We start from the raw sequence: 288,358 nt of genomic DNA, 5'->3' as shown, positions 1-288,358 counted from the left end.
CTTGACAGTCGGCGTGAGGTTGTCCACCATCGGGGCGTCCTTCTCATGGGAGGTGCCTTTGCTACCGACAGTTTTCTCTTGCAGCGTGATGCCTCTGGTGTTCGCCCCATTTGCAGCATGCGTGCTTTCTGCAGTCTTTTTTCCTGCATATGAGTGTGAAGGTTGAAAGGACTGGAGCAAAGGTTTGTCCTGATCTCTCCAAGACAGAGACTCCTCTCTTGGCGGGGACTTGATGAGGCTCTTCACCGCAGCGAAAGGAGGCCGCTTGGCGACTCGCACTGGCCTCTCGGGTGCTGATTCTTTCGTGTCCCTATTCGCGCTGGCTTTAGCCCTTCTGCTTCCCAGGTGAGAATAAGATTTCTGAAAATTATAATTTATTTTATTGTGTAGCACGGGGCTGGGAAACTTCATGTTCCGAACCCTGGCATCTGCGTCTTCTAAAACGCGGAAAGTATCCCTTAGGTCTTTGGGGTTCTCGGGTGGGACTTTAGAAGTGGCAGCAGATGGCCTGCTCATGGAGAATTCTTCCAGGGGCATGGAGAACACCGCCTTGTGCTCCTGGATGGAGTTTGACTCCTCATTGAAGGAGTTTTCCACCAATTTCCTGGGCCTCCCCGTCAAGGGAAGCTCTTTTTTCTGGAGGCCCCCGGGGTCCTTGAGCACGCTGCTCATCTGCAGTGGTTTCCTCTCCCTCTCTGCCACCTTCCCTAAGTGTTTTCTCTTTGGCCAGACAGTTTTCAATTTCTTCGGAAAGATCTGACGGTTCAATTTGGGCCCGAAAAGTATGGAACGGACCAGCGTGGCAGTTTTCTCTCTCTTCCTAGCTTTGTGGACTTTTGCTTGAGTTGCTGCATTTATCAAGCTTTTCAGAAAATGGAGACTTTTCAACTTATTGTATGTTGAATTGTTGGATTCAAGCTGTAGAGACATCGGAATTGTGCTGTTCTTCAAATGAACCCCAGGATTTGCTTTGTCTTTTACATCTTTAAAAAGGAGCTTAAGGAAGGGTAACAAGGTTGATTCAACATCTTTTATGTTACCTTCCTGGAAAAAAGGCATTATGTAATTTAGCTTATTCATCATATCGTTATCATTGAAGTCCAGCTGCTCATTTATGAAAAAGGACATTCTGTCTCTCTCTGATGAGGCCTTGTCCGGTTCTATGGTCAGTTCGGTGCTAGTGTTCTTTTTTCGGGCCTGTAAAGTCTCCATGAACTCCCCTTCTATATTATTTATGGATTCCTCATCTGTCAAAAAGGAAGAGCTTGCTTTTGATCATGAAAGATAACTGGGGAATATTTTGGGAGCATCTACAGACATAAATTTCAGGCAAGTAAATGAGTAATCAGTAAACAAGTGCTGTATTGGTGGGGGGGAGGCACAGGGAAACCCTAAATTGATATCTATGATTGATAACAACAAAAGGAGAAACAAAGTGGTCATCGCTATTTATTCAGAATAAATAGGGCATGAAATCCAGTACATGTCTTTATTATTATTCCACTGGGGGACAGAGTGACAGAAGAGCAGATAAATATTTGTCTTGTATGCAGCCAACCTGGGTCTGATCCCCAGCACCCTATAGGGTCCCTCAAGCCTTACCAGGCCTGACCCCTGAACACAAAGTCAGGAGTAAACTTTGAGCACCTGAGTATGCCCCCAAACAAACAAACACAGAAACAATAATGATATGATTATTCTACTGGTCCCAAAGGATCAAGTGCCCAGAATTCAAGACAAATATTTGTTGCTCAGTTAGACTCTTTACAGATCAACTATGACTTCTGTTTTATTTTTTGGCCATTCCCAGCCATGCTTCGGGGTTGCTCCTGGTTCTGCTCTTAGAATTCTAGGAATTTAGAATTGAATTTTGAATTCAACATAATCTGTTTCCAACTGTATTCTGTGAATCTGAAGGTATTTCAGATCATTAAAAACTAACTAACCTTGGGTCTGTGATTCAGCCACAGCACACAGGATTGAAGCACAGATGACTTAAATAACATGCATCTTAGAGATAAGTGACCTTCCTCTATGATTAGGGTGGAGTGTTTTAGATAGATAAAATTGAAGATTAAAACTGCGCAAGTTCCAAATTCTGTTTTAAAATCTACATTTTTTGAGTAAAAAAATGCCTATTTTAATGTCTACCTGCTCTCAATGCTTATTGGTTTATATAGAGTTAAACATTGAACTACTTTAATAATTTATTCTTTATGCTGATAGTTTTACTCTTTTAATAACCCAATTTAATACTTAAATCCATGTTAGAGTTTATCTTATCACTGTTATGAGCTAATTGAAAAATAGTACCATCAATCACTATTAACATTTGAAAACTTTACATAATGTATCACAGGGAGAGCAACGGGATTAGTTCCTGGTATTTCAAACAAATCACATATATTTGGCTCTTCTTTAGGTTTATCAGAGAAACTATTTAATAAATTTTACAGATATAATAATGGAGTTATTAGATAATTCAACCCTGAGTTAGAGAAGCATAAGAATAAGCCCAAGAAATTTGAATAGTTTAATGGACTACAAAAATAATCATTTTTTAGTTAGTTATCTTATGGCTCACAATTATCATGTGTCTGACAAAAGTTTAATAAAACTAGCCTGATCTTGATCATAATATGTACTAATCAAATATGTAAAAAGATATATGATAAAGTTTATACTTGGTGCTCAGAATTCATCGAAAAGATAAACTACACTTGAAAAATAATTGAGGTTTTTTTGGGGGGGCTACCTAGCAATGCCTAGGGGTTACTTCTGGTTTTGCACTCAGAAATCACTCATGATAGTGTTTGGGGGGCCATTTGAGATGCTGGGGATTGAATCCGGGTTGGTTACATGCAAGGCAATCACCTTACCCGCTTTACTATCTCTAGCCCAAGAGAAAACATCTTTATAATGGTTAAATTTTTACTTTAATTAAATTTTACATGTGTCTATTACTTATACTTGTTTGCATAATTGTTGATAGCATACTTTTTAAGTAATCTAGAACCACCTTATGAAAGTAGATAAATGCCGGGCTAGAGAGAGAGTACAGAAGGTAAAGCATTCACTTTGCATGTGTCCAACCCAGATTTGATCCCTGGAATCCCACATGTTCCCTGAACACCAGCAGAAGTAATTCCTGAGTGCAGAGCCAGGAGTAATCTCTGAGCATTAATGCGTGTTGCTCCCAAAAGCAAATTAAAAATTAATCAACAAATCTTTTTTTGGTAATTATGGCCACCAGGCTGCAGCGATAAGAACAGCAGGTAGGGTGTTTGCCTTGCACCTGGCTGATTCCTCCATTCCTCTCGGAGAGCCTGACAAGCTACCAAAGTATCCCACCCACATGGCAGAGCCTGGCAAGCTCCCTGTGGCGTATTTGGTATGCCTAAAACAATAGCAACAAGTCTCACAATGGAGACATTACTGGTGCCCGCTCAAGTAAATCGATGAACAAAGGACGACAGTGCTACAGTGCTGCTCTCAGAAATTATTCTGGGTGGTGCCTGGGGGACCACATGGGAATCTGGGAAGGAAACTTGGGTTGACTGCATGAAAGATAAGCACCCTCGGTCTGGAGCAATAGCACAGCAGGTAGGTTGTTTGCCTTGCATGCAGCCAATCTGCGTTCGAATCCCAGTATTCTATATGGTTCCCTGAACACTGCCAGAGCCAGGAGTAAACCCTGTGCATTGCCAAGTGTGACTCAAAAAAGCGTAAAAAAAAAAGGCAAGCACCCTCTCCATTATACCATCTCTCTAGTCCCTCAACTATGATTTATTATACTCCCATACCTTTATCCTGTCCTGCCCATAAAAAGAGAGAGGACATTTCTCTCTACCTCTTTTGGGTGCTAATATTCTTATTACCATCATAGACGAAGAAGAAATTCCTCCAGAAATCAGGTCCTCATCTGAATGCACCCTTTCTCCCCCTACCCACTAAATCTTTTGCTGATTAGCCCTTAGCCTCATATTGTTGAATCTGGGCAGATGTCTAAGGATATGTTAATGGATTTGCCAGAGTATATGTCAATGTGCAATGTTGAGAAAATCTAGATGCTTGGGAAACTGTATAGGATGCCGGCAATGGAACCCAGGTCATCTGTGTGCAAGGCAAGTCCCCTACCCACTGTACTATCTCTCTGGCCCCGGAAATAATATTGGAGCTCCCAAAATTGGGGAAAACAACTCTTATTAGATGTGTATTTTGCCTTTACCTACTTCCTACTATTTTCAGCTCTACTTTAGGGAACCGTACAAAGTTTCTGACTGCTTGAAGATCAAGTATAACATTGTGCAGTTGGGTTTCTTTTGGGGGGAAGTGGGGCCAAACCCAGAAATGTTCAGGGGTTACTTCTGTCTCTGTGCTCAGGGATCACTCCTGGCAGTAATTGGGGACCATCTGGAATGCTAGGGATCCAACCGAGGTCTACTGTATGGAGGGCAAGTGCCCTAGCTGCTAGACTCTCTCCAACCAAACTTTAATGAAGAATTAAAAATGCTTTTGGTGGTGGTGAAGTTTAGAGGGGGAGTTAAAGGAAGTGAGGAAGAAGCATGGACTTGCAAAGAGTCCCAGACTGGGATCACACGATGTAGGCATTAGGCACATTTAACACTTTTAGTTTTGCTGTTCCTCACCTAAAAAAATAATATTAGTATTGTATTCTGAATTTTGATTGCTTGGTTTAGTTATTCTCTAAATAAAATCACTGCAATTGGGGTAACGTGGTTATAATAGTACCAATGCAATTGGTTTCCATGTACAAAGTGAACTTCCCTGGACCACCGCTGAAGTGCCGAGACACCATGGTCCGTACAGCACCTCCAGTCTGACTCTTCTTCCCGCCACCCCACTAGGTTTGATGTTCATCTTATGAAAAGTGTTTCCTAAATGATTCTTCTGCCCACCTCTGAAAAGGGAGTAATAGACTTTCTAAAAGTTGATTTTAAAAATAACACTAGCTTTGTGTAAGAAGCAAAGTGATTTGATGTGCCCAATTGCTGATAGCGAATCTGATTCATAATATCCCAGCGTGAAAACACTTTTGTGGGCGGGGTATGTGTATGTGTGTGTGTATGTGTGTGTGTGTGTGTGTGTGTGTGTGTGTGCGCGCGCGTGAGTGCGTGAGCACGTGTGAATGTGCCACACTCAGCGGTGCCCAAGGGATACTCCCAGCAGTGCTTGGGAGACTTTTGTGGGGGTTGAACCCACACCTCCCACATGAAAAGCATGTGGTGCAACCTATTGATCTATTTTCCTAAAAGCACATTTTGGAAGTTATGAAGCTAAGGTCAGTAAACTTACTGTGTGGAAAGATACTTAAGAGCACCTGAGTGCTTTGTAGATGGAAGGGTTAAAATTCAAAAAAGTCTCAGAGGTGGGGATGGTCTAAGAATCCCGGAGACCATACATCCTTAGAAGGACTGAGTGGCAACCTCTGCTTAGAAAACCAGAAATTCTCAGTCTCTAAGCAAAACTTTCATAAGACAGTATGACTTGTACTTGCCTATAAAATTACAAAAACACATGCAATAAAATACCTACACCTGTCCTGTGAAGAAAAGGGCTCTTGAGATCTGTTCTATATAAAATCTGCTTACAAACTGCATTCTGTGGCTGAGCTCTCATCTGGAGGACCAGTACCTTGCCCAGAGTCTGGCCCTCATTTGTGACCATTAGTGTTAGCTCCCGTCCCCACTTTCATCTCTTTTCTTCCATTCCTCTTGTCTTCAGGTCATGCATAGACTGTTAAGGTAACGATGTGACTGAGATGCAGACTTTTACCAAGGGAAATCGTTCTTAGAAATATAGGGAGTTGAACTCTGAATAAAAATAATGCAACTGCATAATCAGTTTAAAATGGACCATCAGTGATTAAAATTAAAATGAAATATAAATTAAAAAGCTATCAGCAGGCAATTCAGACTCACCACAGTGTGTGCTGCTGGTACATTCACAATGTAGTTTGACTACTTTGCAGACAGAGTCTATTTTATTCTTAAATTGGCAGAGGCAGCAGGTGAGATGCCTAGGTAAGATCCTATGAATGAAAACACAGAGAATTAAGTGCAGAGTAAAGGGGTTACTGTAATAGGTAGAAGAGGCAGCCAAAGCCACTGTGCAGCTATTCAAAATGTTCCTGAGAACCATGGATGAGGCGCTGCTCGAACTCGGTGGTGGTGGGAACCCAACTGGGAGGTGATGCATGCAAAGTGTGTACCTGAACTCCTCTACTATCACTTCAGCCCTCAGAAAATTGAGTTTTGTTTTTTAGTCATATCTGGTGGTGCTCAGGGGTTTCTCTGGCAGTCCGCTCAGGGATCATTCCTTGCAGGCAGAGAATGCATAGACAGTGCCAAAGACTGAACAAGGGTTATTCACATGCAAAGCAAATACCTAACTCACTATCTTATCTCTCCAGCTCCCAGATAACAATAACATAAAAATGCCAGTTATAACCTGGGGAAATCTGAAAGCACTTTTCCAGACTGTAAAAAAAAACAGGGACTAGAGTAATAGTATAGTGTAGCAGGTCTGGCATTTGCTTTGAGCACGGTCGACCTGGGTTTGATCCCCAGTATCCATGAGACACCAAAAGTGTCTCTTGAGTATCTGAATTTAAAAATATTTTTTAATGGGACGAAGAAATGAACAGAAACTTTTCCAAGGAAGAGATATGAATGACCAAAAGGCACATGAAACAATGCTCTGCATCACTAATCATCAGGGAGATGCAAATCAAAACAACCATGAGATACCACCTCACACCACAGAGAATGGCACACATCCAAAAGAACAAAAGCAACTGCTGTTGGAGAGGATGTGGGGAGAAGGGGACCCTTCTACACTGCTGGTGGGAATGCCGACTGGTTCAGCCCCTTTGGAAAACAATATGAACGCTTCTCAAAAAATTAGAAATTGAGCTTCCATTTAATCCAGTAATACCACTACTGGGAATATATTCTGGAGAAACAAAAAAGTATAGTCGAAATGACATCTGCACTTATATGTTCATCGCAGCACTGTTTACAATAGCCAGAATCTGGAAAAAACCCGAGTGCCTGAGAACAGATGACTGGTTAAAGAAACTTTGGTACATCTATACAATGGAATACTATGCAGCTGTTAGAAAGGATGAAGTAATGAACTTTGCATATAAGTGGATCAACATGGAAAGTATCATGCTAAGTGAAATGAGCCAGAAAGAGAGGGACAGACATAGAAAGATTCCACTCATCTGTGGAATATAGAACAACAGAGTAGGAGACTAATACCCAAGAATAGTAGTATATAATACCAGGAGGTTGGCTCCATAGCTTGGAATCTGGCCTCACATGCTGAGGGAAAGTCATCCCAGATAGACAGGGGAACACCAAGTAATATGTGATTGGAGATCCTGCTCGGAAGGGAGATGCGTGCTGAAAGCAGACTAGAGACTGAACAGGATGACCACTCAATACCCCTATTGCAAACCACAACACCCAAAAGGAAAGAGAGATATCAAATTGGAATGCCCCGCCACAGAGGTGGGGTGGGTGGGGGGGATGGGATTGGAGGTGGGGTGGGAGTGATACTGGGTTTATTGGTGGTGGAGAATGTGGAGAATGGACACTGGTGGAGGGATGGGCTCTTAAACATTGCATGAGGGAAAAACAAGTACGAAAATGTGTGAATCTGTAACTGTACCCTCACTGTGAATCACTAATTAAAAAAAAATTGAAAAAAAAAATCACACCTCAATTAAACATAGCTTAAGAAAAATAAACAAGCAGGGGTATGATGCCAGCAGCAGGTCAGTCTATACCTGCGGAGCGAGTGCATCAGCAGCCAGATGGACCCTTCTGGCTTCCTGATAACCCAAAATTGCTGATGTACCTGTGGCTGAACTCCAACAACTTAGGGCAAGTTTACCAAGAAACTAAGCAGCCAAAAGTTTGGTATGTGGGAGCCAACCCACAAACCACATCTGGCTCAGTTATACAAGTTAATTTACCGGCCATATTTCAGAGACCCATAAATCTCAAAAAGAGATCAAAAGCCGCACTTAGGGCTGGTCGTGAGGCGCCCTACGGCTAAGCCGGCATACCCTGCAGAGCATATGCCAATAGTTTATTTCTCTGGAAAAGATAGAAACAAGGGCCACGATCCAGAGACACACAAAAGGATCTTTGAACTGAGAAGCTCTCTGCGAGATGCCTCCGGACTTTAAGCCAGGCCAACTTCACTGGGGAGCCTCAGACAGAGGCAGGCATCATCCCTCCACCTGCCCCTTAAAAACCCCGACAGCCACCAACTTCCAGAACCCAATGAGAAGTGCAGGTACGAAGGTTCAGTGACAGCAAATTCCAGGCCTCAAGGGATAGGGGATGGGCCTGTCCCTCTCATGCCCCCGACTCCCCGTGGGAACCTGGAGGTCATGCCCACAAACTGCCTTCGGCTGCCACTTAAGCTCTTTAATGATCATGATCCAGAGATACACAATTTCTGAACTGAGCAGCTCTCTGCAGAGATTTCTCCACACCTAATTATTTAAACTTTTAGAATTCCAGGAGCACACAGCCCTCTTGTGGCCGTATGACATCTTATACTATTCATAACAAGCAATGCAAAAGAGCATGGGGGAGACTGTCAGCCAGAGGCAGGGGGAGGGGTGGGACTGGGAGGGATACTGGGGACATTGGTGGTGGAAGATGTGCACTGGTGGAGGGTTGGGTGTCTTATCACTGTATGACTGAAACTCAAAAAGGGAAGCTTTGTGACTGTATCTTACAGTGATTAAAAAAAATTAAAAAAGGTGTTAGGCTGGGAAACTCAGTCGGGCCCCCCAGGGCTTAAAGCGCGGCCCGGGAGAGCGGGCCCAGATGACCGGGTGGGCTCCGTGCGGTATCGGGGAGGCGGGCCCGTCACCTGGCCTCGGTGCCGCGTCCGGCCGGGGGCTTAGGGCACACGCCCCGGACCCCAGGGCTCCGCAGACGGGCCGGCGGCCCCTGCACCCCGGGGAGCTCCAGGCATCTGCTCTGGGCGCGCGGCTGCAGCGACACACTGGCACAAGGGGTGTGTGTGTTTCTGTGTGTGTGTACACAATGACACAATGGAAAGAGTTCAGGATTGTTGCGGGATGGGTGTGTGTGTGTGTGTGTATACGTATGCACAATGAAAACAGTTCAGGGTTGTTACAGGATGGCAATTTGCAGGGTTGCATGATGCAGCACCCCAGGGAGAGAGGGGTGTGTGTGTGTGTGTGTGTGTGTGTGTGTGTGTGTGTGTGTGTGTGTGTGTATACGTATGCACAATGAAAACAGTTCAGGGTTGTTACAGGATGGCAGTTTGCAGGGTTGCATGATGCAGCACCCCAGGGAAAAAAAAATTAAAAAAATTAAATTAACATTCTGAATAAAAAATAGTAATGTGGAGTTCATGCCAAATTGAATTAGCTTAATTAATGGCTGAATAAATAGTAGTACTCCTACATTAAAAAAAAAAGAGAAACAAAAATAAAAAGTCTTAAAAAACAAAGTGAAAATAAATGTCAGAAAAATCAACTTACAGTTTTTCCAATTCAAGAGTCATCATGAGGATGTTTTGGACTGGTCCAAGCGACACTTGTGTTGCTCCCATGTCTCTGAGGGACAAAGCACAAGCATGATGAGAATCCAAATACAGAAGCTCTAGAGTTAAATAGATGAGATTAAAGAGGCATAACTTTGATTCTGGCTTCGCTGTAAAGCCAGGTCAACTGCTTACTCTAGACCATAATTCCAGAGAGCTCTTACAGAAATAAGAGATTTCTCTATCATCAAATTAATGACAATTTGGTAGACTAAATAAATTTCCTTCCTTCTTTCCTCCCTCCCTTCTTCCTTCCTTCTTTCCTTCCTTCCTTCCTTCCTTCCTTCCTTCCTTCCTTCCTTCCTTCCTTCCTTCCTTCCTTCTTTCTTTCCTCCCTTCCTTCCTTCCTTCCTTCCTCCCTCCCTCCCTCCCTCCTTCCCTCCCTCCCTCCCTCCCTCCCTCCCTTCCTTCCTTCCTCTAAATAAATTTCCTTCCTTCCTTCCTTCCTTCCTTCCTTCCTTCCTTCCTTCCTCCCTCCCTCCCTCCCTCCCTCCCTCCCTCCCTCCCTCCCTTCCTTCCTTCCTTCCTTCCTTCCTTCCTTCCTTCCTTCCTTCCTTCCTTCCTTCCTTCCTCTAAATAAATTTCCTTCCTTCCTTCCTTCCTTCCTTCCTCTAAATAAATTTCCTTCCTTCCTTCCTTCCTTCCTTCCTTCCTTCCTTCCTTCCTTCCTTCCTTCCTTCCTTCCTCCCTTCCTTCCTTCCTCCCTCCCTCCCTCTCCTCCCTCCCTCCCTCCCTCCCTTCCTTGCTTCCTTTCCTTCCTTCCTTCCTTCCTTCCTTCCTTCCTTCCTTCCTTCCTTCCTTCCTTCCTTCCTTCCTTCCTTCCTTCCTTCCTTCCTTCCTTCCTTCCCTCCCTTCCTTCCTCCCTCCCTTCTCTTGTCTCTTCCTTCTCTTGTCAATTTAGACTTCTCTTTCTAAATTGCATCTACTTCGTTTAATGTTTCTTTTTCATGTGAGCTGGGGGTGGCCTTGGATTTTGGCCACATCTGGCAGTACTTGGGAGATATGTTGGGTGCTGTACTTGTGGGTTGCACTGAGTAGAACTCTGGGGAACACATAAGGTGCCAGAGATTGAATCCAGGCCTCCAGCACCCAGTGCACAGGCTCCAACCACTCACCTATCTGGTCCTCTTTTATTTACTTTCTTTTTTAAATAATGTTTACATTATTACTCGTTATTTTCTGGAATAAATAATACTTCTACACGCATCTGTATGTTTCTTATCTATATGTACTCAACATTGCTCTTTTCCTCTTTTGGCTGTTACCCATGTACATTATTTCTTAATGTTTTCCTTTGAAAATAAATCTCATTTCAACAATCCAGTGTTAAAATTAAAACTATAACTTTTAAATTCAATGCAAGACACATAATCTATGACAGAAATGGAGAAAAATAAAGACAGCAAATCATAGCAGAAATCATATGAACTACAAAGCTATTACAATACTTACAGATATTTTAATGCTGGTAATTGAAAAAGATATGAATCTTCAATAGTTGTTAGAGGATTATGACTGAGAATTCTAAAAAATACAATAAAATGAAAATTATCTGCATAATCAGTAACTAGGATTGAAGTTTTTATTTATTTTACTGGCATGGAACTTGAAGGTAAAAAACATTATTTTCTGTGATTATCTATAATCACACTTAGAATCCATAAGGCATTCCCCCTCCCTTTTGTAAATCTTTTTTGGTCACGCCAGTGATGCACATGGGTTACTTCTGGCTCATGCACTCAGGAATTACTCCTGGTGGTGCTTGTGGGACCATATGGGATACTGGGAATTGAATCCGGGTCACCTGTGTGCCAGGCAACCGCCCTACCTGCTGTGCTATTTCTCCAGCACTAAGCATTCTCCCTTTGGAAAACACTCAAGTCTCTAGATGATAAAGTAAAGGGGAAACGGGGGGTGGGGTGGGTGGAGAGGAGTGGGAAACAAAACAAATCTACCGAAAAAAAATATATATGCTAACAAATTTTCCCAAGTTGAAAACCCTAGGAATAGGGGCCAAATAGTACAGCAAGTAGGGCACTTGCCTTGCATGCAGCTGACTTGTACGTTTCATCCCTGGAATCTTATATAGGCCCCAGAACACACCGGAGTGATCCCTGAGCACAGAGTCAGGAGTAAGCCCTGGGAACCACTGGGTGTGTCTTCCCATCACCCCCAAAGAAGTAAGAAAACCCGAGGAGTGATGATGTCTGCAGGAAGTCCTTGCTCTGAAGCAAATATTATTTCTTTTTCTTTTTTTAAAAAAATTTATAATGTAGGAGTACTGCTAGTTATTCAGCCATTGATTAAGCTGATTAAATTGGGCATTAGCTCCACATTACTTTTTTAAAATTTTTTAATTCTATAAGTTAGTTCACAATGTTTGATTTCACTCAACATTCAAACACCAATGCCACCACCATTACACCTTCCCTCCACCAAATTTGGGATGTTTCCATCCCAAGCCCTGAACCCTGTCACAAAGCACAACCGAAGTAATATATTTTGTATTGTCTGTTATGAAGAACTGCTGAGCATTCTTACAAAAAAGTGTTCATATAGGAAACAGTGTGAACATTGTTCTATTTTGGCAGAAACCATTAAGACATTCTGGAGGATATCACTAGCATGTTGTTGAACTTTGGGTGGTGTGAACTTTGGTATACATATCTGAAAATATGTATATATGCATATATATATTTCCCCATATGACTTATTGCCTACTATCTGAACTCCATCAAATGTGGTGTTGTAATTATGGAGAATGGGTAGGAAGTGTTTTATGACGTGTTGTGCTGCCACTTTTGCCGCTGCACAATCCAGGAATAAGTTTGCTCATAGGTGAGGCACAGCCCAAGCGCATGGGGCATAAAAAGTGATAAACAGGAGAAGAGATGAACAGGAACTTCCTCAAAAAAGAATACAAATGGTCAGGGACCGAGAGATAGCATAGTGGGTAAGGTGCTTGCTTGGATGCAGCAAACCTGGGTTCAATCCCCAGCATCCCATATGGCCCCCGAAGCAACATCAAGAGTGATTACTAAGTGCAGAGTTGGGAGTAAGCCCTGAACATGGCCAACTATGGCCCAACTCCCAGCCCAAAAGAAATACAAATGACCAAAATGCATATGGAAAAAAAGGTTCTATATCACTAATTATCAGAGAAATGAAGATCAAAGCAACAGTGAGATATCATCTCATACCACAGAGACTGGTACTCATCAAAGAGAACAACAATAACTAGTATTGATCAGCATTTGGGGGAACAGGGCCCCTCATTCACTGCTGTGAGAATGCTAACTGATCCAGCATTTTTGGGAAGACAATATGGACATTCCTCAAAACACTAAGAATTAAACTTCCATATGACTGGCAGAGGAACCCAGGTGTGCGGGACCCGGGGCTTAGATCTCCAAGGCTGCTCGGATCGGGACTAGGCCTCTTGCACCCAGATTCTCCATTTTCCAGTAGCTAGACAGTCACACCCAGAAATCTCCCCCAACACACACACACACCATGTAATCCCTTCAATGCAAACATCCAGAGAATATAAAACCAAGCTTTCTGAAGCGTGCAGATGCAATCACACAACATCTGATAGCCTAGTTATCCCTCTTGGAAAACCTGGCAAATTACTGAGAGTTTACTGCCATTAAGGAAAGCCTGACAAGCTCCCTGTGGCGTATTCATATGCCAAATACAGTAACAATGATGGGTCTCATTCTCCTGACCCTGAATAGCCTCTAATGAGGCACCATTGGGAAGGACAAGTAAAGAGAGGCTGCTAAAATCTCAGGACTAGGATGAATGGAGACGTGACTGGGCCCACTCAAGCAAATCATTGATCAACGGGATGACAGTATATACATACCTCGCAGAAAGCCCGGCAAGCTACCGAGAGTATACTGCCCACTTGGGCAGAGCCTGGTAAGCTACCTGTGGCGTATTCGATATGCCAAAAACAGTAACGATAGGTTCCATTCTCCTGACCCTGAAAGAGCCTCCAATCATTGGGAAAGACAAGTAAGAAGAGACTGCTAAAATCTTAGGGTTGAGAGGAATAGAGACGTTACTGGTGCCCGCTCGAGTAAATCGACAAACAATGGGATGACAGTGATACAGTGATGACCCAGAAATTCCACTCTTGTGAATATATCCTAAGGGCCCAAAAGCACAATGCATAAAAGACGTCTGCACTCCTAGGTTCATTGCAGCACTATATACAACAGCCAAAATATGGCAACAGTCCAAATACCAACAAACAGATGACTGGATAAACTATGGTATAGATACACAATAGAATATTACCCAGCTATAAGAGGAGATAGAGTCATGCAATTTGCTGCAATGTGGATAGATCTGAAGAGTTTCATGCTGAGTGAAATCAGTCAGAGGGAGAGGAACGGACTCAGAACCATCTATCTCAAACTTTGTAGGGGAACCTCAAATGTCCAATGCCACGGAAACAAAGAGCTGAACTGATCTTCAGTAGGAAACTTGCCACTGGGGCAGAGGTGGGAGATAAGTTAGTGAGGGGAACAGTAGGACAATGAGATGGCTGGAGAAAGCGCCTGGTACAGGGGCAGAGGGGGCGTGGGGGAGGGAGTGGGGGAGATGGGTGTACAGTGAGTAGGGCACTTAAAATTCACAGCTCCCAAAGTGAATTTTAAAATGACTATAATAAGCATGAGAAGATAGTTAATGTCTTGCCATTAGCAGAACATAAATCCAAGCCACAATCAGATACTACTTCATACCCAGTAAGATGGCTAAAAGCAGACAAAAGTGCAACCAGGGTGATGGAGAAATTGAAATCCTTATGCACTGCTGGTGAAAATATAAAAAGAGGCACTGCAGAAAAGCTTGATGGTCCCTCAAAAAAGTTAGCCATAGTTACCAAAGACTCAGCAATGTAATACCTGGATATGTGTCCAAGAAAAATGGAAACGTGTAAATACTCAAAAATGAGTATTCATAGTCGAAAAATGGAAGGGGCACCTGAGCACATGCTTTGCATATCAGTACTTTCTCTGGCTGACTTCTTCTGCATTTTAAAATGTATGCGCACACCTAGCTCATTCATTGCCTCTTTTATATTCATGACCTTATCTTTATGCTTTATGGAGTAAACTGTGGCAAAAGGACTAAGAAGTATGACTTAGAGGTAAAACACTTGTCTTGCAGGAATAAAATCTGAGGTTCTATCCCCAGCCCGGCAAATAAAGGAGCAACAGTTTTTATCAATCTCAGAGGGCATGACTGAGTTGGGGAGTTCGCTCAAAGTGGCAGAGCAGATGCCTGGCATTTGCGAGGGGCTGAATTTGACTCCTGGTATAATCAGATCCGTGAGCACCACCATAATTGGTTCCTAGGTCCTTTGGACATTATTGGAGAATCCTATTTAAAAATCAACAAAAAGAGGGTTCAAACAAACAAACCAAAAAGGGCTGGTGTAAATGCCTTGCCCAAGGGGGTGGGGTGGGCAGGTTCATGGCACTACATGGCCCCCCTCAAGCACCCCCTCAAGGCCCAGCACCCCATGAGCACTGCAGGGTATAGTCCAAAAACAGTAAAAAAGACTGATCTCTTTCAGTGACCAAAAACCTTTCTTTGGGTTACTGGGCCACACCCAGCTGTGCTCAGGGCTGACTCCTGGCTGTGCACTAAGGGATCAGCCCCAGTGGTGTTCTGGGGAGCACATTCAGTGCTGGGGATTACATATGGGTCAGTGACGTGCAAGGCAAGTGCCCTCCCAACTGTACCATCTCTCTGGCCCCAGGCAGTATTACTTCAAATGCCCTTTTGAAATAGATCTTATCTGGGGACTCCGGCTTGACCCCCTCACTGCAAGCATTCAGCCTGGAATTCAATCCCCCGTGTCACCACATTGGCTGAGTGAGATTCCTGGCAGCTCTGGGGGGGTCTGAGTCTTGCAGCTCTGCCATTCCTTGTCCCTGGCAATTGTTTACCAGTTGCACTGCAGTCAGTCAGAAGCACCTTAACATCACAACAAAAGAGGCCCAATCCCTAGCAGGCAACACTACTAAAAGGTGTGGAAACACTGTTGAGTATGCTACCTCAGGATAGAAAAACATTCAAAAGGACACATGAACACACATTCATCGCAGCACTCAGTGCAATAGCTAAGATACGGAATCAGCGTAGGTGTCCAACGACAGGTTTGTGAAGATGTGGAATAGATATGCAGTGAAATACTATGCAGCTGCAAGAAACGATGAAATCGTGTAATTTGCTGCAACCTGCTAGGAACCAGAAGACATCATATTGAGTGAAGTCAGATGAGGATAGATAAAGGATGATCTCACTTCTCTGTGGTAGATAGAATAACTGGATGAGGGAATGCAATGCAGTAGAAGAGGATGGCTAGATCAGTCTTGACCCCAGAGTACAGGGAGGAGAATGAGAGCAAAGCAAAGAAATCAACAGGTGGTAGAAGATAAAGGGCGGAACAAGGGCCAGGGCTTTATTTTACCAATGATATGGGAAAGTGGTATAGCTCTCTACCCAAAGCACAGGCTCAACACTGAAAACATGAGCCTTAAAGAACCACCACTGGGTCAGAGCAACAGCCCAACAGGTAAGGCTCTTGCCTTGCACATGGCTGAACTGGCTTCAATCTCCAGCAACCTATATGGTCTCCTGAGCCTGTGAGGAGCAACCCCTAAGTACAGAGCCAGGAGTAATCCCTGAGCACCATTGGGTGTACTCCCCTGCCCCCCCCCAAATAAACTATAACCACTGAACCTTGAAATGTGCCTGTCAATGTGGCAGATTGGGTGTAGGAACACTGGTGAAGGGAAGTGTAGGAACACTGGTGGTGGGATTGGTGTCAAAATATTGTATGCCTAAAACCTAACAACCATGGTGGAAATGCCGACTGGTCCACTCTCTTTGGAAAACAATATGGGCATTCCTTAAAAAACTAGAAATTGAGCTTCCATACGAGCCCACAATACCACTTCTGGTAATATATTCCAAGGGTACATAAAAGCACAGTAGAAATGACATCTGCACCTGTGTGTTCATTGCAGCAGTGTTCACAATAGCCAAAATCTGGAAACAACCAAAGTGTCCGAGAACAGACAACTGGTTAAAGAAACTTTGGTACATCTACACAATGAATACTATGCAGCTGTTAGGAAAGATGAAGTCATAAAATTTGCTTATAAGTGGATGGTCATGGAGAGTATCATGCTAAGTGAAATGAGTCAGAAAGAGAGGGACAGACAAAGAATGGCTGCACCCATTTGTGGAATATAAAATAACATGAGACTGATAACCAAGGAGAGTAGAGAGAAGGGCCAGGAATATTGCTCTGGGTTGGAAGCCTGCCTCATGAGCTGGGAGAGAAGGCAGCTGGAATAGAGAAGGGATCACTAAGTCAATGATGGTTCGAGGGATCATTCGAGATGGGAGATGTGTACTGAAAGTAGATTAAAAAAATCAAATGCGACGATCTCTCATTATCTATACTGCAAATTATAATGCCCCAAAGTATAGAGAGAGTATGGGAAACATTGCCATAGAGGCGGGGAGGGGATTGGGATTGTGGAGAGGGAAGATACTGGGGACATTGATGGTGGAGAAAGTGCACTGGTGGAGGAATGGGTGTTCAATCATTGTATGACTGAAACTCAGATATGAAAGCTTTGTAACTGTAGCTCACAGTGATTCAATAAGAAACAAACAAAACCCCAACTCTCAATAACTTTGTAAATCGTGGTTCTTTAAATATATTTTAAAAAAAAGAGATGTGCACACAGTGGACTTCATGTCTGTCCCCCAATCCCCCAGGATACCTGAACGAACATGGATACTTAGTTGGGGACAGAGTCACACTGTCCTCTTGCTAGGGACCACAGACCCTGTAGTGGCTTCCATCCCAGGTCACTGTGGCTGAGCAGATGGCTCTCTGCCAGTGGGCACGGTGGAGTTCAGTCTCAGGAAAAGCAAGACCCCCAAGAGACACATGAATCCACTTTGAAATTCAGGCAACGAAGGTCTTTGCTGATCTTTGATATAAAAGAGAAATGGTGCACAAGAACCATGCCAAGAAGTGGCGCCCCTGACAAGCACAGGTGTGAACACTGCTCTTAGAATGTTCTTGTATAGAATAGAATAGAAGAGCGACCCCTGGTGGCCGTGTGTGTGAGCTCCCCGCCCCCAAAAGCACAGAGGCCTTTAGCAAACATCGTCCCAGGGGGCAAATGCCTGGCCCTGATGTAGGATTTCCGGTGAGCACCGCAACTGAATATGAGCATCACAGCCAGGGTGTATGACCCTCAGACATCTCGCAACAATAAAGATGAGGAGGAAAGGTAAAACCTGTTTGGGGCTGGGGGGGGGCAGCGGAAGACTAAAGGGAACAGCTGGACCACATCTGGGTGGTGCTCAGGTGTGACCCCTACAGTGCTCCAGCAGCAGTACTAAGTTGAAATAGAAGATATCTCCCTATAAGGATGGGAAGGAAAAGACACACTTGGTAGACAGTTCTTGCTGAATGTGACAAACTTAATTTTCTAACAATAACAAAGAAATCAGTCACCCCTAAACCATTCCAAGGTCCTGAGCAGTCTTCCTCTTTAAGGTAGAAGCTTTTGAACGGTGAGAAGCTGCTGCCAGGATTTCAGTACATACCCCAAAGTGATAACAATGCCTTAGAGTAAGCTCTCGTGTGGACACTCATCTAAAGACAGGCCATTATGCTATGTGGCTGGGAGAACGTGAGGGCCTCGCGGTGACCCCAGCTCCGTCTGCCTTCACAGTGCAGCTCCCCACCTCACTGACAATCTCCACAGTGGGGTCAAGCGGTCAGTAGGAACAAGGTTTGGGTTTCCTTTGTTCTCTCTTAGTACTTATGTCTTGGCAAAATACTGATGTTCCACAAACAAGCCAGAGTGTCCACTGCTCTGTCTGAGTAAGGCATCGCCTTTCTACTTTGTCAAGTCTGCAGTTGCTACAATCATGGAACTTGTACCGATGAAATGACAAAGAATTTTTTAAACAAGTCATCAGTCTAGACCTGTGTAGGTGAATGAAGAAACACTTGAAATTCAGAAGGGGGAAAAAAAAAAGATAGTTGGGGCTGGTGCAATCGTACAGCAGGTACAGCAGGTAGGGCGTTTGCCTTGCACACAGCTGACCTGGGTTTAATTCCTGGCATCACATATGGTTCCCCAGACACCGCCAGGAGTAATTCCTGAGAGGAGAGCCAGTAACAATCCCTGACCATGGAGGTATGGCCCCAAAACAAAAACAAAAGAAGAAAAGAGATACTGAACATTTAGGATTAGCAAACACTGTAGGATTTCCATAACATACTTCATTCCTGATTTCATCTGTAAGAGATATGATTATCACCCTTTCAAAAACAATGACATCTTATTAATATTTTGACAATTTATGGAAAATTTATTAATTTACAGTTACAAATTATTATGGCATATTGAAGGTGATCTGTTTTTCATTCAACTGATAATGTACTCACCACTCAATGTTTATTAATATAGATGTTTCATTCAAGAAACTCACTGAGTGATAATTACCCAGAACCCAGGAAGAATTAAGGTTTTTGTGGGCCCTGAATTTCATCTAGTTTATCAAAATTCTGTTTAACAAAATAAATAAAATGCAAAATTATGAGTATAAAAATTGTTGGGATCTTCCCTGAGATCTTGCAAGTAAGGTTTGGAGTTCAGCTTCCTTTAATTCCTTATCAATTCACCTCCGATGGGTCTTTTTGTTTTGTTTGTGCTTAGGTTTGGGTTACACCTGGCATGCCCTCAGCCCACTGAGCTCTATCTGGTTCTCACTTCAACCTTTCCCCAGATCTATTTAATGCAGGGAGTAAATTATGATCAACGCAGTTTCCAATCAACCCAGTCATTTGTCAGATAGGTAATAAAAAGACCTAACTGAAGGACCAGCATCCCTTGCCTTTGGAAAGAGATGTAACATTATTTCCTCTTGTTTTTCGGCCACACATAGCAGGGTGCTCAGGGCTTACTCCTGGCTGTGCTCAGGAAGAGCATGTGGGGTGCTGAGGCTGAACCCAGGTCAGCCATTTGCAAGGCAAGTCACACACCCACTGTACTTGTGCTCCAGACACAGAGTTTTGATCACGCAGGCAAATTGTATGTGAAAGGAATGAGCTTGGTCATTTAGAAAGATTGGGCCCCAAAGAAAGGAGTCCACCCCCCAACACATTCGGGCCCCAACACATTCGGTGCTGGGGTGGGTGGGTAGTGCCATACTTGGTGTTTGGGGCTTACTCGGTGCAGTGCTGGGGAACCATGTCGTGCAGGGGCTTGAACCTGGGACTCCAGCACCTAGAGTGTGCACCATCTCCCCAGACTCCATGACAATCTGCTGAGGTGACTGAATTAATCTTAAGAGTTAGTTCTATTTAAATCACATGACTGGGATGATCACTTCTTTCCAGATATCTATGATTCTTTTATTACCTTTTTCTCTCATTTGAGAGTAAAATTTCAATATATGCAATACAAGTAAATCATCACCTTCTCCATTATAAATTCGTTGGGTTTTCTTCTCATTGTTTGGGGACCACATTTGGAGGTGTGAATGGGAGTGACTGCTGGCAATGCAAAGCTCAGGCTCCAGCTCTCTGAGCTGTCTCCTCAACCTCATTCATGATGAGTCCTTCTCAGTACACCACCCACCATTATCTCCAGTGTCACCCCACTATCTTGTTACCCTGCTGTCTGCACTAGCAGTAGGGCTCTCGTGTTTTCCCACCAGCATCTGTCTTCTTTCTTCCAGTACTCAAGGTTCTTGGTGACAAACACCCTGCTCTATTCTTCCATATAGATAGGCCTGACACTCAGAAGAAATGGCACTCTGTGAATGTTCTTGAATGTCTTAATTTTTATGAACTAAGATGCCATTTTCCCCCTGCCCCCACTGTCTCCTACAAAACTATACCGAAACTGGGGTTCTTGTGATGCTTGTTATAATAAAATGCTTAGTAAAAATGTGGCATTAAAGGCACTGAGGTGACTATAATCTCAAAGCCTGCTCCTTACAAAACTGGTCTGGGCTGGAGTTAGCACAGTTAGTACTGGAGTTAGATAGCACAGCGGGCAGGGCGTTTGTTTGCCTTGCATGTGTCCGACCCGGGTTCAATTCCCAGCATTCCATATGGTCCCCTGAGCACCGCCAGGAGTAATTCCTGAGTGCATGAGTCAGGAGTGACCCCTGTGCATCGCCGGGTGTGACCCAAAAAGTAAAAAAAGACAACTGGTCTTCAGGGTTCTTTCCCACATTGTCAGTCAATTAAGGATTGGTGAAGGGGAGCTGCTACAGGTGGGCACGTGCAGGAACCATGATGCCGACCCAGACACATTCCAACCCCTCACCTGCCTCATCAAACCTGTCTGCCCGGGTATCAACTCAGGTTTATACCCATGCAGAATCACCGAGCTGCCTTCCTGCCCTTCCTTCATCTAATTTGCAGGAAGCTGTGTAAAACTGGATTTCTGAAACACAAGCAGGTGAAGACCCTTTTTCAAAGTCAAACTGAAAGGAGGATCTTCCGCTTGAGTACAGAATTCCCTTTAAGCCTCTGATCTGAATTTTGATCTGCTTGTGTTACATCAAATCAGAGAGAAATCAGAGGGACCTTTTCACCCAAAGGGTATAGAACCACACGCTTCTTACACACGAGTAATCAGAAAAGTAAGTATAATGAAATTAGACAATAGCAATGTTGGTTTTTGGTTTTTTTTTGTTTGTTTGTTTTGTTTTTTGCGTTTTGGGTCACACTTGGCGACGCACAGGGATTACTCCTGGCTCTGCACTCAGGAATTACTCCTGGCGGTGCTCAGGGGACCATATGGGATGCTGGGAATCGAACCCGGGTCGTCCGTGTGCAAGGCAAATGCCCTACCCGCTGTGCTATTGCTCCAGCCCCCAGCAATGTATGTTTGATGAATGCTTTTCACTCACTCTGATGTAACACAAACACTTTTGGGGTCACAGAGATAGTTTCAGAGATGGAGCACATGTCTGCCATGTATAAGCCCAGAGTTTGATCCCACCACACCACAGAACTCCAGGTGCCTCCCATGGCCGCCTTCTAGCTCAGCTGGCCAGTGTGATGCTAGTTTTGCCAGGAGTGATCCTGGATCCCTCCCCAGCACTGCCAGGTGCGAAGTCTATGGAGTGTTTTTACCATAGCTTTTTACCACCTTTTACCACAGCTCAAAGCTTTATAGTGACTGGGGCTGGAGCAATAGCACAGCGGGGTAGGGCGTTTGCCTTGCATGGGGCTGACCCAGGTTCAATTCCCAGCATCCCATATGGTCCCCGGAGCACCGCCAGGGGTGACTCCTGAGTGCAGAGCCAGGAGTAACCCCCGTGCATCGCCAGGTGTGACCCAAATACCAAAAAAAAAAAAGCTTTATAGTGACCACAGTGAATTCACTTTATGTATATATTTATATATTTTTTTTTCTTCAAAAGAATGTTCTAGAGTATTAGGGAGGGAACTATGCTAAGATAGATGTTCAGGAACCCTTTGGCTTCACCATGTAAAAGAAGCTACCAGCTAGGAATGAATCCATAACTCTCCTTCCCAGCCAACTCCCAGTAAAAACTGTTATACTTAGTTCTTCCCGGCTCTTTGTTGCATACATTTAAGTGGTTAGGAACTTTGCACATGAACAGGAACCAAAGTTGGAATTAAACTGGGAATTTAAAGCCTCATTCACAGTTCAGCGCCGTACCAGTGGGAATCACAAGACAATGCTAACGAATACGTTTCTGTTAGTGCTCGCTCCAATAATCATTAATAAAAAAAAGCAAAGCATGCCAGGTGTCATGCAAATCTCTTGGACTCTTTGTACCTTAGTTTCTTCATTTGAACAAAAAGAACTGGATCTCAAGACATACTTACTAGAGTTCACACTGGCCTTATACCAGTTAGGTAATAATGACTGCATGATGCTTTTATGCACAGTGTTATTATGTATACTTATCTGCTTTTTGACTTACATCTTATGTAAAAACTGCATTCCATGCCAGGCCTGAAACGTTCCAAAGCTCAGTTCGGTGATTAAATTGCAACTAAGATTCCTACCAAAGAAAACAAAGAAAAAAAAGATAAAAGCAGCAGCAGTTTTTAGAAGAAAGAAGAAAAAGGAAGGAGGAAAAGAAGAAAGAAGGGGTTGGAGCGATAGCACAGCAGATAGGGTGTTTGCCTTACATGCGGCTGACCCAGGTTCGATTCCCAGCATCCCATATGGTCCCCTGAGCACCACCAGGAGTAATTTCTCAGGGCAGAGCCAGGAGTGACTCCTGTGTGTCTCCAAGTGTAACCCAAAAAGTTAAAAAAAAAAGAAGGAAGAAGAAGGAACATGAAAGAAAGAAGACAGAAGAAGGAAGAAGAAAAAGGAGGAATAAGAGGAAGAAAGAAGAAGGAAGAAGGAGGAAGAAGAAAGCGAGGAGGAAGTAGAAGAGAAAGTGGAAGTGGAAGAAGAGAAAGAAGAGGAAGAGGAAGAAGGAAGAAGAAGAGCAAGAAGAAGGAAGGAAAAAGAAAGGAAGAAGGAAGAGGAGGATGAAGAAGAGGAGGAGGAGGAGGAAGAAGAGAAGAAATAATATTCTTTTTCTTTTTGGGTCACACCCAGTATTACTTTTAATTCATAGAACCACAACATTTTATGCGCTAAACATCACTGTGGAAGACATAAGCTTAAGGTTTATTCTTTGATGTTTATGATGCTGTGGGGGCATTAGACACAAAATAGCAAATGCTTAACAAATAATTAATTTCTCTATAACAGGGATTCATGACTTCAGCACTACTGCCACATGGGGGCTGGATAGTTATGGGGGGGCTGTCCAGTGCATTGTAGCTATTCAGCAGTGTATCTGGAGGCCTCTGCTCACTAGGTACCAACAGCATCATTATAGATCTGACAATTAAAACAATGAAAAAAAAACCCTCAAGGCACTATCAAGGATCATGTGGGTACAAAATCATCCTGGTTGAGGGCCACGGTTCTATTGTTCACATTGCTCTGACTAGTAATTCTCATAGTAATCCTTACTTACAGGCAAAATGGATTTGCTGTACAGTTTTCATAGCTATTTATAATGTTCTAATAATATTCAAATGAATAACAGAATCTGACATTTAAGTGTTCTAAAAATTCCAAAAATAATGAAGCATATTTTTAACTTACATATACTGCAGATATGGTAGTTCTTCAAATGTACGCCTTTCAATAAACTGTATTTTATTGCAGGATAAATCTCTAGGAAAAGGAAAAGGAAAATATTTCTTCAATTAACTACCAAATATCTAATTTTAGGAATAACCAGTAGAAGTCAAAATAATATTGAATGAGTAGATTTGAATGTTCCAGAACTCCTAACCTTGCTTTCAGTTCAACCACAAATCTTCATGAATAAAATGTGTGATTACTTGGTTCTAATATCGGACTTCAACTTTTCTCAGAGCAGAGAATTGATTCGGTGATTTTTATGTTCTCAATGACAGATGGAGTTCAATTTTTTATCTTCATGTAAAATTACTATATTTAATATAATTATTTCAAATATTCATATGAATAATCTCACGTTTATATGCATTCCTATTTAGCTGTTTTCTAGGCTAAAAAATGGCCCATTTTCATATAATATGAAATGAAGTTACTCCTTTCAGCCAGAACTTAATTTAGAATTAAACTTTTTTTTTTTTTTTTGCTTTTTTTGGGTCACATCCAGCTATGCTCAGGGGTTACTCCTGACGGTGCTCGGGGAACCGTATGGGATGCTGGGAATTGAACCCGGGTCAGCTGCATGCAAGGCAAACGCCCTACCTGCTGTGCTATTGCTCCAGCCCCTAGAATTAAACTTTTCTATCATAATAGAAATTGAATTTTTGGTTCTATATTTTCTGAATATTCCATGAATTTCACTGCTTTCATTGTACAGTGGTGGAACAAACAAAATCATCACAGTGCTGAATTTTTATTTGATTACAGTTGACTGTTTTATATCTATGAATTCTACTTAAGTTCTTTCACATATGACTAAGATGGGTATAACTATCTTCAAACTCATTCCTCTTCTTCCTCTTGCCTCCCTTCTTGCCTTTCTTCCCTTCCTTAGCAGTGCTGAGGGCTCACTCCTGACTGCACACACATCACTCTGGGGGGCTCAGGGGACCCTGCATGGTGCTGGGGATCAAACCTGGGTCACCCATGTGCAGAAGCAAGCCCCTTACCCCTGTCCTATCACTCCAGTCCCAGGCTTTCCTTTTCTGACCCACAATGCACACCGTCATGTATTAACTTTCCAAATAGTTCTCAAACACCAGTCTCACTTGGGAGCTGATTGAAGATGCCTGTTCTCCAATCAACCTACTCCAAATCAGCTGGAGCGGGAACTGTGGTGGGGGGTTAACAGGCCCTCCAAGTGATCTACTGCAGGCCTGAGTGACCCAGCGCAGGTGGGCACGAGGGAGCTCTGCATGCTAGCCCTGGCTTACAACTCCTGGGTCTAGGTGTCTACCCTCTTTTTTGGTATTCTGAGAGCATTGTGGTGTTTTTCCTGTGTTCTACCTTTCTCCTACTCTCTTTTTACAAGATTCTGTCAAGATGTCTGTGTGACAATAGCCCAACAATTCCTACAACAGAACTCTCCTCGTGATAATCTCCCATGTTCTTAATACTACTGCTATAGAATCACTGTTTTAGCCAAGTATTTCATATTTAAATGTTTGTTTAAGTTCTAGATAATTTGGAAATATGCTGACATAGGGTGTTAGAATGTTGCATTGCAAATCACAATGAGAAAACTAAAGTTTTTTTTTAAAAAATCTGGGCCAATGGCATTCAAGTTCTTTATTTTCTTGTTCAATAATTCAGGTTTATTTTCATTTTTTAAATAATTTTTTATTAAGCCAACTTTTAAAAGTTTTCTATAAAGGCTAGAAATTTAAAAATAATAATATTCTAGATTTTGCAGAGCATATTTTTATGATTTTTTTCATTTCCAGAAAAACACAAACATCAACTTTATAAACACAAGCATAGTTTGAGCTTGCTCTTCAAGCTGTGCTCTCCCGTGTGTCTCGCTTGCTAGGGTCTATGTTCCTTGGCTTATTCACTTGCACTCTGGAAAAGCCGGTGCTCTCTCTCCAACATCGCCCTCCTTTCTCTCCTCCCACATCTTCCTCAGCACGTTTCATTCAATAAAAACTAACCTGCTTCACTGTTGCACCTCTTTAAGTTCTTTCCTGCAAGGGACAGGCAGTGGACCCATGATGCCTGTGATGAGGTTGGGACTGCCTTCCCTTTCCTGCTGGTGCAGGCTGGCAGATGTACTTTGGGGGAATAATAATAGTAAAGAAGAAATTCCCTAGCCCCAAAATAACTCAAGGGCTTGATGGTCACATCATTTGAAATGCAAATCCTGAATTCTTGGAAGAGAAACTGAGGTACCACCAGGATGCAAAAATCCAAGGCCCCACCCAGAAAAGGCTGGTCCCCCCAGAAAAGAAGTTACACAAGAATCCATGAGATTATAAAGAGAACATCAACAGTGCAAGACATTCCTGTGACAACACCCAGCCTAAGTTTTAGTATGCAAAACTCCAGGAAAGAACAACCCTTTTGGAAGAATTGAATAAAAGCACCTCCTGAAAGTCCTCAGGGCTTGCTCTTCAAGCCCTGAATATCTCACCTGCTTCTTTCTCTGTTTCTTTGCTTGTTTATTTCCACTCTGGAGAGCCTGTGTTCTCTCTTGAACACATACTTCTTAATTTCTCTCCCTCACATCTTTCTAAATAAGTTTTAATAAAAGCTGTCTTGCTTCATACACAAAATTAAAAAAAAAAAAAAGAACATGGGGCTGGAGCGATAGTACAGTGGGTGGGGCGTTTGCCTTGCAGGCAGCTGACCTGGGTTTGATCCCGGGCATCTCATATGGTCCCCCCAGCACTGCCAGGAGTAATTTCTGAGTTTCCTGAGTGCAGAGCCAGGAGGAACCCCTGAGCATCGCTGAGTGTGATCCAAAAAACAATAAATAAATAAATAAATAAATAAATAAATAAGTAAAAATTAAAAAATAAAAACATGAACATATTTGCATAGATCTTTGTTTTTATTTAGTAGTGCTCAGGGGCTACTTCAGGGACATTACTGGGGGGTCAGGGAATGGGGAGCCCAGAACCTCGTTCTGCTGGGAAACCAACCTGGGCCTCCTGTTGCTAAGCATCACACTCAACATTTGTGCAATCTCCCCAGCTGACAAAAACAATTCTTAAGTTAATGGGCTATGTAAAACTGGACCATGCATTGGTTTTGATCCATGGGGACATAAAGGAACTCTATATGAACATAGAGGAGATGGTATACTAGCACTCTAAGTTAAGTTTACATGGGTGATGCAAATATAAGTACTTTTCATTTATTATTAAAGTTTAAAGACAAAAACAATTCTTTTTTTTTTTTTTTGTTTTTTTGGTTTTTGGGTCACACCCGGCGATGCACAGGGGTTACTCCTGGCTCTTCACTCAGGAATTACCCCTGGCGGTGCTCAGGGGACCATATGGGATGCTGGGATTAGAACCCGGGTCGGCCGTGTGCAAGGCAAATGCCCTACCCGCTGTGCTATCGCTCCAGCCCCCAAAAACAATTCTTAAGTTAATGGGCTATGTAAAACAGGACCATGTGTTGGATTGGATTCAGGGGACATAAAGGAACTCTACATGGACACAGAGGAGATGGTAAATTAGCACTTACTTTAGGTTTATATAGTAAAGTTTGAAAAAAAACTCTTGTGAAGCAAGATAGTTTATACTGAAAGAAACTTTCTTAGATGTGAGGGGTGGGAAAGAGAAAGAATGTGTTCACGAGATAACCTGGAATTCTCCAGAGAAGAAAAAGCAAAGAGTCATGGGGACAAGTAAGAAAAGTATATGATCCAGGGAGAACATGGGCTTGAAGAGTAAGCCTAAAGTTTTTTCTATATATGTACATATATGTATTTATATATATATGTACATGCAAATGTAATTTAGTGCCAGAAATGACATGAAAGGTTTTTAATGCTAGAATCATAAAACTATAGAATTGTATTGCTGGAAGAAATGATAAAGATTAACTTGCACACCCTTTGTTTTATAAACAACAGATCTAGAAACTCATAAATAAATGATTAACTTACAAGTACTTGAGGGATAGCAGGCCTTCAAATGAATCCTTATGTAATTCAGTCAAAGAATTGTCACTGAGGATTCTGAGAAATGGAAAAATTATTTCTGGACCAAAATGCAAAATAACTATGACTATTTACTACATAGGACTAATTCTTACACATAATAATGGTGCTTTCTAAAGATCCCAATTCTTATTTTACTTGGGGATAGTGATCTCTGTTTAGGCTCTTTGCTTTTTCCTCACTGATATCTATCCATCATGCACACGAACATAGCTATTGACTCTTCTCACCAAATAACCTCTACAAAGCATATTCTCTAGGTCACAAAATGTCAGATCTAAATTCTGGGTGACACCAGAACCACAGAATTGCCACTCCCTCCTCTCTTCCCAAACATTACTCTGGATACCCCATGAAGAATGAAATTAAGTCTGTAAAGAAAACCCTTTGAAACTTAACACCATTAATTTTTTTTGTTCTGGGAATTAAAATGAGCACAAAATGCACATGACAAACACTCAAGAACGATTGAGGCCAGAGCAATAGTACAGTGGGAGGGGTACTTGGCTTGCACATGGCTTACCTGGGTCAGACCGGGCAACCATATGATCCCCCAGGAGTAAACTTTGAGCCCAGAACCAGTGGCTGTGCACCCCCCAACACGAAAGAACAGTAAAGCAAAGGCCCCAAGACATATTCCTTACAAGAAACACAGCTTCATAGAGGACCCTAGTGTGGCCCTACCAATCACACCCTCCTCTGTCACACACCCCTGACTTTAATGAGCATTTGTTATTTTGGGGTTTATTTGGTGCTTTGTTTTGTTTTGGGGCCACATCCAGGAGTGCTCAGTGGTTAATCCTGGCTCTGCACTCAGGGATCATTTCTGGTGCTGCTCAAGGGACCGTATGGGGTGCTGGGGATCAAACTCTGATCAGCCGTCTGCAAAGCAAAGAAGCCTTTCCAGAGGCAGAGTTTGTCCTGGTCCATGGACTTGGGTTCTCTTGGACAGGCAGGACCAGAGGGCAGGAAAGCTAACCAAGATTTTCAAACAAAGACTTGAAATTCGGCTTCCCTTCCCATCAAGTGTCAAAGGGCGTCTCACCACACTGTCTGCCACCATCCCTGGCCCCAGAACTGGAAAGCTCTTACTGTCTGTTGGGGGATTCCCATGATGGAAACCTACAGTTCTTACCAATTGTGATTTGGATTCCCTGCTCCAATGTCCCCTTTTGTTTAGAAAATTCCACCTTTCAGAGCTAAGGGTAACCCCTGAGCACCACTGGTGTGGCCCTAAAGCAAAATTGAAAAAAAAAAAAAGAAAAAGAAAAAAATCCAGAATTTCCACTTTTTTAACACTTAGCAAAGTATGCAAGCGATTTCTATTTGTAGACTTTCTCTCTAGGTCTAAGGCTCATAGCCTGGATGAAAATAAACACACTGGAACAGTGTTTGTTTGGTTTTGGTTTTGATTTTGGCTCACACCTGGCTGTGCTCAAGGCTTATTCCTGGCTCTGTGCTCAGGGATCACTAACGGCAGGGCTGGAGGGCCCTATGTGGTGCTGGGGAGTGAACCCAGGTAGGCCATGTGCAAGGCAAACACCCTACCCGCAGTACTATCGCACTGGCCCTAAAATGGTCATTTCTCACATTATGAATGTCAACCGACAATGACAGATTAGCAATATCATTCATTTGGCCTCTAATAGAAACCATAGATACTTTTCACATTGCATTTACTATAGACATCTCAAACTTTTGTTTTTTTATCAAAAATTTGAAGTTAGTTGTTAGACATACAGGTGGTTATTAGATATACCAATATGTATTATTTAATATGAAGAATCACAAAATCCCGTTAATCATCGATTTCTCGGGCGGGCTCAGAAACATCTCATTTCGACCTTTCCCTGAGATCTTAGAAGTCCATCTTGACTTGGCCCTCCTAACAGTGTTGCACTGGGGGCTCTTCAGGGTCAGGGGAATGAGATCTAGCTTGTTACTGGATTTTGCATATGAATACACCATGGGAAGCTTGCAAGGCTGTCCCATGTGGGCAGGAAACTCTCAGAAGATTGCCAGTTTCTCCCAGAGGGAGAAGTAGGCTAAAGATATTGCATGCGATATTTAATATACTCAAAGAAAAAACCTTATAACTGCTATCATTTTTTGGTGGTCTGTTTTCTGATTCTTATATATGCATATGTATGTGTGTGCATAAAATTAACTCTACTTGTTATAGAATGGAAAACAAAAAGACATTTTAAATAGGATCTTGGTAAACTAAAATTTTTAAAAGAAAAAAACCATTATAACTAACAGAGGTTGTTTTGGGACATGAGAGGAGAATACCTTTTATCAGAGGTATTAATCTTAAATTGTATACTAAGGAGGATTTCTTTTTCTTTTTGGGTCACGCCTGGCGATGCATAGAGTTTAGTCCTGGCTCATGCACTCAGGAATTACTCCTGGCAGTGCTCGGGGCACCATATGGGATGCTGGGAATCGAACCCTGGTTGACCACATACGTGCAAGGCAAATGCCCTACCTGCTGTGCTATCGCTCCAGTCCCTCTAAGGAGGATTTATGGTGCAATTATTTTTTAATATTCATATTTGGAGAGAATATACTCACAGTTTCTCAACCCAAGGGTATGCCTTCCATGTATTTCCATCAATGGAAGAAATAGAGTTTCCTTGGAAATTCCTGTGAAGAAACACAGTTTACAGTCTTGAATAGGTAGGAAAAGAATGAACAGGCTAAGTAAAAGAATCATGGAAACACAGAAAACACCAGCTTCTTTCCACAGCTATCAGCTTCCCATTTTGCCCAACTAAAGACATGATGTGGGGCCACTGGTCAAACATTGAAATATCTCACAATCTGAACTTCCTAATTCCTGGAGTAGCTCAATAATGTCAGCTAGTTAGCATGTAAGTCATTTTTCCAAGCTCACACCTATTGTAACTCCTCCTGTAAATCAATAGAGAAAGTTTAATTTCATAATTATACAGAGAAATGAATAAAATTACCAGCAAATACATATTTAAAAATATTGCCAGAGACCACCAAAGATTTTGGTCAATGTTCTCTGTTGAAATTTCGAGATAGTAGAAATTTCTAGATAGAGACTAGGGAAATGAGAAAATGAGGGGGACTAGTGAGGAGAGATATATTCAACATACTTCACCAGGAAAAGAACAAATCACAAAGAATGACCTTCAGTGGGGGGAAAATGCACAGGAAAGAGAGTAGAAGAAAACCCAAGATGGTAACAGGAGTTACTGTGCGGTAGTCACACAGGTGGTAGAGTGGGAAAGTGGGATTTTCACACATTATCCTGTTAACTTTACTGACCTATTGTAACAAAGAGAATATGTTCATGAATTTACACATGTATAGCTGAATGCAGTTGGTGGGAGTGTGGGGTGGGGGTGGGGGAGGGGATGGTGCTCAGGATTTACCCCTGGCTCTGGACTCAGGGTCTATCATTTTTTTTCTGTGTCAATAATTTTTAATTAAACTCCTGGTGGTGATGGAGGGGGACCATATGGGGTGCCTGGGATGAACCTGGGTTGGCCACATGCAAGGCAAGAGCCCTTGGTATGACTGTGCTGTGACTCTGGCTCCCTGAGTTCAGTTTTAACCACTAACTCTGTGGATCACTTTGAATCTAGTTTTGTCAACTTCCCCCAGCAACATGTGTATATCAACTGCAAACATGTATATAATCCAAATATAAACCTAATAAGTTTATGCACACATTTTCAGGTGAAAATGTTGAAACAGAAACCTGTGCCATCAACCTAGTGGACATTTCCATCAAATCTTCTGGCTGCTTTATGATGCCTAGGCCACAAGTTGAGGGATCTGTTTAAGGCACAGATTAGTAACTGTTTCACAGGTATATTACTTATCTCCAAACACATAAGTCATACCTAACATGCACCGTTTTTCATAGGCCAAGCACATCAATCATTTTTTAACCTAAAAAAGATGCCTAGACGCGAAAGCGGCTGCGCGAGATCCTATAATATTCATTTTCAGCAATGGAATACAAACTATCAAATGGTTCCTTTTTTGCAGGTTTGATTGTTGGGGGAAAATTCCAAATAATAACAGTCAGTTCTCTGTTGAAATATTGAATGTATCCAAATTATAGAGAGAATAAAGTGAAGATCACTGGCCACTTTAGTGCGGGGCAGGAGCGAGGGGGGTAGATTGGGGTTCTTGGTGGGGGAACAGGTGCACTGGTGAAGGGATGGGGGTTTGGTCATTATATGACTGGGATTTAAACCTGAAAGCTTGGTAACTTTTGTCATGGTGATTCAATAAAATTAAATAAATATTAAAAAAAAAAGATGCCTGGAACTCAGTGTGTCTCATCAGACTGGCTGTCCCTCCTACCTACTATATTTCCACCTTAACACCATTATCATTCTCTCAATAAGAACACAAACTTCAATCATATTGGATTTTTCTCCTTCCTTCTCCCTCAACTTGGCAGTTACTAACTTTGATTGGTTCTTTCTTTGTAATGTCCTCAGGATTTTCTTTGTATTTTTTTGGGCTTTGGGGAGGCTCAGCCTCTGGTGCTCAGGGACCACCCTTGGCTCAGTGCTTTGGAGGGGTCACTCTGGTGGTGCTCAGAGAACCATGAGGTGCCAGGGATCAAACCCTGGGTTCCCACATGCACAGCCTGTGCTCAGCCTTTTGAGCTCTCTCCCCCATCCAGGATGTTTTTCTACTCTTGCTACAATCGCTTATTCAGCCCCTTCTCACTTTACTCCTAGAGTTTATTAAGAGCACATTTGGTCTTTTTTCAACCAACTTTCCTCTTAGATTTCTCTACATATAGAATCTAAAATGATTCTTATTTATCTCTCTTGCTTGAAAACTTTCAATAGCACTCTATACCTCACAATGCAAATTTCAAACCCCATACCTGATACTTCAGATTTTTCACAAGCATATTTTCATTACTTCCTAACTCAGTTCAATTTTTTTTGCAGGGCATGGCACATCCAGCAGTGGTCAGGAACCACAGTCTGATGATGATCAGGAGCCATACGTGGTGCTGGGATTCAAACCATGGTAGCTGCCATTGCCACATACAAGACAAATGCCTTAGCCTGTGTACCACCTCTCCAGCCTCTAACAGATATTTTTTAGTCTGCCTGTTTTTTAAATCCCAGAACTTTCTAGAGCTATGCTTTTTCTTAGACTTTACTCTCCCTTCCCCCACCCCCACACACTTGATTTAACAAATTACCATCAACCTCTAATTCCCAGCTAAAGTTGCTCCATGTCAGCTCTCTGCAGTTTTCCCCAACTGAGGAGACACTGTGCATTTTTGTGCCTCTGTTGGTGCTTAATGACATGCTGCCTTTCCTTTTGTGTGTATTCCCTTTCTCCCCAACAGCATCATGTTTAAGAGCTGATGACATATTCTTGTGGCTAGGTTGGGGGAAATGGATGCTTTCTATGAAAAGTCGATGTAAAAAATTTAACTCTGAAATGAGAGATTAAGTAACAATAACAGACAGCATTCATGTATATGCTAGTTCCCAATTTAAGTCTATAGTTTTGTGGGGAGCCACACCCGGCAATACTCAGGTGTTACTCCAGGCTCTGCACTCAGGAATCACCTCTGGTGGTGCTCAGGGGACCCTATGGGACGCTGGGGAATCAGATCAGTTGGAACAAGTGCAAGCAAATGCTCTACCTACTGTACAATCACTCTGGCCCAAAGTATTTACATAGATTTCTTAAGTATTACTTTGATTGCCATTGGAGCTGGCTAGATCTCACAATCAACCCTTCTCCACCACCTTGGCCTCATCTCCATAGGGATTAATGTGAAAGTTGTTTAAAGGTACTAATTTCATAAGTATCAAAATGAACAAGTATCAAAATACTAGGAGGTGAAAACTTACCATAATCTCCACGTAAAGAAAAAGGAACTGAGTCACAGAGCTAAATAAACAAAGCTAACAAATGAAAACTCGGGTAGTCTGGCACCAGAAATCATGTCCATAGCACACGTTGTGACACCAGCAATAAAAGATAAGGAGAACATACTATTGTTTAAAAAAAAAAGGCTGGAGTAAAGAGAAAACAAAGGTTAAGGAATTAAATGAACAGCTGATGGGATGAAGGATAGGTTGAGGGTGAGATAAAAATAGTGAAGGAAAGAGAGTATGGACAATTATAAGCAAAAGACTGGGGAAGAAGAAACAACAGATAAGAAGAATGAGGATATCTTTTGACTGACAAAAGATGAAAAAAGAGAGAGAATCATTTAACGTGGACATGGGGGATGAGGCAGATACAGGAAGACATTGAAGCAAAGGCTTGCTACGTCAATAGGCAGAATGCAGAGATGAGAGGAAAGGTGATTCTTACAGTATAGTGAAGGTCCTGTTGATGTTGGGCCCTGGCACAGGCACTCTACGGAGTCTCTTCTCTGGACTGAGACCGGTGCAGGAGAGGGTATCCTCTGTGCAGGTACAGAGCTCACATATGTTGAAGGTCATGTGTTCATTCTGTTGCAGTTGCTCAGGGAAATCTACATGTGCCTTTTCGGAAGTAGATCGTCCAGAAGATAGGGCTGAAGAGTGAGTCAGGGAAGCTGTCCTTGATGTTTCTGGTTGTGGCGTTTCGTCCAAAGTTACAGATGTCTGTTCACTCAGATCTGTGTGTTGATGCTGACCCTGTTCTGACAGCAATCCCTCTGTGGGGGTTGTCAGAGTGGTACTTGTTGAAACTGTTACCTCAGCTTTCTTTGGGGCCTTTGAAAACGGAACTCCAGTCTCTTGCATGGTTGGAGCTGTAACTGAACTGCCTTCAGTGACAGGAACGTCCTTGTTTATAGGTGGATACGTGACTTCACTCAGGTTTGAATGAGGACTCAGAGATGGTGTGATAGGTGTCACATCTGAGTGTTCTGTAGCACTGGTACTTGTCAGGGTTGTCGAGGGTTTAGTCTTCACAGTGCGTTCCGGAGTTACAGTTATATATTGGTGTGTAGAAGGTTGATTTTGATGAGAAGTCTGACCTGTGGTCTTTTGTGTGGTTGGAGAAGGTACTGTCTTCAAAACCCCCAGACTGGGTAGAGCTGAAATCTTAGTGGCGATTGAATGAGTCCGCACATTCCCTGTTGGTTTTGTCACAGTGTGCTCTGTGGGAGCGGTAGTCTTCTTCAGGGTCGTAGAAGCTTTGCTCTCCCTACTTGGTTCTGCCGTGAGAGTCGTGACCCGGACTGATGATGGATGCCGAGTTGATGCTGAAAGTGGTCCTTCCAAATGCTCTGAAGCCTGAGCCAAAACGATATCTGTTGGTAACTCTGAAAGCTGAGTGAGGGTCTCCTGCACAGGTGAAGAAATTTCCATTTTCTCAGCAGGTTCCTTGTCTGGCGAAAGCTGAGTTAGAGTCTGACCCAAATGTAGAGCTACCATCTCACTCTGGAACTTCTGTGTTTCAGAAATGGTTGATGATACAATCTGCCAGCCAGATAATTCCATGTTCTCAGAGAGGCCTGGAAATGAAGCCTGGACCTCTTGGGATGGAGGTTGAGCCTGGGCCTCCTGCTGAACTGAAGGTTTGACCTCATTTATGACCTCTGTAGTTTCAGAAATAGTCACACCCTTAGGATTAGAAGTGACACTGGGCAAGTTGATGTGTGGAGCTTTACTGTGACTTGGAGATGGAATATTTTCTTCAGAATGCGGGAAAGGGTGAGTGACGGATTCCTCAGATGGCTCAGGAGATTGAGCCTGCATCTCCTGCTGGACTGAAGGTTCATCCTCATTACTGATCTCTGTAGATATGGAAAATGTCACACCAATAGGTTTAGCACTGACATATGTCAAATTTAAGCTTGGGGATTCATTGTGACGTGGAGATGTAATAAACTCTTCGGGATGCAGAGGTGGATTAGTGACAGATTCCTCAGATGGCTCAGACGGTTGATCCAGGGCCTCCTGTGGCACTGGAGAAGATTCAACCTCATCACCAACCTCTGAAAAAATGGAAAATGTCACACTCAAATGCTGAGCAGTGACACGGGGCAAGTTTAAGTGTGAAGTTCCATTCTGATTTGGAGTTGGAAGATTTTCCGCAGGATGAAGAAATGGTTGACCTTCCAACTCCATAGAAGATTCAGGAGGCTGAGCTAGGGATTCCTGCTGGATTGAAGATTCAGTCACCTCAAGGATCTCTGGAGCTTGAGCCACTGCCTCCTGCTGTATGGCAGAGTCACCCTTAGGGCTCTCTAGAGGCTGAGACTGGGCCACCTCTTGAGCTAGAGAGTGTTCATTCTCTTCACGGGTCTCTCCTGTGTGACTTAGACTTAGGGTTTCTGGCTGGGTTGAAATTTCATCCTGCTTGTTGACTCTTGGAGTTTCGGTAATCTGCAGATAGGCAGGTTTGATGATGACAGTAGATATATTTGAAAGATGGGCTTCTTTCTGGACTGGAGACAGTTCATTTGGCTGATGATGCAGTAAAGACTGCGCTTTCAGACCTGACTCTGAAGACTGAGCTTCCATCTCCTGAGGTACTGAAGACCCCCTTTCCTCAGGACCCAATGTAGGCTGAACTAGGATTTCTGGCAGGACTGAAGCAGTATCACCCTCTTCAGGGGTACTGGACAGCAAATCTGAGTCTGGAACTAAAGGTTTCGATTCCTCGGGAAATCCTGGAAGTGCAGCTGGGGTCTGTTGTGTGCTTGCTGAAACTTCAGCTTCCAGGGCCTTAAAGGGAAGCTGTTCTAGCTCTTCAGAGGGTTCTGGATGCTGGGACTGGGGTGAAAAGGATTCAGTCTTGTGAGGGATCTGTGGATGTTGCTCTGAATCTCCCAGTACATCCAAGGGTTCATTCCCCTCGGGATAAAAGATATCCATACTGGAATCTAAGTCCTCATCCTGCATCTGTTGTGGTCGATGATGATGTTTCTTAGATTTTCTGGAAGTTCCAACTGTTAAGTTAAAAGAAATTATATTGTGTTAAAGCCCACTCTTGACCTTTGTAACCTCGCTTTGTTCTGCTTCTGTAACCATGCTTATGCCCCCCGAACTGTATATAACAATGCACTGTGCCTGAGTCCTGTCACATACATCCTGACATCTGCCTGTTGGTTTGGTTGGAATTCACGTACGTGCCTAAAAGATAGGGACCTGCTCACAGAAGGAGTTGCTGAGAACAAGGAGCCCAGATAGTGACTCCGGTCCCACGGCCCAGCAGATGGTGACTCCGGCCCAGTAGATAGTGACTCCGGTCCCACGGCCCAGCAGATAGTGACTCCAGCCCAGTAGATAGTGACTCCAGCCCCTGACACAGAGCCCAGATAGCGACTCCGGTCCCACGACTCTACAGAAAGTAACTCCTGACAAAGGGCAAGAAGAATGAAAGAATGTCTCCAGACACACGAATCCCAAGATAGTGGCTCCGGGCGAGGCTAAGTGACTAACATGACTGGCCTGGAGGACACAAGCCCTATAAAAAGGCTGCCCTAACTAGCACAAACCGCTGCATCTACTAGAAGTGCAGCCCCAGCATGTTGGTCTGAATAAACTTTTGTCTTGCAAGACTGGCCCGTCTCTGCTTCTTGCGGCTCCGGACCCAACATTAACTAGACCCTCCCTCCTGTTTGCAGGAGAAGTAATAAAGTTTAGTAGTTTTGGAACCTGTCCACCTAGTGGTGGAGCAGGCATTTCAGATGTCTGATCTTCAGGTTGATCTAGACCTGAAGTTGGACTTGTACTTGTCCCTCTAGGAGACAAAGCTAGAGGTGGACTCTGATCCTGAGTCCATCTTATCATTGGATCAACTGGGAGCCTCTGATGTGTTGTCGGCTGGTCATTCAATCCCTGGTGTGGAAGGGCAAATCGATGGGACGCAGAGGGCAACCCTTTACCTGAGTATTCATCCCGGATGGGAATGAAACCTTTAAACTTCTGCAGCGGGAACAACATCCGGCCAACACTCGAGATGAGCTGTTGATCAAAAAACCCGGACTTGGCCCGGGGTTGAAGGGCATGAGGGGATTCAAGTGCAGGAGCACGGGAAGGAGAAATCCAGGGCTTGGGGACGGATGGGTCGGGGATCAGCAGGACGGGGTGCAGAATCTGCGTTAGGATCGGAGCTCCCAGCAGCCACGCTGGTCGCCCTATTAACACAGATATTATATAAATTCGTTGCCAGGACAAGTCCAAGCGACTAGAGGGCAGGCATCCTACCCTGTGGCCAGCCATTGTGGCAGCCAGGATAGGCGGGCAAGCGCCCTTATGCACTGTGCAACCTTAGCAACGACACACCCTTAGCAACCCCGCGCCCCTCCCCCGCAGCCCCTTTATGCTGCCTTGATGCAGCCCTTATTGGGTAACCAGCAGGACCCAGGCTTTCCTTTCTCCCTGAAAGGTACCAAAGACGTCCAATCAGGTCCTCTTCCCACCTCCTCTGCCCAACTCCAGCCTCCCCTCCCCACCCCTGCCAGCCAAATAGGACTGGGACTGCCAACTACTCTGAGCCAAACCCTGTGGTGGGGGTGGGGAGGGGAAGGAACAGTGTGTCCCCCATTGGGAACACTGGCGAATTCAACAGTACTAGTCCAGTTGTGGTGGTCTTGGTGCGTCCTCCTCACTACTGAAATCCGAGACACATTCTTCCTCCCCTGGGCCATCCTGCTTCCAAGAAAGCTAGCTAACCTGGAAAAGGAGCACTAATTAGGATGGATGGGGGTTCCCAAATGTTCTCATTACCTTTAAACTCTCAGTATCTCTGATTATTTATCAGTCCCTGAGAGAGGGGATAGCATGGAATCACTGACCTAAAATTTTCTGAAGGAGGGCTCTGGGGCCATAGACAGTTTATTCTGGGAGACCGACCATAAACGAATGAACACTCATATACACTCCTTTACACCGGCCTGGGGCAAATCCCCCTTTCTTGCATGGAGCTCAACATTAATTCATAGAGAAAAAGTAGCAAGCCCCTTTCTAGAGGGCTGCCTGCCTTTCTAGCACTCCTGGAGAGACCACTGAAGACCTTAACGTCAGAATGTAACAAGGCTCTCTTGCAATACTGTGACTCGCACCCATTTAACTTTCTTCACAGTCCTTCTTCTCATGGATTTCAGTTCTCATTATCTCACACTTCTAGAATAAACATTCTATGAGAAGGGGCTACTTCCCAGGGTCTAGTTGAGTAGAGAGCTTTGAATGGAGTTGGTTCCAAGAGAGTCCTCATTTAGGAATGGGTGTTAGTTTTCTGAATTCTTTGGCATTAGAACTAAATGTCTTCTCATGTTTCATAGTAAGGTGGATGTTTTTTGTTTGTTTGGGGGCCACACCTGGAGGTGTTTGAGGTTTCTCCTGGCAGTGCTCTGGAGGCCATGCAGTGGCAGGTATCAAACCCAGGTCTCCCTCACACACAGTCCATGCTTCAGCCTGACGAACTGTGTCTCAGACTCCTAAGCTAATCTTCTTAAGACCCAATTTTGGGCGTTTGAGGTTTTCTTGATGGGTTTGATTTAAACTATTTTAAAAATTATTTTTCAAACCTAGGTCAATAGTTCAAAATATTGAGCACATGCTTTGCATGAGAAAGGTTTGAATTTGCTCCCTACCATCACCTGGTCCCTTGAGCAATACAACAAGTGATTATTACAAAGAGCCAGGCTGGGTAATTCCTGAGCACTGCCAAGTGTGAGCCACGCTACCTTCCCCCCACACACAAAAAATTATTTTACAAAGAAAAAAAAATTTCAACAAGAGGAACACAACCACCTTTTCTCTCCTTTCCTTTCCCTAACCTTGGAAACAAATTTTCTGACTATGAGCCAAGTTAATTACATTTATCCAACTCCAAATTTGTTACCAATGATATGAAACACATTTTGTTCCACCCCCTCCACACCCCCATCACTAGAACACACATTCAAATAGTGAATTCATGTGTTCTCCTGGAAATTAGTAAATTAATTCCTAATTTGCAACACAGTGCAATTGTTTAACAGAAAGGTTCTTTCGTAAAATATTTCATGTAAGATATGCATGAGATGCTGAGCTCTAAGTACTTGAAAAAAAAATGTAACTTTTCAAATGCTCTAACATAATCACATTTAAGGCCCCAAGTCACTAGGATTCTTTTTAAGGGGAGTTCAAAAAGTTATTTGTCTGACAGAACTCAGAGGGCACTCAGAACTCTCCAAATTTCAAATAAGGGTTTAGAACCAACGGTCAGGACTTCAGAAAAACTCCAGAAATTCCCTCAAATACAGTTTTAGAGTTTCATAGTTTCCTGCGGATGATAGAATTGACTACATATGCTAAAAACTTCCAAAATCTGCTCTTTATTCTGAATTACAGCCATCCAATGTATGTCATCCTTACATTTTTCTCTTCACATACTTTGAATTAAATCACGGAGTCCTTCAGTTCTGGCAACAGTGAGTTCCTCAAAGGCCTATATTCCACAGCTATTTTACCACTTTCTGAAATAAAGTTAACAAGGACCAATTCAAAATTATTGTCTAAAATGTTCTTTCTATGAAGGTAGAGCACAATGATACTGGGTGTGTACTTCCTTTATACATCCAATAATTTTATTTATTTATTTATTTATTTATTTATTTATTTATTTATTGCTTTTTCAGTTACCCTGTGATGCACAGGGGTTATCCTGTATCATGTACTCAGGAATTACTCCAGGCGGTGCTTGGGGGACCATAAGGGATGCTGGAAATCGAACCTGGGTGGCTGCGTGCAAGGCAAACACCCTACCCGCTGTGCTATCACTCCAGCCCCTCCAATAATTTTAGTTTTAAATCATAAAATAAGAACATTTTCCTTTTCAATGCAGACATTAAGTTTGGTTCTTTTTGTTTCTCTGTTTTGGGGTCAGACTCATGGTGTTCAAGAATTTTACCCAGTTTGGGTACTGGACCGATAGCATATCAGGTAGGGTGTTTGCCTTGCACGCAGCCAACCCGGGTTTGATTCCCAGCATCCCATATGGTCCCCTGAGCACTGTCAGGGGTAATTCCTGACTGCAGAGCCAGGAGTAACCCCTGTGCATTGCTGGGTGTGACCCCCCCCAAAAAACAGAATTTTACCCACTTAGTACTTGGGAGTCACTCCTGGCAACGCCGTGCTGAGCTGGAACTGAAACTATGCTTCCTTTATGCCAAGAATGTGCCCAGTCTGCTGAGCTATCTCTCCAACCCACTTCTTCTTTTATTTCTTTTATATTTTGGGTGTGGGGATCATATCCTCTGGTACTCAGGGGCTATTTCTGGCTCTGTGCTCCCTGGTGGTGCTAGAGGGGACCACATGCTGTGCCAGGGATATGCAAGGCAGGTTCCTTGGCTCCAGTACCATCTTCTTAAGCTCCCATTGTTTTTTTTTTCTTTTTGGGTCACACCAGCAATACACAGGTGTTACTCCTGGCTCTGTACTCAGGAATTACTCCTGGTAGTGCTCAGAGGACCATATGGGATGCTGGGAATCGAACCCGGGTTGGTTGCGTGCAAGGTAAATGCCCTACATTGTGCGATCGATCCCACCTGCTCCACCGCCCCCACTGGTTCTTAAAGATTCTTCTAGTTGATAGAAATTTTACTAGATGACCAAAGAAGTCACTTTTACTAGAAGACTTGCCCAGACTTCAAGGCTGAAGTCAACCCAAAGTCTACTCATGTAACTATATAAGGTCTCTGACAACTTAAAATTTCTGCCTCTAAGACTGCAGGGCTACATCTGGCAGCGCTCCTGGCTCTGCATTCAGGGATCACTACTGGCAGTGCTCAGGGTATCATTTAGGATGCCAGGAATCATACCCTGGTTGGCTGCGTGCAAGGCAAGAGCTACTACCTGATGTTCTAAAACTCCAGCCCCACGAAAATTCTTCCCTTAGATATTTGCAGAACTGTTAACATCTAGAATGCTGGAGGTTCAGGGGTTCCTGGAGAAGAAGGGAATTTCCTTTTCATTTATACAATGTACGTGGTCTCCTACCTCCAAACAACATATGATTGGGAGTACCAGAAGCACAGATGTCTCCCGTACCAAAGGAATCTCCAGTTGTATGGGAGACAGACAAGTAGAGCAGGGTGCTGGGGAGTCAGGGAAACCTCACCAAGCGCTGAGGCTTCAGTGCAGATATTAAAAGAAGTTGGGCTCAAAAGAGATCTCATTAGGCTGGGTACATGCTCTGCAGACTACAGGTTGCAGTTTGATCCCAGCACCAGATGGTTCCTGGAGCACAAAGCTAGGAGTAGCATAGCTACCACTGCCAGATATGATCCTAAAACCAAAACAAACTAAAACAGATGACCATAACCACACTTTTCTGAAAAGAGTATTCTTAAAGATATGTAAAATTATCTTTTTAATAGCCTAGTTCTCCCTCTCGGAGAACCTGGCAAGCTACCGAGAGTTTTCTGCTCGCATGGGAAAGCCTGGCAAGCTCCCTGTGGCGTATTAGATGCCAAAACCAGTAACAATGATGGGTCTCATTCCCCTGACCCTAAAAGAGCCTCCAATGCAGCACCATTGGAAAGGATGAGTAAAGAGAGGCTGATAGAATGTCAGGGCTAGGACGAATGGAGACGTTACTGAGATCGCTCGAGAAAATAGCCAATCAACGGGATGATGGTGATGATGATGAAGACCGCAGGGCTATAGAGCAAAGAGAGCAATTCTGTTTGTGGATTCACTACTGACTATTCAGTTTCCTTTGGGCATAGCCAGTAATATTCATCGCACTCTACAATTCTGTAAGAGGAGAAAATTCAAAAATCTTAAATAGTATGACCACTATTTTTGTTGTTGTTGTTGGGGGTCACACCCAGAAGTGTTTAGAGTCTTCTCCCGAGCTGTGTACTTGGGTTTGCTCCTGGACACTCATGTGTTGCCAGGAACCCAACCTTGGCCTTCTACATGCACAGCATGTGCACGAGGCCTCTCACCTGTCTTCCTGGCCCCAGCAGAATCACCGTGAAGGTTCACAATACATAGTTGGTGTTACACAGGATCACAGCCACTCAATATGTCAGTGCTGAAAACCAACCCTGAGCTGATTCCAGTTATGTTTTCTCTTCAGTAGGAAATAGTAGCAATAATTGGAATAGTTTGTCCACTGCTAAATTCTAGGTATGTTTTAAGTATTTGACTTTTATCATATTGCCCATAAGTTAAGCTAAATGACAAAGTCAAATTTTTCAGAAAATTACAGCTTAGAAATACCTTCACATATCTGAATAGAAGACCTTCAGTTGCCTTTAAAAAATTTGACAGAGGGGCCAGAGTGCTTTTACAGTGGGCAGGACATTTGCCCTGCATGCAGCCAACACAGGTTCAGTCCCTGGCACCCCATATGGTTCCCCGAGTCCTGCTAGCAGTGGTCCCTGACTGAGGAGCCAGGAGTAAACCCTAAACATTAGCAGGTGTGGCCCAAAAAACAAGAAAAGAAAAAATGAAAAAAGGGAACAGTTAGTACTTAAATAGAGGACTCTGAAGTTTATAACCACTATACTATTCTGCTTTATTGACAAGCAGTTGAGAAAGAAGAATTGGATCAAATACTCTCTACAATCTAAACTATTCTACGTTTATACATTGGGGGTAATTGCTGTAATTATTTTTCACAGATTCCACAAAGGACAAATTTGAGACTACTTCTGAAAAGCATCTAGTGACTAAAAGAATAGGAAATACTTATATTTCCATTATTTTCATTGTAATTGACTTCTCAAAATCAATTTATTTGCTCTTCAAAGAAGAAAATTCCAGTACTTCGAGGACAGACAAGAAAAGTCTTACCTAAAGCCACAATGAGCAGTTTTTGAAATGCATGGGACACAGTCTTTTAAATAGCAAACTTCTGAGTCATCTTACTTTTCATAAGGAATGATAATAGTTGTAAATCTGACCAAAACAAATAGATTTACCATGCCAATCTGTATAACTGATTTTTATGAAGTCTAAAAAGAGAACTGGGACTGGAGCGATAATACAGCAGGTAGGGCATTTGCCTTGTACGTGGCCAACCCGGGTTCGATCGTGGCATCCCATTTGGTCTGCCCAGTACCTCCAGGAGTAATTCTTGAGTTCAGAGTCAGGAGGAACCCCTGAACATTACTGGGTGTGACCCAAAAAAGAAAAAAATAAAAATAAATAAAACTAAAAAAAAAACAAACCAGAGAACTACATCATGATCTTAGTGATTAAGGCAGGCACCACACAAAGCTATGTCTCAAAGGCTCTGTGGTAGGTATATTCTTTTTTTTTTCTTTTTGGGTCATACCCGGCAATGCTCAGGGTTACTCCTGGCTTTGCACTCAGGAATCACTCATGGCAGTGCTTGGGGGACCATATGGGATGCTGGGAATCAAACCCAGGTCGGCCGCGTGCAAGGCAAACGCCCTATCTGCTGTGCTATCTCTCCAGCCACTGTGATAGGTATATTCTGTCAGGGCTATTATCATACATTTTTGCTGTCTGATCTATTCTGGACATTCCTGAATCGGTCAACTAGAAGGGAGAAATTAGTCAAGATCATGGCACAGAGCTCACACTGATGATATATTTCAAATGGGCAAATGGAAGCTAGACACCTATAGACTACTCTACTATAAACCAGGAACTTGACATACCTCACACCGCCAATATTTCAAGAGTAGCACTCCACATTTGATGGCGTTTAAAGTAGAAGGCAACCAATCTTAGAGGGAAACATACATAAAAGCACAGAAGGCTCAACCTTTAACAACATGTCAGTAAGCTTTATTGACAGGCTTAATAGTCCCTGGGGGAAATACAAAAATATTCACATACTTTCCTCCAAGGAAACTTTTTTGGAGTATTTTCAGCAGTTGATTCAGAACAAACAATACAAAACAAATTCTTTCAGTTCTGCTTTGGGGCAGGGGTTCGGGTTCGGGACGGAAACATCCAAAGTACGGTGGTAGGAAGGTGTAATGGTGGTGGGATTGGTGTTCGAATATTAAATGTAATCAAATATTGTGAATTACTCTATAAAATTAAATTAAAAGAAAAAACAGGAGCTTGAGAAAGGGTTGGTAGTGGCATAGATGAGCTGGTCTCTCCCTAAGATTCACCTACCAGAGGCTGTTCCAGTTCTTTCACTAACAGCCCTGCCTTTGACTGAATACCCTAAGCCTACGTGCCATAGATTCTGGGGGTAAAAACATTTATATTAGTTTATTTCATTATCTAGATGAACATTTTTCTGGGATAATGAAAGATTACACATGATTCATATTTGGAAGATTACTTTGGAACAAAGAAGATTCTTACCCCAAATAGGAGAAACATTGTTCCCATCTCCATACCCCTAAGCTTCTTGGTAGAAAGACAGCTCTAAAATTGTGAAGTTCAAGGTTCTGTCAGAGTGATAGCACAGCAGGTAGGATACTTGCCTTGCATGTAGCCAATCCAGGTTTGATCCCCAGTATCCCACAGAGTCCACTGAGCACTGCCAGGAGTGATTTCTGAGTACTGAGCCAGGAGCACCATTCAGGTGTCCCGAGCATACCCCCCAAACCCTCCAGAAATTCCAGTTCTGTTGGCTATTACCTAAGATTTAAACAAGTATTGCTAAAAAACATCTGCCCAAGGCTTTAGCAGTTTGGCAAGGAGAGGGCTATTTCTGATGTATCTGAAAATATGATAGAGAAAGAGAGAGAGGAGACAAAGAGAGAGAGAGGAGAGAGAGAGAAAGAGAGAGATAGAGAATGAGTTCTTACGCATACCCTTATTCCAGTCCCCACAGAGACCTTCCAGTTTATCCAAAGTTTCGGCTATGCCAACTCCAGGGCTCTTGCAATCAAAAGATGACAATACCACCTCTAAAGCACAGAACTTCACACTTTGCTTCTGAAGTGGTGCCACAATATCTTCGTTTTCCCTTTCTTCAAGGTCAGAAAGATCCTGAAGCTGTTAGGATTTTAGATTGAAGGTCCTTCTGAATATCTCAATGTAGATTTTCACTGTCACTGTCACTCCATTGATCATCGATTTGCCTGAGCGGGCCCAATAACGTCCATTCATCCTAGCCCTGAGATTTTTGCAGCCTCTCTTTACTCGTCCTTCCCAGTGGTGCCGCATTTGAGGTGAGGTCTTTAGGGTCAGGGGAATGAGACCCATCATTGTTACTGTATTTGGCATATGAATACACCACAGGGAACTTGACAAGGTCTCTCCCCCATGCAGGCAGTAAACTCTCATAGAATGCCAGGTTCTACAAGAGGGAGAACTAGCCTATCAGATGTCCCGTGGCCGCATCATGGCCGCATGCTTCTGGGAGCTTGGTTTTATAGTGTGGATGTTCGGGACTGGGCCTCTTCCACCCAAATTCTCCATTTTCCAGTCGCTAGGCAGTCATACCCAGAAACTGCCCCCAGCTGCCGTATAATCCCATCAATGTAGATTTTAAAATGTTTAATTAGAAGTAATAACTAAATTCCAGCAATCCTTGCCAATAGTTGAAGTAGCCTGTGACTTCAACAGTAAGCAAAACTTTCCATGAACTACACCAACCATGCACAAACAGAGCACACAAGTGTTGTAGAATATGGACAACACGTCAATTCACTGAGATCTTTACTGACTCTGGGGTGTGACCGATGCTCAGACACTTTCACTTAGACAACTCCCATCTGCCAGGTCTGTCGGTCCTCAGGGCCCGCTGGGGTCACACCTCACAGTGCTGTGGAGTCATGAAGTACTCAGGACAAAAGCCAGGGCCTTGAACACGGCGGGCACAGGCTTTGCACTTGAACTCTATCTCCACTTCCAAAGCTGACAATCCTTTCAGACCATCCATTGAAACCAAGATAGCATTTTGCCAGTTCCTGGCATTGGGAACATTTTAGGGCAAGTGTCCAATGCTGAAGTGGTTTATGTCTGCTGAGACGAACCTAAAGACATAAGAGACATACTCAAGGATAGGAATGACTTGCCACAGAGATCTAATTCAGCCGACCAAGACTTCTCAATACAAGTTTCATAAAGTGGCTGTGAAGAGCAAATCAAGCAAACTTTGGTGGTTGCTCTTGTTTCAGAGCCATATTCAGCAGTAATCAGTTACTCCTAGCTCTGTGCTCTGGGTATACTCCACATGTTGGTTGGGGGAATCTATGTGTTGCTGGGTATAGAACTGGGTTAGCAGCAAGCAAGGTCAGCACATTAACTCCTGACCTATTTCTTTGTTCCTTAAACAGTTTAGACATTATGTTCATACTAAAGACTAATACTCATTATTTTCAAGCCATGGTACTTTTCTGCATTATTTCCATAGTCTCTGATTAATCTGAACAGCTGAGTCTATGGTCACCACGGAGGGGTGCTCTCATGTCTGATGAAGGCGCAGGCATGGAGGAAAGGACGGGGAGTGAGAATGAGCTGTAAGACAAGGAGTGAGAAGCCAGTTCGGGGAGTCAATCAGAGAAGGTTTAGAATTATCAAGTGAAAGGTTTGAAAAAAAATTCTCATTCATATATTCAGAGGCATGGGAAGTGTGGGGGGTATATACGGGAAAACAGCGGATCGGCAGACCACTAGGTTCTTACCCCCATCCCCTCCACACCCAACCCTGCACCACCAAAACTGAAACGAACCACAGAAGAATGGAAATGGGCCAGACAAAAGAATGGGACTAAAATGAGGCCCAAGTGAGACGGAATTCTGGAGCTGGAGACCGCGGAGCTGGGGTGCACGCCAAGGGAAGGAAGTTTACAGTGGGAACTGGGAACTGGGGCTGGGCATCGGGAATGGTTGGCTTAAGACAGAGCGATGACTCTGGCCACGAGTTCCTCCAGCCAACAGGACTGCCAAGCGCACACGTGGACCCCATCAAAGCCCAGAGGAGGCTGGGAACTGGCTCTGACCCTGTCAGCGAGTCTCTTCCTGCAACCAGCCCTGGCCTTTCTGCAGCAGCAGCCCTGGGGGACAGGCTGCCTGCTACCCGGATTCTGGGGGACACTCTGCAAGGCAGCGGGAGGCTGGTGGGTGGGGGCGGCTAGCTGCCAGTGTAAGGTGCCCCCGCCCAGCACTGCTTCCCACGGGGCCCCTGCCAAGTGATGACCCACCTTCAGCGGAGAGAACTGGAAGAGCGGCTGCCGGCCGCAGGCCCCTTGGGCTGAGTGAGCAGCGCGCGCAGAATAAAATGACCGCTGCGTAAAAACCGGCGGGGCGGCCACAGCGTTGGGGAAGAAGCGCACAGCACACAGAAGGCGAATCAGGAGAAGGCTGCAGACAGAGAACGATGCGGGGCCGCCGCGGTCACCCACCGCACAGTCTGGCATGCGAGGCCACCCTCCCCGCACACGCCCCGGCCCCGCGCGGGGGGCCACATCCCCAGCACGCTGCACTCTGCAAGCCCCGGGTGCAGCAGAGTCGCACGGCCACGGGCCCGAGGTGCAGCAGCAGAAAGTGTCGCGGCGAGCTGACAGCCACGGTTCCCTTGGCACAGTGCAGGGCGCGGGGCCACGGCGGGAAGTCGGGCTCGCGGGTCGCCTTTCCCGGAACACCCCGTCCTGCCCTCCGGACCCGGCTCACATGCAAGGCTTTGACCGTGGGGTCAAGGCTCAGCTCCCACACCAACAGGGTTTTGTCACTCTTGCTGGGAACCGTGAAAGGTATCACCTCAGCCCTCCTCGGCTTCACTGTGCCTGAGTGACCAGGCTCATGGCGGCACTGCGCCTGCGCTTTTTCAAAGGGGGCGCGCCCGAGGGGTGGGGCGTGCTGGGGGCGGGGCTACTGTGGCCAGGCCCAGCCCACAGTGTGCAGGGCGAGGTGCTAAATCCCCACCTTAGAACTCCATGGAGTCCAATCAGCACAAGTCTTTCTTGAAGAGGCCAGATGGCTAATTTTCTTTCTTTTTTTGTTCTAAGAGTTGTTCGTAGTAATTGGTTACGTTCAATATTTCAACACCAGTTCCACCTCCGTTACACCTTTCCAACTACCTTTATTTTGAGTTTTCATACCACGACCCAATTCTGTCCAAAAAGATGTTAAAGAATTTGTTTTGTATTGCTTGTTATAAATAATTGACTAAACATGATGCAAAACGGTTTCCTTAGAGGAAAGTGTGTGAAAATTGTATGTCATCTTGTTACCATTGAGTCCCGGGATTAGAGACCAGAGAGCTAATTTAAGGACCTAGGGGCAAGGACCTCTAGGAAGCAGCTGGTTCTTGTTCATCCTGGACATTTGGGTAGCAGACAGAGAGCACCACCTAGTGAAACTGGAAAATGAGGAGCACTGACTTTGTGTGGAAAACTACCCTGGAAGAGGCAAGTCATAAAAATCTTTGTGATTGGTAGTCCCCCTGAATCCTTAAAAAACAATTTCTTTCCTCCTCACCCCATCCCGACCCCACATGATACTGGACCATTGTGAAGTTGTGTTTGTGGGGCTGGGATGATGTAGGAGCTGAGAGCAGGGCAGAAACTGGGGAATCGAGTTGATTCAAGTTGTGGGTCCCGTTTCTCATCAATTTTCGAGCAGGCACCAGTAACGTCTCTCATTGTGAGACTTATTTGTTGCTGCTTTTGGCATATCTAATATGCCATGGGTAGCTTGCCAGGCTCTGCCAGGTGGGAGCGATACTCTCGGTAGCTTGTGGCTTCTCCGAGAGGACAGAGGAATCAAACACCGGTCTGCCACGAGAAAGGCAAACGCCCTACCGCTGTGCTATCACTGCAGCCCACCCAAGAGACTACTCTTAGCTTTCTTGTTGCTATTTGGTGGAGCAAGGGCCTGAGAAGGCAAGCAGGTCTTACCCATCTGTAATTCAAAAATATTACTGTCAGGAGCTGGAGTGATAGCACAGCTGGTAAGGCATTTGCATTGCATGTGGCTGACCTGGCTTTGATTCCCAGCACCCCATATGGTCCCCCGAGCACCACCAGGAGCAATTCCTGAGAGCAGAGTCAGGAGTAACCCCTGTGACCGAAAAATGTCAAAAAAAAAATGTTAGTATCAGATGGAACTGTGTTCATTTGTTTTGGGACCACACTCAGTGATGCTCAAAGCTGACTTCTGGCTTTGTGCTCAGGCATAACTGAACCCCTGGCAGGGCTTGGGGGACCATTTATGGAGCTGGGAATTGAATCCTGGTCAGCAGAGTCAGGACAGCACCAAATTCCATCTGTGAAACTTTCCCTAGTCCTTGAAAAAAAGGATAATATAATCAGGGGTCAGAGCAATAGCAATAGTACAGCAGGGAGAGTATTTATTTGCCTTGCATGCAGCTGATCAGGTTCAATCCCTAACATCCCATATGGTCCCCTGAGGACCACCAGGAGTAATTCCTAAGTGCAGAGCTAGGAGAAACCCCTGAGCATTGCCAGGTTTGGCCCCTCCCAAAAAACATAAAGGATAATATAACCAATGTTCTTCTTTTCTAAGACAAAAACTGAGTCCATTAGTCAAGTGTGACCTCTTTACAATGCTAATAATTGTTTTATAGAGAAGAATTTAAAAAATATTTTAATTGATTCCCTTCAGTCTTAAAGTTGCTTTAAAAATGGAAAATCTTTGATCATGGTCTTAATTTTAATCTTGTTATTTCTGTTCTAGAAACTAGATGTCTAGAAACTACCACATCATCATTTCTCATTTTATGGCTGCTGTAGTTAAGACTCAGAAGTAGGAACATGAGTGATTCAAGGCACACCCCAGTTTTATCAAGACTGATAGCTGCTACATGTAGGACATGCCTCCATCTGATCCTTTTCTGAAAATTGCCCTGTTTTTATTCCATATTGGCACCTCCTAAGAAAATGAAAGAGACAGTGGTAGGGTGCTTGCCTTGCATGTGACTGACCTGCTTCATTCCCCGGCATCCCATATGGTCTCCTGAACACTGCCAAGAGTGATTCCTGAATGCACAGTCAAGAGTAATCCCTGAACATCACTGGGTGTGGTGCAAAAACAAAAAAGTTAGATCTTGGGTAAGATAGATAGGACAACTCTGATCCTTGGAATAGTATGTCAAATACAAAGGAACATGTTGGGAGCCCCCCACCCTCGTCTTTTTAGAAAGGATCACCTTAATCATTAATGTTCCTGTTTTTTGGCTGATGACTGGGAGTGTATCCCCAGCACTCCAAGGGGTCACTCCTGAGCAAGACATTCAGGAATAGCCCCAGACACTTGGGTGTGGTGCCAAATAGCCCTGCCCCAAACAAAACAGAGATATAGATTCCATCCAGCTCTTTTTAATATATTTTTTTGCTTTCTTGTGTCACACCTGGTGATGCACAGGGATTACTCCTGGCTCATGCACTCAGGAATTAGTCCTGGCAGCGCTCAGAGGACCATATGGGATGCTGGGAATCAAACCTGGATTGGCCGCGTGCAAGGCAAATATTTGCTGTGCTATTGCTCCAGCCCTATTCAGGACTTTGTAAAGATGATCTGAATTCTAGTTCATTCTTCCAGAGCAGGCTGAAATCTTTGGCATTCTGACACACTTCCTCCACCCACCACTATTTTCTATGCCTCAATCGATACCAGATCACTAAGCTGTACCCGAGCTTTCTCTCTCCATAAAAAACGATTGGCTTTGGATATGTTACCTGGAGTCTGATATTGTTTCAAACCAGTAATTGCAGAGTTCACTGCCTCTCCCAATACCCTGTGAAACTGTTCACACAGGTCTCTACTTCAAAATGAACATTCGCAGACAATAGTTTTATCTTTCTTTTAGTACCCTGAGTGATCCGATTGCCCTTGACACTCAAATTCAATCAGGAAAATGTGAACGCTTTCTTCGTACAAGGAATACTTTAATGAACCCCCAAATATAGACATTTCATTGGGGTCGCCTTGGTTTTACGAATGACAGTCAGGAGCTAGGGGCCCGGACTTGCATGGGAATGAGGAGGCAGCCCTTGGAAACCCTGTAGTCCTGGGGCTCTGGCTCCATTTGGCTTGTGAAGGGGAAGGGAAGAAAGTGACAGAGAATGAAAGCAAAGGACAGAAGAAATGGAGAATCCCCAAGTGAGGAGCGAGAATAGTTCTGGAAAACTCCACAGCAGGCCGGCTTCCCCCGCCTCATTCTAGGGGACACTCTGTCACCCAGGAAGAGAGTGGTCGGCCTTCACTGCGCAGCTTCCACATCAGCCTGTAGAGACAAAACACTGGTTCTGGCTTCATCCATCCTGACCCAGTGCTCTGTGAGGCCCCGTGCCCACTCCTTGGGTCTCCTTTGTGGATCTCTGCTCCGGCCTCCTGTGGCCCTTCTGATGCTTCCTGTCAATTGCCCTTGTCTGTGGCCTTTGCTCTACCCCCATTCGGGGGCTTCCACATTTTAAACAGTTTTCTCCCATGACAGGAATGGGCCCTGTTTGCTTGGGCTGAGAGTTACTAAAGAAAAATGTTGCCCCCACCCTTGCCCCACAGACTCTCTCTCTCTCTCCAAAGAGTCAGTCATAAGTACCCCTGAGGTACCTGAGTTTGCCCAACACCGCACAGTCACCCGGAGAGGACAGCGGTTCTACAATTAATTTATCTCTTCACCGTGAAGGGCAGTGAAGTTCAGTAACCATGGGAACACTCTCCATGGCTGAGCTGACTGTGTGAGGGTGTCTACCGCTCTGGGGAATGGGACATTTCTTTTTCCACTGAAAATGTTGCGTGGCTAGCTGTGAACAGACACGATTGTTTGGTGCAAATGCTCCCATGGCTCCAATTATGGAACCAAGAGCTGATCCAGCGGACTTTGCATCCCAGGTACTTAGGCTGGACCAAAGCCACCCTCATGGCTGCTTAAGACTTTAGTGGTGGAACTTGAGGGGACCATCAGGAGTGGAGAAAGCTGGAGTGCAGGGGGTGCTGTGGAGCCTGGTTCCCAGCGAAGAAGCAGCAGGCTGACTCAGGTTTTTGGTCCACCTGGCTGGCTCTGCACTCAGGAATTACTCCTGCCAGCCTCAGGGGACCTTAAAGGATGCTGGGGATCAAACCTGGGTCAGCTGCATGCCAAGGAAGCTCCTTACACACGGTGGCTCTGGCTCCTCCTGCAAACACTTTGCAGCTTTGCAGATTTATTTCCACTTGCTTCCCAAGGTTCCCCTGAGCCCCTTGGCTGGGCTCTGCAAGACTGCTCATTTTGGGGGTCAGAGAGATAGTACAATAGGTAGGGCATTTGCCTTGCATGTGGCCGACCCAAGTTTGATCCCGTGCATCCCATACAGTCCCCAGAGCACTGCCAAGAGTAATTCCTGAGTGCAGAGCCAGTAGTAACCTTTGAGCACTGCTTGGTGTGATGTAAAAAACAAAATAAATGAGTAAATTAAATACAATTTGTAAAAAAAGACTCCTCGTGCTCTCCCTCCTCTAGCTTAAGTGGGTCTCTTACTGCAACCAACCCAGGGTTGCTCCACACTGTTTCCAAGAAAGAACCAGAAAATCCCAGGCCCTATGAGTCGAAGCTCGCTAGGCACTGGCAGTTCCTGCCCACTGCTCCTTCCTCTGTCGCCACATCTTCAGTATGCTGCCCATCTCCCCGAGTCTTAGTTCATCTTCCCTCCTCACCACTTCCTCATCCCTTCTGTTCAGTCAGGCACTGGGGAGCCTCAGCACTAAGCCTTCTGGGCTTCCACCCTCAGACCCACAGGTGCTTCCTCGCTGGTGACGGGGACAGCATGTCAATCTGGGTGGCCACTGGGGTCCATTCACAGCACAGCCTTTGAAAAAACCTGCCAGAGTCACTGGCACAACTCCCCAAGGAAAACGAATGGGGGCAGGGAGGGAGTGGCTCTAAGAACTTTACCAACAGGGCCTGTGCTGGGCTTCCCCCATCCCAGTGCCTCCAGCTAGTTTCTGGACTGGCTACCGGCTGCACTCTCTCTCCAGCCACCATCTTCTTTTTGGTAAAGAAGCAAAAACCAGTGGCTCTCAGGTTTTAGACTTGGCCAGGGTAGGGCTCAGCAGTGGAGCATAGGGCTGGCATGTGCAAGGCGGGTGTTCCATGGCCAACTCGTGTGCTCTCCCATGCACAGTCAGGAGGAGTTCTCGCGGACTCAAACACCTCCAGGCCTGTCTCGTCAGGGTCAAGTACCACACCTCTTGGTGCCAGAGCATCAGGTCTGCAGAGTCAGGATGAGCAGCAATGCATGGGGACTTCAGGCACTATCAGCCCCAGCCCCACGTGGATGGCCACTATGACAAAACACAAAAGCTGGGCTGGGGAGAGAGTCGAAAGGGCTGGAGCGCATGCTTGGCATGTTGGATGTGGGGACCCAATCCTCAGTCCCAGACCACACACCTGGCTGTGTCAACAGAACAACAACCAATGTCCACCTCTGAAGCTTTCTTCATAATAACCTAACCCTGGAAATAATCCAACTGCCTGTTAAGGAAAGAATGGATAATACATTTGGCTAGAGTATTCCTAGGGGATAGATACTACTGCACAGAGGGAAAACTGACAAGCGCAGCCTCCTGCTGTATTTACAGGTGGATCCCGGTCATTTCACTCAGCCGAAGATGTCAGGCATAAACAGTAGACTCTGTGTGCTGCCATCTGGGGAAAAGGGATCAGTCAGAGTGTGTTTTCTGTGTGGGGGAGGGAACCTTCGAGAGCAGCGTTCTTCGACCTTGTCACATTGGTGGGCCGACAGCTGTCCTGCACATAGTCCAAAGCCCGGCAGTTACAACCAAGGCAGGGGGCCAGTGGTTTTCAACCCTTTTCTGTGGAACCAGCGAAAAGGGGCGTGATCTTTTGCAGACCAACAAGGCAGGAACAAAAGGCATTATTTATAATGTCACTTTGTGGATTCATTTTAAAGTCTAACATTACAAAGTGAAAATCGTGCCTCTAGTTTGCCACATGGAAAGTGGCCATCACTTGTCACAAAGTGGCAGAAACCTTCTGGCAGGACAGGTTGGCACCTACCCACAGACCCCGGGTTGGGAAACCACTGTTGTCGTGGGCTACAAATGTTCCAGAATTGGATACAGAAAGTAGCCACAGAGTATATGCCCTATGTAAATATTACTGAGGTGTACACAAAAATAAGGGAACTGTAAATACAGAGAAATCTTAAGGGGGCGAGGAAGAGGCAGGAAAAACAGACTTCAGTGACTGGGCAGGGGTAAGCGGACGCTGGGCCTTTTACAACAGACATAGAAGGGAGCTCAAGCGGCTCATGGATCTAAAAATAAGAGCTAACTCCGTAACTATGAAGCGGTGGGCCAGAGGGCTGCCCAGAAGACTGAATGCATGAGTTGTACAGGGGAGGCCCAATTTGATCCCCAGCATGGCAGGTTCCCCTCAGTATCGCCAGTGTGACCCCCAAATAGAGAGCCAAGAGTCGTCTCCCTATACAACTAGTCCAAAGCAAATAATCACGTTCCCAAGAAAAAGCACAGAAATAAATTTTCATGACCTTACACCTGGCAATTAGGATCTTAATTACAAACACCCAAACCCGAAGTGACAAAAGGAAATAGACGCTGGACTACATCAAAACTCAAAACTTTTCATGGAGCTCTGGGACAGGGGTAAGCCATTTGCCTTGCATATGAACAGCCTGGGTTCGATCCCCAGCACCATATATGGTCTCCGGTGTTCAGCCAGAAGTGACCCCTGAGCACAGAGCCAGGAGTAAGCCCTAAGTGCCACCGGGTATGGTCCCAAAACTGAAATAAACTGAAAACATTTATGTGGCAAATGATAAAGACCAAGTTTAGGGGCCGTGGTGCATGCCAGGCCTGGATTTGAAGCTGGGCACCATGTGACTCTAAGCATCACTAGGTATAGCTCTGGAGACCCTTAAGGATCACTGTCACACTGGTGGTCTCTGGCACAAAAGGACCTCATTCTTATGCCCGGGCACTGAATCGCATGCCTTGGCTAGATGAGCAGTTAAAAATTTCACTCCACCTCTATCACACCCTTGAAAACTTTGGACTTACTGGAATGCACAGGGGCATTGCAGCCACGTGACACCTCAAACTATAAAACACTGATTAGCCAGGAGTAGCACACCAGACTGGGTGGGATGTAAAGTAGAAGGCATCCAGTCTTGATTAGGAAAGTACCAACATAGAAAGCATACCCTATAACAACATCTTAGCAATGTCTTGTACAATTGCTTAATAGCTACAGGGTAAGGGGCTGGAATGATAGCACAGCAGGTAGGGAATTTTCTTTGTACGCGACCAACCCAGGTTCAAGTCCCAGCATCCCATATGGTCCCCTGAGCACCAACAGCAGAAATTCCTGAGTGTAGAGCCAGAAGTAACCCCTGTCCATCGCCAAGTGTGGCCCAAAAGGCAAAAACAAAAAACAAAAAAACACCCAAAACTAAAAATAACTAAAAAAAATAGCTCCAGGGTGAGATACACAATCTTCACTAATTTTCTTCTGAGGAAATATTTTTTTCAGTATTCTTTTAGCAAATTATAAGAAGCAATATAAAATAATTTACTGAGTACCTGCTTTGGGGATAGGCTGAAGGGATGATTGGAAAAACTGGAGATCATTTGTGGTGGGAAGGTGCAGTGATGGTGGAATTGAATGTCTGTAACAAATCATCATGAACAATTTTGTAAGCCACAGTGTCTATATAAGGTAAGGGAAAATAAAATAAAAAAAAAAGTTAAGTTAAAAACAAAAAGAAAAAACACACCAAACCAGGTCAAGCTGTCCCTTTTCACCAGGAGGCTGGCAGCAATGAAAGAGGCAGACAATCAAAATTGGTGGCGAAGAGGTGGAAAAACATACAGTACCTTTTAGTTTTTCAGAATGTGGTAGTACTCAAGAGACTAAACAGAGGGACCAGAGGGAGAGTTTAACAGTCTGGGGCACATGGTACATGCTTGGGAGATGAGATTTCATCTCTGGCAGCAGATGGTACCTCCGAGTCCTCAACTCCAAGCAGCTCCAGGAGCCACCCCTGAGCACTGAGCTGGGAGTAGGCCCTGAGCACCTCTGTGTGTGCCCCCTAACTAAAACAAACAAATGAAAAAGGTTAAACCTGGAATTAAACTGGATTCCCATTCTGTAGACTGTCTTTGTATTCTGGTCACGGTTTCTTTGAGGTACAGAAACTTAGTAGCTTAAGATAGTCCCATTTGTTCATCTCTGTTTCCATTTGTTTGGTCAATGGCATTTCGTTCTTGAACATACCTTTGGCTTCAATGTCGTAGAGGGTTTTGCCGACCTTTTCCTCAATGTACCTTATGGATTCGGGTCTGATGTTGAGCTCTTTAATCCACTTTGATGTGATTTTTGTGCATGGTGTTAAGTAGAGGTCTGAACCCATTGTTTGGCATGTGGTTGTCCAGTTTTGCCAGCATCATTTGTTAAGGAGACTTTCCTTTCTCTACTTCTCATTTCTTGCTGTTATCATAGATTATATGCTCATATATTTGAGGGTATGTGTAAGGATGTTCAATCCTATTCCACTGGTCTGCGGGTCTACTTTTGTCCCAATACCATGCTGTTTTAATTATTACTGCTTTGAAGTACAGTTTGAAGTTTGGGAAGGTGATGCCCTCTCCCATCTTCTTCTTCTGGAGAATTGCTTTAGCTATTTGTGGTGCTTGTTGTTCCATATGAATTTCAGGAGTGTTTGATTCATGTCTTTGAAGAATGACATGGGTACCTGTAAAAAAACTAAAGCTCGCCGAGGGGCGAGTGCACTCTTGGGACAGGTACCCATATAGGGATCGCACTGAATCTGTATAATACTTTGGGGAGCACTGCCATTTCGACATTGTTAATTCTCCGAATCCATGAACAGGAGATGTGTTTCCATTTACTTGTGTTCTCTTTTATTTTTGAAATAGTGTTTTGTAGTTTTCTTTGTACAGTTCCTTTACCTCCTTAGTTAAGCTGATTCCAAGGTATTTGATTTTCTGAGGCATGATTGTGAATGAGGTTGCCTTTTTCTTTTTCTTTTTTGCTTTTTTGGGTCACACCTGGCGATGCACAGGGGCTACTCCTGGCTTGCACTCAGAAATTACTCCTGGCGGGCTCAGGGGACCATATGGGATGCTGGGAATCAAACCCGGGTCGGCCACGTGCAAGGCAAATGCCCTACCCGCTGTGCTATCGCTCCAGCCCCGGGGTTGCCTTTTTCATATCACTTTTTTCTCCTCTCGTTATTTGTGTATAGGAATGCCATGAAATTCTAGCATTGTCTTTCTGGCAGGTTTGAGTCATGGGTGGGACTGGTGTCTAAATATCGGATGTAACCAAAGTAGAGAGAGAGTATGGGGGAAATTGTTTACCACCAGGCAGGGGAGGGGTTGGAATGGGGTTTGGGGGGAATACTGGGGATTTTGATGGTGGAAAATGTGCATTAGTGAACGGATGGGTGTTTGATGATTATATGACCGAAGGTCAAACATGAAAGCTTTGTAACTATCTCACGGTGAATCAATTAAAAGCAGGGAAGTAATAATAAAATAATATGGTAACCTAACATTCTGGGGCTGGAGTGATAGCACAGTGGTTGGGCTTTCGCTTTTCACGAGGCCAACCCGTGTTCGATTCCTCCGCCCCCTCCGAGAGCCCGGCAAGCTACTGAGAGTATGGAGCCAGCAGGGCAGAACCTGGCAAGCTACCCGTGCGTATTGGATATGCCAAAAACAGTAACAATAAGTCTCTCAATGAGAGACGTTACTGGTGCCCGCTCAAACAAATCGATGAGCAACGGGATGACAGTGAACTTTCTGAATTAAAAAAAAAGTTGTGTGGCCATGAAAAAAGAGAGCGAGCAAGAGAGGGAGAGTCAGGAAGGAGATTGTGGTCTTCCTGCTTGTGCTCTTTCATGGCATGGCCTGAGAGCCCGGAAACCCCTGAGCCAGGTCACTGTGAGATAGAGTTTCAAAGCTTTCCTGATTGTGAACCAATTTCAGCCGTACAATGCTAGAACACCCCTCCCTCCACCAGTGTCATCATGTTTCATCCTTTACCCACTTTCAGCACACATCTCCCATCCAGAGTGATCCCTTCCAACTATCATTGTTATCGTGATCCCTTCTCTATCCCAGCTGCCCTCTCTCCCAGCCCTTGAGGCAGGCTTCCAACCACGGACCATTCATCCTGGCCCTTGTTGCTAACTGTCCTTGGGTGTTAATCTCATACTATGTTTTTACTTTTTTTTACGTCCCATAAATGAGCCCAATCATTCTATGTCTGTCCTTCTGACTTATTTCACTCAGCATGAGCCTCTCCATGAAAGGAAGAAAGAGAGAAAGAAGAAAGAGAGAAAGGAAGAAAGAAAGGAAGGAAGAAAGGAAGAAAGAAAGAAGGGAAGAAAGAAAGAAGTAAAGAAAGAAAGAGAAAGAAAGAGAGAAAGGAAGAAAGAAAAAAGGAAAGAAAGAAAGAGAAAGAAAGAAAGGAATGAAAGAATAAAAGAAAGAAGAAAGAAAGAAAGAAAGAAAGAAAGAAGAAAGAAGAAGAAAGAAAGAAAGAAAGAAAGAAAGAAAGAAAGAAAGAAGAAGAAAGAAATCTGTTTTCACTTCATTTGCCTCTGGCTGTTCTATTCACTCAGCATAGGCCTCTTCATGAAAGAAAGAAAGAGAGAGAGAAAGAAAGAAGAAAGAAAGAAAGAAAGAAAGAAAGAAAGAAAGAAAGAAAGAAAGAAAGAAAGAAAGAAAGAAAGAAAAAGAGAGAAAGAGAGAAAGAAAGAAAGAAAAAGAGAGAAAGAGAGAAAGAAAGAAAGAAAGAAAGAAAGAAAGAAAGAAAGAAAGAAGAAGAAAGAAAGAAAGAAAGAAAGAAAAATGAAAAAAGAAAGGAAGAAAGAAAGAAAGAGAGAGAAAGAAAGAGAGAAAGAGAGATAGGAAGAAAGAAAGAAGGAAAGAAAGAAAGAGGAAGGAAGAAAGAAAGGAAGAAAGGAAGAAAGAAAGAGAGAGAAAGAGAGAAAGGAAGAAAGAAAGAAGAAAGAAGGGGGGAGGAAGAGGGGAAGAAGAAGAAAGAGAGAGAAAGAAGAGAGAAAGGAAGAAAGAAAGAAGGAAAGAAAGAAAGAGAAAGGAAGAAAGAAAGAGAGAGAAAGAAAGAGAGAAAGAGAGATAGGAAGAAAGAAAGAAGGAAAGAAAGAAAGAGGAAGGAAGAAAGAAAGGAAGAAAGGAAGAAAGAGAGAAAGAAAGAGAGAGAAAGAGAGAAAGGAAGAAAGAAAGAAGGAAAGAAAGAAAGAAAAGAGAGAGAAAGAAAGAGAGAAAGGAAGAAAGAAAGAAGGAAAGAAAGAAAGAGAAAGGAAGAAAGAAAGAGAGAGAAAGAAAGAGAGAAAGAGAGATAGGAAGAAAGAAAGAAGGAAAGAAAGAAAGAGGAAGGAAGAAAGAAAGGAAGAAAGGAAGAAAGAAAGAGAGAGAAAGAGAGAAAGGAAGAAAGAAAGAAGGAAAGAAAGAAAGAAAAGAGAGAGAAAGAAAGAGAGAAAGGAAGAAAGAAAGAAGGAAAGAAAGAAAGAGAAAGGAAGAAAGAAAGAGAGAGAAAGAAAGAGAGAAAGAGAGATAGGAAGAAAGAAAGAAGGAAAGAAAGAAAGGAAGGAAGAAAGAAAGGAAGAAAGGAAGAAAGAGAGAAAGTAAGAGAGAGAAAGAGAGAAAGGAAGAAAGAAAGAAGGAAAGAAAGAAAGAAAAGAGAGAGAAAGAAAGAGAGAAAGGAAGAAAGAAAGAAGGAAAGAAAGAAAGAAAGAGAAAGGAAGAAAGAAAGAGAGAGAAAGAAAGAGAGAAAGAGAGATAGGAAGAAAGAAAGAAGGAAAGAAAGAAAGAGGAAGGAAGAAAGAAAGGAAGAAAGGAAGAAAGAGAGAAAGAAAGAGAGAGAAAGAGATAAAGGAAGAAAGAAAGAAGGAAAGAAAGAAAGAAAAGAGAGAGAAAGAAAGACAGAAAGGAAGAAAGAAAGAATGAAAGAAAGAAATAGAAAGGAAGAAAGAAAGGAAGAAAGAAAGAAAGAGAGAGAAAGAAAGAGAGAAAGAGAGATAGGAAGAAAGAAAGGAAAGAAAGAGGAAGGAAGAAAGAAAGGAAGAAAGAAAGAAAGAGAGAGAGAAAGAAAGAGAGAGAAAGAGAGAAAGGAAGAAAGAAAGAAAGGAGAGAGAAAGAAAGAGAGAAAGGAGAAGAAAGGAAAGAAAGAAAGAGAAAGGAAGAAAGAAAGGAAGAAAGAAAGAAAGAGAAAGAAAGAAGGGAAGGAAGGAAGAAAGAAAGAAGGAAAGAACGAAAGAAGGAGAGAAAGGAAGAAAGAAAGAAGGAAGGTCAGCGCAAAGCCAGGAGTAAGCCCTGAGCATAGCTGGGTGGGACCCAAAGACCAAAACTGCAACAAAACACCAAAACCAATAAAAACATAAACATCTGACTTGGGGCACCTTTTAAATTTCTCCCTGAATTTATATATCCTGAATTTCAATCATTTTGTTTCAAACAAACAGGCCTTACCTTCTGGAGGGTTCAGAGGCTTCCCTGCAATGTTCAGAACCTAGGTGAACTCACAGGGATACTTAGTAAGCAGTATGGTTCTAACAATTTGGTGCCCACCTGGACAACTCAATGCTGCATGGCTGGGTGCTAAGAGCCATTGAGTCTTTCCCAATGATGCTCAACAAACCATGTGGTACCTGACTGTAACTAGGGACATTAAACATGACACCCAATCTCCTTGAGCTATCTCTGTAGCCCAGACCTTGGTTTTAAAATGTCCTTCTGACTTTCTGGTAACAATTTCAAGACTTTCCTCAAAAGAGAGCATTTAGTTTTACATATGAAATCTTCTGGTGATCCTGAGAATTCAACCTGTTTGTTCTGCAGTTTTCTCATGAGGAGTTATCTCAAAAAGAGAGGGAGCATGAAAATCACTTTAATTATTGAATGAAATATCATGGTTTCTTGATAAATATCAATTATCATTGTTTCAACTGAGATCATGGGAGTGGTAAGACATCAATCCCGATGTCATTTAAAGGCTACTCTCTGCTTTGCACTTGGACTCACTATAGGTACTGTTTTGGGTGGGGGGTCCTTGGGGCTGGAGATAGAACCTGGGCCTCCTACATACAAAGAATTCACTCTAGCTCGTTGAGCTATCTCTCTGGTTCAAAATAGCTTTAGAAGATTATTTGGTTAAAATTATAGTGCGTAGCAAAGTATATTTGCATAGATTGTTTATGACTTTAATTATACTGTTTTAGTCATCCATTACACCATTGTTAATACAGGTAGTTTTGTAATTCCATTCAAATTGCCTTGTATACTGATACATTTGTATTGTTTGTGTATTTGTCCTCTAGTAATTTTGATATCTAAAATCAAGCATAATAAAGTGGTTATTATTTTTTTAAAAAAAAAAGAAAGAAAGAAGGAAAGAAAGAGAAAGGAAGAAAGAAAAAAGGAAAGAAAGAAAGAGAAAGGAATGAAGAAAGAAAGAAAGAAAGAAAGAAAGAAAGAAAGAAAGAAAGAAAGAAAGAAAGAAAGAAAGAAAGAAAGAAAGAAAGAAAGAAAGAAAGAAAGAAAGAAAGAAAGAGTCTGCCGCCGCACGAGCTTGACCCCGGAGGCAACTGAACTACTTTGGACACAAGCAGCGCCCCCAAAATGCCTCCAAACTGTGTGATTGGAGCTACTGGCCCATGTGCCTCCAGCGGGGTACGGTCTTTTCTCTCTCAACTCTTTCTTATTGAACGCAGCGAGGCAACTGCCGGTTTTTAGAGTATGCAGGTACCCACGGGAAGCCCGGGAAAGCCGAGGGGGCAGGATTTCCAGATCCGCCCTGTGCCGATATTTAAGCACAGGGCCATGTAGGTACGTTCCTTTCTGCCACCGCAGGAGCTCGACCCCGGAGGCAACTGAACTACTTTGGACACGAGCAGCGCTCCCAAAATGCCTCCAAATTGTGTGATCGGAGCTACTGGCCCATGCGCCTCCAGCGGGGCATGGTTCTTCTCTCCAGCCTCCTCCATCATGTGAGCACCACAAAAGGGAAGTAAAAGATTGCAGTGATGCAATTACCAAAAGAATTTTCCCTGGACTTCATATAGAAATCCAAAACCTCGAGGCTGCTGTTGCAGCCACGTGACCTAATATCTCTTGATTGTCAGCAACGTGAAAAGGTTCCTTTTTAGCAGGTCTTACTGTAGGGGGAAACTCCAATCAATAGTACTGAGTTTGTTGTTGAAGTATTGAAGGTAATCAAAGTAGCAGCTATTTCTTTAGACTGTGAACTAAGCCAAAGCCCCATACCGGCCGAGGTGAGGAAATATCCTTCTTTCTCGATTCTTTTCCCTTTTCTGGGAGAAACGCGGTGTGGTGTCCACCATATTATGAAGTCTATTAAGCAGGCACAAACTTAGAGGCGCGGGAATGGGAGGGGGAAAAAAAAAACAACTATATACTTGGAACAGCGGGATGCTTGGGAAGTCTCAGGCCCATACCAGTGCATGCTCCGCCGAGACTCGACCCGGGTGGCCACACTTTTGTGTGGCTGCGATGCTGCTGATCAACCAGAATCCAGAGCCTAACTAGACTACTTCCGGTTCCAGAAACTTCTTGCAACCATGTCTCTAGACTAAACTAAGCCATAGCCCCACGCCGGCTGAGAACTGGAAATATCCTTTTTTCTCGTCGGGTGGCGTGGTGTCAGCCATAATATGAGGACTATTCATTAAGCAGGCACAAACTTGGTGGCGCAGGAAGGAGGGGGGAAAAATTCTATGTACTTGAAACAATGGGACTTCATATCTCTCTATAGGGAGCCATTTTACAAGCCCGGCTCTTATCCTCTAGTCAAGTGGAGGCTTACTTGGGATTCCTGTAACAAGGTCACCACTGCTGACCTTACCGATCTTATTAGTTCGCCATTCCTCTCTCACTAGCCAACGCCCATGCCTGATCTGCCCAACGCCCATGCCTGATCTGCATTTTACTATTGTTCCTATGGGGGTCCAAGCATGCATACCGCCCCCCCCCCCACCAAGAGGTATAAGTATTGTAACTGCTGTGAATACACTCTCTCTCTCTCTCCTCCTCCTCCTTCTGGCTCTGCGTCTGTTCATTCGGTTACGTCCCCTCCTTAGCCCCACGAAGGGTCCTCCCTGCGGGACAGGATGATGCCTGCAGGGGGGACCCCACATCTGTCCAGTCTCAGCAATGGAAAACTAATTATCAAATGCTGCATTGGCAGTAGGGCTGTCTTTCTTGGGTGAAAACTCCAACAATACTGAATGGTTGTGTTGAAATATGGAATGTAATCAAGGTAAAGTGAAAATGAAGTGAAATTTATCAACTAAGCAGGCAGAGATGGGGGCGGGGGGCGGGGGGGTGGGAGGTATACTGGGGTTTTTGGTGGTAGAATATGGGCACGGGTGAAGGGATGGGTGTTTGAGTATTGTATAACTGAGACATAAACCTGAGAACTTTGTAACTTTCCACATGGTGATTCAATAAAAAATTTAAGAAAGAAAGAAAGAAAGAAAGAAAGAAAGAAAGAAAGAAAGAAAGAAAGAAAGAAAGAAAGAAAGAAAGAAAGAAAGAAAGAAAGAAAGAAAGTGTTGGAATATTTTTCCTGAAAAGCTGCCTTCTGGAGATAATTTCAGAGGCAGTTTCCCTTTTTTCACAAGAAGCCTAGCTGGTCTTTGACATGCAGATCTTAGGTGCTAGCCAGGCCTGACTTGACATTGTAGATTCCAGGCTCTGGCCCAGCCTAGTCTTTGGGATGTAAATTTCAGGTGCTGTCCAGTTTGTAATTGACATGTAGATTTCCTGTGGCAGCCTAGCCCAGTCTTTGGGATGTCTTTGGGATGTAAATCGGAGTGCTTTCAGCCCAAGGAAGCCTTCCATTTTGGTTTTGTATCTTCTTTGGGGGGGGGGGGGCTAGATTAATGGCCTGCATTTACAAGAGAATAATGTTGCCTCAATGTTCTTCCTGTAAGATCTTTTGGTGCCTTTGGTGACTTCAATGTATTGCACCCTTTGGAAGTGCGGGGTTGAGTAAAAGGGGTTCCCAGAGAGGGACAAGGGAGGAGAGACTAGAGAAGGAGGTGGCGGTAGATCCAGAGAGAGGCCGGAGCTAGGAGTGCGGGAGATGGAAGATTAAAGATTGAATAAACGGTAACTAATCAGGAACCAGCATGGTCTTCGTTGTTCCTTCGCCTTTCCTTGACCACTGGCTGTCCCAATCCAGTCTACACACTGTGGTTCCAGGGCACCGAACGTGGGCAGTGAGACAGAGCCGCCCGGAGGGTGCAAGTGCACTCGCTCCACGACGAGCTTTAGTTTTACACAGAAAGAAAGAAAGAAAGAAAGAAAGAAAGAAAGAAAGAAAGAAAGAAAGAAAGAAAGAAAGAAAGAAAGAAAGAAAGAAAGAAAGAAAGAAAGAAAGAAAGAAAGAGAGAGAGAAAGAAAGAAAGAAAGAGAAAGAAAGAGAGAAAGAAAGAGAGAAAGAAAGAGAGAGAGAGAAAAAAGAGAGAAAGAGAGAAAGAAAGAAAGAAAGAAAGAAAGAAAGAAAGAAAGAAAGAAAGAAAGAAAGAGAGAGAGAGAAAGAAAGAAAGAGAGAGAAAGAAAGAGAGAAAGAAAGAAAGAAAGAGAGAGAGAAAAAGAGAGAAAGAGAGAAAGAAAGAAAGAAAGAAAGAAAGAAAGAAAGAAAGAAAGAAAGAAAGAAAGAAAGAAAGAAAGGAAGGAAGGAAGGAAGGAAGGAAGGAAGGAAGGAAGGAAGGAAGGAAGGAAGAAAGAAAGAAAGAAAGAAAGAAAGAAAGAAAGAAAGAAAGAAAGAAAGAAAGAAAGAAAGAAAGAAAGAAAGAAAGAAAGAAAGAAAGAAAGAAAGATCTATTCTCACTTCACTTGCCTCTGGCTGTTCTGCTCACCCTGGTCTTCCTTCTCTCACTGATGTAGTTCTCAGTCTTCCACTGGTCTGTATCCCATTCTGCCTCGGGAACCTTTACTTCCTGCTGCTCACTGAGACGCTTCATCAGGAGGCCGGTTCCGGAGAGGAGCTTGGCACACGCCAGCCTCACCTGGGGCTCAGAGCGGTCCATTTCAGAGTCCGGATCCCGTGAGCAATGAGCTTCCTCACGTCACTGTTGGGGATGAGGGACCACAGCTGCTGGATGAGTTGCATGTCCAGTTGGTCTCCGGGGTGTGGTTTCTGTGTGGCAGAGACGATGTCGGTGGCCACGTTGTGACATTCCCACTGCGTCTCGCTGGACTGCTTGACAGCCGGCACGAGGTTGCCGGGCATCCCGGCGTCCTTCTCATGGGCGGTGCCTTTGCTACCGACGGTTTTCTCTGGCAGCGCGATGCCTCTGGTGTTCGCCCCATTTGCAGCATGCGTGCTTTCTGCGGTCTTCTTTCCTGCAGGTGAGTGTGAAGGTTGAAAGGACTGGAGCCAAGGTTCGTCCTGATCTCTCCAAGACAGAGACTCCTCTCTTGGCGGGGACTTGATGAGGTTCTCACCGCAGCGAAAGGAGGCCGCTTGGCGACTCGCACCGGCCTCTCGGGTGCTGATTCCTTCGTCTCTGTACTCACTCTGGCTCTGGGCATTCTGGGCAAAGCCGAGAGTAAGATTTATGAAAACGGTAATTTTTTCCAGTGTGTGACACGGGGCTGGGAAACTTCATGTTCCGAACTCGAGCGTCTGCGTCTTCCAAACCGAGGAGCGTGTTTTTCGAGTCTTTGGGTTTGTTTTTCGCCTCGGCTGGGATTTTTGAAGTGGCAGCAGACGGGCTGGCTGCCCATGGAGAACTGCTCCAGGTGGTGGACACCACCGCCCCGTGCTCCTGGATGGAGGAGGACTCCTCTTTCAAGGAGTTTTCCACCCATTTCCTGGGTGTTCCGCCAAGGGAAGCTCTTTTGGTTCTCTTGGGGCCGCCTCCTGAGCCTTCTCTCTCAGGCAATGTTCCCTAAGTCTAGCTGCTCATTCATGAGAACGGACAGGCTGTTTCTCTATGCTGAGGCCTCCTCCGGTTCAATGGTCAGCTCGGTGCTGGTATTCTTCTTTCGAGTCTGTAAAACCTTCATGAACTCCCTTTTCGTGGTACTTATGGACTCTTCCTCCTCTATCAAAAAAAGAGCTTGCTTTTGATCAAGAAAGGTAACTGGGGATAATTTTGGGAGCACAGACATAAATTCCAGACAAGTAAATTAGTAATCAGGAAACAAGAGCGATATTGGGGGAGGGGGGCACAGGGAAGCCTTAAGTTTACACCTGTGATTGGCAAGAACAGAAGGAGAAACAAAGTGATCATCACTATTTATTCAGAATAAATAGGGCATGAAGTTTAGTGCATGTATTTAGGATTATCCCACTGGGGGGCAGAGTGACAGAAGAGCAGATAAAGTATTTATCTTGTACGCAGCCAACCTGAGTCTGTTCCCCAGCACCCATACTGTCCCTCTAGCCTTACCAGGACTGATTCCTGAACACAAAGTCAGAAGTAAACTTTGACTACCTCTGAGTATGCCCCCAAACAAGCAAACACTCAAACAATAATAATATGATTATTCCACTGGTCCCCAAGGACCAAGTACCCAGTATTCATGACAAATATTTGCTGTTCAGTTAGACTCTTTACAGATCAACTGACTTCTGTTTTATTTTTTGGCCATTCCCAGCCATGCTTAGGGGTTGTTCTTGGTTCTGCTCTCAGAATTCTTGAATTCAACATGATCTGTTTCCAACTGTATACTGTGAATCTGAAAGTATTTCAGATCATTAAAAACTAACTAACTTTGGGTCTGTGATTCAGCCACAGCACACAGAATTGAAGAACAGATGACTTAAATAACATGCATCTTAGAGATAAATGACCTTCCTTTATGATTAAGGAGGAGTTTTAGATAGATAAAATTGAAGATTAAAACTGAGCAAGTTCCAAATTCTGTTTTAAAGTCTACATTTTTTGTTAAGAAATACCTTTTTTAATGTCTACCTGCTCTCAATGCTTATTGGTTTATATAGAGTTAAACATTGAACTAATTTAATAATTTATTCTTTATGCTGACAGTTTTAACTCTTTTAGTAACACAATTTAACCCTAAAGTCCATGTTAGAATCTATCTTATAACTTATAAGCTAATTGAAGAAATATTAATACCATTAATCACTATTAACATTTGAAAACTTTATATAATGTGTCACAGGGAGAGCAATGAGATTAGTTCCTGGTATTTCAAACAAATCACACGTATTTGGATCTTCTTCAGGTTTATCAGAGAAACCATTTAATAAAGTTTACAGATATAATAATGGAGTTATTAGATAATTCAACACCGAGCTAGAGTAGCTAAGCTCAAGAACTTTGAATGGTTTAATGGACTACAAAAATAATCATTTTTTAGTTAGTTTTCTTATGGCTCACAATTATCACATGTCTAACAAAAGTTTAATAAAGCTATCCTGCTCTTGATCATAACAAGGTGTACTACTCAAATAGGTAAAAAGATACATGATAAAGTTTATACTTGGTGCTCAGAATTCATCCAAATATAAACTACACTTGAAAAATAATTGAGGTTTTTTTTTGGGGGGCTACCTAGCAATGCCTAGGGGTTACTTCTGGTTTTGCACTCTGAAATCACTCATGATAGTGTTTGGGGGGCCATTTGAGATGCTGGGGATTGAATCCGGGTTAGTTACATGCAAGGCAATCACCTTACCCGCTTTACTATCTCCAGCCCAAGAGAAAACATTTTTATAATGGCTAAATTTTTACTTTAATTAAATTTTACATGTGTCTATTACTTATACTTGTTTGCATAATTGTTGATAGCATACTTTTTAAGTAATCTAGAACCACCTTATGAAAGTAGATAAATGCCGGGCTAGAGAGAGAGTACAGAAGGTAGAGCATTCACCTTGCATGTGTCCAACCCAGATTTGATCCCTGGAATCCCACATGTTCCCTGAACACCAGCAGAAGTAATTCCTGAGTGCAGAGCCAGGAGTAATCTCTGAGCATTAATGCGTGTTTCTCCCAAAAGCAAATTAAAAACTAATCAACAAATCTTTTTTTGCTAATTATGGCCACCAGGCTGGAGCGATAAGAACAGCAGGTAGGGCATTTGTCTTCCACCTGGCTGACCCGGGTTCGATTCCTCCATTCCTCTCGGAGAGCCTGACAAGCTACCAAAGTATCCCACCCACATGGCAGAGCCTGGCAAGCTCCCCGTGGCTATTTGGTATGCCTAAAACAATAACAACAAGGCTCACAATGGAGACATTACTGGTGCCCGCTCGAGCAAATCGATGAACAACGGACAACAGTGCTACAGTGCTACAGTGCTGCTCTCAGAAATTATTCTGGGTGGTGCCTGGGGGACCACATGGGAATCTGGAATGAAACTCAGGTTGACTGCATGAAAGGAAGCACCCTGGGGCTGGAGCAATAGCACAGTAGATAGGTTGTTTGCCTTGCATGTAGCCAATCCGGGTTCGATTCCCAGCATCCCATATTGTTCCCTGAACACAGCCAGAGCCAGGAGTAACCCATGTGCATCGCCAAAGTGTGACCCAAAAAAGCATAAAAAGAAAAATGCAAGCACCTTCTCCATTATATCATCTCTCTAGACCCTCAACTATGACTTGTTATACTCCCATACCTTTATCCTGTCCTGCCCACATGAGGAGAGAGGGCTCTTTCTCTTTACCTCTTTCGTGTGCTAATATTCTTATTACCATCACAGCCAACAAAGAAATTCCTCCAGAAATCAGGTCCTTATCTGAATGCACCCTTCCTCCACTATCCACTAATTCCTTTGCTTACTAGCCCTTAGTCTCATATTGTTGAATCTGGGAAGATGTCTAAGGATATGTTAATGGATTTGCCAGAGTATATGTCAATGTGCAATGTTGAGAAAATCTAGAAAATGATTTGTTTTGTTTTGTTTGGGGGTGACACTTGGTAATGCTCAGGGGTTACTCCAGGTTCCGTGCTCAGGAAATCACTTCTGGTGGTGCTTGGGAAACTGTATAGGATGCCGGCAATGGAACCCAGGTCTTCTGTGTGCAAGGCAAGTCCCCTACCCACTGTACTATCTCTCTGGCTCCTGAAATAATATTTGAGCTCCCCAAATTGGGGGAAAACAACTCTTATTAGATGTGTATTTTAACTTCACCTACTTCCTACTATTTTCATCTCTACTTAGGGAACCATACAAAGTTTCTGACTGCGTCAAGGTCAAGTATAACATTGTGCAGTTGGGTTTCTCTTGGGGGGACAGTGGGGCCAAATCCAGAAATGTTCAGGGGTTACTTCTCTCTCTGTGCTAAGGGATCACTGCTGCTAGTAATTAGGATCGTCTGGAATGCTAGGGATCAAATCCAGGTCTGCTGTATGGAAGGCAAGTGTCATAGCTACTAGACTATCTCTCCAACCAGCCTTTACTGAAGAATTCAAAGTGCTTTTGGTGGAGTGAAGTTTAGAGGGGGAGTTAAGGGAAGTGAGGAAGAAGCATGGACTTGCAGAGAATCCAAGACTGTGATCACAAGACCTAGGCATTAGGCACATTTAACACTTTTAGTTTTGCTTTTCCTCACCTAAAAAAATGTTATTAGTATTTTATTCTGAATTTTTATTATTTGGTTTAGTTATTCTCTAAAACATTATTGCAGTTGGAGTAACATGGTTTTAATAGAATCAATGCTATTGGTTTCCACGTACAAAGTAAACTTCCCCTGGACCACCGCTGAAGTGCCGAGACACCATGGTCCTTACAGCACCTCCAGTCTGACTCTTCTCCCTCTTCTCCCTGCCACCCCCAACAAATCCCCAGGTTTGATGTTCATCTTATGAAAGGTGATTCGTAAATATTTCTTATGCCCACCTCTGAGAAGAGAGTGGTAGAGTTCAACTCCCTATATTTCTAAGAACTATTTCCCTTGGTAAAAGTCAGAATCTCAGTTACATCATTACCTTAGCAGTCTATGCATGACCTGAGACATCAGAGGAACAGAAGAAAAGGATGGAAGAAGGGAAGGGAGCTAACGATAATGGTCACAAATGAGGGCCACACTCTAGGCAAGGTGCTGGTCCTCCAGATGAGAGCTCAGCCACAGAATGCAGAAGAGAGTCTGAGAAGAGAGTGGTAGATTGCGAAAAGTTTATTTTGAAAATAACACTATCTTTGTGTAAGAAGCAAAGTGATTTGATGTGCCCAATTGCTGATAGCGAATCTGATTCATAATATTCCAGCGTGAAAACACTTTTATGGGTGGGGTGTGTGTGTATGTGTGTGTGTGCTCGCGTGAGTGCGTGGGCACTCGTGAATGTGCCACACTCAGCGGTGCCCAAGGGATACTCCCAGCAGTGCTTGGGAAACTGTTTTGTGGGGGGTTGAACCCCCACCTCCCACATGAAAAGCATGTGGTACAACCTATTGATCTACTTTCCTGGGCCCCTGAAAGCACATTTTGGAAGTTATCAAGCTAAGGTCAGTAAACTTACTATGTGGAAAGATACTGAAGAGCACCTGAGTGCTTTGTAGATGGAAGGGTTAAAATTCAAAGTAGGCCCAGAGGTGAGGATGGTCTAAGAATCCACGAGCCCATCCATCATTAGAAGGATTGAGTGGCAACCTCTGCTTAGAAAACCAGAAATTCTCAGGCTCTAAGCAAAACTTTCATAAGACAGTATGACTTGTACTTGCCTATAAAATTACAAAAACACATGCAATAAAATACCTACACCTGTCCTATGAAGAAAAGGGAACTTGAGATCTGCATTCTGTGGCTGAGCTCTCATCTGGAGGACCAGTACCTTGCCCAGAGTGTGGCCCTCATTTGTGACCATTATCGTTAGCTCCCTTCCCTTCTTCCATCCTTTTCTTCTGTTCCTCTGATGTCTCAGGTCATGCATAGACTGCTAAGGTAATGATGTAACTGAGATTCTGACTTTTACCAAGGGAAATAGTTCTTAAAAATATAGGGAGTTGAACTCTAATAAAAATAATGCAACTGCATAATCAGTTTAAAATGGACCATCAGTGATTAAAATTAAAATGAAACATAAATTAAAAAGCTATTAGCAGGCAATTCAGACTCACCGCAGTGTGTGCTGCTGGTACATTCACAATGTAGTTTGACTACTTTGCAGACAGAGTCTATTTTATTCTTAAATTGGCAGAGGCAGCAGGTGAGATGCCTAGGTAATATCCTAGGAATGGAAACACAGAGAATTAAGTGCAGAGTAAAGGGGTTACTTTAAATAGGTAGAAGAGGCAGCCAAAGCCATTGTGCAGCTATTCAAAATGTTCCTGAGAACCAGGAATGAGGTGCTGCTCGAACTCGGTGGTGGTGGGAACCCAACTGGGAGGTGGTACATGCAAAGCTTGTACCTGAACTCCTCTTCTATCACTTCAGCTCTCAGAAAATTGAGTTTTGTTCTTTAGTCATATCTGGTGGTGCTCAGGGGTTGCTCTCGGCTCTTGGCTCAAGAACGATTACGTATTAGCCACATGCAAGGCAAATACGTAATCACTATTCTATCTCTCCAGCTCCCACATAATGATAAAAATTCCAGTTATCACCTGGGGAAATCTGAAATCACTTTTCCAGACTTTGAAAAAACAGGGACTAGAGTAATATTATAGTATCGCAGGTCTGGCATTTGCTTTGAACACGGTCGACCTGGGTTTGATCGCAGCATCCATGAGACACCAAAAATGATTCTTGACTATCTCATTTTAAAAATATTTTTTAGTGCGCTGGTGAAGGGATGGGTGTTTGAGCATTGGATAACTGAGACTTATATCTGAAAGCTTTGTAACTTTCCACATGGTGATTCAATAAAAGAATTTTTTAAAAAATATATTTTTTAAAAATAAAATTACATCTCAATTAAACATAGCTTAAGAAAAATAAACAAGAAGGGGTATGGTGCCACCAGAATGTCAATCTATACCTGTGAGGCGAGTGCAGCAGCAGCCAGATGGAGCCTTCTGGCTTCCTGATAACCCGAAATTGCTGATGTACCTGTGGCTGAACTCCAACAACTTAGGGCAAGTTTACCAAGAAACTAAACAGCCAAAAATTTGGTATGTTGGAACCACACCCACAAAGCACGTCTTGCTCAGTTATACAAGCTCATTTACTGGCCATATTTCAGAGACCCATAAATCTCAAAAGAGATCAAAAGCTGCAATTAGGGCTGGTCGTGAGGCACCCTACGGCCAAGCGGGCATACTCTGCAGGGCATATGCCAATAGTTATTTCTCTGGAAAAGATGAAAACAAGGGCCACGATCCAGAGACACACAAAATAATCTCTTAACTGAGAAGTTCTCTGCAGAGGTTTCTCCACACCCTAATTGTCTAAACTTTTAGAATTCCAGGAGCACACAGCCGCTCTTGTGGCCGTATGACATCTTATACTATTTATAACAAGCATTACAAAAGAGAGTATGGGGAAGATTGTCTGGTGGGATGAGAAGGTGGATCCTGGGAACACTGGTGGTGGAAGATGTGCACTGGTGGAGGGTTGGGTATCCTATCATTGTATGACTGACACTCAACAAGGAAAGCTTTGTGACTGTATTTCACGGTGATTCAAAAAAATTAAAAAATAAATTAAATTAACATTCTGAATAAAAAATAGTAATGTGGAGTTCATGCCATGTTGTATTAGCTTAATGGCTGAATAAACAGCAGTACTCTTACATTAAAAATGAGAGAGAGAGAAACAAAAATAAAAAGCCTTAAAAAACGAAGTGAAAATAAATGTCAGAAAAATCAACTTACAGTTTTTCCAATTCAAGAGTCATCATGAGGATGTTTTGGACTGGTCCAAGTGACACTTGTGTTGCTCCCATGTCTCTGAGGGAGAAAGCACAAGCATGATGTGAATCCAAATACAGAAGCTCTAGAGTTACATAGATGAGATTAAAGAGGCATAACTTTGATTCTGGCCTTGCTGTAAAGTCAGGTCAATGGTTTACTCTAGACCATAATTCCAGAGAGCTCTTACTGATAAGAGATTTCTTTGTCACCAAATTAATTACAATTTGGTAGACTAAATAAATTTCTTTCCTTCCTTCCTTCCTTCCTTCCTTCCTTCCTTCCTTCCTTCCTTCCTTCCTTCCTTCCTTCCTTCCTTCCTTCCTTCCTTCCTTCCTTCCTTCCTTCCTTCCTTCCTTCCTTCCTTCCTTCCTTCCTTCCTTCCTTCCTTCCTTCCTTCCTTCCTTCCTTCCTTCCTTCCCTTGTTCCCTCCTTCCCTTGCTCCCTCCCTCCCTTCCTACCTCCCTTCTCTTGTCAATTTAGACTTCTCATTCTAAATTGCATCTACTTCTTTTAATGTTTCTTTTTCATGTGAGCTGGGGGTGGCCTTGGATTTTGGCCACATCTGGCAGTACTTGGGAGATATGTTGGGTGCTGTACTTGTGGGTTGCTCTGAGTAGGACTCCAGGGAACACATATGGTGCCAGAGATTGAATCCAGGCCTCTAGCACGCAGTGCATGGGTTCCAACCACTGACCTATCCGGTCCTCTTTTCTTTACTTTCTTTTTTAAAATAATGTTTACATTATTACTTGTTACTTTCTGGAATAAATAATACTTCTACATGCATCTGTATGTTCTTATCTATATGTACTCAACATTGCTCTTTTGCTCTGTTGGCTGTTACCCGTGTACATTCTTTTTTAATCTTTTCCTTTGACAAGAAATCTCATTTCAACAATCCAGTGTTAAAATTGAAATGATAACTTTTAAATTCAATGCAAGACACTTAATCTTTGACAAAAATGGAGAAAAATAAAGACCACAAGTTATACCAAAAATCATATGAGCTACAAACTATTACAATACTTACAGATATTTTAATGCTGGCAATTGAAAAAGATATGAATCTTCCATAGTTGTTCGAGGATTATGACTGAGAATTCTAAAAAAGTACAATAAAATGAAAATTATCTGCATAATCAGTAGCTAGCATTAAAGCTTATATTTATATTACTGGCATGGAACTTGAAGGTGAAAAACTTTATTTTCTGTGATTATCTATAATCACACTTAGAATCCATAAAGCATTCTCCCCCTTTTTTGTTGGTTTGTTTTTGGGTCACACCAGTGATCCACAGGGGGTTACTTCTGGCTCATACACTCAGGAATTACTCCTGGTGGTGCTTGGGGGACCATATGGGGTACTGGGAATTGAATCCGGGTCAGCTGTATGCCAGGCAACCACCCTACCTGCTATGCTATTTCTCCAGCACTAAGCATTCTCCCTTTGGGAAACAGCCACGTCTCAAGATGATAAAGTGAAGGGCAAACGGGGGTGGGGGTGGGGGTGGGCGGAAGGGGGGAAACAAAACAAATGTACAGCAAAAAAAATATGCTAACAAATTTTTCCATGTTGAAAACTCTGTGATAGGGGCCAAATAGTACAGCATAGTACAGCAAGTGGGGCACTTGCCTTTCATGCAGTTGACTTGTATGTTTCATTCCTGGAATCTTATATAGGCCCCAGAACATCCTAGGAGTGATCTCTGAGCACAGAGTCAGGAGCAAGCCCTGAGAACCACTGGTTGTGTCTTCCCATCACCCCATCACCAAATAAGAAAGAAAACCCGAGGAGTGATGATGTCTGCAGGAAGTCCTTGCTCTGCAGCAAATATTATTTCTTTTTCTTTTTAAAAAAGTTTTATAATGTAGAAGTGCCGGAGTCCAGCTCCGGCATGAAGACCACCGACTCAGAGATGAAGCATTGACCAGCAGCTATCGAGGCTGTAGGCAAGGTTTATTCTCAAGCAAGCAGTTTTTATATTCTTAACATACATTTGCCCAGGCACGTAGCCAAGTCAAAAGATGTTCTCATGAGTTATACACCAAACAGACATATTTTGTGTTTGTCTCAGGATACTCTCATTAAAAAATACCAAGTCAGATTATTCCCAAGGTTACTTAGAGCACGAGGAGTATGTACGTGCAGGATGTTTCCTGCTTATCTTGCTGGTAGATTTTACCTTCAAGGCCCCTCTTTCAAGAGGCCCTCTGCACAGGACTCTCCCAAGCCCCCAGTGCAGGTCATACAAAGTTCATTGTCCCACGCTGGTCTCTAGTCTCTAGTCTATGTGCTCTAAGCAATCCCACTACATAGGAGCACGGCTATTTATTCAGCCATTGGTTAAGCTGATTAAATTGGGCATAAACTCCACATTACGTTTAAAAAATTTTTAATTTTATAAGTTAGTTCACAATGTTTGATTACACTCAACATTCAAACACCAATCCCACCACCATTATACCTTCTGTCCACCAAATTTCGGATGTTTCCATCCCAAGCCCCAAGCCCTGTCACAAAACACAACCGAAGTAATATATTTTGTGTTGTTATGAAGAACTGCTGAACATGCTTACAAAAAAGTATTCATATAGGAAACAGCGTGAAGATTGTTCTATTTTGGCAGGAACCATTAAGGCATTCTGGAGGATATCACTAACATGTTGTTGAAGTTTGTGTGGCATGAACTTTGGTGTACATCTCTGAAAATATGTATATATGCATATATAAATATATACATTTCCCCCTATGATTTATTGCCTACTATCTGAACTCCATCAAATGTGGTGTGGTAATTATGGAGAATGGGTAGGAAGTGTTGTACGATGTGTTGCGAGGCCACTTTTGCCGCTGCACAATCCAGGAATATGTTTGCTCATAGGTGAGGCACAGCCTGAGTGCATGGGGCACGGCCTTGAGTATGGCGGCTGTTGGGTTGTGGAGGTTTTTGGCTGCCAGAGCTGGGTCCCTTGGGGTGGGAAGGGCTCTCACCCACACCCCTCTGGGGTGCACTATGTGAAACAGCCTGGTGCGGAGTCCATTGGCATGGTTATGGGGAACTCATGTTATGCTCCCTTTTGGGAGAAGCAGCCATGTCATCTGGACAGTGGCTGATGATGAGATTATCTGGCGCCAGCAGGAGGTGGCTTATGGCATGACCCCTGGGTCACCGGAGACTGGAGAAAGTGAGCAGAAGATCTCCTCTCCTGGTCCCATTGAATCTAGAGTCCAAGGTCACAAAGTTCTGCATTACCTAGGTCATATAGGACTTCACTCATGCGTGAACTCGGCCAGAGCGTGTGGGGAGCAGCCTTGAGTGTGGCATGGGTTCCTGCCTACCTCTGCACTATAGGCCCTTACTGTGTCTTTTGATCTCTTTTGAGATTTATGGGCATCTGAAATAAGGCCAATAAATGAGCTTATAAAGCTGAGCCGGATGTGGTCTGTGGGTGTGACTCCCACATACCTAACTTTTGGCCATTTAAGTTCTTGGTAAACTTTTTAGTTTAATGTAGTCCCATTTGTTGATCTCTGTTTTTACTAGGTTGCTTAGTTCCGTGTCACCTTTGAAGATACCTTTATCTTCAATATCGTGGAGGGTTTCGCCGACCTTGTCTTCAATGTACCTTATGGTTTCTGGTCTAATGTTGAGGTCTTTAATCCATTTTGATCTGACTTTTGTGCATGGTGTCAGGTCAAGGTCTAAACCCATTTTTTTGCATGTGGTTGTCCAGTTGTGCCAGCACCATTTGTTAAAGAGGCTTTCCTTGCTCCACTTCACATTTCTTGCTCCCTTATCAAAGATTAGATGATCATACATTTGGGGTTGCGTGTAAGGGTATTCCACCCTGTTCCATTGGTCTACGGCTCTGCCTTTGTTCCAGTACCATGCTGTTTTAATTGTTACTGCTTTGTAGTAAAGATTGAGGTTGGGGAGGGTGATACCTCCCATCGTCTTTTTCCCAAGAATTGTTTTAGCTATCCTTGGACGTCTGTTGTTCCATATGAATTTTAGGATTGCTTGATCCATTTCTTTGAAGAGTGTCATGGGTATATTTATAGGGATCGCATTGAATCTGTATAATGCTTTAGGGAGTATTGCCATTTTGACAACATTGATTCTCCCTATCCACGAGCAGGGTATATGTTTCCATTTCCTCATGTCCTCTTTGATTTCATGGAGTAGCGTTATGTAGTTTTCTTTGTAAAGGTCTTTTACTTCCTTGGTTAAGCTGATTCCGAGGTACTTGATTTTCTGGGGCACGATTGTGAATGGGATTGCTTTTTTCATGTCCCTTTCCTCTGCCTCATTGTTTGCATATATGAAGGCCATGGATTTTTGGGTATTGATTTTGTAGCCTGCAACTTTACTGTATAAGTCTATTGTTTCTAAGAGTTTCTTAGTAGAGGTTTTAGGCTTCTCTAGATATAGTATCATGTCGTCTGCAAATAGTGAGAGTTTGATTTCTTCCCTTCCTATCTGGATGCCCTTAATCTCTTTTTCTTGGCAGCATCAAGAGTGATAACTAAGTGCAGAGCTGGGAGTAAGCCCTGAATATCGCCAAATATGGCCCAACTCCCAGCCCAAAATAAATACAAATGACCAAAATGCATATGGAAAAAATGTTCTATATCACTAATCATCAGAGAAATGAAGATCAGAGCAACAGTTGGAGATCATCTCATGCCACAGAGACTGGTACTCATCAAAGAGAACAACAATAACTAGTGTTTACGAGGATTTGGGGGAACAGGGCTCCTCATTCACTGCTGTGAGAATGCTAACTGACCCAGCCTTTCTGGGAAGACAATATGGACATTCCTCAAAACACTAAGAATTAAACTTCCATATGACTGGCAAAGGAACCCAGGTGTGTGGGACCTGGGGCCTAGATCTCCAAGGCTGCTCAGATTGGGACTGGGCCTCTTCTACCCAGATTCTCCATTTTCCCATAGCTAGGCAGTCACACCCAGAAACCTCCCACCCCAGCTCCCACAGACACACACATACCATGTAATCCCTTCAACAGCCAACATCCAGAGAATATAAAACCAAGCTCCCAGAAGCGTGCGGATGCAATCACACAACATCTGATACCCTAGTTATCCCTCTTGGAAAACCTGGCAAGTTACCGAGAGTTTACTGCCCACACGGGAAAGCTTGGCAAGCTCCCCATGACGTATTCACATGCCAAATAGAATAAGAATGATGGGTCTCATTCTCCTGACCCTGACTAGCCTCTAATGAGGCACCGTTGGGAAGGACAAGTAAAGAGAGGCTGCTAAAATCTCAGGACTAGGATGAAGGAGCCATTACTGGGCCCGCTCAAGCAATCGTTGATCAACGGGATGACAGTAATACATACCTTGCAGAAAGCCCAGCAAGCTACTGAGAGTATCCCGCCCATTCGGGCAGAACCTCGTAAGCTACACGTGGCGTATTCAATATGCCCAAAACAGTAAAGCTAGGTCTCATTCCCCTGACCCTGAAAGAGCCTCCAATCATTGGGAAAGACGAGTAAGAAGAGACTGCTAAAATCTCAGGGCTGAGAGAAATAGAGACGTTACTGGTGCCCGCTCGACTAAATCGACGAACAACGGGATGACAGTGATACAGTGATGACCCAGAAATTCCACTCTTGTGAATATATCCTAAGGGCCCAAAAGCACAATGCATAAAAGACGTCTGCACTCCTAGGTTCATTGCAGCACTATATACAACCGCCAAAATATGACAACAGTCCAAATACCCACGAATAGATGACTGGATAAAGAAGCTATGGTATAGATTCACAATAGAATATTGCCCAGCCATATAGGAGATACAGTCATGCAATTTGCTGCAATGTGGATGGATCTGAAGAGCATCGTGTTGAGTGAAATCAGTCAGAGGGAGAGGAAAGGACTCAGAACCATCTATCTCAAACTTTGTAGGGGAACCTCAAATGTCCAATGGCAATGGAAACAATGAGCTGAACTGGTCTTCAGTAGGAACTTGCCACTGGGGCAGAGGTGGGAGAAAAGTTTGTGAGGGGAACAGTAGGACAATGAGATGGCTGGATAAAGTGCCTTCTACAGGGGCAGAGGGGGTAAGGGGGAGCAGGGGAGACGGGTGGAGAGTAGTGGACACTAGTGAAGAGATTGGTGTTAGAACAATGTATGCCTGCATCTCAATCATAAATATCTTTGTAACTTTGTAATTCACAGGGATTCAAAACAGAATTTTTTAAAGGATAAAGGGACTGGAGAGAGCATACATGGGTTAAGGTGCTTGTCTTGCATCCACTGACCCAGGGTTGAATCCCCCACACCCAGATGGTTCCCACCAATAGTCATTCCTGAGTACAGAGAGCCAGGAATGGCCCTGGGAGCTGCTGGCTGTGGTCCCCAAACGAACAAAACCCAAAAACCACCCGTAAATTTAAAAATACCTGGGAGACATTCATGATTACGATCATGATATCCCATTAATCACCGATTTCTCAAGCGGGCTCAGTAACATCTCATTTTGACCTTTCCCTGAGATCTTAGAAATCCATCTGGACTCGGCCCTCCTAATGTTGTTGCTCTGGGGGCTCTTCAGGGTCAGGGGAATGAGATCCAGCTTGTTACTGGATTTTGCATATGAATTGCATATGAATACACCATGGGAAGCTTGCAAGGCTGTCCCATGTGGGCAGGAAACTCTCAGAGCATTGCCAGTTTCTCCCAGAGGGAGAAGTAGGCCAAAGATATCCCGGGGCCTCAAAGCATGTTGCTGGGTGTGGTCCCCAAGTGAACAAAACCCAAAAACCAAACATAAATTTAAAAATACCTGGGAGAGGCGCCTTTCGCCCAGAGATGAACCAAGAGCCGCGGCACGAGAAGCAGAGCCTCCCGCCTACTGACTGTGATCCTGAGGTCTCCTTAGGGGAGAGACTCTCCAAACACTAATAGTGAGTTTTTGTTGAAATATTGTATGCAATCAAAGTGAAAATAAAGTGAAATTTATTAGTTACACAGGCGGGGGGGGGGCTTAGGGTGGGGGGGCTAGGGGCGTGGGGGGGTTTGGGGTGTGAGGGGGCGGGGTGGAGCTATACTGGGATTCTTGGTGGTGGAATATGAGCACTGGTGAAGGGATGGGTATTCGAGAATTGTATAACTGATATTTAAACCTGAAAACTTTGTAACTTTGTAACTTTCCACAATAAAAAATTAAAAAAAAAATACCTGGGAGACATTAAAGATGGAAATAAACAGAAAGCCGCGTCCTGGCCAGAACCCTATTGGTGATAGTATTCATCAAACTGAGCTATGCTTTTAGTATCATCTCTGTACAAATCCCAGCTTTATTTATTTATTTATTTATGGAGGTCAGGGATACATCTAGCAGGATTCCGGGCTTATTCCAGGCTCTGTGTTCAAGGGTCTCTTCTGGAGGTGCTAAAGGACCATCTGTGGTACCGGGGATAAAAACAGATTGTCCACAGCAAGGCCAGTGCCCTACCCGCTGTACTATCGCTCAGCTCCCAAAGTGGATTTTAAAATGATTATAATAAGCCTGAGAAGATAGTTAATGTCTTCCCATTAGCAGAACAGAAATCCAAGTCACATCAGATACTACTTCATACTCAGTAAGATGGCTAAAAGCAGACAAAAGTGCAACCAGGGTGATGGAGAAATTGAAATCCTTATGCACTGCTGGTGAAAATATAAAAAGAGGCACTGCAGAAAAGCTTGATGCTCCCTAAAAAAAGTTAGCCATAGTTACCAAAGACTCAGCAATGTAATACCTGGATATGTGCCCAAGAAAAATGGAAATGTGTCTATACAAAAATGAGTATTCATAGTCGAAAAATGGAAGGGGCACCTGAGCACATGCTTTGCATATCAGTACTTTCTCTGGCTGACTTCTGCATTTCAAAATGTATGCGCACGCCTAGCTCATTCATTGCCTCTTTTATATTCATGACCTTATCTTTATGCTTTATGGAGTAAACTGTGGCAAAAGGACTAAGAAGTATGGCTCAGAGGTAAAACACTTGTCTTGCAGGAATAAAATCTGAGGTTCTATCCCCAGCCCGGCAAATAAAGGAGCAACAGTTTTTATCAATCTCAGAGAGCATGACTGAGTTGGGGAGTTCACTCAAAGTGGCAGAGCAGATGCCTGGCATTTGCGAGGGGTTGAGTTTGACTCCTGGTATAATCAGATCCGTGAGCACCACCATAATTGGTTCCTAGGTCCTTTGGACATTATTGGAGAATCCTATTTAAAAATCAACAAAAAGAGGGTTCAAACAAACCAAAAAGGGCTGGGGTAAATGCCTTGCCCAAGGGGGTGGGGTGGGCAGGTTCATGGCACTACCTGGCCCCCTTCAAGCACCCCCTCAGGGACCAGCACCCCATGAGCACTGCAGGGTATAGTCCAAAAACAGTAAAAAAGACTGATCTCTTTCAGTAACCAAAAACCTTTCTTTTGGTTACTGGGCCACACCCAGCTGTGCTCAGGGCTGACTCCTGGCCGTGCACTAAAGGATCAACCCCGGTGGTGCTCTGGGGAGCACATTCAGTTTTGGGGATTACACATGGGTCAGTGACATGCAAGGCAAGTGCTCTCCCAACTGTACCATCTCTCCGACTCCAGCCAATATTACTTTAAATGACTTTTTAAAATAGATCTTATCTGGGGACACTGCCCTCTGTTGCTAGAAACCACAGACCCTGTCGTGGCTTCCTGCCTAGGTCACTGTGGCTGAGCAGATGGCTCTCTGCCAGTGGGCATGGGTGGAGTTCAGTCTCAGGAAAAACAAGACCCCAAGAAGCATATAAATCCACCTCAAAATTCAGGCAACAAAGGTCTTTGCTGATCTTTGATATAAAAGAGAAAGGGTGCGCAAGAACCATGCCGAGAAGTGGTGCCTCTGACAAGCACAGGTGTGAGCATGGCTCATAGAAGGTGCTCTAATACACGAGGATTAGAAGAGCGACACCTGTTGGTCGTGTGTGTGTGTGTGTGTGTGTGTGTGTGTGTGTGTGTGTGTGAGCCTCCCGCCCTCCCCCCCCACCCCAAAGCATGGAGGCCTTTAGCAAACATCAGCCCAGGGGGCAAGTGCCTGGCCCTGATGTAGGATTTCCAGTGAGCACCGCAACTGAATTTGAGCATCACAGCCAGGGGTGTGTATGACCCTCAGACATCTCTCAACAATAAAGATGAGGAGTGAAGGTAGAACCTGTTTGGGGGTGTGGGGGCAGCAGGGAGCCTAAAGGGAGCAGCTGGACCACATCTGGGTGGTGCTCAGATGTGACCCCTACAGTGCTCCAGCAGCACTGTAAGTTGAAACAGAAGATATCTCCTTATGAAGATGGGAAGGAAAAGACGCACTTGGGAGAACAGACGCTTTCAGTTGCTGAATGTGATCAACTCCTCAACTTTCCAACTATAACAAAGAATCCAGTCACCCCTAAACCATTCCAAGGTCCTGAGTGGTCTTCATCTTTAAGGTAGAAGCTTTTGAACGATGAGAAGCTGCTGCCAGGATTTCAGTACATACCCCAAAGTGATAACAATGCCTTAGAGTAAGCTCTCGTGTGGACACTCATCTAAAGACAGGCCATTATGCTATGTGGCTGGGAGAGCGTGAGGGCCTCGCGGTGACCCCAGCTCCGTCTGCCTTCACAGTGCAGCTCCCCACCTCACTGACAATCTCCACAGTGGGGTCAAGCGGTCAGTAGGAACAAGGTTTGGGTTTCCTTTGTTCCCTCTTAGTACTTATGTCTTGGCAAAATACTGATGTTCCACAAACAAGCCAGAGTGTCCACTGCTCTGTCTGAGTAAGGCATCGCCTTTCTACTTTGTCAAGTCTGCAGTTGCTACAATCATGGAACTTGTACCGATGAAATGACTAAAAGAATTTTTTAAACAAGTCATCACTCTAGACCTGTGTAGATGAAGAAACACTTGAAAGTCAGAAGGAAAAAAATAATTCTTGGGGCTGGAGCAATCGTACAGCAGGAACAGCAGGTAGGGCATTTGCCTTGCACACAGCTGACCTGGGTTTAATTCCTGGCATCACATATGGTTCCCCAGACACCGCCAGGAGTAATTCCTGAGAAGAGAGCCAGGAACAACCCCTGCCTGAGCATGGCGGTGTGGCCCCAAAACAAAAACAAAAGAAAAAAAAGAGATACTGAACATTTAGGATTAGCAAACACTGTTGGATTTCCATAACATACTTCATTCCTGATTTCATCTGTAAGAGATGTGATTATCACCCTTTCAAAAACAATGGCATCTTATTAATATTTTGACAATTTATGGAAAATTTATTAATTTACAGTTGCAAATTATTATGGCATATTGTAGGCGACCTGATTTTTATTTAACTGATATGTTCACCACTCAATGTCTATTAATATTATAGATGCTTCATTCAAGAAACTGAGAGATAATTACCCGGAACCCAGGAAGAATTAAGGTTTTGTGGGCCCTGAAATTCATCTAGTTTATTAAAATCCTGTTTAACAAATTAATGAAATGCAAAATTATGAATATAAAAATTGCTGGGATCTTCCCGAGATCTTGCAAGTAAGGTTTGGAGTTCAGCTTCCTTTAATTCCTTATCAATTCACCTCAGCTGGACCTTTTTGTTTTGTTTGTGCTTAGGTTTGGATTACACCTGGCATGCCTCAGCCCACTGAGCTCTCTGTCTGGCTCTCACCTTGACCTTTCCTCAGCTATATTTAATGCAGGGAGTAAATTATGATCAACCCAGCCTCTAATCAACCCAGTCATTTGTCAGATAGGTAATAAAATGACCTATCTTTGTTGCATACGTTTAAGTGGTTTGGAACTTTGCACATGAACAGGAACCAAAGTTGGGACTAAATTGGGAATTTAAAACCTCATTCACAATTCAGCGCATACCAGTGACAATGCTAACAGGTGTCTTTCTGTTAGTGCTCGCGCCAATAATCAATAATAGTGAAAGCAAAGCCTGCCACGCCCCATGCAGATCTCCTGGCCTCCTTAGTTTCCTCATTTGAAAAAAAGGGATTGGATCTCAGGACATACTTGTTAGAGTTCACACTGGCCTTATACCAGTGAGTTAATAATAACTGTGTGATGTTTTTATGCACAGTTTCAATATATATTTATCTGCTTTTTTCACTTTCATCTTTTGTAAAAAGTCATTCCATGCCAGGACTGAAACGTTCCAAAGCTCAGTTCGGTGATTAACTCGCAACCAAGATTCCTATCAAAGAAAAAAAGAAAAAAGAAAAGCAGCAGCAGTAGAAAAAAGAAGAAAGAAGAAAAAGGAAGGAGAAAAAGAAGAAAGAAGAAGAATGAAGAAGGAAGAAAGAAGACAGAAGAAGGAAGAAGAAAAAGGAGGAATAAGAAGAAGGAAGAGGAAGTAGGAAGAAGGAAAAAGGAAGAAGAAAGAGAGGAGGAGGGGGAGGAAGAAGATGAAGACAAAAACAAAAAAGAAGAGGAAGAAGGAAAAGGAAGAAGGAAGAGGAAGAAGGAAGAGGAAGAAGAGAGGAGGAGGAAGAAGAAGAAGAAGATAAAGAAGGAGGAGGAGGAGGAGTAAGGGAAAAAAGGAAGAGGAAGCAGGAAGAAGAGGAAGAGGAAGAGGAGGAAGAAGAGGAGGAAGAAGACGAAGAAGAGGAAGAAGAGGAAAAGGAGGAAGGAGACGAGGAAGAGTAAGGAGACGAGGAAGAGGAAGCGGATGGAGATGAGGAAGAGGAAGAGGCAGAGGAGGAAGAGGTAGAAGAGGAATAGGAAGAGGAGGAAGAAGAGGAAGAGGAAGAAGATGAAGAGGAGGAAGAGGAAGAGGAGGAAGAGGAGGAAGAGGAAGAGGAGGAAGAAGAGGAAGAGGAAGAAGAGGAAGAGGAAGAAGAAGAGGAAGAGGAGAAAGTGGAGAAAGAAGAGGAAAAGGAAGAGGAAAAGGAGGAAGAGGAGGAAGAGGAAGAGGAGAAGAAGAGGAAGAGGAGGAAGAGGAGAAAGAAGAGGAAAAGAAAGAGGAGGAAGAGGAAGAGGAGGAAGAGGAGGAAGAGGAAGAGGAGGAAGAAGCAGTTGAAGAGGAAGAAGAGAAAGAAGAAAAAGAAGAAATATTTTTTCTTTTGGGGTCACACCAGGCGTTACTTTCAATTCACATAAACACAGCATTTCATGCACTAAACATCACTGTGGAAGACCTAAGCTTAAGGTTTATTATTTGATGTTTATGATGCTGTGGGGGCATTAGACACAAAATAGCAAATGCTTAACATATACTTAATTTCTCTAAAACAGGGATTCATGACTTCAGCACTACTGCCACATGGGGGCTGGCTAGTTATGGGGGGGCTGTCCATTGCATTGTAGCTATTCAGCAGTGTATCTGGAGGCCTCTGCTCACTAGGTACCAACAGTATCATTATAGATCTGACCATTAAAACAATAAAAAAACCCTCAAGGCACTATCAAGGGTCATGTGGGTACAAAATCATCCTGGTTGAGGGCCACGGTTCTGTTGTTCACATTGCTCTGACTAGTAATTCTCATAGTAATCCTTACTTACAGGCAAAATGGATTTGCTGTACAGTTTTCGTAGCTATTTATAATGTTCTAATAATATTAAATAAATAACAGAAGCTGACATTTAAGTGTTCTAAAAATTCCAAAAATAATGAAGCATATTTTTAACTTACACATACTGCAGATATAGCAGTGCTTCAAATATATGCCTTTAATAAACTGTATTTTATTGCAGGATAAATCTCTAGAAAAAGGAAAAGGAAAATATTGCTCCAATTAACTACCAAATATCAAATTTTAGGAATAACCAGTAAAGCCAAAATAGTATTGAATGAGTAGATTTGAATGTTCCAGAACTCCTAACCTTGCTTTTATTTCTCTCAACCACAAATCTTCATGAATAAAGTATATGACTACTTGGTTCTAATATTGGACTTAAACTTTTCTCAGAGCAGAGAATTGATTCGGTGATTTTTATGTTCTCAATGATAGATGGAGTTCAATTTTTTTATCTTCATGTAAAATTACTAAATTTAATATAATTATTTCAAAAATTCATATAAACAATCTCATGTTTATATACCTTACTATTTAACTGTTTTCTAGGCTAAAAAGTTGACCCATTTTCAGATAATATGAGATGAAGTTACTCTTTCAGACAGAATTTTGAACTAATTTAGAAATAAACTTTTCTATCATAATAGAAATTCAAATTTTATTTTACTTTTTGAATTTTTAGTTTTGAATATTTTCTGAATATCTTGAATTAAATAAAATATATTAAAATTTATAATAAACAATAGATAAAAGGTAATAAATAAAATATATAAATAGATATATAATATATTAAAATTAAAATATAAAACAAAATCATATCATTTATATAAAATAAAAGAAAATTATTATTTTATTTTCTAAATTTTTATTTTCTGAATATTTCATGAATTTCACTGCTTTCTTTATACAGTGGTGGAACAAACAAAATCAGAGTGCTCAATTTTTATTTGATTACAGTTGACTGTTTTATATCTATGAATTCTACTTAAGTTCTTTCACATATGACTAAGATGGGTATAACTATCTTCAAACTCATTCCTCTTCTTCCTCTTGCCTCCCTTCTTGCCTTTCTTCCCTTCCTTAGCAGTGCTGAGGGCTCACTCCTGACTGCACACACATCACTCTGGGGGGCTCAGGGGACCCTGCATGGTGCTGGGGATCAAACCTGGGTCACCCATGTGCAGAAGCAAGCCCCTTACCCCTGTCCTATCACTCCAGTCCCAGGCTTTCCTTTTCTGACCCACAATGCACACCGTCATGTATTAACTTTCCAAATAGTTCTCAAACACCAGTCTCACTTGGGAGCTGATTGAAGATGCCTGTTCTCCAATCAACCTACTCCAAATCAGCTGGAGCGGGAACTGTGGTGGGGGGTTAACAGGCCCTCCAAGTGATCTACTGCAGGCCTGAGTGACCCAGCGCAGGTGGGCACGAGGGAGCTCTGCATGCTAGCCCTGGCTTACAACTCCTGGGTCTAGGTGTCTACCCTCTTTTTTGGTATTCTGAGAGCATTGTGGTGTTTTTCCTGTGTTCTACCTTTCTCCTACTCTCTTTTTACAAGATTCTGTCAAGATGTCTGTGTGACAATAGCCCAACAATTCCTACAACAGAACTCTCCTCGTGATAATCTCACATGTTCTTAATAGTACTGCTATAGAATCACTCTGTTTAACCCAAGTATTTCATATTTAAATTTTCATTTAAGTTATAGATAATTCAGAAATATGTTGACATAGGGTTTAAGAATGTATTGTAAATCACAATGATGAAACTACACATATGTTTTAAAATTCTGGGTTAATGGGATTCAAGTTAAGTTCTTTATTTTTTTTCTATAATTCAGGTTTATTTTCATTTTTAAAATAATTTTTTTATTAAACTGGCTTTAAAAAGTTTTCAATAAAGGCCAGAAATTTAAAAATAATAATATTCTAGGTTTTGCAGAGCATATTTTTATGATTTTTTTTCTTTTACAGAAAAACACAAACATCGACTTTATATACACAAACATAGTTTGAGCTTCCTCTTCAAGCTGTGCTCTCCCGTGTGTCTCGCTTGCTAGCAACTATGTTCCTTGGCTTATTCACTTGCACTCTGGAAACCCGGTGCTCTCTCTCCAACATCGCCCTCTTTTCTCTCCTCCCACATCTTCCAAGGCACGTTTTAGTCAATAAAAACTAACCTGCTTCACTGTTGCACCTCTTGAAATTCTTTCCTGCAAGGGACAGGTGGTGGACCCAGGATGCCTGTGATGAGGTTAGGACTGCTTTCCTGTTCCTGCTGGTGCAGGCTGGCAGATGTACTTTGTGGGAATAATAAAACTAAAGAAGAAATTCCCTAGCCACAAAGTAGCTCAAGGCTTGATGATCACATCATTTGAAATACAAATCCTGAGCTCTTGGAAGAGAAACTGAGGTACCACCAGGATGCAAAAATCCAAGGCCCCACCCAGAAAAGGCTGGTCCCCTCAGAAAAGGAGAAGTTACAAAAGAATCCATGAGATTATAAAGAGAACATCAACAGTGCAAGACATTCCTGTTCAACACCCAGACTAAGTTTTAGTATGCACAACTCCAGGAAAGAACAAGATGGCCACTCAATACCCCTATCGCAAACCACAACACCCAAAGGAGAGAGAACAACCTTTTGGAAGGATTGAATAAAAGCACCTCCTGAAAGTTCTCAGGGCTTGCTCTTCACGCCCTGAATATCTCACTTGCTTCTTTCTCTGTTTCTTTGCTGGCTTATTTGCACTCTGGAGAGCCTGTGTTCTCTCTTGAACACATACTTCTTAATTTCTCTCCCTCACATCTTTCTAAATAAGTTTTAATAAAATCTATCTTGCTTCAGAGACAAAATTAAAAAAAATAAATAATAACATGGGGCCGGAGGGATAGTACAGCGGGTGGGGCGTTTGCCTTGCACGCTGCTGACCCGGGTTTGATCCCGGGCATCTCATATGGTCCCCCCAGCACTGCCAGGAGTAATTACTGAGTTTCCTGAGTGCAGAGCCAGCAGGAACCCCTGAGCATCGCTGAGTGTGATCCAAAAAGCAATAAATAAATAAATAAGTAAAAATTAAAAATAAAAACATGAACATATTTGCATAGATCTTTGTTTTTATTTAGTAGTGCTCAGGGGCTACTTCAGGGACATTACTGGGGGGTCAGGGAATGGAGAGCCCAGAACCATGTCCTGCTGGGAGTCCATCCTGGGCCTCCTGTTGCTAAGCATCACACTCACCATTTGTGCAATCTCCCCAGCTGACAAAAACAATTCTTAACTTAATGGGCTATGTAAAACAGGACCATGTGTTGGATTGGATTCAGGATTAAAGGAACTCTACATGGACATAGAAGAGATGGTAAATTAGCACTTACTTTAGGTTTATATGGGAGTTACAGATATAAGTACTTTTCATCTATTAGTAAAGTTTGAAAAAAAACCTTTTGTGAAGCAAAATAGTTTATATTGAAAGAAACTTTCTTAGAAAGATGTGGAGGGTGGGAAAGAGAAAGAATGTGTTCACGAGATAACCCAGAATTCTCCAGAGCAGAAAAAGCAAACAAAGAGTCATGGGGACAAGTAAGAAAAGTACATGATCCAGGGAAAACATGGGCTTGAAGAGTAAGCCTAGAGGTTTTTTATATATGTACATGTATATATATATATATGTATATATATATATATATATATATATATATATACAGGCAAATGTAATTTAGTGCCAGAAATGACATGAGAGGTTGTTAATGCTATAATCACAAAACTATGGAATAGTATTGCTGGAAGAAATGATAAAGATTAACTTGTACACCCTTTGTTTTATAAGCAACAGATCTAGAAACTCATAAATAAATGATTAACTTACAAGTACTTGAGGGATAGCAGACCTTCAAATGAATCCTTATGTAATTCAGTCAAAGAATTGTCACTGAGAAGTCTGCGAAATGGAAAAATTATTTCTGGACCAAAATGCAAAATAACTATGACTACTTACTACATAAGACTAATTCTTACACATAATAATGGTGCTTTCTAAAGACCCCAATTCTTATTTAACTTAGGGATAGTGATCTCTATTTATACTCTTTGTTTTGTCCACACTTATATCCATCATGCACACAACACAGCTATTGACTCTTCTCACCAAGTAACCTATATAAAGCATATTATCTAGGTCACAAAATCTGTCAGATCCAAATTCTGAGTGACACCAGGACCACAGGATTGCCACTCCCTCCTCTCTTCCCAAACATTACTCTGGATACCTCATAAAGAATAAAATTAAGCCTGTAAAGGAAACCCTTCGAAACTGAACACCATTAAATTTTTGTTGTTGTTCTGGGAAGTAAAATGAGCACAAAATGCACATGACAAATACTCAAGAACGATTGAGGCCAGAGCAATAGTACAGAGGGGAGGGCGTTTGCCTTGCACATGGCTTACTGGGTCAGACCCGGCACCCCATATGATCCCCCAGGAGTAAACCTTGAGCCCAGAACCAGTGGCTGTGCACCCCCCAACATGAAAGAACAGTAAAGCAAAGGCCCCAAGACATATTCCTGACAAGAAGTACAGATTCACAGAGGCCCCAAATGTGCCCCTCCCAATCACACTTTCCTCTATCACACACCCCTGGCTTTAATGAACATTTCTTTATTATTTGGTGGGGTTCCTTTGGTGCTTTGTTTTGTTTGGGGGCCACACCCAGGTGTGATCCAAAAAAGCAAAACATAAAAAAACAAGAATTAAAATTAAAAAAATTAAAAAAGAACTAAATCATGATTTTAGTGACAAAGGGAAGGCACCATACAAGGCTATGTCTCAAAGGCTCTGTGGTAGGTATATTCTGTCAGTGCTATTACCATAGAGTTTTGACGTCTGATCTATTCTGGACATTCCTGAATAGGTCAATGGGAAGGGAGAAATTAGTCAAGATCATGGCACAGATCTCACACTGATGATATATTTCAAATGGGCAAATTGAAACTTGACACCTATAGACTACTCTACTAGAAAGCAGAAACTTGACATACCTCACAAGGCTAATATTCCAAGAGTAGCACTCCACATTTAATGGGGTTTAAAGTAAAAGGTAACCAATCTTAGGAGGAAATTTTTACCCTGGGGACTGCCCTTCCTTTCTCTGTCCATCAGATTTTCTTCCCTGGTTCTTGGAGGGTCAGATCGATCGATCAGGTATGTATGAATGCACATGCATATGATTTTGTTGCCTTTCTGTATGTCTGTCTGTGTTAAGTGTTTAAATATTGAAGTCAGATTGAAATCAGAATTAAAGGTAAGTAATAAGTACTCCAAAAAATTTTTTAAAGTTTGACTGTTTTTTGGAGCTTATGAAGACTTGTAAAATTAGAGCATGAAACCAAGGTAAAAATTGTTAAAGATTGGTGTAAAAGATTCATGATTTGAAATATCTAAAGTATAAGAACTATTAAAATTAATTAAAAAGATGTTTTCCTCATGCTTTGTAAAAATAATACAAGTTTTTATTAGTTAGTACATTTTTTCTCTAAATATGTACATTATAATTTTTGTTTGTATCTGCACTATATTGAGTTGTTAAAAAGAATTGAAATAATTGTACATAAAAATAGGTTCAAAAGATACTGGTTTAGTTCAAAACATAAGTTTTAAGAGAAAACAGGTTTATTATATAAGACTGGATGATATTCCATGCATATTTTATCCGGGCATCTGTGAAGTTTGAGAAAGAGGAAGTTTCTAATTTGGCTTATGGATGCTGGCGATTCATCTTTGTCTATGAAAGAAGAATCTGATACCGAGAGTGTTTCGGCAGTTACTGATTGTAGAAAAAGCTGGACTGTGAAGTTCGTCCAAAAAGGCATGAAAGTGTTGTTTTTGTTTAGAGACTAATCGGTCTTTTTTGACAAATGTCTCTGAACGAGGACTGGAACTGATATATTGCTTAATGTGTGTAAACTCTGTATTGTAAAATGAAAAACAATTTCTGTAGAATAAGTTTAGATTTTCTTAAGATTTTCTTGAGGTATTACTGGAAGGATTTGTGAAAATGTTTGTATTTTTTATTACTGATCATTTTAAACAAAAAAGGGGGAAATGTTGGTGTACACATCCCATAATCTCAGGCCTAGCTAGGCTTGGAAGTAAAGTAAAAAAAAAAAAATCGTTTTTCCTGTTGCTGTAACTTTAACGGACCATACTAACGGCTGTAACTGACTTTGATACTGTTTCCCTTGAGGAAGTTAATTTGCATATTCTGCCTATGTGGCTGAATATCATTGGTTAAAACATCAACCTAGTTAATAAAAGGGGACTGAACAAGCTGCTCTCCAGCAGGCCACAACACAAAAACGCTGGAGACAGTTATGTGATCCTCCCAGAAAATGTATATTTCTTTTGCATGCATATCTTAAATGCCTCAGACTGTCTGACCAAATCTTACAGCAACATTATTGCAACACATGGTGCCCAATGCAGCTGGAGTGATAGCACAGCGGGTAGGGCGTTTGCCTTGCACGAGGCCGATCCAGGTTCAATTCCGAGCATCCCATATGGTCCCCTGAGCACCGCCAGGGGTAATTCCTGAGTGCAGAGCCAGGAATAACCCTTGTGCATCGCTGGGTGTGACGAAAGAGAGAAAGAGAAAGAAAGAAAGAAAGAAAGAAAGAAAGAAAGAAAGAAAGAAAGGAAGGAAGGAAGGAAGGAAGGAAGGAAGGAAGGAAGGAAGGAAGGAAGGAAGGAAGGAAGGAAGGAAGGAAGGAAGAAATAGAGAAAAGAAAGAAAGAGAAAAGAAAGAGAGAAAAGAAAGAAAGAGTGAAGAAAGGAAGAAGAAAAGTAGAAAGGGAATAAAGAAATATAGATAGAGAAAAAAGAAAGGGAAGAAAAGGAAAGGGATTAAAGAAATATAGGTAGAAAAAAAGGCAGAAAAACAAAAAGAGAAAGAAAGGGAACAAAGAAAGATAAGCAGGACTTAAGAAAAAAAGGGAAAAGAAGAAAAGGAGAAAGAAAGAGAGAAAGAAATAAAGAATAAATAAAGGAAGAAAGGGAAAAAAGGGCAATGGGTAATTCTGTAACATCTCAGCAGGATGCCTATGTTGACACTTTGAACTCTCTAACAAAAGCAGCTGGTCTGCCTTTAAAGGAACAGATAATAAGATGCCTCCTTGAGAGAATACAAAAGTACTGTCATTGGTTTAAGCCAAAAAATATGGAAAATTTCAATTTAGATTTATGGATAAAAGTAGGGAGAGAATTGTGTTATGCACAGGAAAACGATATTTACATTCAAGCCTAGCTAGGCCAGAGATTCTGGGATGTTGTACACCAACAACCAGGAAAAACGGGCTAAGAAGACTGGGTCAATGGTTGAACTCAACCACAGATGTGTGTGGGGCAGAGGGTATGCAAGAAAGAGAAGACGCCAGTATGACAGTAATTGTTGGGAATGATCACATTGGACAAACATTGAGTGTTGAAGGTAGATAAGGGGATATTCTTGATAACCTTCAGTATCAATATTGCAAACACAATTCCCAAAAGCAGAGAGACAGAGATAGAGAGGCAGAGACAGAGAGAAGAAAAGTGCCTGCCTTAAGGCAGGCAGAGTGTGGGGGGTGGGGTGATGGGAGGGAACATGGGAACACTAATGCTGGGAAATGCACACTGGTGGAGGGATGGGTGTTGAAACAGTATACGACTGAAACCTACTCATGAGCAACTACCATGAAACACTACCATGGACAGTACTGTAAAACAGTAAACCATAATGGCTACATAAAAAGATATTTTAAGATATGAACTAACTAGTTATAGCCTTTTCCATTCTTGCCAATTGGCATCAAATTCCTATGATTACCATGCTTTCATTAGCTAAAACGTCATTTATTGCTTGTATTCAAGTTGTATTCAAGTTTAATGACATACAAAACTCAAGTCGGCTACTTTGGATGTCAATATTTTTCTATATATCACTTGTGTCTAAAGTGACTTATCAATAAAAAAGCAATAAACACAGTAAAATGGGCAAAGGACCACCAATTCAAAAAAGGTTCAGTGAACATGAAAAGTATTTAAATTCAAAAATAAACAGAAAAATTAAAATATGGACTGGATCCCTTTTGTACAGTCATCAGACCAGCCCCCAAATGAAGAATGTCCAGAGGTGGATGGCATGGAGAATCAATGCTTTCATAAACAGTTAAATTAGCACAAATATCTTTATGTCAACTAAATTTTCTTAACGACACATTCTTCAGCCCAGAAAATCCATTTCTAAATATCTATTAAACAGACCAATCTGCCCACATTCACAAGCCAGTGTGCTGTACTAATACATGTGACAAAAAGACAAAAAAACATATTTCTTACAGTATAGTGATTCGTACAGTATAGTGAAGGTGCTATTGATGTTGGGCCTTGGCACAAGCATCCTACGAGCCACTTCTCTGGACTGAGACCAGTACAGGAGAGGGTATTCTTTGTGCAGGTAAAGAGCTCACATATGTTGAAGGTCATGGGTACATTCTGTTCCAGTTGCTCAGGAAAATCTACATGTGCCTTTTCTGAAGAAGATCGTACACAGGGCAGGGCAGAAGAGTGAGACAGGGAAGAATGAGCTGTCCTTGATGTTTCTGGTTGTGGAGTTTCGTCCAAAGATACAGATGTGTGTTCACCCAGATCTGTGTGCTGCTGCTGATGCTGTTCTGATGGCAATCCCTGTGTGGGGATTGTCGAAGTGATACTTGTTGATATGCTACCTCAGCTTTCTTTGGGGCCTTTGTAGGCTGACCTGGAGTCTCTTGCACGATGGAGATATAACTGAACAGCCTTCAGTGACAGTAACATCCTTGTTTATAGGTGGATATGCAACTTTACTCAGGTTTGAATGAGGACTCAGAGACGGTGTGATAGGTGTCTCATTTGAGTGTTCTGTAGCACTGGTACTCGTCAGGGTTGCAAGGGTTTATTCTTCACTGTGCGTTCTGGAGTTACAGCCAAATATTGATTTGAACCCCCAGACTGGGTAGAGCTGAAACTTTAGTTGAGCCAGATTGAATGAGTCTGCACATGCCCTGATGGTTTTGTCACAGTGTGCTCTGTGGGAGTGGTAGTCTTCTTCAGGGTCGCAGAACCTTTGCTCTTCCTACTTGGTTCTGCCGTGATAGTCGTGACATGGGCTGATGATGGATGCTGAGTTGATGCTGAAACTGTTTGTTCCAAATGCTCTGGAGCCTGAGGCAAAAGGATATCAGTTGGTAGCTTTGAAAGCTGGGTGAGGGTCTCCTGCATAGGTGAAGAAATTTCCATTTCCTCAGCAGGTTCCTTGTCTGGTGAAAGCTGAGTTTGAGTCTGTCCTGAATGTAGAACTACCCTCTCACTCTGGAACATCTGTGTTTCTGAAGTGGTTGAAGATACAATCTGCCTGCCAGATAATTCCATGTTCTCAGAGAGGCCTGGAAATGAAGCCAGGACCTCCTGAGATGGAGATGATTCATCCTCCTGGGGAGATCCAGGAAACAGAGTTGGGTTCTCCTGGAAGCCTGGAGATTGCGCTTGGCTCTCTTGGGGAACAGACTGTGATGCTATCATCTCAGGGTGCTCTGTAGACTGAGCTGCGTTTTCTTTTTTTCTTTTTTTTTTTTTTTGCTTTTTGGGTCACACTCAGCAATTCTCAGGGGTTACTCCTGGCTTTGCACTCAGGAATTGCTCCTGGCAGTGCTTGGGGGACCGTATGGGATGCCAGGGATCGAACCCGGGTCGGCCGCGTGCAAGGCAAACGCCCTACCCGCTGTGCTATCACTCCGGCCCTAAGCTGCATTTTCTTGTTGGAATAAAAATATTTGAGAATCATTCGAAGGCTCATCTGTAGTCAAGTCCTCCTGAGAGACTGAATGTTGCGGTGGGGTCTCTTTCTGGGTTACAGATCTGGTTGTTGCAGTAGTCTGTAGAGGACGAGCTGAGACCGGATCCTGAGCAAATGGTTTAATCTCAGGGTGCTCTAGTGAGTTTTTTGGGATCTCCTGAGAGACTGCATAAGTGTTCACCTCAGGAAGATCTGGAGTCTGAGCAATGGCCTCTTGTTGACCTGGCGTAGCTTCAATCTTTTCAAGGCTGACTGCAGGGTGATCAGAGTCTTCCTCATGGACCCCGAACCTAGAGAAAGTGTCATTTTAGATAACACTGGTTGTGGTTGCTGAGCTTCACCGAGATCTAGAGGTGACGCTGTGACATTCTGATGTACAGATTTAGCTACAGGATCCATAGTTAACTCTGTAGACAGATCTACACTTTGTGCACCTTGGAGCCTCACTGTCAGCTTGGATTCTTAAGTGGGCCCTCCTGCTGAATTTGAGAAGACTGAAGTCCTTCAGACTGTGTCGGGACTTCCTGATTGACTGAAGAAAGTATGAAATGATTCCCTCCTCATTTCAGAGGGAGTTGAATACAGATCTGGGCCATCTTGTTGCAGTGCCAAAAGTCCCAGCTTTCCTGTGGAAACCAGAGAGTTGGCTGGGGTCTCTCACTGGGGTGGTGAAGTTGTGCTAACCCTCTGAGCCTCAGATTTAACTTTGGGCAATGTCAGAGGCAGAGGTTGATCCCGACTCACAACAGAATCTGTTGACACATCAGGTTCTGGAGGATAAGTTATTTCATTACAGAGCCCTAGATTTTGATTTGTGGTTCCCTTTTTGGGTAAGGGGGCGGGGCCTCATTCGGGGTTAAAGATTCCATATTATAAAGAGGGGCTGAGTGTGTTGTAGCCTGCTGCCCACGTGGAGAATGCCCTGCTACTGTACTGGGGTGCACTGTTACGGCAACAACCACGTTGGCAGGTTCACTCACGACACTGGGGATGTGTGAAGGTGAAGCGTGAGGGGGTCTTGGTGAAACTGTCATCTTCTGATTCTCCAGAGTCTGGCTTGGGAATGCTTCGTAAGTCTGAGCTGGAGAGTTTGGAGTTTTAGGAGAGGTGCCTGGCTGAGTCGAAGAAATGACTACCTCAAGATGTTCAGGAATCTTAAGCATGACGTCCTGCTGGGTTGCGGAAGATAAACCAGTTTTAGTGGTCTCAGACTTGTTACTTTCAGGTTTCTTACGATGAGCCTTATACCTCTTTGCAGTCTGAGGTAGCAACTGATAACTTTTGGAAATTTTAGGTGCTGATAAAGAAAACTTGGATGACAGGGAGCCAGTTCCAGATAGAGGGTGGAGCAGATCCCCTTGAGTGGTTATGAAGGTAATCATGAAGGTTCTCTACAGGCTGGGACGATTCTTGCTCCATAGTAGAAAAGCTTTTCTCTGGGTGCTCTGGTCCTTGAGTCTGCACTTCATGTAGGACAGAAGGTTCCCCGAGCACTGTGAGGTCGGTGCTTTCATATGATGAAAATGTAGTCTTTGTCCTGGCTCAAAACTTGGCTCAGAACCTGATGCCCATCAGGTACAGAACTCAGCTCCGCATATCCCATGTGTGGGATAGCTTCTTGTTCCCTGAAGGCTCACTTGTCGGTGAGCCTCTAGATGCTCCATGAGGAATGGAGTCAGGGATCAGAGACGCCTTTACCTGCACTGTCAGGGAATCCTCCAGATAACCGTGAAAACCTGATGTGCTGCTTCTAAGGTTCTCTTGAACAAGCTCCCTTTCTACCTCAGGGCTCAAATCTTGTCCCTGTACACCAGAATTTAATCTGTGGGGACTCTGGGTGGGAGAAATGGTAACTGTATCAGGGCAGGGAATATCCAAGGCAGTGCAGAATTGAAGGGAAGCTATACTAAGCTATAATAAGCTATACTAAGATTATTCAGGGTGCCTCAGAACCCTATGCAGACTTCACAGGGAGGTTGATGGAAGCCATAGAAAAGCAGGTGAAGGGTAAGGAAACTCAGGAGCTTCTGTCAAAAGAACTGGCCTTTGAAGATGCTAATGAGGATTGCCAGGCCGTGCTGTGCCCCATTAAGGAGGAGGAGGAGGACATTATGGGGTACTTTAAGGCATGTGGGAATGTTGGTTCTATCAAGCACCAGGCACCTATGAATGCTGTTGAGGCCTATGCCATACAGAGGACAGATCAGGGCAAATGTTTTAATTGTGGGAGATCAGGCCACTTCCATAAGGACTGCAGGGCACCTCCAAACAGTGCCACTGTGAGAACACCACCTGGACCTCGTCCATGATGTTGTAAGGGAAAACATCCATTGGGCCAGAGATTGTCCCTCCCATCTTGGCGTGGCTGGTGACCCCAATTCGGGAAACTTACAGTGGGGCCGGCCCCAGGCCCCACAAAATCAGGGGACATTCCCAGCTCTAGACATTCCCTTCTCTACAACGTGTAGCATCAAAGTTCCAGGAAGTAGATTCACTGCAGGGCCTCCTCTTAGCCTAGAGATTGTTTATTCTCTTCATGGCTCTCTGCAGTGTGAATTAGATTTAGGGTTTCTGGCTGGCTTGATGTTTCACCCTCATTGGTGACTCTTGGAGTTCTGGTAATCTGCAGATAGGCAGGTTTGATGGTGACAGAAGATATATTTGAAAGATGGGCTTCTTTCTGGATTGCAGACAGCTCATTCTTTGGATGCTGCAGTAAAGACTGCACTACCAGTTTCAGGCATGACTCTGAAGGCTGAGCTTCCACCTCCTGAGGCACTGGAGATCCCCCTTCCTCAGCAGCCAATGTAGGCTGAACTAAGGTTTTTGGCAGGACTGAAGCAGTATGACCCTCTTCAGGGGTACTGGACAGCAAATCTGAGTCCTGAACTAAAGAGGGTTTTGTTTCTAGGAGATACTGGAAGTGCAGCTGGGGTATGTTGTGTGCTTGCTGAAACTTCAGCTTCCAGGGCCTTAAAGGGAAGCTGTTCTATCTTTTCAGAGGGTTCTGGATGCTGGGACTGGGGTGAAAAGGATTCAATCTTGTGAGGGATCTGTGGATGTTGCTCTGAACCTCCCAGTACATCCAAAGTTTCACTCTACTCAGGATAAGATATCCATACCAGAATCTAAATAATCATTCTGCATTTGCTGTGGCAGACGATGGGGTCTCTTAGATTTTCTGGGAGTTCCAACAATTTTAGCGGCATGGTGACGGCCAACTAGACCCTCCCTCCTGTTTTCAGGAGAAATAATGAAGTTTAGTACTTTTGGAATCTGTGCACTAGAGGTGGAGCAGGCATTTCAAATGTCTGGTCTTCAGGTTGTTCTAGATCTACAGTTGGAATTGTGCTTGTCCCTCTAGGAGACAAATCTAGAGGTGGACTCTGATCCTGAGTCCATCTTATCATTGGATCAACTGGGAACCTCTGATGTGTTGCCAGCTTGTCATTCAAACCCTGGTGTGGAATGGCAAATCGATGGGATGTAGAGGGTAATTCTGGGTTTTTGTTTTTGTTGTTGTTTTGCTTTTTGGGTCATACCCAGCGATACACAGGGGTCACTCCTGGCTCTACACTCAGAAATCACCCCTGGCGGTGCTCAGGGGACCATATGGGATGCTGGGAATCGAACCTGGGTCGGTCGTGTGCAAGGCAAACGCCCTACCCGCTGTGCTATCGCTCCAGCCCCCTACAGAGGGTAATTCTTTACCTGAATCTTCATCCAGGGTGGGAATGAAACTCTTAAACTTCTGTGGCGGTAACAACATCCGGGGAACAGTTGAGGTGAAATGGTGATGAAAAAACCCGGACTTGGTCTGGAGTTGAAGGGCATGAGGCAATTCAGGTGCAAGAACATGGGAAGGTGAAATCCAGGGCTTGGAGGGCCCTGAGGGGTTGGGTATCAGCAGGACTGGGTGCAGGACCTGCTTCAGGATCAGAGGTCCCTGCATCAGCAACCACATTGGTCGCCACATGAGGAGACATGAGACATAGGACATATAGCTGTTGCCAATGATGTAGGCAGGTAGATAGGGAAAATCCCTGGGCAATGAAAATTTAGATTTAACAGTTAAGCTGACAGGGCTTAACTTTGCCCTGGGGACTGCTCCTTCCTTTCTCAGTATATCAGTTTTCTCCCTGCCATTTTTGAAGAGTTAGATCGATCAATCAACTACAGACGTGTGCACATGTAGTGGTGTTTTTTTAGTCAGTTCATTGTCTGTCTGTCTGTCTGTCTGTCTGTCTGTCTCTATGTTGTATACTCGAGTGTTGGAGCCAGAGTGAAAATCAGTAGTAAAAATTAGACCTGGGGAAGCAGGATCACCACAAGAGATCAAAGTGATATGCAGTCCAGCAATTTAAAGGGTCGAGGTGCTTTTTGGAACTTGTTAGACCAGGTTTAAACAAAGATTTCTTATGAGAATGTTGAGCCTACAGAGAAAGCAAAATTCTCAATCTAGATTTCTTATTGTAAGAAATGGCTATTAAAAGTTGTAATTCTTCTGAACTTCAGAATCTGTACTATCTAGGAAGAGCTGCGGAAGTAATACTAAAACTAAAGTGAAATAAAAGTTCAGAGGATGCAAGGCTTTATCTTACAAGCCTCAGCTAATCTTAATGAGGAATTTAGCTGTTTTACAAGTAACAGAGGTACAGAAGCTATCAAAATTAAGTTTTCTTATGTTTCCATAAACATTGACAGTCCAAGTGTTTTTTCTATGCTATATCAAAGTTTGGTTAAAAACAAAAAACAAAAAACAAAAAAACAAAGGGTTCTTTCTGTGTCTGAAAGCATGTTTGTATTGTGGAATTGTTAAAGTTAGAAAGTTCATGATTTGAAATAACTAAGGTACAAGAACTATTGAACTTAAGCCAAAGAAGGTATACTCATGTTTCATAAAAATTGATGGTTTTAAAAAAATCGATGGTCTTATGCTATTGTGTCAATGTACATATGCATCTGCATTGGATTATTAGAATGTGAGCTGAAATAATTGTGGAAAAACAGGTTCAAAGAGTAATGGTTTAGTTAAAATATGAGTTTCTAGAGGTATGAATTTGGTTGCAAAACTTATCCTACTGTATTTTATTTGATCTCTGAGACTTTTGGTAACTAAACTTTCTAGAGATACTTAGCAAAGAATTATAATAGATTAATCTCAGGTGTCAGTCTGATAGTCTGAAGCCATAGCATTGCGCCTAGGTTAAAGCTTGAGATAAGAATGGAGATTTTTGTGGAAAATGTGGGAACTTTTACTGACTATTGTTAATCAGACTGGCTGTTAATCAGTCTGTCCAGTACATAAAAATGCATGTTATTATTCTGATAACTTTATTCCATGCAAAGTTTTGTCACCAGGTATCAACTTGACCTTCAGAGACCTTCATACACAAGTGTGAAATCTTGTTCTAGTACCTTTTTGGTAGAATCTATGAAGACGATATTGGATGGATTATCTGGACTCCTATTACAGTGCTCTTAGGGAATAGAATTCTTCAAAAGTTGCAGGAAATCAAAGTTTTTTCAAATGTGATTAAATGGTTTAGACATGTTTTACTCTACACTGGACTTCTGGTACAGTGCTCTTATTAATGGGAAGTCAAGGTTTTCGACATGGGATTGAATGGGTTAAATATGATGTTAAATTGTATACTTTATCTCTACAGATTTTAGCTTCTTTGACTAGGACCCACAACAAATGGGTGTATTGCATCTCATTGTGAGTAAAGTGAAATGTTTGCTTTTCTCTTCTTTTGTACCTTCAGTATGTTTTTGATGCTTCATGGCACTATGTTGGTTTGCATAAATCCAAATAAAAGTCTTTCCTCTCTGTAATAGGGTCTACCCCTCTGCAGACAGGAAAATCAGTTATGGGACCCCAAAGCCCTCTTTCAGGGAAACAGTCAAGGGATTGGTCTAAATGACAGGAGCAGGTATTTAACAGGTACTGTTTCAAGGACTCTACAAACCTCAGGGAGACCCTAGAGGCCGGCTGGCTCAAAGAAAGAATGGAAATCACCACTGCTATGGAGAATGAGGAATCCGGAAATCTGTGTGACTGACACAGCCTGGGCCTACTCTTAGCATCAAGAAAAACCCTGGAGACCAGGATCTCTCCCAGCCCTGAAGAAGGAGGGGATGGACTCCTTTCTGCCAGGATGCCTCTATGGAAAATGAGGCCCAAGGCCACCTCCAGTTCAACCTGAAGACTTGAGGCCATCCAGTTCATCGTGGGACAGGTCAGGCCTGGGTAACTCTGACGTGACACATAAGATTAATGCCATTATTGGTGTTTCCTGTCTTTAGCCAACCCCCAGGACTTCTCAGTAAATAACTGGGGTACCCCAAATGGAGAGTTCTCCAATCTTGCTGTATTTATGCAAAGGAACAAGTCAGATTTGTTAAGCCATTAGGCAAATTTTAAAATGAGGGTGGAGAGAAAACCATGTTTCTGTAACTTGCTTTTTAAAGAATCAGATTCAAATTCTACAGAGTGATCTAGTAAATGTATTCTAATCTTGATCTAAAAGGTATCCCCTTTGGGTAATTCAGGTAAAATGTGTTTTACCAACTGTAAAGTAAGCAGCCTAGTCTTTGGGACTCAATGTTGAACAAGCTGTCACTAGTCTGACCAGGGTATTGGAAGCCAGAGCTTTAGTAGGGGGAACCTCAGCTCAAAGTGCAGAATTAATTGATTTCCCCCAACTTGTCAATTGGCTATAGTGCCAAGAGTGGACATCTAAACTGGTTCTAAGTATTCAATTTTAGTTCTATGAACACAGTCATTTGGAGAGAACTAGAATTTTTTTTAACAGCTCTTAATTCTCGTCCATCATGGGATTAATACCCCATCCAGAGAATACTCATATAAGATACTCTGCAAGAGAGGAACAATAGGCATTGGAACAAGGTTTTCAAAAGGAAATTGACAGATAAAGGGTTACACTAAGCTTCCAACATGGGAAGAGATTGCTTTAATAACACTGGTGAAAGCCTTCATTCATGGGGAGGAACTCAGAACTGTGCTTTCTGTGCCATTACTGAACCTAGTGGAAAACCTGGGCCTCCTTTCCTAACACTTGTTCAGCGTCAAGGAACTTACCAAGGAGAGGATTGGCAGCTTGACATGCAAATGATCAAACGCTCATATTCAAGGTATAAATATCTACTGATTCCAGTTGATAGCTTCAGTGTATGGGTAGCTTTTCAAATCTGAGAAGTAGCTTGGTGCTTCTATGCCACTAGAAAAATCTGGATATAAGCCATTTTCTATCAACCATGGGTGAAGCAGTTATTCCTTTCCATTGTTTTTATGACAGAAATAGGTATGGCATTATATTGCTTTGGTTTCTGTTGCTTTAACTCTTAATGTTTCCTAAGACAGCAAACTATTCTGTCCTTACTAGGTCAGAAAGGACCTTCCACATCTCCAGGGTCTAATCATTTCAAAGTGCCATCCCTCAGTCTAATTGATCTGATCTTGTCTTTCAGATAACTTCAGGAACCCAACCAGTTCATTGCCTGGGGCCCACTAAAACTAAGGTAGCATGAGGTTTCACCCCTTGTGCAGGCAGGGCCAGCGCCCCTTTGTCAGCATGAAGCAGCTCCAGAAGATGGACCTTCAGCCATTTTCCCTTAAAGATTTAAGGTGGTGAAATCTCTGAGGGGGGCGGGGGGATATGATATAGGCAGGTAGATAGGGAAAAGCCCTGGGCAATGAAAATTTAGATTTAACAGTCTCTGGGAAGGAGAATCTTAAGACTTGCAGATTCAAGAAAACAAAAGACCCAGAGGAAACCATCAGCAGACCCTGAGGATAATGGGCCCCTCCCCAGGAAGTTTCCCAAAGAAGGCTATCAGCACTCCCAACCTCCCTGGTAACCTTAGCAAGGAACTTTTACCTGGAAAGAAACCCCACGTGGGGGCAGGTTGAAGAAACCCTATAAGACACCTTGAACAAAGGAAGCTGCCTGAGCCCCTGTGCTGCTTGTGCCCACGTGGCCGAGCACATGTGTCGCCCAAGCACATGTGTTGCCCACATCTCCCCTCTTGAGATGTGTACTTTCATGCTTTCATACTTTTGTGTCTAAAGCTCGGTTATGTGTCGGGGCTTCCTCCACCCTTGGAGAAGACCCCGTTCTCTCTTGATCGCGTTACTCTTACCTGTCTCTCCCTTTCTTTTATCCCTTCCTCCTATCCTCAGAAATCTCTGAATAAAATCAATTTACTTCACTGCTTGTCTTCTCCTGAAATTCTTTACCGCAAGTGAGACAAGAACCAAGTAACCCTGGGTCCTGAGTGGTAGAGGCGGTTGGGGAGAAAGTGACCATCGAGTCACCTGTGGGGCCCACAGACATCACCAGGACATGACACGTGGATTAACTGGAGAGACATAGTCCAAGCGACTAGGGCGCTGGCGTCCTGACCTGAGGCCAGCCATTATGGCAGCCTGGAGATGCATGCGCGCACACTTAGGCACTGCTTGACCTTAGCAACTGCAAGCCCCTCCCCCGAGCACCTTTATGCCCCCCTTAAGCAGCCTTTATTGGGTCCAGGCAGAGCCTGGTCCCTGTAAACAGCAGGAGCCAGGATTTCCTTCCTCCCTGGCAGGCACAAAAGATGTTCAATCAGGTCCTCTTCCCACCCCCTCCGCCCACCCCCAGCTTCCCCTCCCCACCCCTGCCAGCCAAACAGGACTGGGACTGCCAACTACTCTGGGCCTAGCCCCATGGTGGAGGTGAGGAGGGGAAGGAACAGTGTGTCCCTGGGTGGGCACGCTGGCGAATTCAACAGTACTAGTCCACGTGTGGTGGTCTTGGTGCGTCCTCCTCACTACTGAAATCCGAGACACATTCTTCCTCCCCTTGGCCATCCTGCTTCCAAGAAAGCTAGCTGACCTGCAAAAGGAGCACTACTTAGGGTGGATGGGGATTCACAAATGTTCTCATTTCCTTTATGGTTTTTTTTTGTTTTTTTTTTTTTGCTTTTTGGGTCACACCCGGCGATGCACAGGGGTTACTCCTGGGTCATGCACTCAGGAATTACTCCTGGTGGTGCTCTGGGGACCATATGGGATGCTGGAAATCGAACCCGGGTTGGCCAGGTGCAAGGCAAATGCCCTACCCGCTGTGCTATTGCTCCAGCCCCTTCTCATTTCCTTTAAACTCTCAGTATCTCTGATTATTTATCAGTCTCCGAGAAGGGGATAGCATGGAATCAATGACCCAAAATTTTCTGAAGGAAAGATCTGGGGCCATAAACAGTTTATTCTGGGAGACCGACCTTAAACTGAATGAACACTCATATACACTCCTTTACACAGACCTGGGGAAAGTCCCCCTGTCTTGCATGGAGCTCAACATTAACCATAGAGAAAAAGTAGCAAGCCCTTTCTAGAGGGCTGCCTGCTTTCTAGCACTCCTAGAGAGACCACTGAAGACCCTAACATCAGAATGTAACAAGACTCTCTTGCCATACTGTGACTAGCACCCAATTTACTTTCTTCACAGTCCTTCTCATCATTTTCAGTTCTCATTATCTCACACTTCTAGAATATAAATTCAGTGAGAAGGGGCTTCCTCCCAGTGTCTAATTGAGTAGAGAGCTTTGAATGGAGTTGGTTCCAAGAGTGGCCTCATTTAGGGATGGATGTTAGTTTTCTGAAATCTTTGGCATTAGTACTAAATGTCTTCTCACGTTTCACAGTAAGGTGGACGTTTTTTGTTTGTTTGGGGGCCACACCTGGAGGTGTTTGAGGTTGCTCCTGGCAGTGCTCCGGAGGCCATGCAGTGGCAGGTATCAAACCCAGGTCTCCCTCACGCACAGTCCATGCTCTAGCCTGATGAACTGTGTCTCAGGCCCCTAAGCTAGTCTTGTTAAGACTCCATTGTAGGTGTTTGAATTTTCTTGATGAGTTTGATTTAACTATTTTAAAAATTATTGTTCAAAACTAGGTCAATAGTTCAAACAATTGAGCCCTTCAGTAAGCTCCTCAAAAGTCCTATCTTCCACAGCTATTTGACCACTTTCTGAAATAGAGTTAACAGAGATCAATTCAAAATAATTGTCTAAAATGACCTTTCTCTGAAGGTAGTACTCAACGATATTAGGTGTGTTCTTCCTTTATACATCAAATAATTTTATTTATTTTTTGCTTTTTCGGTCATGCCCAGCGATGCACAGGGGTTATCCAGTCTCATGAACTCAGGAATTACTCTTGATGGTGCTTGGAGGACCATACGGGATGCTGGAAATCTAACCTGGGTGGCCGAGTGCAAGGCAAACACCCTACCCGCTGTGCTATCGCTACAGCGACAACCCCCCCCCCCCAATAATTTTATTTTGAAAGCATAAAATAAGAGCATTTTCCTTTTCAATGCAGACATTAAGTTTGGTTCTTTTTGTTTCTCTGTTTTGGGCCAGACTCAATGGTGTTCAAGAATTTTACCCACTTAGAACTTGGGAGTCACTCCTGGCAATGCTGTGCTGAGCTGGAACTGAAACTATGCATCCTGCATGCCAAGAGTGTACTCAGTCTTCTGAGCTATCTCTCCCACCCACTGCTTCTTTTACTTCTTTTATATTTTGGGTGTAGGGATCATATCCTCTGGTACTCAGGGGCTATTTCTGGCTCTGTGCTCCCTGGTGGTGCTAGAGGGGACCACATGCTGTGCCAGGGATATGCAAGGCAGGTACCTTGGCTCCAGTACCATCTTCTTAAGCCCCGAATGGTTCTTAAAGGTTCTTATAGTTGATAGAAATTTTACTAGATGACCAACGAAGTCACTTTTACTAGAAGAACTGCCCAGACTACAAGGCTGAAGTCAACCCAGGGTCAACTCGTGTAACAATATAAGATCTCTGACAACTTAAAATTTCTAAGACTGCAGGTATATAGAGCAAGGAGAGCAATTCTGTTTGTGGATTCTCTACTGATTCTTCAGTTTCCTTCGAGGAAAAAATATATATAACATATATGTATATATATATATATGTATGCATGTATGTATGTATATATGTGTGTATATATATATATATATATATATATATATATATAAGCACAACAGGCTCAACTGTTAACAATATGTCAGTAAGCTCTTACTGAAGGGCTTAATGGTCCCTGGGGGAAATACAACAATCTTCACATACTTTCTCTAAGGAAACATTTTTGGAGCATTTTCAACAGTTGGAGCGATAGCACAGCGGTTGGGCGTTCACCTTTCACTCGGATGACCCGAGTTCGATTCCTCCGCCCCTCTCAGAGAGCCCAGCAAGCTACCAAGAGTATTGAGCCTGTGAGGCAGAGCCTGGCAAGCTACCCGTGCGTATTGGACATGCCAAAAACAGTAACAATAAGTCTCTCAATGAGAGACGTTACTGGTGCCCGCTCGAATAAATCGATGAGCAACGGGATTCAGAACAAACAATACAAAATAAATTCTTTTGTTCTGCTTTGGGGCTGGAGTTCGGGATCGGGATGGAAACATTCAAAATACCATGATAGGAAGGTGTAATGGTGGAGGTATTTAAATATTAAATGTAATAAAATATTGTGAATTACTCTATAAATTTAAAAAGAAAACAGGATCTTGAGAAAGGTTTGGTAGTGGCATAGATGAGCTGGTTTCTCCCTGAGATTCACTTACTAGAGTCTGTTCCAGTTCTTTTTCTAACAGCCCGGTTTTTTTGACTGTATACCCTAGGCCTAAGTGCCATAGATTCTGGGGGGAAAACATTTAATTAGTTTATTTCATTATCTAGATGAAGGTTTTGCTGGGATAACAGAAGATTACACATGATCTATACTTGAAAGATTACTTTGGAACAAAGAAGATTGTTGCCCCAAATAGGAGAAACACTGTTCCCATCCCCATGCCCCTAATCTTCGTGGTAGGAAGACAGCTCTCAAATTGTGAAGTTAAGGTTCTGTCAGAGTGATAGTATAGCAGGTAGAGCACTTGCCTTGCATGTAGCCAACCCAGGTTTGATCTCCAGCATCCCACAGAGTCCTCTGAGCACCGTCAGGAGTGATTTCTGAGTGCTGAGCCAGGAGCATCATTAGGTGTCCCCAGCACGTCCACTTCCCCCACCCCACCCCCCAAAATTCTGTTCGTTACTACCTAAGGTTTAAACAAGTATTGTTAAAAACATCTGCCTAAGGCTTTAGCAGTTTAGCAAGGAGAGGGCTGTTTCTGATGTATCTGAAAATATGATGAGGGAGGGGGAGAGAGAGAAAGAGAGAGAGAGAGGGGGGGGGAGAGAGAGAGAGAGAGAGAGAGAGAGAGAGAGAGAGAGAGAGAGAGAGAGAGAGAGAGAGAATTCTTACCCACACCCCCATTCCAGTCCCCACAGAGACCTCACAGTTTATCCAGTCTCCTCAGCTATGCCAACTCCAGGGCTCTTGCAATCAAAGGGTGACAATACCACCTCTAAGCACAGAAGATCTTTATGCTTTTCTTCTGAAATGGTGCCACAATATCTTCATTTTCCCTTTCTTCAAGGTCAGAAAGATCCTGAAGCTGGATTTTAGATTGAAGGTCCTTCTGAACATCTCAATGCAGATTTTAAACTGTTTAATTAAAAACAAAACCTCAATTCCAGCAATCCGTGCTAACAGTTGAAGTAACCTGTGACTTCAACATTAAGCCAAACTTTCCATGAACTACACCAGCCACGCACATACAGAGCACAAAAGTGCTATATGACACCACCATCAATTCACTGAGATCTTGATTGATTCTGGGGTGTGACCGGTGCTCAGAAACTTTCACTTTCAGCACAGGCTCTGCACTTGAACTTTCAGCACAGGCTCTGCACTTGAACTCTCTCTCCACTTCCACCTTGACAATCCTTTTATACCATCCATTGAAACCAAAATAGTAGTCTGCCAGTTCCTGGCACTGGGAGCTGTTTAGGGCAAGGGCACGATGTTAAACTGCTTTATGTCTGCTGAGACGAACCTAAAGACATAAGAGACATACTCGAGGATAGGAACGACTTGCCACAGAGATCTAATTCAGCCGACCCAAGACTTCTCAATACAACTTTCATAAAGTGGCTGTGAAGAGCAAATCAAACAAACTTTGGTGGTTGCTGTTGTTTTAGAGCCATACTCAGCAGTAATCAAATACTCCTAGCTCTGTGCTCCGGGATCACTCCAGGTGGTGGTTGGGGCAATCATATATGCTACTGGGTATAGAACTGAGCTGGCAGCAGCAAGGTCAGCACATTAACTCCTGGCCTATTTCTTTGGTCCTTAAACATTTTAGGCATTAAGTTCATAGTAAGGACTAATACTCATTATTATCAAGCCATGGTACTTTTCTGCATTATTTCCATAGTCTCCCATTAATTTGAGCGTTTGTTTCCCTGATTCTGCTGGTCAGTGAAAGTATAAGTCAGGAAGATCTTCAAGACTGTAGATAAGCAAAAGAAGTAAATTGCTTCAGTGATTCTATCTAGCAGCTCTTGTTTGAAACTATAAGCTGAAGGAGAGCTAAGACAGACATGCCCCCAAGGAAGGACATCCATGTGTAACACTCCCCTCTCCAAATTATTAGCCTTGCTAGAAGAGACTATGCAGCACTGTTGTAGCACTGTCATCCCCTTGCTCATCGATTTGCTCTAGTGTGCACCAGTAACGTCTCTATTGTGAGACTTCTTGTTACCTGTTTTGGCATATTGAATACACCATGGGTAGCTTTCCAGGCTCTGCCCTGTGGGCGGGATATTCTTGGTAGTTTGCTGGGCTCTCCGAGAGGGACAGAGGAATCGAACCCGGGTCAGCTGCGTGCAAAGTAAATGCCCTACCCTCTGGGCTATCGCTCCAGTCCAGAAGAGACCACAGTATAGTTATTTTTATAGCAATTTATGAGTAACTCTCATCTGCATAAGAGCTTCCTTATGAAATAAAAGCTATGTCTGTTATTAATTCTCTAGATACACATTATTGTGGACTTCTTACATCATTAGTTCTTAAATGTCAAATTCAACTTTCAGCCAGCATGTAGTATATGAACATATTATAAAAATTCAAATGCAAGGTTGGAGAGATAGTCCAATGGGTAAGGTCATTTTTGCCTTGCATATGGACAATCCGGGTTCAATCCCCAGCACCCCATATGGTGCTGCCAAGCCTGCCAGGAGTGATCCCTGAGTGCAGAGTCAGAAGAAAGCCCTGAGCACTGCCAAACAAAAAAGAAAAACAATTTAAATACAAATAAAAGCAAAGCAATATTAATTATTGATTTATGTGCCTATCACTATTACCAGTTTATAAGCACCTTGAGTGCTCAAAGGATCCATATTGTATCCTTTCTCATTCTTTGAAGCGAGAAAAGTTTGTTACCAAAAGTGTATCAATCGTTCGTTGGTTGAGAGAATAAATCAAGGAATGATAAAAGAGAACAGAATTTGACATATCTCATACTGCTAATATTCCAAGAGTAGCACTCCACATTGGATGGGGTTTAAAATAGAAGGCAACCAAACTTAGGGAATATATATTCCTCGAGAACATCATGCAACTACTGGAATGGGAAGGAATGGGAGTGAATATAGATGGTTGGCAACTATACCACCTCTGCTTCGCTACTGACATTGTTCTTATAACACCAAACATTAGCAAGCGGCACAAATGCTGGCCGACTTCAACTGCGAGTATGAAAGGTCGGAATGCAGTTGAATCTCAGCAAAACAGTATTCATGAAAAACGAACTAGTCCCTGACATTCCATTTGCTCTCAATGGAACATAGATCTCCGAATGCAGCAGTTATGTGTACCTGGGTCAAGAACTCAACATGAGAAACTACTTGGTGCCAGAATTGCCCAGGAGGAAGAGAGCAGTGTGGAACACTTTCAAGAGCATCGAGGAAGTGGTTAAGAGGACAAAGAACCTCCAGCTGGCCACCACTTTTCAACTCCATGGTTCTTCCTGCACTAACATAGGCCTCAGAGACCTGGGCCCTACAAAAACAGGATGAGAACGATATTCAGGTATCCCAAAGAGGAACTGAAAGAGCCATGCTTGGAGTATCATGTTTCACTCAAGGGAAAGAAGGAATCCGGAGTCCAGACATCCGTCAACGGTCAAGAATCAGGGACGATGTCTCGTTTGTCAAGGCGTCAAAAATCAGATGGGCCGGACGTGTAATGGGATTCAGAGACAACCACTGGACTAGAGCTGTTACTGACTGGATTCCATGGGACGTCAAAAGACCGCATGGCCACCCACCAATAAGATGGCCACACTTCTTTGTCAAAACCCTGAATGAACGGTTTGAGGCTCTTTGTGTTCCTGAAGTGAGCAGATATCATTGGGCTACACTAGCACGTGACAGAGACGAATGCAGACATTACTGGAGCCCGCTTGAGCAAACTGAAGATCAACAGGATGACAAGTGATACATGTGATATATACATATATATATATGTATATATAAAAGCATAGGAGGCACAGCCTTTAACAACATGTCAGTAAGCTCTTATTGAAAGGCTTAATGGTGCCTGGGGGAAATACAACAAACTTCACATACTTTCCTCTAAGGAAACTTTTGGAGCATTTTCAGCAGTTGATTCAGAACAAACAATACAAAATGAATTCTTTCATTTTGCTTTGGGCCTGGGGTTTGGGATTGGGATGAAAACATCCAAAATACAGTGGTAGGAAGGTGTAATGGTGGTGGAATTGGTGTTCAAATATTGAATATAGTAAAATATTGTGAATTACTCTATAAAATTAAATTAAAAATAAAAACAGAAGCTTGAGAAAGATTTGTTAGTAGCATAGATGAGCTTCTTTCTCCCTAAGATTCAACTACCAGAGTCTGTTCCAGTTCTTTCACTAACAGCCTGCCTTTGACTGAATATCCTAAGCCTAAGTGCCATAGATTCTGGGGGAAAAACATTTATATTAGTTTATTTCATTATCTAGATGAAGATTTTGCTGGGATAATGGAAGATTACACATGATCTATACTTGAAAGATTACTTTGGAACAAAGAAGATTGTTATCCCCAAATAGGAGAAACACTGTTCCCATCCCCATACCCCTGAGCTTCTTGGTAGGAAGACAGCTCTAAAATTGTGAAGTTCAAGGTTCTGTCAGGGTGATAGTACAGCAGGTAGGACACTTGCCTTGCATGTAACCAACCCAGAATTGACTATAGTGTCTCTATAAGGTAAGGGAAAATAAAATTTCAAAAACAAAGTTAAATTAAATTTAAAAAAAATACACCAAACCAGGACGAGCTGTCCCTTTCACCAGGAGGCTGGCAGCAATGAAGGAGAGAGACAATCAAAATTGGTGGTGAAGATGTGTAAAACGTACTGTAGCTTTTAGGTTTTTTTTCCTTTTTTGGGTGACACCCGGCGATGCACAGGGGTTACTCCTGGCTTTGCACTCATGAATTATTCCTGGTGGTGCTTAGGGAGCAATATGGGATGCTGGGAATAGAACCCGGGTTGGCTGTGTGCAAGGCAAATGCCCTACCTGCTGTGCTATTGCTCCAGCCCCTGTACCTTTTAGTTTTTAACAATGTGATAGTACTCAAGAGACTAACCAGAGGGACCAGAGGGAGAGTTTAATAGTCTGGGGCACACAGTCCATGTTTGGGAGATGCACATTCCATCCCTGGCAGCAGAGGGTCTCCCCCAGCCCCCAGTCAGCTCCAGGAGCCACCCCTGAGCACTGAGCTGGGTGTAGGCCCTGAGCACCTCTGTGTGTGCCCCCTAACTAAAACAAACAAATGAAAAAGGTTAAACCTGGAATTAAACTGGATTCCCATTCTGTAGATAGTCTTGGTATTCTGGTCACTATTTCTTTTGATGTACAGAAATTTCTTGAAGTAGCATTTTGTAGTTTTCTTTGTATAAGTCCTTTACCTCCTTCATTAAGCTGATTCCGAGGTACTTGATTTTCTGAGGCATGATTACAAATGGGATGACCTTTTTCATATCACTTTCTTCTCTCTCGTTATTTGTGTATAGGAAAGCCATGGACATATGGGTATTGATTTTATAGCCTGCGACTTTACATGTTTACTACTTCTAAGAATTTCTTGGTAGAGGCTTTAGGGTTCTCTAAATATAGTATCATGTCATCTGCAAATGATGAGAGTTTTTTTTCTTCCTTTCTTATTTGGATACCCTTAATGTTTTTTTTTCTTGACTAACTGCTATGGCAAGTACTTCCAGAACTATATTAAATAGTAGTGGTAAGAGTGGGCATTCTTGTCCTGTCCCTGATCTTACAGGGAAGGATCTTAGTTTTTCCCCATTGAGTATAAAGCTTGTCGTGGGTTTATGGTAGATGGCTTTGAGTATATTGAAAAAGTTTCTTCAATTTCCATTTTGCTGAGACAAAGACAGTCTACACAATGGGAAAGGTTATTCACACAATGCCCCTCTATAGAAGGGGTTCATATCAAGGATATAAAAGGCACTGGTTGAACTCCACAAGAAGAAAACATCCAACCCCATCAGAAAATGGGGCAATGAAATGAACAGAAGAAGAAATCCTTTTTCTTCTTCCTCAAAGAAGAAATCTGAATGGCCAAAAGACACATGAAAAAATGCTCTTTGTCACTAATCATCAGAGAGATGCAGATGCCTACTGGTTCAGCCTTTCAGGAAAACAATAAGGACACTTCTCAAAAACTAGAAATCAGTTCCCACTTGACACAGCAATAACATTTCTGGGAATATAGCCCAGAGATGCAAAAAGGTACAGTAGAAATGACATAGGCACTTGTATGTCTATTGCAGCACTATTTACAAGAGCTAGAATCTAGAAACAACCCTAGTGCCTGAGAACAGACCACTGCTTAAAGAAACCTTGGTATATCTACACAAAGGAATATTATGTAGCTGTAGAAAAAAAATGAAGTCATGAAATTTGCATAGAAGTAGATCAACATGGAGAGTATCATGCTAAGTGAAATGAGTCTGATAGAGAGGGACAGACATAAAAGGACTGCACTCCTTTGTGGGCTACAAAGTAACATAATAGGAGACTAACACCAAAGGATAGTTAAGTAAGGGTCAGGAGACTAACACTAAAGGATAGTAAAGGTCAGGAGCACTGCCCCAAGGCTTGATAGCCAATCTCATGCTCTAGGTGAAAAGGTAGCTGGGTTGGAGAGAGGAGCACTAAATAAATAATGGTTGGAGGGATCGCTGGGGATAGTAGATGCATGTTGAAAGTAGATTATGGACCAAACACGATGGCTGCTTGTTACATGTATTGCAAACCATAACAACACCCAAAAGGACAGAGAGAGTAAGAGGGATTGTGTCTGCCACAGAGGCAGGAGGTGGGAAGGGGTTGGGTTGGGGGTGGGGGGAGGGATACTGGGAACATTGGGGGTTGGGAATGGGCACCAGTGGAGGGATGGGTGCTTGAACACTGTTTGACTGAAATGCAATCATGAAAGTCTGTAAGTCTGTAAATGTACCTCACGATGATTCATTGGGATTGGGGAGGGTGGGAGGGACGCTGGGTTTACGGGTGGTGGAGAATGGGCACTGGTGAAGGGATGGGTTCCCGAACTTTGTATGAGGGAAGTATAAGCACAAAAGTGTATAAATCTGTAACTGTACCCTCACGGTGATTCTCTAATTAAAAATAAATAAATTAAAAAAAAAAAAAGATAACAGCTGCTCTCTGAGATACAGAAGTATAAACCTGTCTGAGGGCCAGGAGGATCACTCCACAGTTTGGAAGCCTGCCTCGTACTGGGGGAGAAGGCAGCTGGGAGAAAGAAGGGACCACTAAGTCAATGATGGTTGGAGGGATGGCTCTGGATGGGAGATGTGTGCTGAAAGTAGACTAAGGACCAAACACGATGACCTCTCAGTATCTGTATTGCAAACTATGATGCCTCAAAGTAGAGAGATAGTAAGAAGGAAGGTGCCTGCCACAGAGGCAGGGGATGGGATGGGGTGGGGATGGCAGGAGGGATACTGGGGACAGTGGTGATAGAAAATGCTCATTGGTGGAGGGATGGGTGTTTCATCATTGTATGACTGAAACTCAATTATGAAAACTTTGTAACTGTATCTCACAGTGATTCAATTAAAAAAACAATTATACCCCTGTCTTGTCTAGTATTTTTCAGTATTCCTTTTTTTTTACACATTGTATGTTTCATCCGATATTTCAAAAATTGCAATAAAACTTACCTGTGAAAAAAAAAATAAATAAATAAAATAAAAAAAATTAAAATAAATAAATAATTAATTAATTTTTTTTTTAAAAAGCAGATAAGAGAAGTTTAGAAGTGCATGTGTTTGCAAGGCCCAAAATGAATCTAAACAAGGGAATGAGCAGACTGTGACTAGAGGGGGATATTGGAGCAGATTATATAGGAGCTTGTTAAGGAGTTTGAACATTATATAGGTAGTGAGAAGTCATTTGAAAGTATTAAGTATAAAACAACCCACATTTTCTGTTTTAATATAAAAATGAAAATAGAAATAAAAACAAAATGTTAAGTAAATAAATAAGTACAAAAGAAGTAAACTGGATTCCCCCAATATTCCACTTTACATGCACTGAGGAGAAATAAAAACATACAGACACAAATATAATTGCAAAAGTGGCAGAGGAAAGTCCATCAGCCAGTGATAAATAAAATGTAACCTGGCCGTACAATGCCACCTACACAAGAATGTCAGTCGACAATAAAAGGGAATGATGCTGCTCCAAGGCTGAGCCTGTCATGGGGTGACAGTAGGGCAAGTTGTATGGTTCATGCCACTATAAGGGACCCTCCTGAACAGGCCTGACTACTAGCAAAGTGGCTGAGGGAAGGCCACAGGCCAAGGGCAGAGAGAGGACTGGAGAGAGACTGGTAATTGAAGGTGTTTCCTTCAGCAGGGGGATGACAAGGTTTTAAAGTGAAACTGTGGGGTTCAAGAGACAGCTCAGCAGGCTACAGAGCTGGCTTTTCACACAGGAGGCCCAGGCGGTATTCCTGGCAGCTCTGAGCCCCCAAGTGCTGCCAAATAACACATCCTGGAGCAGTCTGAGTGTTGGTGGGTGTGGCCACAGGACCAAAAGAAATTAAACTTTGGTAATGGCTACACAATCCTGTGAGTCTATTCAAAAATTAAATTTTACACTTTAATTGGTGAATTAGAGCCCAATAAAGCTATTCTTAAGATGAAGGGCATGTATGTATGTACATGAAAGTGCTAGCAGTGAGGGCCGGAGGGAAGGGATATGGCTCAGTGGCAGAGCACAGGCTTCTAAGTGTGAGGTCCTAGGTTCAACCCCTCGGATCACATATGCACACACACAAAATAAACATGTTAAAGAATTATAAATCTAAGAAGTAGAGTTGGAGTGATAGCACAGCGGTAGGACATTTGCCTTGTACCCTTCTGAGCACAGAGCTAGAGTAACCCCTGAGCATCATTGGGCAGCTGCCTTCCCTTTCCCTGGCCCAGCCATCTGGAGCTGACCTCACACTGTACCTTTTCCACCAATGCTCAAGTCAAATCAACAACCACGGAACATCTGTCCCTTTGACTAACACACTGCTACATTCTTCCTTGGGGGTTAGTGACCTGGGCACTTGTTCGTGCCCATTTTGAGAGTTGGCATTATTTCCCTTGAAATATAGAGGGGCCACATAATTTTCTTTCATATATTAAGCCTTGTACCCATTTTGGTTTCTGAGCACATGTGATACACAGTCTGAGGTAACACATTTACTGAGTCACAAAGTGTTCGCAGATTACACAAAGCTTTCAAAATTTGTGTTTTCTCACATCCTATAATTTCAAAGTTGCTAACCTGGTTATGTGGTGCTAATGAGAGGCTCTAATTGGAAGTTTCAGATTTCTTGATTTTACAAAAAAATAGTGGGGTGGGGTGGGCAGAGACAGTACAGTGGGTAGGGGGCTTGCCTTGCATGCGGCTGACCTCAGTTTGATCCCCAGCATCCCATATGGTCTCCTGAGCATCACCAGGAGTGATCCTTGAGTACAGAGTCAGGAGTAACTCCTGAGCACTGTTGGGTGTGGCCCGAAGAAAACAAATAATCAAATTAAAAACTTCAGTAAGGGCTGGAGAGATAGCTGAAAGACCTGTAGTATTTGCTTTGCTTGTAGCAGCTCCAGGTTTAGTCCCCGGCACCCCATGGTATCCAGAGCACCACACCAGGAGTAAAAACCGAGCACCAGAGGAATGTGCCAAAAAACACCCTAAGACAGTACACATTAATCTATTTGGTGTTAAGTAAAATCACAGAGTTTATTTTCTATGCATCCTTTACTGCTATCTGTCTAATAAAGTTTCAAGTTCTCTTTCAAACAGATGGGTCACTATAAAAGATCCATCATTCTCTCTAGGAATCTTTACCAGTTTCCTGAGAATGGGAAACGGCAAGGGTGTGGCCACCCAGCTGAACTACTGGGTCCTGGTCTAAGCTCACAAGGGCCCACGCAGGGTTCTCCCAGGAGCTGTCTAGGGCTGGTTCCCTTGGATGATCAACACACTGGACTACTGCAGCGATACTCGGCCAACTGGTCTGCACGGGCCAATGTTAGGGCTCATGCCATGTGGTGAATGAAGCATGAGGAACTAGGACTTATAAATGAGTCCCTGTGCATGCAAGGCCTGTAACCCATGACCACAGAGCTATCTCCCCAGCTCAGGACTAGCCGTCTTTCAAGTGTCTAACCACATTATTAGACAATGTGGTTCCTTTGTGTTTTGTACCCTACATGGCAATGCTCAGTGGTTACTTCGGACTCTGCACTCAGGAATCACTCCTGGTAGTGCTTGGGGACTATATGGGCTGTCGGGGATCAAACATGGGTTGGCCATGTCACAAGACAAGCTCCCTCCCCACTGTACTATGGCTCCAGTCCCTGAAGAGTGTGTGGTTCTAAACCTGATTCATGTCGCAGAATGAGATTTATATGAACTGTTAATTTAACATGGGCTAAGGGGAAAATAAAGGCTCAGTGAGCAAAGTGTCTTGCCTTAGGAAAGTGTCTTGGCACAGATGAGCCTCAGCACGAAGTCTGTGATCAGATGAGCATTAGCTTCCCCCAGGGCTGATATGTGTTGACAGGACACACCTACAGGAAGTGTCTAGCACTGTGTCTGCCTCATCTCCTCGACTCACACCCAGAAGCCCGGGCTCCATCATTGCCAGGCAATGAATCCCAGCACTGGGAGGGGACCCAGGGGTAATGGGGAAAAGGCAGGGACCACTCAGAGTCACTAGCTGAGACACTTCATGGGGCCCTTCAGCCCCGCCCAGAGCTTGCCCAACTCACTGGGCTTGCGGGTGAGGGAACCACGATGCTCAGTCCGGCTCCATCCTCCCGAGGTTCTGGCTGGCTGCTTCCCTGGCAGGCTGCGCTGGTCAGCTCGCCCACCAGACCCGAATGCTGCTGGCATGGAGTCTTCCCTGCAGAGACAACAGGGGGAGTTCCCAGTGGTGGCAAGTCCGGGAGCCATCGTCTAAGGATGCTCGGAATTATCAAATGCTTCCTTTTCAGCAGGTCCAACTTCAGGGGGCGGGGGGGACTCCAAAGAATAATAGTGAGTTTTTGTTCAAATATTGAATGTAATCAAAGTAAAGAGAAAGTAAAGTGAAATTTATCAGCTACACAGGCGGGGTGGGGGCTGAGGGGGGCGTGGAGGGGAAGGTTTACTGTGGTTCTTCGTGGTGGAATATGTGCACTGGTGAAGGGATGGGTGTTCGAGCATTGTTTAACTGAGATTTAAGCCTGAAAGCTTTGTAACTTTCCACATGGTGATTCAATAAACAAATAAATAAATAAATTTTTTAAAAAAGAAAAGGCTGGGTCAGGCAGGGCTGAACTGATGTAATGGGGTGTGGACGGGGCGGCACAGGGTTTGCTGCTTCCTGGGTTAGTTGGCAGGTTAGCACAGAGTCCTTCTGGGCTTTGCTGAATTCTGACAACACCTTTGGAAGTTTTAAACAAAAAAATACCCTGTATGACAAGTTTCCCACTAGGATGCCCACCACGGAAATCTAAGTAGGGAGATATGCTGCTTTGTGATCTGAGCACAGAGCAAACATCTCTCTGAGCCCTCCCCATGGGGACAGGCCTCCTCCCCCGCAGTCCCTCTGCTCCCCCAGCACAGAGGGCAGCAGGTATGAGAGCTGAGAACCTCGGGCAAAGGAAGCTGACAGAGCAGAGACAAAGGATGCGATGGGAAAGGGAAGTAAGTACCTTTGAACTCCTAAGCAGCCTAACTGTGGGCCTGCAGTTAGATCAGAAGCCCAGGCCCCAAGACTCCTTCCTGGGACTTGGAATTTGGTCACGTGGGGACCATTTTATTCTCAGAGCAGTGAGGTGCTGCTGGTTTACCTCTGTGCTGTGGGGACAGAGTGCATTTGTTTCCTGAAGTCTCTGCGCCCAGAGCTCAAGGCTTTTCATGTGGGCACAAGTACAGACATGGGGGAGGGCACCACTCAGTCCCCCCCAGGGGGTTTGAGCAAGGCCTTCTCTCCTCTCTGCATGCTTCTGGGGCCACAGGGAGCCAGTGTCCCTGTCTCTGTGGACACACACCCTTACACATTCAGGCACACGAGTCTCCTTCTCAGCCTTCTAGAATGGGCACTAGGCTAGTGTTTTCTCTTCCCTTGTGGAGGTTTCTCTTGTTGTAGGGCCAAGAGACAGTAGCCTAACGGTGGCCCACATCTGCCCCCGTGGCTGAGAGTGCAAACGCCCAAATGTGGGCTCATGGGAAAGAAGACTTTTATCTGATAGTCTCCTAGCTGAGCTTTACTCTGACCTACCTTCATGAATCAGATCTTTCAAAACATCCTAGTCAAGAAGAGGTGATTAGAGGCTGGAGCCATAGCACAGTGAGCAGGGCATCTGCCTTGCACACTGCTGACTTGGGTTCAATTCAATTCCCCCAGTTCAATTGGGGGCACCCTAAATACTCCCCCACCTGGAGTGATCCCTGAGCACAGAGTCAGGAGTAAACCCTGATCATTGCTGAGTGCAGCCAAACAAAACAAAACAAAGGTAATAGGGGATCACCTACACATTTATGGTCAGCTTTTTAATCAAGGGCACCAAAATATCTGGATGCCAATATTTTTGTTCTTGTTAAAAACATTTTGGTTTTGTGCTGCTGACGTTAAACCAACAGGAGGGTTTGGAGTGATAGTACAGTGGGGAGGGTGTTTGCCTTTAGTGTGGCCAACCTGGGTTTGATCCCTGGCATACCATATGGTCCTCTGAACACTGCCTGAGTGCAGAGTCAGAAATAACCCCTGAGCACCGCTAAGTCTACCCCACCTCCAAAATAAATAACTAAACAAATAAAAGCTCGAAGTTCTTTGCTGGCAGAAAGTTCTCAGAATTATGGAACATCAGCAAGGAGAGAAAGCAAGCTCAGCTTCTCCCAGGAAGACACCTCAGAATTTGGTTTCCAGACAATCCAAACATCGTTCTCACACTCTGCCTCTCCCAGGGAATGCAGGGCCCATGGAGAGGCCAGGAGAGCCCAGGCCCACAGCCACCAACAGGTCCCCTTGCAAGGGCCAGAAGGAGGTAGTCTTTCGACTACATGGAAAGGAATGGACATCATGTGAGAGGGGAGGCTGGGGGAGCACAAGGTGAGGAGCCTTAACATGTGCAGGACAACTCACACACCATTCTGCCACCACACAGTGGCATCTCCACTTCCCCAGGCCAGCAACGTGACTGGAAGGACTGGGTCCTGCAGCTGCAGTGGAGTGAGCGACTGAGGCACCAGCACTCACCTTCAGGGATTTGGCTGCTGCCTACCAGGTGGGTGGCCAGCACAGGGAGTCCAACACCAGTGCCAGACACACAAACCCCAGGACAGCCCAGGGAGACAGAAGGTGAGGAGAAACTCTGGCTACACAACAGGGGCGGGCCCCCATGCTAGCTGACCACTGGAGACCTTCAGGGGCCAGTCCAGCCAGCCCCCTTAACTGCCAGGTTGTGCGCAAGCGTCTGTATTTGGCTGCTGTGCGGCAGTGAGGGGGGTTAGCAGAGGGCTCTGAACTTTCTCAGACCGCATGGGGACTGGGCCAAGGGGCCATGGGTGCAAGCTGAGGCCGCGGGCAGAGGTGCAAGGACCTTGCTGGGTTTGTCATGAGACGGATGAGGAAGCGGAGACGGGGGCCAGGGAGGACCGGGAGGACACGGGAGTGAGGCGCTGAGCTCGGGCACATTTAAGGGCTGGTCCAGGTTGTCACCAAAGCGCTGGGCTCCACCGGCCACTCGCCTTGGCTGTGCTGGTGAACGTGTGGCCAGCGGAGGTGGAGGGGGGCTTGGAGGAGGGGCCCCTGGTTTTTGGCTTTTTTGGGGTAGACACCCGATAGTGCTCAGGGCTCAGTCCTGCGCTCCACACTCAGGAATCCCATACGCGATGCTGCGGGGGATCGAACCCGGGTCCCCGGGCGGGCCTCGGGGTGCACTGCAGGGAGCTGAGGGAAACTGGGCTAAGGGAGCCGAGCCCGCGAGGGGCAGAGCGGCGAGGGCGGCCCCCGGGGTCGCGGGGCGGCGGCGGGCCGGGGTCGGGCTCGCGGGCTCGCGGGCTCGGGTGGGGAAGGGGCTGGCAGACGCCGGGCTCGGGGCGGGCGCCCGGGGGGATCCGCGGGGGCTCCCCGCCGCCGCGACGCTTCCCCTCTGCTCGCCCCCTCAGCCGTCACTCACCACAGGGAGCCGGGAGGCGGTGACGGGCGCTCAGGGCCGGGGCAGCCCCTCAGCTTCGCTCCAGACGCGGTGGCCGCCTCGCAGCCTCAGACAACTGGAAGCAGCGCCCGCGGCGATGACGCAAGCACGTCGTCTGGACGTCGGGCCACGCCCCCACGCGACGGCCCAATCGCGGAGCCCCGAGGAGGTTGAGGGCGGGGCCAGTCATTAGGGGCTTCGCCCCAGATCCCGGAGGAGCCTGAAGACCTTCCCTCTAGTGGGGCTTGCCACTGTTGCAGGTGTCTTAGGCTCTAGATCCTACTGGCTACCTTCCCTTGCCGGCCACCTTCTGTGTAAGGATCGTCCGTCTGGGCTTCTGTGAGTGAAGCTTGCCCACTTGTGAAGCCGCCCGTCTTTGCTTTCCCAGGCCGTTGGCGCTGGGGACCAACAGAGCTCAAGCACCTTCCTGCCCAGGGGGCTCTCAGGAAAACGTGTTTTCCCTACTCCTTATAACAGGAGCGCGCCCTGAAAGCCCACCGCGATGTTTTATAGTCAACTGTTTGGCATCTGTCCCAAAAACCCAAGACATTTGCACCCTTCTGGTCTTTGCAGCACTATTCACAATGGCCAAAATCTAGAGCCGACCCAAATGTCCAAGAATAGAGGACTGGTTAAAGAACCTGTCTCTATCTTTAAAGGTACATCTAGAATGGAATACTACTCAGCTCTAAGAAAAGATGATAGCATGTAATCTGCTGCTTATGTGGATAGATCTGGAGATTATCAGGACAGATTAGTCAGGAGAAGAGACCCAGAATAACCTCCCTGACATATAAAAATACGAATCAGTACTTTGGCTCCTTCTTTTTCCGGGTGGGATGTGGAGATCACTCTCAGGTCTGTGGTTGGGAAATGGTCACTCCTGGCAGTGTTTCTGGGACCATGAAGTGTTGTGGATCGAACCCTGGCCTCCAGCATGCAAACTCTGTGCTCAGCCAGTGAAGGCAATCTCTGCAGCCTGTGTGACCTTTGATGGCAGCCCCAACTTATCCTTCCCTGCAGGGCGGGGTGAGAGTTGGGAGGCTTCAGAATTCAACCCCAGCTCATGGACTTGGATGTGTGAACTTGAGCACTGCCTGTCTAGAGAACAGCCATCCCTTGCTCCGCATCCACAAACTGAGAGCCCTGACAAGAAAGTGACGGGCAGTTCACTCAGCACACTGACCTGCAGAATGTGTGGCCCCAGGCTCCTTGCAACACACTCATTTCATATGTCCAGAGTGTCAGCATTGATGTGCTCCTTTAGGTAGGTGATCAAATCTGGCTCACTGCTCATTTTCCTCGCTCTTGTATTTAACTTTTCCTGGCTTACAAGTGCACGGGTGATATATCAAGATGATTACTTTTCTTTTTGGGTCACACCCGGTGATGCACAGGGGATACTTCTGGCTCGCACTCAGGAATTACTTCTGGCAGTGCTTGGGGGACCATATGGGATGTGGGAATCGAACCTGGGTCAGTTGTTTTCAAGGCAAATTCCCTACCCACTGTATTATTGTTTCAGACCCCAAAGATCATTATTTTGGAGTATCTAGAAGTTATGAGTATCTTTGTTGGAGAGGGAGATCTGTGCTTCTTCCACTGCTACTGGGGTTCTTGCTGCCACAGATCTATCTCAGGTGGGATGGAAGGTGGGGTGCATGAGACTGGGATAAGCCCACTGGACCCAGGAGAGCCTCGGGCAGTACCTGGCTGCACCAATTTTTGGTTTTGGGGCCACACCTGGAAATGCTCAGGGGGTTCTCCTGACTGCACTCAGGAGTCACACCTGACCGTGCTCGGGGACCATATGAGATGCCAGAGATTAAACCACGTCAGCAGCACGGAAGACAACCACCTTTCCTACTGTCTCTCTGACCCCTATTAATTTTTAAAAAAATATTTTGGGGCCATACCTATCCAGGTCTTACTCTTGGCTCTGTGCTCGTGGATCACTACTGGCAAGGTTCAGGGGATCATATTGTAGGGTCAGGGATCAAACTCATGTCACTTGGGTGCAAAACAAGTGCCCTACCCACTGGTCTATTACTCCCATCCCTCCACCAATGTTTTCTGAAATCGAGGTGGAGAAATATCATCTTAGTCAACTACTGCTCACACATTCATCTTTACTCTGTGCCTCTGGGCATCCTGCTCACTGCGGACTGAGGGGTTTGGTTTGTTTAGCTTTTAGAGAAGTGGGGCTTCGTCCCAACCTAGTGGTGGTCAGAGGATATTTAATGCTCTGTATTCAGGGGTGACTCCTAATTGGGCTTGGGGGACCAGAGGTGGTGCTGGGAGTGAATTACACATTGGTCAGTAACCTGTAAGGAAAGGGCTCTCTTTCCAGCCTGGAAAACTATGTTTTTCATTGTGTTTGTGTTTTAAAAGAATACCAAGCCCCCCCCCCCAAAAAAAAAGAAAATTTTCTGCAAGGTTTTAAGGGAGGAGAACCTTCAATACTAAGATAGGGCATGCACTTGTGAATAAGTCTGAGAGCTTGGGAAAACAGACAGGCCTTTAGCATCAACAGCAGTATAGACACAGCTGCAAAAGTTCTAACCATTTCAAGAGCCCGAGAGTGTGGAGAGCCACCATGGGACCATGCTTTGTAGCACTCTTTGTAATCAACACCTGTGTGCTTCGAAAACAACTCCTAATAAGGAAATAGGATGTCTTGCCACGCCCATAAGCTGTGACTAACCTATCAGATGCGGACACGTGGGCATAAGCAGGCAGCGAGAGGTATATAAGGGGGGAGGTCACCTAGCTCGGGGGTTCTCCCTCATGCGTCCCTTTTTCCGCCTTACTCCACGTCCCCTTTCCTGATTTCATCTCTAACGCATGAGAAAGTTCCTAAATAAATCGCAGCCAAAAGGATCTCCGAGTCGAGTGTTTCTTCGCTGGACGAAGCGGCGCGCGACACGAGAGTGTGACCATAAGTAGGGGTAGGAATTGAATCTGCTGTCATTAATTGCTTTGGCACTTGGGGAGCACTTGGACAGAACGACAGGACTGCTTGTGATTTGCTTTAATACTCATCCCTGCTGGAGGATGATGGCTTTAACAGCTTTTCAGGAACGATTATTCTGGGGCCACAGGAGAGGCTCCCATCCTCCCATTCTCCCACTCCTCGTGGACCTCATCCCCGCCTCGGGGAGGGATTCCAGCTCACGTCCAGCATTTCCTGCCAACAGCCTTTATTGGTTACATGAACGTTGACCTTTTTGGCTTTACTTCCCAAGCCCATCGCTGGACTTATTCATGTATGCATTTTAAAGTGAGAAAATAGGTATTTTACAGGAAATGCTGAGAGGCTCTTCAGAAAATAAAATTTCCAGGTGGTGTGTTGCAGGGAGCTGCCTGCTCATGCAGGGTCCTTATTTGGACATAGCCCTAGGAGCTGCCTCACACAGAGGGCCAAGAACACTTGGCGTAGCTCCCTGTACTGCCACCCCCAGTACGCAGAGAAGCTATTATATTGCCAACCCAAGCCTATAGAGATTAATACATTCCCACCCTTAGCCTGCTGAGAAGTTAACAGGATATAGATGTGTTAATAGATTAGTAATCCCATCAAGGGCCAAGATCCAGAGACAATATAAAACAAATCTCCCAGAAGCACGAGGCCACTTTGTGGCTGCACAACCACTTATAGTCTAGCCCACTGATGTGCCTAAAGCAACACCCATGTGTTAGGTTTTAACAAACTTGCTTGTATTCACTGATATACACTCTCCATTCCTCTCAGAGAGCCTGGCAAACACCGAGAGTATACCGCCCACATGGAAGAGCCTGGCAAGCTCCCCGTGGCATAATCGATATGCCAAATACAGTAATAGTTAAAGGTCTCATTCCCTTGACCCCGAAAAAGCCTCCAATCATTGGGAAAGACAAGCAAGGAGAGGCTACTAAAATCTCAGGGTTGGGATGAATGGAGACTTTACTGGTGCCCGCTCAAGCAAATCGATGAACAACGGGATGACAGTGATATAGTGACAGTGAATAGATTAGTAGGATACACACGTAGCTGTATGGTCTGCTAATCATTAAAAGGTTTAGGAATGATCAGGTTGTTCCCCATTGCATTTTGTTATGATCAAAGAAATGTATGATCTTAGGAATATGCTTTTTGCCATTACAATGGATGACAATGCTTGCCAAGTTCCTGACAGAGATGTAGAAAAGGCTGCCTGAAATAAAGATCGAGGCTGCTGGTCCACGAGCACTCAGACCTCTCAACCACTTATTTGTCTGTCTCTTTAAGATCCTCACCTTCCCTCTTAGCCCATTCCTTTGACAGCCCACATGCCCTCTAAGTGGTGCCAGAACTAAGGGCAAGAGGAACCGAGGTGTGTGGCCTGGAAAAGACAAGGCAGCTGCGGAATAGGTAAGGAAGTCTGGGGCGGGACAGTTATTGCTGAGTAAGGGGGGACAATGGAGCAACAATTAAGTAATCAAAAACTGTTTGCACAGATGCTTGCTTTTATGATTCAAAGTGGAGGTTTAAAGTAAAATAAAGTCAGATTGTAAAATTTTTGCAGCATGTACATTCTGTTTCTCCTTGGTTTCCTAGCCAAGGAATTCTAAATGAGCCAACTCGGAAACAAGAGCTTGGATCAAGATCTCCAGCAGCATTTTAATAATTGTGGTCCTGATAAAACTCCAGTAGATAATTTTGCTCTCTGGACATTTATTATGGAAGGGATCTGCTTCCAGGAAGAAAAATGTGTTCCAGAACAAAAAAGGGAGAAAATAGAAACTAAGGAGGAGCCAGAACAAGGGACAGTCCTTCGGGTCCTCCCACTTCCACAGCTCCTATAGTAGCTGTTTTAGAAGAAGAAAGTACTAACAATCTTATAGCAGATCCGTTACAAAAATTAACTGTTGTTCCTATTAAACAGGATGAGAATGCTATTCGGGTATCCCAAAGAGGAATCAAAAGAGCTATGCTAGGAGTATCACGTCTCACTCAAGTGAGAGAAGGAATCCTGAGTTCAGACCTCCGTCAACGGTCAAGAATCAGGGACGATGTCTCATTTGCCAAGGCATCAAAAATCAGATGGGCCGGACATGTAATGCGATTCAGAGACTGGTCTAGAATTGTTACCGACTGGATTCCACGGGACATCAGAAGACTCCATGGCCGCCCACCAATGAGATGTTCAGACTTCTTCATCAAAACCCTGAATGAACAGTTTGAGGCTCTTCCTGTTCCTGGAGCTAGCAGATATCATTGGGCTACACTAGAATGCGACAGGGACAAATGGAAATGTTACTGGTGCCCACTAGAGCAAATAGAAGGTCAATGGGATGACAAGTGATACAAAAGTGATATTCCTTGAAGATACTCAGCTTCTTCCTCCATATTCTGAGAGGCAATCTGTGTGGGAGGAAGTGATTGCAAAGGCTACAGCAGCAGGAGAGGATGTCAGGGAATTTACTCTATCTCCTGTCAGACTGAATGTGCAAGGAAACCGTGTGCATAATAGTCTTACCCTCAAGGAAATTAAATGGGTGTGGTTTGGGTCTCACCCTCCCTGGATTTTCCCCCACGGTCACTGTCGAGTGAGCAGACCCAGTAGTTTGGCTTTCTGATACACCTGTCTGAATTGAGCAGTGGCCACTTAATAAAGAAAATCTCGCTGCTGCAGAATAGTTCAAGGACAATTATATTTGGGACATATCGTGCCTTCTAATTCTCCCTGGAACTCACCAATTTTTGTAATAAAAAAGAAATCTGGTAAGTGGAGGAGGCGACGAGATCTTAGAGCAGCTGATGACATATGCAGACTATGGGAGCTCTGCAGCCGGCCTGCCAAGTCCTGTTGCTATTCCTGGTCTGTATTACAAAGTTGTTTTGGATTTAAAAGATTGCTTTTTTACTACACCTTTGCAAGAAAAATATTGTGGTTGCTTTGCCTTTCATGTTCCTAACATTAATTTACAAAACCTTATGAACATTATTATTGGGTTGTTTTACCCCAAGGAATAAAAACAGCCCCACTTTGTGTCAAAAGTTTGTAGCTAAAGCTATTCAGCCTATAAGAAAATTATATGAGCGTGTCATTATTTACATGATATGAATGATATATGTATAAATATATATATATATATATATATATATATATTTGCTTTTTGGGTCAAACCCGGCGATGCACAGGGGTTACTCCTGGCTCATGCACTCAGGAATTACTCCTGAGGGTGCTCGGGGGATCCTATGGGATGCTGGGAATCAAACCTGGGTTGGCTGCGTGCCAGGCAAACACCCTACCCGCTGTGCTGTCACTCCAGCTCCCTGAATGTTATTCTTATGGCTGCCAAAATTGAAGATTTAATAAAAGAAGCATATGTGGCATTACAAGATAATCTTAAGAAATGGGGACTTGTTATAGCACCAGATAAAATCCAATGGAAAGCCCCATATGAATATTTCAGCTATAGGTTATTACAAAACCGAATTGTGCCACAAAAAGTGCAAATTTGGAGAGATTGTTTGAAAACTTTAAATAATTATTAAAAATCACTTGGAGATATTAATTGGATTCTACCTGATTTAAAATTAACTACTGGGAAATTAAAACCTCTTTTTGATATGTTAAAAGGTGATGCTGATCCTTTATCCCCCAGGGAGTTAAATCCAGAAGCTTCCTTGGCATTAGAAGCAGTAGAAGAGTATCTTCAAGCGGCTCAGCAAAAATACTTGAATTATAATCATCATTATCCTGGTGATAGATTGTTACAACTTGCCTTAAAGACATCTTTTATCTTTCCCCATGTTGTTAAAGACTTCTATTGCAGGGGCCTTAACTGTATTTACTGAGGGCACCCTAAAGGATTTGCTAGTATAGTTGTGAAAGATACACTTCAGTTGTTTTCTATTTCTATTGCATCTGCACAGCAGTGAATTATATGCTATTTGGAAAACTTTGCAATTATGGAAAGACATTTTGAATATTTATATGGATAGCTACTATATAGCAAAAAATTTGCCAGCAGTAGAAACAGGCATTTTGTCTCAAATGAGTACCTCTCCCATTGTTAATTTGTTTATTAATAATCAGCAATGCTTGCAAGCCCGGACCTCTAGGGTGTATATAGGACATATCAGAGACGTGTGGTGTCTATATAGGACATATCAGAGCCCATTCAGAGTTACCAGGTCCTTTATCTGAAGGCAATGAGCAAGCAGACCTTGCTCTTAGATATCATACTATTCTTACACCTGAACTGTCACTGTCATCCTGTTGCTCATAGATTTGCTCGAGTGGGCACCAGTAACATCTCCATTGTGAGACTTGTTGTTACTGTTTTTGGCATATCAAATATGCCACGGGTAGCTTGCCAGGCTCTGCCATGCGGGCGAGATACACTTGGTAGCTTGCCAGGTTCTCCGAGAGGGGCAGAGAAATCGAACCCATGTCGGCCACATGCTAAGCAAACGCCCTAGCTGCTTGGCTATCGCTCCAGCCCAGGCTATCGCTACACCTGAACAGTCAAATAAATTACATCCTCAAAATGCAAAAGCCTTTCAATATCAATTTGGACTTACTAGAAAGGCAAAAATTGTTAAAAATTGCCCTGCCTGTGCACGTCATTTCAGAATAGTTTCTGATGGGGTTAATCCAAGAGGACTCCTTCCTAATGAATTATGGCAAATGGATGTTACTCATGATCCTTAATTTGCAAAATTGAAATTTATTCATGTTTCTGAGGACACGTTTTTAGGTCTGATCTTTGAAACTTGACAAACTGACGAGGCCTTTAATAATGTATCACGTCATTGTTTTAGTCCATTTTTTCAATTTGGTATTCCACAATCCTGTAAGACTGGTAATGGCCAGGATATACTGGTAACGCATTTTATACTGGTAGCACATTTTAAAACTTTTGCGTTCACTGTGGGGCCTCTAACACCATGTCCTCCGGTGATGGTTCCTATTGCTCCTCATCAATCTGAGTTGAGATCTCCAGTGATGACAGGATCTCCTGGGATCTGAAGGACTCTCGTGCATGGGGGACCTGTGGAGCCTTGATGGACTGTCGTGCTGAGAGGGGCTGTGAAGACCTGATGGACTGTCGTGACTGGGGGGGAGTCTGTGGTGTCAGGGTGTCATGTAGAGATTTGTTGGTCTGTCGTGCCAGGGGGACAAGTGGTGGTGGGGGGCGCTGAGGTGCCTGAGTCTTCCGTGCTCCCTGGGACTTCATGGCTGCTTTGGTCTCCTTGGCTGCTTTCTCCTCAGGAGTCAGTTCTGTTTTCACTACTCTGAGCTCCCTGGAACAAGAATACAGTCAGCTCTCGCAATGGACGTCCCCCCTCTGCACCTCTTCCTGACTTCAATTTGGTATTGGACCTGTCCCATCATTTACCCTTGGTTTCTGTTGAAAGTCTCGTCCTCGTCAGAGGAATCCTTGTCGTGTAGCTTCCGTGCCATGTTTTTCTGACGTATGGCATTGAGTGGCTGATACATGTCCCTCAACCACAGGGGCCGCCTTCGCCAGAAAAAGTCCTCCTGGAAAAGGCAAGGGGAGCTCATGATCCTGCACCCCGGCCCACTTCTGTCCTGCCTCAGTGCCCCTCCTTCCCCTTGCTTACCTGAGGCTCATGTTCCACTGAACTTCTCCTACGAAGCAATAATCCAAAGAAGATCCTTGGAGGAAAACACGGACACACATCATTCATCATTCACCCATTTCCCATGCTTCCTAGGATGGAGGTCTCTGGTCTTGTTAGGATAACTACATCGGTACCTAGGTCTGGAGCCATGATGAGTCAAACCACTATGACCTGACACCTTGACAAAGTTTCCATGCATACCTGTGGCAGTTTTTAGACATTTGTTGGGTCCTTCCAAAGGGACCACACAGTCTCTCAAGAGACCATTACATGTAGCCTGGCTAGAAAAACAGGAATGACATGTAGTTGTGCTCACCACCATGGCCCCAGCAAATGCCCTGTGCAATGAACAAACTGCCCACCACACTGAGAGAAAGCACTAGAGTCTGTCCAGAAGCCTTTCCACTGGTTGCCTCTGGATTTAGTCTCTCAGGCACCCTTTACCGGAAGTTTTGGTTGGGGGAGGTGATTCTATCGTCCCAGCTGCTTTATCCCAGATGCTGAACTAGAGTAAATGCCTGTGTGCAGTTAGCCAAGTTCTTTAGCACACTAGCTTTCATCCTGCAGACAATCGCCAGTGAGCAAAGAAGCCACAGGTATCAGCATCAAAGGCAGGAACCACACTGAGGCACGGCGATGGGTTTTGAGTGTGAACAGAGGAGACTGTGTGAACAGTCTCGAGCTTTACAGGCAGTGCGTGTGTACAGAGCAAGTGGGCGCTGAGTGGAGATAAGAAACGCAGCTCCCAGTTCAAGGACTCTGGTCATCAATGGAGAGGTCCCAAGGGACAGGGACCATGCTCTTTCCCACTCACCAGCAGTGCACCCCCAAGGGCAAGGTAGTTTCCATTTTCCCTCGGTTCCTTCTTATAAGAGTTAGAGACAGAGGTTGGGGGATGTGCCTCAATGGTAAAGTACTTGGCTTGCATGTGTGAGGCCCTGGGTTCAATTCCTGGCACCACACTGAGCGCTGAGGCTAGAGTAGCCTCAAGCTACTGGAAAGAGAGTTAAAAGGGCCTTTTGGGCGTGAGCCTCCAACTTTGGTCTCTGGCACCATATGGCCTCCCTGAGCACAGGTGGGCTGTGATCCCTGAGAGCAGAGCCACCCCACATGGGGGACTGAGCAGCCTGGCCTTACGGGGCCCTAAGACACTAATGCTGAACTCAGGCCAGGTCATAGGGCCAAGTAGCACACGGAAGGGCTCCAGAGTCCCTAAGCACGGCGGGGAAGGACACTCCAAGGTAAATGAAAGATTGACAGACTAATATTTACCTGGATCTTCCATCTTTACACTCCTCTGGTCTATGAGAATAAATCTGTTTAAAAAAAAATATGATCATGATTATCGCGGTGACCAATCTCTATACAACCTTATTAAATCCATTGATTTTGCTGTACCTACTCACTGATGTCACTTTTTGAGAACAGGAATTCTCTTCTGATTAATAGTCCCTGGACTCTCCTACAGCACATGACTTAAGGGGCACAGTTAGGAATACAGCTTAGTGACTGTTTTAGAGAAATTCAGGACATTAATCCAGATTTAAAATTTTAAAAGAATGAGGTAGGAAACAAAGTATCTGCCAATACCCAAACACAGAAACATTCTTTTTAACAATGTTTTCTAAACAATGTCAAGAACCAGTCTGATGCCTTTCCCATCGCCACTATTCATCCCCAGTGAGGAGTCCACCTCAATGCAACGAGCAGAGTCGAGTCTTACAGGAGACAAAACTTGGTTGCAATTGCAATGTTTCCTCCCCAAACAAACCAAATCCAATAAAGCTTCTATGAGATATGTCGATTCCTGGAGCTATAAATATACAGTGGATGGGGCACTTCCCTTGAACGTGGTTGACCCAGATTCGATCCCAGGACCCCAGATAGTTCCCTGAACCCTATTGGGAGTGATCCCTGAGAGCAGAGCCAGGAATAAGCCCTGAGCACAGATAGCCCCCAATAAATAAATAAGTAAATCAATATGTCAACTGTTAGACCGACTTCTACTGAAATTTCAATACTTTAAACATTTCCGTGTTTTTGTCCTTAAGGAGATAAAATGGAACAGTGGAATAAGGAGCACGGGCTGCTTTGCATGTGACCCTCATGTTTGAAAGTGGGATGATGGGGCTGGGGAGGTAGCTCAGTGGGAGAATGCCTGCCTTGCATGCAGGAGACGGGGGTTTGGTACCCAGCATGACAAGAACAGCAAGAATGGAGGGATGCTAATGCTGCCCTTAGAGGACTGCGAGGATTAAACCAGACAACATATAGGAAACGCCTTGTACTGTGGTTGGCATAAATCAGTGCTGTGTTTGCTGGTGATGTCACAAATGAGCAGCTTACACATATCAAAGGCTCAGAGAGCTCTTCCTCAGCACCGTCACTTCTAATTTATTCTAATTCTTTGTTGGTTGTTGTGGTGGTGCCAGGGATCGAACCCAGGGCCTCACACACGCAAGACAAGTGCAACACCACTAACCTAGATCCCGAACCCCTTCAATCACATTTTGCTGTTGGTTTTTTTTTAAGGCTCTACCTGGCAGTTGGTACTTGTGGGGGCTACTTCTGGAGTGGTACTCAGGGACCAGGTAGCACTATGGCTAGCACCTGGGGTTCCCATGTGCAAAGTGAGTTGAAGTTTTAGTCTTTTGAGTTATCTCCCTGGCCCTTAAATCACTTATTTAATGTGCCTGCTGGGAAAAGTCAGTGGTGTGTAATTGAACAGTAGACAGATGTAGCTGAGCTCCTTGGAGTAACTACTGCACGCCTGCCATGATCAGAGTAGCCCAATGAGGGCTCAGGCTGCAGTATGCGTATGTTTGGTTTGGGAGCCACCCAGCATATGCAGGAACAACTTGATTTGCTCTTTGGGAGGAGCTCCTGATGGCCCTGGTGGGTCTGCGGGACCATGTAGTGCTGAGGATAGAATCCAGGTCTCCGTCATGCAAAGTATGGAAACTAGCCCTCGGAGCTATCACCCCTGTCTTAGCTGCAGTTTTAACTTCATCTACCAGGACAGACCTTAAACCTAAAGAGGGCTACTGCACTGATCAGCAGGACAACAACACCTTTATCTTTCAGTCCCAGGAGGGTGGAGATTCTCCATTTTGATCCTTCCAGTCAACAAGGAAAGTAATCAGTAGAAGAATGTCAGTGAGTGGTGAGTACATCAAACCACTGACATTCTTTTGAATTTAAAAGAGGAAAAAAATTTATATTGGGACCAGAGAGAGAGTGAGAGAGCTGAATGGTCCGAGTGCATGCTTTGCATGCAGAAGGTCCAGGCTGGATCCATAGCTCTGCAAGGTGCCCTGAGCACCACCAGAAGTGACACTCCCCCCCCGCCCCGCCCCCCGCAATGAGCTGGGGGGCAGGACCTGAACATTGCAGGGTGTAGTCCCCAAACAGCACACAGGGGGTTCATTTTTGTTTCATCTCTATCCTTCTTATCTTCAAAGTTATCTAAGAGCTTGTTATTTTGGTTTCACTTCCACAGTGACCTCCCAGGAGTCAGGTTTCTTCACAAGCCCTGGGATCATCTTTGCAATATGAGAAGCAAGCACACCTCATTACTCAAGACTGAAGAGGAAAATCAAGTGTCATAGGAGGAAAAGGGGCTTCTATTTTCCATTTGTAGCCCCTGAATCTATTATAAGACAGATTAAATCCTGGAAGTCTGAATGAACTGTTCTTACCTCAATGAGACAGAAAATTATAATCAATATCATCACGAGTACAGTCACAGATATTGCCAAGAATAATTTGTTATTATAGCCATATCCTGGAACTTCTTTTGTGAGCTGAAAGAAAAAGAACAGTTATTTTTATGCATTATTTTTGGGGGGCCACACCCAGTGATGATCAGGGGTTACTCCTGGCTCTGCAATTCGAAATCACTCCTGGAGGACCAAAAGGGATTTTGGGGATAGAATTTGGGGTGTTGGCATGCAAGGCAAGTGCCTAACCCACTGTACTATCGCCCCAGCACCCAAGAACAATTAGACAAAAAAATGGGAAGGATTCTTAAGCACATTAGAAAGAATGGCTAACTATTCTTATACAGTCTAAAATCCCATTCTCTCAAATGAGTGGACTATAGGCTTTTGTTTGATATGTTTTGGGGTTGTTTTGTTTTTGTTTTCAGCCCATACCCAGGGTCCTCAGAGCTACTGCTGGCTCAGTGCTCAGGGGCACTCGTGTTGAACTTTCTCCTTGGCCCCAATATGTTCTTACAGAGCACACCAGATATGTTACACCATCTTGTCTGTAGCCTTTCCTTCTACAATTTATTTATCTGGTGTGTTAGGTCCTCTCACACCTCTCCTAGGAACAGTGCTACCTTTCTATAAATGAGCACAGGGACCATCATTATTGTAGTCAAAATTGTGTGGCCACAAAAAAGAGAGCGAGCAAGTAAAAGAGGGAGAGCCAAGAGACCCTGGTCTTCCTGCTCGTGTTCTTTCATGGCATGGCCTGAGAGCCCCAGAAGCCCCTGAGCCTGGTCACTGTGAGATACAGTTACAGAGCTTTCCTGATTGTTATCCAGTGTCAGCCATTCAGTGCTCCAACACCTGTCCCTCCACCAGTGTACATTACCCCCCATCAACATCCCTGTATCCCTCCTGCCACCTCCCCCCACCCTCAACCCACCTCTCTCTCTCTCTCTCTCTCTCTCTCTCTCTCCTCTCTGTCCCTCTCTTTCACCTTTTCTTTCCGCCTCTCTCTTTTCCCATTTCTTCCCTCTCCCTTCTCTCTTGCTGTCTCCTCTCTCCTCTCACTCTACACCCCCCTGTTGGACATTATAGTTTGCAATGCAGATACTGAGAGGTCATCATGTTTGATCCTTTACTCACTTTCAGCACACGTCTCCCATCCAGAGGGATCCCTTCCAACTATCATTGTTATCGTGATCCCTTCTCTATCCCAGCTGCCCTCTCTCCCAGCCCTTGAGGCAGGCTTTCAACTGTGGACCATTCATCCTGGTCGTTGTTTCTAAATGTCCTTGGGTGTTAATCTCATACTAAGATTTAATTTATTTTTTAACATCCCAAAAATGAGTGCAATCATTCTGTTTGTCCTTCTTCTGACTTATTTCACTTATGAGACTCTATGAAAAAAAATCTGTCCTCACCTCACTTTCCTCTGGCTGTTTCTGTTCATCCTGGCCTTCGGTATTGTCATTGATGAAGTTCTCAGTCTTCCACTGGTCCGTATCCCATTCTGGCTTGGGAACCTTTCCTTCCTCCTGCTCACTGAGACGCTTCATCAGGAGGCCGGTTTCAGAGAGGAGCGTGGCACATGCCAGCTTCAACTGAGGCTCAGAGCAGTCCGTTTTTAGAGTCCGCATCATGTGAGCAATGAGCTTCCTCACGTTATTGTTGGGGATAAGGGACCGCAGCTGCTGGATGTATTCCATCTCCAGTTGTTCTCTTGGGTCTGGTCTTTGTGTGGCAGAGACGATGTCTGTGGCCACGTTGTGATATTCCCACTGCATCTCGCTGGACTGCTTGACAGTCGGAATGAGGTTGTCCACCATCGGGGCGTCCTTCTCATGGGAGGTGCCTTTGCTACCGACAGTTTTCTCTGGCACCGTGATGCCTCTGGTGTTTGTCCCATTAGCAGCATGCGTGCTTTCTGCAGTCCTTTTTCCTGCAGATGAGTGTGAAGGTTGAAAGGACTGGAGCAAAGGTTTGTCCTGATCTCTCCAAGACAGAGACTCCTCTCTTGGTGGGGACTTGATGAGGCTCTTCACCGCAGCGAAAGGAGGCCGCTTGGCGTCTCGCACCGGCCTCTCCGGTGCTGATTCCTTCGTCTCTGTATTCGATCTGGCTTTGGCCCTTCTGCGTCCCAGGTGAGAGTAAGATTTCTGAAAATTATAATTTGTTCCATTGTGTGGGATGGGCCTGGGAAACTTCATGTTCCGAACCCTGGCATCTGCGTCTTCTAAAACGCGGAGAATGTCCCTTAGGTCTTTGGGGTTCTCGGATGGGACTTTAGGAGTGGCGGCAGATGGGCTGCCCATGGAGAACTCTTTCAGGGGCATGGAGAACACCGCCTTGTGCTCCTGGATGGAGGAGGCCTCTTCATTGAAGGAGTTTTCCACCCATTTCGTGGGCCTCCCTGCCAAGGGAAGCTCTTTCGGTTCTCTTGGGGCCGGCTGCCTGAGCCTTCTTTTTTGGGCAATGTTCCCTGTCGTGGGCAGAGCCTCCCCTTTCCTTAGGCTGTGCTGATTGCCCCCTTCTTTGAAGCGCCTCTTCTGGAGGCCCCCGGGGTTCTTGAACGTGCTGCTCATCTGCAGTGCTTGCCTCTCCCCCTCCTCCACCTTTCCTAAGTGCTTTCTCTTTGGCCAGACAGTTTTCAATTTCTTCGGAAAGATGTGATGTTTCAGTTTGGGCCCAAAAAGTATGGAACTGACCAGCGTGGCAGTTTTCTCTCTCTTTCTAGCTTTGTGAACTTTTGCTTGAGTTCCTGCATTTATCAAGCTTTCCAGAAAATGGAGACTTTTCGACTTATTGTATGTTGTATTGTTGGATTCGAGCTGTAGAGACATCGGAATTGTGCTATTCTTCAAATGTTCCAGAGGATTTGCTCCATCTTGCATATCTGAAAAAAGGAGCTTAACGAAGGATAACAATGTTGATTCAAAATCTCCTATGTTCCCATCCAGGAGAAAAGGCACTATGTAATTTAGCCCAGTACTGATATCACTCTCATCATTCACGTCTAGCTGCTCGTTCACTAAAAGGGACATGCTGTTCCTCTCTGGCGAGGTGTTCTCCGATTCAATGGTTAGCTCGGTGCTGGTTGTCCTCTTTCGGGCCTGTAAAACCTTCATGAAGTCCCCTTTGGTGTTGCTTATGGACTCTTCCTCATCTGTCAAAAAGAAAGAGCTTGCTTGTCATCATGAAAGATGACTGGGGAGAATTTTGGGAGCATCGACAGACAGAAATCCCAGGCAAGCAAATAAGTAATCAGTAAATGAATGCCGTATGGTGGGACGGGGAACAGGGAAACCCTAAATTTACACCTATGATTGACAAAAGGCTGGCTGGAGCGATAGCACTGCAGTTGGGCATTCGCCTTTCACGCGGATGACCCGAGTTCGATTCCTTCGCCTCTCTCAGAGAGCCCAGCAAGCTACTGAGAGTATGGAGCCCTCGCGGCAGAGCCTGGCAAGCTACCCGTGCGTATTGGATATGCCAAAAACAGTAACAATAAGTCTCTCAATGAGAGACGTTACTGGTGCCCGCTCGAACAAATCGATGAGCAATGGGATGACAGTGACAGTGATTGACAAAAGGAGTAATGAAGTGGTCATCGCTATTTATTCAGAATAAATAAGGCATGAAGCTCAGTACATGTCACTATCACTGTCATCCCATTGTTCATCTATTTACTCGAACAGGCACCAATAAGGTCTCCATTCCTCGAAGCCCAGAGATTTTGCAGCCTCTCCTTACTCATCTTTCCCAATGACTAGAGACTCTTTCAGGTTCAGGAGAATGAAACCTATCATTACTGCTTTTGGCATATTGAATACACCACAGGTAGCTTGCCAGGCTCTGCCCATGTGAGTGGGATTGTCTCAGTAGTTTGCCGGGCTCTCAGAGAGGTATATGTATATGTGTGTGTGTGTATATATATATATACATATATACATATATGTATATATATTACTCTATATGTCACTGTCACTGTCATCCCATTGCTCATCGATTTGCTCAAGCGGGCACCAGTAACGTCTCTCATTGAGAGACTTATTGTTACTGTTTTTGGCATATCCAATACGCATGGGTAGCTTGCCAGGCTCTCTGAGAGGGGCGGAGGAATCGAATTTAGGTCAGGTGCGTGAAAGGTGAATGACCAACCACTGTGCTATCGCTCCGACTGCTCTACATGTATGTTATGTGCATATATATATATATATATATATATATATACTAATTTAATAGATATAGATAAATTCACTCAGTACATGTATTTAGGATTATTCCACTGGAGGGCAGAGTGACAGTAGAGTAGATAAAGTACTTGTCTTCTACGCAGCCAACCTGGATCTGATCCCCAGCACCCCATAGGGTCCCTCAAGCCTTACCAGGCCTGACCCCTGAACACAAAGTCAGGAGTAAACTTTGAGCACCTCTGAGTATGCCCCCAAACAAGCAAACACACAAACAATAATAATATGATTATTCCACTGGTCCCCAAGGACCAAGTGCCTAGTATTCAAGAGAAATATTTGCTGCCCAGTTAGACTCTTTACAGATCAACAATGACTTCTGTTTTATTTTTTGGCCATTCCCAGCCATGCTCAGGGGTTACTCCTGGTTCTGCTTCAGAATTCTAGCAATTCTGATTTCTAGGAATTCAGAATTGAAGTCTGTTGAGTTATGAATTCAACATAATCTGGTTCCAACTGTATTCTGTGAATCTGAAAGTATTTCAGATCATTAAAAACTAACTAACCTTGGGTCTGTGATTCAGCCACAGGACAGGATTGATGCACAGCTGACTTAAATAACATGCATCTTAGAGATAAGTGACCTTCCTCTATGATTAAGGAGGAGTGTTTTAGATAGAGAAAAATTAAGATTAAAATTGAGCAAGTTCCAAATTCTGATTTAAAGTCTACACTTTTTGAGTAAAATATACCTTTCTTAATGTCTACCTGCTCTTCATGCTTATTGGTTTATATAAACACTGAACTAATTTAATAATTTATTCTTTGTGCTGATAGTTTTACTCTTTTAATAACACAATTTAACACTAAGGTCCATGTTAGAATCTATCTTATAACTGTTATAAGCTAATTGAAAAATATTAATGCCATCAATCACTATTAACATTTGAAAACTTTTCATAATGTATCATTGGGATGGCTATGAGATTAGTTCCTGGTATGTCAAACAAATCACATGTATTTGGATCTTCTTTAGGTTTATCAGAGAAACTATTTAATAAAGTTTGCAGACATAATAATGCAGCTATTAGATAATTCAACCCTGAGTTAGAGGAGCATAAGAATAAGCCCAAGAACAACCTCAAATATATGATCATCTAATCTTTGATAAGGGAGCAAGAAATGTGAAGTGGAACAAGGAAAGCCTCTTTAACAAATGGTGCTGGCATACCTGGGCAACCACATGCAAAAAAATGGGCTTAGACCTCGACCTGACACCAGGCACAAAAATCAGATCAAAATGGATTAAAGATCTCAACATCAGAGCACAGTCCATAAGGTACATCGAAGACAAGGTCGGAAAAACCCTCCACGATATTGAAGCTAAAGGTATCTTCAAAGATGACATGCAACTAACCAACCAAGTGGAAACAGAGATAAACAAATGGGACTATATTAAACTAAGAAGCTTCTGCACCGCAAAAGATACCATGACCAAAATACAAAGGCAATCTACAGAATGGGAAAGGATATTCACCCAATACCCATCCGATAAGGGGTTGATATCAAGGGTATATAAAGCACTGGTTGAACTCTACAAGAAGAAAACATCCAACCCCATCAGAAAATGGGACGAAGAAATAAACAGAAACTTTCCCAAGGAAGAGATACGAATGGCCAAAAGGCACATGAAAAAGTGCTCTACATCACTAATCATCACGGAGATGCAGATCAAAACAACCATGAGATACCACCTCACACCATAGAGAATGGCACACATCCAAAAGAACAAAAGCAACCACTGCTGGAGAGGATTGGGGAGAAAGGGACCCTTCTACACTTCTAGTGGGAATGCCGACTGGTTCAGCCCCTTTGGAAAACAAAATGGACGCTTCTCAAACAACTAGAAATTGAGCTTCCATTTAATCCAGCAATACCACTTCTGGGAATATATCCTGGACAAACAAAAAAAATATAGTCGAAATGACATCTGCACTTATATGTTCATCGCAGCACTGCTTACAATAGCAAGAATCTGGAAAAAACCTGAGTGCCCTAGAACAGATGACTGGTTAAAGAAACTTTGGTACATCTATACAATGAAATATTATGCAGCTGTTAGAAAAGGTGAAGTCATGAACTTTGCATATAAGTGGATCAACATGGAAAGTATCATGCTAAGTGAAATGAGTCAGAAAGAGAGGGACAGACATAGTAAGACTGCACTCATCTGTGGAATATAAAATAACAGAGTAGGAGACTAACACCCAAGAATAGTAGTATATAATACCAAGGTTGGCTCCATGGCTTGGAAGCTGGCCTCACATGCTGGGGGAAAGGCAGCCCGGATAGAGAAGGGAACACCAAGTAAACTGTGGTTGGACATCCTGCGCGGGAAGGGAGATGCGTGCAGAAAGTAGACTAGAGACTGATGGCCACTCAATACCCCTATCACAAACCACAACACCCAAAAGGAGAGAGAGGACAAAATGGAATACCCTGCCTCAGAGGCGGGATGGGGTGGGGAGGACGGGATTGGAGAGTGGGAGGGATACTGGGTTCATTGGTGGTGGAGAATGGACACTGGTGAAGGGATGGGTTCTCAAACATTGTATGAGGGAAACACAAGCACGAAAATGGGTAAATTTGTAACTATACCCTCACAGTGACTCACAAATTAAAAAAATAAACATATTAAAAAAAGAAGAAGTTTAGAAGGAAGCCTCCAATTCAACCCGTGGTTCTCCAGTAGATGGAGGACAATTTAATTAGTGGAAATCTAGTTCAGTTTGGCGATATCCAAGAAGACACAAGTTGCCCTGTTTGCTAATAGAACAGCTTATCTCTTCCAGGGTGGTTGAGAGAATGATATCAGATAGATCAGGTGAAAAAATGCGTCATTGCAGCAATTGATACAGATATAATATAAAATTTTCTCCGTAATTTCTAAGCCTTTTTGTTCAGGATAAAGAGACTTTCACAGAATCCTCATTGAAAGTATGAGTTAAGTTAGTGAGGCATTAACATGCAAGGTATGAATGTGTTCAAAACTGGGGGCATGTAAAGCTAACCTAAGAGAAGGTACTGAAAAGATTGTTTAACAAGAAAGGCAGGTGCATGCCGGAGGCAAGGATATTATTTGATAAGCAGGGATGACCCAGAAATGCTCAAAATCTATAATCCTAGATAAGAAAGGTGGCTGTGCAATCAGGACCAAGAGGTTACGGATGGCTCTGGGAAACCACGATTCCTAAGAGAAATCCAAAAATGTGGAAAAATATGGCCTTTTTAGTCGAATTCTGATGGGTATTCTTAAATGTGTCTTGAAGAATCTTTAAGGAAGAATAAACGAGGATACATATTAAAAAAAAGAATAAGCCCAAGAAATTTGAATGGTTTAATGTACTACAAAAATAATATTTTTTAATTTTTTAGTTAGTTATTTTTATGGCTCACAATTATCACGTTTGACAAAAGTTTAACAAAACAAGCCTGCTGTTGATCATAATAAGGTGTACTAAGCAAATATGTAAAATGATATATGATAAAGTTTAGACTTGGTGCTCTGAATGCATCAAAAAGATAAACTACATTTGAAAAATAGTTGGATTTTTTTGGGGGGAGGGGACTACATGGCAATGCTTAGGGGGTACTTCTGGTTCTGCACTCAGAAATCACTCATGATAGCGTTTGGGGGACCATATGAGATGCCAGGGATTGAATCCGGGTTGGTTACACGCAAGGCAATCACTTTACCTGCTTTACTATCTCCAGCCAAAAAAAAATCTTTATCATGGCTAAATATTTACTTTAATTAAATTTTACATGTGCCTATTACTTATACTTGTTTGCATAATTGTTGATAGTATACTTTTAAAATAATATAGAACCGCCTTATAAAAGTAGATAAATGCAGGGCTAGAGAGAGAGTACAGAAGGTAGAGCATTCACCTTGCATGTGTCCAACCCAGATTTGATCCCTGGAATCTCACGTGTTCCCTGAACACTAGCAGAAGTAATTCCTGAGTGCAGAGCCAGGAGTAAGCCCTGAGCATTAATGGGTGTGGCCCCCAAAAGCAAATTAAAAATTAATTTAAAAATCTTTTTTTAAGGTAATTATGTCCAGCAGGCTGGAGTTATCGATAGAACAGTGGGTAGGGCATTTGCCTTGAATGCAGCCAACCCGGGTTCAATTCCTCCGTCCCTCAGGAGAGCCTGGCAAGCTACTGAGAGTATCCCACCTGCACGGCAGAGCCTGGTAAGCTCCCGTGGCTTATTCGATATGCCAAAAACAGTAACAACAAGTCTCACAATGGAGACGTTAGTGATGCCCTCTCAGCAACTCAATGAACAACGAGACAACAGTGCTACAGTGCTACAGTGCTGCTCTCAGAAACTATTCTGGGTGGTGCCTGGGGGACCACATGGGATGCTGGGAATCGAACCCAGGTTGACTGCATGAAAGGGAAGCACCCAGGGACTGGAGCGATAGCACAGCAGGTAGGTCATTTGCTTTGCATGTGGTCAGTCCGGATTCGAATCCCAGCATCCCATATGGTCCCCTGAGCACTGCCAGAGCCAGGAGTAACCCTTGTGTATCACCGGTTGTGACCCAATAAAGAAAAAAAAAAGGCAAGCACTCTTTCCATTAGATCATCTCTCCAGTCCCTCAACTATGACTTGTTATACTCCCATACCTTTATCCTGTCCTGCCCATATAGAGAGGACTTTTCTCTCTACCTCTTTTGGGTGATAATATTCTTATTACCATCATAGACGAAGAAGAAATTCTTCCAGAAATCAGATCCTCATCTGAATGCACCCTTCCTCCACCTACCCACTAATTCTTTCGCTTATTAGCCTTTAGTGTGATGTTGTTGAATCTGGGCAGATGTCTAAGGATAGGTTAATGGATTTGCCAGAGTATATGTCAATGTGCAATGTTGATAAAATCTAGAAAATAATCTTTTTTGTTTTGTTTGTGGGCCACAATTGGTGATGCTCAGGGGTTACTCCTGATTCCGTGCTCAGGAAATCACTGCTGGTGGTGCTTGGGAAACTATATAGGATGCCAGCAATGGAACCCAGGTCATCTGTGTGGAAGGCAAGTCCCCTACTCACTGTACTATCTCTCTGGCTCCTGAAATAATATCAGAGCTACCAAAATTGGGGAATACAGCTCTTATAAGATGTGTATTTTGTCTTCACTTACTTCCTACTATTTCCAGCTCTAGTTAGGGAACCATACAAAATTTCTGACTGCTAGAAGGTCAAGTATAACATTGTGTAGTTGGGTTTCTTTTGGGGGGAGGTGGGGCCAAACCCAGCAATGTTCAGGGGTTACTTCTCTCTCTGTGCTCAGGGATCACTGCAGCTAGTAATTGGGACCATCTGGGATGCTAGGTATCCAACTCAAGTCTGCCATATGGAAGGCAAGTGTTGTAGCTGCTAGATGATCTCTCCGACCAAACTCTACTGAAGAATTCAAAGTGCTTTTGGTGATGGTGAAGTTTAGAGAGGGAGTTAAGGGAAGTGAGGAAGAAGCATGGACTTGCAAAGAGTCCCAGAATGGGAACACGCGATCTAGGCATTAGACACATTTAACACTTTTAGTTTTGCTTCTCCTCACCTAAAATAAAAAATGTTATTAGTATCTTATTCTGATTTCGATTATTTGGTTTAGTTATTCTCTAACATTATTGCAGTTGGAGTAACATGTTTACAATAGTACCAACACTATTGGTTTCCATGTACAAAGTGAACCTCACCTGGACCACCACCAAAGTGTCGAGACACCACAGTTTGTACATCCCTTTTAGTCTGATCTTCTCCCCGCCACACCCCCCAAATTCCCCAGGATTGATGTTCATCTTATGAAAGGTGATTTGAAAATGATTGTTATGCCCACCTTTGTGAAGGGAGTGATAGACTTGCTAAAAGTTGATTTTAACAATAACACTATCTTTGTGTAAGAAGCAAAGTGATGGATGTGCCCAATTACTGTTAGCAAATCAGAGTCATACTATCCCGGCATGAAAACACTTTTTTGGGTGTTTCATGTGTGTGTGTGTGTGTGTGTGTGTGTGTGTGTGCGCGCGCGCGCGCGCGCGCGCGTGCGCGCATGCATGCATGCCCCATATTCAGTAATACCCAAGGAATACTCCCAGCAGTGCTTCAGAAACTGTTTTGTGGGGGGTGCACTCACACCTCCCACATGAAAACTATGTGTTTTAACCTATTGTTCTATTTTCCTGGGCCCTTAAAAACACATTTTGGAAGTTATCAAGCTAAGGTCAGTAAACTTACTATGTGGAAAAATACTTAAGGGCGCCTGAGTGCTTTGTAGATGGAAGGGTTAAAGTTCTAAATAGGCTCAGAGGTGGGGATGGTCTAAGAATCCACAAGGCCATCCATCCTTAGAAGGATTGAATGGCAACCTCTGCTTAGAAAACCAGAAATTCTCAGGCTCTAAGCAAAATTTTCATAAGACAGTATGACTTGTACTTGCCTACTGAATTACAAAAACACATGCAATAAAGTAGCGACACCTGTCCTATGAAGAAAAGGGCGCTTGAGATCTGCTGTATATAAAATCTGTTTACAAACTGCATTCTGTGGCTGAGCTCTCATCTGGAGGACCAGTACCTTGCCCACAGTGTGGCCCTCATTTGTGACCATTAGTGTTAGCTCCCTTCCCCACTTCCATCCCTTTCTTCCATTCCTCTGATGTCTCAGGTCATGCATAGACTGCTAAGGTAAAGACGTAACTGAGATTCTGACTTTTACCACGGGAAATAGTTCTTAGAAATATAGGGAGTTGAACTCTTAATAGAAATAATGCAACTACACAATCAGTTTAAAATGGGCCATCAGTGATTAAAATTAAAATAAAACATAAATTAAAAATCTATTAGCAGGCAATTCAGACTCACCACAGTGTGTGGTACTGGTAGAACATTGAGTGGTACAATGTAGTTTGACTGTCTTGCACATGATTTCAATAATAACTTTAAATTGACAGAGGCAGCAGGTGAGATGCCTAGGTAATATCCTATGAATGGAAACACAGAGAATTAAGTGCAGAGTAAAGGGGTTACTTTAAGTAGGTAGAAGAGGCAGCCAAAGCCACTGTGCAGCTATTCAAAATGTTCCTGAGAACCATGGATGAGGCGCTGCTCGAACTCAGTGGTGGTGGGAACCCAACTGGGAGGTGATGCGTGCAAAGCGTGTACCTTAACCCCTCTAACTATCACTTCAGCCCTCAGAAAATTGAGTTTTGTTTTTGAGTCATATCTGGTGGTGCTCAGGGATTACTCTGGGCTCTCGACTCAGGAATCATTCCTTGCAGGCCTTGGGGAACCATAGACAGTGCCAGACTGAACAAGAGTTAACCACATGCAAGGCAAATATCTAACTCACTATCCTATCTCTCCAGCTCCCAGAGAATGATAAAAATACCAGTTATAACCTGGGGAAATCTGAAAGCACTTTTTCAGACTATGAGAAAATAGGGACTAGAGTAATATTATAGTATAGCAGCTCTGGCATTTGCTTTGAACACAGTTGACCTGGGTTTGATCCCCAGTGTCCATGAGACACCAAAAGGGATTCTTGAGTATCTCAACTTAAAAAAAAATATATATATATATATATATATAAATTTAAACTCAATTAAACATAGCTTAAGAAAAATAAACAAGCTGGGGTATGGTGCCACCAGCAGGTCAACCTGTACCTGCGGGGCAAGAGCATCAGCAGCCAGATGGAGCCTTCTGGCTTCCTGATAACCCAAAATTGCTGATGTACCTGTGACTGAACCCCAACAACTTAGGGCAAGTTTACCAAGAAACTAAACAGCCAAAAGTTTGGTATGTGGGAGCCAACCCACAAACTACGTCTGGCTCAGTTATACAAGCTCAGTTACCAACCATATTTCAGAGCCCCATAAATCTCGAAAGAGATAAAAGCCACAGTTAGGGCTGGTGGTGAGGTGCCCTACGGCCAAGCGGGCATATCCTGCAGGGCATATGCCAATAGTTTATTTCTCTGAGAAGATGGAAACAAGGGCCACCATCCAGAGACACACAAAAGAATCTCTGAACCGAGCAGCTCTCTGCGAGATGCCTCCGGACTTTAAGCCAGGCCAACTTCACTGGGGAGCCTCAGACAGGGGCAGGCATCATCCCTCCACCTGCCCCTTAAAAACCCCGACAGGCACCAACTTCCAGAACACAATGAAAAGTGCAGGCACACAGGTTCAGTGACAGCAAACTCCAGGCCTCAAGGGATAGGGGATGGGCCGGTCCCTCTCATTGGCCTCCCTCTCCCCGAGGGAAGCTGGAGGTCATGCCCACAAACTGCCCTCGGCTGCCACTTAAGCTCCTTAATGGTCAAAATCCAGATACACAAAGAAACTCTGAACTGAGCAGCTCTCTGCAGAGATTTCTCCACACCTTAATTATCTAAACTTTTAAAATTTGAGGAGCACACAGCCACTCCTCTGGTCTCATGACATCTTATACTATTCATAACAAGCAACACAAGAGAGAGTAGCACTGTAGCACTGTCATCATGTTGCTCATCGATTTGCTCAAGCGGGTACCAGTAATGTCTGCATGGTGAGACTAGTTACTGTTTTTGGCATATCGAATATGCCACGGGTAGCTTGCCAGACTGCTGTGCGGGCGGGATACTCTCAGTAGCTTGCCAGGCTCTCTGAGAGGGACGGAGGAATAGAACCCCAGTTGGCTGTGTGCAAGGCAAATGCCCTACCCGCTGTGCTAGCACTCCAGTCCAACAAAAGACAGTATGGGGGAGATTGTCTGCCATAGAGGCAGGGGTAGGGGTGGGACGAGGGGGTGGATCCTGGGGACATTGGTAGTGGATGGTGGGCACTGGTGGAGGGTTGGGTGTCCTATAATTGTATGACTGAAACTCAAACATGAAAGCTTTGTAACTGTATCTCACAATGATTCAATTTAAAATTTTTTAATTAAATTAAATTAACATTCTGAATAAAAAAATGTATTGTGGAGTGCATGTCAAATTCAATTAGCCTAATCAATGGATGAATAAGTAGCAGTACTCCAACATTTAAAGAAATCTGTGGCACTGTAGCACTGTCATCCCGCTGTTCATTGATTTGCTCGAGCGGGAACTAGTTACGTGTCCATTGTGAGACATGTTACTGTTTTTGGCATATCGAATACGCCAGGCTCTGCCTTGTGGGCAGGATACACTCAGTTGCTTGCCAGGCTCTCCAAGATTGAGAAACAAAAATAAAAAGCCTTAAAAACCTAAGTGAAAATAAATGTCAGAAAAATCAACTTACAGTTTTTCTAATTCAAGAGTCATCATGAGGATGTTTTGGACTGGTCCAAGCAACACTGATGTTGCTCCCATGTCTCTGAGGGAGAAAACACAAGCATGATGTGAATCCAAATGCAGAAGCTTTAGAGTTAAGTAGATGAGATTAATGAAGCATATATTTGATTCTGGCTTCGCTGTAAAGCCAGGTCAACTGTTTACTCTAGACCATAATTCCAGAGAGCTCTTACAGAAATAAGAGATTTCTCTATCATCAAATTAATGACAATTTGGTAGACTAAATAAATTTCCTTCCTTCCTTCCTTCCTTCCTTCCTTCCTTCCTTCCTTCCTTCCTTCCTTCCTTCCTTCCTTCCTTCCTTCCTTCCTTCCTTCCTTCCTTCCTTCCTTCCTTCCTTCCTTCCTTCCTTCCTTCCTTCCTTCCTTCCCTCCCTCCCTCCCTCCCTCTTGTCTGACTTATCATTCTAAATTTCATCTACTTCTTTTAATTTTTTTTTCATGTGATCTGGGAGTGGCCTTGGATTTTGCCCACATCTGGCAGTACTTGGGAGATATGCTAGGTGCTGTACTTGTGGGTTACTCAGAATTGAGCTCTGAGAAACACGTATGGCGCCAGAGGTCGAATCCAGGCCTCTGGCATGCAGTGCATGGGCTCCAACCACTCACCTATCTGGTCCTCTTTACTTTCTTTTTTTAAGTAATGTTTACATTATTACTCATTACTTTCTGGAATAGATAATACTTCTACATGTATATTTCTTATCCATATGTACTCAACATTGCTCTTTTCCTCTGTTGGCTGTTACCCATGTACATTCTTTCTTAATCTTTTCCTTTGACAATGAATCTCAATTCAACAATCCAGTGTTAAAATTCAAATTATAACTTTTAAATTCAATGCAAAACACAATCTTTGGCAAAAATGGAGAAAAATAAAGACCGCAAATTATAGCAGAAACCATATGAGCTACAAAACTATTATAATACTTACAGATATTTTAATGCTGGCAATTTAAAAAGATATGAATCTTCAATAGTTGTTAGAGGATTATGACTGAGAATTCTAAAAAATATACAATAAAATTAAAATTATAGACATAATCAGCAACTAGCATTAAAGTTTATATTTATTTTATTAGCATGGAACTAGAAGGTGAAAAAACATTATTTTCTGTCATTATCTATAATCATGCTTAGAATCCATAAACCATTTTTTTTTTGCTTTTTGGGTCACACCCGGCAATGCATGGGGTTATCCCTGGCTCATGCACTCAGGAATTACTCCTGGTGGTGCTTGGGGACCATATGGGATACTGGGAATTGAATCCAGGTTGGCCGCGTGCAAGGCAAATGCCCTACCTGCTGTGCTATTGCTCCAGCCCCAAACATTCTCCCTTTGGGGAACACTCAAGTCTCTAGATGATAAAGTGAAGGGGGAAGAGGGTGGGAGGGTGGAGAGAAACACAAATGTAGAACAAATTAAAAATATGCTAACAAATTTTTCCAAGTTGAAAACCCTAGGAAGAGAGGCCAAATAATACAGCATGTGGGGTACTTGCCTTGCATGCAGCCCACTTGTGTTCCATTCCTGGCACCTTATATAGGCCCCACAATAAACCAGGAGTGATCCCTGAGCACAGAGTCAGGAGTAAGCCCTGGACACCACTGGGTGTGTCTCCCTACCACCCCCAAAGATGAAAGAAAACCCAGAGAGTGATGATGTCTGCAGGAAGTCCTTGCTCTGCAGCAAATATTATTTTTCTTCTTTTTTTAAATTTTATATAGGGCATAAACTCCATATTACTTTTTCAAATTTTTTTTAACTTTACAAGTTAGTCCACAATGTTTGATTACACTCAATATTCAAACACCAATCCCACCACCATTACACCTTCCCTCCACCAAATTCGGGATGTTTCCATCCCAACCCCAATCCCTGTCACAAAACACAAATGAAGTAATATATTTCATATTGTCTGTTATGAAGAACTGCTGAACAGGCTTACAAAAAAAGTGTTCACATAAGAAAGACTGTGAAGATTGTTCTATTTTGGCAGGAACCATTAAGACATTCTATATTGAAAGTAAAGTGAAATTTATTAGTTACACAGGCTGGGGGGGGGCTTAGGGTGGGGAGGCTAGGGGCGTGGGGGAGTTTGGGGTGTAAGGGGGCGGGGTGGAGGTATACTGGGATTCTTGGTGGTGGAATATGAGCACTGGTGAAGGGATGGGTATTCGAGCATTGTATAACTGAGATTTAAACCTGAAAAATTTGTAACTTTGTAACTTTCCACAATAAAAAATTAAAAAAAAAAGACATTCTATAGGATATCACTAACAAGTTGTTGAAGTTTGGGTGGTGTGAGCTTTGGTATACATATCTGAAAATATGTATAACTGTATCACTGTCATCTTGTTGCTCATCAATTTGCTCGAGCAGGCACCAGTAATGCCTCCATTGTGAGACTTATTGTTACTGGTTTTTGACATATCAAATACGCCACGGGTAGCTTGCCAGCCTTTGCCATGCGGGTGAGATACTCTCGGTAGCTTGCCAGGCTCTTCTAGAGAGGTGGAGGAATTGAACCTGGGTTGACCGCATGCAAGGCAAATGCCCTACCCACTGTGCTATCATTACACCCCTGAAAATATATATGTATGCATATATACATATTTCCCTCTATGATTTATTGCCTACAAACTGAACCCCATCAAATGTGGTGTGGTAATTATGGAGAATGGGTAGGGAGTGTTTTATGACGTGTTGTGCTGCCACTTTTGCCGCTGCACAGTCCAGGAATATTTTTGCTCGTATGTGAGGTTCGGCCTGAGCACGTAGGGAGCAGCCTTGAGCATTGCGGCGCTTGGGTTAGGGAGGTTTTCTAAGAGGATCTGGTGGAAGCAGTCCTCTTGCCAGTCATTCTCACAGAGATCTTTGTGCCCTGACCTTTGTCACACTGTATGTGATCACTGGGTCACCTGTCAGTCTCCTGGACTTTCAGCTTCTTGAATGCCAGGGTCACCTTGACTGTCACTGGTCTGACAATATTGGGTAGTTACTAGATACTTCAGAAATAACATTATGGATAGCACTGTAGCACTGTCGTCCCATTGTTCACTGATGTGCTCGAGCAGGCACCAGTAACGTCTCCATTGTGAGACTTGTTTTTACTGTTTTTGGCATATCGAATAAGTCACGGGGAGCTTGCCAGGCTCTTCTGTGCGAACATTATGGATATATTGGTAAAATGAACCAGTTCCTTCCCTCCCTCCCTCAGTTCCTCTCTCTTTTCTTTCTTTGGTTTGTGGGCCACACCCAGGAATGCTCAGGGATTACTCCTGATGGTGCTTAGGGGACCATATGGAATGCCAAGCATGAACCTGGGTCAGCCGCCTGCAAAGCAAGCACCTTTCCTGCTATATTATCACTTCAGTCCCAGAAGCAGTTCATTTTTGACAAAAAGTTTTGTTCCAAGATGCTAGAATGAATTTTCTTTTTAAAAATAGGCAAACTTTTTAAAACAAGCAGACAAATACACAGGAGGGGAAAAAAACAAAGAAATTTTCAGTAAACTCAATTCAAGAAACATTAGCATTAGCATACCCTAATATATATACACATTAGCATACCCTAATATATATACACATGTATATTAGAATATATATGTGTATATACATACACATATATATATAAAGACAAAGCTAATATCTATTGCCAGATGCCTGGTATCTGTGATCAGCACTTCACATTTAATTGTCACAATAACTTTACTGATAGATATTGTTAGTCTGCTTTACAAATGAGGAAACTGAGCCACAGAGCAGTTATATATAACTTGTTCTAGCCATCAAGCTGGTAAAAAGCAGAGCTGGGATTTAAATTCAGTTCAGACTCAAAAGCCTGTTTAACCTGTTGAATGATGAGAAGGGGTTTAAAAGATTGTGTAAGCTTAATTTTCTCAGGGCACTCAATGCAGAAATACCCTTTCAAACCACCTTCCTGGGAGTCCAAGTGACTGTACAATGGGCAGTGTTTGCTCTGGAATTTTTTTTTCTTTAAGAATTTTATTTTATTGAATCACCATGTGGAAAATTACAATGCTTTCAGGCTTAAGTCTCAGTTATACAATGCTGAAACAACCATCCCTTCACCAGTGCCCATATCTCACCACAAAAAAAAAACAACATAGTACACCTCCCATCCTGCCCCCCTCACCCCCCCACCTTGAAACTGATATAAATTTCACTTTACTTTCTATTTACTTTGGTTACATTCAATATTTCAACACAAACCTCACTATTATTGTTAGGAGTACCCCACTAGAGACAGACCTGTTTTGAAGAGATATGAGGTCTGCGGCAGCGTGGTTTTGGATTGCTGTACTTTAGCAACTAAGTCCAGGGAGGTTTCTTCCAGATATTGGATCATTGCAAGCTTGTAAACCCCATCTGTGGTCGTCATAATATGTTGGTCACCGTGCCCTTCGCCCCCGGCAAGGAAGAGGCGAGAGAAATACCTTTCCCCTCCTGGGCGGGCATGGGGCCGTGGCTTAGTTCTTAGGCTGCAGACATTCTGCGAGGAGCTGCCCATACCGAAAACTTTAGCTGGCGACTGGAGTCACGTCTGGAGATTTTTATTCCCAGCACCCCATATGGTCCCTTGAGCCCTGCCAGGATTGATCCCAGAGCACAGAGCAAAAATCCTTACGTGCTTTATCTTCCCATCTTGGAGAGAATATAACAATTACATTTGGAGACTGAAGAGACAGCTTATATGGCTGCATGCAGGTTTTGCCCAGGTACCATCCCCAGAACTACATGAGCCGCAGATCCCCACCTATTGGCGACCCCTGAGCACGGGAGGTGTATCCCCCAAAGCATGACCTGGTGTAGCACTCCCAAACAAAAACTCTCTATTTCCTTCTTCTAATGATCTTCCATGAGTAAATATTTAATTAGCTATAGTCATCAAGACTTTAGAGAATTGAAACCGGGCTATTGGTGAATCAGTGAAAAGGATAGAATCTAAAACTTCATTTCCTCTTTCACAAAATTAACAACTGGAATATTTGATAGAATCGTATTTTCAGAATTCTTGAATTTTAGTAAGTGGGTTTATACCAAAAACCCAGGAACATTCAGTTGAGAAAAAAGACAAATTCCTGTAAGAATAGTAAGATGGATATTGCTTTAACTTTTCAGACATTTACTCTCCATTCTGAGGGGAGCTTAAAAAGCATCCACTTCCCCCAGGATCAGTGGGAGCAGAATGCAGCTGGGGTCCCTTCAAAGCAGCATTCTCAAAGAACTGTCAGAATTTTACTTCTCTGGTGAATTTCCATGAGAAAGGCTTGTCTTTGGACTGAGGCACTATTTTACAAGGTGTTGAGGCACTTGCCTTGTACACAACCAAGCCAGATTCCATCCCTATTTTTCCATTTGCCTATTTTTAAAAATATTTCATCCCATAGCTGATCCCGTGAGCACTGCCAGAGTGAGTCATGTTTTAGGATCCAGGAGCAACCCTTGAGCACCTCCTGATGGAGAAGCTATACATAGCTAAAAGCCTCTCCCTACAGGGAATTTTTGGAAAACAGTCATAGGTAAGTATTTCAACATGGCTGCTCTTTAAGAGGCAATGGATAAAAGCTAAGGCACAAAAGTCAGCCCAACCAAAAGACTTCAAAGGTGAAGCTGAGGAATGAGAGATCCAGAGAGACTTCAAAATGCTCTGACAAATTGCTGGGGAACTGGACCATGAGACACAACGTCTATGTGACTATAGAAAAAAAGACTACTATCATTAATAAACAAATTCCACCAGGTTTTAAGATACAGGAGCAGTATGCCTAAATTGGTCATATTTCTAGACACTAGCTAGAAGTAATTAAAGATTAAATTTTTTAAAGTTTCAGATATACGGCTCAGAGATATAGTACAGCGGGTATGGTGTTTGCCTTGCACACAGCTGATCTGGGTGTGATCCCTGGTATCCCATGTGGTCTCCCCAACACTTCAACACTTGAGTGCAAAGCCAGGAGGAAGTCCTGAGTATCACCAAGTGTGGCCCAATAAACAAAATAATTAAAAAATAAATTTAAAAGGTTTCATATATAATGACACAAAATATGAGAAACAGGAGAAGAGATGAACAGGAACTTTTTCAAAGAAGAATACAAATGGCCAAGGACCTAGAGACAGCATAGTGGGTAAGGTGCTTGCTTGGATGCAGCAAACCTGGGTTCAATCCCCAGCATCCCATATGGTCCCCCGAGCAGCATCAAGAGTGATTACTAAGTGCAGAACTGGGAATAAGCCCAAACATCACCTAATATGGCCCAACTCCAAGCCCAAAGGAGATACAAATGACCAAAATGCATATGGCAAAAAATGTTTTATATCACTAATCATCAGAGAAATGAAGATCAAAACAACAGTGAGTTATCATCTAATACCACAGAGACTGGTATCACTGTATCACTGTCATCCCCTTGCTCATCGATTTGCTCAAGCAGGCACCAGTAATGTCTCCATTGTGAGACTTGTTACTGTTTTTGGCATATCGAATATGTTACGGATAGCTTGCCAGGCTCTGCCGTGCGGGTGAGATATTCTCGGTAGCTTGCCAGGCTCTCCGAGAGAGGTGGAGAAATCAAAGCCGGGTCGGCCACATGCAACAGAGACTGGTACTCATCAAAAAGAACAACAAGAACTAGTGTTGACAAGGATTTGGGGGAACAGGGCCTCTCATTCACTGCTGGTGAGAATGCTAACTGATCCAACCTTTTAGGAAGACAATATGGACATTCCTCAAAAAAACTAGGAATTAAACTTCCATATGATCCAGAAATTCCACTCTTGTGAATATATCCTAAGGGCCCAAAAGCACAGTGCATAAAAGGCATCTGCACTCCTAGGTTCATTGCAGCAATATATACAACAGCCAAAATATGGCAACAGCCCAAATTCCCACAAACAGATGACTAGATAAAGAAAGTATGGTAGATATACACATAATGGAATATTACCCAGTTATAAGAGGAGATAGAGTCATGCAATTTGCTGCAATGTGGATAGATCTGGAGAGTATTGTGTTGAGTGAAATCAGTCAGAGGGAGAGGAACAGACTCAGAACCATCTCTCTCAAACTTTGTAGGGGAACCTCAAATGCCCAATGGCAACAGAAACAAACAGCTGAACTGGTCTTCAGTAGGAAACTTGCCACTGGGGCAGAGATGGGGGTGGGAGATAAGTTAGGGAGAACAGTAGGACAATGAGATGGCTGGACAAAGCGCCTGCTACAGGGGCAAAGGGGGCGGGGGGGGGAAGGGGGGAGGCGGGGAGACGGGTGGAAAGTAGTGGACTCTGGTGAAGGGGTTAGTGTTAGAACAATGTATGCCTGCACCTCAATCACAAATATCTTTGTAACTTTGTAATTCACAGGGATTAAAAATGATTTTTTTAAAGGATAAAGGACTGGAGAGAGCATACAGGGGTTAAAGTGCTTGTCTTGCATCCACTGACCCAGGGTTGAATCCCCCACACCCAGATGGTTCCCACCAAGGGACACTCCTGAGTACAGAGAGCCAGGAATGGCCCTGCGTGCTGCTGGGTGTGGTCCCCAAACCCCCAAAACCACACGTAAATTTAAAAATACCTGGGAGACATTAAAGATGGAAATAAATGGAAAGACGCATCCTGACCAGAACCCTATTACTGATAGCATTCATCAAACTGAGCTGTGTTTTTAGTATCATCTTTGTACAAATCTCAGCTTTAATATTATCATCATCATCATCATTATCATCATCATCATCATCATCATATCATCATTATTATTATTATTATTTTGGAGCTCATGGATACATCCAGCAGTGTTCAGGGCTTATTCCAGGCTCTGTTCAAGGGTCTCTCCTGGAGGCGCTAAAGGACCATCTGTGGTACTGAGGACAAAAAGATTGTCCACATGCAAGGCAAGCGCCCTACCCGCTGTACTATCACTCAGCTCCCAAAGAGGATTTTAAAATATCTATAATAAGCGTGAGGAGATAGTTAATGTATCTCCATATTCACCAGGGATATTGGCCTGTAGTTTTCTTTTTTTGTGGTGTCTTTGTTTTTGGTATTAGGGAAATATGGGTCTCATAGAAACTGTTTGGGAGAATGTCTGTTTCTCCAATTTCCTGGGAAATCTTGAAAAGAACTGACAGTAGGCCCTCTTTAAAGGTTTGAAATAATTTGCTAGTGAATCCATCTGGACCTGAACTTTTGTTTGGGGGAAGACTTTTGATTACAGTTTCAATTTTCTTGATAGTGATAGGTCTATTCAGGTATTCCACATCTTCTTGGTTCAGTCTTGGGAGAATACAGGAATTCAGGAATTTGTTCATTTCTTCAAAGTCCTCATATTTCATGGCATATAGCCTTTCAAAGTAGTCTCTGATGATCTCTTGAATTTCTTTGGTTTCTGTTTTGATATCCTCGTTTTCATTTCTGATTCAGTTTATTTGGGTCTCTCTCTCTCTCTCTCTCTCTCTCTCTCTCTCTCTCTCTCTCTCTCTCTCTCTTTGTGAGTCTTGCTAGTGGTTTGTCAATCTTCTTTATTTTCTCAAAGAACCAGCTCTTGGTTTCATTATCTTTTGAATTGTTTTTTGGGTTTCCATGTGGTTAATTTCTGCTCTAACTTTTTTTTTTTTCGCTTTTTGGGTCACACCTGGCAATGCACAGTGGTTACTCCTGGCTCTGCACTCAGGAATCACCCCTGGCGGTGCTCAGGGGACCATATGGGATGCTGGGAATAGGACCTGGGTCAGCCGCGTGCAAGGCAAACACCCTACCTGCTGTGCTATCACTCCAGCCCCTCTGCTCTAAGTTTTGCTATTTTTTTCCTTCTGCCTGTTTTGGGATCTTTTTACTGGTCCTTTTCTAAGATCTTGAGGTGTGAAGTCAATTATTTATGTAGGCCTTTTCTTCTTTCCTGAGAAATGCATACAGCGCTATAAATTTTCCCCTTAATATGGCTTTCGCTGCATCCCATAGGTTCTGGTAACTCGTGTCTTCATTATCATTTGTTTCCAGTTATCTTTTGATTTCTTCTTTGATTTCCTTCCTGACCCACTTGTTGTTCAACACTGAATTATTTAATTTCCAGGTGTTTGATTTAGTTCTCCGCATCTGTGTGTGATTGACTTCTATCTTCATTGCATCATGGTCTGAAAAGATATTTGATACAATTTTTACCTTCCTGATTCTATTGAGGTAAGTTTTGTGGCCCAGCACGTGGTCTATTTTGGAGAATGTTCCATGTGCACTGGAAAAGAATGGGTATCCTTTCTTTTGGGGATGGAATGCCCTGTATAGATCTGTTAGCCCTCTCTCTTCTATGTCTTCTTCAACAAAATATTAGCAAATAGAATCCAACAAATTATCAAAAAGATCATAGGCCACGACCAAGTGGGATTCATCCTGGTGATGCAAGGGTTGTTTCACACAAAAATCAATCAACATAATTCATCATATTAACAAAAGAAAAGATAAAACCATATGAGCATATCAATAGATGCAGAGAAAGCATATGACAAGATCCAGCACCCGTTTATGATGAAAACTCTCACCAAAATGGGTTTTTAAAAAACCTTCCTCAATATAGTCAAAGCTATCTACCACAAGCCAATGGCAAGCATTATCTTCAATGGGGAAAAGCTAAGAGCCTTCCCCCTAAGGTCAGGGACAAGACAAGGATGCCCACTCTCAACATTTCTGTTCAATATAGTACTGAAAGTACTTGCAATAGCGATTAGGCAAGAAAAAGATATTAAGGGCATCCAGATAGGAAAGGAAGAAATCAAGCTCTCACTATTTGCAGATGATATGATACTATATTTAGAGAAACCTAAAGCCTCTACCAAGAAACTCCTAGAAACTATTGACTTGTATAGTAAAGTTGCAGGCTATGCGAACAATGAGAGAGAGGAAAGTGGCATAAAAATAGCAATCCCGTTTACAGTCATACCTTAGAAAATCAAGTACCTCAGAATCAGCTTAACTTAGGAGGTAAGGGACCTGTACAAAGAAAATTACAAAACGCTACTTCATGAAATGAAAGAAGACACGAGTAAATGGACACATATCCCCTGCTCATGGATTGGGAGAATTAACATTGTCAAAATGGGAATACTCGCCCAAAGCCCTGTACACATTCAATGAGATCCTCATAAGAATACCTATGAAATTCTTCAAAGAAATGGATCACACACACTCCTGAAATTCATATGAAACAATAAATCCCCTAAAATAGCTACAGTAATTCTTAGGAAAAAGAAGATGGGAGGCATCACCTCCCCCAACCTCAAACTCTACTACAATGCAGTTATAACTAAAACAGCATGGTACTGGAACAAAGGCAGAGCTGCAGATCAATGGAATAGGGTCAAATATCCTGATGCACACCCTCAAATATACGATCATTTAACCTTTAATAAGGGAACAAGAAATGTGAAGTGGAGCAAGGAAAGCCTCTTTAACAAATAATGCTGGCAAAACTGGGCAGCAATGTGCAAAACATTGGGCTCAGACATCTACCTAACACCAGCCACAAAAGTCAGATCAAAATGGATTAAAGACCTCAACATCAGACCAGAATTCATTAGGTACATTGAAGACAAGGTTGGCAAAACCCTCCATGACATTGTAGCTAAAGGTATCTTCAAAGATGACACCCCACTGACCAAGCAAGTGGAAACGGACATAAACAAATGGAACTATCTTAAACTAAGAAGCTTCTACACCTCAAAACATACAGTGACCAGAATACAAAGACAATCTACAGAGTGAGAAAGGATATTCACCCAATGCCCATCTGATAAGGAATTGATATCAAGGATATTCAAGGTACTTGTTGGACTCTACAAGAAAACACCCAACCCCATAAGAAAATGGGGTGAAGAAATGAACAGAAACTTTCTCAAAGAAGAAATCCGAAGGGCCAAAGGGCACATGAAAAAATGCTCTTTATTATTAATCATCAGGGAGATGCAGATTAAAACAACAATGAGATATCATCTCACACCACAGAGACTTGCCCACGTCCAAAAGAACAAAAGCAACCGGTGTTGGCGCAGGTGTGGCAAGAAAGGGACTCTTCTTCACTGCTGGTGAGAATGCCGACTGGCCCAACCCTTTTGGAAAACACTAAGGATGATCCTCAAAAAGTAGAAATTGAGCTCCCATTTGATCCAACAATACCACTTCTGGGAATATATCACGGAGATACAAAAAGCATAGAAGAAATGACATCTACACTTGTATGTTCATTGCAGCACTGTTTACAATAGCCAGAATTTGGAAAAAACCCAAGTGCCCAAGAACAGATGACTGGTTAACAAAATTTTGTACATCTACACAATGGAATAGTATGCAGCTGTTAGAAAGGATAAAGTCATACAATTTGCATGTATGTGGATCTACATGGAGAGCATCATGCTAAGTGAAATGAGTCAGAAAGAAAGGAACAGACACAGAAAGATTGCACTCATTTGTGAAATATATAGAAACAGAATGGGAGACTTACACCCAAGAATAGTAGAGATAAATACCATGAGGACTGTTCCATGGCTTGGAAGCTGGCCTCACATGTAGGGGGGGAAAGGCAGCTCAGATAGAAAAGGGAACACCAACTATGGGGTGCTTGGAGGGCCCGCTCGGGATAGGAGATGCGTGCTAAAAGTAGACCTCAAACCAAATGATAGCAATTCAATACCTCTATTGAGAGTCACAACACTCATAAGGAGAGAGAGAGCAAAAGGGAATGCCCTGTCACAGAGATGGGGCGGCGTAGTGGGGATGGGGTGGGAGTGGTGGGAGAGATACTGAGATCATCGGTGGTGGAGAATAGGCATTGGTGAAGGGATGGTTACTCGATCATTGTATGACTGAAACGTAAGCACAAAAGTTTGTAAGTCTGTAACTATATCCCACGGTGAGTCACTAAAATTTTTTTTAAAATAGAAGATAGTTAATATCTTGCCATTATCAAAACACATATCCAAGTAACAATTAGATACTACTTTATAGTCAGTAAGATGGCTAAAAACAGATAGTAAGTGCAACCGGGGTGATGGAGAAATTGAAATCCTTATGCACTGCTGGTGAAAATATAAAAAGAGGCACTGCAGGAAAGCTTGAAGGTTCCTCAAAAAAGTTAGCCATAGTTACCAAAGACTCAGCAATTTAATACCTGGGTATGTGCCCACAAAAAATGAAAACATGTCTATACAAAAGAAGTGAGTATTCAGTCAAAAAATGGAAAGGGCACCTGAACACCTGCTCTGCATGTCAGTTCTTTCTCTGGCTGACTTCATTCTGCATTTTATAGATAAATGTATGTGCATGCCTAGTTCTTCCATTGCCTCTTATACATTCATGAACTTATTTTTATGCTTTATGGAATAAACTGTGGCAAAAGAACTAAGAAGTAAGGCTCAGAAGTAAAACACTTGTCTTGCAGATATAAAGTCTGAGGGTCTATCCCCAGCCCCATAAATAAAGGAGCAACAGTTTCTATCAGTCTTAGAGACCATGACTGAGTTGAGGAGTTCGCTCAAAGTGGCAGAGCAGATGTCTGGCATTTGTGAGGTGCTGAGTTTGACTCCTGGTATCATCAGATCCGTGAGCACCACCATAATTGGTGCCTAGGTCTTTTGGACATTATTGGAGAATCCTATTTTAAAATAAACGAAGGGGCTGGAACAACAGCACAGCAGGTTTGCCTTGCATGCAGCCAATCCAGGTTCGATTCTCAGCATCCCATATGGTTCCTCAGCACCGCCAGGAGTGATTCCTGAGTGCAGAGCCTGGAGGAACCTCTGAGCACTCCTGGGTATGACCCAGAAAGTAAATAAATAAATAGATAGATAACTAAATAAAAACAAAAATAGGGTTCAAACAAGCAAAGAAAGAAGGGCTGGGGTAAATGCCTTGCCTGAAGGGGAGGGGTGGGGCAGGTTCAAGGCACTACATGGCCCCCCTCAACACCCCCTCAAAGACCAGCACCCCATGAGCACTGCAGGGTATAATCCAAAAACAATAAAAAAGACTGATCTCTTTCCCTTCCCTTTCTTTTGGTTACTCGGCCACACCCAGCTGTGCTCAGGGCTGACTCCTGGCTGTGCACAAAGGGGTCAGCCCTGGTGGTGCTCTGGGGAGCACATTCAGTGCTGGGGATTACACATGGGTCAGTGATATGCAAGGCAAGTGCCCTGCCAACTGTACCATCTCTCTGGCCCCAGGCAATATTACTTTCAATGACCTTTTGAAATAGATCTTATCTGGGGACTCCGGCTTGACCCCCTCACTGCAAGCATGCAGCCTCGAATTCGATCCCCTGTGTCACCACATTGGCTGAATGAGATTCCTGGCAGCTCTGGGGTCTGTCTTGCAGCTCTGCCATTCCTCATCCCCGGCAACTGATTTCCAGTTGCACTGCAGTCATTCAGGAGGACGTTAACATCACAAGAAAAGAGGCCCAATCCCTGGCAAGCAACACCAGTAAAAGGTTGTGGAAACACTGTCGAGTATGTTACCCCAGGTTAGAAAAACATTCAAAAGGACACATGAACACACATTCATCGCAGCACTCAGTGTAATAGCTAAGATACGGAATCAACGTAGGTGTCCAACGACAGGTGACTGTTTTGTGAAGATGTGGAATAGATATGCAATGAAATACTATGCAGCTGCAGGAAATGATGAAATCATGTAATTTGCTGCAACCTGGTTGGAACTGGAGGATATCATATTGAGTGAAGTCAGATGAGGATACATACAGGTTGATCTCACTTCTCTGTGGTAGATAGAATAATTGGATGAGGGAGCTGAACCAAATCTGGGTGGTGCTCAGGTGTGACCCCTACAGTGCTCTGGCAGCACTACTAAGTTGAAACAGAGAATATCCCCTTATAAAGATGGGAAGGAAAAGACGCACTTGGGAGACCAGAGTAGTTGCTGAATGTGACCAACTCCTCAACTTCCCAAATTATTACAAAGAATCCAGTCACCCCTAAACCATTCCAAGGTCCTCAGCAGTCTTCCTCTTTAAGGTAGAAGCTTTTGAACGATAAGAAGCTGCTGCCAGGATTTCAGTACATACCCCAAAGTGATAACAATGCCTTAGAGTAAGCTCTCGTGTGGACACTCATCTAAAGACAGGCCATTATGCTATGTGGCTGGGAGAGCGTGAGGGCTTCGCTGTGACCACAGCTCCGTCTGCCTTCACAGTGCAGCCCCCCACCTCACTGACAATCTCCACAGTAGGGTCAAGCGGTCAGTAGGAACAAGGTTTGGGTTTCCTTTGTTCCCTCTTAGTACTTATGTCTTGGCAAAATACTGATGTTCCACAAACAAGCCAGAGTGTCCACTGCTCTGAGTAAGGCATCGCCTTTCTACTTTGTCAAGTCTGCAGTTGCTACAATTATGGAACTTGTAACCTTAGAACTGATGAAAAGACTAAAAGAATTTTTTAAACAAGCCATCAGTGTAGACCTGTGTAGGTGAACGAAGAAACACTTGAAAGTCAGAAGGGAAAAAAAGGATGCTTGGGGCTGGAGCAATCCTACAGCAGGTAGGGTGTTTGCCTTACACACGGCTGACCCGTGTTTGATCCCCCATCCCATATGTAATTCCTGAGAGGAGAGCCAGGAACAACCCCTGAGCATGGCGGTGTGGCCCCAAAACAAAAAGGAAACAAAAAGATACTAAACGTTTAGGATTAGCAAACGCTGTTGGATTTCCATAACATATGTCATTCCTGATTTCATCTGTAAGAGATGTGATTAGCTCCCTTTCAAAAACAATGGCATCTAAAAAAAAACAAACAAAAACAATGGCACCTTACTAATATTTTGGCAATTTATGGAAAATTTATTAATTTACATTTGCAAATAATTATGTCATATTGTAGGTGACCTGTTACTCATTCAACTGATAATGTGTTCGCCATTCAGTGTTTATTAATATTATAGATGTTTCATTCAAAAAACTCACTGAGTGATAATTACCTGGAACCCAGGAAGAATCAAGGTTTTGTGGACCCTAAATTTCATCTAGTTTATTAAAATCCTGTTTAACAAAATAAATGCAATGCAAAATCATGAATAAAAAATCGCTGGGATCTTCCCCGAGATCCTGCAAGTAAGGTTTGGAGTTCAGCTTCCTTTAATTCCTTATCAATTCACCTCAGCTGGGCCTTTTTGTTTTGTTTGTGCTTAGGTTTGGGTTACACCTGGCATGCCCTCAGCTGACTGAGTTCTTCTGGCTCTCACCTCGACCTTTCCCCAGATATATTTAATGCAGGGAGTAAATTATGATCAACGCAGACTCTAATCAACCCAGTCATTTGTCAGATAGGTAATAAAATGAGCTAACTGAATGACCAGCATCCCTTGCCTTTGGAAAGAGATGTAACATTATTTTCCCTTGTTTTTCGGCCACACATAGCAGGGTGCTCAGGGATTACTCCTGGTTGTGCTCAGGGAGAGCATGTGGGTGCTGAGACTTGAACCCAGATCAGCCATGTGCAAGACAAGTCATGCACCCACTGTACTTGTGCTCCAGACACAGAGTTTTGATCACGCAGGCAACTTGTACCTGAAAGGAATGAGCTAGGTCATTTAGAAAGATTGGGCCCCAAAGAAAGGAGCCCATCCCCCAGCACATTTGGGCTCCCACACTTTTGTTGCTGGGGTGGGTAGTGCCATACTTGGGCACTCCATGAGTGCTGGGGAACCATGTCGTGCAGGGGCTTAACCCTGGGGCTCCAGCACCTAAAGAGTGCGCTATCTCCCCAGACTCCATGACAATCTGTTGAGGTGACTGAATTACTCTTAGGAGCTAGTTCTATTTAAATCACATGACAGGGATGATCATTTCTTTCCAGGTATCTATGATTCTTTCATTACCTTTTTCTCTCATTTGAGAGTAAAATTTCAACATATGCAATTCAAATAAATCGTCACCTTCTCCATTATAAATTTGTTGGGTTTTCTTCTCATTGTTTGGGGACCACATTTGGAGGTGTGAATGGGAGTGACTGCTGGCAATGCAAAGCTCAGGCTCCAGCTCTCTGAGCTGTCTCCTCAACCTCATTCATGAGTTGTTCTCAGTACACCACCCACCATTATCTCCATGTCGCCCCACTATCTTGTTACCCTGCTGTCTGGACTAGCAGTAGGGCTCTCATGTTTTCCCACCAGCATCTGTCTTCTTTCTTCCAGTGTTCAAGGTTCTTGGTGACAAACACCCTGCTCGATTCTTCTGTAAAGATAGGCCTGACACTCAGAAGGAATGGCACTCTGTGAATGTTCTTGAATGTCTTAATTTTTATAAAGTATGATGCCATTCTACCCCGCCCCCGCTGTCTCCTACAAAACTATACCAAAACTGAGGTTCTTACGGTGCTTGATATAATAAAATGCTTAGTAAAAATGTGGCATTAGAGGCACTGAGGTGACAATAATCTCTAAGCCTGCTCCTTACTAAACTGGACTTCAGGGTTCTTTTTTGCCATTGTCAGTAAATTAAGGAGGTGAAGGGGAGCTGCTACAGGTGGGCACCTGCAGGAACTGTGACCCCGGCCCAGACACACTCCAACCCCTCACCCGCCCCATCTAATCTGTCTGCCGGATGATCGACTCAGGTTTATACCCATGCAGAATCACCGAGCTGCCTTCCTGCCCTTCCTTCATCTAATCTGCAGGAAAGGTATAAAACTGGATTTCTGAAACACAAGCAGGGGAAGACTCTTTTTCAAAGTCAGACTGAAAGGAGGACCTTCCGCTTGAGTACAGAATTTCCTTTAAGCCTATGAATTTTGATCTGCTTGTGTCACATCAAATCAGAGAGAAATCAGAGGGAACTTTTCACCCAAGTGGTATAAAACCACACGCTTCTTACACATGAGTAATCAGAAAAGTAAGTACAATGAAATTAGGCAAGAACAATGTATGTTTGATGAATGTTTTTCACTCACTCTGATGTAACACAAACACTTTTGGGGTCACAGAGATAGTTTCAGAGATGGAGCACATGTCTTCCATGTATAAGCCCAGAGTTTGATCCCACCACACCACAGAACTCCAGGTGCCTCCCATGGCTGCCTTCTAGCTCAGCTGGCCAGTGTGATGCCAGTTTTGCCAGGAGTGATCCTGGATCCCTCCCCAGCACTGCGAGGTGTGAAGCCTATGGAATGTTTTATCATAGCTTTTTACCACCTTTTACCACAGCTCAAAGCTTTATACTGACCACAGTGAATTCACTTTAGAGGTGTGTATCTATATGTATGTATATATATATATATATATGTATATATATATATATATACATATGTACTTTTTTCTTCAAAATAATGGTCTAGATTATGAGGGAGGGAAATATGCTAAGATAGATGTTCAGGAACTCTTATGCTTCCCCATGTAAAAGAAGCTCCCAGCTAGGAATGAATCCATAACTCTCCTTCCCAGCCAACTCCCAGTAAAAACTGTTATACCTAGTTCTTCCCGGCTCTTTGTTGCATACATTTAAGTGGTTAGAAACTTTGCGCATGAACAGGAACCAAAGTTGGAATTAAACTGGGAATTCAAAGCCTCATCCACAGTTCAGGGCCATACCAGTGGGAATCACAAGACAATGCTAATGGATACCTTTCTGTTAGTGCTCGAGCCAATAATCAATAATAGAGAAAGCAAAGCATGCCAGGCATCATGCAAATCTCTTGGCCTCTTTGTTCCTTAGTTTCTTCGTTTGAACAAAAAGAATTGGATCTCAATACATAGAGTTCACACTGGCCTTGCACCAGTTAGTTAATAATAACTGTATGATGTTTTGATGCAGTGTTATGTATATTTATCTGCTTTTTTACTTACATCTTGTGTAAAAACTGCATTCCATGCCAGGACTGAAACGTTCCAAAGCTCAGTTCAGTGATTAAATTGCAACCAAGATTCCTACCAAAGAAAAAACACAGGAAAAAAAGAAGACAAAAGCAGCAGCAGAAGAAGAAAGAAGAAGAAGGAAGAAGAAGAATAAGGAAGAAGAAGGAAGAAAGAAGAAAGAAGGAAGGTGGAAGAAGGAAGAAGACGAAGAAGGAAGAAGGAAGAGAAAGAGGAAGAAGAAGAAGAAGAAATAAGGAAAAAGAAAGAGGAAGAGGAGGAGGAAGGGGAAGAGGAAATAAAGGAGCCGAAGGAGGAGGAGGAGGAGATGCAGAAAGAGAAGGAGGAAGAGGAAAAGAGGGAGAAGGAGAAGAAGGAGGAGGAGGAGGAACAAGAAGAAAGAAGGAAGAAGAGGAAGAGGAGGAGAAGAAGAGAAAGAGGAAAAAGGAGGAGGAGCAGAAGAAAGAGGAGGAGAAGGAGAAGAAGGAGATGCAGAAGGAGAAGATGCAAAAGGAGAAGGAGGAGGAAGATGAGGAGGAGAAGAGGAAGAAGAAGGAGGAGGAGAACAAGAGAAAGAAGAAAGAAGAAAGAGGAAGAGGAGGAGGAGGGAGAGGTAGAGGAAAAAGGAGGAGGAGCAGAAGGAGGAGGAGAGAGAGAAGAAGGAGATGCAGAAGGAGAAGGAGGAGAAGGAGGAGGAGGAGATGGAGAAGGAGAAGGAGAAGGAGAAGGAGAAGGAGAAGGAGAAGGAGAAGGAGAAGGAGAAGGAGAAGGAGAAGGAGAAGGAGAAGGAGAAGGAGGAGGCATTACTTCTCATTCACATAGCCACATTTCATGCACTAAACATCACTGTGAAAGACCTTTAAGGTTTATTCTTTGATGTTTATGACACAAAATAGCAAATGCTTAACAAATACTTCACTAATGAAGTTCTCTAGAACAGGGATTCATGACTTCAGCACTACTGCCACATGGGGGCTGGATACTTATGGGGGGGCTGTCCAGTGCATTGTAGCTATTCAGCAGTGTATCTGGAGGCCTCTGCTCACTAGGTACCAACAGCATCATTATAGATCTGACAATTAAAACAATAAAAACTACCTCATGGCACTATCAAGGGTCATGTGGGCACAAAATCATTCAGGTTGAGGGCCATGGTTCTATTGTTCACATTGCTCTGACTAGTAATTCTCATACTAATCCTTACAGGCAAAAAAGGATTTGCTGTACAGTTTTAGTAGCTGAAGCTACTAGGGGTAAGAAGGAAAAAAATCTTTCAAACTTAGTTAAGTGAAGATCTTTGCAGCTTTTAAAATTCGCTGTGTTGACAATGTTAGGGGAACTGTTTAGTAACTCAAACATAAGGTTTTAATTTTGGATTTCATTGCACGACTGGCCTCTTTCTGGGCTAAAATGTGTCTCCCAAGCTAGAGTCTAGCATTGTGTGTGAAGTTGGGAGCAGGGAGGGATGCAATGAGGCCTGTGCAATGATGCTAATGAAACCCTTTCTGTATGTGATATTAAACAGTGTTTCTTAGCCTCGGAAAAGAGTAAAAAAAGTTGTACAAGGAATGGAATCATCTTTATGATGCTTATAAAAAACATGTTATTTTTGGAAGTGGGACTCTATTGCTAATTGATTTCCTGACCCTGCTATTAACAGTTTTGTTAGAAATAATTATAAAAATATTTCCACTAATAAAACATATCTTAAGAAGTTGCTAGCAAACAAAGGGTTGCTTTCTTGTGCACACATATTAAAATTGATATTGTCCAATTTTCTTCAGTTCTGTCCCTGTTCATTCTTTCACTGTACGAGTGTAATCAAATGTGGTGACATTTGGGGGAGTGTATGTAAGCTGTAAAATGCCGTCTCAGTCATAATTACTGTGGTAGAAGGAGAGTGTGTCTTCTGAAAATAATAAAAAAGAAATTTGTATTACAATAGCATTGAATTTGAACCCAGAAATAAAGTAAATGTAAAAGAAATGTGCACTAGACTTGCTTAGCTGATTATTTTTCAAATACTTGTTTACAGTGATATTAAAGATTTACATTGTTAGGCCTCATTCAAGGAACAATAACTCAGTCTATATTAAATCTCTGTGCTCTTCTCTAGCTGATTCTGTCAAGTGACCTTTCAAAGCATCCCAAATAAGGATCGACTGAGGTCACCATAGGCTAATGAGTCTTCACCCAAGCTTCACTTAATTCTTTAAATAAAGTAATTAGGGAATGCTCTAGAATATGAAGTCTTTAAACATACCTGGATATTCCTCTTTTCAGGAGAAATTGGGGATATTGCCTCATCCTACATTTGAGAATCTACAGAATAGAAGACTTTAGACATTTCCAGTACTTCCTGAAAACTAGTTTACTTTTCTAACTATTGTGTTGAGAACAAATTGCTGTAGTTTTCTCTTAGCTAGTTTATACATGGTTATCATAACTCACGTAACTTGGAGAACCTGGCAAGCTACTGAGAGTTTACTGCCCACATGGGGGGAGAGCCTGGCAAGCTCCCTGTGGTGTATTCATATGCCAAATACAGTAATAATGATGGGTCTCAAACCCCTGACCCTGAAGAGCCTCTAATGCAACGCCACTGGGAAGGACAAGTAAAGAGAGGCTGCTAAAATCTCAGGGCTAGGATAATGGAGACGTTACTGGGCCTGCTGGAACAAATCAATGATGAACAGGATGACAGTGACAGTGACAGTGATTTTTAACTTACACATGCTGCAAAAATGGTAGTGCTTCAAATGTACACCTTTCAATGAACTGTATCTTATTGCAAGATAAATCTCTAGGAAAAGGAAGAGGAAAATATTGTTTCAATTAACTACCAAATATATAATATTAGAAATAACTAGTAGAAGTCAAAATAATATTGAATGAGTAGATTTGAATGTTCCAGAACCCCTAACCTTCTTTCATTTCTCTCAACCACAAATCTTCATGAATTAATTGTATGACTACTTGGTTCTAATATTGGAGTTAAACTTTTCTTGGAGCAGAGAATTGATTAGGTGATTTTTATGTTCTCAATTCTACTTGGAGTCCAATTTTTTTTACCTCCATGTGAAATTACTATATTTAATATAATCATTTCAAATATTCAAATGAATAGTCTCATGTTTATATACCTTCCTGTTTAACTAGGCTAATAAAATGATCCTTTTTCATATAATGTGAAATGAAATTACTCCTTTCAGACAGAACTTTGAACTAATTTAGAATTAAACTTTTTTATCATAATAGAAAATCAATTTTTGGTTCTATATTATCTGAATATTCCATTAATTCACTGCTTTCATTGTACAGGGGTGGAACAAACAAAATCCTCAGAGTGCTGAACTTTTTTTTGATTACAGTTGACTGTTTTATATCTATTAATTCTCCTTAAGTTCTTTCACATATGACCAAGATGGGTATAACTATCTCCTAGCTCATCCCTCTTCTTGCCTCTGTTCTTTCTTTCGTTCCCTTCCTTGGCACTGCTCAGGGATCACTCCTGACTGCACACACATCACTCTGGGGGGCTCAGGGGACCCTGCATGGTGCTGGGGATCAAACCTGGGTCACCCATGTGCAGAAGCAAGCCCCTTACCCCTGTCCTATCATTCCAGTCCCAGGCTTTCCTTTTCTGACCCACAATGCACACCGTCATGTATTAACTTTCCAAATAGTTCTCAAACACCAGTCTCACTTGGGAGCTGATTGAAGATGCCTGTTCTCCAATCAACCTACTCCAAATCAGCTGGAGCAGGAACTGTGTTGGGGGGTTAACAGGCCCTCCAAGTGATCTACTGCAGGCCTGAGTGACCCAGCGCAGGTGGGCACGAGGGAGCTCTGCATGCTAGCCCTGGCTTACAACTCCTGGGTCTAGGTGTCTACTCTCTTTTTTGGTATTCTGAGAGCATTGAGGTGTTTTTCCTGTGTTCTACCTTTCTCCTACTCTCTTTTTACAAGATTCTGTCCAAGATGTCTGTGTGACAATAGCCCAACAATTCCTACAACAGAACTCTCCTCGTGATAATCTCACATGTTCTTAATAGTACTGCTATAGAATCACTCTGTTTTAGCCAAGTATTTCATATTTAAATTTTCATTTAAGTTATAGATAATTCAGAAATATGCTGACATAGGGTGTAAGAATGTATTGCAAATCACAATGATGAAACTACACATATTTTTTAAAATTCTGGGCTACTGGAATTCAAGTAAAGTTCTTTATTTTCTTGTTCTATAATTCAAGTTTATTTTTATTTTTTAAATAATTTTTATTAAGCCAACTTTTAAAAGTTTTCTATAAAGGCCAGAAATTTAAAAATAATAATATTCTAGATTTTGCAGAGCATATTTTTATAATATTTTTTCTTTTACAGAAAAACACAAACATCAACTTTATAAACACAAGCATAGTTTGAGCTTGCTCTTCAAGCTGTGCTCTCCCGTGTGTCTCGCTTGCTAGGGTCTATGTTCCTTGGCTTATTCACTTGCATTCTGGAAAAGCCGGTGCTCTCTCTCCAACATCGCCCTCCTTTCTCTCCTCCCACATCTTCCTAAGCACGTTTCATTCAATCTGCTTCACTGTTGCACCTCTTGAAATTCTTTCCTGCAAGGGACAGGCGGTGGACCCAGGATGCCTGTGATGAGGTTGGGACTGCTTTCCCTTTCCTACTGGTGCAGGCTGGCAGATGTACTTTGGGGGAATACTAAAACTAAAGAAGACATTCCCTAGCCCCAAAGTAGCTCAAGAGCTTGAGTCACATCATTTGAAATGCAAATCCTGAGCTCTTGGAGGAGAAACTGAGGTACCACCAGGATGCAAAAATCCAAGGCCCCACCCAGAAAAGGCTGGTCCCCTCAGAAAAGAAATTACACAAGAATCCATGAGATTATAAAGAGAACATCAACAGTGCAAGACATTCCTGTGACAACACCCAGACTAATTTTTAGTATGCAAAACTCCAGGAAAGGACAACCTTTTTGGAAGGATTGAATAAAAACACCTTCTGAAAGTCCTCAGGGCTTGCTCTTCAGGGCCTATCTCACTTGCTTCTTTCTGCTTCTTTGCTTGTTTATTTCCACTCTGTCTCACCTGTGTTCTCTCTTGGACACATACTTCTTACTTCCTCTCCCTCACAACTTTCTAAATAAGTTTTAATAAAATCTATCTTGCTTCATGCACAAAATTTTAATAAATAAATAAATAATGAAGCCAGAGTGATAGTACAGCGGGTGGGGTGTTTGCCTGGCATGCAGCTGACCCGGGTTTGATCCCCAGCATCTCATATGGTCCCCCCAGCACTGCCAGGAGTAATTCCTGAGTTTAGAGCCAGGAGTAACCCCTGGGCATCCCTGAGTGTGATCCAAAAGTAATACATACACACATACATACATACATGAAAATTTAAAAATAAAAAATAAAAACAGGAACATATTTGCATAGCTCTTTGTTTTTATTTAGTAGTGCTCAGAGGATGCTTCAGGAACATTACTGGGGGGTCAGGGAATGGGGAGCCCAGAACCTCGTTCTGCTGGGAAACCAATCTGGGCCTCCTGTTGCTAAGCATCACACTCAACATTTGTGCAATCTCCCCAGCTGACAAAAACAATTCTTAAGTTAATGGGCTATGTAAAACTGGACCATGCATTGGTTTTGATCCATGGGGACATAAAGGAACTCTATGCGAACATAGAGGAGATAGTATATTAGCACTTAAGTTAAGTTTACATGGGTGATGCAAATATAAGTACTTTTCATTTATTATTAAAGTTTAAAGAAAAACTTTTGTGAAGCAAGACAGTTTATATTGAATGAAACTTTCTTAGAAAGATGTGGGGGGGTTGCAAAGAGAAAGAATTGGTTCACAAGATAACCCGGGTTTCTCCAGACCAAAAAAAGCAAACAAAGAGACATGGGGACAAGTAAGCAAAGTACACGATCCAGGGAGAACATGGGCTTGAAGAGTAAGCCTAAAGTTTTTTTATATATGCACATGTAGATATTTATATACATAAATGCAAATATAATTTAGTGCCAGAAATAACATGAGAGGTTTTTAATGCTATAATCACAAAACTATAGAATTGTATTACTGGAAGAAATGATAAAGATTAACTTGCACACCCTTTGTTTTATAAACAACAGAGCTAAAATCTCATAAATGAATGATTAACTAACTTACAAGTACTTGAGGGATAGCAGGCCTTCAAATGAATCCTTATGTAATTCAGTCAAAGAATTGTCACTGAGGATTCTGAGAAATGGAAAAATTATTTCTGGACCAAAATGCAAAATAACTATGACTATTTACTACATAGGACTAATTCTTACACATAATCATGGTGCTTTCTAAAGACCCCAATTCTTATTTAACTTAGGGATAGTGATCTCTGTTTAAACTCTTTGTTTTGTCCTCACTTATATCCATCATATACTGATATCCATCACACAAGCACAGCTATTGACTCTTCACACCAAGTAACTTATTCAAAGCATATTCTCTAGGTCAGAAAATCTGTCAGATCCAAATTCTGGGTGACACCAGAACCTCAGGATTGCCACTCCCTCCTCTCTTCCAAACATTACTCTGGATACCCCATGAAGAATGAAATTAAATCTGTAAAGGAAGCCCTTTGAAACTTAACACCATTAACTTTTTTTGTTCTGGGAAATAAAACGTGCACAAAGTGCATATGACAAATACTCAAGAATGATTGAGGCCAGTGATCACGCTGGACAAGAATTGAGTGTTTAAGGTAGATAAGGGGATATTCCTGATAACCTTTCAGTATCAATATTGCAACCCCAATACCCAAAAGGAGAAAGACAGAGACAGAGACAGAGAGAAGAAGAGTGCCTGTCCAAAGCAGGCACGGTGTGGGGGGTGGGGGGTGATGGGAGGAACCTAGGGATACTGGTGCTGGGAAACGTACACTGGTGGAGGGATGGGTGTTGAAACAGTGTACAATTGAAACCTAACCATGAACAACCATGAAACACTACTATGGACAATACTGTAAAACTGTAAATCAAAATAGCTAAAATAAAAAGATATTTTTAAAAATGAATTAATTATAGCCTTTTCCGATCTTGCCAGTAAGTATCAAATTCCTATGACTATCATGCTTTCATTAATTTAAACATCATTTATTACTCATATTCAAGTTTAATGACATACAAAACTCATAAAAGATTAGTCTACTACTTCGGATGTCAATATTTTTCTATACATCACTTGTGTCTCAATTGACACAATTAAAAAAGCAATAAACATCAGAAAAATGGGCAAAGGACCATCCATTCAAAAAATGCAAAGGTTCAGTGAACATGTAAAAGTATTTAAATTCAAAAATAACCAGAAAAATTAAAATACAGATGGGATCCCTTTTATTCATTCATCAGACCAGCCCCCGAATGAAGAATGCTCAGAGGTGGATGGGCATGGAGAATCAATGCTTTCATGAACTGTTAAATTAGCACAACTATTTTGAGGTCAATTAAATTTTTATAACTACATATCCTTCAGCCCAGCAAATCTATATCTATTTATCTATTTAACAGACCTATTTGCCCATATTCACAAGACCATGAGCTGCAGTAATTCATGTGAAAAAAAAAATCAAGGGAGCTGGAGCAATAGCACAGCGGGTAGGGCATTTGCCTTGCACGTGGCCGACCCAGGTTCAATTCCCAGCATCCCATATGGTCCCGAGCACCACCAGGAGTAATTCCTGTGTGTAGAGCCAGGAGTAACCCCTGCGCATTGCCGGGTGTGACCCAAAAAACAAAAACAAAAACAAATTAAAAAAAATCAAAACATCTTTCAATACAATTACTATTAAACAGGAGTTTAAATGGATGGGGTAAACCTTTATGTACCATAAAGGAAAGAAGTCTAAAGCAAAATAAAGTGAAAGTATCAAGTGGCAGATGTTATATTTACAGGGAAAAAAAAACAAATCAGAAGATTAAATTTTGCACTATGAATCATTTTTTAAATTTTAATTAAGAATGTAGTCATGGGGGGGCTGGAGTGATAGCATAGCGGGTAGGGCGTTTGCCTTGCACGCGGCCGACCCGGGTTCAAATCCCAGCATCCCATATGGTCCCCTGAGCACCGCCAGGAGTAATTCCTGAGTGCAGAGCCAGGAGTAACCCCTGTGCATCGCCAGGTGTGACCCAAAAAAAAAAAAAAAAAAAAAAAAAAAAAAAAAAAAAAGAATGTAGTCATGGGGCTGGAGTGATAGAACAGCAGGTAGGGTGATTGCCTTGCACGCAGCCAACCCAGGTTCGAATCCTAGCATCCCATATGCTCCCCCGAGCACCCCCAAGGGTAATTCCTGAGTGCATAGCCAGGACTAACCCCTGTGCATTGCCAAGTGTGACCCAAAAAGCAAAAAATAAAAAAGAATGTGAACACATATCATGTTTGTTCATCTGTGTGGGCTGTCTCTAAAACATGTACTTCTCTTTTTCTCCTCTCACATCTTTCTAAAGTAAGTTTCAATAAAAAAAACTGCATCACCAAAATATATACATATATGTATAAGTGTGTATAAAATTAACTCTATTAGTTATAGAATGGAAAACAAAGAGACATTTTAAATAAGAGCTTGGTAAACTAAAAATTTTTATTTATTTATTTATTTTTGCTTTTTGGGTCACACCTGGCAATGCACAGGTGTTACTCCTGGCTCTGCAATCAAGAATTACCCTTGGCAGTGCTCAGGGGACCATATGGGATGCTGGGATTCGAACCTGGGTTGGCCGCATGCAAGGCAAACGCTCTACCCGCTGTGCTATCGCTCCAGCCCAGTAAACTAAAAATTTTTAAAGAAGTAAACTATTATAACTAATAGAGGTTGTTTTGGACGTGAGGGGGAAATTCCTTTTTATCAGAGGTATTGATCTTAAAATTGTATACTAAGGAGGATTTTATGGTGCAATTATTTTTTAATATTCATATTTGGAGAGAATATACTCACAGTTTCTCAACCCAAGGGTATGCCTTCCATGTATTTCCATCAATGGAAGAAATAGAGTTTCCTTGGAAATTTCTGTGAAGAAACACAGTTCACAGACTTGAATAGGTAGGAAAAGAATGAACAGAATAAGTAAAAGAGGGGCTGAAGCGAGAGCACAGCGGAGAGGGCATTTGCCTTGCACACAGCTGATCTGGGTTCGATTTCCAGCTTCACATATGGTCCTCCAGGCACTGCCAGGAGTAATTCCTGAGGACAAAGCCAGGAATAACCCCTGAGCATTGCAGGGTGTGACCCAAAAAGCAAAACAAAACAAAACAGAATAAGTAAAAGAATAAAGAAAACACAGAAGACACCAGCTTATTTCCACAGCTATCAGATTCCCATTTTGCCCCACTAGAGACATAATGTGGGGTGACTAGTCAAACAATGAAATACCTCACAACCTAAACTTCCTAATTCCTTGAGTAGCTAAAATAATGCCAATTAATTAGCATGTAAGTCATTTTTCCAAACTCACACCTATTGTAACTCCTACTGCAAATCAATGGAGAAACTTTTAATTTCAAAAGTATAATATACAGGGAAATGAACAAAATTATCAGCAAATAAATATTTAAAAAACATTGCCAGAGAACACCAAAGTTTTAGATCTATACTCTCTATTCAAAGTTCGAGATAGTAGAAATTTCTAGACAGACTAGGGAAATTAGAAAATGAATGGGACTAGTGAGGAGAGATATATTCAATGTACTTCACCAGGAAAAGAACAAATCACAAAGAATTATCTTTAGTGGGGGAAAAAATACACAGGAAAGAAAGTAGAAGAAAACCCAAGATGGTAACAGGAGTTACTGTGCGGTAGTCATACAGCTGGGAGAGTGGGAAAGTGGGATTTTCACACATTATCCTGTTTACTTTACTGACCTATTGTACCAAAGTTTATGAACTTACACATGTATAGATGCATGAAATTGGTAGGGGTGCGGGGGGATGGTGCTGAGGACTTACCCCTGGTACTTAACTTCATAAGTATCAAAATGAACAAGTATCACAGCAATACTAGGAAGTGATAATTTACCATACTCCCCACCTAAAGAAAAGGGAACTGAGTCACAGAGCTAAATGACTTGTCCAAGGTAACAAAGCTAACAAATGACAAACTCAGGCAGTCTGGCTCCAGAAATCATGTCCATAAGCACAAGGTGTGGCACTAGCAAAAAAAGATAAGGAAGACATACTATTGTCTAAAAAAAAAAAAGCTAGGGCAAAAAAGAAAACAAAGGTTAGGGAATTAAATGAAGGAATGAGGGGATGAAGGATAGGTTGAGGGTGAGACAAAAATAGGGAAGGAAAGAGAGTATGGACAATTATAAGAAAAAGACTGGGGAAGAAGAAACAACATTTAAAGAAGAATGAGGATATCTTTTTTTTTTTTTTTTTGCTTTTTGGGTCACACCCAGTGATGCTCAGGGGTTACTCCTGGCTTTGCACTCAGGAATTGCTCCTGGCAGTGCTTGGGGGACCATATGGGATGCCGGGGATCAAACCCAGGTCGGCCGAGTGCAAGGCAAATGCCCTACCCGCTGTGCTATAGCTCCAGCCCCAAAGAATGAGGATATCTTTTCACCAACAAAATATGAAAAAAGAGAGAGAATCATTTAACGTGGACCTGGGGGATGAGGCAGATACAGGAAGACATTGAAGCAAAGGCTTGCTACGTCAATAGGCAGAATGCAGAGATGAGAGGAAAGGTGATTCTTACAGTATAGTGAAGGTCCTGTTGATGTTGGGCCCTGGCACAGGCACTCTACGGAGCCTCTTCTCTGGACTGAGACCGGTGCAGGAGAGGGTATCCTCTGTGCAGGTACAGAGCTCACATATGTTGAAGGTCATGTGTTCATTCTGTTGCAGTTGCTCAGGGAAATCTACATGTGCCTTTTCGGAAGTAGATCGTCCAGAAGATAGGGCTGAAGAGTGAGTCAGGGAAGCTGTCCTTGATGTTTCTGGTTGTGGCGTTTCGTCCAAAGTTACAGATGTCTGTTCACTCAGATCTGTGTGTTGATGCTGACCCTGTTCTGACAGCAATCCCTCTGTGGGGGTTGTCAGAGTGGTACTTGTTGAAACTGTTACCTCAGCTTTCTTTGGGGCCTTTGAAGACGGAACTCCAGTCTCTTGCATGGTTGGAGCTGTAACTGAACTGCCTTCAGTGACAGTAACGTCCTTGTTTATAGGTGGATATGTGACTTCACTCAGGTTTGAATGAGGACTCAGAGATGGTGTAATAGGTGTCACATCTGAGTGTTCTGTAGCACTGGTACTTGTCAGGGTTGTCGAGGGTTTAGTCTTCACAGTGTGTTCTGAAGGTACAGTTATATATTGATGTGTAGAAGGTTGATTTTGATTAGAAGTCTGACCTGGGGTCTTCTGTGTGGTTGGAGAAGGTACTGTCTTCAAAACCCCCAGACTGGGTAGAGCTGAAATCTTAGTGGCGATTGAATGAGTCCGCACATTCCCTGTTGGTTTTGTCACAGTGTGCTCTGTGGGAGCGGTAGTCTTCTTCAGGGTCGTAGAAGCTTTGCTCTCCCTACTTGGTTCTGCCGTGAGAGTCGTGACCCGGACTGATGATGGATGCCGAGTTGATGCTGAAAGTGGTCCTTCCAAATGCTCTGAAGCCTGAGCCAAAACGATATCTGTTGGTAACTCTGAAAGCTGAGTGAGGGTCTCCTGCACAGGTGAAGAAATTTCCATTTTCTCAGCAGGTTCCTTGTCTGGCGAAAGCTGAGTTAGAGTCTGACCCAAATGTAGAGCTACCATCTCACTCTGGAACATCTGTGTTTCAGAAATGGTTGATGATAAAATCTGCCAGCCAGATAATTCCATGTTCTCAGAGAGGCCTGGAAATGAAGCCTGGACCTCCTGGGATGGAGGTTGAGCCTGGGCCTCCTGCTGAACTGAAGGTTTGACCTCATTTATGACCTCTGTAGTTTCAGAAATAGTCACACCCTTAGGATTAGAAGTGACACTGGGCAAGTTGATGTGTGGAACTTTACTGTGACTTGGAGATGGAATATTTTCTTCAGAATGCGGGAAAGGGTGAGTGACGGATTCCTCAGATGGCTCAGGAGATTGAGCCTGCATCTCCTGCTGGACTGAAGGTTCATCCTCATTACTGATCTCTGTAGATATGGAAAATGTCACACCAATAGGTTTAGCACTGACATATGTCAAATTTAAGCTTGGGGATTCATTGTGACGTGGAGATGTAATAAACTCTTCGGGATGCAGGGGTGGATTAGTGACAGATTCCTCAGATGGCTCAGATGGTTGATCCAGGGCCTCCTGTGGCACTGGAGAAGATTCAACCTCATCACCAACCTCTGAAAAAATGGAAAATGTCACACTCAAAGGCTGAGCAGTGACATGGGGCAAGTTTAAGTGTGAAGTTCCATTCTGACTTGGAGTTGGAAGATTTTCCGCAGGATGAAGAAATGGTTGAGCTTCCAACTCCATAGAAGATTCAGGAGGCTGAGCTAGGGATTCCTGCTGGATAGAAGATTCAGTCACCTCAAGGATCTCTGGAGCTTGAGCCACTGCCTCCTGCTGTATGGCAGAGTCACCCTCAGGGCTCTCTAGAGGCTGAGACTGGGCCACCTCTTGAGCTAGAGAGTGTTCATTCTCTTCACGGTTCTCTCCTGTGTGACTTAGACTTAGGGTTTCTGGCTGGGTTGAAATTTCATCCTGCTTATTGACTCTTGGAGTTCCGGTAATCTGCAGATAGGCAGGTTTGATGATGACAGTAGATATATTTGAAAGATGGGCTTCTTTCTGGACTGGAGACAGTTCATTTGGCTGATGATGCTTTAAAGACTGCACTTTCAGACCTGACTCTGAAGACTGAGCTTCCATCTCCTGAGGTACTGAAGACCCCCTTTCTTCAGGAGCCAATGTAGGCTGAACTAGGATTTCTGGCAGGACTGAAGCAGTATCACCCTCTTCAGGGGTACTGGACAGCAAATCTGAGTCTGGAACTAAAGGTTTCGATTCCTCGGGAAATCCTGGAAGTGCAGCTGGGGTCTGTTGTGTGCTTGCTGAAACTTCAGCTTCCAGGGCCTTAAAGGGAAGCTGTTCTAGCTCTTCAGAGGGTTCTGGATGCTGGGACTGGGGTGAAAAGGATTCAGTCTTGTGAGGGATCTGTGGATGTTGCTCTGAATCTCCCAGTACATCCAAGGGTTCATTCCCCTCGGGATAAAAGATATCCATACTGGAATCTAAGTCCTCATCCTGCATCTGTTGTGGTCGATGATGAGGTTTCTTAGATTTTCTGGGAGTTCCAACTGTTAAGTTAAAAGAAATTATATTGTGTTAAAGCCCACTCTTGACCTTTGTAACCTCGCTTTGTTCTGCTTCTGTAACCATGCTTATGACCCTGAACTGTATATAATAATGTACTATGCCTGGGTCCTGTCACATACATCCTGACATCTGCCTGACGGTTGGGCTGGAATTCACGTATGTGCCTAAAAGATAGGGACCCGCTCACAGAAGGAGTTGCTGAGAACAAGGAGCCCAGATAGTGACTCCGGTCCCACGGCCCAGCAGATAGTGAATCCGGCCCAGTAGATAGTGACTCTGGTCCCACAGCCCCGTAGATAGTGACTCCGGCCTCTGACACAGAGCCCAGATAGTGACTCCGGTCCCAGGGCTCTACAGATAGTAACTCCTGACGAAGGGCAAGAAGAATGAAAGAATGTCTCCAGACACACAAATTCCGAGATAGTGGTTCCAGACGAGGCTACGTGACTAACGTGACTGGCCCAGAGGACTTGAGCCCTATAAAAAGGCTGCCCTAACTAGCACAAACCGCTGCATCCACTTGAGGTGCAGCCCCAGCATGTTGGTTTGAATAAACTTTTTCCTTGCAAGTCTGGCCCGTCTCTGCTTCTTGCGGCTCTGGACCCAACACAACAATTTCAGCAGCATGGTGATGGCCAACTAGACCCTCCCTCCTGTTTTCAGGAGAAATAATGAAGTTTAGTAGTTTTGGAACCTGTCCACTTAGAGGTGGAGCAGGCATTTCAGATGTGTGATCTTCAGGTTGACCTAGACCTATAGTTGGACTTGTACTTGTCCCTCTAGGAGACAAAGCTAGAGGTGGTCTCTGATCCTGAGTCCATCATATCATTGGATCAACTGGGAGCCTCTGATGTGTTGCTGGCTTGTCATTCAAACCCTGGTGTGGAAGGGCAAATCGATGGGATGCAGAGGGCAACCCTTTACCTGAGTATTCATGCAGGATGGGGATGAAACCTTTAAACTTCTGCGGCGGTAACAACATCCGGCCAATAGTCGGGGTGAAACGTTGAAAAAACCCGGACTTGACCCGTGGTTGAAGGGCATGAAGCGATTCAGGTGCAGGAGCACGGGAAGGTGAAATCCAGGGCTTGGGGGTGGAGGGGTCGGGGATCAGCGGGACTGGGTGCAGGACCTGCTTCATGATCGGAGCTCCCTGCACAAGCAGCCACATTGGTGGCCACAAGAGTAGACACAGGACATATAGCCGTTGCCAGGACATGACACTCGGATTAACTCGAGAGCCATGGTCCGAGCCACTAGGGCGCGGGCGTCCGGACCCGAGGCCAGCCATTGTGGCAGCCAGGAGATCCGTGGCACCCTTAGGCACTGAGGACCTTAGCAACGGCACACCCTTAGCAACCCCGAGCCCCTCCCCCACAGCCCCTTTATGATGCCTTTATTGGGGAACCAGCAGGACCCAGAAAGGCACTTGAAAGGCACCAAAGACGTCCAATCAGGTCCTCTTCCCACCTTCTCCGCCCACCCCCAGCCTTCCCTGCCAGCCAAACAGGACTGGGACTGCCAACGACTCTGGGCCTAGCCCTGTGGTGGGGGTGGGGAGGGGAAGGAACAGTGTGTCCCCATTGGGCACACTGGCGAATTCAACAGTACTAGTCCAGTTGTGGTGGTCTTGGTGCGTCCTCCTCACTACTGAAATCTGAGACACATTCTTCCTCCCCTGGGCCATCCTGCTTCCAAGAAAGCTAGCTGACCTGCAAAAGGAGCACTACTTAGGATGGATGGGGGTTCCCAAATGTTCTCATTTCCTTTAAACTCTCAGTATCTCTGATTAATACTCTCCTAGAGAGGGGATAGCATGGAACCACTGACCCAAATTTTTCTGAAGGAGGGCTCTGGGGCCATAAACAGTTTATTCTGGGAGACAGACCTTAAACAAATGAACAGTCATATACACTCCTTTACACTGGCCTGGGGCAAAATCCCCCTTTCTTGCATGGAGCTCAACATTAATTCATAGAGAAAAAGTAGCAAGCCCCTTTCTAGAGGGCTGCCTGCCTTTCTAGCACTCTTGGAGAGACCACTGAAGAGCTTAATGTCAGAATGTAACAAGGCTCTCTTGCAAGACTGTGACTAGCACCCATTTAACTTTCTTCACAGTCCTTCTTCTCATGGATTTCAGTTCTCATTATCTCACACTTCTAGAATATACATTCCATGAGAAGGGGCTTCCTCCCAGGGTCTAGTTGAGTAGAGAGCTTTGAATGGAGTTGGTTCCAAGAGAGTCCTCATTTAGGGATGGGTGTTAGTTTTCTGAATTCTTTGGCATTAGTACTAAATGTTTTCTCACATTTCATAATAAGGTGGACGTTTTTGTTTGTTTGGGGGCCACACCTGGAGGTGTTTGAGGTTGCTCCTGGCAGTGCTCCGGAGGCCATGCAGTGGCAGGTATCAAACCCAGGTCTCCCTCGCGCACAGTCCATGCTCCAGCCTGAATAACTATGTCTCAGGCTCCTGAGCTAGTCTTGTTAAGATCCAAGTATAGGTGTTTGAAGTTTTCTTGATGTGTTTGTTTTAAACTATTTGAAAAATTATTTTGCATAACTAGATCAAGAGTTCAAAAGACTGAGCACATGCTTTGCAGGAGAAAGGTTTGGATTTGCTTCCTACCATCACCTGGTCCTCTGAGCACTTTGACAAGTGATTATAAGGAAGAGAGAGGCCAGGTAATTTCTGATCAGTGCCAAGTGTGAGCCACGCTACCTACTCCACAAATAAAAATTATTTTACAAAGAAAATAACATTTTTAAAAAGAGGAACACAACACCTTTTCTCTCCCTTTCTTTTCCTAACTTTGAAAATACATTTTCTGATTTTGAGCCACATTAATTACATATGTCCAACTCCAAATTTAATCCCAATGGTATGAAACACATTTTCCCGCCTACTCCCACCCCTCTGCACCCAGCCCCTCCTTCTGCCATCACTAGAACACACACAGTTAAATAATGCATTTATATTTTCTCCTGGAAATTAGCAAATTAATTCCTAATTTGGAATACGGTGCACTTGTTTAAGAGAAATGTTCTTTCATAAAATGTTTCATACAAGATATATATGAGATAATTAGCTCTAGGTATTGTATCTTACTTGAAAAAAATGTAACTTTTCAAATGCTGCAACATAATCACAATTAAGGCCAAAATCCCTAGATCCTGTTTAAGGGGATTTCAAAAAGGTATTTCTCTGACAGAACTCAGAGGGCGCTTAAAACTCTCCAAATTTCTTTTATTTTTAAATGTAGGCTAATTTATTTTCTTCTTCTTTTTTAAAATTTTATTTTATTGAATCACCATGTGGAAAATTACAATGCTTTCAGGCTTAAGTCTTAGTCATAAAATGCTGAAACAACCATCCCTTCACCAGTGCCCATATCCCAGCACCAAAGGAAAAAAAAACACAGTACACCTCCCATCCCGCCCACCCCCGCACCCCACCCCGCCTTGTAACTGATAAATTTCACTTAACTTTCTATTTACTTTGGTTACATTCAATATTTCAACACAAACCTCACCATTATTATTAGGAGCACCCCACTAGAGTCAGACCTGTTGTGAAGAGAAATGAGGTCGCGCAGCCGCAGAAGCGGCCATGCGGTTCTGTATTTCTGTACTTTAACAACTAAGTCCAGGGAGATTTCTTCCGGATATTTGATCATTGCAAGCTTGTAAACCCCATCAGTGGTCGTCATAATATGGCGGTCCCCACGCCCTTCATCCCCGGGAAGGGACAGGCACGCGAGAGAAATACCTTTCCCCTCCTAGGCAGGCATGGGGTCGTGGCTTAGTTCTCTGGCTGGAGACAGTCTGCAAGGAGCAGCCCATGTTGAAGTTGGTGAAGCTGGGTCTGGATTCATGCTCGTGCAGCTGTGGAGGAGCCGCACGCGCGTGCGGCCCCCGGGGTCACATCTCGGCAGCGGTGGGAAAACTCTCCAAATTTCAAATAAGAGTTTAGAACCAAGGGCCAGGACTTCAGGAAAACTTCAGAAATTCCCTCAAATAAAGTTTTAGAGTTCATTTTTTTCTGGGGATGGTATAATTGACTGAATATGCTAAAAACTTCCAAGGTCGGCTCATTATTTTGAATTATAGCCATCCTCTGTATGTCATCCTTGTGTTTTTCTCTTCACATACTTGAATTAAATCATGTAGTTCTGGCATCAGTCAGCTCCTCAAAAGGCCTATATTCCACAGGTATTTTACCACTTTCTGAAATAAAGTTAACAAGGATAAATTCAAAATTACTGTCTAAATTGGGTAGGGCATTTGCCTTGCACGAGGCCAACCCGGGTTCGACCCCCAGCATCCCATATGGTCCCCTGAACACCGCCAGGAGTAATTCCTGAGTGCAGAGCCAGGAGTAACACCTGTGCATCGCCAGGTGTGACCCAAAAAGCAAAAAAAGAAAAATTACTGTCTAAAATGTTATTTCTATAAAGGCAGTATACAATGATACTGGTGTGTACTCCCGTTATACATCCAATAATTTTATTTTTAAGGCATAAAATAAGAGCATTTTCCTTTTCAATGCAGACATTAAGTTTGGTTCTTTTTGTTTCTCTGTTTTGAAGTCAGACTCGATGGTGCTCAGGGATTATACCCACTTCGTACTTGGGAGTCACTCCTAGCAATGCCATGCTGAGCTGGAACTGAAACTATGCTTCCTGCATGCCAAGAATGTGCCCAGTCTGCTGAGCTATCTGTCCAACCCACTGCTTCTTTTGTTTCTTTATATTTTGGGTGTGGGGATCATACCTTCTGGTACTCAGGGGCTATTGCTGGCTCTGTGCTCCCTGGTGGTGCTAGAGGGGACCATATGCCATGGCAGGGATGTGCATGGCAGGTGCCTTGGCTCCAGTACCATCTTCTTAAGCCCCCATTGGTTCTTAAATGTTCCTATAGTTGACAGAAATTCTACCAACTGACCAAAGAAGTCACTTTTCCTAGAAGAATTACCCAGACTGGAAGGTTGAAGTCAACTCCGGGTCTACTCGTGTAAGTAAATAAGGTCTCTGACAGCTTAAAATTTCTTCTCTAAGACTGCAGGGCTATAGAGCAAGGAGAGCAATTCTGTTTGTGGATTCTCTACTGATTCTTCAGTTTCCTTCTGGCGCAGCTGGCAATATTCATAACACTATTAAATTTCATAAGAGGAGAAAATTTTAAAATCTTAAATAGTATGACCATTATTTGTTTTTGTTTGGGATCACACCCAGCAGTGTTTAGCGTCTTCTCCCGAGCTGGGTACTTGGGGGTGCTTCTGGATACCCATGTGTTGCCAGGAATCCAACCTTGGCCTTCCACATGCACAGCATGTACACTACATCTCTCAGCTGTTTCCTGGCCCCAGCAGAATCACAGTGAAGATTCACAATACATAGTTGGTTGTTGTATAAAATCACAACCACTCAATATGTCAGTGCTGAAAACCAACCCTGAACTGATGCCAGTTGAGTTTCCTGTTCAGTAGGAAAACAGTAGCAATAATTAGAATATTTTGTCTGTTACTAAATTCTAGGTAAGTTTTTTAAATATTATTTATTAATTTTTATTATTTGATGTCTTTATTTTCTTGTTTTTAATGAATCACTGTGAGGTACAACAGTTACAGACGAACAAACTTTCATGCTTACGTTTCAGCCATAGAATGACTGAGTACCCATTCCTCCACCAGTGCCCATCCTCCACTGCCAATGTTCCCAGTATCCCTCCATGACCCCCCTCCTCCCACTCTGTGGTAGGTACATTCCCTTTTACTCTCTTCCTTTGGGTGTTGTGGTTAGCAATATAGGCATTAAGTGGCCATCATGTTCGGTCTGTTGTCTACCTCCAGCACACATCTCCCATCCCAAATGGGCCCTCCAAGCATTCTTGACTTGGTGGTCCCTTCTCTATCTGAGCTGTCTCACATGCACCAGCATGTGAGGCTAGCATCCAAGCTGTGAGCAATCCTCCTGGTCTCATTCTCTACTATCCTTGGGTGCTAGTCTCCCACTGTTACTTTATATTCCACAAATGTAAGCGTTAAGTATTTACTTTTACAATATTGCCCATAAGGTCAGCTAAATTAAAAGTATATTTTTTCAGAAAACTGTAGCTTAGAAATACCTTCGCATATCTGTTTAGAAGACCTACAGTTACATTTAAAAACTGAGACAGAGGGGCCAGAGTAATATTACAGTGGATAGTACATTCGCCCTGCATGAAGCCAACCCAGGATGAGTCCCGGAATCCCATGTGGTTCCCCAAGTCCTGCTAGCAGTGGTCCCTGAACACAGAGCCAGGAGTCAGCCCTAAGCATCAGCAGGTGTGGCCCAAAACCCAGAAAAGTAAGGAGCACTGGAGTACTGTCATCCCGTTGTTCATCGATTTGCTTGAGCAGGCACCAGTAACATCTCCATTGTGAGATTTGTTATTACTGTTTTTGGCATATCGAATATGCCACGGGTAGCTTGCCAGGCTCTGCTGTGCGGGCAGGATACTCTCAGTAGCTCACTGGGCTCTCCGAGAGGGACAGTGGAATCGAACCTGGGTCGGCCTCATGCAAGGGAAACACCCTACCCGCTGTGCTATTGCTCCAGTCCAAAGGCAGAAAAATGAACAGAGCTAGTACTTAAACAGGAGTCTGAAGTTTATAACCACTATACTATTCTGTTTTATTGACTAGCAATTGAGAAAGAAGAATTGGATCAAACACTCTACAATCTAAACTATTCTATATTTATACATTGGGGGTAATATTTACTGTAATTATTTTTCACAGGTTCCACAAAGAACAAATTTGAGACTTCTGAAAAGCATCTAGTGAATAAAAGAATAGGAAGTACTACTATTTCCATTATTTTCAATATAGGGCTGGAGCAATAGCAAAGCAGGTAGGGCATTTGCCTTGCACACGGCCAACCCGGGTTTGATTATTCCTTTCCTCTCAGAGAGCCTGGCAAGCTACCGAGAGTATCTGAACCACACGGCAGAGCCTGGCAAGCTAACCATGGCACATTCAATATGCCAAAAACAGTAACAACAAATCTCAAAATGGAGATGTTACTGGTGCGTGCTCCAGCAAATCGATGAACAATGAGATGACAGTGCCACAGTGCATTTTCAATAAAATTGACTTCTCAAATTCAATTTATTTGCTCTTCAAATAAGAAAACTGCAGTACTTCAAGGACAACTGAGAAAAGTCTTACCTAAAACCACAATGAGCAGTTTCTGAAATGCATCTGACACAGCCTTTTGAATAGCAAACTTCTGAGTCATAATTATGATCCTAAATCCAACCCAAACAAATAGATTTACAATGCCAATCTGTATTAACTGACTTAAATGAAGTCTAAAAAGAGAACTGGAGATGAAGCAATACTACAGCAGGTATGGACTCTGCCTTGTATGCAGCGGACCCATGTTCGATCCCCGGAATCACATTTGGTTTCCCCTGCACTGCCAAAAGTAATTTCTGAGTGCAGAGCCAGGACTGCCAAAAGTAATTTCTGAGTTTGGAGCCAGGAGTAACCCCTGAGCATTGCTGGGTGTGACACAAAACGTTTTTAAAAATTAAAAATAAATAAATCACTGTATCACTGTATCACTCTCATCCCTTTGCTCATTGATTTGCTCCAGCGGGCACCAGTAATGTCTCCATTTTGAGACTTGTTACAGTTTTTGGCATATTGAATACACCACTGGTAGATTGCCAGGCTCTGCTGTGCAGGAAATAAATAAATAAATGTATAAATAAGTAAATATATAGATAGATAAAGAAAGAAAGAAAGAAAGAAAGAAAGAAAGAAAGAAAGAAAGAAAGAAAGAAAGAAAAAGAAAGAAAGAAAGAAAGAAAGAAAGAAAGAAAGAAAGAAAGAAAGAAAGAAAGAAAGAAAGAAAGAAAGAAAGAAAGAAAGAAAGAAAGAAAAAGAGAACTACATCATGATCTTAGTGAGTAAGGGAAGGCACCACACAATGTTAGGGTCGAGCAGATCTCTGCCAGGGGGAGGGGGGAGGCGTGAAGGAACAAAACCGAAACTGCTCTTTCTGCAACAGCAAGGGGATTTATTCAGGCCAGCACGCTGGGGCTCTCCCTCCGCTTTCACTCCTACGCAGAGGAGGGTTAGAGAGAGAGAAAGAGAGCCCCGTATACAGAGTTCAGACTCTTTTTATACACCTTAGTAAATAAGATTACTTTGATCATTATTCTCATTTTTCCCATTTTTCCAAGGTAACTTTGATCAACATCTTCATTTTTTGGGATCAAGGGGGGTCATCAGTGACATTCTGCTTTGCTAGAGAAAATTTCGCCATATGTCCGTGCCTTTCCTGGACATTACCAGGCGTCTGGGCAGTTTCATTTCCTGAAACAGGTCCTTGTTTTGTGTAGCTTAGGTCATACTTCAAGGTATTGTTTTACAGAGAGTGATCAAGTAAGTTAGCAAGTTACAGAAGGCAATTTAGCAAGTTACAGAAAGCAATCAAGCAAGTTAGCAAAACATTAACCCTATCCTTTGCTGCTACATGGCCCATACCGCTCAACAAGGCTATGTCTCAAAGGCTCTGTGGTAGGTATATTCTGTCAGGGCTATTACCATACATTTTTGCTGTCTGATGTATTCTGTACATTCCTGAATAAGTGAACTAGATGGGAGAAATCAGTCAAGATCATGGCACAGAGCTCACACTGATTATGTATTTCAAATAGGCAAAGTGAAGCTAGACACCTACAGATTACACTACTATAAACTAGGAAGTTGACATACCTCGCATCACTAATATTCCAAGAGCAGTACACCACAGTTGATGGGGTTTGAAGTAGGAGGCAACCAATCTCAGAGGGAAATACATTTTTACAGAGGGAAATACATTTTACATTTTACACAAGGCTCAACCTTTAACAACATATCAATAATCTCTTATTGTAGGGCTTAATGGTCCCTGAGGGAAATACAGCAATCTTCACATACTTTCCTCTAAGGAAACTTTTTTGGAGCATATTCAACAGTTGATTCAGAGCAAACAATACAAAATAAATTCTTTCTTTCTGCTTTGGGGCTGGAGTTCGAGATCGGGATGGAAACACCCAAAATATGGTGGTAGGAAGGTGTAATGGTGGTGGGATTGGTGTTTGAATATTAAATGTAATCAAATAATGTGAATTACTCTATAAAATTAAACAAACAAAAAAAACCCACAGGAGATTGAGAAAGGGTTGGTAGTGGCATAGATGAGCTGGTCTCTCCCTAAGATTCACCAACAGAGGCTGTTCCAGTTCTTTCACTAACAGCCCTGCCTTTGACTGAATACCCTAAGCCTACGTGCCACAGATTCTGGGGGAAAAACATTTATATTAGTTTATTTCATTATCTAGATGAAGAATTTGCTGGGATAACAGAAGATTACACATGATCTATACTTGAAAGATACTTTGGAACAAAGAAGATTATTACTCCAAATAGGAGAAACACTGTTCCCATCTCCATACCCCTAAGCTTCTTGGTAGGAAGACAGCTCTAAAATTGTGAAGTTCAAGGTTCTGTCAGAGTGACAGAACAGCAGGTAGGGCACTTGCCAACCCAGGCTTGATCTCCAGCATCCCACAGAGTCCTCTGAGCACCTCCAGGAGTGATTTCGAGTGCTGAGCAAGGAGTATCATCAGGTGTCCCTAGCACTTCCCCTCCCAAAAAAAAAAAAAAACAATGGTTCTGTGGTTACTACCTAAGATTTGAACAAGTATTGTTAAAAACATCTGCCCAAGGCTTTAGCAACTTAGCAAGGAAAGGGGTGTTTCTGATGTCTGAAAATATGATGAGAGAGAGAGAGAGAGAGAGAGAGAGAGAGAATGAATTCTTTCCCACACCCCCATTCCAGTCCCCACAGAGACCTTCCAGTTTATCCAAAATTTCCTTGGCTATGCCAACTCCAGGGCTCTTGCAATCAAAGGGTGACAATACCACCTCTAAAGCACAGAAGATCTTTATGCTTTGCTTCTGAAGTGGTGCCACAATATCTTCATTTTCCCTTTCTTCGAGGTCAGAAAGATCCTGAAGCTGGATTTTAGATTGAAGGTCCTTCTGGACATCTCAATGTAGACTTTAAAATGTTTAATTAGAAATAAAAATGAAACTCCAGCAATCCAGGCTAACACTTGAAGTAACCTGTGACTTCAACATTAAGCAAAACTTTCCATGAACTTTCCATGAACTATTTCCATGAACTTTCCATGAACTTTCCATGAACTACACCAACCATGCACATGCAGAGCACACAAGTGCTCTATGAATATGGATAACACCGTCAATTCACTGAGATCTTTACTGATTCTGGGGTGTGACCGAGGCTCAGACACTTTCACTTAGACAACTCTCATCTGCCAGGTCTGTCGGTCCACAGGGCCTGCTGGGGTCACAACCCACAGTGCTGTGGAGTCGTGCAGTACTCAGGACAAAAGCCAGGGCCTTGAACACGGTGGGCACAGGCTCTGCACTTGAACTCTCTCCACTTCCTACCCTGACAATCCTTTCAGACCATCCATTGAAACCAAAATAGTAGCTTGCCAGTTCCTGGCATTGGGAACTGTTTAGGGCAAGGGCACGATGTTGAACTGCTTTATGTCTGCTGAGACGAATCTAAAGACATAAGAGACATACTTGAGGATTGGAACGAATTGCCACAGAGATCTAATTCAGCCGACCCAAGACTTCTCAATACAAGTTTCATAAGATGGCTGTGAAGAGCAAATTGTACAAACTTTGGTGGTTGCTCTTGTTTCAGACCCATACTCAGCAACAATCAGTTACTTGGAGTTCTGTGCTCTGGGATCATTCCAGGTGGTGGTTGGGGCAATCATATGTGCTCCTGGGTATAGGTATGTATAGGGCATAGAGCAGGGACTGAAGCAGGCGTTGAGCCTGCAGAGGAGCAGCAGAGTCTATGGTCACCACGGAGGGGTGTTCTCGTGTCTGATGAAGGCGCAGGCAAGGAGGAAAGGATGGGGAGTGAGAATGACCAGCAAGATGAGGGGTGAGAAGCCAGTTCAGGGAGCCAATCAGAGAAGGCTTAGAATTATCAAGTGAAAGTTTTGTAAAAGAATAATCCTCGTTCATATATTCAGAGGCATGGGAAGTGGTGGGGGGCGTGCACGGGAAAACAGCAGAGAGGGGGACCCCTAGGTTCTTATCCCCATCCCCTCCACACCCAACTCTACTCCAGCAAAATCGAAACGAACCATAGAAGAATGGAAATGGGCCAGACAAAATAATGGGACCAATATGAGGCCCAAGCGAGACGGAATTCGGGAGCTGGAGACTATGGGGCCGGGGTACACGCAAAGGGAAGAAAGTTTACAGTGGGAAACTAGGGGTGGGCATCGGGAACGGCTGGCTTAAGACAGAGCGATGACGCTGGCCGCGAGTCCCTCCAGCCAACAGGACTGCCAAGCGCACACAGCGGACCCCATCAAAGCCCAGAGGAGGCTGGGAACTGGCTCTGACCCTGTCAGCGAGTCTCTTCCAGCAACCAGCCCTGGCGTTTCTGCAGCAGCAGCCCTGGGGCCGTGCTGCCCGGAGTCTGGGGGACACTCTGCAAGGCAGCGGGAGGCTGGTGGGTGGGGGCGGCTAGCTGCCAGTGTAAGGGGCCCCCGCCCAGCACTGCTTCCCACGGGGCCCGGCCCCCGCCGAGTGCGGACCCACCTTCAGCGGAGAGGACTAGAAGAGCGGCTGCCGGCCGCAGGCCCCTTGGGCTGAGTGAGCGGCGCGCGCAGAATAAAACTTGACCATGGCGTAGGAACCCTGCGGGGCGGCCGCAGCGTTGGCGAAGACGCGCACCGCATACAGGAGGCCAAAGCGGGAGAAGGCTGCGGACAGAGAACGATGCGGGGCCGCCGCGGTCACCCACCGCACAGTCCGCGGCCGAGGCCCACCCTCCCCGCACACGCCCCGGCCCCGCGCGGGGAGCCACTTCCCCAGCACGCTGCACTCTGCAAGCCCGGGCTGCAGCAGCGTCGCAGGGGCACGGGCCCCGGGGTGCAGCAGGAGAAAGTGTCGCGGCGAGCTGACAGCCACGGTTCCCTTGGCACAGGACAGGGTGCGGGGCCACGGTGGGAAGTCAGGGCTCGGGGCGCCTTTCCCGGAACACCCCGTCCTGCCCTCCGACCTGGCTCACATGCAAGGCTTTGACCTTGGGGTCAGGGCTCAGCTCCCACACCAACAGGGTTTTGTCACTCTCGCTGGGAACCGTGAAAGGTACCACCTCAGCCCTCCTCAGCTTCACTGCATCTGCGCAACCCAGTCCAAAGGTAAGAATAGCGTTCGGTGCACCCCCAGTCTAGAAAGTGAGTGGGAGAACAGGATTTTTAGTGTGCTGGGGATTGGAATCCTAACAGCATTCCCCCACTAAGATGGGGCAGATTCTGGGCCTTCCCAACATCTTTCATATTTTCTCGAGCCAGACTGAACAGGGCAGGCCATTTATGGATTTGATTCCATTTTTCTTCTGCAGAACAGGAGACCCAGAACTCTGCATTTCCAGAGACCAACTCCGGTCCTGCTTTAAAGTAGTTTATAAGGTTAACCCGTGGTTCCCAGATGAAGGAACTCTAGAAACCAAGACTTGGAAAAAAGTTAAGAATAATGCCTATAAGGCATCTAAGGAAGGGACTAAGATCCCCGTGGAATTCTGGATTACATGGGAGATTGTTAATTCTATTCTCCTGTTTTTGAAAAGTACAATTGATGTGGAGGAGAATATTATAAATAACACGACCTCAGTTCCTTCCACACCTAAGTCTCAAAAGGGTTTTCATAGTAAAAATATTTCTGAGGCTGGTGAATATAGCTCTACTTCCAGTGCATCAGATGAAAGTGATGCGAGTTATGAGTCTGCCACCACTTACTCAGATTCTGAGTCCGAGAGGGACTCCAGACCGCTTGGGACATGCTCCCAATCGCCCAGTCCAGGCAGAGCAGAAGCAGCATCCATCTTATCGCAGGTTAAGGATGGATTCTCTCAGTCGTTTCAAAAAGGCCTGTGTCTCATATGGGCCTACATCTTCGTACTGTAGGGAGTATCTTACAGGCTGCAGCAAAAAAGGCCTACTGGGTATCTCAAGATTTTCATGTGGTTGCTAAGACTTGCTAAAGCTCTTCTCAGTACTTGGAGTGGAGAATGTGTCTCAGTGATGAGGCCAAGGCAAAGCTTCAAGGCCTAGGCCATGCTGGACAAAACTTTTCAGGAATTAAGTTGATTTATGAGATGTTAATTGGTGAAAGGAAATGGCGTGACCCAGAAAGGCAAGTCACCTTGCTGTGTGCTGTTTTTCTTCATGTCCATGATGCAGCCCTGCATGCGTGGGAGAAGGTTGATGTAGATGCAGAAATTTTTTTTTTTTTGCTTTTTGGGTCCCATCCAGCAATGCTCAGGGGTCATTCCTGGCTTTGCACTCGGGAATTACCCCTGGCCGTGCTCAGGGGACCATATGGGATGCTGGGAATCGAACCCGGGTCAGCCGCATGCAAGGCAAACGCCCTGCCCTCTGTGCTATCACTCCAGCCCCAGATGCAGAATTTAAGGGAGGTTTTACAAAGATTTTCCAGAGAGCCTCAGAACCTTATGCAGATTTCATAGGAAGGTTGATGAAAGCCATTGAAATGTAGGTTAAGGACAAGGAAACTCAGGAGCTGTTGACTAAACTATAGGCCTTTGAAAATGCTAATGAGAACCGCCAGGCCTTTCTGTGCCCTATTAAGGAGAAGGAAGACATAATGGGGTACTTGAAAGCATGCTGGAATGTTGGTTCTGTTAAACATATGGTGCAGGTCTATGCCTTACAGAGACAAGCTCAGAAAAGATGTTTTAATTGTGGAAAACCAGGCCACTTTTGTAAAGATTGTTCTACTGTGAGAGCACATCCTGGGCCCTGTCCCCAGTGTAAGAGGGGAAATCATTGGGCCAGAGATTGTCGCTTTAATTTTGATGCAGTGGGTGACCCCAACTCGGGACACCTGCAAGGGGGCCAGAGTCAGGCCCCACAAAATCTGGGGATGTTCTCAGTTTCAGCCCCTCTTCCCAGTGTGGAGCTTCAGAGCTCCAATCAGTATAATCGCTGAAGCCAGTGATGGCAGGAAGGCCTTGGATATTTCCTGCCCAGATACAGTTACTACAACTCCTTTTCAATAAGCCCACAACCTCTGCATCTTCAGTGGACATATGGAATGTTAAATCAAATACAAAAAGGAGGTATTTTCTCAACTGAATGTAGCAGGAAAACTCCTCATTCGAGGAAAAGGCTATGCTTTTGTTTCAACAGATGATAACCCCACTGAGAAACTTTGGATCCCATTATGTCTCATAAGAAGTAGAATTCAACCATGTGATTTGGATCTCAGACCTCCAGAGACTCACAACCCTTCAAATTCCAGCTCCAAGCTGGAAATCACAAGGAAAGAAGATGAGCCAGCGTCAGAGAACCTGAAGAAAAGGCCTCTGAACTCCTTTAAAATAACATGAGATCACATTAAGAGCATCTCTTATACCTCTCTTTTACAGGTTGTGGATTGGACAATGCCACACCAAGTATCCTGAATTACCAGTATTTTACTTTTACTCTTTCCTTGGAATTCACAGTTTCCTGAAGGAGAAAGGAATGGCTTTTAACAGGAACACCTTTTCATTTCTCTCTAGGATATCCTTTTGTATTGGAGCTTCCCTCTGACTCTTTCTATTCACAGGCATGGAGACCAAACCTCAACTGTCAAAGTCTCTGATAACTTTAAAAAAGTGTTTTTTCTCAGACATAAGCTAGGTTGCACCTCTAGGACTACCGAGGAACCTGACCAAAGAATGGCTGCATTCCCCTGCTGAAGTTCTCCTGCCAGGAGTTGTGATGCTCCTGTTCCAGTGTTCCCCAACTGATTCCTGAAATTTATCAGACTCCTAATAGCTGCTCCCTTGAGACTCATTGCTGCAACCACTACTGATGCTGTTACAGGAACAACTCTTCAATTTTGATCCAGACACTTCATTTCTTCAAAATGGGACTACATGACTTATCATTGGTGACTCTTATCACCCCTGGACAGTGCAGGACAATTGGACGCTTTACTACAAGCACTGCTCTGAGCCCAGGGTTGGACTGAAATCTTAGTACAACTAATAAGACTGTATTGTGATTTGGAATTATGTTGTGATTTGGAATTGTTCCTTATTCAAATTTTTGTGTTTCTGTAAAAGAAAAAGGGGGGTATGTAGGATAACATAGCCTCAGGTAGTTTAGGTTTTTTGGGTTACTCTCATCACAGTGATCCCATCCCTCTGAGTTTATTTATAACTTCTTTCTTTGTGTTCTGTTGACTTGTAAATATTGTTTTTCTCTTCTTGAGTCCTTTGTATAATTTATTCAGAGCCATGTCCTTTTGTATGGACACAGGAAGACTTAGCAAATGCTATGCTTTTGTAACCTGGGAGTCATTTGACTCTACATGATATTTTCCTCCTGGGCATCTGTTCTCTGACCTAAGCCTCAGCTGCCCTTACTTCCTAGCACCCCCCAAAAGCAGGGTCCCTACGAGGGACGGGACGGACCCAGGGCAATCGGTGAGTTGTGTGCTACCCTGGCATCGAGATGGGCCTGGCCAAAGTGCCTAATGCTTAACTATAAGTGAAGAGCTTGGTCATGGACAAATGCTGTCATGATCCAAACAGTGATAACTAGATTTGGACCCTGCTAGGGTTAGGAGTGATTAATCTGGCCTGAGTGCTGTAGTCTGAGTCTGTGGCAAAATGTTGCCAGGAGAGCTGCCTTGCAAGCCTCAATGTGTCTCTTGCTATGTCCATACAAAAATAACTAGTATTAAGACTGAATAAGTTCTTGGAGGAAGGAAAGGAGAAAAACACCTTAAGAGGTATTTTGCCTGCTGACAGTGGGGAAGGGCTTTGGAATGCCCTTAGGTAGTATTGGCTTTGAACCTGAGAGCCCTCAGGAAGGGCTTTCCTATGTTGACTTTGCTGCCTGGATGTGTGTAGCCTAGGGGCAAGGGGGAGAGAGAAAAAGAGGAGATGAGAGACTGCAGTAGATCCAGAGAGAGGACAGAGCTAGGAGTGCGGGAGATGAGAAAGATGGAAGATTGAATAAACGGTAACGAATCAGCAACCAGCTTGGTCCTCCTTCTTCCTTCGCTGTTTTTGGCCAACAGCCTTCCCGATCCAGCCCAAACACAGCGGTTCCAGAGGACCGAATGCAGGCAGTGAGACAGAGCCGCCCTGAGAGCCCACGAGTGCACACGCACTTCGGCTTGCTTAGATTTTTACACTTGAAAAAAGGATAATATAATCAGGGGTCAGAGCAGTAGTACAGCAGGGAGAGTATTTATTTGCCTTGCATGCAGCTGATCAGGTTCAATCCCTAACATCCCATATGGTCCCCTGAGGACCACCAGGAGTAATTCCTGAGTGCAGAGCTAGGAGAAACCCCTGAGCATTGCCTGGTTTGGCCCCTCCCAAAAAACATAAAGGATAATATAACCAATGTTCTTCTTTTCTAAGACAAAAACTGATTGCATTAGTTAAGTGTGACTTCTCTACAATGCTAATAATTGTTTTATAAAGAAGAATTTTAAAAATAATTTATTCCCTTCAGTCTTAAAGTTGCTTTACAAATGGAAAATCTTTAATCATGGTCTTAATTTTATTCTTGTTTTTTTCTGTTCTGGAAACCTACACGTCTGGAAACTACCACATCATCATTTCTCATTTTATATCTGCTGTAGTTAAAACTCAAAAGTAGGAACATGAGTGATTCAAGGCACACCCCAGTTTTATCAGTACTGATGGCTGCTACATGTAGGACATGCCTCCATCTGTCCCTTTTCTGCAAATTGCCCTGTATTGTCTGAAGAGGAGGGCAGGTTAAGGGTTAAATTTGCCTTTGTAACTTCTTGGCTGCTTTGAAAGAGGTTTTTGAGACTGCTGGGCAGGAAACTGTCACCAAATGGGCCAACAAACTGCCCTAGGAACTGTAAGCAAACATTTGCATTTGCAGGGAAACAGTTAAAAGTCAACAAATGTTGAGATAAGCAAATTAAGTGACATATGTGTGATCCCCTTTGATCCATAGATGTGATTTCCTTTGATCTAATAGGTGTAATTTCCTTTGGTCCAATATGTGTGATTTTCCCTTTTCTCCCCAAAAAGGGTTTAAAAACAGCTCTCTTTTTGAGTTCCGAGGCCTTCCGCTTTGCTGCTTTTCAGGCACAGTTGAAGGTCCCAATATAGCTATATTGGCTTGAATAAACCCCGTGCCTTTGCAGAAAGAGTTGTCTTGGTTTTGTTCTTTTGTTCTTTTGTTCCACCGCGCCTCCCCGGGGCAGAGATCTGCTAACCCCTAAAAGTCCTTAAGCAGGTTTCATTCCATATTGGCACCTCCTAAGAAAATGAAATCGACAGTGGTAGGGTGCTTGCCTTGCATGTGACTGGCCTGGTTCGTTCCCCAGCATCCCATATGGTCTCCTGAGCACTGCCAGGAGTGATTCCTGAGTGCATAGTCAAGAATAACCCCTGAACATCACCGGGTGTGGTGCAAAAGCAAAAAATTAGATCCTGTGTAAGATACATAGGACAGAGGGTAAAGTGCTTGCCTCGCATGTGGCCAACCCAACTCTGATCCTTGGAATAGTATGTAAAATATAAAGGAACATGTTGGGAGCCCCCCACCCTCGTCTTTTTAGAAAGGATCATCCCTAATCGTTAATGTTCCTGTTTTTGGTTGATGACTGGGAGTGTATCCCCAGCACTCCAAGGGGTCACTCCTGAGCAAGACATTCAGGAATAGCCCCAGACACTTGGGTGTGGTCCCAAATAGCCCTGCCCTAAACAAAACAGAGATATAGATTCCATCCAGCACTTTTTTCCTTTTTTTTTTCTTTTTTTGTGTCACACCTGGAGATGCACAGGAATTACTCCTGGCTCATGCACTCAAGAATTAGTCCTGGCGGCGCTCAGTGGACCATATGGGATGCTGGGAATCAAACCTGGGTCGGCCGCGTGCAAGGCAAACACCTTATTTGCTGTGCTATTGCTCTAGCCCTATCCAGGACTTTGTAAAGATGATCTGAATTCTAGTTCATTCTTCCAGAGCAGGCTGAAATCTTTGGCATTCTGACTACTTCCTCCACGCACCACTATTTTCCATGCCTCAATCAATACCAGATCATTAAGCTGTACCCGAGATTTCTCTCTCCATAAAAAACAATTGGCTTTGGTTATGTTACCTGGAGTCTGATACTGTTTAAAACCAGTAATTACAGAGTTCACTGACTCTCCCAATACCCTGTGAAACTGTTCACACAGGTCTCCACTTCACAATGAACATTCGTGGACAAGTTTTATCTTCCTTTTAGTACCTTGAGAGATCCGATTGCCCTTGACACTCAAATTCGATCAGGAAAATGTGAACCCTTTCTTCATACAAGGAATACTTTACTAATCCCCCAAATATAGACATTTCATTGGGGTCCCCTTGCTTTTACAAATGACAGTCAGGAGCTAGGGGCCCGGACTTGCATGGGAATGAGGAGGTAGCCCTTGGAAACCCTGTAGTCCTAGGGAACTGGCTCCATTTGGCTTGTGAAGGGGAAGGGAAGAAAGTGACAGAGATTGAAAGCAAAGAACAGAAGAAGTGGAGAATCCCCAAGTGAGGAGCGAGAGTAGTTCTGGAAAACTCCACAGCAGGCCGGCTTCCCCCGCCTCATTCCAGGGGACACTCTGTCACCCAGGAAGAGAGTGGTCGGCCCTCACAGGACAGCTTCCACATCAGCCTGTAGAGACAAAACACTGGTTCTGGCTTCATCCATCCTAACCCAGTGCTCTGTGAGCTCCTGTGGCCTCTCCTTGGGTCTCCTTTGTGGATCTCTGCTCCGGCCTCCTGTGGCCCTTCTGATGCTTCCTGTCAATTGCCCTCATCTGTGGCTTCTGCTCTACCCCCATTCGGGGGCTTCAACATTTTAAACAGTTTTCTCCCATGACAGGAATGGGCCCTGTTTGCTTGGGCTGAGAGTAGCTAAAGGAAAATGTTGCCCCCACCCTTGCCCCACAGACTCTCTCTCTCGAAAGAGTCAGTCATAAGTACCCCTGAGGTACCTGAGTTTGCCCAACACCGCACAGTCACCCAGAGAGGACGGGCGCTTTTACAATTACTTTATCTGTTCACCGTGAAGGGCAGTGAAGTTCAGTAACCATGGGAACACCCGCCATGGCTGAGCTGACTGCTTGAGGGTGTCTACCTCTCTGGGGAATGGGACATTTCTTTTTCCACTGAAAATGTTGCGTGGCTAGATTCGACCAGACACGATTGTTTGGTGCAAATGCTCCCATGGCTCCAATTATGGAACCAAGAGCTGATCCATCGGACATTGCATCCCAGGTACTTAGGCTGGACCAAAGCCACCCTCATGGCTGCTTAAGACTTTAAGACTTAAGACTTTAGTGGTGGAACTTGAGGGGCCATCAGGAGTGGAGAAAGCTGGAGTGCAGGGGGCGCTGTGGAGCCAGGTTACCAGCAAAGCAGAGGCAACCTGACTCGGGTTTTCGGTCCCACCTGGCTGGCTCTGCACTCAGGAATTACTCCTGCCAGCCTCAGGGGACCTTAAAGGATGCTGGGGATCAAACCCGGGTCAGCTGCATGCCAAGGAAGCTCCTTACACACGGTGGCTCTGGCTCCTCCTGCAAACACTTTGCAGCTTTGCAGATTTATTTCCACTTGCTTCCCAAGGTTCCCCTGAGCCCCTTGGCTGGGCTCTGCAAGACTGCTCATTTTGGGGGTCAGAGAGATAGTACAATAGGTAGGGCATTTGCCTTGCATGTGGCCGACCCAGGTTTGATCCCGAGCATCCCATACAGTCCCCAGAGCACTGCCAGGAGTAATTCCTGAGTGCAGAGCCAGTAGTAACCCTTGAGCACTGCTGGGTGTGACGTTCAAAACAAAATAAATGAATAAATTAAATACAATTTGTAAAAAAAGACTCCTCGTGCTCTCCCTCTTCTAGCTTAAGTGGGTCTCTTACTGCAATCAACCCAGGGTTGCTCCACACTGTTTCCAAGAAAGAACCAGAAAATCCCAGGCCCTATGAGTCGAAGCTTGCTAGGCACTGGCAGTTCCTGCCCACTGCTCCTTCCTCTGTCACCACATCTTCAGTATGCTGCCCATCTCCCCGAGTCTTAGTTCATCTTCCCTCCTCACCACTTCCTCATCCCTCCTGCTCAGTCAGGCACTGGGGAGCCTCAGCACTAAGCCTCCTGGGCTTCCACCCTCAGACCCACAGGTACTTCCTCGCTGGTGACGGGGACAGCATGTCAATCTGGGCGGCCACTGGGGCCCATTCACAGCACAGCCTTTGAACAAACCTGCCAGAGCCACTGGCACAACTCCCCGAGGAAAACGGGTGGGGGCAGGGAGGGAATAGCCCTAGGACTTTTCCCAACAGGGCCTGTGCTGGGCTCCTCCCATCCCAGTGCCTCCAGCTAGCTTCTGGACAGGCTACCGGCTGCACTCTCTCTCCAGCCACCATCTTCTTTTCGGTAAAGAACCAAACCCTTGACTCTCAGGTTTTAGACTTGGCCAGGGTCGGGCTCAGCGGTGGAACATAGGGCTGGCATGTGCAAGGCGGGTGTTCCATGGCCAACTCGTGTGCTCTCCCATGCACAGTCAGGAGGAGTTCTGGTGGACTCAAACACCTCCAGGCCTAAGTCCCGTCAGGCTCAAGTACCACACCTCTGGGTGCCAGAGCATCAGGCCTGCAGAGCTAGGGTGAGCAGCAATGCACTGGAACTTCAGGCACCATCAGCCCCAGCCCCACGTGGATGGCTACCATGACAAAACACAAAAGCTGGGCTGCGGAGAGAGTCGAAAGGGCTGGAGTGCATGCTTGGCATGTTGGATGCGGGGACCCAATCAATCCCCAGTCCCTGACCACACACCTGGCTGTGGCAACAGAACAACAACCAATGTCCACCTCTGAAGCTTTCTTCATAATAAACTAACCCTGGAAATAATCCAACTGCCTGTTAAGGAAAGAATGGATAATACATTTGGCTAGAGTATTCCTAGGGGATACTACTGCACAGAGGGAAAACTGACAAGCGCAGCCTCCTGCTGTATTTACAGGTGGATCCGGTCATTTCTCTCAGAGAAGATGTCAGGCATAAACAGTAGACTCTGTGTGCTGCCATCCGGGGAAAAGGGATCAGTCAGAGTGTGTTTTCTGTGTGGGGGAGGGAACCTTCGAGAGCAGCGTTCTTCGACCTTGTCACATTGGTGGGCCAACAGCTGTCCTGCACATAGTCCAAAGCCCGGCAGTTACAACCAAGGCAGGGGGCCAGTGGTTTTCAACCCATTTCTGTGGAACCAGCGAAAAGGGGAGTGATCTTTTGCAGACCAACAAGGCATGAACAAAAGGCATTTTTTGTAACGTCACTTTGTGGATTCATTTTATTTTATTTAATTTTAATTTTTTTTTTTTGCTTTTTGGGTCACACCTGGCATGCACAGGGGTTACTCCTGGCTCTATACTCAGGAATGACTCCTGGCGGTGCTCAGGGGACCATATGGGATGCTGGGGATCGAACCCGGGTCAGCCGCGTGCAAGGCAAACGCTCTACACACTGTGCTATCGCTCCAGCCCCTATGGATTCATTTTAAAGTCTAACATTACAAAGTGAAAATCGTGCCTCTGGTTTGCCACATGGAAAGTGGCCAGAACTTGTCACAAAGTGGCAGAAACCTTCTGGCAGGACAGGCTGGCACCTACCCACAGACCCAGGATTGGGAAGCCACTGTTATCGTGGGCTTCGAATGTTCCAGAATTTGATACAGAAAGTAGCCACAGAGTATATGCCATATGTAAATATTACTGAGGTGTACACAAAAATAAGGGAACTGTAAATACAGAGAAATGTTAAGGGGGAGAGGAAGAGTCAGGAAAAACAGACTTCAGTGACTGGGCAGGGGTAAGCGGATGCAGGGCCTTTTTATAACAGACATAGAAGGGAGCTAAAGCGGCTCATGGATCTAAAAATAAGAGCTAACTCCGTAACTATGAAGCGGTGGGCCAGAGGGCTGCCCAGAAGACTGAATGCATGAGTTGTACAGGGGAGGCCCAATTTGATCCCCAGATCTCCCTATACAACTAGTCCAAAGCAAATAATCACGTTCTCAAGAAAAAGCACAGAAATGAATTTTCATGACCTTACACCTGGCAATTAGGATCTTAATTACAAACACCCAAACCCGAAGTGACAAAAGGAAATAGACGCTGGACTACATCAAAACTCAAAACTTTTCATGGAGCTCTGGGACAGGGGTAAGCCATTTGCCTTGCATATGAACAGCCTGGGTTCGATCCCAATCACCATATATGGTCTCCGGTGTTCAGCCAGAAGTGACCCCTGAGCACAGAGCCAGGAGTAAGCCCTAAGTGCCACCGGGTATGGTCCCAAAACTGAAATAAACTGAAAACATTTATGTGGCAAATGATAAAGACCAAGTTTAGGGGCCGTGGTGCATACCAGGCCTGGATTTGACGCCGGGCGCCATGTGGCTCTAAGCATCACTAGGTATAGCTCTGGAGACCCTTGAGGATCACTGTAACACTGGTGGTCTCTGGCACAAAAGGACCTCATTCTTTCACTCTGGCACGGAATCGCATGCCTTGGCTAGATGAGCAGTTAAAAATTTAACTTCACCTCTATCACACCCTTGAAAATTTTGGATTTAACTGGAATGTACAGGGGCATTGCAGCCACGTGACACCTCAAACTATACAACACTGATAAGCCAGGAGTAGCACACCAGACTGGGTGGGATGTAAAGTAGAAGGCATCCAATCTTGATTAGGAAAGTACCAACATAGAAGCATACCCTATAACAACATCTTAGCAATGTCTTCTACAATTGCTTAATAGCTACAGGGTAAGGGGCTGAAATGATAGCACAGCAGATAGGGAATTTGCTTTGTACGCGACCAACCCAGGTTCCAGTTCCAGCATCCCATATGGTCCCCTGACACCGCCAGGAAAAATTCCTGAGTGTAGAGCCAGAAGTAACCCCTGTCCATCACCGAGTGTGAACCAAAAGGCAAAAACAAAAAACAAAAACCAAAAAAACACCCAAAACTAAAAATAACTAAAAAAATAGCTCCAGGATGAGATACACAATCTTCACTAATTTTCTTCTGAGGAATTTTTTTTTCATTATTCTTTTAGCAAATTATAAGAAGCAATATAAAATAAATTACTGAGTACCTGCTTTGGGGATAGGCTTAAGGGATCATTGGAAAAACTGGAGATAATTGTGGTTGGAAGGTGCAGTGATGGTGGAATTGAATGTCTGTAACAAATCGTCATGAACAATTTTGTAAGCCACAGTGTCTATATAAGGTAAGCGAAAATAAAATTTTAAAAAATAGTTAAGTTAAAAACAAAAAGAAAAAACACACCAAACCAGGTTGAGCTGTCCCTTTTCACCAGGAGGCTGGCAGCAACAAAAGAGGCAGACAATCAAAATTGGTGGTGAAGTGGTGGAAAAACATACTGTACCTTTTAGTTTTTAACAATGTGGTAGTATTCAAGAGACTAAACAGAGGGACCAGAGGGAGAGTTTAACAGTCTGGGGCACATGGTACATGCTTGGGAGATGAGATTCCATCTCTGGCAGCAGAGGGTACCCCCCAGTCTCCAACTCCAAGCAGCTCCAGGAGCCACCCTTAGCACTGAGCTGGGAGTAGGCCCTGAGCACCTCTGTGTATGCCCTCCAACTAAAACAAACAAATGAAAAAGGTTAAACCTGGAATTAAACTGGATTCCCATTCTGTAGACTGTCTTTGTATTCTGGTCATGGTTTCTTTGAGGTACAGAAACTTAGTAGCTTAAGATAGTCCCATTTGTTCATCTCTGTTTCCACTTGTTTAGTCAATGGCATTTTGTTCTTGAACATACCTTTGGCTTCAATGTCGTAGAGGGTTTTGCCGACCTTTTCCTCAATGTACCTTATGGATTCGGGTCTGATGTTGAGTTCTTTAATCCATTTTGATGTGACTTTTGTGCATGGTGTTAAGTAGAGGTCTGAACCCATTGTTTGGCATGTGGTTGTCCAGTTTTGCCAGCACCATTTGTTAAGGAGACTTTCCTTTCTTCACTTTTCATTTCTTGCTCTTATCAAAGACTATATGCTCATATATTTGAGGGTTTGTGTAAGGATATTCAATCCTATTCCACTGGTCTGTGGGTCTACTTTTTTCCCAATACCATGCTGTTTTAATTGTTAGTGCTTTGAAGTATATTTTGAAGTTGGGGAAGGTGATGCCCTCTCCCATCTTCTTTTTCTGGAGAATTGCTTTAACTATTTGCGGTGCTTGTTGTTTCATATGAATTTCAGGAGTGTTTGATCCATGTCTTTGAAGAATGTCATGGGTATCCATATAGGGATCGCACTGAATCTGTATAATACTTTGGGGAGTACTGCCATTTTGACATTGTTAACTCTCCCAATCCATGAAAAAGAGATGTGTTTCCATTTCCTTGTGTTCTCTTTTATTTTTGAAGTTGTGTTTTGTAGTTTTCTTTGTACAGTTCCTTTACCTCCTTAGTTAAGCTGATTCCAAGGTACTTGATTTTCTGAGGCATGATTTTGAATGGGGTTGCCGTTTTCTTTTCTTTTTTTTTTTCCTTTTTGGGTCACACCTGGCAATGCACAGGGGTTACTCCTGGCTCTGCACTCAGGAATTACTCCTGGCGGTGCTCAGGGGACCATATGGTGTAAAAAACTAAAGTTGGCCGAGGGGGTGCGCGTACCTGCGGGCTCTCTGGGCGGCTCTGTCTCACCGCCCACGTTCGGTACCCCGGAACCGCTGTGTGTGCTGTCGGTCAAGGGCAGGCGATGGAAGGAAGAAGGCCAAACTGGTTGCTCGATCGGTTTATTTCATTCTCTCTCCCTGCTTCTCTCCCGGCTCTCGGTCTCTCTCTCGATCTGTGGATCTGGCCCCCAACCCACTCTTACAGCCTAGTTAAATCTCCACAGCATGAGGGGGTTGGGGCATACACATAGGTGTGGTCAGCAATAGGGTAAGGTTCCTTTCCCTCAGGGGATGCTTCTCCTAGGACTTAAATCTCTTTCAGCAGGAGGATCAACCAAAGGGCGGAGTCCCATGAATGTGTTTCTCTTCTCCTCAGCCAGCAAACATATAAGAATTCATAATATTAATTATTTTGTATGGACACAATAAGAGATGCATTAAAGCTTATAGAATTGCTCTCCTGGGGCCATCTAATCTCAGACTACAGTGCTCAGGTCAGAACAGCCTTTCCTATCCCTAGCAGGGTCCTAGTCTCATCATTACTTTTGGATCATGACAGCATTTGTCTATGATCAAGCTCTTAACTTATAGTTAAGAATTAGGCACTTTGGCCAGGCCCATCTCGATGCCAGGGTAGCACATAACTCACCGCTTGCCCTGGATCCTTCCTGTCCCTCGTCGGGACCCTGCTTTTGGGGTGCTAGGAACTGAGGGGAACTGAGGCTTAAGTGGAGAAAGCAGATGCCCGGGAGGGAATAATATTCGAGGCCAATTAAGTCCCAAGTTACAAAAACATAATATTGTCTTCTTGTGTCTATACAAAAAAGACATAGCTTTAAAGTAAATTATTCAAAAGGCATAAAGAGGAGAGAAAGGCAATGTTATAATATTCAGTGTCCTAGGAAGTTCTGACCTTACAAATTAGCAGAGTCAGATTAGGGGAAGAGCAGATAAACTGGTAGGAATGGTTACAGATAAACAAAGGAATGGGAGTAACTCGGGAGCACTTTGATGGGTGTGACTGATAAACCTAAGCTCCTAGTTGCAAGGAGAGCAGGACAAACCAATGATATCCGACAATATGGGATGCTGGGAATCGAACCCGGGTCAGCCCCATGCAAGGCAAATTCCCTACCTGCTGTGCTATCGCTCCAGCCCTGGGGTTGCCTTTTTCATATCACATTTTTCTCCTCTCGTTATTTGTGTATAGGAATGCCATGAAATTCTAGCATTGTCTTTCTGGCAGGTTTGAGTCATGGTGGGACTGGTGTCAAAATATCGGATGTAACCAAAGTAGAGAGAGAGTATGGGGGAAATTGTTTACCACCAGGCAGGGGAGGGATTGGAATGGGGTTTGGGGGGAATACTGGGGATTTTGATGGTGGAAAATGTGCATTAGTGAACGGATGGGTGTTTGATGATTATATGACCGAAGGTCAAACATGAAAGCTTTGTAACTATCTCACGGTGAATCAATTAAAAGCAGGGAAGTAATAATAAAATAATATGGTAACCTAACATTCTGGGGCTGGAGTGATAGCACAGTGGTTGGGCTTTTGCCTTTCACGAGGCCAACCCGTGTTCGATTCCTCCACCCCTCTCCGAGAGTCCGGCAAGCTACTGAGAGTATGGAGCCAGCAGGGCAGAGCCTGGCAAGCTACCCGTGCGTATTGGATATGCCAAAAACAGTAACAATAAGTCTCTCAATGAGAGACGTTACTGGTGCCCGCTCAAACAAATCGATGAGCAACGGGATGACAGTGAACTTTCTGAATTAAAAAAAGTTGTGTGGCCATGAAAAAAGAGAGCAAGCAAGAGAGGGAGAGTCAGGAAGGAGAGTGTGGTCTTCCTGCTCATGTTCTTTCATGGCATGGCCTGAGAGCCCGGAAACCCCTGAGCCTGGTCACTGTGAGGTACAGTTAGTTACAAAGCTTTCCTGATTGTGAACCAATTTCAGCCGTACAATGCTAGAACACCCCTCCCTCCACCAGTGTCATCATGTTTCATCCTTTACCCACTTTCAGCACACATCTCCCATCCAGAGCGATCCCTTCCAACTATCATTGTTATCGTGATCCCTTCTCTATCCCAGCTGCCCTCTCTCCCAGCCCTTGAGGCAGGCTTCCAGCCATGGACCATTCATCCTGGCCCTTGTTGCTAACTGTCCTTGGGTGTTAATCTCATACTATGTTTTTACTTTTTTTTACATCCCATAAATGAGCGCAATCATTCTATGTCTGTCCTTCTTCTGACTTATTTCACTCAGCATGAGCCTCTCCATGAAAGGAAGAAAGAGAGAAAGGAAGAAAGAGAGAAAGGAAGAAAGAGAGAAAGGAAGGAAGGAAGGAAGAAAGGAAGAAAGAAAGAAGGGAAGAAAGAAGTAAAGAAATAAAGAGAAAGAGAGAAAGGAAGAAAGAAATAAGGAAGGAAAGAAAGAGAAAGGAAGAAAGAAAGAAGGAAAGAAAGAGAAAAGAAGAAAGAAAGAGAGAAAGAGAGAAAGAAAGAAAGAACAAAAAAGAAAGAGAACGAAAAAAGAAAGAAAGAAGGAAAAAAAGAAACAAACAAAGAGAGAAAGGAAGAAAGAAAGAAGGAAGGAAAGAAAGAGAAAGGAAGAAAGAAAGAAAGAAAGAAAGAAAGAGAGAAAGAAAGAATGAAAAAAAGAAAGAAAGAAGGAACGAGAAAGAAAGAAAGAAAGAAAGAAAGAAAGAAAGAAAGAAAGAAAGAAAGAAAGAAAGAAAGAAAGAAAGAAAGAAAGAAAGAAAGAAAGAAAGAAAGAAAGAGAGAAAGGCAGAAAGAAAGAAGGAAAGAAAGAAGGAAAGGAAGAAAGAAAGAAGGAAAGAAAGAAAGACAAAGGAAGAGAGAAAGAGAAAGAAAGAAGGAAGGAAGGAAAGAAAGAAAGAAAGAAAGAAAGAAAGAAAGAAAGAAAGAAAGAAAGAAAGAAAGAAAGAAAGAAAGAAAGAAAGAAAGAAAGAAAGAAAGAAAGAAAGAAAGAAAGAAAGAAAGAAAGAAAGAAAGAAAGAAAGAAAGATCTATTCTCACTTCACTTGCCTCTGGCTGTTCTGCTCACCCTGGTCTTCCTTCTCTCACTGATGTAGTTCTCAGTCTTCCACTGGTCTGTATCCCATTCTGCCTCGGGAACCTTTACTTCCTGCTGCTCACTGAGACGCTTCATCAGGAGGCCGGTTCCGGAGAGGAGCTTGGCACACGCCAGCCTCACCTGGGGCTCAGAGCGGTCCATTTCAGAGTCCAGATCCCGTGAGCAATGAGCTTCCTCACGTCACTGTTGGGGATGAGGGACCACAGCTGCTGGATGAGTTGCATGTCCAGTTGGTCTCCGGGGTGTGGTTTCTGTGTGGCAGAGACGATGTCGGTGGCCACGTTGTGATATTCCCACTGCGTCTCGCTGGACTGCTTGACAGCCGGCACGAGGTTGCCGGGCATCCTGGCGTCCTTCTCATGGGCGGTGCCTTTGCTACCGACGGTTTTCTCTGGCAGCGCGATGCCTCTGGTGTTCGCCCCATTTGCAGCACGCGTGCTTTCTGCGGTCTTCTTTCCTGCAGGTGAGTGTGAAGGGTGAAAGGACTGGAGCCAAGGTTCGTCCTGACCTCTCCAAGACAGAGACTCCTCTCTTGGCGGGGACTTGATGAGGTTCTCACCGCAGCGAAAGGAGGCCGCTTGGCGACTCGCACCGGCCTCTCGGGTGCTGATTCCTTCGTCTCTGTACTCACTCTGGCTCTGGGCATTCTGGGCAAAGCCGAGAGTAAGATTTATGAAAACGGTAATTTTTTCCAGTGTGTGACACGGGGCTGGGAAACTTCATGTTCCGAACTTGAGCATCTGCGTCTTCCAAACCAAGGAGCGTGTTTTTCAAGTCTTTGGGTTTGTTTTTTGCGTTGGCTGGGATTTTTGAAGTGGCAGCAGACGGGCTGCCCATGGAGAACTGCTCCATGTGGTGGAATCCAACGCCTCGTGCTCCTGGATGGAGGAGGACTCCTCTTTCAAGGAGTTTTCCACCCATTTCCTGGGTGTTCCGCCAAGGGAAGCTCTTTTGGTTCTCTTGGGGCCGACTCCTGAGCCTTCTCTTTCAGGCAATGTTCCTTAAGTCTAGCTGCTCATTCATGAGAACGGACAGGCTGTTTCTCTATGCTGAGGCCTCCTCCGGTTCAATGGTCAGCTCGGTGCTGGTATTCTTCTTTCGAGTCTGTAAAACCTTCATGAACTCCCTTTTCGTGGTACTTATGGACTCTTCCTCCTCTATCAAAAAAAGAGCTTGCTTTTGATCAAGAAAGATAACTGGGGATAATTTTGGGAGCACAGACATAAATTCCAGACAAGTAAATTAGTAATCAGGAAACAAGAGCCATATTGGGAAAGGGGAGCTCAGGGAAGCCCTAAGTTTACATTTATGATTGGCAAGAACAAAAGGAGAAACAAAGAAATGATCATTGCTATTTATTCAGAATAAATAGGGCATGAAGCTTAGTGCATGTCTTTAGGATTATCCCACTGGGGGGCAGAGTGACAGAAGAGCAGATAAAGTATTTATCTTGTACGCAGCCAACCTGGGTCTGATCCCCAGCACCCATACTGTCCCTCAAGCCTTACCAAGACTGACTCCTGAACACAAAGTCAGGAGTTAACTTTGAGCACCTCTGAGTATGCCCCCAACAAGTAAACACACAAAAGATAATCATACGTTTATTCCACTGGTGTCCAAGGACCAGGTCCCCAGTATTCAAGACAAATATTTGCTGCTCAGTTAGACTCTTTACAGATCAACTATGACTTGTTTTTTGTTTGATGTATTGGCCATTTCTAGCCATGCTCAGGGGTTACTCCTGGCTCTGCTGTCAGAATTGATTCTAGGTGGTGCCTGGGGAACCACATGGGATGCTGGGAATTGAACCCGTGTTGAATGCATGAAAGGCAAGCACCCTATCCACTATACATCTCTCCAGACCCTCAACTATGACTTTTTACATTCCCATACCTTTATCCTGTACTCCCCATATGAAGAGAGAGGACTTTTTTTCTCTACCTTTTTTGTGAGCTAATGTTCTTGTTACCATCAAAGAAGACGAAGAAATTCCTCCAGAAATCAGGTCCTCATCTGAATACACGCTTCCTCCACCTACCCACTAATTCTTTTGCTTATCAGTCCTTAGTCTCATATTGTTGAATCTGGGCAGATGTCTAAGTATAGGTTAATGGATTTGCCAGAATATATGTTAATATGCAATGTTGAGAAAATATAGAAAAATAATTCTGTTTTGTTTTGTTTGGGGGCCACACTTGGTGATATTCAGGGCTTGCTCCTGGTTCTGTGCTTAGGAACTCACTCCTGGTGGTGCTTGGGAAACCATATGGGATGCTGGCAATGGAACCCGAGTCATCTGTGTGCAAGGCAAGTCCCCTATCCACTGTACTATCTCTCTGGCTCCTGAAATAATATTGGAGCTCCCAGAATTGCGGAAAACAACTCTTTGTAGATGTCTATTTTGTTTGTTTTTTTTTGCTTTTTTATTATTTTTTATTTTTATTTTTTTTTAATTCTTTTATTAATTCACCATGTGGAAAGTTACAAAGCGTTCAGGTTAAAGTCTCAGTTATACAATGCTCAAACACCCATCCCTTCACCAGTGCACATATTCCACCACCAAGAATCACGATATACCTCCCCCCTTCCCCCCACCTCCTCAGCCCCCCACCCCGCATGTGTAACTGGTAAATTTCACTTTACTTTCACTTTACTTTGATTACATTCAATATTTAAACAAAAAAAATTACTATTATTGATTTGGAGTTTCTCCCCCCTAAAGTCGATCTGCTGAAAAGAAAGCATTTGGTAATTTGTTTTCCATTGCTGAGAATGAAGCGATATGAAGTCAGGAGGCCGCACTAGCAGCAGCATAGTTTTGGATTTATGTATTTTAGTATTTTAGTAACTAAGTTCAGAGAAATGTCTGCCAGGAATCGCAACATTGTAAGCTTGTACCTCTCAGCTACTTTATATTCCACATATGAGTGCGATCTTTCTATGTCTGTCTCTTTCTTTCTGATTCATTTCACTCAGCATGATACTTTCCATGTTGATCCACTTATATGCAAATTTCATGACTTCATGTTTTCTGACAGCTACGTAGTATTCCATTGTATAAATATACCAGAGTTTCTTTAGCCAATCATCTGTTTTCGGGCACTCTGGTTTTTGTGGCTATTGTAGACAGAGCGGCAATGAACATGGAAATGCAGATGTCATCTCTACTATACCTTTTTGCCTCTCTGGGATATATTCCCAGGAGTGGTATTGCTGGGTCAAATGGGAGCTCAATTTCTAACTTTTTGAGAATCGTCCATATTGTTTTCCAAAAGGGCTGAACCAGTCGGCATTCCCACCAGCAGTGAAGGAGAGTCCCTTTCTCCCCACATCCACGCCAACACTGGTTGCTTTTGTTTTTTGGGATGTGGGCCAGTCTCTGTGGTGTGAGATGATATCTCATTGTTGTTTTGATCTGCATCTCTCTGATAATTAGTGATGTGGAACATTTTCTCATGTGCCTCTCAGCCATTTGGATTTCTTCTTTGGAAAAGTTTCTGTTCATTTCATCACCCCATTTTTTGATCAGGTTGGCAGTTTTCTTCTTGTGGAGTTCAACCAGTGCATTGTATACTCTTGTTATCAACCCTTTATCGGATGGGTACTGCATAAATATCCTTTCCCATTCTGTAGATTGTCTTTATATTTTGGTCATTGTTTCTTTTGAGTTGCAGAATCTTCTTAGTTTGAGATAGTCCCATTTATTTATCTTTGTTTTCACTTGCTTGGCCAGTGGCGTGTCAGCTTTGAAGATAACTTTGGCTTCAATGTCGTGGAGGGTTTTGCCGACCTTATCTTCAATGTACCTTAGGGATTCTGGTCTGATGTTGAGGTCTTTAATCCATTTTGATCTGATTTTTGTACATGGTGATAGATGGAACTCTAAGCCCATTTTTTTTGCATATAGCTATCCAGTTTTGCCAGCACAATTTGTTAAACATGCTTTCCTTGCTCCACTTCACATTTCTTGCTCCCTTATCAAAGATTAGATGATCATATATTTGGGGGTGTATGTCAGAGTATTCAACCCTATTCCATTGGTCTGCAGCTCTGCCTTTGTTCCAATACCATGCTGTTTTAATGACTACCGCTTTGTAGTAGAGTTGGAAGTTGGGAGGTTGATTCCTTCCATTTTCTTTTTCCCAAGGATTGCTTTAGCTATTCGTGGGGGCTTATTGTTCCATATGAATTTCAGGAGCGCTTGCTCCATTTTTTTGAAGAATGTCAAGGGTATCCCTATAGGGATCGCATTGAATTTGTACAATACTTTGGGGAGAATTGCCATTTTAACAATATTAATTCTTCCAATCCATGAGCAGGGGATGTCTTTCCATTTCCTTGTGTCTTCTTTTATTTCCTGAAGTAGTGTTTTATAGTTTTCATTATACAAGTCCTTTACCTCCTTTGTTAAGCTGATTCCGAGGTATTTGATTTTTTGAGGCGCAATTGTGAATGTGATTGCTTTTCTCAGGTCACTTTCTTCTCTCTCATTATTTGCATATAGGAAAGCCATGGACTTTTGGGTATTGATTCTATAGCCTGAACTTTACTCTACGACTCTATTGTTTCTAGGAGTTTCTTGGTAGAGGTTTCAGGGTTCTCTAGGTATAGTATCATATCATCTGCGAATAGTGAGAGCTTGATTTCTTCCTTTCCTACCTGAATGCCCTTAATATCTTTTTCTTGCCTAATCACTCTTGCAAGTACTTCCAGTACTATATTGAACAGAAGTGGAGAGAGTGGGCATCCTTGTCTTGTCCCTGTTCTCAGAGGGAAGGCTCTTAGTTTTTCCCCATTGAGGACAATGCTTGCCATAGGCTTGTGATAAATAGCTTTGACTATATTGAGGAAGGTCCCTTCTATACCCATTTTGGCGAGTGTTTTCATCATAAATGGATGCTGGATCTTGTCAAATGCTTTCTCTGCATCTATTGATATGATTATATGATTTTTATCTTTTCTTTTGTTGATATGATGGATTATGTTGATTGATTTCCGGATGTTAAACCATCCTTGCATCCCCGGGATGAATCCCACTTGGTCGTGATGTATGATCTTTTTGATGAGTTGTTGAATTCTATTTGCTAATATTTTGTTGAGGATCTTCGCATCTGTGTTCATCAGGGATATTGGCCTGTAGTTTTCTTTTTTTGTGGTGTCTTTGTTTGCTTTTGGTATTAGGGAGATATGAGCCTCATAGAAACTGTTTGGGAGGGTTTCTGTTTCTTCAATTTCCTGGAAAAGCTTGAGAAGGACTGGCAAAAGGTCCTCTTTAAATGTTTGGAAGAACTCTGTAGATGTCTATTTTGACTTCATTTACTTTCTACTATTTCCAGCTCTTCCAGAAACATTACTGGTGCCCACTCGAGCAAATCGATGAACAACAGGAGGACAGTGCTACAGTGCTACTTAGGGAACTGTATAAAGTTTCTGACTTCTTGAATGTCAAGTGTAACATTGTGTAGTTGGGTTTATTTTGGGGGGCAGTGGGGACAAACCCAGAAATGTTCAGGGGTTACTTCTGTCTCTATGCTCAGAGATCACTCCTGGCAGGAATTGGGGACCATCTGGGATGCTAGGGATCCAACCCAGGTCTGCCATATGGAAGGCAAGTGCCCTAGCTGCTAGACTATCTCTGTGACCAACCTTTACTGAAGAATTAAGAGTTCTTTTGGTAGTGGTGAAGTTTAGGAGGGGGGGGGGTTAAGGGAAGTGAGGAAGAAGCATGGACTTGCAGAGAGTCCCAGACTGAGAACACGCGATCTAGGCATTAGGCACATTTAACACTTTTAGTTTTTCTTTTCCTCACCTAAAACAAAAAAGTTATTAGTATTTTATTCTGAATTTAGATTATTTGGTTTGGTTATTCTCTAAATAAAACTATTGCAGTTGGAGTAATGTGGTTATAATAGTACCAATGCTATTGGTCTTCATGTACAAAGTGAACTTCATCTGGACCACCGCTGAAATGCTGAGACCCCACAGTCTATACATTCTCTCTAGTCCGACTCTTCTCCCAGCCACCCCCAACAAATCCCCAAGTTTGATGTTCATCTTATGAAAGGTGATTCATAAATGACTGTTATGCTCACCTCTGATAAGGGAGTGATAGACTTGTTAATAGATGTTTTTAAAAATAACACTATATTTGTGTAAGAAGCTAAGTGATCTGATGTGCCCAATTGCTGATAGCAAATCAGATTCATAATATCCCGGCGTGAAAACACTTTTTTGTGTGTTTTATGTGTATGTGTGTTGCATGCATGCACCATACTCACTACTACCCAAAGGATACTCCCAGCAGTGCTTGGGAAACTGTTTTGCGGGGGGTTGAACGCATACCTCCCACATGAAAAGCATGTGGTGCAACCCATTGGTCTATTTTCCTGGGCCCCTAAAAGCACATTTTGGAAGTATTCAAGCTAAGATCAGTAAACTTACTATGTGGAAAGATAGTAAAGGGCACCTGAGTGCTTCGTAGATGAAAGGGTTAAAATTCATAAAAGGCCCAGAGGTGGGGATGGTCTAAGAATCCAAGGAGCCCATGAATCATTAGAAGGGTTAAGTGGCAACCTCTGCCTAGAAAACCAGAAATTCTCAGGTTCTAAGCAAAACTTTCATAAGCCAGTATGACTTGTCTTGCCTATAAAATTACAAAAACACATGCAATAAAGTAGCTACACCTGTCCTGTGAAGAAAAGGGCACTTGAGATTTGTTATGTATAAAATTTGTTTACAAACTGCCTTCTGTGGCTGAGCTCTCATCTGGAGGATCAGCACCTTGCCCAGAGTGTGGCACTCATTTGTGACCATTAATGTTAGCTCCCTCCCCCGTTCCATCCCTTTCTTCCATTCCTCTTAAGTCTTTAGGTCATGCATAGACTGCTAAGGTAATGACGTGACTGAGATTCTGACTTTTACCAAGGGAAATCGTTCTTAGAAATACAGGGAGTTTAACTCTGAATAAAACCAACGCAACTACTTAATCAGTTTAAAATGGATCATCAGTTATTAAAATAAAAAGGAAACAAATCAAAAAGCTATCAGCAAGCAATTCAGACTCACCACAGTGTGTGCCACTAGTAGGACATTCACTGTCACAATGTAGTTTGTCTTGCAGTCAACATCAACTATTATTTTTCAATTGGCAGAGGCATTAGGTTAGATGGCTAGGCAAGATCCTATGAATCGAAACACAGAGAATTAAGTGCAGAGTAAAGGAGTTAATTTAAATATGTAGAAGAGGCAGCCAAAGTCATTGTGCGGCTATTCAAAAAGTTCCTGAGAAATATGGATGAGGTGTTGCTCGAACTCTGTGGTGGTGGGAATCCAACTGGGAGGTGATGCATGAAAAGCATGTACCTTACTTTCTACTTTCTACTACCTTACGTACCTTACTTTCTACTTACCCTCTACTTTCACTTCAGCCTTCAGAAAATTGAGTTTTGTTTTTGGGTCATATCTGGTGGTACTCGGGTTGCTCTGGGCTCTGGGCTCAGGGATCATTCCTTGCAGGCCTCAGGGAACCATAGACAGTGCCAAAGATTGAACAAGGGTTAGCCACATGCAAGGCAAATACCTAACTCACTATCCTATCTCTCCAGCTTCCAGATAATCATAAAAATGCCAGTTATAACATGTGGAAATCTGAAAGTACTTTTCCAGACTATTAAAAAAAAAACAGCAGGGACTAGAGTAATAGTATAGTATTGAAGGTATGGCATTTGCTTTGAACACAGTCGACCTGGGTTTGATCCCCAGCATTCATGAGACACCAAAAGTGATTCTTGAGTATCTCAATTTAAAAATATTTTTTAAAAATAAAATTACACCTCAATTAAACATAGCTTAAGAAAAATAAACAAGCAGAGGTATGGTGCCACCAGCAGGTCAACCTGTACCTGCGGGGTGAGAGTATCAGCAGCCAGATGGACCCTTCTGGCTTTCTGATACCCCAAAATTGACACTGTACTTGTGGTTGAACCCCAACAACTTAGGGCCAAGTTTACCAAAACTAAACAGCCAAAAGTTTGTTATGTGGGAGCCACACCCACAAACAACCTTCGTCTCAGTTATACAAGCTCATTTATTGCTGTATTTCAGAGCCCCATAAATCTCGAAAGAGATTAAAAGCTGCAGTTAGGGCTGTTCGTGAGGCGCCCTACGGTCAAGCGGGCATACCCTGCAGGGCATATGCCAATAGTTTATTCCTCTGGAGAAGATGGAAACAAGGGCCACGATCCAGGGACACACGAAAGAATCTCTGGATCAGGAAGCTCTCTTCAGAGATGTCTCTAGACCTTAAGCCAGGCCAACTTCACTGGAGTGTCTCAGACAGAGGCAAGTGTTATCTTTCCACCCATCACCTAAAAACCCCGGCAGCTTCCAACTTCCAGAAGCCAATGAGAAGTACAGTGTAGGATAACATTGGGTATGTCCTTTCAGCCTTGCTGCAGGGAACTTAGTTTACCTTAAAGCAATGTCCTTTTGTATGGACACAGGAAGACATTTAATATTAAGCTTAGTAGCTTGGGAGTTGATTGACTCCAATAATATTTACTCCTGGGCATCTGCTTTCTTGACTCAGTTTCCCTTAGTTCCTAGCACCCCAAAAGCAGGGTGTATATGAGGAACTGAATGGACTCAGGGCAAGCTGTGAGCTACCCTGGCATCAAAATGGGCCAGGCCAAAGTGCCACAATACTCAACTATAAGATGAGATCATGGTCATAGACAAATGCTGTCATGATCTAAAAGTAACGACGAGACTAGGACCTTGCTGGGGTTAGGAAGACTAACCTGACCTGAGGACTGTGGTCTGGAATATATAGTAACATGTCCTCAGGAAGAACCAAACTTTAAGTTTGATATATCTCTTACTGTGCTCATACAGGATGGCATTGCTAGAGATATTAGAAATAGATTTACTCCAACTATTTAAGTGGATTACTGGGTGAGGAAAGAAGAAAGCAACACACCCTGGACACCCTGGATGGTATTCTGCCCTTAAGCAGATCACCTAGTAATCTGGAGTAATCTCTTTAGATGAGATCTTGTCCTTGAGTTAATCTCCGGGAGGAGTGGTTTTACCCCTCTTTGTTGATTTGTTAATGTTCAACCCACCTTTGTGTCACCACCCTATGTGATTGCTATATAAACGAAGACTGTAAGAGCAGAAAGGGTCTGAGTCAGAAGTAAAGGTGAGAGTCAGAAGTAAGAGTCAGAGTCAGAAGTGAGAGCAAGAAGGACTCTAGAGACGGAAGCAGAAAGGCTCCAGAGAGAGAAGCAGAAGAGGTCCGGAGACAGAGATTGGGAGAGAGAACGGAAGAGATTAGAGGAGAGTCTACAGAGACAAAGTCAGAGATAGAGAGACAGACAGAAGAGAGCACAGCGGCACACACAGAAGCAGAGCTCAAAGGAGAAGCCATCCCTATCCGGTCCATACATAGCGGCTGGAGAGCACCAAACTCGAGCGGAGAGATAGAGAGAAAGAGAGAGAGAGAGAGAGAAAGAGAGAGAGAGAGAGAGAGAAAGAGAAAGAGAGAGAGAAAAAGAGAGAGAAAGCCGTCCCGAGAGCACTCGAACACACATCATCGCACCCTTCCATGTGCACGTTTATATTTTTTACACATGAGTAACATCCATTTGACATAATTCATTAGGAAGGAGTTCTCTTGGATTAACCCCATCAGAAACTATTCTGGAATGAGATGCACAGGCAGGGCATTTTTTTTTTATTTTATTCTGACATCACGAGCTTTTCTGTATGATGAGATTTTTAAGTGTCTTAATCTTTTTAAATTTTTAAGTCACACCCGGCAATGATCAGGGGTTACTCCTGGCTCTGCACTCAGGAATTAGCCCTGGCTGTGCTCAGGGGACCCTGTGGTATGCGGGGAATCGAACCCGGGTCGGCCACGTGCAAGGCAAATGCCCTACCCGCTGTGCTATCACTCCAGCCCCCAGGCAGGGCAATTTTTAACAATTAATCATGCTGCCTCTCTAGTAAGTCCAAATTGATATTGAAAGGCTTTTGCATTTGACGATGTAATTTATGTGACTGTTCAGGTGTAAGAACAACATGAAATCTAAGAGCAAGGTCTGCTTGCTCATTGCCTTCAGATAAAGGACCCACCAACCCCGAATGGGTCCTGATATGTCCTATATAGACCCTACACGTCTCTGATATGTTCTATGTAGACCCCACAGGTCCGGGATTGCAAGCATTGCTGAATATTAATAAACAAAGTAACAACGGGAGAGGTACGCATTTGAGACAAAATGGCTGTTTCTACTGCTGGAAAACTTTTTGCTATATGGTAGCTATCCATAAAAATATTCAAAGGATCTTTTCATAATTGAAAAGTTTTCCAAATAGCATACAATTCACTCTTCTGAGTAGATGCAGTAGAAATAGAATACAACTTAAGTGGATCTTTCACAACTATGCTAGCAAATCCTTTAGAGATGAAATCAGTAAATACAGTTAAGGCATCTGCTATAGAAGTCTTTTTAACAACATGGGAAAAGATAAAAGATGTCTTTAAGGCAAATTGTAATAACTTATCACCAGGATGATGATTATTATAATTCAAGTATATACATATATTTTTGCTTTTGGGGTCACACCCAGAGATGCTCAGGGGCTACTCCTGGCTCTGCACTCAGGAATGACTCCTAGCGGTGCTCAGGGAACCATATGGGATGCTGGGAATCGAACTCAGGTCGGTCGTGTGCAAAGCAAATGCCCTACTTGCTGTGCTATCGCTCCAGTTCCCAATTCAATTATTTTTGCTGAGCAGGTTGAAGAGTCGCCTCTACATTTCGACTGCCAAGGAAGCTTCAGGAGTTAACTCCCTGGGGGATAAAGGATCAGAGTCTCCTTTTAACATATCAAAAGAGGTTTTCATTTCCTAGTAGCTCATTTTAAAGCAGGTCAAATCCAATTAATATCTCCAAGTAATTTTTATTAATTAAAATTTTCAAACAATCTCTCTGAATTTGCACTTTTTGTGGTACAATTCGGTCTTGTAATAATCTATATTTCAAATATTCATAGGGGGCTTTTCATTGGATTTTATCTGGTGCTAGTACAAGTCCCCATTTCTTTTTTTTTTTCTTTTTGGTTCACAACAGGTGATGCTCAGGGGTTATTCCTGGCTCAGCACTCAGGAATTTCTCCTGGCGGTGCTCCGAGGACCATATGGGATGCTGGGAATCGAACCTGGGTTGGCTGCGTGAAAGGCTTGTCAGCCCTACCCGCTGACAAATCCCCATTTCTTAATATTATCTTGTAATGCCACATATGCTTCTTTTATTAAATATTCAGGGTTTTTTTTCTTTGCTTTTTGGGTCACACCTGACGAATGTACAGGAGTCATTCCTGGTTCTGCACTCAGGAATTCCCTGGCGATGCTCAGGGGACCATATGGGATGTGAACCCGGGTCGGCCACGTGCAAGGCAAACGCCGTACCCGCTGTACTATCGCTCTAGCCCCTAAATCTTCAGTTTTGGCAGCCATAAGAATATCATTCATATAACGTATTATAATGACCTGCTCAAATAATTTTCTTACGGGCTGAATAGCTTTAGCTACAAACTTTTGACACAAAATGGGTTTTCATTCCTTGGGGTAAAACAACCCAATGATAAGGTTCATAAGATTTTGTAAATTAATGGTAGGAACACTAAAGGCAAAGCAACAACAGTCTTTTTCTTGCAAAGGTGTAGTAAAAACCAATCTTTTAAATCCAAAACAACTGTGTACTACAGACCAGGAATAGCAACAGGACTTGGCAGGCCGGCTGCAGAGCTCCCATAGTCTGCATATGTCATCAGCTGCTCTAAGATCTCATCGCCTCCTCCACTTACCAGATTTCTTTTTTATTAAGAAAACTGGTGAGTTCCAGGGAGAATTAGAAGGCACGATATCTCCCAAATATAATTGTCCTTGAACTATTCTGCAGCAGCGAGATTTTCTTTATTAAGTGGCCACTGCTCAATTCAGACAGGTGTATCAGAAAGCCAAACTACTGGGTCTGCTCACTCGACAGTGACCGTGGGGGAAAATCCAGGGAGGGTGTGACCCAAACCACACCCATTTAATTTCCTTGAGGGTAAGACTATTATGCACACGGTTTCCTTGCACATTCAGTCTGACAGGAGATAGAGTAAATTCCCTGACATCCTCTCCTGCTGCTGTAGCCTTTGCAATCGCTTCCTCCCCCACAGATTGCCTCTCAGAATATGGAGGAAGAGGCGAGTATTTCCCTCTTGAGTCTTCTAAATAAGAATAACAGTTCATTTTTGTAATGGATCTTCTATAAGATCGTTAGTACTTTCTTCTTCTAAAACAGTTACTATAGAAGCTGTGGTAGTGGGAGGAGCCGAAGGGACTGTCCCCTGTTCTGCTCCTCCTTAGTTTCTATTTTCTCCCTTTTTTCTTCCTGGAAGCAGATCCCTTCCATAATTAATTTCCAGAGAGCAAAAGTATCTACTGGAGTTTTATCAGGACCACAACTATTAAAATACTGCTGGAGATCTTGATCTCCTTGTTTCCAAGTCTGCTCATTTAGAATTCCTTGGCTAAGTATGGAGAAACTGTAAAAAACTAAGGCACACCGAGGGGCGTGTGCACTCGCGGGCTCTCCGGGAGGCTCTGTCTCACCACCCGCGTTCGGTGCTCTGGAACCGCTGTGTGTGCTGTCGGTCAAGGGCAGGCGATGGAAGGAAGAAGGACCAAGCTGGTTGCTGATTAGTTACCGTTTATTCAATCTTCCATCTTTCCCATCTCCCGCACTTCTCGCTCCCTCCTCTCTCTGGATCTACTGCCGCATCTCTCGCTTCTCTTGTCTCTCCTCTTGTCTCTCCCACCTTGCCCTTTAGGCTACCCCATCCAGGTAGCAAAATCAACATAAGAAAGCCCTTCCTGAGGGCAGGGCGTTCCAAAGCCCTTCCTGACTCTTAAGGTTTTTTTCCTTTCCTTAGTCCAAACACTTAATAACATTTTAATACTAGTTATTTTTGTATGGGCATAGCAAGAGATACATTGAGGCATGCAAGGCAGTTCTCCTGGCAACATCTTGCCAGACTCAACTACAGCACTCAGGCCAGATTAATCATTCCTAACCCTAGCAGGGTCCAAATCTAGTTATCACTGTTTGGATCATGACAACATTTGTTCATGATCAAGCTCTTAACTTATAGTTAAGCATTAGGCACTTTGGCCAGGCCCATCTCGATGCCGGGGTAGCACACAACTCACCGCTTGCCCTGGGTCCGTCCCGTCCCTCGTCGGGACCCTGCTTTTGGGGTTGCTAGGAAGTAAGGGCAGCTGAGGCTTAGGTCCAGAGAACAGATGCCCAGGAGGAAAATATCATGTAGAGTCAAATGACTCCCAGGTTACAAGAGCATAGCATTTGCTAAGTCTTTCTGTGTCCATACAAAAAGGACATTGGTCTGAATAAACTATGCAGAGGACTCAAGGAGAAGAGAAAAACATTATTTACAAGTCAAGAGAACACTAAGAAAGAAGCTACAAATCAACAAAGAAGAATGGGAGCACTGTAACGGGAGTAACCCAATAAACCTAAACTACCTGAGGCTATGTTATCCTACAGAAACAGTATGTACATGCTGCAAAAAAGTTACAATCTGACTTTCTTTTACTTAAAATCCTCCAATTTGAATCATTAAAGCAAGCGTCTGTGCAAACAATTTTTAATTTCTTTTCTTTTATTTTTTTTATTATTTTTTTATTTCCCTCATACAAAGTTCGGGAACCCATCCCTTCACCAGTACCCATACTCCACCACCAGTAAACCCAGCATCCCTCCCACCCTCCCCAATCCCATCTCCCCCCACCCCACCCTGTCACTGTGGCAGGGCATTCCCTTCTGTTCTCTCCCTCTAATTAGCTGTTGTGGTTTGCAATAAAGGTGTTGAGTGGCCGCTGTGCTCAGTCTCTAGCCCTCATTCAGCCCGCAACTCTCTTCTCCCAAATGGCCTTCGACTACATTATAGCTGGTGATCCCTAATGGAATACTATACAGCTGTTAGAAAAAAGGAGGTCATGAATTTTTTATTTAAGTGGATCGGCATGAAAAGTTTCATGCTGAGTGAAATGAGTCAGAAAGAGAGAGACAGACATAGAAAGATTGTACTCATCTATGGTATATAGAATAACAGAGTGGGAGACTAACACCCAAGAATTTTTAATTTCTTAATCGTTGCCCCATTTCCCCCCCTTTCTCAACAATAACTGTCCCTCCCCGGACTTCCTTACCTTATTCTACAGCTGCCTTGTCTTTTCCACACCTCATACACCTCTGTTCCTCTTGCCCCTCATTCTGGCACGACTTAATGGGCCTGCAGGCTGTCAAAGGAATGGGTTAAGAGGGAAGATGAGGATCTTAAAGAGACGAATAAGTGGTTGAGAGGGCTGAGTTCTGGACCAGCAGCCTCGATCTTTATTTCAGGAAGCCTTTTCTACATCTCTATCAGGAACTTGGCAAGCATAACCATCCACTGTAATTGCAAAAAGCATATTCCTAAGATCATACATTTCTTTGATCATAACAAAATACAGTGGGGAACAACCTGATCATTCCTAAACCTTTTAATGATTAGCAGACCATACAGCTACTTGTGTGTCCTACTAATCTATTAACACATCTATATCCTGTTAACTGCTCAGCAGGCTAAGGTTGGTAATCTTTTAACTTCTCTATAGGCTTGGGTTGGTGATATCATAGCTTCTCTGCATACTAGGAGTGGCAGACAGTTATCTATGCCAAGTATTCTAAGCCCTCTGTCTGAGGCAGCTCCCAGAGCTACATCCAAATAAGGATCCTGCATGAGCAGGTAGCTCCCCGCTCACACCACCTGGAAATTTTATTTTCTGAAGAGGCTCTCAGAATTTCCTATAAAATACTTATTTTCTCATTTTAAAATGCATACATGAATCAGTCCAGCGATGGACTTGGGAATTAAAGCCGAAAAGGTCAACGTTCATGTAACCAATAAAGGCCATAAAGGCCGTTGGCAGGAAATGCAGGACTGAAGCTGGAATCTCTCCCCGAGGCAGGGATGAGGTCCGAGAGGAATGGATGGGATGGGAGGATGGGAGGCTCTCCTGTGCTCCCAGAATAATCGCTCCTGAAGAGCTGTAAAAGCCACCATCCTCCAGCAGGGATGAGTATTAAAGCAAATCACAACCAGTTCCGTTGTTCTTTCCAAGGGCTCCCCAAGTGCCACAGCAGTTAATGACAGCAGACTCAACTCCTACCCCTACTTACAGTCACACTCTTGGGCTCTTGAAATGGCCAGAACTTTTGCAGCAGTGTCTACCTCTACTGTTGATACTAAGGCCTGTCTGTTTTCCCAACTCACAAACTTATTCACAAGAGCATGCCCTAACGTGGTATTCAGGTGCTCCTCCCTTAAAACCTAGTTAGATTCACATGGGTTTTTTGACTTGTTTTCTCTTAAAAACAAACTAAACAAAAAATGTCATTTTTAAGACTCAAAAGAGAGCTCTTGCCTTACAGGTGACTGAGCCATATGGAGTTCACTCTCAGCACCACCTCTGGTCCCGCAACCCCAGTAAGGAGTCACCCCTGAACACAGAGCAATTAGTACCCCCTGACCACCACCAGGTTCAGGACCATGCCCCACATCACCAAAAGCTAAACAAACCAACCCCCTCAGTCTGCAGTGAGCAGGATGCTGGGAGGCACAGAGTAAAGAAGAATGTGTGAGCAGTAGTTGACTAAGATGATATTTCTCCACCTCGATTTCAGAAAACATTGGTGGAGGGATGGGAGTAAATAGTCCAGTGGGTAGGGCACTTTTTTTGCACACAAGTGACCTGGATTGGATCCCTGACCCTGCACCTTGCCAATAGTGATCTGTGAGCACAGAGCCAGGAGTAAGACATGGATAGGTGTGTTTCCAAAGAAAATTAAGAAAAGAGGGGGCAGAGAGATAGTACAATGGGAAAGGTGGTGGTCTTGCACGCAGCTGACTTGGTTTGATCTCTGGCATCCCACATGGTCCCCAAGCATGGTCAGGAGTGACTCCTGAGTGCAGAGTCAGGAGAAACCCCTGAGCATCTCCAAGTGTGTTCCCAAAACCAAACATTGGTGCAGCCAGGTACTGCCGAGGTTCTCCTCGGTCCACTGGACTCATCCCAGCTGCACATACCCCACCTTCCGTGAGATAGATGCGTGGTAGCAAGAACCCCAGCAGCAGTGGAAGAAGCACAGATCTCCCTCTCCAACACAGATATTCATAACCTTTAGATACTCAAAAATAATCGTCTTTGGGGGCTGGAACAATAGCACAGTGGGTAGGGCATTTGCCTTGCACAGGGCTGACCTGGGTTCGGTTCCCAGCATCTAATATGGTCCCCCGAGCACTGTCAGGAGTAATTCCTGAGTGCAGAGCCAGGAGTATCCCCTGTGTATCACCGGGTGTGACCCAAAAAGAAAAAAAATCATCTTTGATACATCGCCCTGTGAAATTGCAAGCCAGGAAAAGTTAAATACATTAGTGAGGGAAATTAGCAGTGAGCCTGATTTGATCACCTACTGAAAAGAACATCAGTGCTGACACTCTGGTCATATGAAATGGGTGCAGTTCGAGGAGCCTTGAGCCAGCATGTTCTTCGGGTTAGTGTGCTGAGCGAACTGCCCATCCCTTCCTTGTCAGGCCTCTCAGTTTGTGGATGCGGAGCAAGAGACACTGTTCTCTAGACAGTCAGTGCTCAAGTGCTCAAGCTCACATATCCAAACTTGATGTAAACCACATGAGCTGGGGTTTAACTCCGAAGTCTCTCAACTCTCACCCCGCCCTGCAGGGAAGGATAAGTTGGGGCTGCCATCAAAGGTCACACAGGCTGCAGAGATTGCCTTCACTGGCTGAGCACAGGGTTTGCATGCTGGAGGCTGGGGTTCGATCGCAGCACCGCATGGTCCCTGAAGCACTGCCTGGAGTGACTGTTTCCCAACCACAGACCTGAGGGAGATCTCCACTCCCCACCTCGAAAAAAAGGGGTCCACTGTACTAATGATTTATTCGTATTTTTATTATATGTCAGGGAGGTTATTCTGGGTCTCTCCTCCTGATTAACTTCATCTCTCCTGATACTCTCCAAATCTATCCACATAGCAGCAGATTACTTGCTATCATCTTTTCTTTCATTCTCTTTTTTTAATTGAATCTTTTTTATTTAATTTTATCTGTAACTTTTATTGAAAGTTACAAAGCTTTCAGGTTTTAGTATGTCATACAATGATCAAACACCCATCCCTTCACCAGTTCACATGTTCTACCACAAGAACCCCAGTATATCCCCTACCCCCCACCTTGCCTGTGTGGCAGATGATTTTCACTTTACTCTCTCTTTACTTTCATTACATTCAATTTTTCGACAGAAGACCCACTATTATTATTTGGAGTTTTCCCTCAACTACTAGACCTGCCGAAAAGGCATCATTAGATCATTTGTTTCCTATTGCTGATAATGAAGAGCATATGATGGCCACATGATTTTGGATTTCTGGTATTTTAATAATTAAGTCCAGAGGGATTTCTGCCAGAAGCTACTGTGTTCTGAGATTGGTTTGTGTGCCTCTGGGATCATGGCTGTTCAGGAGCTGAGGAGCCATTCATTCATGGCCACCACTGGGGGTCTCCTCAGGGCAGAGAGCAGTGCTGGTTCTGCTTCCCCACATCCCGAGAGTTCCCAGCGCCCCGTCACTGCAAGCTCGTACCTCTCTGTGCAATAGACTCTTAAAAATGGCAGTCACCACGCCACCAACGAGGAAGAAAGGCAGAGGGACAAACACCATTCCCCTCCCAGGGCAGCACAGGGCCGAAGCTTAGTTCAGAGTCCAAAAGCATTTTTTGCCATAAACTGCTGGGTTCTGGGATTGGTTTCTGTGCCTCTGGAATCATGGCTGTTCAGGAGCTCATCTTTTCTTAGAGTTGAGCAGTATTCCATTCTGTAGATGTACCTTTAAAGACAGTTTCTTTAACCAGCCCTCTATTCTTGGACATTTGGGTCTGTTCTAGATTTTGGCTATTGTGAATAGTACTACAAAGGGTGCAAATGACTTGGGTCTTTGGGACAGATGCCAAGCAGTTGACTGTGAAATATCGCGGGGGGCGCTCAGGGCGCGCTCCGGGTATAAGGAGTGGGGAAGACACGTTTTCCTGAGAGCCCCCTGGGCAGGAGAGTGATTGAGTTCTGTTGGTCCCCAGCGCCAACACCCTGGGAAAGCAAAGACGGGCGGCTTCACAAGTGAGCAAGCTTCACTCACGGAAGCCAGGACGGCCCCATCCTTATGCAGAAGGTGGCCAGGCAAGGGAAGGTAGCCAGTAGGATCTAGTCCCAATGGGACACCTCAGGCAGCTGACAAGCCCTACTTGGGGGTGGGGCAGGTCCGCAGCCTCCTCAAGGATCTGGGGTGAACCGCCTACCCGCTGGCCCCGCCCCCTGATCTCGTCGGGGCTCCGCGATTGGGCCGTCGCGTGAGGGCGTGGCCGTACGTCCAGACCCCAGGCTAGTGTCCTCGCCACAGGCGCCGCTTTTTGCTGTCTGGGGTTGGGAGGCCGCCACCACATTTGGGGGCGAAGCGGGGGGGCTGCGGCTATCCTGAGCGCCGGTCAGCGCCTTCCGGCTCCCTGTGGTGAGTGACGACTGAGGGGGCGAGCGGGGGGCGGGGGAAAGCTAAGCGGCGGCGGGACAGCCCCCGCGGAGCCCCCCGGGCGCCCGCCCCGAGCCCGGCATCTGCCAGCCCCTTCCCCACCCGAGCCCGCGAGCCCGCGAGCCCGACCCCGGCCCGCCGCCGCCCCGCCAGGCACATCTCACCCCGCGACCCTGGGGACCGCCCTCGCCGCTCTGCCCCTCGCGGGTTCGGCTCCCTTAGCCCAGTTTCCCTCAGCTCCCTGCAGTGCACCCCGAGGCCTGCCCCGGGACCCGGGTTCCATCCCTGCGGCATCGCGTATGGGATTCCTGAGTGCGGAACGTAGGGCTGAGCCCTGAGCACTGTCGGGTGTCTACCCCAAAAAAGCCAAAATCCAAGGTCCCCTCCTCCAAGCCCCCCCTCCACCTCCGCTGGCCCCCACGTTTACCAGCACAGCCAAGGTGAGTGGCCCGTGGAGCCCAGCGCTTTCATGACAACCTGGACCCAGCCCTTAAATGTGCCTGAGCTCAGCGCCTCACTCTCCTGTCCTCCCTGCCCGTCACGCCCCCCCCCCCCCCATCTCCGCTTCCTCATCCGTCTCATGACAAACCCAGCAAGGTCCTTGCACCTCTGCTCGAGGGCTCAGCTCAGCACCCATCGCCCCTTGACCCAGTCCCCATGCGGTCTGAGAAAGTTCAGAGCCCTCTGCCAACCCCCCTCACTGTCCCACAGCAGCCAAATATAGACGCTTGAGCAGTACCTGGCAGTTAGGTGGCGGCTAGACTTGCCCCCGAGGGAGTCCGGTGGTCAGCTAGCTTGAGGGACAACCTGGCAGTTAAGGGGGCTGGCTCGACTGGCCCCTGAGAGGCTCCAGTGGTCAGCTAGCACGGGGGCCGCCCTTGTTGGGTGCCAGAGTTTCTCCTCGCCTTATGTTACAACATATGTTTGCAGTAAGGTTTGGTTAGACAGTCTGAGGCATTTAAAATATGCATGCGAAAGAAATACGTTTTCTGGGAGTTGCTCTGTGGCTTGCTTGAGAGCAGCCTGTTCAGTCCTCTTTTATTAACTAGCTTGATGTTCTAGCCAATGATATTCAGCCACATAGGCAGGATATGCAAATTAACTTAGTCAATGGAAACAATATCAAAGTCAGTTAATACTGTTGATATATAGCCGGAAGCATAGTCAATTAAAGTAACAGTAATAGAAAAACAATTTCAACGTCCAAGACTAGCTAGGCCTGAGATTATGGGATGTTGTACACCAACACCTTCTGTCCCCCTGGGCTGTCCTGGGGTTTGTGTGTCCGGCACTGGTGTTGGACTCCCTGTGCTGGCCACCTGCCTGGTAGGCAGCAGCCAAGTCCCTGAAGGTGAGTGCTGGTGCCTCAGTCACTCACTCCACCGTAGCTGCAGGACCCAGCCCTTCCATCCACAGTGCTGGCCTGGGGGAGTAGAGAATGCCACGGTGTCACAGAATGCTGTGTCCTGGCACATGTTAAGGCTCCTCACCCTGTGCTCCCCCAGCCAGAGCTGTTTGCTGGTCAGCCCCAACAACCACCCGGGGAGCATTTGGCAATGAGTGTTGTAGTTACGGGAGTGGGGAAGTGGGTCCTGGGGAGGCTACTGCCAGGGTGGGCACAGGGCCTGTCGAGTTTGTTTCTTCTTTCTGCAGGTGCCAGGTCATTGAGTTTTGACCATTTGGGACTCCTGAACCTACGGACTGTGACCTCAGAGCAGCACACACACTTGCCCCATGCACAGTGGGTGCACATTCCCTCCACATTCTCTTGACCGGGCAGCAGACTTGGTTATTTCACGGCTGTTGATAAGGACCCTAAGGAGAACCCATAGTCTCTGTGCAGCTTCTCCGAGTCTCATTCCTTTGAGACTCCTTCACGTGCCTCCAGGATCCCCCTGCTTAAGGTGCCAGAAATCGGACTGGTTTTCACCTTCTGCAGCCTGCAGCTAAGTTTAATGGGAGGAGCTCTCCTCTTCACTTCCCTTTCTCAGTGACTGGAGACACCTGCCCCAGGCCTCTGTTGGTTTGTGTGGTGCTGGGGATCAAACCCCTGTTCTGTGGGCAAGGCCTGTTCTCCACCATGAGCCATCTGTGACTTGCCCTTGTTTTTAAGTTATTCATCACTTCATTCAGCAAGTGTTTTCTGGGTTCTAGTGTGTGCCACCCACGCACTGTTCGGGCCCTGGAGGTGCACTGGTGGATAAATTTGTGGGGCGGGGAAGTTCCTGTTTTCATTCAGAGTCCTAGGGAACATGAGAGGAGAGTGTGAGGGAAAAAGGGTGTTCTTGGCTGGATGGAAGGAAAGAACATCTTCACCCGGTGTCCCCCAGACTCCCTGTCTTTGCCTCCTGCATTCCGAGCTTAGTCTGGGAATCATATGGTGGAAGTTTCTCTCTCTACACTTGGTTCCTTCAAAGATTCAATTCTCATTCTCTCTCTATTTCTCTCTCTCCCTCTCTCCCTCTCCCTCTCCACACACATACACTTTCCCCCCCCTCTCTCTCTCCCGGCCTCTCTCTCACCCCACATTCTGCCCGTCACAAGACACTTGTCCAGAAATCCAGCTTGGCTCAAATCAAGAAGGCGCCATTTACTCATTGAGCACTTGTGGCTGAAAAGTCAGCTGCCCTTCTGAGTCAGAAGATAACCTCGTCATGCTTCTTCCAACAGCAAACTTTGCTGTGCTTCCCCAGCTGTGAGCATGATTCATCAGGTGGCACCACCGCTGCATGGCTGAGAGTCAGTCTATTGTTCCACGCGGCCCAGTACAGGACTGGGGTCAGGCCCCAGAGAGCTGGCCGGCAGGGATGGCTGAGAAGTCTCTCAGGAGCACAGATTGCTGTTTACTCCTGGATGAAGTGTTTTCAAGGCAGGTAAGTCAGCCCATGAGTTTCTTCTTTCAATGTAAGCCTCTTCTAAGCCATTGTTCTCTTTTTGTTCTTTGATCTGAGCAGGGTAGGTGGGGGGAGAATGAAGATGGAAATTGGACAAGTAAAATTGGAAGTGTATAGAGAAGGCAAAAGAATATAAAGGGGAAAATGAAAACTGAAAACCCAAACAACCTAGGGCAGTTCCTTCCTAGCTGTATGCTGGGACTTGGGAGCTGACTGGAGCCGCTGCCCCTTCAGCAGTGTGGGTTCTCTGTGAGTTTAGGTCTTCTCTAACCAAATGGAGCATCTGCCTATCTCCTAAAAGTCTCATTAATAAGTTGCCTTTAATGCTTTGATTTAAATACCCGTGACAGTGGTTTGGTGAGAAGCGTAGGGTTGGGGTGAGGAGACCAGAGAGTTTTGTGCCTTCTCTGGGCCCATTCCTACTGAACCTCAGTTTTCTCTGTGAAAGTGGACAACCACTGTTCTGTCTCAGAGTTGTGAACACTGAGTTTAGAGAATACGTTCAGAGAAGCTTGGAGCATTGTACAGGGTGAATCGGTTGCCCATGGAGAGTTGTGTGACTTGGGCTTCTGAAAGGACAGACCATCTTTCTGCCAAGCACCGTGGTCTCCCTTTTCTCTCTTCAACCCCATGTTTCATGGGACTCTGCTTTGTTCCTTTAGCTCTTTTATTTTGTTCCAGTTATTTTGGGCCACATTCAGCAGTGCCCAGGGCTTACTCCTGGCTTTGTGCTCAGGGATCACTTGAGGCAGGACTCAGGGGACTATAGAGGGTGCTGGGGATCGAAGCCAGTTTGGCCCTGTGTAAGGCAAGCGCCCTCCCCACTATATCATCACTCTGGCTCTCATTTGGTTCCTGAGTCCCAGCGTCTCAGGCCTGTGTGGGGAATCGCCCAGGGCTGCTGTCTGCTTGCTCTGTGCTGTGTTTGCTGGTGTTCCTGACACTCTGTTTGCAGTGATGGTTTGTCTGGCCCTGCTCTGGCCTCTCAGAGGAGTTTGCTCCAGTTCACCGATGTTACTTGACCATGCGCTCGTGCCCGCTGATAACCCGCTCTGTCTATCCAGTGAATACTCTTTGATTATCAGTGAACGAGTGAGCTGCATGGGGCTCAGGCTGTCATTCAGATGGTGGCAGTTGGAGCCTTCTGGCACCTGGCCTTGTGACTGGCTGAGGGCCTCTTTGGGATTCAAGAACAGGGCTGGTGGGGTGAGCCTCCAGTGTGGCTGGAAGGAATCGGAGCCCAAGATCTGGGAACCAGAGAGGCTGGGCCCAACCTCCAGGGGGAATGCTGACCAGAGATACCACCCTTTCCTGATGTTCTGGTGCCCAAAGTGGGAGCTGCTCCACCCACACCCGGAGACCCCGCAGAGTGGGTCTACCACAGCATACTAGTTTTTGTAGCTGCTGGCTCGTAGCAAATTGAGATTCGAGCAGTGGTGTTGCCTCATACTGTTGAAGCAGGCAGGCCCAGGAGGCCGGTGTCAGCAGGAGAGCCCTCCCCACCCTTCCTGTCAAGCGGTGTCACCTGTACCTCTCCCTCCCTCCCTCCCTCCCTCCCTCCCTCTCTCTCTCTCTCTCTCTCTCTCTCTCTCTCTCTCTCTCTCTCTCTCTCTCTCTCCCCCCCCCCCCGTGAGGCTTGGTGACATCCCTGACAGTGCTCAGGGACTACCCCATACTCCCACAGTCTGTGCGGAAGTATGGGAGCACTGTCACCCCTGCGGTGCTGACGAAGGATCCCGTCACTCCTGCATGTGAAGCCACTTGGCATGTGGAGCCTCTCTCTGGCCCCGAGCACTTGTTCTCTTCACTGCCGAGTCTGCAGACACATGCCTGTCCTTGCAGCTGGGGGTGTGAACGGTTGCTGGGCCCATGGACCATGAGCCCCTGCTTCTGGTCCCTACAGGTTGTTTGCATCCTCAGCCACAGCATCTTCTGTGGACCCTCTGCTCACTCACTCACTTTCTTTTCTCTTGTCTGTTTTATTGTTTTCACCACACCCAACAGTGCTCTAGAGGCTACTGTACCATGGGTAGGGGTCAGGCCTTTTGGCTCACATTCAACAAGACTCAACCCAGCACCGCCTGTGATCCCCTAAAGCCAACCAGGAGTGATCTCAACACAGAGCCAGGAGTAAGCCCTGAGCACATCCAGGTGTGACCTGAAAACAAAAGAATTCAAAAAGAACAAAACCCAGAGAGAGCCTCTGTTTCTGTCTGTGGCTCAGGGATGCACTGAACCAGAAGTGCTGTCTTCTGCTCGTTTTTGTTTCACATGGGGTGAAAGGCCTTGCAGCTATCATTTGGAGAATATGGTGACCTGCTCCTTGCTGTAGGGAGTTGCGGGGGGAGGGAGGGCATGGACCAGAACCCTGACCAGAGCCTCAACCTTATTCATATGACCACCCTCTGTCTCCCTGGGTGTCATGTGGTCCTTGTAGAGCTGTAGGCAGGGTAGAAATGCTCTTAGTGTTGGAGAATGGACTGGACCTCCAGGCGGCCATGCCAGTAAGGTGGCCAGGGCCAACAGGATGAGATGAGAGATGTGGGAGAGCCGCCACAAGGCTTTCAACTACATGGAAAGGAATGGACATCACGTGGGAGGGGAGGCCTGGCCAAGGGATAGTTGAGCAGCAGCGGTTCCCGGAGTCTCCTTCCTCCTTTAGAGCATATGACTGGGGATCAAAGGGAAATATCAGTGCCGTGGGGGCTCAGGGAGGTCCCCTGAAAGATTTCCAGTGAGCCTGCTGCCCTGGGGCTTCTTGATGGCTCTGGGCACCATGGGTCAGAACCTACATCCTAGTCACCCATGTGGGTGGTCACTGGGGCAGTTACCGTCTTTGGACATTTACAGCGTTTCCTGATTTTTCCAACTATGGTGTTTGCACTCAGCTCCTTCTTTCCCCCTTGCAAGGGGACCTGTTGGTGGCTGTGGGCCTGGGCTCTCCTCGCCACTCTATGGGTCTTGAATTCCCTGGGAGAGGCAGGGTGTGGAATGATGTTTGGATTGTCTGAAACCAAATTCTGCGTTGTCTTCCTGGGAGAAGCTGAGCTTTCTTTTTCTCCTTGCTGATGTTCCGTTATTCTGAGAATTTTCTGTCGGCAAGGAACTGTGAGTTTCAGTTGTGTCTTCTCTCCTCCTGGCCACTGGGATGTCGGGCCCATAGGCTGCTTCTCCTGGGAAGGTCCTTCCCTATGCCACCTTCCCAGGACGTCACAGAGGTAGGGCAGAGCCACTGGCTGGCTTTGTATCCTGACAAGGACTGAGTCTTTAGGCAGTAGGCTTCTGGTGCATATGTGCCTTCATCGTCTCTTCCTGCCCTACCCTGTAAAAGTTGAGCTGCATGAAGCATTTGTATGTTTGGTTTGTTTTGGGGCCACCCCCAGTGGTGCCCAGGGCTTACTGAGCTTACTCCTGGCTTTGCACTCAGGGATCACCCCTGGCAGGCTCAAGGCTCATAGAGGGTACCAGATGTCAAACCCAGGTCAGCTGCTTGTAAGACAAGTACTATGCACTGTATTATCACTCTGACCCCTGTTTGTACCTTGTATAAAGTATAGTAATACTATCTGACATTGGAAGAACATTTGAAGTTGGACTTCCATAAAGATTTTAAAATCCTTTATTTATGGGGGGCGGAGGGGTAGCATTGGGCACCAGCACTGCTCAGCATTTACTCCTGGCTCTGTGCTCAGTAAATATTCCTTGCAGTGTTTGGGGCACCATATGTGGTACGAGTAAATAGAATTGGAGTCAGCCAGATGGAAGGCAAGTGCAAGTGCCATAACCCCCATACTGTGTCTCTGGTCCAATATCAAAATCTTTAAAGGATCTAATAGCCAGAATATATAAAGACCTTTTATACATCAGCAATAAGAAGCAGATCCAGTTAAAAATAAAGGATTTAATGACACGTTTCTCAGGGCAATATGTTAAAATAGTCAATAAGTACATATATGGCATGACATGAACTCATCTGAAATACACAGGTCAGTGGTTTTTAATTTAATCACACAACTGTGCCACCCACTGTTGCCACAATCTAATTTTAGAATATTTTCACCCCCTTGAAAGAAGTACTGCAGCAAGTAGCAGTTCCTCCTGTTCCCCTTTCTCTGGGTCTCCAGCAGCCATGCAGATGTTTTCTATTTCTATAGATATTCCAATTATGGACATCTCTTATAAATTAATTCGTGCATCATGGAGCCATTTGTGATGCTCTTCATGCTTAGCCCACAGGTGCCAGCAGGCCACCATGGCAACATTATGGTGATTTCAGACCATCGGACCAGCATGCCGAGGGGGCCATATGGTGCCGGCACCTTCTTAAACTGTCTCCCTGCCCTCCTTCAAGTTGTTTATTCTTGATTTTCAGGCCACACTCAGCAGTGCTCAAAGTTCATGAGCTACTCCTAACACTGGCGGTGCTTAGGGTTCATGCAGTATTGGGGATCAAACCTATGTCCCCCACATGCAAAGGCCTTGAGCCATCACCTCTGCCCCAGTTAATCTCTTCTTTCAACAAACACTGAGCACTTCCATGTATCAGGAACTATGCCAAATATAGAGGACAGAAAAGTACATTAAAGAAATTGAGCCTTGGGGCTGGATCAATAGCACAGTGGGTAGGGCATTTGCCTTGCACATGGCTGACCCCGGTTCGATTCCTAGCACCCCATATCGTCCCATGAGCACTGCCAGCAGTAATTCCTGGTTGCAGAACCAGGAGTAATGCCTGTGCATTGCCAGGTGTGACCTAAAAATACAAAAAATTAAAAAAAAATCCAGCCTTGTCCTCAGTGTAGTAATCTCAGTGCTATAGATGAGGAAGTTAATTTCCATCTGATAGAAATTGGGACTCAGGAACCTGAAGTGTCTAGGTGGCCCAACTGGTGACAGGCACAGCCGGACTAAATTCAGGCCTCTGCAGTCTCACGTCTTTCTCCCTCTTGGGTGGGAGTGAGGCTCCAGCAGTGCTGCTCTCCACTAGCGGTGCGCCGGAGTTCCTGCATGCGGTGTAGAGGATTGATTGCCAGGCCCTGTATATGCCAGGTATCATGTGCTCAGCCCTTTGAGAATCTCCAAAGCCATACAGTGCTTTCTAGTTTTTTGTTTTGGGGGCCACATCTGGCGTGTGCTCAGGACTTACTCCTGTCTTGTACTCAGGAATCACTCCTGCAGGGCTCAGGGGACCACATGCAGGGCAAGGGCCAGCCCTGCTCCACTACTGATCTGGTCCCTAGACTATTACCAAGAAAGAAATGCCTGTCTTTCCTTGGTTTTCTGGCTCTTAACGCAGCACTTTTTCCTCTTACTGATGCTCTGCATTCTTGGTCTTGCATCAGGTGGAAAGCTCAGCCCTGCCTAGAGGCATTCCCCAGGCTCCGGAGCAGTCCCTCTGAGGGAGTCCGCCTCTGAATCCCAGTTCCATGTGGCTTAGCCCATGTTTTGAAATAGAGAAGGTGGCCAGTGGCCAAGCTCTTGTCTTTTTTTTTTTCTTTTTTAAACGAAATTTTATTTATTTTTTATTGGATCACCATGAGATACTTTACAAACTTTAATGATTACATTTCAGTCATATAATGATCGAGCACTCATCCCTCCACCAGTGCACATTTCCACCACCATTGTTCCCAGTGTCCCTCCTGCTACCCCAACCCCAACCCACCCATTACCTCTGTGACAGATACATTCCTTCTTACTCTCTAATTTGGGGTGTTATGATTTGCAATACAGATAGTAAGAGGCCTTTATGTTCTGTCTTTAGTCTACTTTCAGCAAACATCTCCCATCCCAATCAATCTCTCCAATCATTATTGACTTAGTGGTCCCTTTTTTTTTTATTTTATTTATTTTTTTTTTATAAATAATTTATTTATTTTTAATTAGCGAATCACCGTGAGGGTACAGTTACAGATTTATACACTTTTGTGCTTATACTTCCCTCATACAAAGTTCCGGAACCCATCCCTTCACCAGTGCCCATTCTCCACCACCCGTAAACCCAGCGTCCCTCCCACCCTCCCCAATCCCATCTCCCCCCCAACCCACCCTGCCACTGTGGCAGGGCATTCCCTTCTGTTCTCTCTCTCTAATTAGCTGTTGTGGTTTGCAATAAAGGTGTTGAGTGGCCGCTGTGCTCAGTCTCTAGCCCTCATTCAGCCCGCAACTCCCTTCCCCCACATGGCCTTCGACTACAATGTAGTTGGTGATCGCTTCTCTGAGTTGCCCTTTCCCCGGAACGTGAGGCCAGCCTCGAAGCCATGGGGTCAACCTCCTGGTACTTATTTCTACAGTTCTTGGGTATTAGTCTCCCACTCTGATATTCTATATACCATAGATGAGTGCAGTCTTTCTATGTCTGTCTCTCTCTTTCTGACTCATTTCACTCAGCATGAAACTTTTCATGCCCATCCACTTAACTACAAAATTCTTGACTTCCTTTTTTCTAACAGCTGCATAGTATTCCATTGTATAGATGTACCAAAGTTTCCTCAACCAGTCATCCGTTTTGGGGCATTCGGGTTTTTTCCAGATTCTGGCTATTGTAAACAGTGCTGCAATGAACATACATGTGCAGATGTTGTTTCGATTGTACTTTTTTGCCTCTCTGGGATATATTCCCAGCAGTGGTATTGCTGGGTCAAATGGGAATTCAATATCTAATTTTTTGAGAATCGTCCAAATTGTTTTCCAGAAGGGCTGAACCAGTCGGCATTCCCACCAGCAGTGAAGAAGGGTCCCTTTCTCCCCACATCCTCTCCAACAGCAGTTGCTTTTGTTCTTTTGGATGTGTGCTAATCTCTTTGGTGTGAGGTGGTATCTCATGGTTGTTTTGATCTGCATCTCTCTGATGATTAGTGATGCAGAGCACTTTTTCATGTGCCTTTTGGCCATTCGTATTTCTTCCTTGGTAAAGTTTCTGTTCATTTCTTCGCCCCATTTTTTGATGGGGTTGGATGTTTTCTTCTTGTAGAGTTCAACCAGTGCTTTATACCATTGATATCAACCCCTTATCTGATGGGTATTGTGTAAATATCCTTTCCCATTCTGTGAATAGTCTTTGGATTCTGGTCACTGTATCTCTTGCGGTGCAGAAGCTTTTTAGTTTAATGTAGTCCCATTTGTTGATCTCTGTTTTTACTAGATTACTTAGTTCCGTGTCACCTTTGAAGATACGTTTATCTTCAATATCGTGGAGGGTTTTGCCGACCTTGTCTTCAATGTACCTTATGGTTTGTGGTCTAATGTCGAGGTCTTTAATCCATTTTGATCTGACGTTTGTGCATGGTGTCAGGTCAAGGTCTAAACCCATTTTTTTTGCATGTGGTTGTCCAGTTGTGCCAGCACCATTTGTTAAAGAGGCTTTCTTTGCTCCACTTCACATCTCTTGCTCCCTTATCAAAGATTAGATGATAATACATTTGGGGTTGTGTGTAGGGATATTCCACCCTGTTCCATTGGTCTACGGCTCTGCCTTTGTTCCAGTACCATGCTGTTTTAATTGTTACTGCTTTGTAGTAAAGATTGAGGTTGGGGAGGGTGATGCCTCCCATCATCTTTTTCCCAAGAATTGTTTTAGCTATCCTTGGACGTTTGTTATTCCATATGAATTTTAGGATTGCTTGATCCATTTCTTTGAAGAATGTCAAGGGTATACTTATAGGGATCGCATTGAATCTGTATAATGCTTTAGGGAGTATTGCCATTTTGACAACATTGATTCTCCCTATCCACGAGCAGGGTATATGTTTCCATTTCCTCATGTCCTCTTTGATTTCATGGAGTAGCGTTTTGTAGTTTTCTTTGTAAAGGTCTTTTACTTCCTTGGTTAAGCTGATTCCGAGGTACTTGATTTTCTGGGGCACGATTGTGAATGGGATTGCTTTTTTCATGTCCCTTTCCTCTGCCTCATTGTTTGCATATATGAAGGCCATGGATTTTTGGGTATTGATTTTGTAGCCTGCAACTTTACTGTATAAGTCTATTGTTTCTAAGAGTTTCTTAGTAGAGGTTTTAGGCTTCTCTAGATATAGTATCATGTCGTCTGCAAATAGTGAGAGTTTGATTTCTTCCTTTCCTATCTGGATGCCCTTAATCTCTTTTTCTTGTCTAATAGCTATCGCAAGTACTTCCAGTACTATATTGAAGAGGAGTGGTGAGAGTGGGCATCCTTGTCTTGTGCCCAATCTCAGAGGAAAGGCCCTTAGTTTTTCCCCGTTGAGGATAATGCTTGCCGTACGCTTGTGATAGATGGCTTCGACTATCTTGAGGAAAGTTCCTCCAAACCCCATTTTGGCGAGGGTTTTCATCATGAAAGGATGTTGGATCTTGTCAAATGCTTTCTCTGCATCTATTGATATGATCATATGGTTTTTGTCTTTACTTTTGTTGATATGCTGGATTATGTTGATTGATTTCCGAATGTTAAACCATCCTTGCATCCCTGGGATGAATCCCACTTGGTCGTGATGTATGATCTTTTTGATGAGTTGTTGGATCCTATTTGCTAGTATTTTGTTGAGGATCTTCGCATCAGTGTTCATCAGGGAAATTGGTCTGTAATTTTCTTTCTTAGTGGTGTCTTTGTTTGCTTTTGGTATTAGGGAGATATGTGCTTCATAGAAACTGTTTGGGAGAGTTCCTGTTTTTTCAATTTCCTGGAAAAGTTTGAGGAAAACAGGCAATAGGTCTTCTTTAAATGTTTGGAAGAATTCGCCAGTGAAACCATCTGGGCCTGGGCTTTTGTTTTTGGGGAGGTTTTTGATTACCGTTTCAATTTCCTTAACATTGATGGATCTATTCAGGTATTCCAGGTCTTCTTTCTTCAGTGTTGGGAGATTGTAGGAATCAAGGAATCCATCCATTTCTTTTAGGTTCTCCTTTTTTGTGGCGTAAAGACCTTCAAAGTAGTCTCTAATGATCTTTTGAATCTCACTGGTTTCTGTTATGATGTCCCCCTTTTCATTTCTGATTCGATTTATTAGAGTTTTCTCTCTTTCTTTCTTTGTGAGTCTTGCTAGCGGTTTATCAATCTTATTTATTTTCTCAAAGAACCAACTCTTTGTTTCATTGATCTTTCTGATTGTTTTTTTGGTTTCGATGTCATTAATTTCTGCTCTAATTTTTATTATTTCTTTCCTTCGATCTGGTTTGGGGTCCTTTTTCTGGTCCTTTTCTAAGGTCTTGAGTCGTGAAGTCAAGCTATCTATGTGGGTCCTTTCTTCCTTCCTGAGGAATGCTTGGAGAGCTATAAATTTACCCCTTAACACAGCTTTAGCTGCGTCCCATAGGTTTTGGTAGCTCGTGTCTTCATTCTCATTTGTTTCTAAGTATCTTTTGATTTCTTCCTTGATTTCCTTCCTGACCCACTCATTGTTCAACATGGAATTGTTTAATTTCCAGGTGTTTGATTTGATTTTCCGTGTTTGTGAGTGGTTAGCTTCTATCTTCAGCGCATCGTGGTCTGAAAAGATGGTTGATACAATTTCTATTTTTCCGATTCTATTGAGGTATGTTCTGGGGCCCAGTACATGGTCTATTTTTGAAAATGTTCCATGTGCACTGGAAAAGAATGTGTATTCTTTCTTTTGGGGGTGTAAGGCCCTGTATAGGTCTATTAGGCCTCTCTCTTCAATTTCTTCATTCAGAGTCAGTGTTTCCTTGTTGAGTTTTGTTCTTGTGGATCTATCTAGAGGCGATAAGGCCGTATTGAAGTCTCCGACTACAATTGTGCTGTTAGTGATGTCCTCTTTGAAGTCTGTTAGGAGTTTTTTTAAATATTTAGCCGGTCGTTCGTTAGGAGCATATACGTTTAAGAGTGTGATTTCTTCCTGTTGTACATATCCCTTGATAAACAGAAAATGACCTTCGCTGTCCCTTTTGATCTTTTTCATCCTGAAATCTATGTTGTCGGATACCAGGATGGCCACTCCAGCTTTTTTAAGGGGGTTGTTTGCTTGGAGGATTGTTTTCCATCCTTTGACTTTGAGTCTATGTTTACTCTGTTTGTTCAGGTGTGTTTCTTGCAGGCAACAGAATGTTGGGTTTAATTTCCGGATCCATTTAGCCACTCTGTGTCTCTTGATAGGTGCATTTAGGCCATTGACATTGAGAGAGATTATTGTGATGTGGTTTTGTGTCATCTTTCTGTGGGATTTGTTGTTCTTATAGGGCTCCTCCTTGTCTTACAGTAGCCCCTTTATACCTTCTTTCAAGATTGGTTTTGAGTCTATGAAGGACCTGAGCTGTTGTTTATCCGAGAAGTAGTGTATGGTTCCTTCGAGTTTGAGTGAGAGTTTAGCCGAATAAAGTATTCTTGGTGAGGCATTCATTTCGTTGAGTTTTTTCACTATGTCCCACCATTGTCTTCGGGCTCGGAGGGTTTCTTCTGACAGATCGGCCGTAAATCTGAGGGGTGCTCCTTTGTATGTGATTTCCTTCCTTGACCTTGCTGCTTGCAGAATTGTGTCTCTATCCATGGTATCCGTCATTCTGACTATGATATGCCTTGGGGTCTTTTTATTCGGGTCTCTTTTTGCTGGTACTCTTCAGACTCCTTGTATCTGGATGCCTGCCTTGTCCAGCTCTGGGAATTTCTTAGCAATGATATCTTTGACTGTGTTTTTTTCATTGGGGTTGCTTCCCTGCGGTTCTGGTACTCCAATGATTCTTATGTTGTTCCTCTTGAAGTCATCCCCCAGGGCTCTGATTCGCTCTATAGCCATTTTGAGGTCTTTCGCCATTATTTGTTGTTGTCTATAAGCTTTCTGCAGCTCATCTTCCAGATCACTGATTCTGTATTCAGCTGTAGTCATTCTACTGTTGAGGGCATCTAGTGAGATTTTTATTTCATCTACCGATTGCTTTATTTGTGAGACTTCCGTTCGAAGGTTTGAAATTTCTGCTCTCATTTCTGCTCTCATTTCTTCCTGTATTTTCTTGGTAGACCGTTCCAGCGCTTCATTCATCTCCTCCCTTAATTTATTGGATGTCTGTTCCATACTTGCTTGGAGTAGGTCGACTCTCCTCCAGATTTCCTCCAGATTTCCTCTCTGAATTGTTTATCTGTTGAGGTTTCTGGTATCTTTTCTTCCCCCTCTCTTCGCGGAGGGGATTTTCGCTGCTTCTTCATATTGTCATGGAAGTATAGAGTTGGAACCTTGTAATTATTTATTCCTCTTCCTTTTTGTGGAAAGAAGGGGCTCCGATTGTGCTAAACTTCCCTTATTCCCTGATAGCTTATATACTGTCAGCCTAAGCTACTGGCTATTTTGCGTAAGTGTTTGAGATCGCAAAAGTGAATTTTCAAAGGAATGCACGGTACCGATTGAGCTGAGGAAGGAAAGAATAACTGCGGCTGCGTTAGCGTTGGCGGCTCTGAAAATAGGCCACGCCCACTTTGAGACCACGCCCACTAAGGCACAGGCCATGACCCAGTGTCTTCCTGTTGATGGGGGGGACGGGAGGGCGTGGCCGAGGGATGGTCCTCGTACCTGAAGGACGTGTGCAGTTACAAGCCGGTTCGGGAGACAGGGTGCGCAGGGCGGGCAGGGAGTGGCTTCAGAAATTCGGGGGACGCAGACGGCAGCGGGAAGGGGGATCGGGAGGGCGTGGCCGAGGGATGGTCCTCGTACCTGAAGGACGTGCGCAGTTACAAGCCAGTTCGGGAGACGGGGTGCGCAGGGCGGGCAGGGAGTGGCTTCAGAAATTCCGGGGACACAGACGGCAGCGGGAAGGGGGAGCGGGAGGGCCAGCTCTTGTCTTCAAGGCCCTGATTTTGAGCCCAGTCACTGCATCCCCCAAACATTCTCAGGCCCACCCAGGGATGCATAGCAGGAATAGACTCTGTTAAGAAAAAGATACACCAGGGGCTGTAGGTGGTCCTGTGGCTTAAAGCCTGAAGGAGGCCACAAGCCGCTGAGGCCACAAATCCAAACCCTGGTGCTACTACATGTGCTGAAGTCATCCTGGCAGCAACTTTTCTGGAAGCTTTGGTAAAAGGAAGCATAAAAAACATTTTGTTGGGTAATTTTTGGTGGGGCCACACAGGTGGTGCTCAAGGGCTATTCCTGGCTGGGTGTGGCGGGAGGGTGTTGGGGCCTACTCCTGGTGGTGCTCAGTTGGGCCCAAGCCTCCTGCAGTGAAGCTTATGCCCCTCCTGTTGCATAGCTCCCTGGCCCTTGAAAAACTTTTTAATTGCTACTTGGGACCAGAACAGAGTATAGCAGTTAGGGCACACTCGTAGTGTGCACCTGACCTAGGTTTCATCCCTAGCACCACCTGGCCTCCCAGCATCAGTGGGCATGGCTCTGGTGGCCCCCAGAATCTGGGGTTGACCCAGCTAATGCCCAGCACTGCGCAGTACAGGTAGCACAGACCCTTAGGCCCTCACACTGAACTGCCATGCCAGCTACTGAGAATCACTAGAGGGGCCCTTGGGCCTCCGGAAATCCGCCTCCGCCACCCCGTATCCAAATAAGTACATACGCAAATGTTATTGCATAAAAAACCTAACAAACAGCGGCTTCCTCTGAGTGGTGTGTATGTGTGAATTTTCTTTCTGTGCCTCTAGCGTCAGGTGGTGCTAGTTCGGTAGTTCAGCAGGACAAAGCGTTGGTGTGGGTGTGCCCCATCCCGTGTATGGTGGAGGACAGAGTGGCATTCCGAGGGGTGCCACCAACCTGGTGTTTGTCCGCGCCGCCCTCCAGGTCATCAAGAAGGGGCTTGTGGGCTCCATGAAGGCCTTGCAGAAGCAGTACGTGTCCTGGGACATGGTGGTGACGAGTAAGGATGCCGACGCCAACACCGTGTACAGTGCCGTGGAGGCCATGTTCATCCATGGTCTGCACACCAAGCACATCCTCACCGAGGAGGGAGACAAAAGGAAGAAGCGTGCCCAATGGAAGCCCTTGCCGCAGCCTGCCTTCTGGCCCCTCCTGAAAGCCGTCACCCAGAAGTGAGCTTTGGCTTTGGGGAGGTGCTGCAGAAATGGGGTGGGGGTGGGGCCATCGCTGTGGGGGGAAATCCCCAGCAGTGCCATGTTCTAGAGCACACAGGGGGCCTCTTACACTCTTTCCACTTGCCGCCCCTCTTGGCTCCTGAGATGCCACCCTGCGCAAGTGCTGCCAGAAGCACCTCGGGTTCTTGAGGAGCTTGATTTTGAATGAGTGCTCAGTTCAGAAAGCTTTTCCTGGGCCGGAGAGATAGGATAGCAGGGAGAGCACTTGCCTTGCACATGGCCAACCCAATTTTGGTCCCTGACACTTTCTACAGTTCCCAGAACCCTGCCAGGAGTGATCCTTGAGCTCAGACCCAGGAGTCAGCCCTCGCATCGCCAGGTGAGGCCCCCAAAATAATAACTCTCCTGTGGCCCACATGCTCACAACCCTCTCACATTCAGTTTCTATCGAGTTACCCTAAGGGCTCATGAGCTTCAGTCTAAAAAGTTGGGGACACTCACACAAATGCACGGCAGGGGAAGGGGAGGGTGTTCTGCCACACCCTCCCATGCTCAGGGGCTATTTCTGGCTCTGTCCTCAGTGATATTGGGGGGCCATGTGGTACCAGGGATCAAACCTGGATTGGCCACATACAGGGTAAGTGTATTAACCCCTTCCTGTACTGTCTCTCCAGCCCGTGGAGTATATGTTTTAATGTTTTAAGATTTTCACCAACATTTACTATATAATTTTTGTTAATAACATATAAGTTGGGCTGAAAGATAGTATAGCTGGTAGGGCACATACCTTGCAGCCAATCCAGGCTTGAACTTCAACATACCAGGAGTGATCCCTGAGCACTGCCAGGTGTGGCCCACAAACTAACAAAAAAACACCAAAAATTGACAAATAGAAAATGTTTTGAAAATCCTCCCTTGCCACATATATAGACCATTTCAGGACTATTTCACCCCTGCCCTCCTTACATGAATTTTCTTAAACTTGTTTTGAAATTTTCCTTTTTGTCTTTCCCTTTTTTTGGTTTTATTTATTTATATTTATTTATTCATTTATTTATTTATTTGGAGGTAGGGGTACACCTAGCAGTGCTCAGGGGTTATTCCCGACTCTGCAGTCAGGCAGTGTTCAGGGAACCATATGGGATGCCAGGGATCAAACCCAGGTTGGCCACACAAAAGGCAAACACCCTCCCCACTGTACTATCACTTCAAACCCTTCTGTTGGTTTAACTTCAGCAGCACAGAACCAAAATTTTTTTAACAACAACAAAAATATTGGCATCCAGCTATCTGGTGCCGCTGATTAAAAAGCTGACCATAAATATGTAGATGATCCCTTATTACCTTTGTTTTCTTTTATTTTGTTTGGCTGCACTCAGCAATGCTCAGGGCTTACCCCTGACTCTGTGCTCAGGAATCACTCTAGGTGGGGGACCATATAGAGTGCCAGGAATTGAACCCAAGTCAGCAGTGTGCAAGGCAGATGCTCTGCTCACTGTGCTGTGGCTCCAGCCTCTAGTCACCTCTTACGCGGATGTTTTGAAAGATCTGATTTATGAAGGTAGGTCAGAGTAAAGCTCAGCTAGGAGAATATCAGATAAAAGTCTTTTTTTTTTTTTAATGAACCCACTTTTGGGCGTTTGCACTCTCAGCCACAGGGGCAGATGTGGGCCACCGTTAGGCTACTGTCTCTTGGCCCTACAACAAGAGGAACCTCCACAAGGGAGGAGAAACCACTAGCCTAGTGCCCATTCCAGAAGGCCGAGAAGGAGACTCGTGTGCCTGAATGTGTAAGTGTGTGTGTCCACAGAGACACTGGCTCCCTGTGGCCCCAGAAGCATGCGGAGAGGAGAGTGGCCTTTCTAGAGCCCCCTGGGGGGGACTGAGTGATGCCCTCCCCCATGTGTGTACTTGTGGCCACATGACAAGCCTTGAGCCCATGGGCTCAGAGACTTCAGGGAACAAATGCACTCTGTCCCCACAGCACAGAGGTAGACCAGCAGCACCTCACAGCTCTGAGAACAAAATGGGTCCCCACGTGACCAAATTCCAAGTCCCAGGAAGGAGTCTTGGGGCCTGGGCTTCTGATCAATGGCTGATCTAACTGCAGGCCCACAGTTAGGCTGCTTAGGAGTTCAAAGGTACTTACTTCCCCTTCCCATCGCATCCTTTGTCTCTGCTCTGTCAGCTTCCTTTGCCTGAGGTTCTCAGCTCTCATACCTGCTGCCCTCTGTGCTGGGGGAGCAGAGGGACTGCGGGGGAGGAGGCCTGTCCCCATGGGGAGGGTAAGAGAGGTGTTTGCTCTGTGCTCAGATCACAAAGCAGCATATCTCCCTACTTAGATTTCCGCGGTGGGCATCCTAGTGGGCAGTCCAACTTGTCACACAGGGTATTTTTCTGTTTAAAGCTTCCAAGGGTGTTGTCAGAATTCAGCAAAGCCCAGGAGGACTCTGTGCCAACCTGCCAACTAACCCAGGAAGCAGCAAGCCCTGTGCCGCCCGGCCTGCACTCAAGCACACGCCCGCACTCCACCACATTAGTTCAGCCCTGCCTGCCCCGGCCTTCTCCTGCGCTCCTCCAGATGGTGGCTCCCCAGACTTGCCACCACCGGGAACTGCCCCTGTTGTCTCTGCAGGGAGCACTCCATGCCAGTAGCCTTCAAGTCTGGTGGGTGAACTGACCAGCACAGCCCGCCAGGGAGCCACCAGCCAGAGCTCCGGGAGGGTGGAGCCGGACTGAGAATCGTGGTTCCCTCACCTGCAGCCCAGTGAGTAGTGCGAGCTGTGGGTGGGGTGGAAGGGCCCCATGAAATGTCTCAGCTAGTGACTCTGAGTGGTCCCTGCCTTTTCCCCATTAGCCCTGGGTCCCCTCCCAGTGCTGGGATTCATTGCCTGGCAATGATGGAGCCCGGGCTTCTGGGTGTAAGTCAAGGAGATGAGGCAGGCACAGTGCTGGACACTTCCTGTGGGTGTGTTCTGTCAACGCATATCAACCCTGGGGGGAAGCTAATGCTCATCTTAACACAGACTCCGTGCTGAGGCTCATCTGTGCCAAAATAGTTTCCAAAGGCAAGACACTTTGCTCACTGAGCCTTTATTTTCCCTCAGCCCATATTAAATTAACAGTTCATAAAATTCTCATTCTGCGACATGAATCAGGTTTAGAACCACACACTCTCCGGAGACTAGAGCGATAGTACAGTGGGGATGGGGCTTGTCTTGTGACATGGCCAACCCACGTTTGACCCCCGACAGCCCATATAGTCCCCAAGCACCACCAGGAGTGATTCCTGAGTGCAGAGTCAGAAGTAAGCGCTGAGCATTGCCATGTAGGGTACAAAAGACAAAGGAACCACATTGTCTAATAATCTACCAGTGAACACTTGAAAGACGGCTAGTCCTGGGCTGGGGAGATAGCTCTGTGGTCACGGGTTGCATGCCTTGCGTGCACAGGGACTCATTTTCACTTCCCGGTTCCTCATGCTTCATTCACCACATGGCATGAGTCCTAGCACTGGCCCGTCCAGCCCAGTTGACCGAGTATCGCTGAAGTAGTCCAGTGTGTTGATCATCCAAGGGAAGCCAGCCATATGCAGCTCCTGGGAGAACCCTGCGTGGGCCCTTGTGAGCTTAGACCAGGGCTAAGTAGTCCCGCTGGGAGGCCACACCCTTGCTGCTTCACATTTTTTCTCAGGAAACAGGTGAAGATTCCCAGAGAAAATTATGGATCTTTTATAGTGACCCTTCTGTTTGAAAGAGAACTTGTGACTTTATTAGCAGCAAACGATGCATAGAAAATAAACTTTGTGATTTTACTCAATACCAAATAGATTAATGTGTACTCTCTTAGGGTGTTTTTTGGCACATTCCTCTGGTGCTCAGTTTCTACTCCTGGTGTGGTGCTCTGGGTACCATGGGGTGCTGGGGACTAAACCTGGAGCTGCTGCAAGCAAAGTAAACACTACAGGTCTTTGAGCTATCTCTCCAGCCCTTACTGAGGTTTTTTTTTAATATATTAAATTTTTTTAATTTATTTTATTGAATCACCAAGTGGAAAGTTACAAAGTTCTCAGGCTTATATCTCCGTTATACAATGCTCAAACACCCATCCCTTCACCAGTGCCCATATTCCACCACCAATAAAAACAAAAACAAAACAAAAACAAAAGCAAAAACAAAAAAGAACAGTATACATCCCACCCCTCACCCCCCAAACCCCCCGTGCGTGAGTGATAATTTCACTTCCTTTTCTCTTTACCTTGATTACATTCCAGATTTCAACACACAACTCACTATTGTTGTTAGAGTTTCAAAACAGACTCACTATTTTTTTGGAATTTATCCCCCAAGAATACAGCTCTATTAACAAGGAAATATTTGATAATAAGATTTCCACTGATGAGAATGAAGCAATAAAATGTTGGTTTACAATTTCTGTATTATAGTAATTAAGTCCTCGGAGATTTAAGTTGGAAAATGAATCATTTACCTTCCTGGACCAGCATGTAGCAAAAGCTTAGTTCACAGTCTCCATACATGGGTGCAAGCACTTGCTGGAACCCCAAATCCTAAATTGTCTCTGGTTCCCGCTCGTTCCACATCCACCGGCTGTGCAGAGGCGTGGGCACCCGGGCGAAACCCGGCCGGAGCCCAGCACCGGCCCCAGCGGGGACTCCCTTACTGAGGTTTTTTGTTTGATTATTTGTTTTCTTTGTTTTCTTTGGGCCATACCCAACAGTGCTCGGAAGTTACTCCTGACTCTGTGCTCAGGGGACCATAATGGATGCTGGGGATCAAACTGAGGTCAGCCGCATGCAAGGCAAGCCCCCTACCCACTGTACTGTCTCTGCCCCCTGATGTTTTTTTTTTTTTGTAACCAAGAAATCTGAAGCTTCCAATTAGAGCCTCTCATTAGCACCACAACCAGGTTGGCAACTTTGAAATCTAGAATGTGAGTAAACACAAATTTTAATAGCTTCGTGTAATCTGCACACACTTTGTGACTCAGTAAATGTGTTACCTCAGGCTGTGTATCATATGTGCCCACAAACCAAAATGGGTACAAGGCTTAATATATGAAAGAAAATTATGTGGCCCCTTGATATTCTGAGGGAAATAATGCCACCTCTCAAAATGGGCACGGACAAGTGCCCAGGTCACTAGCCCCCAAGGAAGAATGTAGCAGTGTGTTAGTCGAAGGGACAGATGTTCCGTGGTTGTTGATTTGACTTGAGCATTGGTGGAAAAGGTCCGGTGTGAGGTCAGCTCCAGGTGGCTGGGCCAGGGAAAGGGAAGGCAGCTGCCCAGTGATGCTCAGGGGTTACTCCAGCTCTGTGCTCAGAAGGGTACAAGGCAAACGCCCTACTGCTGTGTTCTCACTTCAGCTCCACTTCTTAGATTTGTAATTCTTTGACATGTTTATTTTGTGTGTGTGCATATGTGATCCGAGGGGTTGAACCTAGGACCTCACACTTAGAAGCCTGTGCTCTGCCACTGAGCCATAACCCTTCCCCCTGGCCCCAACTACTACCACTTTCTTTTTATTTTTTTATTATTATTATTTGCTTTTTGGGTCATACCTGGCGATGCACAGGAGTTCCTCCTGGCTCTGCACTCAGGAATTACTCCTGGTGGTGCTCAGGGGACCATAGGGGATGCTGGGAATCGAACCCGGGTCGTCCGCGTGCAAGGCAAACGCCCTACCCGCTGTGCTATTGCTCCAGCCCCTACCACTTTCACGTAACACACTCATGCCCTTCATTTTAAGAACAGCTTTATTGGGCCCCAATTCACCAATTAAAGTGTAGATTTTAATTTTTAAATAGACTCATAAGATTGTGTAGCCATTACCAGAGTTTAATTTACTTTGGTCCTGTGGCCACACCCACCATCACTCAGGCTGCTCCAGGATGTGTATTTGGCAGCACTTGGGGGCTCAGAGCTGCCAGGAATACTGCCTGGGCCTCCTGTGTGAAAAGCCAGCTCCGTAGCCTGCTGAGCTGTCTCTTGAACCCCACAGTTTCACTTTAAAACCTTGTCATCCGGGAAATAACCAGCCTCTTCGGTTTTTTTCCCTTTGTCAGACAGCGTGGCGATTACTAAACAGGCGTGAACTCGGTGGCGCGGGGCAAGGGGGAAAAAGAAAAGTTATGTAACAAACAGCAGGACTTAATATCTCTATATTCTTAGTAATGGAGAACTATCAAATGCCTTATTGGCAATAGGACTGTCTTTTTCTTTTTGGGGGGAAACCCCAGCAACGATAGTGAGTTGTGTGTTGAAACATGGAATGTAATCGAGATAAGCGCAAATGAAGTGAAACTTATCACGTACAAGGGTGGGGACTAGGGAGGTGGGAGGGGGCGGCAGATATACTGGGGGGGTTGGTGATGGAAGATGGGCACTGGTGAAGGGAAGGGTGTTTGAATATTGTATAACTGACATAATCCTGAGAACTTTGTAACCCTCCACTTGGTGATTCAATAAAAAAAAAAAATCAAAAAAAAAATAAATAAAACCTTGTCATCCCCCCGCTGAAGGAAACACCTTCAATTACCAGTCTCTCTCCAGTCCTCTCTCTGCCCTTGGCCTCTGGCCTTCCTTCAGCCACTTTGCTAGTAGTCAGGCCTGTTCTGGAGGGTCCCTTAATAGTGGATGAACCACACAACTTGCCCTGCTGTCACCCCATGACAGGCTCAGCCTTGGAGCAGCATCATTCCCTTTTGTTGTTGACTGACATTCCTTTGTAGGTGGCATTGTACGGCAGGTTACATTTTGTTTATCACTGGCTGATGGACTTTTCTCTTCCACTTTTGCTATTATATTTGTGTCTGTATGTTTTTATTTCTCCTCAGTGCATATAAAGTGGAATATGGGGGGAATCCAGTTTATTTCTTTTGTATTTATTTATTTACTTAACACTCTGTTTTTATTTCTATTTTCATTTTTATATTGAAACAGAAAATGTGGGTTGTTTTACACTTAATACTTTCAAATGACTTCTCACTACCTATATAATGTTCAAACTCCTTAACAAGCTCCTAAATAATCTGCTCCAATATCCCCCTGTATTCACAGTCTACTCATTCCCTTGTTGAGATCCATTTTATGCCTTGCAAACACATGTGCTTTAAAACTTCTCGTATCTGCTTTTTAATTTTTTTTAATGAATCATTGTGAGGTACATTTACAGACCCACAGACTTTCATGATTGCATTTCAGTCAAACAATGTTCAAGCACCCATCCCTCCACTGGTGCCCATTCCCCACCCCCAATGTTCCCAGTATCCCTCCTCCCACCCCTCAACCCCACCCCTTCCCTCTGTGGCAGGCACAATCCCTCTTACTCTCTGTCCTTTTGAGTGTTGTTATGGTTTGCAATACAGGTAACAAGCAGCCATGCTGTTTGGTCCATGATCTACTTTCAACATGCATCTACTATCCCCAGCGATCCCTCCAACCATCATTTATTTAGTGCTCCTCTCTCCATCCCAGCTACCTTTTCCCCTAATGCATGAGATTGGCTATCAAGGCTTGGGGTAGTGCTCCTGACACTTATTTTAACTGTTCCTTGATGTTAGTCTCCTATTATGTTAATTTATAGCCCACAAATGAGTGCAGTCCTTTTATGTCTGTCCCTTTCTATCTGACTTAGCATGATACTCTCCATGTTGATCTACTTCTATGCAAATTTCATGACTTCATTTTTTTCCTACAGCTGCATAGTATTCTTTTGTGTAGATATACTAGAGCTTCTTTAACCAGTGGTCTGTTCTTGGGTACTCAGGTTGTTTCCAGATTCTAGCTCTTGTAAATAGTGCTACAATAGACATACAAGTGCATATGTCACTTCTACTGTACATTTTTGCATCTCTGGGATATATTCCCAGACATGGTATTGCTGTGTCAAATGGGAACTGATTTCTAGTTTTTTGAGAAGTGTCCTTATTGTTTTCCAGAAAGGCTGGACCAGTAGGCATTCCCACGAGGAGTGAAAGGGAGTCCCTTTTTCCCCACATCCATGCCAACAGCGCTTGCTTTTGTTTTTTTGGATGTTTTTCGGTCTCTGTGGTGTGAGATGATATATCATAGCTGTTTTGATCTGCATCTCCCTGATGATTAGTGATGAAGAGCATTTTTTCATGTCTCTTTTGGCCATTCAGATTTCTTCTTTGAGGAAGAAGAAAAAGAATTTCTTCCTCTGTTCATTTTATTGCCACATTTTCTGATGTGGTTGGATGTTTTTTTCTTGGGAGTTCAACCAGTGCCTTGTATATCCTTGATATGAACCCCTTCTAGAGGGGCATTGGATGAATAACCTTTCCCATTGTGTAGACTGTCTTTGTCTAAGCAAAATGGGAATTGAAGGAACTTTTCTCAATATACTCAAAGCCCTCTACCATAAACCCACAACAAGCTTTATCCTCAATGGGGAAAAAGTAAGAGCCTTCCCTGTAAGATCAGGGACAGGACAAAGATGCCCACTCTTACCACTACTATTTAAGATATGCTGGAAGTACTTGCCATAGCAGTTAGTCAAGAAAAAGACATTAAGCGTACCCAAATTGGAAAGAGAGAAAGAAAACTCTCATTATTTGCAGATGACATGATACTATATTTTGAGAACCCTAAAACCTCTACCAAGAACTTCCTAGAAGCAGTAAACATGTAAAGTCACAGGTTATAAAATCAATACCCAAATGTCCATGGCTTTCCTATACACAAATAACGAGAGAGAAGAAAGTGATATGAAAAAGGCAATCCCATTCACAATCATGCCTCAGAAAATCAAGTACCTCGGAATCAGCTTAATGAAGGAGGTAAAGGACCTATACAAAGAAAACTACAAAATGCTACTTCAAGAAATAAAAGCGGACACGAGGAAATGGAAACACATCCCCTGCTCATGGATTGGGAGAATTAACAATGTCAAAATGGCAGTACTCCCCCAAAGCCTTATACAGATTCATTGAGATCTCTACACATGACATTCTCAAAGAAATGGATCAAACACTCCTGAAATTCATATTCAAGCGCTCACAAATAGCTAAAACAATTCTCAGGAAAAAGGATGTTGGGGTATCACCTTACCCAACTTCAAACTGTACTTCAAAGCAGTAATAATTAAACAGCATGGTATTGGGACAAAAATAGCCCACAGACCAGTGGAATAGGGTTGAACATCCTTACACAACCTTCAAATATATGAGCATGTAATCTTTGATCGGTGAGCAAGAGATGTGAAGTGGAGCAAGGAAAGTCTCTTTCACAAATGGTGCTGGCAAAACATGTAACTTTCAGTTACATGAAAAACAATGGGCTCAGATCTGTACTTAACACCATGCACAAAAGTCACATCAAAATGGATTAAAGACTTCAACATCAGACCCGAATCTATAAGGTACATTGAGGAAAAGGTCGGCAAAACCCTCTACGACATTGAAGCCAAAAGTATCTTCAAGGATGAAATGCCATTGACCAAAGAAGTAGAAACAGAGATGAACAAATGGGACTATCTTAAGCTAATAATTTTCTGTACCTCAAAAGAAACAGTGACCAGAATACCAAGACTGTCTACAGAATGGGAATCCAGTTTAATTCCAGGTTTAACCTTTTTTATTTGTTTGTTTGGGTTGGGGGGTGCACACAGAGGTGCTCAGGGCCTACTCCCAGCGCAGTGCTCAGGGGTGGCTCCTGGTACTGGTAGGAGTTTGGGGCTGGGGGAGACCCTCTGCTGCCAGCGATGGAATGTGCATCTCCCAAGCATGCACCGTGTGCCCCAGACTGTTAAAGTCTCCCTCTGGTCCCTCTGGTTAGTCTCTTGAGTACTACCACATTGTGAAAAACTAAAAGGTACAGGGGCTGGAGCAATAGCACAGTGGGTAGGGTGTTTGCTTGCACACAGCCAACCCTGGTTCGATTCCCAGCATCCCATATGATCCCCAGAGCACTGCCAGGAGTAATTCATGAGTGCAAAGCCAGGAGTAACCCCTGTGCATCGCCGGATGTGACACAAAAAGAAAAAAAAAACCAAAAAACTAAAAGGTATAGTATGTTTTTCCATATCTTCACCCCCAATTTTGATTGTCATTGCTGCCAGCCTCCTGGTGAATAGGGACAGCTCACCCTGGTTTGGTGTATTTTTTGTTTCTTTTAAAATTTAATTTAGGGGCTGGAGCAATAGCACAGCAGGTAGGGCGTTTGCCTTGCACGCGGCCGACCCGGGTTCGATTCCCAGCATCCCATATGGTCTCCTGAGCACTGCCAGGGGTAATTCCTGAGTGCAGAGCCAGGAGTAACCCCTGTGCATTGCCGGGTGTGATCCAAAAAGCAAAATAAATAAATAAATAAATAAATAAATAAATAAATAAATAAATTTAACTTAGTTTTTAAAATTTTATTTTCCCTTGCCTTATATAGACACTGTAGTTCGCAAAACTGTTCATGAAGATTTGTTACAGACATTCAATTCTACCATCATTGTACCTTCCCACCACCATTATCTCCATTTTTTCCAATCATCCTTTAAACCTTACGCAAAGCAGGTACTCAGTAATTTATTTATTTATTTTATATTACTTGTTATAATTTGCTAAAAGAATACTGAAAAAATATCTCCTCAGAAGAAAATTAGTGAAGATTGTGTATCTCACCCTGGAGCTATTATCTTATCTTATCTTATTTATTTTTGGAGCTATTATTTTAGTTTAGAATTTTCTTCTTCTTTCTTTCTTTCTTTCTTTCTTTCTTTCTTTCTTTCTTTCTTTCTTTTTTTTTTGCCTTTCGGGTCAAACCCGGCGATGAACAGGGGTTACTCCTCGCTCTACAATCAGGAATTACTCCTGGCAATGCTCAGGTGACGATATGGGATGCTGGGAATCGAATCCCGGGTGGGTCGCTTGCAAGAAAATTTCCTATCTGCTGTGCTATCGCTCCAGCCCCTCACCCTGGATCTATTAAGCAGTTGTACAAGACATTGCTAAGATATTGGTATAGGTTAAGCCTTTTATGTTGGTACTTTCTTAACCTAGATCGGATGCCTTCTACTTTATATCCCATGCAGTCTGTTTGCTACTCCTGTTTTATCAGTGTTGTACAGTTTGAGGTGTCGTGTGGCTGCAAATGCCCTTGTGCATTCCAGTAAGCCCAAAGTTTTCAAGGAGGTGATACAGGTGGAGTTAACTTTTTAACTGGCCATCTAGCCAAGGCATGTGAATTGGGGATAGGGCCTAAGAATGAGTTCCTTTTGTGCCAGAGACCACCAGTGTTACCTGGTGATCCTCAAGGGTCTCCAGGGCTATAGTCAGTGGTGCTTCAAAGAGGGTGACATGGTGCCAGGTCAAATACAGGTCTGGTTTGCACCAAAGTCCTTGAGCTTTGTCTTGATCATTTGTCACATCAGTGTTTTTAGTTTATTTCCATTTTGGGACCATACCCGGTGGCATTTAGGGCTTACTCCTGGCTCTGTGCTCAGGGGTCACTTCTGGCGGGACACCGGAGACCATCTATGGTGCTGGGGATCAAACCCAGGTTGGTCATACGCAAGGCAAATGGCTTAGCCCCTGTCCCATAGCTCCATGAAAAGTTTTTAGTTTTCATGTAGTCCAGCATCTATTTCCTTTTGTCACTTCGGGTTTGGGTGTTTGTAATTAGGATCCTAATTGCCAGGTATAAGGTCACGAAGATTTATTTCTGTGCTTTTTCTCAGGAACTGGATTATTTGCTTTGGACTATTGTATAGGAAAAGGACTCTTGGCTCTCTGTTTGGGGGTCACCCTGGTGATGCTGAGGGGAACCTGCCATGCTGGGGATCAAACTGGGCCTCCCGTGACCAACACATGCATTCAGTCTGTTGTGCAGCCCTCTGGCCTACTGCTTCTTAGTTACGGAGTTAGCTCTTACTTTTAGGTCCAGAGCCACTTAAGCTCCCGTCTATGTCTGGTGTAAAAGGCCCAGCATCCCCTTACCTCTGCCCAGTCACTGAAATCTGTTTTTCCTGTCTCTTCCTCGGCCCTTTTAACATTTTGCTGTATTTACAGTTCCCTTATTTTTGTGTCCACCTCAGTAATATTTACTGAGGCATATACTCTTTGGCAGGTACTCCGTGGCTACTTTTTGCATCAAATTCTGGAACATTTGTAGCCCACGACAACAGTGGTTTCCCAACCCCCTGGTCTGTGGGCAGGTGCCAGCCTGTCCTGCCAGAAGGTTCTTGCCACTTTGTGAACCAGTGCTTGCCACTTTCTATGTGGCAAACCATGGACACGGTTTGGACACTGTGAGGGCTGACCACTCTCTTCCTGGTTGACCTGATGTCATGTGGAATGAGGCGGGGAAAGCCGGCCTGCTATGGAGTTTTCCAGAACTCCTCTCTCTCCTCACTTGGGCATTCTCCATGTTGTCTGCCCTTTGCTTTCATTCTGTGTCACTGTCTTCTCTTCCCCTTCACAAGCCAAATGGACCAGAGCCCTGGGAGTAAAGGACTAAACCCAGGACTAAAGGGTTTCCAAGGGCTGCCTCCTTGTTCTCATACAAGTCCAGGCCCCTAGCTATTGACTCATTTATAAAACCAAGGGGACCCCGATGAAATTTCTATATTTGGGGGACTATTAAAGTGTTCCTTGTACGAAGAAAGCGTTCATGTTTTCCTGTCTGAATTTGAGTGCCAAGTGCAATCGGAGCACTCAGGGTACTAAAAGGAAGATAAAACCTATTGTCCGCGACATGTTCATCATGAAGTGGAGACCTGTGTGAACAGTTTCACAGGGTGTTGGGAGAGGCAATGAACTCTGTAATTACTGGTTTGAAACAATATCAGGCTTTAGGTAACTTAACCAAAGCAAATTGTTTTTAGTGGAGAGAGAAAACTCGGTGTAGCTTAATGATCTGGTATGGAGGCATAAAAAATAGTGGTGGGTGGAAGAAGTATGTCAGAATGCCAGTGATTTCAGCTGCTCTGGAAGAACGGACTAGAATTCAGATCATCTTTAAAAAGTCCTGGATAGGGGGTTGGAGCAATAACACAGCAGGTAGGGTGTTTGCCTTGCATGAGGCGACCTGGGTTCGATTCCCAGCTTCCCATATGTCCGCCTGAGCACTGCCAGGAGTAATTCCTGAGTGCATGAGCCAGGAGTAATCCCTGTGCATCTCAGGTTGTGATCCAAAAAATAAAAAAAAAAGTCCTAGATAGAATCTATCTTTGTTTTGTTTGGGAGAGGGGTATTTGGGACCACACCCAAGTGTCTGGGGCTATTCCTGAATGTCTTGCTCAGGAGTGACCCCTTGGAGTGCTGGGGATACACTCTTAGTCATCAACCAAAAGAGCATTAATGATTAGGGATGATCCTTTCTAAAAAGACGAGGATGGAGGGCTCCCAACATGTTTCTTTATATTTTACATACTGTTCCAAGGATCAGAGTTGGTTTGGCCACGTGCAAGGCAAACATCTTACCCTCTGTCCTATCTATCTTACCCAGGATCTAATTTTTTTGTTGTTTTTGCACCACACCCAGCTATGTTTAGGGGTTACTCGTGACTGTGCACTCAGGAATCACTCCTGCCAGTGCTCAGGAGACCATATGGGATGATGGGGAACAAACCAGGTCAGTCACATGTAAGGCAAGCACCCTACCACTGGTGATTTCATCAGTCTTGATAAAACTGGGATGTGCCTTGAATCACTCATGTTCCTACTTCTGAGTTTTAACTACAGCAGACATAAAATGAGAAATGATTATGTGATAGTTTCCAGACTTCTAGATTTCCAGAACAGATAAAACAAGAATAAAATTCAGACCATGATCAAAGATTTTCCATTTTTAAAACAACTTTAGGACTGAAGGGGATAAATAAAAATCACTGTATCACTGTCATCCCGTTGCTCATCGATTTGTTTGAGTGGGCACCAGTAACATCTCTCATTGAGTGACTGCACAGCGGTTGGGCATTTGCCTTTCACGCAGCCGACCCGAGTTCGATTCCTCCGCCCCTCTCGGAGAGCCTGGCAAGCTACCGAGAGTATCGAGCCCGCACGGCAGAGCCTGGCAAGCTACCCATGCTCATTGGATATTGGATATACCAAATAAAAATATTTTTAAAAATTCCTCTTCATAAAACAATTATTAGCATTGTAGAGAGGTCTGTAACAACAAGTCTCACAATGGAGACATTACTGGTGCCTGCTCGAGCAAATCGATGAACAATGGGATGACGATAACAGTGCTGCAGTGCTTCCACTCAGCAGCAGGGCATTTGCCTTGCATGCAGCCGACACGGGTTTGATATTTCACCCCTCTTGGAGAGCCCGGCAAGCTACCAAGAGTATCTCACCCGCACGGTAGAGCCTGGCAAGCTACCCGTGGTGTATTCGATATACCAAACACAGTAACAACAAGTCTCAATGGAGATCATAATGGTGCCCGCTCGAGCAAATTGATGAGCAATGGGATGACAGTGACAGTGACAGTAGAGAGGTCACACAACTAATGAAACCAGTTTTTGTCTTAGAAAGAAGAACATTTGTTATATTACCCTTTATGTTTTTTGGGGGGCCAAACCTGGCAATGCTTCTCCTTGCTCTGCACTCAGGAATTACTCCTGGTGGTCCTCAGGTGAACATATGAGATGCTAGGGATTGAACCTGGTCAGCTACATGCAAGGCAAATACTCTACCTGCTGTACTGTCACACTGAGCCCTATTTATATTATCCTTTTTAAAGGATTAGGGAAAATTTCACAGACGGGATGTGGTGCTGTCCTGATTCTGCTGACCTGGGTTCAATTCCCACTTCCATAAATGGTCCCCCAAGCCCTTCCAGGGATTCAGTGATGTTTGAGCACAAACCTAGGAGTCAGCCTGGAGCATCACTGGGTGTGGCCCCCAAATAAATGAACACAATTCCATCTTCCACTAACATTTTTTTTTAACTTTTTGGGTCACAAGGGCTACTCCTGGCTCTGCACTCAGGAATTACTCCTGTCGGTGCTCAGGGGACCATATAGGGTGCTGAGAATCGAAGCCGGGTCAGCCACGTGCAAGGCAAATGCGCAACCCGCTGTGCTATTGCTCCAGCCCCTGATACTAACATTTTAAAATTACGGATGGGAAGGACCTACTTGCCTTCTTAGTCCATTGCTCCACCAAATAGCTACAGGGAAGCTAAGAAGTCTCATGGGCACCACAAGCTCCCATGTTGGAGTCACTACTTGAATCAACTCAATTCCCCAGTCTCTGCCCTGCTCTCAGCTCCCACATCATCCGGGTTCCACAAACGCACCTTCACAATGGTGCAGTATCCTGTGGGGTTGGGATTGGGGTGAGGAGGAAGGAAATTGTTTTCTAAGGGTTCAGGCAGAACTAGAGGTCCTTCCCCTATGTCCTTAAATTAGCTCTCTGGTCTCTAATCCCAGGGCTCAATGGCTCCAAGATGAGATACAACAGTTTTCACACACCTTACTCTGAGGAAACCTTTTTGGATAATTTTCAGTCAAGTATTTATAGCAAGTAATACAAAATAAATGACTTAACATTTTTTGGGGCAGTTTTGGGATAGTGGTGGGAAAAGTCAAAGGTGGTGGAAAGGTGTAATGGTGATGAAATTGGTGTTAAATATTGAGTGTAATCAAATTCTGTGAAAAACTCTGAAATAAAAGAAAGAAAATTAGCCCTCTGGGCTCATCAAGAAAGACTTGTGCTGATGGGACACCAAGGAGTTTAAAGGTGGGGACTTGGTGCCTAGCCCTTAGCACTGTGGGCTGGGCCTGGCCACAGTAGATCCACCCCCAGCACGCCCCACCCTCGCACAAGCCCCCTTTGAAAAAGCGGGGGCAGGTTCTGCGCAGGCGCAGTGCCGCCGTGAGTTTGAGTTGCGCAGGCGCAGTGAAGCCGAGGAGGGCTCAGGTGGTACCTTTCACGGTTCCCAACGAGAGTGACAAAACCCTGTTGGTGTGGGAGATGAGCTCTGGCCCCAAATATCCCTTGCATGTGAGCCGGGTCCCCCCGGGAAAGGAGTCTCTCGAGCCCCGACTTCCCGCCGTGGCCCCGCGCCCTGCCCTGTGCCAAGGGAACCGTGGCTGTCAGCTCGCGCAACACTTTCTTGTGCTGCACCTCGGGCCCGTGGCCGTGGCTGTGCGACGCAGCTGCAGCCCCGTCTTGCAGAGTGCAGCGTGCTGGGGATGTGGCCCCTCACCTGGGGGCAGGGGACAGGCGGGGAGGGTGGCCTCCTATGCCAGACTGTGCAGTGGGTGACCAAGGCGGCCCTGCAGCATCGTTCTCTGTCCGCAGCCTTCTCCCGCTTCGCCTTCTGTGTGCGGTGCGCGTCTTCCCCAACGCTGTGGCCTCCCCGCCGGGTTTCTACTCCGGGGTCAAGTTTTATTTTGCGCGCGCCGCTCACTCAGCCCAAGGGGCCTATGACCGGCAGCCGCTCTTCCAGTTGTCTCAGCTGAAGGTGGCTCCGCACTCGGCGGGGGCCGGCCCCGTGGGAAGCAGTGCTGGGCGGGGGCCCCTTACACTGGCAGCTAGCCGCCCCCACCCACCAGCCTCCCGCTGCCTTGCAGAGTGTCCCCCAGAATCCGGGTAGCAGGCAGCCAGTCCCCCAAGGCTGCTGCTGCAGAAACGCCCAGGCTGGTTGCAGTAAGAGACTCGCTGACAGGGTCAGAGGCAGTTCCCAGCCTCCTCTGGGCTTTGATGGGGTCCACGTGTGCGCTTGGCAGTCCTGTTGGCTGGAGGGACTCGCGGCCAGCGTCATCGCTCTGTCTTAAGCCAGCCATTCGCGATGCCCAGCCCCAGTTCCCAGTTCCCACCGAAAACTTTCTTCCCTTTGCGTGCACCCCAGCTCCGCGGTCTCCAGCTCCCAAATTCCGTCTCGCTTGGGCCTCATTTTGGTCCCATTCTTTTGTCTGGCCCATTTCCGTTCTCTTGTGGTTCGTTTCGGTTTTGGTGGAGCGGTGTTGGGTGTGGAGGGGATGGAGGTAAGAACCTAGGGGTCTCCTGCTCCGCTGTTTTCCTGTGCACACCCCCCACCATTTCCCATGCCTCTGAATATATGAGTGAGGATTTTTTCTCTTCAAACCTTTCACTTGATAATTCTCAGCCTTCTCTGATTGGCTCCCTGAACTGGCTTCTCACACCTCATCTTGCTGGTCATTCTCACTCCCCATCCTTTCCTCCTTGCCTGCACCTTCATCGGACATGAAAACACCCCTCCGTGGTGACCATAGACTCTGCTGCTCCTCTGCAGGCTCAACACCTGCTTCAGTCTCTACTCCACCCCCTAGGAGTGAGATCAAGGTCTCTTAGACATTATTTGCTTTGCAGACTATACGCTGCAGCTAACCTATGGCCATCTCACAGTTACATCACAGCTGGTATTAAAAACATTTTTGGCCAGAGTGATAATATGGCCGGGGAGGGCTCTTGGCTTGCACTTGCTCACACTGGCTGGATTCCTGGCACCCCAGATGGTCTCCCAAGACCCACCAGAAATTTTTCTTGAGTGCAGAGCCAGGAATAAGCCTGGGGAATGCCAGGTGTGGCCCCAATACCCCCTCAAATAAATATAATTTATCCGTTGTAATTAATGAGTGGTACTCCCCTCACCCCTTTCTCTCATTGGCTACTAAGACCATCTTGTAGGAACAGGGATGTGACCCTTGGCAGAGCGTAGACCTTGCATATGTAAAGGCACTGTAGGAGGGAGGAAGATGAGTTTCATAAATGTGGTTTTGAGATTTATTTTTTTTTTGCTTTTTGGGTCACACCCAGCGATGCTCAGGGGTTACTCCTGGCTTTGCACTCAGGAACTACTCCTGGTGGTGCTTGGGGGACCATATGGGATGCCGGGGATCGAACCCGGGTCGGCCGTGTGCAAGGCAAATGCCCTACCCGCTGTGCTATCGCTCCGGCCCCGGTTTTGAGATTTTTATAGCATAAAATTCATTACCAATATAGTGACAAAAGGAACATTCTATAAATCAGTATATAGTTGTGAAGGTGGTACTCTAGTAGATCATCTAATGTAGAGGCTGGGATTACTACCTTCCCTCGGAAAGTTATCCATTTCAATGAGAGGTTCTTTTATATCTTGGATAGCACCCAGAGTTCTTGTCTACTTTTGGCCTCCTGTAAGTACAGAAAAGCAAATTGGATCTTAATGTAAGGTGAAGGAAAGACCCAAGTCATCAGAGAGGTTTCTTCATGGTTACCAGCAAAAAAAAAAAAAAAAACTGTTCCAAAGTTAAGGTGACTACTCTCCAGGGTCTCAGAACCCTTCTGAAGCTTCCTAGTCGACAAAGCTGCCGTCACCACAATGATGGGCTAGTGTGTGGTGAAAACATTCAAGATCAATCGTCATTGCTTCCTCTCTCACCCAGTTGGGGAAACTAATTTTGTTCTCTTTTCTCATTCCTTGATTTATTCTCTCAACCAACAAACTATTGATCCTTTTATGGTAACAAATCTTTCTAGCTTCAGAGAATGAGGAAAGGATACAATATGGATTCTTGAGCACTCAAGGTGCTTATAAACTGGTATAATGATAGGCACATAAAACAAATCAATAATTAATATTGCTTTGCTTTCATTTGTATTTGAATTATTTTTCTTTTTTGTTTGGCAGTGCTCAAGACTGTTTTCTGACTCTGCACTCAGGGATCACTCCTGGCAGGCTTGGCGGCACCATATGGGATGCTGGGGATTGAACCCGGATTGTCCATATGGAAGGCAAAAATGCCTTACCCATTGGACTATCTCTCCAATCTTGCATTTGAATTTTTATAATATGTTCATGTACTACATCCTCGCTGAAAGTTGAACTTGACATTTAAGAACTAATGATGTAAGAAGTCCACAATAATGTATATTTAGAGAACTATTAACAGACATATTTTTTATTTTATAAGGAAGCTCTTATGCAGATGATAGTTACTCATAAAATGTTGTCACAAAAAATAAACTGTACTATTTTCTCTTCTAGCAAGGTTAATAGTTTGGAGAGGGGAGTGCTGCAGATGGAGGTCCTTCTTTGGTAGCATGTCTGTCTTATCTATGCTTCAGGTTATAGTTTCAGACAAAAGTTGCTAGATAGAATCACTGAAGCAATTTACTTCTTTTACTTATATACAATCTTGAAGATCTTCCTGTATCATACATTCATTGACCAGCAGAAGTCAGGGAAATGCTCAGATTAACCAGAGACTATGGAAATAATGCAGAAGAATACCATGGCTTGAAAACAATGAGTATTAGTCCTTACTATGAACTTAATGCCTAAAATGTTTAAGGACCAAAAAATAGGCCAGGAGTTAATGTGCTGACCTTGCTTGCTGCCAACCCAGTTCTATGCCCAGCAGACATATGATTGCCCCAACCACCACCTGGAGTGATCCCAGAGCACAGAGCTAGGAGTAACATTGCTGCTGAGTCACTGTCACTGTCATCCCGTTGCTCATCTACTTGTTCGAGTGGGCACCAGTAAGGTCTCTCATTGAGAAACTTATTGTTACTGTTTTTGGCATATCCAATACGCACGGGTGGCTTGCCAGGCTCTGCCGTGCGGGCTCGATACTCGATAGTCTTGCCGGGCTCTCCGAGAGAGACTGAGGAATCGAACACAGGTCAGCCACATGAAAGGCGAATGCCCAAGCACTGTGCTATTTGTAATAGGACTGCTGCTGAGTAGGGGTCTGAAACAATAGCAACCACCAAAGTTTGTTCGATTTGCTCTTCACAGCCACCTTATGAAACTTGTATTGAGAAGTCTTGGGTTGGCTGAATTAGATCTCTGTGGCAATTTGTTCCTATCGTCGAGTATGTCTCTTACGTCTTTAGGTTTGTCTCAAGCAGACATAAAGCAGTTCAACATCGTGCCCTTGCCCTAAACAGCTCCCAATGCCAGGAACTGGCAAAATACTATTTGGTTTTAATGGATGGTCTAAAAGGATTGTCAGGATAGGAAGTGAAGAGAGAGTTCAAGTGCAGAGCCTGTGCCCACCGTGTTCAAGCCCCGGGGTTTTGTCCTGAGAACTGCACGACTCCCCAGCACTGTGGGGTGTGACTGCAGCAGGCCCTGTGGACCAACAGACCTGACAGATTAGAGTTGTCTAAGTGAAAGTGTCTGAGCACCGGTCACACCCCAGCATCAATCAAGATCTCAGTGAATTGACAGTGGTGTCCATATTCTACAACACTAGTGTGCTCTGTATGTGCGTGGCTGGTGTAGTTCATGGAAAGTTTGGCTTAATATTGAAGTCACAGGTTACTTCAACTGTTAGCACAGGTTGCTGGAATTTAGTTTTTATTTAAATTAAACACTTCAAACCTACATTGAGATGTTCAGAAGGACCTTCAATCTAAAATCCTAACAGCTTCAGAATTTTTCTGACCTTGAAGAAAGGGAAAAGGAAGATATTGTGGCACCACTTCAGAAGCAAAGCATGAAGATCTTCTGTGCTTTAGAGGTGGTATTAGAGGTGGTATTGTCATCCTTTGATTGCAAGAGCCCTGGAGTTGGCATAGCTGAGGAGACTTTGGATAAATTGGAAGGTCTCTGTGGGGATTAGAATGGGAGTGTGGGTAAGAATTCATTCTCTCTCTCTCTCTCTCTCTCTCTCTCTCTCTCTCTCTCTCTCTCTCTCCTTGATCATATTTTCAGATACATCAGAAACAACCCTCTCCTTGCTAAACTGCTACAACTTTATTCAGATGTTTTTAACAATTCTTGTTTAAATCTTAGGTAGTAACGAACAGAATTGTTTATTTGGGGGGATGGGGGAAGAGGAGGTGTTGGGGACACCTGATGATGCTCCTGGCTCAGCACTCAGAAATCACTCCTGGCGGTGCTCAGAGGACTCTGTGGAATGCTGGAGATCAAACCTGGGTTGGCTACGTGCGAGGCAAGTGTCCTACCTGCTGTGATATCACCCTGGCAGAACCTTGAACTTCACAATTTTAGAGCTGTCTTTCTACCAAGGAGCTTAGGGGTATGGGGATGGAAATAGTGTTTCTCCTTTTGGGGGATAACAGTCTTCTTTGTTCCAAAGTAAACTTTCAAGTATAGATCATGTGTAATCTTCCATTATTCCAGCAAAATCTTCACCTAGATAATGAAAGAAACTAATATAAATGCTTTTTCCTCCAGAATCTATGGCACTTAGACTTAGGGAATTCAGTCAAAGGCAGGGCTGTTAGTGAAAGAACTGGAACAGACTCTGGTAGGTGAATCTTAGGGAGAAAGAAGTTCATCTATGCTACTAACAAACCTTTCTCAAGCTTCTGTTTTTATTTTTAATTTAATTTTATAGAGTAATTCACAATATTTTATCGTATTTAATATTTGAACACCAATCCCACCACCATTCCACCTTCCTTACCACTATATTTTGGATGTTTCCATCCGATCCCGAACCCCAGCCCCAAAGCAGAATGAAAGAATTTATTTTGTATTGTTTATTCTGAATCAACTGCTGAAAATGCTCCAAAACTTTCCTTAGAGGAAAATACGTGAAGATTGTTGTATTTCCCCCAGGGACCATTAAGCCCTTCAATAAGAGCTTACTGACAGGTTGTTAAAGGCTGCGCCTGCTTATGCTTTTATATATACATATATATGTGTATGTATATATCACTTGTATCACTTGTCATCCCGTTGATCTTCGATTTGCTCAAGCAGGCACCAGTAATATCTGCATTCTTCCCTGTCGAGTGCTAGTGTAGCCCAATGATATCTTCTTGCTCCAGGAACACGAAGAGCTCAAACTGTTCATTCAGGGTTTTGACAAAGAAGTGTGACCATCTCGTTGGTGGACGGCCACTCGGTCTTTTGTTCTGTGGAATCCAGTCGGTAACAGCTCTAGTCCAGCGGTTGTCTCTGAATTGCATTACATGTCTGGCCCATCTGATTTTTGACGCCTTGGCAAATGAGACAGCGTCCCTGATTCTTAACCTTCGATGGAGGTCTCAACTCCAGATTCCTTCTTTCACTTGAGTGAAACGTGATACTCCAAGCATAGCTCTTTCAGTTCCTCTTTGGGATACCTGAATAGCCTTCTCATCCTGTTTTCGTAGGGCGCAGGTCTCTGAGGCCTATGTTAGTGCAGGAAGAATGGTGGAGTCGAAAGATGTACCGTGGAGGTTCTTTGTCCTCTTAACCACTTCCTCGAAGCTCTTGAAAGCATTCCATGCTGCTCTCTTCCTCCTGCGCAGTTCTGGCACCAAGTAGTTCCTCATGTTGAGTTCTTGACCCAGGTACACATAACTGCTGCATTCGGAGATGTATGTTCCATTGAGAGCAAATGGAACGCCAGGGACTAGTTCGTTTTTCATGAACATTGTTTTGCTGAGATTCAGCTGCAGTCTGACCTTTCACACTCACAGTTGAAGTCGCCAGCATTTGTGCTGCTTGGCTAATGTTTGGTGTTATGAGAACGATGCCACCAGCAAAGTGGAGGTGGTGTCATTGCCAACCGTCTATCTTCACTCCCATTCCTTCCCATTCCAATAGTCGCATGATATTCTCGAGGGATATATATATATATATATATATATATATATATATATATATATATATATTCCTCTAAGTTTGGTTGCTTTCTATTTTAAACCCCATCAAATGTGGAGTGCTACTTTTGGAATATTAGCAGTGTGAGGTATGTCAAGTTCCTGGTTTGTAGTAGAGTAGTCTATAGGTGTCTATCTTCCACTTGCCCGTTTGAAATATATAATCATTGTGAACTCTGTGCCATGACCTTGACTAATTTCTCCCTTCTAGTTGACCTATTCAGGAATGTCCAGAATAGATCAGACAGCAAAAATGTATGGTAATAGCCCTGACAGAATATACCTACCACAGAGCCGTCAAGACATAGACCTGTGTGGTGCCTTCCCTTACTAAGAGCATGATGTAGTTCTCTTTTTATCTTATTTTCATTTATTTTTATTTTTTGCTATGTTGGGTCACACCCAGCAATACTTAGAGGTTACTCACGGCTCTGCACTCAGAAATTACTCTTGGCGGTGCTGGGGGGACCAAATCGAATGCCACGGGTCTAACCTGGATCAGGCGTGTACAAGGCAAACGCCCTATACTGGCTCCAGCCCCAGTTCTCTCTTTAGACTTCATAAAAATCAGTTATACAGATTGGCACTGTAGATCTATTTGTTTTAGTCATATTTTGCACCACTGTCATCCTTTTGAAAAAGAAGATAACTCAGAAGTTTACTATTCAAAAAGTTGTGTCAGATGCATGTCAGAAATTTCTCATTGTGGTCTTAGGTAAGACTTTTTATGGTTGAAGTTCTGCAGTTTTCTTATTTGAAGAGCAAATAAATTCTTTTTGAGAAGTCAATTATATTGAAAATAATGGAAATATAAGTACTTCCTATTCTTTTATTCACTAGATGCTCTGCAGGAGTAGTTTCAAGTTTGTTCTTTGTGGAATCTGTGAAAAAATAATTATAGCAAATATTACCCCAAATGTATAAATGTCGAATGGTTTAGATTGTGGAGGATATTTGATCCAATTCTTCTTTCTCAATTGCTTGTCAATAAAGCAGAATAATATAGTGATTATAAACTAGCTCTCTCCATATTTTTCCTTTTTTCTTTCTTGGGCCACACCTGCTGATGTTTAGGGCTTGTTCCTGGCTCTGTGGTCAGGGACCAGTGCTAGGAGGACTCAGGGAACCCATAGTGTGCCAGGGACTGAACCTGTGTTGGCTGCATGCAGGGCAAATGTCCTACCCACTGTAATAACACTCTGGCCCCTCTGTCAAATTTTCAAAAGGCAACTGTAGGTCTTACAGGTATGCGTTGGTATTGCTAAGCTGTATTTTTCTGAAAAAAAAATAGACAGTAATTTAGCTTACCTTATGGGCAATATTGTAAAAGTCGAATACTTAAAACATACCTAGAATTTAGTAATAGACAAAATATTCCAATTATTGCTATTATTTTCCTACTGGAGAGAAAACATAACTGGAATCAGTTCAGGGTCGGTTTTCAGCACTGACATACTGAGTGGTTTTGATTCTATGTAACAAGCAAGTATGTAATGTGAACCTTCACCATGATTCAGCTGGAGCCAGAAAGACAGCTGAGAGGCCTAGTGCACATGCCGTGCATGTAGAAGGCCAAGGTTGGGTTCCTGGCAACACCTGAGTGTCCAGGAGCAACCCCCAAGTACCCAGCTCGGGAGAAGACTCTAAACTGCTGGGTGTGGCCCCCAACAGCAACAAACAAATAATGGTCATGCTATTTAAGATTTTTACATTTTCTCCTCTTATGGAATTTTATAGTGCTATATTACTGGTTGTGGCCAAAGGAAATGGAATAATCAGTAGAGAATCCACAAACAGAATCACTCTCCTTCCTCTATAGCCCTGCAGTCTTAGAGAGAGAAATTTTAAGTTGTAAGAGACCTTATATAGTTACATGAGTAGGCCCTGGGTTTGCTTCAGCCTTGCAGTCTGGGCAATCCTTCTAGTAAAAGTGACTCTTTGGTCATCTAGTAAAATTTCTATCAACTATAAGAACCTTTAAGAACTAATGGGGGCTTAGAGAAGATGGTACAGGAGCCAAGGCACCTGCCTTGCATATCCCTGCCATGGCATATGTTCCCCTCTAACACCACCAGGGAGCACAGAGCCAGCAGTAGCCCCTGAGTACCAGAGGATATGATCCCCACACCCAAAATATTGAGAAATAAAAGAAGCAGTGGGTTGGAGAGATAGCTCAGCAGACTGAGCACATTCTTGGCATGCAGGAAGCATAGTTTCAGTTTCAACTCAGCATGGCATTGCCAGGAATGACTCCCAAGTATTAAGTGGGTGTAATTCCTGGGCATCATTGAGTCTATCCCCAAAACAGAGAAACAAAAAGAACCAAACTTAATGGTTGCATTGAAAAGGAAAATGCTCTTATTTTTGCTTTCAAAACAAAATTATTGGGGTCAATGTAGCGATAGCACAACGGGCAGGGCGTTTGCCTTGCACTCGGCCACCTAGATTAGATTTCCAGCATCCCGTATGGTTCCCCAAGCACTGCCAGGAGTAATTCCTGAGTGCATGAGACAGGATAACCCCTGTGCATCTCTGGTGGTGACTGAAAAAAGCAAAAAATAAATAAATAAATAAATAAAATTATTGGATGTATAAAGGAAGTACACACACAATATCATAGTTTATTACCTTCAGAGAAAGATTATTTTAGAAAATAATTTCGAATTGATCCTCGTTAACTTTATTTCAGAAAGTGATAAAATAGCTGTGGAATATAGGCCTTTTGAGTCGCTCACTGATGCCAGAACTGAAGGACTCAATCTTTTCAACTATTGACCTAGTTTTGAAAAATAACTTTTAAAATAGTTTATCAAACCAATGAAGAAAACGTCAAACACCTACAATTGGGTCTTAACAAGACTAGCTCAGGAGCCTGAGACCTAGTCCATCAGGCTGCTGCATGGACTGTGGTGAGGGAGACCTGGGTTTGATACCTGCCAGTGCATGGCCTCCGGAGCACTGCCAGGTGCAACCTCAAACACCTCCAGGTGTGGCCCCTAACAAAAAAAAAAAAGTCCACCTTAAAATGAAACATGAGAAGACATTTAGTACTAATGCCAAAGAATTCAGAAAACTAACACCCATCTCTAAATGAGGCCACTTTTGGAACCAACTCCATTCAAAGCTCTCTACTCAACTAGACACTGGGAGGAAGCCCCTTCTCACGAAATTTATATTCTAGTAGTGTGCAATAATAAGAATTGAAATCGATTAGAAGAAGGACTGTGAACAAAGTGGGTGCTAGTCACAGTATTGTAAGAGAGCTTTGTTACATGCTGACGTTAATGTCTTCAGTGGTCTCTCCAGGAGTGCTAGAAGGGCGGGCAGCCCTCTAGAAAGGGGCTTGCTACTTTTTCTCTATGAATTAATGTTGAGCTCCATGCAAGACAGGGGGATTTGCCCCAGGCTGGTATAAAGGAGTGTATACAGCTGTTCATTCAGTTTAAGAGCCCTCCTTCAGAAAATATTGGGAACATTTGGGAACCTGCATCAATCTTAACTAGTGTTCCTTTTGCAGGTCAGCCTACTTGAAAGCAGGATGGCCAACAGGAGGAAGAATGTGTCTCGGATTTCAGTAGTGAGGAGGAAGCACCAAGACCACCACAACTGGACTAGTACTGTTGAATTCGGCAGCGTTCCCAGCCCTAGGACATGCTGTTCCTTCCCCCACCCCCACCCTGGGGATCAGCCCATAGTAGTCTTCAGTCCCAGTCCTGTTTGGCTGGCAGGGGTGGGAGGGGAGTCTGGGGACAGGGGCGGGGGGGAAGAGGACCCGATTGGACATTTTAGGTGCCTTCATGGAAAGAAGGAAAGCCTGGGTCATGCTGGTTATGTTTAGCCAGCCCTGACCCAATAAAGGCAGCTTAAAGGCAGCATAAAAGTGCTGTGGGGGAGGTGTGTGTGAGCTGCAATAATGGTGCTGCCATAACGGTGCTGCCATTACAGCTCGCTACCCTCAGGGGGGCTGTGCCCCACTGGCCTGAATCGCTGCACCTCCAAGCCTCAGCATGTCACATCATCACTGCTACTCTAGGCCCTATGTGTCCTCACGTGGCGACCAATGTGGCTGCTGGTGCAGGGAGCTCAGCCCCTGGAGTTGGTGCTGCACCCAGTATAGCTGCCTTCCCAGTTACCCCAGGGTCTCCCAAGCCCTGGCCTTCACATTCCCCTGATCTTCCACCTGATTCGCCCCTTGCCTTTCAACCCCGGCCAACCCAAGGGACTTTGAGTACCTGTTTTCCTAGACTGCTACCTGCCTTTTGTTCCATTTAAGATGTTCTCTAAGACATTAGTTCGACCCTTGGTGAGGGATAAGGATTCAAGTAAAGAGTTGCCTTCTGGGTCTGATCGATTGCCCTCTGGGTCCCGTACCTTTACTACTGGCCACCGTCACAATCCAGGCCGCTTTCTGGACACTCGGGCCCGGACCCAGCATTACACACGAGTGAAGCCCCACAGAAATGGGGGACTTCACTCATAAAGCAGAACTTTGTGACCTTGGACTCCAGTTTCATGGGTCTGTGAAACAGAGATCCTCTGGCTGCTTCCACAGCTGCATTTCAGGATCTCCCAAGGAATCGAAACCTTCTTTAGTTCAGGACTCAAATTGGCTGTCAAGTACCCTGAAGAGGGTGATACTGCTTCAGTCCTGCCAGAAACCCTAGTTCAGCCTACATTGGCTGCTGAGGAAAGGGGGTCTTCAGTGCCTCAGGAGGTGGAAGCTCGGCCTTCAGTCAGGTCTGGAACTTGTAGCGCAGTCTTTACTGCATCATCAGGAAAATGAACTGTCTCCAGTCCAGAAAGAAGCCCATCTTTCAAATATATCTACTGTCACCATCAAACCTGCCTACCTGCAGATTACCAGAACTCCAAGGGTCATCAATGAGGGTGAAACTTCAACCCAGCCAGAAACTCTAAATCTCACACTGCAGAGAGCCTTGAAGAGAATGAACAATCTCTAACCCAAGCAGAAGCCCAGTTTCAGTCTCTAGAGAGCCTAAAGGGTGACTCTGCCATACAGCAGGAGGCAGTGGCTCAAGCTCCAGAGATCCCTGAGGTGACTGAATCTTCAGTCTGCAGGAATCCCTAGCTCAGCCTCCTGAATCCTCTATGGAGTTGGAAGCTCAACCATTCCTGCATCCTGAGGAAAATGTTCTATCTCTAAGTCAGAATGAAGCTCCACACTTAAACCTGCCTCGTGTCACTGCTAAAGCTTTGAGTGTGACATTTGTTATATTTTCAGAAGTCAGTCATGAGGTTGAACCCTCTCCAGTGCCACAGGAGGCCCTGGATCAGCTTTCTGAGCCATCTGAGGAATCAGTCCCTCAAGCACTTCTGCATCCTGAAGGAAATATTCCATCTCCAAGTCAGAATGAAGCTCCAAGCTTAAATTTGCCTCATCTTACTGTGACAGTAACCATAGCTACAGAGGTCAGATCGGACGAGCCTCATGCATAAAGGGACCGGCAGTGGAAGCCAGGTGTGCGGGGCCCAGTGCTGAGATCTCCAGACCTGCTCGGTTTGGGACTGGGCCTTCTCCACCCAGACCCTCACTTTCCGTAGCTTGGCAGCCACACCCAAAAACTCCCCCCAGTGTCGTGTAATCCCACCAACAGCCAACATCCAGAGACTATAAGACCAAGTTCCCGGAAGAGAATGATGCAGAGTCTCTTGCCCCGTGCCTGGCTGTCTTCACCGGGGCCCCTCTGAGGGGACCGGTTGCCTTTGCCTTTGCCTTTGCCCCAAGCGGAGCTTTGACAGTTGAAGATCTCCAGAACACAGCCACAGCCATGCTCAAGGCTACTCTCCACACATTTGGACGAGCCTCTAGCATGAAGGGACTGGCAGAGGAAGCCAGGTGTGCGGGTGCCCGCTCGAGTAAATCAAAGAACAACGGGATGACAGTGATACTGTGATACAGACATCTATAATGAGGTTGAACCTTCTTCAGTCCTGCAGGAGCCCAGGCTGAGACTCTTGAGCCATCTGAGGAATCTGTCCCTCAACCGTTTCTGCATTCTGATGAAAATGTTCCATCTCCAAGTCAGAATGAAGCTCTAAGCTTAAATTTGCCCCGTGCCACTGCTAAACCAATGGGTGTGACATTTTCCATATCTACTGAGTTTTGTAATGAGGATGAACCTTCATTCCAGTAGGAGGTGTAGGCTCAACCTCCTGAGCCACGTGAGGAATCTGTCACTCAGCCATTTCTGCATTTCTGCATTCTGAAGAAAATGTTCCATTTCCCAGTCAAAGTCTCCATCTTCACATGAAAACGTGCACAGTGTCACTGCTAAATAAAAACAAACAGTGGGCATACTATTTAAGATTTCTATATTTTCTCCTCTAATAGAATTTTTTAGTGCTATGAATATTACTGGTGTGCCCGAAGGAAACTGAAGAATCAGTAGAGAATCCACAAACAGAATTGCTCTCCTTACTCTATAGCCCTGCAGTCTTAGAGACAGAAATTTTAAGTTGTCCGAGACCTTATTTACTTACATGAGTAGGTCCTGGGTTGACTTCAGCCTTCCAGTCTGGGCAAGTATTTTAGTAAAAGTGACTCTTTGGTCATCTGGTAGAATTTCTATCAACTAAAATAACATTTAAGAACCAATGGGGGGTGCTGGAGGTAGGGGGGGTGCAGCAGGTAGGGCGTTTGCCTTGTATGCAGCAGACCTGGGTTTGAATCCCAGCATCCCATATGGTCCCCTGAACACCCCAGAGTAATTCCTGAGTGCAGAGCCAGGAGTAACTCCTGTGCATGGCCGAGTGTGACCCAAAAAGAAAAGAAAAAAAAACCTTTGGGGACTTAAGGAGATGGTACCGCAGCTGAGTCATCTGCCTTGCATGTCCCTGGCACGGCATATGGTCCTCTCTAGCACCACTAGGGTTCACAGAGCCAGCAAAAGCCCCTGAGTATCAGAGAATATGATCCCCACACCCAAATTATAAAGAAATAAAAGCAGCAGTGGATTGGCGAATTAGCTCAACAGACTGAGCACATTCTTGGCATGCAGGAAGCAGTTTCAGTTCCAGTTCAGCACGGCATTGCCAGGAGTGACTCCAAGTACGAAGTGGGTGTAATTCCTGAGCACCATTGAGTCTGGCCCCAAAACAGAGAAACAAAAAGAACCATACTTAATGTCTGCATTGAAAAGGAAAATGCTCTTATTTTATGCTTTAAAAACAAAATTTTGGAGGGTTTTAGCGATAGACAGTGGGCAGGGCATTTGCCTTGCATACGGTGACCTGCGTTCAATTACCAGCATCCTGTATGGTCCCCCAAGCACTGCCACAAGTAATTCCTGAGTGCAGAGCCAGGAGGAACCCCTGAGTATCACTGACAGAGACCCCCAAAGCAAAAATAAACAAACAAAAAATAAGTTCTGGCCATTTCAAAAGCCCCAAGAGAGTGACCATAAATAAGTAGGGGAAGGAGTTGAGTCTGCTGTCATTAACTGCTGTGGCACTTGAGGAGTCCATGACGAGAACAACAGGTTTGGTTGTGATTTACTTAAATACCCATCCCTGCTTGAGGATGATGGTTTTTGCAGCTCTTCAGGGATTGATTTCCAGCTCTTCAGGAACTTCGGGATCTGATTATTCTGGGGGCACGAGGAGAGGCTCCCATCCTCCCATGCCATTCAGTCCTCTCGGACCTCATCTCCACCTGGGGAGGGATTCCAGCTCCAGTTCTGCATTTTCTGCCAATGGCCTTATTGGTTAGATGAACGTTGACCTCTTTTTTTTGGCTTTAATTCTCAAGCCCATCGCTGGACTTATTCATATATGCATTTTAATATGAGAAAATGAATTTTTTTTAGGATATGCCAAGAGGCTCTTTAGAAAATAAACTTTCTAGGTGGTTTGAGGCAGAGGAGGCATTCACTGCGTTCACGTGGGGCTTCTGTCACCATGCCATCCTGCGATGACTCCTATGGTTCCTCTTCAGTCTCCTGTAATGCCAGCATCTCCTGGGATCTGAAGGACTGTTGTGTAAGGGGGCCTGCGGAGCCCTGATGGACTGTCGTGCGAGAGGTGCTGTGAAGACCTGATGGACTGTCGTGACTGGGGTTCTGTGGTGCGGGGGCACCCTGTGGAGGCTTGCTGGTCTGTTGTGCCAGGGGGACAAGTGGTGGCAGGGGGCGCCTTGGTACCTGTGTCTCCTGTGCTCCCTGGCTCTCCTCTGCTGTCTTGGTCTCCTTAGCTGCATTCTCAGGAAGTTCTGCGCCCTTCACTACTCCGAGCTCCCTGAGCTCCCTGCAACAAGAATAAGGTCGCTCTCGAAAGGGACATCCCTCCTCTGCATCGCTTCCTGACTTCAGGCAGAAATTGGAACTGTCCCCATCATTTACTCTGTGTCTTTGTTGAAAATTTTGTCCTTGTCAGAGGAATCCTTGTCCTGAAGCTTCTGTGCCATGTTTTTCTTATGTGCCATGTTTTTCTTACTGAGCGGCCGATACATGTCCCTCAGCCACAGGGGCCGCCTTTGCCAGAAAAAGCCCTCCTGGAAAAGGCAAGGGGAGCTCGTGATCCTGTACCCCAGCCCACTCTTGTACTGCCTCAGTGTCCCCTCTTCCCCTTGCTTACCTGAGGCTTGTGTTCCACTGAACTTCTCCAAGGAAGCAATAATCCAAAGAAGGTCCTTGGAGGAAAACACGGACACACATCATTCGTCATTCACCCATTTCCCATGCTTCTATGATGGAGGTCTCTGTTCTTGTTAGGATAACTACATGGGTACCTCGGTCTGGAGCCATGATGAGTCCAACCACTATGACCTGACACCTTGACAAAGTTTCCATGCATACTTGCAGCGGTTTTTAGAAATTTGTCGGGTCCATCCAAAGGGACCCCATAGTATCTTGAGAGACATTTATATGCAGCCTGGCTTAGAAAACAGGCAGGATATTTAGTTCTGCTCACCACGGTGGCCCCAGCAAATGCCCTGTGCAGTGAATAAACTGCCCACCACACTGAGAGAAGGCACTAGAGTCTCCAGAAGCCTTTCCACTGGTTGCCTCTGGATTTAGTTCCTCGGGCACCCTTTACTGGAAGTTGGGGTTGGGGAGATGATTCTATCCTCATAGCTGCTTTATTCCAGATGCTGAACCAGAGTAAATGCCTATGTGCAATTTGCCAAATCTTTTAGCCCACTAGCTTCCATCCTGCAGGCAATCACATCATTGTTGGGGATGAGGGATTACAGCTGCTGGATGAGTTGAATCTCCAGTTGGTCTCCGAGGTGTGGTTTTTGTGTGGCAGAGAAGATGTCCCTGGTCACGTTGTGATATTCCCACTGCATCTCCTTGGACTGTTTGACAGTTGGCATGATGTTGTCCGCCATCGCGGCTTCCTTCTCATGGGTGGTTCCATTGCTACTGACAGTTTTCTCTGGCAGCGCAATGCCTCTGGTGTTCCCCCCATTCGCAGCATGCGTGCTTTCTGCAGTCTTCTTTTCTGTAGACTAGTGCGAAAGAAGAAATTATTGCAGGAAAGCTTTGTCCTGATCTCTCCAAGACAGACTCCTCTCGTGGCGGGGAGTTGATGAGGCTCTTCACTGCAGCGGAAGGAGGCCGCTTGCTGAGCACCGGCCTCTCGGGTGCTGATAACTTTATCTCCATATTCATTCTGCCTTTGGGCATTCTGCAGCCCACCAGTGAGTAAGGTTTATGAAAATGTTGACACGGGGCTAAGAAACTATGTTTCGAACTCGAGGGTTCGAGTCTTCCAATATAAGGTGTTTTTCTGGTCTTTCGATTTGTTTTTCATTACAGATGGGATTTTGTAAGAAGTGGCTGTCGACACTCAAGCTTCGGGGGTGTGGTGACCACCGCTTTGTGCTCCTGGATGAAGGACGACGACTCAAGGAGTTTTCCACTAATTTCCTGGGCTTTCCCACCAAGGGAAGCTCTTTCGGTTCTTTTGGGGCTGGCTGCCTGAGCCTTCTTTCTTGGGCAATGTTTTCTAAGTCTAGTTGCTTTTTTATGAAAATGGAGAGGTTACTTCCATATGCTGAGGACTTCTCTGGTTGAATGATCAGCTCAGATCCGGTATTCTACTTTCTGCGGCCTGTGAAACCTTCAAGAACTCTCCTTCCATGTTTCTTATGGACTCATCTAAATCTGACTTCTCGGGTGCTGATTTCTTCGTCTCTGTATTCACTCTGGCTTTTGTCATTCTGTGTCAAAGCTGAGAGAGTAAGATTTATGAAATTGGTATTTTTTTCTGTTGTAATAATCATATGATTATTCTACTGATCCCCAAGGAGCAAGCACCCAGTCATCAAGACAAATATTTGCTGCTCAGTTAGACTCTTTACTGATCAACTATGACTTTTTTTTGTTTTATGTTTTGGCCATTCCCAGCCATGCTCAGGGGTTACTCCTGTCTCTGCTCTCCGAAATTTTCTGGATGGTGCCTTGGGGACCGTATGGGATGCTGGGAATTGAACCTGGGTTGACTGCATAAAAGGCAAGCACCCTCTCCACTAGACCATCTCTCCAGCCCCTCAACTATGACTTGGGGTGTATTCCCATACCTTTATCCCGTCCTGCCCATAAAAGAGAGAGGACTTTTTCTCTCTACCTCTCTCAGGTGCTAATGCTTTTGTTACTGTCAAGATGACGAATAAATTCCTCCAAAAATCAGGTCTTCATCTGAATGTACCCTTCCTCCACCTACCCACTAATTCTTTTGCTTATTAACTCTTAGTCTCATATTGTTGAAGCTGGCAGATGTCTGATAGGTTAATGGATTTGCCAGAGTATATGTCAGTGTGCAATGTTGAGAAAATCTGGAAGATAATTTTGCTTTGTTTTGTTTGGGGTGACACTTGGTGATGCTCAGGGGTTATTCTTGGTTCTGTGCTCAGGAAATCATTCCTGGTGGTGCTTGGGAAACCAAATGGGATGCTGGCGATGGAACCCAGGTCATCCGTGTGCAAGGCAAGTCCCGTACCTACTGTACTATCTCTTGGGCCCCTGAAATAACATTGGAGCTCCCAAAATTGGGGAAAATAACTCTTATTAGATGTCTATTTTGCCTTCATTTACTCCCTTCAACTTCCAATTCTATTTAGGGAACCATACAAAGTTTCTGACTGCTTGAAGGTCAAGTATAACATTTGTACAATTGGGTTTTTTTTTGAGGGGTAGTGGGGCCAAATCCATAAATGTTCAGGGGTTACTTCTATCTCTGTGCTCAGGGATCACTCCTGGTAGTAACTGAGGATTGTCTGGGAAGCGAGGGATCCAACCCAGGTCTGCCGTATGCAAGACAGGTGCGCTAGCTGCTAGACTATCTCTCCAACCAACCTTTGCTGAAGAATTCAAAGTGCTTTTGGTGGAGGTGAAGTTTAGAGGGGGAGTTAAGGGAAGTGAAGAAGAAGCATGGACTTGCAGAGAGTCCCAGACCGGGAACACATGATCTAGGCATTAGGCACATTTAACACTTTTAGTTTTGCTATTCCTCACCTAAAAAAATATATAATTATTTGGTTTAGTTTTTCTCTAAATAAAATCATTGCAGATGGAGTAGCGTGGTTACAATGGTACCGATGCTATTGGTTTCCATGTACAAAGTGAACTTCACCTAGACCACTGCCCAAGTGCCGAGACACCACAGTCTGTACATCGCCTCTAGCCTGACTCTACTCCTGCCACCCCCCACATCTCCAGGTTTGTTGTTCATCTTATGAAAGGTGATTAGTAAATGATTGTTATGCCCACTTTTGCGAAGAGAATTATTGCAAAGGGACTTGCTAAAAGTTGATTTTAACAATAACACTATCTTTGTGTAAGAAGCAAAGTGATCTGATGTGCCCAATTTCTGATAGCGAATCTGATTCATACTATCCTGGCGTGAAAACACATTTTTGGGTGGTGCGTGTGTGTGTGTGTGTGTGTGTGTGTGCGCGCGCGCGCGCGTAAGCACATGTGCATGCGTGCTTGCGCCATTCTCAGTAGTGCCCAAGAAATACTCCCAGCAGTGCTTGGGAACCTGTTTTGCAGGGAGTTGAACCCACACAGCCCACATGAAAAGCATGTGATACAACCTATTGATCTATTTTCCTAGGCCCCTAAAAGCACGTTTTGGAAGTTATCAAGCTAAAGTCAGTAAAGTTACTATGTGGAAAGATACTTAAGAGCACCTGAGTGCTTTGTAGATGGAAGGGTTAAAATTCAAAATAGGCTCAGAAGTGGGGTTGGTCTAAGAATCCATGAGCCCATCCATCTTTAGAAGGACTGAGTGGCAACCTCTGCTTAGAAAACCAGAAATTCTCAGGCTCTAAGCAAAACTTTCATAAGACAGTATGACTTGTACTCACCTATAAATTACAAAAGCACATGCAATAAAGTAGCGACACCTGTCCTATGAAGAAAAGGGCACTTGAGATCTGTTGTATATAAAATCTGTTTACAAACTGCATTCTGTGGCTGAGCTCTCATCTGGAGGACCAGCACCTTGGTCAGAGTGTGGCCCTCATTTGTGACCATTAATGTTACCTCCCTTCCCCACTTCTATCCCTTTCTGCCATTCCTCTTAAGTCTTCAGGTCATCCATATACTACTAAGGTAATGATGTTATTGAGATTCTGACTTTTACCAAGGGAAATCATTCTTAGAAATATAGGAATTTGAACTCTGAATAAAAATAATGCAACTACATAATCAGTTTAAAATGGACCATCAGTGATTAAAATTAAAATGAAACATAATTAAAGAGCTATGAGCAGGCTATTTAGACTTACCTCTGTGTTTACTATTGTTAGGATATTCACTGTCACAATTTAGTTTGAATAAAGTCTTGCAGACAACCTCAATATTGGGGTGTGTTTTTTAATTTTTTGGTTTTTGGGTCACACCCAGCTATGCACAGGGGTCACTCCTGGCTTTGCACTCAGGGATTACCCCTGGCGGTGCTCAGAGGACCATATGGGATGCTGGGAGTCAAACCCAGGTCGGTCACATGCAAAGCAAATGCCCTACCCACTGTGCTATCGCTCCAGCCCCTCAATATTGTTTTTAAATTGCTGAGGAAGCAGGCTAAATGGCTGGGTAAGATCCTATGAATGGAAACACAGAATTAAGTGTAGAGTAAAGGGGTGGCTTTAAACAGGTAGAAGAGGTAGCCAAAGCCACTGTGCAGCTATTCAAAATGTTCCTGAGAAACATGGGTGAGGTGTTGCTCGAAATCTGTGGTGGTGGGAATCCAACTGGGAGGTGATGCATGCCAAGTGTGTACCTTAACCCCTCTCCTATCACTTCAGCCCTCAGAAAATTGAGTTTTGTTTTTGGTCATTGTTGGGGTCTCAGCAGCCAGCCTGAGACCCTGGACAAATCCCTGCCCTTAGAAGCAGGAGCAGTCTCTCTTCACAGGGGCCTAAGGCCCTGTGCCAGCACTCCACCCAGTGCTAACATACCCGGCCTTGAGAGCAGGAAACATAAGTCATTAGTTAACGTCTGTAATGGGCCCGGCAAAGTGTATATGACAAGCGTTGATAACCATGTGTTCACAATATCCAAGTCGCCCTGAAATTGTGTATAAATATCTCCTGTGGGATCTAATAAAATGAGAGTTGGTTGACCTCCGACTTTCCCCCCCTCTGTGTGATTCTTTCTCGGTGGTGGCGGTGGGGTGGCCACGGTGAGCAGAGGGTCAGGGCAGAGGCTTCTCCCCTTCCCACTCCCTCTCCTTTTTTTGGTATGACCAAAAAGTCAAAATAACTAAATAAAATAAAACAAAATTACACCTCAATTAAACATAGCTTAAGAAAAATAAACAAGCAGGGGTATGGTGCAACCAGCAGGTCAATCTGTACCTGCGGGGCGAGTGCATCAGCAGCCAGATGGACCCTTCTGGCTTCCTGATATTTCAAAATTGCCACTGTACCTGTGGCCAAACCCCAACAACTTAGGGCCAAGTTCACCAAAACTTGGTAAAATTTCCAAAAATTAGTTTGGAAACTAATTTTGTTCTCTTTTCTCATTCCCTGATTTATTCTCTCAACCGACAAACTATGGATCCTTTTATGGTAACAAACTTTTCTCGCTTCAGAGAATGAGAAAAGGATACAGCATGGATCCTTTGAGCATTCAAGGTGCTTATAAACTGGTAATAGTGATAGGCACATAAATCAATAATTCATATTGCTTTGCTTTCATTTGTATTTAAGTTGTTTTTCTTTTTTGTTTGGCAGTGCTCAGGGCTTTCTTCTGACTCTGCACTCAGAGATCACTCCTGGCAGGCTTGCCGGCACCATATGGGATGCTGGGGATTGAACCTGGATTGTCCATATGCAAGGCAAAAATGCCTTACACATTGGACTATCTCTCCACTCTTGCATTTTAATTTTTATTAATAAGTTCATATAGTACATCCTGACTGAAAGTTGAATTTGACATTTAAGAACTAATGCTATAAGATGTCCACAGTAATGTGTATCTAGAGAACTAATAACACGTTGGGGGCTGGAGAGATAGCACAGCGGGTAGGGCATTTGCCTTGCACGCAGCCGACCCGGGTTCGAATCCCAGCATCCCATATGGTCCCCTGAGCACCGCTAGGAGTAATTCCTGAGTGTAGAACCAGGAGTAACCCCTGTGCATCGCCAGGTGTGACCCAAAAAGAAAAAAAAAAGAACTAGTAACACGTAATTTTTATTTTATAAGGAAGCTCTTATGCAGATAAGAGTTACTCATAAAATGATATAAAGATAGCTATACTGTAGTCTCTTCTGGACTGAAGCGATAGCCCAGCGGGTAGGGCGTTTGCCTTGCATGCAGCTGACCAGGGTTCAATTCCTCTGTCCCTCTCGGAGAGCTCAGCAAGCTACCGAGGGTATTGTGCCCGCAGGGCAGAGCCTGGCAAGCTACCCGTTGTGTATTCGATATGCCAATACACACAGGTAACAAGAAGTCTCACAATGGAGACGTTACTGGTGCCCACTCAAGCAAATCGTTGAGCAAAGGGATGACAGTGCTGCCAGAGTGCCACATAGTCTCTTCTAGCAAGGCTAATAATTTGGAGAGGGGAGTGATACACATGGATGTCCTTCCTTGGGGGCATGTCTTTCTTATCTTCCTTCAGCTTATAGTTTCAGACAAGAGCTGCTAAATAGAATCACTGAAGCAATTTACTTCTTTTGCTTATCTACAGTCTTGCAGATCTTCCTGACTTATACTTTCACTGACCACACGAATCAGGGAAACAAATGCTCAGATTAATGGGAGACTATGGAAATAATGCAGAAAAGTATCATGGCTTGAAAACAATGAGTATTAGTCCTTACTATGAACTTAATGCCTAAAATGTTTAAGGACCAAAGAAATAGGCCAGGAGTTAATGTGCTGACCTTGCTGCTGCCAGCCCAGTTCTATACCCAGTAGCATATATGATTGCCCCAACCACCACCTGGAGTGATCCCGGAGCACAGAGCTAGGAGTAACTGATTACTGCTGAGTATGGCTCTGACACAACACCAACCACCAAAGTTTGTTTGATTTGCTCTTCACAGCCACTTTATGAAACTTGTATTGAGAAGTCTTGGGTCGGCTGAATTAGATCTCTGTGGCAAGTCGTTCCTATCCTGGAGTATGTCTCTTATGTCGTTAGGTTCATCTCCGCAGACGTAAAGCAGTTCAACATCGTGCCCTTGCCCTAAACAGCTCCCAGTGCCAGGAACTGGAAAACTACTATCTTGGTTTCAATGGATGATATAAAAGGATTGTCAAGGTGGAAGTGGAGAGATAGTTCAAGTGCAGAGCCTGTGCTGACCGTGTTCGAGGCTCTGGGTTTTGTCCTGAGAACTGCACGACTCCCCAGCACTGTGGGGTGTGACGCCAGCAGGTCCTGTGGACCGACAGACCTGACAGATAAGAGTTGTCTAAGTGAAAGTGTCTGAGCAACGGTCACACCCCAGCATCAATCAATATCTCAGTGAATTGACAGTGGTATCCATATTCTACAACACTAGTGTGCTCTGTATGTGCATGGCTGGTATAGTTCATGGAAAGTATGGCTTAATATTGAAGTCACAGGTTACTTCAACTGTTAGCACGGATTGCTGGAATTTAGTTTTTGTTTTTAATTAAACATTTTAAAATCTACATTGAGATGTTCAGAAGGATCTTCAATCTAAAATGCTAACAGTTTCAGTATTTTTCTGACTTTGACTAAAGGGAAAATGAAGATATTGTGGCACCACTTCAGAAGCAAAGTGTGAAGTTCTTCTGTGCTTTAGAGGGGGTATTGTCATCCTTTGATTGCAAGAGCCCTGGAGTTGGCATAGCTGAGGAGACTTTGGATAAATTGGAAGGTCTCTGTGGGGATTGGAATGGGGTGTGGGTAAGAATTCTCTCTCTCTCTCTCTCTCTCTCTCTCTCTCTCTCTCTCTCTCTCTCTTTCTCTCTCTCTCTCTCCCTCATTATATTTTCAGATACATCAGAAAGAGCCCTCTCCTTGCTAAACAGCTAAAGCCTTACGCAGATGTTTTTAACAATACTTGTTTAAACCTTAGGTAGTAACGAACAGAATTTTGGGGGGTGGGGTGGGGGAAGTGGAAATGCTGGGGACACCTAATGATGCTCCTGGCTCAGCAATCAGAAATCACTCCTGGCGGTGCTCAAAGGACTCTGTGGGATTCTGGGGATAAAACCTGGGTGGCTACATGCAAAGCAAGTGCCCTACCTGCTGTACTATCACTCTGACAGAACCTTGAACTTCACAATTTTAGAGCTGTCTTCCTACCAAGAAGCTTAGGGGTATGGGGATGGGAACAGTATTTCTCCTATTTGGGGCAACAATCTTCTTTTTTCCAAAGTAATCTTTCAATTATAGATCACGTGTAATCTTCTGTTATCCCAGCAAAACCTTCATCTAGATAATGAAATAAACTAATTAAATGCTTTCCCCCCAGAATCTATGGCACTTAGACCTAGGGTATACAGTCAAAAAAAGGGGCTGTTAGAGAAAGAACTGGAACAGACTCTAGTAGATGAATCTTAGGGAGAGACCAGCTTATCTATGCCACTACCAAACCTTTCTCAAGATCCTGTTTTTTTAAATTTAATTTCATAGAGTAATTCACAATATTTTATTACATTTAATATTCAAACACCAATCCCACCACCATTACACCTTTCTACCACCGTATTTTCTATGGTTCCTTCCTGATCCCGAACCCCAGCCCCAGAGCAGAACAAAAGAATTTATTTTGTATTGTTTGCTCTAAATCAACTGTTGAAAATGCTCCAAAAAAGTTTCCTTAGAGGAAAGTATGTGAAGATTGTTGTATTTCCCCCAGGAACCATTAAGCCCTTCAATAAGAACTTACTGACATGTTAACGGTTGAGCCTGTTGTGCTTATATATATATATATATATATATATATATATATACATATATATATATACATACATATATAGAAAATCCACAAACAGAATTGCTCTCCATGCTCTATAGCCCTGCAGTCTTAGAGACAGAAATTTTAAGTTGTCAGAAACCTTATATAGTCACATGAGTCGACCCTGGGTTGACTTCAGCCTTGCAGTCTGGGCAATTCTTCTAGTAAAAGTGACTTTCTTGGTCATCTAGTGTAAAAAACTAAGGAACGCCGAGGGGGCGCGTGCACTCACGGGCTCTCCGGGCGGCTCTGTCTCACCGCCCGCGTCCGGTGCCCCGGAACCGCTGTGTGTGCTGTCTGTCGAGGGAAGGCGACGGAAGGAAGAAGAAAGAAGGCCAAACTGGTTGCTCGATCCGTTTATTTCATCCTCTCTCTCCGCTTCTCTCCCGCTCTCCTAGATCTCCCCCCCCAACCCACTCTCACAGCCTAGTTAAATCTCCACAGCATGAGGGGGTTGGGGCGTACACATAGGTGTGGTCACCATCAATAGGGTAAGATCCTTTCCCTTAGGGGATGCTTCTCCTAGGACTTAATTCTCTTTCAGCAGGAGGATCCACCCAAGGGCGGAGTCCCATGAATGTGTTTCTCTTCTCCTCAGCCAGCAAACATATAAGAATTCATAATATTAGTTATTTTGTATGGACACAATAAGAGATGCATTAAAGTTTATAGAATTGCTCTCCTGGGGCCATCTCAATCTCAGACTACAGTGCTCAGGCCAGATCAGTCTTTCCTATCCCTGGCAGGGTCCCAGTCTCATAATTACTATTGGATCATGACAGAATTTGTCTATGATCAAGCTCTTAACTTATAGTTAAGAATTAGGCACTTTGGCCAGGCCCATCTCGATGCCAGGGTAGCACATAACTCACCGCTTGCCCTGGATCCTTCCCGTCCCACGTCGGGGACCCTACTTTGGGGTGCTAGGAACTGAGGGCAACTGAGGCTTAAGTGGAGAAAGCAGATGCTCGGGAGGGAATATTCGAGGCCAATTAATTCCCAAGTTATAAAAACATAATATTGTCTTCTTGTGTCTATACAAAACAGTCATAGCTTTAAAATAAATAATTCAAAAGGCACAAGAAGAGGAGAAAGGCAATATTAACTTATATAATATAAATTCAGTATCCTAGGAAGGTCCGACCTTGCAAATTAGCAGAGTCAGATTAAGGGAAAGCCGAGGGCTAAACAAAGGGATGGGAGAGATTCGGGAACACCTTGATGGATATGACTGGGGTAAGCCTAAACTCTGGGTAAAACCGGGACAAGCTACTTGTGGCAAGGAGGGAAAGGACAAAGTAATGTCATCCTACAATCTAGTAAAATTTCTAAGTGGGGGTTTAAGAAGATGGTACCGGAGCCAAGGCACCTGCCTTCCATATTCCTGGGACGGCATGTGGTCCCGTCTAGCACCACCAGGGAGCTCAGAGCCTGCAAGAGCCCCTGAGTACCAGAGGATATGATCCCCTCACCCAAAATATAAAAGAAATAAAAGATGCCGTGGGTGGGAGAGATAGCTCAGCCCACAGAGTATACTCTTGGCATGCAGGATGCATAGTTTCAGTTCTAGCTCAGCACGGCACTGCCAGGAGTGACTCCCAAGTACTATCTGGGTATAATTCCTGAGCACCATTGAATCAGGCCCCCAGAGAAACAAAAAGAACCAAACTTAATGTCTGCATTGAAAAGGAAAATGCTCTCATTTTATGATTTCAAAACAAAATTATTGGCGGGGGGGGGGTGCTGGAGCGATAGCACAACGGTCAGGGAGTTTGCCTTGCACCAGGCCACCCACGTTCAATTTCCAGCATCCTGTATGGTCCCCCAAGCACCACCAAGAGTAATTCCTGAGTGCATGAGACAGGATAACCCCTGTGCATCTCTGGGTGTGACTGAAAAAGCAAAAAATAAGTAAAATAAAATAAATAAAATTATTGGATATAAAAAGGAAGAACACACCCAATACCATTGTGTACTACCTTCATAGAAAGGTTATTTTAGACAATTATTTTGAATTGATCTATGTCAACTCTATTTCAGAAAGTGGTCAAATAGCTGTGGAAGCTAGGCCTTTTGAGGAGCTTACTGAAGGACTCAATTGTTTGAACTATTGACCTATCGCTGTCATCTCGTTGCTCATCAATTTGTTCGAACGGGCACCAGTAACATCTCTCATTGAGAGACTTATTGTTACTGTTTTTGGCATATCCAATACGCACGGGTAACTTGCCAGGCTCTGCCACGTGGGCTCGATACTCTCGGTAGCTTGCCGGACTCTCCGAGAGGGGCGGAGGAATCAAACTCTGGTCGGCTACATGAAAGGCCAACACCTAACCGTTGTGCTATTGCTCCAGCCAATAGTTCAATAGTTCTAGTAGGCTGGAACTATTAACCTAGTTTCGAAAAATAATTTTTAAAATAGTTAAATCAAACCCATCAAGAAAACTTCAAATACCTACAATGGGGTCTTAACAAGACTAACTTAGGGGCCTGAGACAAAGTTCATCAGGCTGGAGCATGGACTGTGCGTGAGGGAAACCTGGGTTTGATACCTGCCACTGCATGGCCTCCGGAGCACTGCCAGGAGAAACCTCAAACACCTCCAGGTGTGGCCCCCAAACAAACAGAAAACCTCCACCTTACTATGAAACGTGAGAAGACATTAAGTACTAATGCCAAAGAATTCAGAAAACCAATATCCATCCCTAAATGAGGCCACTCTTGGAAACAACTCCATTCAAAGCTCTCTACTCAACTAGACACTGGGAGGAAGCCCCTTCTCACTGAATTTATATTCTAGAAATGTGAGATAATGAGAACTGAAATTGATGAGAAGGACTGTGAAGGAAGTAAAATGGGTGCTAGTCACAGTATTGCAAGAGAGCCTTGTTATATTCTGACGTTAAGGTCTTCAGTGGTCTCTCCAGGAGTGCTAGAAAGGCAGGCAGCCCTCTAGAAAGGGGCTTGCTACTTTTTCTCTATGAATTAATGTTGAGCTCCATGCAAGAAAGGGGGATTTGCCCCAGGCCGGTGTAAAGGAGTGTATATGAGTGTTCATTCGTTTATGGTCGGTCTCCCAGAATAAACTGTCTATGGCCCCAGAGCCCTCCTTCAGAAAATTTTGGGTCAGTGATTCCATGCTATCCCCTCTCTCAGAGACTGATAAATAATCAGAGATACTGAGAGTTTAAAGGAAATGAGAACATTTGGGAACCCCCATCCACCCTAAATAGTGCTCCTTTTGCAGGTCAGCTAGCTTTCTTGGAATTAGGTTGGCCAATGGGAGGAAGAATGTGTCTCGGATTTCAGTAGTGAGGAGGACGCACCAAGACCGCCACAATTGGACTAGTACTGTTGAATTCCGTGTGTGCCAACCCGGGGACATGCTGTTCCTTCCCCTCTTCCTCGGAGCTTGGCCCACAGTAGTAGGCAGTTCCAGTCCTGTTTGGCTGGCAGGGCTGAGAGGGGAGTCTGGGGGTAAGGGCGGAGGGAAGAAGACCCGATTGGATATCTTAGGTGCCTTTGTGGGAAGAAGGAAAGCCTGGGTCCTGCTGTTTATGTTTAGCTGACTCAGACCCAATAAAGGCGACTTAAAGCTGGCATAAATGTGCTTCAGGGGAGGGGCGCCTGGGCTGCAATAAAGGTGCTGCCATAAGGGCTCCGGGCGCCCTCGCCCTACTGGCCTGAATTGCAGCACCTCGGAGCCTCTGCACGTCACATCTTGGCTGCTACTCTGGGCCCTATGTCTCCTCACGTGGCGACCAATGTGGCTGCCTGTGCAGGGAGCTCAGCCCCCCAAGTGGGTCCTGCAACCAGTCCAGCTGCCCTCTCTTACCCCAGGACCTCCCAAGCCCTGCGTTTCACATTCCCCTGATCTTCCACCTGATTCGCCCCATGCCCTTCAACCCTGGGCCGAGACAGGGGACTTCCATCACCTGCATACCTGGACTGACGCTCGGTTGTTGATCCCACCTCAGAAGCTGCCTAACACTTTGGTTCCCACCCTCGATGAGGATTCACGTACAGAGTTGCCCTCTGGGTCCCCTCGATTTGCCCTTCCACACCAGGGTTTGAGTGACAAGCCTGCAACACATCAGAGGCTCCTAGTTGACCCAATGATATGTAAGACTCAGGATGAGAGTCCGCCTCTAGTTTTGCCTCCTAGAAGGAAAAGTGCAATTCCAACTAGGTCTAGATCAACCTGAAGATCAGACATTTGAAATGCCTGCTCCACCTCTAGTGGACAGATTCCAAAATTTAATAAAATTTCATTATTTCACCTGAAAACCAGATGAAGGGTGTATTTGGCTGTCAAAATATACTGCTAAAGTTGTTGGAATTCCCAGAAAATCTGAGACCTCATCATCGACCACAACAGATGCAGGATGATGACTTAGATTCCAGTATGGATATCTTTTATCCTGAGGGGAGTGAACCTTTGGATGTACTGGGAGATTCAGAGCAACATCCACAGATCCCTCACAAGACTAAATCCTTTTCGCCCCAGTCCCAGCATCCAGAACCCTCTGAAGAGATAGAACAGCTTCCCTTTAAGGCCCTGGAAGCTGAAGTTTCAGCAAGCACACAACAGACCCCAGGTGCACTTCCAGGATCTCCCGGGGAATGGAAACCTTCTTTACTCCAGGACTCAGATTGGCTGTCAAGTACCCCTGAAGAGGAAGGGAATGATGCAATTTCTAACATAAATCTCCCTGGACTTAATTACTAAAATACTAAAATACAGAAATCCTAAACCGCTCGGCCGCAATAGACTTCATATCTCATCATTCTCAGCAATGGAAAACTAATTATCAAATGCTTCCTTGTCGGTAGGGCTGTTTTTATTGGGGGGGGGGGAGAAACTCCAACAACAATAGTGAGTTTTGTGTTGAAATATGGAATGTAATCAAAAGAAAATAAAGTGAAATTTATCAGCTACGCAGGTGGGGGTGGGGGGGTGAGAGGTATACTGGGGGTTTTGGTGGTGGAATATTGGCACTGGTGAAGGGACGGGTGTTCGAGCATTGTATAACTGAGACATAAGCCTGAGAACTTTGTCACTTTCCACATGGTGATTCAATAAAATTAATAATTAAAAACAAACAAACAAACAATGAAATTCCAGGTATTTATAGCAAATTTATTTGCATTAAATGATGTTGTCCTTAAAAGTTAGTTCTGAATCTTGAATTGCATGCATGTTTGAATAAAGTATAAACAAGAAAAAAAAAGTACCCCTGAAGAGGGTGATACTGCTTCAGTCCTGCCAGAAACCCTAGTTCAGCCTACATTGGCTGCTGAGGAAAGGGGGTCTTCAGTGCCTCAGGAGGTGGAAGCTCAGCCCTCAAAGTCAGGTCTGGAACTTGTAGCGCAGTCTTTACTGCACCATCAGGAAAATGAACTGTCTCCAGTCCAGAAAGAAGCCCATCTTTCAAATATATCTTCTGTCACCATCAAACCTGCCTATCTGCAGATTACCAGAACTCCAAGGGCCACCAATGAGGGTGAAACTTCAACCCAGCCAGAAACCCTAAATCCAACTGCAGAGAGTCTTGAAGAGAATGAACAATCTCGAACCCAAGCAGAGGCCCAGTTTCAGTCTCTAGAGAGCCCTGAGGGTGACTCTGTCATACAGCAGGAGGCAGTGGCTCAAGCTCCAGAGATCCCTGAGGTGACTGAATCTTCAGTCCACAGGAATCCTTAGCTCAGCTTTCTGAATCCTCTACAGAGTTGAGAACCAAACTTGATGTCTGCATTGTAAAGGAAAATGCTCTTATTTTATGCTTTCAAAATAAAATTATTGGGGAGGGCAGGCTTGAGCGATAGAACAGCAGGCAGGGCATTTGCCTTGCACTTGGTTACCCGTGTTCGATTCCCAGCATCCCATATGGTCCCCCGAACACCACCAGAAGTAATTCCTGAGTGCAGAGCCAGGAGATACCCCTGAGCATCACTGAGAGTGACGCCAAAACAAAAATAAACAAAATAAGTTCTGGTCATTCCAAAAGCCCCAAGAGAGTGTTCATATGTAGGTGGAGGAGTTGAGTCTTTGTCATTAATTTCTGTGGCACTTGGGGAGCCCATGAAGAGAATAACAGGATTGGTTGTGATTTACCTTAATATCGATCCCTGCTTAAGGATGATGGCTTTTCCAGCTCTTCAGGAACTGATTTCCAACTCTTCATGAACTTCAGGATCTGATTATTCTGGGGGCACGAGGAGAGGCTCCCATTCTCCCATCCATTTAGTCCTCACAGACATCATCCCCACTTCGGGGAGGGATTTCAGCTCCAATCCTGCATTTCTTGCCAATGGCCTTTATTGGTTACATGGATGTCGACCTCTTTTTGGGGGCTTCAATTCCCAAGCCCATTGCTGGACTTATTCATCTATGCATTTTTATATGAGAAAATAAATTTTTTTTAGGAAATTCTGAGAAGCTCTTCAGAAAATAAAATTTCCAGGTGGTGTGAGGTGGGAGGCATTCACTGTGGTGCCTCTGACACCATGCCCTCCTGCGATGATTCCCATAGATCCTCTTCAATCCCCTGTATTGCCGGGACCTTCTGGGATCTGAAGGATTGTCGTGCATGGGGAGCCTGTTGTCCCCTGAGGGACTGTTGTGACCAGGGGTCTATGGTACCAGGGCACCAAGTGGAGACTTGCTGGTCTGTCCTGCCAGAGGGACAACTGGTGGTGGAGGGCGCTATGGTGCCTGTGTCTCCTGTGCTTCCTGGGCCTACTTAGCTGCTTTCTCCTCAGGAGTCAGTTCTACCCTCTTCACTACTCCGACCTCCCTGAGCAACCTGGAACAAGAATACACTCAGCTCTCGCAAGGGATGTCCCTCCTCTGCATCACTTCCTGACTTCAGGCAGAAATTGGAACTGTCCCTATCATTTACTCTGCATCTTTGTTGAAAATCTTGTCCTTGTCAGAGGAATCCTTGTCCTGAAGCTTCTGTGCCATGTTTTTCTTACTGAGCGACGGATACATGTCCCTCAGCCACAGGGGCCGCCTTTGCCAGAAAAAGCCCTCCTAGAAAAGGCAAGGGGAGCTCGTGATCCTGCACCCCAGCCCACTCTTGTACTGCCTCAGTGTC

At 44.3% G+C, this 288,358-nt stretch overlaps 3 protein-coding genes, 2 long non-coding RNA genes and 3 pseudogenes across 11 annotated transcripts in view; 3 read left to right on the top strand and 5 right to left on the bottom strand.

The window, feature by feature from the left end:
* The window catches only part of LOC129406471 (leucine-rich repeat-containing protein 37A2-like), a 47,145-nt gene extending 10,340 nt beyond the window's left edge, over positions 1-36,805 (bottom strand). The window contains exons 1-9 of one of the 3 annotated variants that reach the window (XM_055144341.1): positions 34,234-36,805; positions 30,463-30,534; positions 27,835-27,906; positions 23,844-23,915; positions 22,654-22,734; positions 11,074-11,145; positions 9,560-9,634; positions 5,943-6,052; positions 1-1,247 (exon numbers count right to left, since the gene is read on the bottom strand). The exon at positions 1-1,247 is cut by the window's left edge and continues 375 nt beyond it. In XM_055144341.1, coding sequence (XP_055000316.1) covers positions 1-1,247; positions 5,943-6,052; positions 9,560-9,634; positions 11,074-11,145; positions 22,654-22,734; positions 23,844-23,915; positions 27,835-27,906; positions 30,463-30,534; positions 34,234-36,758 — 4,326 coding nt within the window. In that variant the 5' untranslated portion in view covers positions 36,759-36,805. The remainder of the gene's footprint in view (positions 1,248-5,942; positions 6,053-9,559; positions 9,635-11,073; positions 11,146-22,653; positions 22,735-23,843; positions 23,916-27,834; positions 27,907-30,462; positions 30,535-34,233) is intronic. The other 2 variants (XM_055144339.1, XM_055144340.1) reach the window with 2 other exon arrangements.
* Positions 36,806-40,244: 3,439 nt separating this feature from the next.
* On the bottom strand, positions 40,245-49,401 carry LOC129406544 (RAD52 motif-containing protein 1-like; annotated as a pseudogene).
* A 16,123-nt stretch (positions 49,402-65,524) lies between these two features.
* Positions 65,525-121,773, bottom strand: LOC129406473 (uncharacterized). Its single transcript, XR_008631015.1, has 6 exons — positions 121,666-121,773; positions 118,270-118,403; positions 74,584-74,655; positions 73,515-73,589; positions 71,823-71,932; positions 65,525-66,838 (listed from the first exon to the last, which is right to left on the bottom strand). It is a non-coding gene; the product is annotated as an uncharacterized LOC129406473 (long non-coding RNA).
* Positions 121,774-129,442: 7,669 nt separating this feature from the next.
* On the bottom strand, positions 129,443-177,263 carry LOC129406524 (leucine-rich repeat-containing protein 37A2-like). Its single transcript, XM_055144643.1, has 15 exons — positions 176,207-177,263; positions 174,445-174,516; positions 171,642-171,713; positions 168,182-168,253; positions 165,445-165,525; positions 148,521-148,592; positions 147,535-147,609; positions 145,136-145,254; positions 136,926-137,176; positions 135,435-135,704; positions 133,999-134,103; positions 131,573-131,616; positions 130,280-130,334; positions 130,054-130,196; positions 129,443-129,958 (listed from the first exon to the last, which is right to left on the bottom strand). Exons 1-15 carry the CDS (start codon positions 177,256-177,258, stop codon positions 129,622-129,624), a joined length of 2,820 nt encoding a protein of 939 aa, XP_055000618.1. The 5' UTR covers positions 177,259-177,263; the 3' UTR covers positions 129,443-129,621.
* A 5,695-nt stretch (positions 177,264-182,958) lies between these two features.
* On the bottom strand, positions 182,959-206,812 carry LOC129406543 (RAD52 motif-containing protein 1-like; annotated as a pseudogene).
* Positions 206,813-207,207: 395 nt separating this feature from the next.
* On the top strand, positions 207,208-267,576 carry LOC129406600 (pleckstrin homology domain-containing family M member 1-like). 5 transcript variants are annotated; one of them, XR_008631097.1, is made up of 6 exons: positions 225,304-225,429; positions 227,101-227,351; positions 227,992-228,320; positions 241,049-241,296; positions 243,707-244,066; positions 249,257-249,437. XR_008631097.1 is itself a non-coding variant. In XM_055144926.1 (5 exons), exons 3-5 carry the CDS (start codon positions 228,177-228,179, stop codon positions 243,768-243,770), a joined length of 456 nt encoding a protein of 151 aa, XP_055000901.1. In that variant the 5' UTR covers positions 225,304-225,429; positions 227,101-227,351; positions 227,992-228,176; the 3' UTR covers positions 243,771-245,295. The 5 variants fall into 5 exon arrangements, 1 of the variants encoding a protein (XP_055000901.1); XR_008631095.1 differs by lacking the exons at positions 225,304-225,429; positions 227,101-227,351; positions 249,257-249,437 and adding exons at positions 207,208-207,872; positions 267,369-267,576; XM_055144926.1 differs by lacking the exon at positions 249,257-249,437 and having other exon boundaries at positions 243,707-245,295.
* Positions 252,533-284,607, top strand: LOC129406542 (RAD52 motif-containing protein 1-like; annotated as a pseudogene).
* Positions 267,620-275,582, top strand: LOC129406601 (uncharacterized). The gene is made up of 2 exons (XR_008631098.1): positions 267,620-273,512; positions 273,594-275,582. It is a non-coding gene; the product is annotated as an uncharacterized LOC129406601 (long non-coding RNA).
* Positions 284,608-288,358: the final 3,751 nt, after the last annotated feature.

The sequence above is a fragment of the Sorex araneus genome, chromosome 7, assembly GCF_027595985.1.
Source record: "Sorex araneus isolate mSorAra2 chromosome 7, mSorAra2.pri, whole genome shotgun sequence".
Taxonomy (NCBI): domain Eukaryota; kingdom Metazoa; phylum Chordata; class Mammalia; order Eulipotyphla; family Soricidae; genus Sorex; species Sorex araneus.
Note: the sequence above shows the minus strand (reverse complement) of the source record. Positions and strands in the feature narration are given on the sequence as shown.

Bases quoted from the DNA above. Each gene is read 5' to 3' on its own strand.
- LOC129406600 (XM_055144926.1), top strand. From the start codon at position 228,177: ATGGCTGAGAGTCAGTCTATTGTTCCACGCGGCCCAGTACAGGACTGG. The intron at 228,321-241,048 runs GTAAGTCAGCCC...GCCGCCCTCCAG, and splicing joins ATGAAGTGTTTTCAAGGCAG to GTCATCAAGAAGGGGCTTGT. The intron at 241,297-243,706 runs GTGAGCTTTGGC...TTCTGTTTAAAG, and splicing joins CTGAAAGCCGTCACCCAGAA to CTTCCAAGGGTGTTGTCAGA.
- LOC129406524 (XM_055144643.1), bottom strand. From the start codon at position 177,258: ATGGTAGCTCTACATTTGGGTCAGACTCTAACTCAGCTTTCGCCAGAC. The intron at 131,617-133,998 runs GTAAGAACAGTT...TTTTTTAAACAG, and splicing joins TAATTTTCTGTCTCATTGAG to ATTTATTCTCATAGACCAGA. The intron at 130,335-131,572 runs GTAAATATTAGT...TTTTCCTCCAAG, and splicing joins TGTAAAGATGGAAGATCCAG to GATCTTCTTTGGATTATTGC.